We start from the raw sequence: 283,268 nt of genomic DNA on the forward strand, positions 1-283,268 counted from the left end.
CAAATCCTGAGAGCCTCCATGTGCTCCGAGCGCTTAGCCCAAGGCTGGCTATTCAGGGGGCCCACTGGCAGCTCAGAGAAGCACCAGGCCCACCCCAATCTCAGCCACCCCTACCCGTGTCAGACCCCATCTCAGGAGAGCCGAGTCCTTGCTCTCAGAGCGGCCATTCGCCTCAAGCCCCAGCAGCCACCTCCTGGCCTTAGTTGCATTAGCTGCTATGTGTTGAGCCCTTGCTGGGTCCCAAGCAGTGTTGTGAGAATTCTGTATGGGTTATCTCATGTAATCCGACATGGGCCACCCGGCAGTGGAGATGGCATCATCGCCACCTCACAGACGAAGAAATTAGGAGGGGCCGAGGCATGTTGCTGCCTCCCTTTTCAAGAGCAAGAGGTGGATGAGCCAGAACTTTTTGTGTTGCCCTGACCTGATTTGCAAAGGAGAGAGAAGAATAGGGGCCCCTGTCCTGCCTGCTGCAGATTCTGCCTAGAGAATAAGGTTTTTATGCTGTCAGCCATGGTGGGACATAAAAAGGCTTGTCCATTTCCTATCAATAAACCAATATTGATTTCACAGGCTCTATAAGATGCTTAAACATTGGGTCTAACATTAGTTGAAAGAGGAAACTTTATATGACACACGAAGTGCTTAGCAGACGGTGTTGGAAGTCATTGCCAAAGTGCAGAAAGTTAGACTGTGAGCAGTTTTTGCTGGGGGCTTACTTGGAATGAATAGGAATAGTCTGGAGTTCTGAGCTTGGGTCCTGGCTCCCCCCAAGTTCTTCTTGTGACCTTGGTTAGGGAGCTCGACTTCTCTGAGCCTCAGTTTTTTTCTTCTGTAGAATGGGACTTGTGGCCCATTTCTGCACCTGCCTTCTCCACCATGGACACTCTGAGCCCTTAAGTGGCTTCTCAGAGGGTGTGGCAGGTCGCAGCCCAGGCCCCAGAGTGGCACTGCTGGTGGCATCTGCCCTAGGATGTCCCATCTGAGAGACGATTCAAGCCGATGCTGCTAAAATCTCGTTCTCGTTGTGAGGTCGCACGCTCCTATTTGTAATCATCGTTTTCCTCTATGGAGTTTGCAGCAAGCGTTGTCAGCTCCCTTTTTCACGTAGGGAAGCAGCAGTGTCATAGAGGATTACTGAGATCACACTGGGAAGGGTGGGCTGGACTGGAGTCTGGCCGCCTGGGTCTCCCTGCATCCCAGCCTGGAGCGCTCACACCTGCCAGGCTGTTCTGCCTTAGTCTGTCTGCAGGGCTGGGTCCCCATCAAGAGCTGAGCGCAGAACCTCCCTGGAGAGGTCACGTGGAAAATAACATAATGACATTGGTCTGTGTAGATCTAGGATGACTCGGGCTGGCCCTCAGCCCCAAGATCTGGGTCACATGGACCGGGGAGCATGATCCCACCCCTACCTCCCTGGGCCCTGGGTCTACCCTGGGCACATGCACGGTGGGTGACAAAGGCTGGGGGATAAGGCAAAGGAATAATAATAGAGACTCCAGAGAGGCACAGAGCACTTTACACTTTCAAAACTCAACTGTCCCCTGAGGTCAGGTACAAATCACATAAGTGACAGAAGCAGGCTGCAGGCAGAAGGGATGCGGACGGGCCTGAGGCAGCTGGAGAGCCCAGTTGACGGCAGCCCCCCGGGAATGTGGGCCTAGCTGGCCAGGGCTCCCAGTTTTTCATCAGAAGCCACCAAGCCAAATGTTTTACATAAAATCTCTTGCCCAGTTATTTGGCGAGCCGAACAAAATTCTGTGGCCTCTGACCTAAGGATCTCAGTTGATCCTCTGGGCCAGATAATGAAAGACAGCAAAAAGCAGTGACAGGAAACAAGGAGCAGCTGTTCTCGTTTGATAGTTAGGAGGCCAGGGCACAGAGACGGTGGACTCGCCACGCAGAGGGAGGGCCCGAGACACGCCCAGGCTGCCGGCCACCTGGGCTGTACCCTGGCCATCTGAGCAGGCTGGGAAGAGGCCTTCGGTCGGGCGGGGGCGGGGGGGGGCATCTCACCCGCTCCTCTGCCACCGCAGCAGAGCTCTGCCCTGGGGACCAGCAGCTGACGCAGCGAGTCCTCTCTGGAAGCCCCTCCTCTGGGGGCTAATGTCTTGGCCGTCTTCTCACTGCCACCAGCCCCTGCATGTAGTCACCACCACAGCACCATCACCATCACCCCACCACCGCCTCCCCCAGAGCCCACGGCAGGGCCTCACCGGGTGCATGGCACTGGGGCGGGACCGCTTTGCAGCCTGGGGCTCTCTCTCTAACACTTGTTTCCACGAACCTCAGGGTGAACAGGGCCAGGCCGGCATCCAAGGCCCACCAGGCCCTCCTGGACCAAGTGGACCTCTGGGGCCCCCAGGACTGCCAGGGCCCATGGGGCCGCCCGTAAGTAACTCTCCCACTCTCCACTGCTTCCTCTCCTTCGAGATTTGTCCCAGGAATTCCCTGGAAGCTTCCAAACCTTTCATAACCCATGGGAACCTGGGTCCCCACTGAACAGGCAGAAACACTTGACAAGGCCGCTGGATGTGGCTGGCCCCTGCAGGAGCTGCCTGTCCCTGTCACACCCGTTACACTCTGGTTCTGAACACACATCCTGAGACCATGTATTCCACTCCAGTCATTGCCTGCCAGGGAGGACACCACGAATAGGCGCCCCCTCCCAGGTTCAGCAGACAGGAGCTTGGAAAGAAAGTTTCCAGGGCCATTCTGATGGCTGTCTCCTGACCCCCAGGATTAGGAAAACCTGAGTTGGGCACAGTGTGTTCTATGGAGGTAGCAAGGGGGCATCTGACTGCCTGGCATCGCTAACAGACATTCTTTTGCTGGTGTGTGTGGGCTTCCACTCCTGGGCCACCTTCCAGCCAAGTTACACGTCTGGTCGGCCAGGAGGGCCCTGCATCGAGCCTGGGGATTGGACCACTGCCGGGAGGGCCCAGGGGGGGCCAACAGACGCCCCTCCAAGCAAGACCACACTCAGGCAATAGGTCAGTCCCAGTGTCCACCAGTCATCTGTTTGTAAGCCCTGGCCAAGCCCCGACTCTTTCTCAGCCCAATTTAGTGCAAGAAAGCACCAGGGCAGAATAACTTAGCAGGGCCTTGGACTTCTTTGGAGAAAATGGGTTCTCCACCCAGAGCTAAGACTAACGTCAGCAGTTACTGGAGGGATGGGGGTTAAGGACATAGTCTGTTTGATAATGTTTTTTCCGCGTGGCTTTTTTTAAAAAAGTGTTTTTCTCTCTTATGACAAAGGCATCACACATTCATTGTGAAAAATCTGAAACTTAGACAAAGTCTTAAATTGCATGCTTTCTCATATCCAGAGTTCCCCATCGTTAACATTGTGGAGAGTACTTTCCATTTTTCTCCTTAGATCTGCACATAAACGTTTTCCACGTTGATGATGTTCTGAATAATATAACATCCTGTTTGTATCCTGTTAGTTTTTTCCCTTAATATCGTAAACCATGCCCCTTCCTAAGTCAGGAGTCTCCTGTGATGTGGATTTTAGGACTGCTGGGTCTGTCTACAAAGTAGTTAATGAGTCCCCTTCCATATATTCTTGAACATAAATGTGCACATCTCTGATGCTTTCGTGGTGATAGATTCCCAAAGGTGGAGTTGCTGGGTCAGGGTGTCCCTGCCAAATAGCCCTCGAAGAGTACAGCCACATTCCATGTCACTTGGCTTCACATCTGGGCCCTCAGCTACCCCAGCTGCCAAAAAGCTGAGGTTCAGCGTAGGGTCCCCCCAGGCTGGGCGACAGCTCTGGCAGACCAGGGTTGCCATCTTGGCCAGAAGGCGGCCCAGCAGAGTGAAAACCTAACTTGCTGGGAGCCAGCTCTCCTGTTCAGCTTGATCCCCATAACGAATTTTAAATATTTCCATGATTTCTCCCCAGAACCCGGGGGAGGGAAGTTAGTCTCACTTCCATGGGTTTCTAGATGCAAAAACAGAAAACCTGAAAGGAAGTGAAATTTAGGGAATTGAACCAAACAAACCAAGCCAAGAAAACCAAAAAACAAGGCTCAAAATTCACTTCTTTACTGACGGCCCTTGCCCAAACACTGGGCTCCCGATCACTGAACCCAAGCCAGGTGGTTTTCTTTGTTAGGTTTTTTATAAAGAGAAAAACCAGAAAGCATGTTTTTAAACCAACTGAAAGAGGCCAGACTCGAGCATCATGGTTTTCTCCAGGCAGTGTTTGCCGTCCAGACCCACGCCCGAGACCACGCCGGAGCCCGCCTTCCCTTGTTTCTCCCTCGGGCTCCCGCGGGGGCCCATGCCACCTCCCCCGCGCTGGCTGCTGTGCTCACTGTGCCCCAGGGGTGGGGCAAGGAGACAGAGGGCTCCCCCACAGGCTGGCAGGGCCAGAGGCAAAACCCAGGCTCTGCTGGGCAAGGTCGGCTTTCCAGGGAGCGGTTCCAGTTAGGAGGTGGGTGGGTGGGAATCTGGACCAAACCACACTGCCAATCTCACATGATGCCACTGACCTACTTTCCAGTGGGCGAGCACAGCGGAGATGCCCACGGCGCCCATGTGGCTCCAAAGAGGGACATGAGCCTGTTGTCCCCACGTGCCCTCAGCAGGTTTCAGATACCCTTCCAGGACCCTCTGGATCTGTTCTTCAGCACGTCCAGAACCCATTACAGCCTCCAGTGGAAACATGACGAGCCCCCACCGTTTGCCAGAGGAATCCACTCACCTTTTTTCTTGCTTCTGCAGGGCTTACCTGGGCCTCCTGGACCAAAGGTGAGGGCCCTCTGGGTGATGCATCAAACGGGCGGGAGAGTTCCCTGCAGGAGGGAGGGGGAGGCGGCACTGAAGGGAGCTGAGGGGGATCTCAGCTGAGAGAAGGATCACGAGTGGCTCATTTCCAAAAACGCCACTCGGAAATTGATTGGGTCCCGCAAGGATTGCATTTTTGTGGGCTCAGGCCAAGCAAGTGCTATGGCTGGCATGGAAGATGCGGCCCTGCCCTCCAAGGAGTTTATGGTCTAGTTGGAAAAGTGATGCCCAGGACGCTGTCACAACATCCCAGTAAAACAGCATTTCATAAGGGGCCAGAACTGGAAAGGACCTTCAGGGTCATCCGGTTTCTTTGGAAACCTTATCTGGAAGCCCACGATGTCAAACAGAATCTCCCTTTGAAGCTGGAGTCCCTGCGGCTCTAGGGATGAGAAGTAGCAAAGCACTGATCGCAGCCAACCATTTCACAAATGCAGAAGCTAGAGCCCTGGGGAAAAGTGACTTGTCCAGGTGCCACAGCGGGTCCGTGGTAGAACAGTAACTGACCCTCAGGCGTCCTGGGCCCCTGCCAAGTTGACCTTTCCCACCTCCCTCTGCCTCTGCAAGGCAAGGACTCATTCTGAAGTAGAACAGTCCCTGTTATTGTTCCAGGGATGGCTGGAGGTGGAGGTCAGAGGATTTGGAGTCATTGGAAGGAGGAGGGATGGTAACATGAAGGGGGTGGCAAGAAAACCCCTCTAATGGCCTTCTCTTGGTTCCCCCAGGGAGACCCGGGGATCCAGGGCTACCACGGCCGGAAGGTAAGAAGGAGTGGAGCAGAGGACCCCACCCCCCCACCCCGTGACAACCCAAGTGGGGCTTCACCACAGTGCACACAGGGTCCGGACTTGGTCATGCACACACACTTTTGCACACATACCAGCGGGAGCCTCGAAACCCTTGAGGTGGGCTGAACAGGGGTTCATGTCTCCACCTGGGGGAGGAAGAGGCTCAGAAGGGGAAGGGCCTTGGGCAAGTCAGTGGCCCTGCTGGACCTCAGACCCAGGAGTGTGTCCCCCGCCAGCCTGGGTGGTTGTGTCTGCACAGAGGCAGGCCAGGTTCTCACTGGCCCCCCTGAGGACCTAGTATGTGGGAACCAGGCAGAGCTTCTGAGCATGGTGGGAAATATGAAAGGGTCCCAACCCTGCTCTCTGGCAGCTCACAGGCCAGAGAGACAGAATTCCTGTACAAATAACCCTGGTGAAGGCAGACTGTGCTAACTGCTACCATTGCAAAGTGCTGTGTCAATGTGGGGCGGGGCTGTGTGTGTGCTCGAGCGTGCAGGGAGATTAATTCTAGGTTGGGAGGAGTTTGGGAAGTCTACTGAGAAGGGACAGCCTCTGAGCTTAATCCTGGTGAATGGGTAATTGTATCGGTTATCTATTGCTGTGTAACAAACCATCTCAAACTTACTGTCTTAAAACAATTCTTTCTCAGGATTCTGTGGCTTGGCCACATGGGAGTTCTGTATCTCCTCTGGGCTCACTGATGCAGTCACATGGGATGTTGGGCGGAAAGGCTGGGTGGGGAGGGGGCAAGATGGCCTCATCCACATGCCTGAGGTTGGCCCTGGCTGTGGGCTGGGTACCTCTGTTCTCCTCCACGTGGCCTCTCAGCCCCAGTAGGGCAGAGAGGTTTCCTCACAGCATGGCAGGCCTAGGTCAGCTTTCAAAACGGGTGAGTCCCAACGCTCAATTGCTTTTCAAAAACATCCCTTGCATCACATTTTCTGAAGTCCTATTGGCCAAAGCAAGCCACACAGCCAAAGCATGCAAGTCAGTGGGGCTGGGGACTCAGCCTCCGCTTCCTCTTGTCCAATGGTGGCAAAGCCTTTGTGGCCATTTTTAATCCACCACTGTGGTCCTTCAAGCAGCAGATTTCAAGGGAAATGGCATTTTAGACAAGAAAACAATTTGAGCAGAGGCCCAGAGGTGGTCATTACAGTGACTGTATAACATAAAAATCATTTTAATACTAGGCACCACTTACTAGATGCCTACTGTGTACCAGGCTGTCCTTTAACGTGACTTGCATCACATCTAATCCTAAGACCACCTTAGGAGGCTGACACTGTTCTTCTCCTATGTAACAGATGAGGAAAACGAGGCACGCCCAAAGTGTCCTAAGTGGCAGAGCAGGAATTCAAGTCCGGGTCCAGGTCTTTCACAGGGTACCACCTGCCATAAGGAGCCCATCCCGCCCTCCAGGCCCCAGCTGGGAGGCTCTGGCGCCTTCCTGGAGAAGAAAAGAGACAGGAAGGAAAGGCAGGACAAGGATGGGGAGGGATTCTGGAAAGGCAAGAATCACTCTGGAGAAGCACATTCCGCACGCCATGTGGCTCTGTGATCAGGAGGCTGCTGTCACCGCATTGTTTCACGGGTGCTTGGTGGGTGAAATGGCAAGACCCAAGAGATCTTTCATTAGTTCTGCATAAACTGCGAAGTTTGTACTGTGTCAGGAAGTGGAAATCACAGCCCCCGAGGTTGCCTCAGGGCACTGCCACTCACGCAGACTCACAGCATTTACTGCCTCTCCTGATGCAGCACGGGGTCGGCTTTCCCATTAGCAGCCAGACCAGCTCTTTCAAACTGTGAAGAAGCTTCAGGGCGGCAGTCTCCCCCGGGATCAAGGGGATGCCCTCAGCTGGCATCCATACTATGGTAGGCGTCTGCACTCTCCTGCCAACGGGAAGTCTAGTTCATCCAGAAAGGAGGTTGGGGGTCTGCTGCCCTGAGGATGGAGAGGCGTCAGCTTGGGGCTGGGGTGTCATGATGATAGAGGGCCTGGTTCCATGATTTTGGCAATTCTGGGCTCAGATTGTGGGAGGAATCATTCAGCCCTGGCTGCACTGAATTTGCAGAGAAAACTAGTGTGGTCCTGCTGATGGAGGGGCAGCTTCTGACCTCTGGGAAGCCTGCTCTGGGGAGAAAAGGCTCAGGGCTGCTAGAGAAGGCTCGAGCATGGAAGGGTGCATGACTAAGGGTAGAGCAGTATAGATGGCTACCTTGAGAAGGAGGGAGCTCCCTGTCACCCGAGGTATTCAAGGAGAGGCTGGATAACTATGGGTCTGGGATGTGTTAAGAGAAGCTTCTGTGTCAGATGGGAGACTGGACTAAAATCCCTTCCAGCTCAGGGAAGCTACAGCTTCCTAAGAACAGAGTTGGCTCCATACCCCCTAGAGAGGAGCAGCCCGCCACCCCACCCTGGCTTGATGATCAGGCCCCTCCAGTCCAGGCCTTTCTTCATCCGCATCCAGGGCTTGTCAGAAGCATCAGTGCTCTTAGGGCTCTCGAGGAATTGAGAAGGCCCTTCTCCTTCATGCTCCCCACTCTTTCTTTCTCTGCCGGACCACCCCCTGCCCTTCCACAACGGCCTCTTCTCCTGGAATCCGGAGGGGCTGTGAGGCTGCTAGCCTCTCTGGGTTTCTGGAAGGCTCCTGCTGCCTCCTCTTCTCCCAGCCTGTCCTTGAGACTTTTCAGTAGGCGCTCCTGGAGCACTGGGTAGTCTCAGCGCCCTTGTCTCTATGGTGGCCCTCACTCTGCTGGGACCCTTGTCCTGTCATCCCCGACGCCACAGCCTCCTAGTCCAACAGAGGCCAGAGGGCGTGCACTGGAGACCGATGGCCAGCAGCAAAGAGTCTGCCCCCGAGGACTTGGGGGTCATTCCTCTAGGTCAAGCAATACTCAGGAGGCTATGAGTGCCCGTCCCACTGCCCCAGCCCCAGTGATCAGTTTGCTTCCTGTCAGAATTCTGAGATGAAGAGTCTGGTGCCCAAGGACAAGGGCAGCAATACTTCACATCTCTGGTTTAGCCAAAGTCCATTCACTCCCTCTCTGACTCATCCTCACCACGGCCCAGTAGTTTGAGCGCATTATCCCCACTGTCTAGATGAGAAGCTCAGAGAGGTTAATACTTTGCCCAAGGTTGCACAGCTGGTGAACAGTCATGCTGGCATTGGAAGCTAGGTCTCATGAGTCCGAACCCGGAAGGCAGTCGTCTTGCTCTGGTGCAGAAGTGAATGTCTGCTCAGGGGGTCTCACCCCAGGCTAAGCCATCTGTGCACAGACCACCCTCCCCTGTGGTTTCTCTGGGATGTGGAGGGTTAGCCCCCAGGCTCTTTTCTGGGGCGTCTGTCAGATCTCTCTTTCTCTCTCCTCCTCCCCCTCTGCTCTCTGCCTGGAATGAGGCCTGGAGGTACCAACACGAAGGGCAGCTTGGTCACGGATGCTGAGAAAATGAGTTTGCTTCCACCCACCACTCCGTACTGGTGGTTGGGGACACCAAGCTGGGACAGAGGCCCCAAGACGCCGCTTGTGTTCGGGGCATGAGGGGACCCTCAGGGTAACTGATGGACCCTCCACATCTGCTTCCATTGCTCTGTCCCGGCAACTTGACACGCACGCGGGGCCCTTCTTTCAGTGAGGGGCGGAATTTGACTCTCAGCAAAGACGTTTCTCATCCTGTGAGGTTTACTCATGATTAGTTCCATCCTCCACCTCCACCCTGGCAGCTGGTCCCAGCCTGGCGTCCCCTCAAAGGCCAGCCAGGCCATCAGGGCAGCGTCTCCACCAGCTACTTGAGATCACAGCCCGGGGTCACCCGCGGGCCCTGTGCTGCCCCAGCCCCGCGTCCTGGACACTGTGAGTATTGTTGTGTGCCCATGTGGTACCTATTTGATCCAAATTTATGACGCCAATCTACTTTAAATATGTTGCAAGACGCAAAGTGTGTTTAAAACATTACAACCTTGGCTCTCTTTCAAGAGGCTACGAGTATTGTCAGACTGTGTGTGGATCACAAAACCTGGTGAGAGCTTATATCTAAGCACATCAGAGCTGGTCCACCCATCTTGGCAGTGGGGGGTGAGTTTGACGCATGTGGTGGTCTGGGTGTTAAGCCTTGGTGGTTGCATGAAGGACCAGAGCTCTCCTGCAGGCTGCAGGCTGTGCGTCTTCAGACCAGAGGAGGCAGGTTGCGAGAGCCTCGTGCTCACTCAGGCTGTAACTGCGGGTGCTCCCCCTGGAGGCTGCGGGGCACCCCAGAAACAGGGAGTCCTGGAGAGGAGATCCGATGGGCCCTGTGGCCGGCTGGCTAGGGCACTGGAGCAAGGGTGTGAGGAGCAGAAGCACGCCCACCCCGCCCACCTCTCACCCCTCCTCAATCCTTCTGCAAAAGGGCAGGATCGTCCTGAGCTGCTGGTCAGAGCCAGGCGTCATGTGGGTGGACACGCTTCTGTCGAGCGATAACTAGTATTATTATATCTACCTTACTGGGCCTCTTCGTGCCAAGCTGTATGGGGCACTTGGCTTGCCTCACCTCATTGGACCCTATAACCGCCCTATGAGGGAGGTTTTATTCTTAGCCCCAATTTACAGATGAGCAAACCAAGGTTCACAGAGGTGAATCCCCGAAGGGCCACAACTACAAAGCAGTGAGGCCAGATCTGTCTGGCCCCAAAGGCTTGTTCTAAATGACTTTACTACCTGGGTCTTATGAACCTGGGGGGACCCATGATTTCCAAACACCTCCCCTCCCAGACCCCCACTTCCTCTACTAGAAGGAAAGAAAGAGGGAGTTGGGCTGTTTTCCTTCTTGTGAGAAGGTTGTGGCTGGATTCAGGCTCTCTATGAGCAGGACCTGGAGCATCTAAGGCAGAGACCTTGGGGTACTTGGTATGTTTTAGTCAAAGAACCAAGGAAGGGGAGTGCTTTGCCCATTGGCACTGATTCCACCCGAATGCTTCCCCAGGGAGCTGGCATGGTCCCAGGACCTCCAGTAAAGCCAGGAGAAGGCAGCTGTCGAAACCTCCCTGCACCCCCTGGCTCCCAGAGGACCTGGGCAACCCCAGGCTCCCTGCCACGCTCACGTGCAGCAGAGCACTCCATGCAGATGGAAACCGTAGACGCAGGAGCCTTCTGGAGTGGGGACAGCGCTTGCTTTCAAAGCCATGAATTCCCAGCGGGGGCATCCAGACCATTTCAATTAAAGCAGATCAGGGAGCTGAGACACGGGCCCCAGATCTGAGGCCTCATGGGGGCCGATGGGACTCCCGCTTTGCCAGACTCCAGCCCCCAGCCTGTGCTCTCTGGGCCCTGTTTCTCCTGCACTCCAAAGTCCCCAGATTAATTAGAGCTGACTTTTCTTTTTGGAACTAACTACAAAATCAACTGATCTCAAATCGAGATTACAAGCCAGCCGCCCTTCCAAAGCCCTGGCCTTCGGTGGGGCGCCTGACCCCGGTAATTCCCCGGATCACTTCCTGCCGGCCCTAATTACCGGAGGGCCTGGCGTTTCCGCGGTCCCAGGCCTCTCCAGTCTGGAGCTGGCTAGGGCAGAGAAGAGGGAGCCGCGCTGCCTTTCTCCCGGAAGGGAGTCCTGGGAACTCTTTAGGGGAGAGAAAGACATTAGCCCTCCTCACCCAGCTTTTCCAACCCGGGAAAGGGCACTGGTCCAGACTTAAGGCCTGAGTCACCTGCTGGCCTCCCCCCAGCCCTCCACTCCCCACACTTCTTCCCTGCAGAGAACAAAGAGTCTGTGTGGAGCTGCTCAGGCCCAGGGCCCTCCTCACCCGCAGCTGGGCCGCAGCGGGAGCCTCATGTTAGGGAGGTCTACGCATCTCCCCCTGCTCCTCGGGCCTGACCTTTGCTCAGCTGGGGAGCTGACCTGGAAGCCCCCCACCTCTTTCGAGACTATGTCTTCTTGCCAAGTCCCTGCCCCGCTTGTTCAACAAACAGTGAATCACCAATTAAGAGAGCAGAGCACGACCGGTTTGTGCTCCAAAGAGCTCGCTTCCATCCTGTCATCTGGGTAAAGGATGCGTCCTCCCACCTGGAAGCGGAACCAGAATAGAGAACCTATTGATGCTGGTGCGAACTCTGGACAGGGGCAGCTGGAGTCAGTGGCATCATAAAAGTGGGGGCTTGGATGGCCTTCAAGGTCATTCAGAGCAGCCACCTGTGCTCACCCCAGCACTTTCTTGGCCACAAAGACTGGAATCCACCCCTTCCAGGCCAGCCAGCCAGCGTCCTTGGTTCTTGGCACCAAGGTTAAAGAGCCAGTCTCCCAGGTGGTAGGCAGGGCAGGGCTGGCCTGGGGGTCGCAGGCCAGGTTCCACAGCAGGGACCACTGCCCATGCTCCGTGCATCTGGGGCAGGACCCTTTGAAATGCTTGGAGCGCCCACTTTCCCAGCTGCTGGATGGCCCGGATCCGGTGGCCGAGCTCCCTGCTGGGAGGACAGGAGGTACAGGAGGTAAATTGGGGCCCTCGCGTTTTGGCAGACTATGAGCTCTCCCTCCCCAACTAAGACATTAGTGAGTTAGTGGATCTAAATTTAGGACAATTCCAAACTTAAACCTTTTAAACAAAATAACTTCTACGAAGTGAAACGGGAAAGAAGGAGCCTCTAGATGTGCTCTCGCAAAGCCATGCCATGAGGAAAAGCTCTGTGTGCACAGTGTGTCAATGTCCTCCCTTTAGCAATGGCCCCGGAAATGCTCCCCGTCCCCCATCCCACCACCCCTGCAAATGAATGCCCTGCCCTCAGCCACCCTGGAGTCCTTGATCATGACTCTCAGCCCGCTCTCACCTCTCCCACCGTCCAGAATCAATGTTTTCTGGTGCAGAATGAGCCCAGCCGCCGGTTCAGAGGTCAGGCTGGGGCAAGCCCCTGGAGACAAGCCCTGGGGAAGGAGACTGGTGAGAGTGGAATGAGCCCTCAGGGTGGGGTCAGCCGGGGCCACCCCTGCTTCCTGCCCAGCAGAGGAGTGGGAAGTGAGGGAGGCCCCGGGATGGGGATCAAGGGAGCCTGGGTCACCTAGAGAATTAAGAGACTTGACCCAGAGGGGAGGGAAGGGGCAAAGGTCAGCCACCCTAAGGAGGAGGCTTGCCTCCTTAGAGGCTGCAAGGGGCCCAGATTTCCCTGGAGTGTGCAGTTGCATCTTTATATACAAACCATCATGGGCTGAAGACAACCCCGATTAGCCCGGAAACCCTCACTCCCAGGGTTCTGCTCTGCACAGCTCACGTGGAGATTGGAGAGCGTGGGCAGACCCCAGCCTCCTCCCCTACTGAGGCATCCCAGGCTGTCCTCCGGAGCAGAAGGAGACCAACTGAGCCCCTCGTACAGCCGCAGAGCTAACGTTCCCTCCCCCGAGGAGCCTTGTTCCGGAACTGCCAACACACCCAGTGTCAGCTCCTCGGCTTTGGCCTGTCAGGAGCAGGGGTGGGTAGGAAGGGTCTAGTCCAATCCCTCTTTGCAGACCCAGAGAGAGGAAGTGACTTATGCAGGGTTCCACAGACAGCCTTTCCTGACTCCCCCGCCCAGCTCCCTCGGTGGGGGTGGGAAGGTGAGGGCACATGTATTGGGGGAAAGCTGAGGGAAAGATGGGAAGAGGAAAAATGGGGCAAACAGGAGATCCTTGAATAGTCAGGGACGCCCAAGCTGACCTCCCACCCCCAGGGAACTCTGCCTGGTGTCCTCGGGGCTGAGTCAACCCAGTTGGGTTGTTTGGAATTTGAGCAGGGGTCCTCCAAAGGAAAGAGTGATGGGGCCCTCGGCTGGCGCTCTACAGCCACTGTCGCCAGACTTCTGGTGAAGTCCTGTGGCGCCCTCTGCTGGCCGTAGAGCAGAACTGCTCACAGGCCGGCCCCGGCTCAGCTCTTTTCCCTGGGGCCTGTGGTTAACGACACAGCCCTGGCCTGAGCACTGACTTTTCACCCCTATGGGGCACAGACCGGAGGGCCATCCAGAAGAGAGGGCTTTGCCCTGCTTTTGACCTGCAGAGGGTGTTTAACAGAAGCGACGGAACACCAGTCGCTGGTACCTGCACTTGGCAGACAAAAGACCTGTGTCCAAATCCCTGCTCTGTGTGACACTGGCAATCATACCTGGCCTTCCAGAGCCACAGTTTGCTGACCTGTGAAACAGGAATAACATCCACTCCCTCACTGATCAGAGGGCATTCTTAGAGATTGAATAGAAGAAGGATGTATCTTAGAGATTGAATAGAAGAAGGATGTAAAGGCTTAACTCAGTGCCAGACACATAACAGACAGAGTAAATGGCTGTGCCTTTCTCCACTCTTTCCTACAAGAGGGATTTACCAGAATTTAGTGCCTGGGGCAGACCTGGGGCACCAGCTTGTCTGCTGTGGTCACTTCTGGGTCCAGCTCTACCACCCCTGCCTGTGGCTCAGGGGTCCTGGTGGGGTCGGGTGAGGGAGGGCTCCTGCATTTGGAGCTAAAGTTTCTGTGAATTCTTTCACAGAATTCAGAGACTTGACCCAAAGAGGATGGAGATGAAGCCGTCCCTAGCAGACGTGATTTGTGTGTACAGGTTACATACACACAGTAGTTCCCGCTGCACTGAGGAACCAGCACTGGGCTATGGGGCAGAGCAAAAAGCTTCACGAGGAGATGGCATTTGACCAGCACCCCAAGGATGAATAGGGTTTTGAGCAGAGGAAATAGCAGAAAGGCAGAGAATTCTGAAAACGGGTGATGTTTCCAGAGAAACAGTGTAGGTGTCAGGATGTGAGGCGATGAGACCAGGAGGGAGCTGGGGTGGAATGCCATGCTCAGGAGCCTGGCCCCTTTGCCACAGTCAATGCCGGGCGGTGGCAGTGTCAAAGTACAGGAGTGTTACTGTCCAGTCTGTGTGTTGGACGCTTATCTGGATGCCAGCGTGGAGGCCCAGTCATGGAGGGGAAAGGTTGGAAGTAGCTTCAGCCTCTGCAAGGAGAGGGGTGGACCAGGGCTTCCTGTAAGATGTCAGGGAAGGGACGAGGTCAGCTGAAAAGATGGAGGCCAGGTGGGGCCATGTTCCCCCTCTGCCTGTGGGGTATGCAGCGTGGCCTCCAGGCCACAGGGTCTGAGCTGCTACCACGCATGCTGCACAGCACCCTGAGCCCTGGCTGGGGCTTACACTGGGACTTCTTTTGGGGTTCCACTCGTGGAGACAAAGGCCTCCTTCCTCCCTTGCACCCCTCCCCCTCTGACACAGCAGGTAAGTCTTGACTCACCTACTCTCGGCCCCCAATTGTCGTTGGCTGTCACCTCCAACCCCATCTCCTCCTGGTGTGTCCTTCCAAGGAGGGCAGGACACTCCCTGTCCTTCCTGATCTCACTCCTCCCCTTAGATTTGGCATTTTCAGCAGGAAGTAAAGAGGTTACACAAAAAGACAGGACACTGCCGAGATGGTAGAGCAAAGCCCAAGTGTGATATCCTGGAGAAGCAGCCGCGTGACTGGCGCCTCTGGCCAGGCAGGGCCAGGAGTGCAGAGAAGTGGGTGGGCTCCGGGCCACGCCCTGCCTCCATCCACAGTCCCCCACCGCCCAAAGCCTCCCCGACATGGGGCCAAAGCCCTTATGTCCTCGGGAAGAGTTAGACCCAAGGAGCCTGGAAGGAAGAGGACCCCAGGGAAGAGGAGAGGCCGGAGCCCCATCTGGCTCAGCCAGCAGTACCACCCATGCAAACGTGCAGAGTGAAAATGGGCAGGAGGCAGCAGGCCAGGGAGGGAGGGAAGGTATGCAGTAGGCAAGTGGCCAAGTGGGCGGCTCAGGCCCACGGCCCTAGCCCAGGCCCCCGTCAGGCAGGAAACCTTGTGCAAGTCCGCTTTCCCCCTCCCTGGCCTCAGGCTCCTCCTGGTGGGCCTCCCTCTGGGGCTCTGTCCTGCTCTGTGGTCTGCGACTCGGGTCCTTGTGCAGGTCCACCTTGCTGAGAAGAGGGGCCCACCGTGGCTGCCGGCAATGGTGGGGACCTCAAGCTCCTCACGGGCTGGACGGTCCTCCCAAGCTTCCACAGCAACCACTCTCACTGACATCCTTGCAGGCCACGCTTCCAGGGCCAAGACCTTGGGCCCTGAGTCTGGTCCTCTTCTCACTGTTTCTCTTGTTTCTTCCTTCAGGGAGAACGGGGCATGCCAGGGATGCCGGGCAAACACGGAGCAAAGGTACGCCACCCCCAGGCAGCTCCCCCAGCCCCAGCCCTCTCTCCCCGCTCCTTCCCTTCCCACATCCTGTCTTGCTGTAAAGACAGGAGATGGGGTGCACATTTCTTCCCGTCCTCTCCCCTTTGCTGCCTGGCCTGTCTTCCAGGCAGGGGTGCTCCTTTTTGGCCCATGAACCATCACTCAGCAGTGCCCTCCCGACATGGCCAGGCCTCCTTGTGGGCAACTGTGGGTCATAAAAGTCCTCTCAAGGGCTTCCCTGGTGGCGCAGTGGTTGAGAGTCCGCCTGCTGATGCAGGGGACGCGGGTTCGTGCCCCGGTCCGGGAAGATCCCACATGCCGCGGAGCGGCTGGGCCCGTGAGCCATGGCCGCTGAGCCTGTGCGTCCAGAGCCTGTGCTCCACAACGGGAGAGGCCACAACAGTGAGAGGCCCGCGTACCGAAAAAAAAAAAAAGTCTTTTCATGTACCCCCAGCTCTGGCTGCAGTTCTGAGACCCATGTGGGAATCGGGACCCCCTAAAAATCACCTTCACTTGGAATTTACTAAGTGGTGTGCTTGGCAGCCTGTTTACCTCAAAGTTGGTGGTCTTGTGCTGATAAGGAAATGGAGTTCACTCCCAGCCACGCCCCAGTCCATCAGGGCATAGGGCCAGAGAGCTCCCTTGAGGAGAGTCCCACGGGCACCCTCAGGGTCCAGGAGTTTGGTGAACTCAGCCATCTACTGTTGTCCCCTTCCCCATGGCTCTCCCTTTCTCCCCTTTCTCCTCCTCCTCCTTTCCTATCCCAAGAAGCCCTCCCCGCATTCCACCCAGGGGGGCCCCTGTCTAGCCCAGCCATGGGCTGCCTGACACAGTGCCCTCTAAGTCCCCCAGGAGGGTCTAGGGGCTGAGCAGGTGGGTGGGAAGCCCAGGGAGCCCAGCTGAGCTGTGCAGAGCCTCTTCCTCGGACCCACTCCCTCTGTGCCAAGGTCAGCAACCCCCTTCCCTGTGGGCCTGGGGGCAGGCAGAAGCCTCCACATCTCACATCTCTCCAAGAAGAGGCTGGGAGAGGAGGCTGGCCACATCCTCTGTGCTTCCCGCTGGGTGAGAAAGTCCCCATGCCTTTCCTTCTCTCTGCCAGGGGGCTCCTGGAATTGCTGTGGCTGGGATGAAGGTCAGTGGACCTTGTAACTCAACACCTGAGGGGCAGGGTGGGAGGGATGGGGAGAGGACAGAGTTGGGCTTCAGGGGCTCATTGGGTGGCCACTGGACCAAGGAGGGAGCAGACAGGTTTCAGAACCATTTCTCTTAAAGCAACATTTATGCCAGATGCACAGACTGAACAACAGATGTTTAACTAAGCCTTGCAAGCAAGTGGCAAAGGTTCACCAGCCTCAACTAAAGGTCTTGCCAGCCTGCCGATGTGAAAGGAACCTAGCACTTTGCTTTACACTCCAAAATTCAGCAGATGGGGGCTTCCCTGGTGGCGCAGTGGTTGACAGTCCGCCTGCCGATGCAGGGGATGCGGGTTCGTGCCCCGGTCCGGGAAGATCCCACATGCCGCGGAGTGGCTGGGCCCATGAGCCATGGCAGCTGAGCCTGTGCATCCGGAGCCTGTGCTCTGCAACGGGAGAGGCCACAACAGCGAGAGGCCCTCATACAGCAAAAAAAAAATTTTTTAAATTCAGCAGATGGGAGGAGACACCCCGGAAGCACAAATGCTCAATGTGGATCTCCCAGCAGGTCACTTACAGGGACACCGTGTCAGAAGCAAATGTCCCTTCCTTCCTCTCCCTCCTCCTGGGCTGCCTCACACCTGCCACCTCTCTCACCTGGGGGAAGAATAAGGGACAGTCCAGGAGGGGCCCGAGTCCTAGGCAGCGGGAAGCCCTGGGCTGGCCAGACGCTTCCCCTACCCTCAGATGCCTTCACTCCTCTGCTTCTGCGTTCACTCACTCTCGCGCTCTCATTTCTTTTTACCTGAGTCTTGTTTTTTTCCTACACAGGGTGAGCCTGGGATCCCAGGAGCCAAGGTACTGATACAGAGGCAACACGTAGTGTCAGGTGTGGGATGGAGGTGGGAGGGGCTGCTGTTGTTTTGCTCCTGGTCCCCCGAGGCTAGCCTGGGGCTGGGGACCTGACTGAGCAGAGGAGAGCTTGCGGGGAGGGGCTTGCTCCTCAGGAATGCTCTGCAGATGCCTCCCCACTTCCCTGGATCCTGGCCTGGGCAGCGGTCTGGTTTGCATTCACACCAGCTCCAGTGGTGACTGTTGTCCCCTGTACCTACAGGGCTCTGTCTCTCTCATCCAGGACAATAAGAGATGTAACATGAGAAAAAGTTTCCATGGTCAAATACGTTTGAGAAATGCAGGGTTAAAACTATTACGCAGGTGTCTTTACTGCAGGCCTTCTCAGAGCCTTTACTATGCTAAATATACATTGGGAAACTCTAAAAAAATGCAGGGTCTTGTGCAGCATTTTCAAACTTTCTGACCAGGGCATTCTTTTTTTAAGAGGAGTGTCTTACGAGGCAAGTATTCTGGAAACACTGATCTATGATTACTGCCCTTCGTACCCCTCACCACCCCTACCCCATCCTCTTATCAGTGACTTTCTCTTCTTAACCCAAAGGGAGACCCAGGAGCAACAGGGAAGCCGGGGCCCCCAGGTTTGCCGGGAAAGACGGGGCAGAGGGTAGGATACCGTGTCCTTGAGTGTGTGCTCCCTTCATCCTGGCCTCTGCTGGTCCCCCGCTGCCTGCCCCACCCCTATGGCTGGCGTGCTGCTTGCAGTGTGCAGTGGGTGCATGTGTCTCCAGGAAAAAGGGAGTGCCTCGATGGCCTGGCAAAGCTTCAGGAAATTCACACTCAAGAGCACAGCTTTTCTCCTTGAAAGCCATTGGGTACCCAGGAGGAAAGCCTAGAAGGAAGGGAAGCTTTCCCTCCCCCCACCCCCATCCCCCAGGACCTCTGTAGGGCAGGACCGCACCCTTTCCCTTAGACCTGGCCTGTTTGAGGGGGTGCCCCAGCTAAAGGCAAAGGCACAGCCCAGGCACAGCAGGGCCAGCTGGGGGGGGCCTCAGGATTCACATCCCTCTCATCACCTGGGCCCTTACCTGCCCCTCCTCTCCTCCCTTAGCCTGCTACAGGCCATTTTGTCATTCAGCTTGTACCCAAGGGCAGGTGGCAAGGGGAAGACAGCTAAAGATTTGGTGTGGCAACTTTTGTGGCTCCAGCTGAAAAGTTCATTGAGATGTGAGCACATTATAACCCCAGGGTCCTCAATTTATATTATTACCTATGAGAACCACCAGCCTTCAGGCTGTGGAGAGTGGGGCTTCTCATGCTGACCAGGCAGGGGCCTTCTTGATACTGGATGCTCTGAATCAAAGTGAAGTCTTTGTGGCATAGAAGGCGGACCTGGGTGCTGGACGTGGCTGTGTCACTGCTGCAGTGAGGGGTCGTCCACAGTCTCGGAGCCCCTTCCTTTCTGCAATGAGAGCAGGGCTCTGGGACTTGCGCCATAAGGGAGAAAAAGTGTTCTTCAGGAAGAAGCTAGTTAGGGAAGGGTACTCGTTTACTAGGGCTGCCCTAACACAGGACCACAAACTGTGTGGCTTCTACAACAGAAATGTATTGTCCCACAGTTCTGAGGACAGAAGTCTGAGATCAAGGTGTTGACAGGGTTAGTTCCTTCTGTGGGGTGTGAAGAAAAATCTGTTCCGTGCTTCTCTTTTAGTTCCCGGTAGTTTGCTGGCACCTTGGCTTGTAGAAGCATCGCCCCAATCTCTGCCTTCATCTTCGCACGGTGTTCTCCCGATATGCATGTCTGTGTCCAAATTTCCCCTTTTTATAAGGACACCAATCATATTGGATTAGGGGCCCACCTCATAACTTAGCTAATTACATCTCCAATGGCCCAGTTTCCAAATAAGGTCACATTCTGAGATACTTGGAGTTAGGACTTCAACAAATGAATTTTCATGGGACACAATTCAACCCATAATAGGAGGCAAACTTCTCAAAATATTCCTCCAAAGGAGAAGTTCTGGTTCGATAGTTTTTGTCCTCCCTAGAGGTAGGGAGGAGGTAGACGGAAAGCTCTCTCTAGAGACCAGGGGTATCTAATTGCTAGACATTACAAACATAAAAAAGAGCCAAGCAGTTTAAAAAAGCCTTTCCCAAATACTGGCATTCTGAACTGCTCGCCTGTCCCCAGGAGACCCCCAAAAGTGACTGAATGCTCCTGGCCCCTCTCCCTGCGTAAGTGCTGAGGGCCCCACCCACACAGGATGGGGAGGATAACAATACCAGGGTGAAGTGTCCCAAGGAAGGAGTCTGGTCCCTGATGGGGTCCAGCCGAAAGTGGAGTCCTTCCGAGAAGAGCCCACGCAGGGGCAGAGAGACGAGAGAGAAAAGCCAAGGCCCAACGCTGGAGGGCTGGTGCCTTCGCCAACATCCCGGAGAAACAGTTCCTAACCCAAACTGTCTGCATTTCCTCCGCAGGGTGAGAAGGGGGCTGCGGGCCCCCCTGGGCTACTCGGCCTCCTAGGGCAGAAGGTGGGTAGCAACCAGCTCTGAATGGTGGGTTCTGTGTAAAGGCCCCAGTGTCCATCCCCAGCCACATTCGTAGCCCTGCACATTCACACGGGCCCCAGCACTGGAGGTGTCCCTCCCAGATTGGGGGAAAGCAGCTGGAACACAGCCAGATTGTGTTTTGGGGGGCAGAGGCATGGGGTTCCACATGGGAGGCCCTGATTGGCAAAAAAAAAATGCCCCAGTTCAAAGAATTTAGTAGCTATGACCTGGTCTGATTTCTTTGCACCACCATATGTGAGCTCCGTAAGATATTCCACTTAAAAAAAAAAAAAAAAGACGGGTCAAATAAGTGTGGGGAAAGCTATATAAAACAAGTCCCTCAGAACTCTACTCAGTACTCTGTAATGGCCTATATGGGAAAAGAATCTAAAAAAGATTAGACATATGTACATGTATAACTGATTTACTTTGCTGTATACCTGAAACTAACACAACATTGTAAATCAACTCTACTCCAGTAAAAATGTAAATAAATAAAACAGGCTCCTCAGAGAGTCATGGGCACCTTGGCCTAAGAGGCTCCTAGCACCCTGCAGTGAAAGAGCCTGCGACGCTTCATTTCACTTTGCCTTTCCAACATTGTTTGGCCACCAGACCCCTTTTTTTCATGTTTTGAATATTCCCAACCTGTGGAAGGAGTGTTCCAGGGAACATACTTTGAGAAACACTGCTCTAGATCCTGGTCCTGATGGGTGTCTTGTTCTAGCTCTACACCCATTCTCCTTCAGTAACCAGCTCCATTCTCTCCTCAAATCCCACAGCCAGGTTTCTGAAGGCCATCCTGGAGCCCACAGTCCCTTAATGTCCCCCAACATTCAGCATAGACTGAGAGGCAGTCTGCTGCCTTCACTCCTTCGAATTGTGAGGGGAGAAAAGACAGGGATCAACCACCTTCTTCCAGAGTTAGTGATGGTAACTCTACCTTCCACCCCCAGGGAGAAAAAGGTGATGCCGGCAACTCCATTGGAGGGGGCAGAGGGGAGCCTGGGCCCCCAGGGCTCCCTGGGCCCCCAGGGCCAAAGGTGAGTCTTTCCCTGGGATCAGTGCTCAAGGCAGATGTTTGCCTGTGGCCTTTATCCTTAGTCCATTTGGGGGACCCCGTGTCCTGGGCACCTTGTCTTCTCTCCTGCTCTGTGTGGTTTTTCCAGTGGATTCTAGAAAGGTCATTTGGACCAAGCTTCTGCTTCCAAGCATCTCTAGGGCAGATGGATGGTCCCATTGATTCAAATGGCTATGATGTAACTGAGTCAAGGACCAATGGCTACAAGGTCTTAAGACAACCAGAAAGGCCCCTAGCTTAGGCTCTAAATCAGTTGCAGGTCCGGGATCAGCTGGGCCCACCTGGTGCGGCACACTGCAGGGAGGTACGGTTGCAGCAGTGGGACAGCTACAAATGGGGCTGCCCACACTTTCCTTGCAGAGGGTGCAAGCTGCAGTGGTAAGACTTGAGTTCTGCGAGGCAGATGCCTCCTGCATTGCTTGGTTTATTTTAACAGCACAGGGAAATAAGGGGGTGTCTTGCTTAGCTTATAAGGAAAGGATTAATTACTCTGCATGATCTGAGGCAATACCCTCATTCATTCCACCGACGTTTATCAAGGGCCTGCTGTGGGCTGTGAAGCTGCCGAGAACCTGCCCTCGGCTTGCGCACCATCTAGCAGGAGAAGCAAACCCACAATTCACAGGAATATAGTGTAGGGGGCCACAGGGAACCCCACAGACAGGCAAGATGAAGTGGCAGGAAGGGTCTCGGGCCCAGCGCCACGTTCCCACGTGACTGTGGTGAGAACAGAGCTTCCCTGGCACGAGCACCCAGCCTCCAGGGCATGCCCGGTGTTGAGTCTGTCCCGCTGACCCTGAAGGGCGTGATACCAGGCGCGTCTTGGGTCTCGATTTGGGGCTGGGGAAATCTGGTTACTCTTGTCCCTGTATCCTAGGACAAAAGCAAGGGAAAGCTAGAAGACTGTCCCCAGACTCATGTCCTCTTTCCAGGACCAGGCAAAATCTTGAATGAATGAAGTATTTGGAGTGGGCTACCTCCTACCTCTCCCTGCTCCTCCTGTCCTAGGCCTCCTGGGCACCCCGTCCCCACGTGCCCAGGCCCCTCCTGCTCCCCTCTGTCCTCCAGGCAGGACCTGATGAGGTGTGTAAGAGTTCCAACCTCCAAAATGACCTGCCTCCTGCCCCTGGAGGCTGGTGGCAGTCCACAGTTAGGGGCCTCGACAGAACTGGGCACACGTGTGTTAACCGAGACCTGAGGAGGGCCTGGCAGCGCAGAGCCCAGGGGAGGAAGGGAGTAGTCAGGGAGGGCTGCTAGGAGGAGGTGAGACCTGGGTGGGGCCCAAGGGTGGGAAGGAGTCAGACAGGTGGAATGGGGTGAGTTAGTAGAAGCCAGCAGGGAAAGAGACAGAGACCCAGAGACACTTACTAGAACATCAATAGCAAGGCCATCTTTTGCCTCTGAAGCAGCAGTCCCAGCTGCCCCGTGTGGCCTCACCCATCTCTCTCCTCTTGCCCAGGGGGAAGCTGGAGCTGATGGCCGGGCGGGCGCCCCAGGACGGCAAGGAGACAAGGTACAGGAGCCCCCAGATCTAAGAGCTGCAGGATGAGGGTCAGCTTGGGAGATCAGAGAGAGAGACAGAGTCTTGGCCGTCCTGCCGCTGGGCCTCCAGGCACAGGGCTGACGGCCATGACTCGTGCCTACCATCTCTCCTGGTCGCCTTGGGCTTTGGAGAACTTCCACTGAGACGGCGGCCAGGCAAAGGCAGGCCCAGGGATGGGACGCTGGGGCTGGGGAGAGACCCGGAGCCCCTGCTTCTGCTAGCTCCCACACCACTGGTAAAGATGGGGCCCCACTTCCCTCCAGCTACTCCCTGTGGATGGGTCAGCCTGGTGCTGCTGTGTCCTTCGCAGGTGCCCTGTGACTGAAAGGCTGTGGGCTTGGGGAGGTGCAGGGCAGGTTACCTGGAGGCGAGGCTCCATGAGCTGGGCAGGGTCGGCAGCAGTTGAGTTATATTAAAGGGTTTGTTTTCCCTTTATTTTTACTTTCTGTCTTGATTTTCTGAAATGTGTTCAGTGTTCGCGTTATCCCAGAGCAATTGGAACTATGGTTTGCTTTTCACAATTTACACCACGTTTCATTTATTCCCCACAGTTCTGCCCTGTTTCCAGCAGGAACAAAACCCCCCATCCCGACCTGCTCCAGGAGGCTGGGTGTTCTAATGCCTTGCCCTGGCCCCCGTGTTTCCTCCCACAGTTTGGGTCTTTCACCAGCAGACAGGAACCGCCTGGGCTGTCCATGGCAATTGTCAACCACCCAGGCAATTAACAAAAACTTTCTGAGCCCTTGCTCCTCGAGCAGGATAGAAATAAAGAGGGGCAGAGGGTCTGGTCCCTGCTCCCGAGGAGGTGGCTGACTTAGGAGACCGGACGGAGGTGGCCAGACAGACATGGGTGGAATCACCAACAACTAACATGGGACAGAAGGATCTTCCAGCAAGAAGCTGGAGGGAGCTGGGAGGGAGAGGGGCTTGCTGGCCGGTGGAGGTGCTTCCCAAGGGGTGGAGCCTGCACGGGATGCATAGGGAGCCCTGCGCCTCTCAGCCTGAGCTGAGCTGAGCCTCCTGGCCCCCTCTGAGTTCCCTAACACACGGCCCATCTGGGGACACCAGATTCTGTGTACCTGACTTCGTGCCCATTTCACTCCAATTTTGTTGTGCAACAGGGGGAGCCTGGAGCAGCTGGAGAACAGGGACCTGCTGGCCCCAAGGTACGTGCATCTCTCACCCAGAGTCATAGCACCACATCTCACCTCCCTGGGGTCACAGGGTGAAGTGGCTTGTCCCCGGGGCCTTGCGGGGGGGTGGGGGGCAGGGAAGAGCATTCTGGCTCCAAATAGGAGGTCTGACATTGCAGCCACGATTGCACTTAGTCTCCCCCAGGTCTGTCTAGTCCAGGGTTCTCACACGGAGTCTTCTCTTTGGTTCTGGAGCCCCTGGGCATCCTCTGAGAGTGTTTGTAGCCCCCAGTAGCCGCCCCAGCTGCTCTGCATCCCCTGTGCAGCCAGTGATGGTAGAGAGCTTGTCCTGAGGTCCCCGCTGGCCCAGGCCCTGGGTGCAGGTCTCCTTTGTCTCGCAGGGCTCCAAGGGCGAACCCGGGAAAGGAGAGATGGTGGACTACAATGGAAACATCAACGAGGCTCTCCAGGTGAGCGGGGCCTACGCAGAGATGAGAGATCTGGAGGTCCTCATGGGCCTCCAGGCTGTGTGATGGATGACAGAGCTGAGCGTTCCAACACCCTGACTCATGTCCCCGAGGCCAGGCCGCTGGACAGAGCTTCCGGGGATTCATCCCCTTGCCTTCCCTCCTTCGGCCTCCCCCATGCAGCCCCCATGCACACGGCCCCCTCATTTGAAATCCAGATGGCCTGGCTTTGGGTCTGGGCCCAGCTGGCCAGGTATCCTGGCTCTGGGTCACTGAGAGCCATAACTGGGGCATCCTGGCGCCTGCAGGGTGCTGGCCCACTTGGGGTTCTAGGACCCCATTTCTCCCCCTTCACATGGTAGAATCTGTCTTCCTGGAACACATCTACCTTTGTGTCAATGTAATCATATTTCAGGTTCATAAGGTACCCTCGTTTAAACGCGGGGCTTCTCAACCTGGGCGCCGCTGACATTTGGGGCTGGGAAATGTTGGTTGTGGGGAAGCCTGTCCCGTGTGCTGGAGGGTGTTCAACAGCGTGCCTGGTCTCTACCCACTAGATGCCAATAGATGCCTCCCCACTCGCAGCTATGACAACCAAAATATGCCTCTGCACATGGCCAGATGTCTCCAGGGGGGCAAAATCACCCCAGATTGAGAACCGCCCCTTTAAAGGAACCTTTGTACCTATGTGAATCCATTTACAAGCTGTACAGTTATTTTTTTTAATGCCAAGAGTTGTCCCTCTAACTTATTTTTCCAGTGGTGCCGTGTTTTGTTCTATTGTGTCTGTCTGTTTCAAGGGAGGTACATCAGAGCCTTGAATCTGGGTTCTAGGAGAAGAGGGAAGTTCAAGGAAGGGTCCCAGTGAATGATTAGAAAGAATGAAAAGGACTTCCCTGACAGTCCAGTGGTTAAGACTCCGCCCTTCCACTGCAGGGGGCATGCATTCGACCCCTGGTCAGGGACCTAAGATCCCCCATGCTGCGAGGCCAAAAGAAAAAAACAGAACAGAAGGAACAGGAGATGCTGCTTCCCTCCCTCTCTTGTAAAGAGAAAATTTGCAGTCCATTTTAGGGCATGTAGGAATCTGTTGTAGGATAGCATCTGGTGCTCGTGGGGTACTCCCTGTCCAGTGACTACAAGCCTCTGGGAGGGGAGAGGTGGGTGTGGGGTGGGGCTGGAAGGCACAGGTCCCCCAAGAGGATCTACCTCTACTGTGCTCCTTCAAGGGGCCCAGTGCCCACGTTTCCAGGACTGGGCCGAGGGGACCCTCCATGTGGCTCTTATTTGCTCTTCAACTGATCGCATGGTGTTGGTTTTTAGGAGATCCGGACACTGGCCTTGATGGTGAGTCCTCCCTCCTGATTTCCCCGGGCACTGGGCTGAGGGCTGGTGGAGGGCAGCCTGGAAGCCAGGACTGGAGGTCTCGCCTCCAGAAGGTTAGGGTTGACCCTGCAGTGCCGGGGCGGGGGCTGACCTGAGCCTGAGCAGGGTCATGGCTGTCGTCCGGAGTAGCTCTTCAGCGACCCAGTGGTGCACTCCTGTCACAGGACAAATACTGGTTCTCACTGCAGCTGTGTCAAGGAAATGGTGGTATAGAGGAGGATGTTTTTATGGTCTCCTTTTACCCAATCTTTTGCTAATAAATAAAGTGCATAATCCTAAAAAAATCAGTAGCGACCCTCTACCTTTCCCTCTTTCCTAGAAGTCAGTTTCATTCTCTGCATCTGGAAAACCAGTGAATTCCAAGCCTGGATTTTGCACGTGTGCCTACCAGTGACAGGCTTTCAGTAAATATTTGTAGCTAAAATGATTACCACCAGGTTTAACTTCCAAGGCAGAGAAGAGAGGGGAGATCACAACGTTCTCAAACTAACTCACACTTTATGTCATTTAATATTTTTAGTGGCCATGTGCCACAGAACACACTTAGGGATGATGCAAAACCAGAATTAAGCACCAGTCGTACAGTGCCCCAATCCCAGAAATTGGTATTAACCACATGATTCTGGAATCAGTGAGCTTCATTTGGAAACATTAAAATAGATTATTTGAAATAGCTCTTTGAAGCAAAACTTTCTGAAACTTTTTTTTTCATTTTAATAATCAACCTTGAATTAACCATTTACATACAATAAAATGCACCCATTTTAGGTGTAGAATTTGCTGAGTTTTGACAAATGTATAAACCCATGTACCCACCACCCCAATCACTTCAGAAAGTTCCTTCACGCATCTCAGGAGTCAGTCCCACACTTATGCCCAACCCTGAGCCACCACTGATCTGCTTTCTCTCACCAGAGCTTAGATTTGTCTTTAGTTCTAGAGTCTCTTATGAATGGAGTCACACAGTATGTAGGTGTCTGCATCTGGCTTCTTTTGCTCTGCATAATGTGTCAGGGTTTCTCCCTTCTATGGCATGGCCTGTGCAGTGCTCGGTTCTTTTTTCACTGCTGTGTAGTATTCCATTGTATGAATATGCCAGATGTTCAGCTGTTGATGGACATTTGGGTTGTTTCCTGGAGACATTTTTAAGTCACTGTCGGGGAAGGTCAGATTTATCTTCTTGGAGCCCAAGGAGCCCCCAGGGTGTAGACGGACAGGGAGGGAGAGGCTGATAAGCGTGGCCCTAGGGTCCCCGCCCCCCACTTTAATCCAGACACACTCAGTGCTTATCTGCCTTACACTGTGGGGTCTCCATATTTCCTCTGCAAACAAAAGTGTTCCTGCCCCTGATGAAATGTTTGGAAATGACCAGTCTCTATAAACCAGCCTCCACATATACTTCTCTGGAGACAGGCCACCCCTCCTCAGTTGGAAACTTCTCCCACGTGTCTTTCTTTTCTTTCCTAGGGGCCCCCTGGTCTTCCTGGGCAGATTGGCCCACCCGGAGCTCCAGGGATCCCAGGCCAGAAGGTAACACTGTCTTGACAAGGCGGGTGCAGACCCTGCAGAAGCCCTGCGTGTGTCTCTGAGCGCGGGACCCCATGGCTGCCCCTCATCTGTGTCCTTCTCATGTTCCCAGAGCCACCACCTCACTCCAGCCTTCAATTCTCCCCAAAGCTCCAAGGCACCGCCTGCCCACCGACATCACCGCCCCTTCACTCCCCCCATCCTCAGCTCTGCCTTTCTTCCCTCGCTGTCTGTCTTGGGCTCCTGTAATTCACAGACCCCTCTGATGTGGTGGGGCCGGGTCTCGACGAGCCCCCGCCCCAGCCAGAGCCACAGCAGGGACCCAACCCGCCATCAGGGCACGTAGCGCTTGAGCCCCTCCCCAATCTCACCCCTCCCTCGATTCCTGCCTTTGCTCCCTTTTATCCTCTGCCCCCCACCCCTGTGATTTTTCCCAGAAGGCCAACACATTTGCCCCTCTGTCCTCTGCTCATGAGGTCCTCTGCCCTCAAGTCCCTTCCGGTTTTCCCTACCTTTCAAAGTCTTCATATTCCAAGCCCAACTTGAAGGCCACCTCCTCCCTGAAGCCTTCCCTGATCTATCAGGAGGAATTCACTGCTCTTTCCTCTCAGCTTGCCTTGGGGATGCAGCTGGTTGTTTACCTGGCCTCAAAGCAGAGGCCACACCTCCTTTATCTCCCTCCCTGACTTAAAGAAGGGACTCGGGTTGATGTGAAGTGAAGGGAGCGCCCTGTGTGGGGGCCAGGACTGGAAGGCTGAGTTTGGGGGGGAGGGAGAACAAGGAGGCAAGCACCCCTCCTGTGGAGCGTCTGGTGCAAGGTTGTGGCTAAAACATGGACTGTGGAGCCGGAATGCCCGGACTGGGATCCAGTCTTCACTAACTCCAGGCCTTGGGCTCACAACTCTGCACTGGGGTCCTCACCTCCAAAACAGAGTCAGTGAAAGTACATACCTTCTGTGTGAGTGCAGAGGATACCTGACGTAAGAAGTGCTGTATAAATAACAGTTACTGTTCTTCTCTGGTCTGAGAGTGACCTTTAGTTGTTCTGGCTACAGGGGGAGATTGGACTGCCCGGCCCTCCTGGACACGATGGGGAAAAGGTAAGGACACTCCCAGACAAACCTCTGAAGATAATCTTTGCCCTGGGGGGTGAGGATACAGAAGGCTCTGGAAGGGAGCCTTGTGGGGAAGGGAGAGGGGAGGGGAGGCCCGCCTCTGGAAGCCCAGCCGAGCCCCACTGCTGGCCCCAGGGGGAGCCAGGCCAACCCACGCTGGGATGGGCTGCGGCCCCTCAGATTCCCACCGGGAGCTGGACAGGTTCTTCTGGCTGGTCCAATCAAGCGCCAAAGAGCCGAGTCCTTTGTACCCTCCCCCTCCCCCCGCCATTCTTCCTTGTTCTTGCCCCTCGTTTCTCCATCAGTGCATCTAATACGTGTTGTTGATCTTTTCTCGAGGGACCTCGAGGGAAACCAGGAGATGTGGGCCCTCCTGGTCCCCAAGGCCCCCCAGGAAAGGCTGGGCCTGCAGGACTGAAGGGAGAAGATGGCCTTCCGGGGAACCCAGGAGAGAAGGGGGAGAAAGGGGAGATGGGGCAGCCAGGCCCACCGGTGAGTGCCGGGGCCCACCCAGCATGATGTGGCTGTGCGCTGTGACAGCTGCAGCTGGAAACCGGGGCCGGGAGCTGGGGAGAGGGCGCTCACCCATTTTCCCTTCAAGCTTTACTTTATAAAGGCCAGTTTCCCGCCTCAAGAGACCTGGGTCTTGTTCTGTCATCTCCTATCTGTGTCCGCGGGAAAGTCACTGAACCTGGCAGAGCCTCGGTTTTCTCATCTCTAAAATGGGGATGATTGGAAATTCCCTGGTGGCCTAGTGGTTAGGATTCCAGACTTCCACTGCCGTGGCCCAGGTTCAATCCCTGGTCAGGGAGCTGAGATCCCACAAGCCGTGTGGTCAAGGGAGGGGGAAAACAAAAAAGAGATTTCTTAGCTACAACACCAAATGCATAATTCATTAAGGAAAAAAATTGATAAATTTGACTTAACAAAAAAGAATAAAATTAAAATAGGGATGATAATGCTTTCCCTGGATACCTCACTGAGTTGTTGGGAGTGTAAAACTGCCTCTTGGGACAGCATACCTATACCCAGGAGAGTATAGGGACAGCCCTAGACCCAGGAGAGGTACAAACAAGGGACCTTAGCCCAGGCCAGCCAGGCCTCTGGCTTGACTTGGGAGCCTTCTCTGGGCTTCATGGTTTCCAGGCAGTACCCTAGACACCTGCCCTTGGAGGAAGGTGGCCCCACGTGCATGCCACGGCAGGTCCCAGACCTCAGTGTGATGACCTTGCCCTTGACTAACAGAGATCTTTTTCGATCTGTAGGGTCTAGACGGCCCAACTGGGGAGAAAGGAGAACCAGGTGACCAAGGGAGACATGGAGCGACCGGATTGCCTGGCCCAATCGGGCTCCCAGGATTCACAGTAAGGCGAGGGGGCCGAGCATCAGGGTGGTCAGCAGGCCTCTGCCGATGAGGGCAAGCAAGCGGGATGCCCTCCCTGAGGTCACCTGCCTGGCGGGTACCTGGTGCTGTGATGAAGCTGCACTGACCGCCAGCCTGCCTGTCCAGCCTGGGGATGGGAGGGTCCTCTGGATGAGCAGCTACTCCCTGAGGGGCAGTTGGGTGTCAACAGGGGTTCCAGCGCCCTCCGCTCACAGCGTGGTGGCCTCCATCTCCAGGGGCCAGCATAGTTCCAAGGTGCTAGAATCTTGGACTCGGAATTCTCCTCTTAGAAGTGGAAAGAACCTCAGAGGTCAACCAGTCCCACCTCTGACCCAGTGCAGGATACCTCGAAGGCCACTGACTGTGGCTGCCCCACTCAGCTGGGACAGGCAGGCAGCTGGTAGCCTCCTGACATGTCCCCTCCAAGCTGGAGGGAATGCTTCTGCTGTGGTGTGAGGTACCCTCATCAACCGCCCCCCACCCCCATGGCCCTGGCTCCGCTTCTAGAGCCGTATTCACTTTCTGTAGCTGCGTAACAAGTCACCACAAATTCAGTGGCTTAAAACAACGCACTCGTATTATGGCACAGCTTCCATGGGTCAGGGGTCCAGGCCCGTCGCGGCTGGGGCCTCTGCCCAGTCAGGGTGCCATCCAGCTGCAGCCCCATCTACAGCTGGGGTCCTCTTCCAAGCTCGCTGCTACTGACATAATTTTCAGTTCCTTCTATAGTAGCAATGAGTCCCTCAGCTCCTAGAGGCCACCTACAGTTCCCGGCCACTTGGCCTTCCCCATAGTAGGCAGATCATATTATAGCAGCTTGCTTCTTCAAGACCAAGGCCAGCAGGCGTCTCTCAGTGCATCCTAGCAAGACAGGTGTGTGTGTGTGTGTGTGTGTGTAACATACTTGTAACACAGTCTTAACCTATCATTTGTATATCATGTATAATTTGTAACATAAGCCTGTAACGTAATTACAAGAGCGACGTCCCATCATCTTTGCCAGTAGGCCCTATTCTGCTGGTTAGAAACAAGTCCCAGGTCCATCCTAGGGCCTCTGCCCTGCAGGATCCATACAGAATATCAGCCTCTCTGAGGTTCTTACTAGAACCTCAGATTCAGGAAGTCAGTGATCACAAGTCCCCTGCCCTGGCCTTCGTCCTTCAGGCCAGCTACCTCTGCAGCCTCCCAGGTGGTCCTTGCTGATATCTAGGCCTAGTCTAGTACTGGTCAGGTTTGTCACAGATTTGAGGGTGTCTCTCCCAGGATCCCCTGAGTGCTGGCACCCACGCCATGTTGTTTTGTGCCCACAGGGAGAGAAAGGAGAACCTGGGGAGAAGGGTGACCCAGGAGTGGAGGTAGGTTGTGCCTGCTCTGCGGCTTGTGTCACAGGGATTATTTGACGGGGACCTTGTCACACCACAGTCTCTCCAGTGTGCACATCACTTCCGTGCTCTAGAAAGAAACTCACAACTGCCTGGCACAGGAAGAGTGCAGGAAGCTGAACATTTCCTGAGCACCTCAGGGGTCAGCAAGGACCCACAGGTCTTCTCCGCGGTCTTCCCATTCATCAAGTCCCTCAGCGGTATTCACACAGCACCTGCCATGTTCCATTCCAGTGCTAGAGCCTGGAGACAGGAAAACAAGACCATCCCTGTGCAGCAAACAGTCCCCAGTTGTGGGCACTAGAATGGCAGCAGCTCAGGGAGTCGGGTGAGCACCCCAGAAGATGGGTCATTGGAGCAGGGTCTCGAAGACTCTGTAGGAGTTTGCCTAGAAGCTCCAGAGGTAGGGTTTCCAGAGAGAGGCATTATTCTTTTGAGAAGTGTGGTGGTTAAGGGAACAGTGGAGTGAGAAGTAGTCAGGATGGAAGCCAGCTACTCATAACAGGGGAGGGAATCAGGCTTAGGGTAAGAGCCAGGAGAGCAACAGAGGTCAAGGATACGTGAGGGAGAGGCTATTTGGTGGAAGGGCCTGGGCCACCCAGACACTACCACAGAGAGAGACCACCAAACCCTCGGTCACCCTTCAGTGTCACCAAACCCCATCTGCATTTAGTAACACAGACCTGATTATACAACATGTATGTTATTTATTTGGATAGGCTCCTAAAGAAATGCTCTGAAACTCAGGAAAAGCATAATATGCAAAAATGTTCCTTCCAGATGTATTTAAACTAAAAACTGGAAACAGGCTGCATTTCTAACAAGAAGGAAATGATTAAATAACTTACCACAAAATACTAATGGTAATAATAGTCCCCATGCTGGAGAGCTTTCCTTACGCCAAGCCCTGCTCCAAGCCCTGGCTAGGTAGGAACTCATTTTTATTCCAGTCAATGAATAACACATCAACATTGAAACGAGGCTTGTAGGGAACATACAAAAAACAGAAAAGGGGGTTTTGTGTTAAGTGAAAAAGAGAAGAGAACCAAATTTTATATATATATATGATATCATCGTAAGTATAGACGTACATTCAAATACATTTTATGCATCAAAAGAGTAGTAGAAGGAAATAAAGCAAAATATTAGCATTACTCAGAGATCTTTTTTCTTCTTTCAGTTCTCTTTATTTACTAATATGTTAATAAATTTGTATTCCTTTAAATTTTTTTATTTTTAAATTATCATATAGTAAAATGATAATATGGTAAAACTGACTTTTTGACAGTTCTATGAATTTTAATACATGCATAGATTTATATAACCTCTACCCCAATCAAGATATATGAAAAATTACTTGTTTATAATAAGAAAAAAAGCAGTAAACTTTTGTTTTTAAGAAGGTAGAGTTTCCAAAGATTGAGTTCCCTGCAAGGAGACAATAGTATTTATGGAGTTAAAAAGCCCACCTGTCCAAGCGACAGCAGGGATTCCCTGTCTGCCCAGTGCAGAGGCTCCCTTTATAGTCACCTGGCAGAGGGTCCCCATGCTGGCCACACTCCAGGGGATTCTGTCCCTGGGAAGGTGAGGTGCCCAAGGAGAGTTCAGAAGCTGAAATGGGGGGACCGGCTCAGAAAAGAGCAGGCGGGTCTCCTTCCTGCCTCTTGGGTGGCTGACTGTGGAGAAATGGATGTCCATCTTCACCAGAGACAGAATCTACCCTGCACAGCATCCTCCGTAGAGAGGGTTCCTTCGTGTTCTCTGTCCAGTCCGAATCTCTTTGACTTTAACCTGCCCTCAAGAGAAACGGAGACCCACAGTCCCCATCCTGTCTGTTACAAACCTGGGGAGCTTGAGGAATATTCTTCGGAAGCATCTCAGTCTCCCCCCATTCCAGACAACCAGTCTCTCTTCCTTTAAGCTAAAGGTCTCAAACCCAAATGCCAACCGGGACCAGGCATGCAACAAATGAATGCAAGAAGTCTGGGTTAAAAATAATAGGGAGTGGTGAGGACTGAGGTAAACCGAGGAACTCAAGCCCCAGCCGGAAGGGAAAGCTCTCATTGAGCTCCAGGCAGCTGTTGCCATGCACGAACAAGAGCCTGAGGCGGCCAGATTTTCTGGTTTTTCAAAAACATCCAGAAGAATAGGCATTTTGAGCATGTTTCATGGCAACGTTTGTTTGTTTTTTCGAAACACTGTGCAGGCTAATGAGGTGCTATGAGTTTCTGACCTGTTCTCGGCCTTTGTTTGGGAGACTGTGTGCTGGTAGTTCTGTCCTTCGGCCCTGCAGTCCCTAGCCGGACCCCAGGCTATGGCAGAAGGCAGGAGCCCTTAGAGTATAACAGGGGGTGGGCTAACTGTCTCCCTTTGGCTTCTAGGTTCCTGGGCCACCAGGGCCAGAGGGACCTCCCGGACCTCCGGTAAGTTTGGAGGGCTTGTCTATGTTTCAGTCCACTGTGATTAGGCCCCTAACATCCCCTCCCCATGGCAGTCACTGGGCTTAACCTCAACCTTAGGTCATTATCACCTCCTTCCACGGTGGGATTTTCACATCCACAAGCCCCTCCCTGCTCCTCTTCCCTCCCACCTTAAACAGGCATCGTCTCTGTGACACCAAGGAGCCTGGGCAGCGCCCGGTTTCCCAGAAACAGTTGACTGGCATGGCAGCCCCGAGGTCTGGTCCCTCCTTGCAGGAGTAGGAGTCATTCTGTCACTCGGTTCTGCCCTTTGCCATCAGACATCTGCTCCTCTCCCTCTTTTATTCCTGCTAACCAGCCAGCAAGAAGACCAGGATTAAAATAGAAAATGACCCATTTAAAACCAGCCCCACTGGATTGGCCTTTCCATGGTTACAGATGATAAGGCACCTTTAAAGGGACCCCTGTGCATTGGGCCTCGAGGGTCCCCAAGCATCCTAAACCAACAGATGCTGGTCCTTGCCTCTGCCAGGCTCAGAGTCCCCATGGTGATGGGCCACCCATTGTCATTGGTACAAGTAGTAGTAGTCGTAGTAGTAATGACAGTAGCCAAGGTATATTGAAACTTACTATGAGCCAGATGCTACTCTAAGCACTTTGCACATATTATTTAATTTTTGCTGTGTTCCCTCTGAATTTTGCCTTCATGAGACTCTGAATCTTCTCTCATGAGTCAGCTGTGAGGGCCACAGAGAGATTCTCAGTCCCTGGCTGGGGAAGCCTGGCTCAGACCCCACCCCAGGAAGTCCTAAGGTGGACCCCCCCTTAGCATTCCCTTCTACCTCTCCTGGGAAGGGGCCCCAGGCCAGGCTCTGTACTTTTTTGTACAGGGCCCTTGCTTTTTTGTGGTCCAACCTGTGGACAAGGAAGTCGACTTAACCAGAGATGCTTTGTTTTGATTCCAAATGCAGGGGCTCCAAGGCATTCCTGGACCAAAGGTAAGAAGAGATCACGTGACAGGTGCTGGGGGAAGGGGGTGGGGGAAGGCGCTGTGTCAGTGAAGGCAGAAAAGAGAGAAAATGCTTCAGAGACAGGGGACCCAGCTGACCCCTTCCCTAAACGAAATCATGTGACACTTCAGCCAGTGGGGTACCATTAGGACAGAATAAAGTCCTATGGTCCCGTTAACATCCATCACTGACACTGGGCAGGCTTTGGATTCAGAATTTTCCCATCCATCAATCAACCCTACAGAGTGACAGGTTAGATTCTTAGCCAGTGATGAAATCCTTTTTCCATGTAACCTGCCCCAGACCCTTCACTCACCCTGAAGTATAGGTGGCAGACAGAGGGTGGCATAGCAAGGGACCCCTTCCCAGGACCAAGCCCACTGGACTCTGGCCTGGGACTCTCCCAGCTCCCACCCGCAGCGTTGCAAATGGATAAGAGGGGCTGGAGGCTGCTGGCGTGACAACAGCCCTTGTCTCCTACACTGGCGTTCTCCAGGGGACTCTTAGGCACTTCCCTCTCCTGGTTAGTGTGGGAGCCTCAGAGCTCCAGCGGTGGCATTTCAGGCATTCGCCATCCAGTAGCTGCAGGGTCCCAGTTTTTCTGCTATGCAAATGGTCGTCTATGCCAAAGCCTGACCTGAAACTGACCTATGGGTTTGTCTCTACTCCTGCCATCCCCTTTCCCTTTGGGGACCTCAAAGTTACCACAGAGATACTCTGTAGTAACTGACTGTAACTGAGGCAGAGCCAGGCTAAGAATTCAGCAATTCTTGGAGTCCCCGGCCTGCCACCCCTGGGTCAGCCACCTCTACCTCCTCCTTCCTCTATCTGCCATCCCTCCCCACCACCCATCCCCATCTGCAGGACCCCAGAACGCAAGAATGAGTCGTCTGGGCCATGCCCTTCTGTGATCTCGCCCATCTCCCTTTCCTTCAGGGGGAAGCAGGGCTAGATGGAGCAAAAGGAGAGAAGGGCATCCAGGGAGAAAAAGGAGACCGAGGTCCTCTGGGATTACCCGTAAGTATCGTGGACCCGGCAAACTGGTGTGAGGGGCCTGGCCGGGCGGTCCTGAGGAGGTGCTGGGCAGGGCCCTGGGAGAAGGCCACTGGAAAACTCGAGGTTCTAAAGTTCTGAGCATTCCAGAGCTCCGTGGGGTTCTGCTTTCCCACCTGGACAAGACCGTAGGCTCTAACTCTCTTACCGAGGGCCTCCTCTGGGCTGGCCCTGGCCTAGGTTCTGGAGGAATGTGAATCTGAATACGACAAAGCCCCCCACCCCAAGGAGGACCCAGCTGGGAGCCAGAAGGGGCCTGAGAACAGCCTTAGGCCCTACTTGTGCTTGTCTGAGGCAATAAAAATCTGCCCTTATTGGGGCCAAGCTTAGAGGACTTGGGAGCACTGGGACAGTAGAGTATTCATGTCTCTCCTACTTTCCCAGGCAGACCCCAAGAGAGCCCCTGCTCTCTGCTCTTAAGCACTGGCCACAGCAGAAAAGCTTGCAAAAAGTCAGATCCTCCGGTCCCAGCAGGCTAAGGCCACTCACATCTTGGTTCCCTGAGATCTCTGATCTCAGCTAAAGGCCCCAGGTCAGGGCGGGGGCTGCTCAGAAGGCGTCTGCATCTCCCGATGTCTGGCCTGGACTGGGCGAATTCCTTTGCCCCAAGCTCCAGTGACTGATGGTCTCATCACTGCCTCACCTGTCTCCAGGTGAGCGCATCCCACCACCCATCCCGGAGCCCTGGGCTCCATCCTCCCTCACATCCCAGTGAGGCTGGCACTCTTTTCTTGTTTGTTTTTCAAGATCTGGAAGGGACTTTAGGATTCCCTGTAATCATTTTATTGGTGGGTCCAGAGAAAAAATTGAGTCACCTGAGGTCACATACGAAGTCGATGGCCTGGCTACACCAGAGGCTGCTCCTTCACTGAGGCCACAGCCTTGCAAAGGCCTCTTTCCAGCCACTGAGGCTTCCTCTGTGCTGGGCACAAGGCCAGTTCCTACCCCCAGGAAGCTGTAAAAAGCAGAGGAATGATGGGAAGCCCAGATGCCCCAGCTTGGCAGGGTTTGAAGGTCTGGTTAATGTAATCCCAGCAACCAAAGAGAAAGAACAAAAGGTATGATTACACCTCATTAGCGCATCAAATGTGGGAATATTTAAGGAGCTGATTCGCTTGACAGACTACAGTAAACTGATGACTTTAGCAGACACTTTCCCATGTCTTAAGCTGTGTCCAAAATGACTAAGTACTCTTTACTGTTAAAGCGCCTTCCTGCCCACCCCCACTCAACCACAAACCTCTCCTTGTTCACCTTCATGGCTCCAATAACCCTAGTGAACATTGGGGAATTCAGTCAGGGATTGAAATGAAGAGCATACAGGTAATATAAACAAAGAAAGTGCCAGACGAAAGAAAAAGTACCCAGTCTATCTTTGATTTTTCAACTTTTGATAGAGACATGGGTACAGAGAAGTGCTTTGGCTAGCTTAAGAAAACAACAGAGCAAGCAGTGTTCATAAAGGGCAACTAATGTGGACATCAGACAGACAATAAGGAGTGGTGGGGACTGTGGTAACAACCCTACTTAGTTCAGCGGACTGTTGCTTTGGGGGAATGAGGGTCCAGTATTCCTGCATATTCTAATTTTTCTAAGGAAGCTACACATCTGGCATTTGATGGGGTATCTCCTCATTTTCTAATATTAAATCAAAATTATCTGCAATACTGCAACCCATAGAAAAATATGTCAGTGGCCCACGTATGGCCCCCAAAACTCCAGTTCATGCCCTCTGCGCCAGGCCTCTCAAGATAACTCAGTATTAACGCTGCATAGACAAAGTACATGGATGTTTAGCTAAAGTTCTGTTTTTAGGCTTCCCCTCAGTGTTTTACTTCATAGAGCAGCAGCCTGTGTTTCCAGGCACATCCTACTGCGTTCCTCTTATTTGCCCTACAGAAGTGGTTCTCAGTGCTGGCTGCACGTTGGAGTCCCCTGGAGCTTTCCAAGTATGCTATATTCTGTTTGAATTGGGCTGGGGTAGGGCCCAGGCATCTGTATTATTCAACATCACCCCAGGAGATTCTGACATTGTAGCTGGGTTTGAGAACCACAACTCCCTAGGCCATAAGCAAGATTGGTCCCAGAATTATGTGGCCCTAAGACTGAGAAGCGAGGCCCTGTAGGGTCCTGCTACCCAACACCCTTCCCCCAGGAGGAAGCAGCTTCCTGCCCTCCCTTACCTGGGGGTATTCCCCCACCTTTAAAATCCTGAGGCCTAGGCTCGTTTCTGAGGCTCAGTTGGAAGCAGATTTCAAGAACTCAGTCCTTATTGGCCTAGAATGTCCCAGTTGCTCTCTCCCTGCTTTGTCTTATTGGTATCATCAGATAATTGTACCCCTGTTCTCCTAGGTGGGTTGTAGGGGCAGCATCATAGCCCAGCATGGGGACAAGAGCTCTAATTCCCACTGTATATATCACTGGATGCTGGATAGTGAGTGGGTCTTAACAGCATCCCACCTGCCAGACAGTTCATTCCAAGGGATACGTGGCCTTAGACCTCCGTCCCAGTCAGCTGCCCCTAAAGGCTTTTCCTGTAAAAGAGGCCTTGTCTGGGATAATATGAATGGACTGAGTTTGTGTTAAGCTTTGCAAACTGTAAAATGCCAGAGAAATGTCAGGCATCATTAGTACTGTCATTCAAGGCCCCAACTCCTCCCACCTAGCTGAAGTTGAAGTAGGCCAGCTTCTGCCCAGATTTCAAAGCTGGATGCTGTAATTCAATGCTGAGCCTTCTGGGGTCCCCCAGTGTGGCCTCGCCTCAACAGTATGCAAAAAAGACTGGGAAGACCACCCTCACCTGGGCCCCCCCTGCCATGTAGGCGTGTCTTCCCCAAGTAAGACTGGTCCCGGGAAGGATGCACTAGCTCTGGTTCCAGACACCTCTCCATGAATTTACTTTCTATATCTCTTTCCCTGGAACACTGCAATCCCTTGGAAGAGAGGTTTCTGAGAGAGGATGAAAGGAGAGAGGGGAGCAGGGGGCACAGAGGATCGGAACGGCCACCTGCACTGATCTCCACCCAGCTTGCTCAGCAGTTGGCCACACTGCACTCAGTGTCTCCATGTTTTTTGTTGGTTTTCATGTGAATACATTACCTGTCCTCCCAAGCTTATTTCTCCCATTTTGTTTAATTACCAGCATTTATGTCTGTCCAGAGTCACTGCTTCACTCACCTCTTCCCTCCCTGGTCCCTTTTTCTCCCTCCCATTCCTCCCTTCCCCTTCTTTTGGTCAAACTGTTCCCTTTGTCCAGGGAGCTTCAGGTTTGGACGGCAGGCCTGGGCCACCGGTGAGTGTCACTTCTCCATTACCCCTCAACCCACCCACCCCCTGGCCTGTAATCCCTTTCGCCTGTCCTGCTGTGGCCTCATTTCTTCAGTGAGGCATGCCTTATCCCACCACCACCACCAGAAAGTGCCATCTGTGCTCAGTTCAGAAGTGCTTATTCACGCCTCTTGACCAAAGACAGCCGGCCTCCATCTAAATTTCCCTGTCTGTAGAATGCACCCAGGGTTCTCAAATCTGAATTTCCGGAACACTGGCTGTGGGGTGGGAGGCTGCTCCAGCAGCAAAGACTCTGTTCCTAAAGGAGTGCTGACTTCAGCCTGGGACCCCAGCCCTAGGGGTTTGGGCTGTGACTCATCCCCACCAAACACAACAGTGTCTGTATGTGCCCGTCATGCTGTGTTGTCTTCATGCTGTGAGCTCTGTCCATCTCCTGTCTGCCCACAAGGGCTTTCTAGTCCTGTGCAGCCACCAGTCTGGTGTGTATGTGGTGGGGACCGCACTGAGGGGTGAGGGCAGGTGTAGCACTTAAGAGCACACGGGCGAGTCCCAGCTCAGTGTTCTGATGGCATGTCACAACCACACCTTTCACTTCCTGTGGCACCACAGCTGCCCCCCACCACAGTCCCTTTCTTTCCATCCTCCTCGCACCTAGCACACCTTTCCCAGGTGGCCAGTCTGGGCTAGGGGCATTATCTGTGGCTGGAATCACGAGAAACCATGACTTTCCTCTCAACTAGTTATTTCCTTCATATTGGACAGAGGGGAGCAGTGCACATTCATATATTCTGTCCCCTTTGGACCTGAAGGGTTTTCTTCTTATAAAATCAGTAACACAACCTTAAAGGAAAATGTTTATGGGAAGAGTGATCCTACCCTGCCAGGACATTTACTGGACACTTCCTAGGTGTCGGGCCCAGCACCAAATGTGTGACATGTATTCATCCATTCTAACCTGGCCGCAACCTAGGAAGCAGACACTCATGCTATTATTCCCATTTTACAGGTGGGAAAACTGATCCTTAGAGAAGCCAAGAAACTTTCCAATATCACAGTTGTAGGCCTTTGAGGCAGGACTTGAAGCTGGCCAGTGACTCCAGAGTGCTATTCTGATACTCTGTCACAGATGTCCACAGCTTTCCTTCTTCCCTCAAAGGAGCCACCGAGAACATCTTATCCTCTTTTTTATTTTCATGTAAAGTAAATCAGCCTTTCCTCACCTTGCTCCTGCCCTGCCTATCACAGCTACATTCGGAGCACCACCGGGAACCGCCCACAGGCCCAGGCCCAGTCCTCATGTCCTAAGCAAGAAAATATAATCACCGAGGCAGAGCAATAGGAAGCTTGGAAATATAGACTCCGTCTAGTCGGGCCATAAATTAGGAACCTGGAGAAGACGTTTAATTATGCCTTAGCAAGCCCTGCTGTGTCTCTAATCAACACAGCTCTGATGCTCCAGCTGCCCCCCTGGGCTGCAGCCCCGAGTCTGGAGTGCTTAGGACACACCCCCCTGCCAGGCCAGTGTCAGCAGACATCCGAAGCATACTAATCCACTCTCCAATCCAGCCTGTTCCCTAGGGCCTGGGATGGGGACAGAAGGCCTGGCCGGAGGCTGAAGGCCAGGGCCAGGGCCCACAGTGGGGGTGGAGTGGGCGGTGGCTGAATGACCCTCCCACGCCTGCCTCTGTGTGTGCGTCTGCATCGGTCTCTGTGGCATGAAGACCCTCCCGCTGCATGTGGAGCTGCGTCAGCAAAGGGGTGCCAGCCCCCGGCCTCCCCACCCCTGGGATGGCGTCGACTCCCTCCCGAGCGCTTCTGGGAGCAAACTAAGCAACTGTTCTGCCGTTTTCAGCCTTGGCAAGCTTGGTTGTGAAACCAAAGGGGTACCTTCCTCAAATCTGGCTCTGAGGCAGCGGGGAGGCACTCTCTCCCCGAGGCCCCCAAACCCAAACAGGAACGCGGCCCAGTCCAATGACCGCCCTGAACAAGCCTGGCCTCGCCAACCCTGAAAACTGGGCCTCTGGACCTTGCTCATCTCCAGGTGTCGTGCGGGGCTCCCGGGGCTCCCCTCGGCGTCAGGACCCTCACCTCTGCACTCTTTCACCTCCCCAGGGTACTCCAGGACCAATTGGAGTTCCAGGCCCAGCGGGACCAAAGGGAGAGAGGGTGAGTGCTCAGCGAGCCGGGAGCCTGGACCACCAGGACAGGGGGCCCTGCTGCCCCTCTCAGCCTCGGGTCCTCAGCCCCTGCGCCTGCAACCCACAGGGCCACCACGTCAGCCAGCCATCTCGGCCCCCATCTGTTCCTCCTCGACCCGGCAAGCACCTCATCCATGTCTTCTCTGGATGACCCTCCCAGCCCATGGGGTGGCAGGCAGGCCTGAGGTGCTCATTTTGTAGCTACAAGTGGACAGAGACTTGGAGAGCTTCCTTCACTCAGCTTCCGGTCACCTGGCATCGGTCCCAGGTGCCACACAAGGCCCCAGGCCCTGCTATCACCGGACACGCCTCAATTTTGCAGTGATTTAGGGATACGGCATGAAACAGAGTGCCAGGTGGTGTTAGAAAACCTGGGAGACATTGAGAAGCCAGGAGACCTGTGCCTCAGGCCGGCTGCCAGGGGTCACGTCTCCCGCAGCCAGGGCGGCGGGCGGAGGCAGGAGAGTTCCGCGCGTCAGCTCCTCCCAGCCTGGCCCGGTTTCCGCACCGCGGGGCCTGGGGTCGCTGGGGGCCCGGCTTGGGTGCTGGACCTCTGAGTGGCCGTCTGCTGGGCTCTCTGCCCGCGGGAGCAGCTCTCCGTCTTGCCGTCTGCCGCCAGCGGCTCTATCGCTATGCTCTCGGGTCCCACAGCTGGCAGAGGGGAGGGAGGAGAGGGTGGGGAGCTTCTGGAGAGAGGCGTGGGCTTCCCTGAGATCACCAGCCACTTGGGGAACCAGGGTGGCTGCTCCGAGGAGTGACACAGCTTCGAAGAGAAATCAGAGCTCTCTTCCTCTCCCCGTTCTCCCCCGTCTCCCTTGTCCGTGCCCGTTTCCTGCTCCTGTTCTCCCCACCGCTTCTGCCTCTGGCCAACTTGTACCCCCACTTTCCAGTCCTTCCTAAGCGCGTTGGGGGGCCAGGCTCTGTGGAGGGAGGGTGAGAGAGGCTTCCAGGCCCCCTCCTCGGGGCAGAGTCCTCAGCAGTCACCCCACCCGCCCTCTGCCCAGCCCTCGCTTCCTTGTTGGGGGGCGGGGGGTGTCTCTTTGAAGAGACTGGAAAGGTTTCCCAAGTTTTGTATGAAAACAGAAAATGGCTGACGGGAGGTTGTTACCATGTCAGAGAAGGCTTATGTGTTCTTTCTCCGGTTTCAGGGCAGCAAAGGCGACCCTGGGATGACAGGACCAACGGGAGCAGCTGGGCTTCCTGTAAGTCTCGTGGGCTCAGAGGCTGCTCTCCACCTGCCCTGGTCGCCCCCCCAGAAGCACTGCCAAAACAGAACACCCAGAGCCTGGGACAGAAAATCCAGGGCCAAGCGACAGTGCTCAGTTCTGTGGCGGGGGAAGCAGCCGACAGCCACTAGCCCACGCTCTAGAACTTCCCCGCCGGGCACCGCTAGAGGCGAACCCTGGCGCACACGGCCCCTGTTAGGGAAGCACGTCCTCAGCCGTGTGCACCGTCTAACTGGCTGTAGCAAACACAGATGAGCACCTTCCACTGCAGGGCTCTGTGCTCAAGGCAGCGGGGGTCTCACAGGTGAATGTGCCACGGCCCGTACCCTCGAGGAGGGACCGAACCAGGTCCAGATCACCATCGGGCAAGGAGACGTCTCCTGAGACGGGCAGCTTCCCACGGGACTGGCTTTCCATCTGCAGCCGACGTCTCCTTGCTGGCTTATAGAAGTCGGCTGCCTACAAGAGCCAGGACTTTGGTTTCCCACCCGCTTGAAGGTCATACACTTGTTCGTGGGTTCCATGCTCGGCTGTGCTTTGGCTAAGTAGGCACCTCCGGCCAGTCTTTACCTTGTGCCCACTCCCCAGCTAAAGACAAGGGGAGCAGCCGGCACCTTGAAAAGAGGGGCTCGGGAGCTTTGGAGTCATTTTTCTAGCAAGCAGCTGGTGGGAGAGCCGTGCAAATACCTGTCCTTCCAGGAGAGGTCTCTGCGCCCAGACCGTGTCCTCAGCATGAACCATCTAGAAGAACTCAGCCACAGGCCAGGGCATTGGTGCAGAGTGAGAAAACCAGAACTGTGTTTGACTTTACCCATAACTTATTATCTGTCTCTAGGTCAAGTTCCTTGAGCAGTTTTCTCCTTTGTCCCCCTTCTGTAAAATGGGGATAATTAAGCCTGTCTCTGATGAATTAGGCACCGGTAAAGAGCTTTATGAGCCTGGAAGGAAGGACTGTACGGCCATCCTGTGCCTTCTCATTAACCTGTCTTCGTTTCTGATTTACTGCAGGGTTTACACGGACCACCCGGGGACAAAGGAAACCGGGTGAGTCTGAGTCCTCGCACTTTGGCTGTGGTTACTAATGTCATCATGGTGAGGTGGAATGACCAACTGGGGATTCCTGACCGAACATGGAAATACAGTTTTTCCTGATATATCATCCTAAATTAAAAGGCTTTAGTGAGGGGCTTCATCCATAGCATTACAGGGAGCCCGGGACCTAATCTTGAAATTGAAGCATGTATTTTTCCGCGTGGAAAGGGGAGGCTGAATCCCAGGGCAGCCATCAGATTAACATTGCCATCCAGTAACAGGAGTCACGTGCCCAGCTCTCTCTAGGTTGCCCTGATAATGGGCCCCTAAATGATATTTTTATATCCATCGTTGCTGTGTCCTAGTCTTCTGACACTTAGTTTTACCAGGCATCCCAGGCCACTGGTGAGAGAGATAATAAATCCCAGTTCCAAGAACAAGCAGACAGCTGTTGTACACAGCCAATCCTTTAAAAAACTATCCCGGCCATTATTTCTCTTGGGACGAATCGGCAGGACTATGAAACAAATCGTGCCTTTCGAGGCCCCCAGCTGCCCCCTTGGTTTCTGCCGTGTTCACCAGGACGCAGTTGCTGAGTGTCTGTCCACAGCACCCACAGCCACCTGATGGCACATGACACGTGGCACGTTTGTGCCCAGGAGAGATCATCCCACTACATCTGACCGAGGGATGACTTTTGGGTTCCCTTCTAGAACGTCTCATTGGCTGCCTCATCACAGGGGTTCTCAGTGGGATGCACGTCCCCTAGAAGCCCAAGAGCATCTTCTAGTGGGAATAATACCCAAGGATCTTAGAGGTAAAAGAGGAGTGGGATGAACCGATGGAGAAACGAGGCCCTGAACTATGATAACATGTTCTGAGTTCCCAGGAGTGTTAGAGACAGAGCAGGTGGCTTCCAGAACCCAGGCCTTCCGCTGATCTTTGAACACCGATAGCCGTGTTTATGGCTAGAACATGCCAGAATCTGTACGTTTATATCTGGCATCAATGGAAGTCTCTTCCATTTAAGATCGATTTATTGAACGCTTCCATATTCCAAAATTTTCCTTTCTGGCAGCTGGTCAAAAGCAATCAATTTGTCCCATATATCCTTTGAACAAGAAGGAAGAGGCAGAGTGACCCCTCCCAGACTGTCCATGGGGAGCCCAAGTCTAGAAACCCCTGGAATAAACAGTCCTACTTCCAGAAATGGGCCAGCCTGTTCAGGCAGGCTGGGAAGCCCACCTTCATTACTGTGGCATCCAAGAGTTTAGGCCACTAAAATAATTGATCATTGCACCTCTCAGTTGACATACTAACCTTTCTAATTTATGTCTAAAGTGTTCCGGTGTTCTTTGTTAATTCGATTAACACTTGTTAAACCTACCTCTTATGACTTTTTCAGTTGGCTTGAGGCACTGGGCATTTGAAGGCTGCAAAGCTAGTCCTCCCATTGGTAGTGACTGTGTGCTCTAGAGGGCAGGCAGGTGGACAGGGGCGGGAGGCTGGTGGCTCTGATGCTCAAGGAACCGAGGTCATTGAATGAGCCGCTGAGTCCCCACTATCCAGTGGGGAAATATTTCTTCTCCACTTGCTGTGTCCAAGGTTTTATACACTTCCCCCCAGTCCCACATATAAATCAGCAATATGTCAGTAAAAGTCAAGTCCAGAAAACAGGCAAGGTACCTGAACCTTCCTCTGAGTGCACCATAAAGAACCAGTCGACTTCTTCTGAAGGGCAGCTTTCCAAATCAAGGACCAGCTTGTTCTTCCATCTAAGACATCTGACTCTCTGGATACCTGAACATCCTAGAAGAGTCCCACCTACAGCTCACCTTCTCTTCCAGACCTCTTTATACCACCAGCCCTAACAGGACTTCTGAGGGGAGAGATGAGGGTTTGGTAATAAAAGCCTACAAAATGAAGAAAGGTCCAGGCAGAGTCAGCTCTGTGCCCTGACCAGTGTTTTCTGGTGCCTGGAAGCTCAGAATGCTGACACTTTTGTCAAAGTAAAAGGCCAGGAGTGCTAAGATGACATTCTAGTTGGAAGCTTCAGTGTTTCTTGTGGAGGTGAAGCTGGAGATGTTCAAGACGCCCGTGCCCACCGAGTGTGGAAGGGGGCTCCCAAACTTTGCCCCCATCACACCCGGGGTCCCCGTCAGAGAGGCTCGGGCGGGCTCCCCACCGTCTGTTATCCTATCTCACAGCCTTGAAGCCATGCTTCTCCAAGTACCGCCAGAGGATGGTCTTGGAGTCTCCTTTCTGCTCATGGAAGGAGGACAGTCCTGGTAGTGGTGGCCAAGGCCCAGAGCCCAAGATAGGCAGTTTTCCAAGGGGACACACATGCCAGGGGAATGATTCTGTCCTTGTCACTAGGGGCATTCTCCTGTCCATTAACAGCTCTGTGAATTTGGCCCAGGAGCCACTTTTAGGATGAAACAGTCCATCAGAGGATAAAGGGTGGTATGAATTTGGCAATTTGGGTATCAGGAAAATTGGGTGTAACCGAGGAGCTGCCTGCAAGCCAGCCAATTGAAAGGTCTGAGAGTGTGCGGTGAGGCTCCTCCCACTCTGTGAGAGGTGCCATCTGGGGGGGGGGGGTGTGTACATGTGTGTGTGTGTAAGTGTGCATGTGTGTGCCTGGGTGTACATGTGTGCGTGCATGTGTGTGCACGTATGTGTGTGCACACTTGTGTGTGTGCATGTCTTGCTTCCCCAGGCCCCCTTACCTCCTAGCTCTCCCTCCTCTGCTCTCTCTCTCGGCCTCAGCCTGCTTCTTCTTTCCTTTACTCCTTCACTATTTCTCCCTCTAGATATGTTCACCCTATTATAATAATCCCATAGCCCGCATCCTTTCCCTTCCACTCCCCCAACTTCAATTTATTTCCTCTAAACGCAGTTTTGTACATTTATTTTTTTAAGAAACCCCTGCTGCTTGACTCTCTTTGCTCCTCTCCCATACCAGCTAGAATCCCCTCTGCACCAGAGCCCTTTTCATGTCCTCTTTGGGAGAGGGGAGCAGGGGGGATGGAGGTGAGGTTACTACTCTACTGTCTTCAAGGGGCACCCAATTAAGGCTATTTCCTGTGCCCTTAGAACACGATGGCCCAGAGTGCAAGTTTCCCATCCTGAAGGGACCACCGCTGACCCTCTGTTACCCACAGGCACGTCATCACCATCCCCCACTCCCCGGGAGCTTCTCTCACCCTCTGAATTTAGGGAACTGTGCTCACTTTTGCACTGGCCTGACCCAAAGAGAATAAGGGGCCACATTCCTGAGAAAGTTTCCCATGGGGCTTCCCCCTCCAAACAGCTAGTGGTTTGGCTTGTCCCCTGTCTGCAGATTAATCGTGCCATGACTTCCTCATTGGCGGGCGTATCTTAGAGCCAATGAGATGACCCCTAAGATGCGTCTACATGTTTCCTCATCTCATTTTCTAAGCAAGCATCTGCATTTTAGAAAACTCACTTAGAAAGATGTGTTGGCAGCTGCAGGCAACCTCTGCAATCAAGAAATGTGGGTAATTTCCAAAGACCTGGAGAAACGTCAGAAGTATTCCTATCCATTGCCTCCCTCTAAGGAACCCTGCAGCCTTCCACTGCGGGAATACGGCAGACACAAGACCGTGCCGCTGGCAGCAGCCTTGGCTCCTGTACTGGCTGACAAGAAGTAGCGATCGTTACTGCTGTCTTTATGAAGCCACTGTCATTTACTGAGCACCTACTGTATTAGTGCACATTTAGTATTAAGCGCTAAATGTGCACAAAGACCTCGCAACAAAGTTGTTTTTTTTTAACCTCTATATTGGAGTATAACTGCTTTACAATGGTGTGTTAGTTTCTGCTGTATAACAAAGTGACTCAGCTATACATATCACAGCAAAGTTTTGAGGGAGGTATTATTATCCCCATTTTACAGATGAAGAAACTGAGGTTCAGAGAGGTTAAGTAAGTTCCCAAAGTCATGTGGCTGATAAGAGGCAAATCCTATTCTGGCTCCAAGCCTTTGCTCTGACCACTTGGCCACCCACCCCAAGGGACACTGTGGAAGCCCCCAAGCATTAGACAACCGGCCTTCTGTAGAGGGGGAGAGTTCCCAGGAAGACTCTCCAGGGGCACACTTGGCCCCTTTATAGAGAAACCCAACATACAAAAATCCAAACTCAAATTCATTACCAAGAATTTCCCATAGCCCCACTTTAAATGGAGAGTGACCCTGACACATACAAAATAGGGTTCAGTTTAGAAAGACGATGTTTACTGAAGCTTTTCAGAAACAGATGAATTTCTTGAACCAACATACCCATATACAAATAGCTGCCTATGACGTCAGACCAGGATGGACCAGAGACACACATAAAACGGGAGGACCCCGCCGAGAACCAGGTGCCACCTATGAGCCGTGGACACACACATACACACGTGCACTTGTACACACACGTGCGAGCACACACTAGTACACGCACACACTTGTGTACACATGCGCAAGCTCATATACACACATGCACAACCATGTATGTGCACACGCCTACACGCCGCATTCACAGCCACATGCACACACACACCCCAGGGCTCTAAACAAAATCACTTTGCCTCCTCTTAGAATATCAAAGGGACGACAACGAGTTGGGACAAAAGCTGTCAGGCCAGACCCTTTCAAAAATGAACCCTCAAAGAGAAGGAAGTGGGTCCCCCAGGTTCATTATAGATGCACTCTGGGCTCAGAATTAGCAAAACTGGCCACCAGTCTCATCCATCTGCACTTCCTCCCACCTCTGGCTCTCAGCCCTATTGCTCCCCACCCCCTCCGCACCTGCCTTAGCCAAATTCTCAAGTTCTTGGAGGGGTGGGCTAAGGGACTGACCCCTAATCCTACTGGGGAGAATATCCTAATTGAGAGAATCTATTTTTCCCTCTTTCATTTTTTTTTTTCTGTCTCTAATGTTAACACATGAATGATCCTAAAGTTTTTATGTTATTTTTTTTTCTTGGACTAAACCATTATTTACAGGGGGAGAGGGGGAAGAAAGGCTCTAGAGGGCCTAAGGGGGATAAGGGAGACCAAGGAGCGCCTGGATTAGATGCCCCCTGTCCATTGGTATGTTTCCATCTATCACTTGGTTGTTCTGGGTTTTTCCTTGAGGTTTGCAAGCTGGAAACAAAGAAGGCAAATAAAAAGATGAAAACCGAATGACTCCACTGATGCCACCAAAACCGACCTGCTCATGTGACTGATGAAATTCTGCCTGCTGTTGGTGTTGCCCTAAAACCACAGCTGCAAGTAATTCCCGCTAAAGCCCTTTCCTTTGAAGATGCCGAACAATTGATATGTGGAAACGGAGACACCACGAGGAAAGGGATTTGGGAGCAGGCCTGGGCTCTTAGCTCCAGGCTGGCTTTGGAAGCCAGTGTAGCAATTGTGAAACCCACCCCGCATTTGCCTTCTTCGTTTCATGGCCACCTCTGTGGCCAGCAGTTCAAACTGTCTGAATCCCCACTTGGTCAGGATGCAGGACACTGGGGTTAGCGTCTCCTGAGGGCCATCTATGCCCCAAACTGGGCAGAACGAGGCCAGAAAGGGGCTTTCCTACACAGCCTCCCAATGCTCACCAGCCATCCGGCTAAAACCTGTAAAGCTGCAGACCAAAATCTGTAGACAGACCCCCACGAAGCCTTCCCAAACCAGCCAACGACGAATGATTCGTGGCACATACGCCGGGCTTCTCAAGTGTCCCTCAACTCATTTGAAGGTCCTGAAATTATGATGCGCTAAAGTTGAAGTTCACCTGTGTTTACTCCAAGTGGGTCTAGATGGAGAGGGGGCTGGATGTACACGTTCCAAAGCTCAACTCTCCCAGGAGCCAGAGAGAGCACAAAAGCTGAACTGGGAAGACGGGAATCAACTGGGAACTGGGGTCTGTTTGTAGATGCCTCGAGGGTCCTGCATCCTGGCCAGGGTAGGACAGGGCCTGTCCACGCCACAGTCGGAGCTGGCCAGCCTTGACCTAAATAATCATCGTGGTTGGTTTTGTGAACAGGGACACCGAGGTTTTAAAGGAGAGAAAGGGGAGCCGGGGTTACCAGGGCTGGACGGACTGGATGCCCCGTGCCCACTGGTATGGCATCACCCTCCCTTTCCTGCATGGCCAGTGTGGGCTTCCCCACGTGTGCGGCTTGTGCCTGTGCGCCTCTCCCGCTGCCCTGCACACTCCTGCTTGTCACTCTTCACTCAGTAGACACCAAGGGTCACCCTGCCTTAGCTGGTCCTCAGGGGGCTCCCGCCACGTTCCCCTCTTGCATGCAGAGTCTGCCAGGATGCTTTCTTGGCTTCCTCCTGCAGCTGCTTCAAAAGCCCATCACCTTAATGTGAGCGGCCCTCCCCACCCGATGCCAACCTTAGCTGCATCAGACCCTCCTTTCAGAACTGCTTCTAGACAAACCTGCCACCAGAAAGAAAGCCAGGGAAGTGGATTCTCAGGACAAGTTATGAGGATTGTGACTTCGCTTCCTTCACACACTGCAGTTAGTTGGAAAACCGTTGGCAAAACATTTCAATGAGATGCCTCAGTTGGCCCCATGTCCCGCTCCACTCCAGCATTGCACGATTTAGCAGAGGAAAGATGGGCACCTTATGAACACGGGGAAGAATGAGGAGTTCTAGAACCAAAGTAGAGGAGGGTGTACGCTGACTGTTCTTCCGGCACAGATCTGGGATCACTGCCCCGGTGACACCCCCAGAACCAGGGGACGGTCCAAAATCAGGATTCTAGATCCTGTAGGGTTCATCCTTTATGCTTAAATCTCAGAAGACACTACAAGACCCTCCCTTGGTTTCCCTTTTTTTTTCATCTTTAGGTGGTTCACAACCAAAAAGTCTGAAAGAACCTGGAAAGGTTAAGAATGTAGTTAAGGAAGGGAAGGGAGAGACAGGGAGGGAGGGGCGACATTTAGGACCCGCTCCCAAGCATGTCCCACCTAAGTGGTGGCATTTCTGGTCCCGCTGGGCCCAGTCCCTCTCCAAGCAGGGACACCTGAGGCTTCTACAGCAATCCTTTGAACATACTGCAGGGGAAGCAGAAGATGGCACGTCACTCCAAGGCAATTGGCTCAAAAACTTCCTGCTCTCCTAAATTTCTGGAGGAGGTTTGGAGCTCATGGATCTAGTTTCATACCAGTAATTGTCAGATGAGCATTCCCAGCCTCACATCCCCACCCCAGGGTAACACAGGAATTATCTTTGTGTGACCCTGACAGGTGACCATAGAGCCCCTTGAAGGGACTTTTTAGGACCACACAGGCAACACGAAGGACGGCAGAGCAAGCAGCGTCGCAAGCCTCCCGATCCCACCGCGCTCCCCACCTTCCCACCCCCACCTTGAACCCCCAGCATGCAGCACGCACCGCACAGGCGCCTTTCTCAGCCGTGGAATCTCCCGCGCCCTCCGCAGCACCTCCGTTAACCAAGCAGCCAGGCGTCCCCTCTGCCATGACCCTTCCCACGATCTGAACACTTGAGTTCTGACAACTGCAGCCCCGGCCTCCCTGCTTCTCACCCACACACTGTCACTCCCCTCTGCCTGCCCAGCCCTCCTCTGTTCCCCCTGCCACCATCCACGTGCCAAGGGGAATGCCCCTGTGGTCCACGGAGGCTCCTCTCCCTTCCAGAGACCGTGTGAAGTGTCGCATTGTGGCGGGCTGGGGAAAGGGACAGAGGTCTTCATGGAACCCTGGGATGCACCACCTCATCCTGCAGACCCTCCCCGACCCAGAAGGGACAATGAAAGTTATCTTGATTTGACCTTTAATGCAAACTGGCATTTTCTCCAATAACATTTGTGTGTTACTTTTGCTGTGAAAGTGTACATGCCTTGCCTTTCTTGTTTCTCATTGTTGCTGTTCGCCGTCTCCTGCGCTGTGTTACTGTGGAAGTGGGGCGGGGCTGGGGGGCTGTTGATCGGGAATTTTAGTACAAGGTAACTAGACTTCTGCGGCCCCCGTGCAGGGCCAGCTGTCTGCTGGATGCCAGGTGAGTGGTTTTGGCACCTGTCATGGGTGGATGAGTAGGTCCAGGGCACAGGGTGCTCCCCTTCCGGGTTCGCGGGGGCTGACCACTTGCTGCGGTCCCCTGAAACCTCGTGTGCGTCTCTTTCTCTGCCCTGGAGCCTGGAGTTCTAGAATCTGGGCTGCAATTCTAATAGACCCGAAATGAGAACCAGATCTTTGCCCTGGTTCAACCTCACCCTCCCCACCTGCCTCTAAGTGGTTTCTAGGTTCCCGCAGGGAGTGCCAGAGCAGCCAGGATAGCAGGGCCCGAGGAGACTCGGGACGTCCTGAGGCTGCAGGTGCTCCGGAGGTGCACCAGCAAAGGGGACAAGCGGCACCCGGTGGATTCCCATTCCACCACGGCCTCTTCCCCCCAAGTCCCCAGCAATGGCTGTGCCAGGAGCCCTGCCTCCTTGCTGAAGGCACCTCAGGCCCACATTGCAATGCCTGTGAAATCACCCCTCCTCCTCCTTACTGACCACCAGATGGGAATTGCCTAGATGTCCTCCCCCAGCTGCTAAGGAAGAGAGAAAAAAATCACAGAATGGGAGAAGTGGGGGCGGTCGTTTCATAGAGCCGCACCTGCCCCAGGTTTTACGGAGGAGGAAACTGAGGCCCCCAAGTGCTGAGTGACGCCCACGGGCACCCCGCATTCAGTACAGCCCGAGGGGAGACCAGCAGGCCTCTGGTCTGTCCTCTCCACAGCATTCAGGTGACCCCTGCTTGCTGAGCCCACAGGCTAGCGTCTTGGCCTTGCACTGTAACTACATGTGAGCCTGGCCAGTGGGCAGACGGGCGGGCTAGCTTCCTGCCTCCTTTCGGCTCAGCCCTGGGGTAGAGAGACAGACTATATCGGGGGGCCGCACCCTGATCAGCCGTCGCGATGCTTGTGGCCCTTGTTCCCTCTGTCCTGCTGCTGGTGGGCCATCCCACAGAGTCTGAGCCGTCTGCCTTCCTTCCTCACTGCAGGGTGAAGATGGCTTGCCAGTCCAGGGCTGCTGGAATAAGGTAAGGTTTCCCAGGGTTCTAGTGCCTTGGAGCAGAGGTGTCCTTGGGCTCCTTTCTCTATGGTGGAATAAAGCATGCACTATTTCCATTCTGGGCCTTTCTGCAGATGAGGTAGCAAGACATGGGTCAAAAAAGGAACGATCCCACAGGCAGGGTGCCCATTAAACACCCTCCCACTCACTGCACAAAATTGAGAACGTTTAAAAATGATTTTTAAGGCATCCGCAAACCCGAGTGTATGGAAGTTCCATGTAGTCAGACAGATGACATCTTTATGCTTTGTGTGGTTAAATTATACAATACTTCTCCTGCAAGGAGTTCTAAACCATGTTTTAAAATTAGTTATTATTAGCTAGTCTCATAGTGCTCGTAGGAGGCCATTTAAGCCATTATCCAGATATAGGAAATCTAAGTTGTTTAAACTATGAAGTCACATAGATTCTATACCTCCTCCTAGAGATCGGCCAGCTCACCACTCTACCTTGCCCCTTGAACTTAAGCTGTCAGAGCTCCATGCTTCTGCACATGAGACCTGCAGCCCAACCTCTCTTGGGTTCCCAGAATTCCTACCAACAATGAGGTTTCATTTGTTCACACTTGCCCCTGCATTTGCCATCATTAAAGCCATCTGACAGCACTGGGCTGTGCCCTTACATGCAATCACCCCACTCATCCAGGGCCTCCAAAGTGCAAGGCTCCCCGGCATGACCAGGGCCACTGATTTGCTAATCCAGAAGCCCAGCTTGGTCCTGGCAAAGGTAGCAGCTGCCATGCAGTCCCACCCACGGCCTCCCTCCACCTTGCCTCCCGCTCAGAGACTTCATGCCAGCCCTTTATCACTGAGGTCTCAAGGTGTGGGTTCATCCTCATTAAAGGGCTGGAGTCCACTACCTGCCTGAGAGTTTGCGCTTAGCTGATCCAGTCCTGCCCAGTGACAGCAGAGTCACACTTACAATGAGATGAATACAATCCTCCGGCTAAGTGCCCACAATCTCATTAGTTCACGGGATTCAGTAAAAGCAATGAAACCACCCAGGTACCTAAAGCGCCCCTAACCAGAGAAAGGGAAAGCTCAACCCTCAAGGGAGATGCCTCCCCAAGAATCTGTCTCTCTCGCTGTGCCTCGCCCTCTCGGTGAGTTCCTGTAGACCTAGTTAGCTCCAAGAAGAAGGAAAGGGGTGCGTCCCCTAAGAAAAAAGATTTTCTTCTTCAAGGTTGCTGTGGATGGTTAGGAGATAGAAATGGTTGGGCTTAGCAGGGGAAGAACAGCCTACTCTCGAGAGCTGCAATGTCTGGGAGAAGCAACTAGAGAGCCCGGTGTCTGTTGGTTCACACCATTAATTCATTTTGGGAAGATGCAGTTAATTCAACAGCCAGGCCTCCAAAGGCCACATAGGGAGAAAGTGCCCTCTAGTGGCCAGGACGGGGAATGACTGGAAAGAGAAAGTGGTTTCCCACCCTCAGGATGCTGAGAGCCAGCACCAGGGTCTTGGAACGAAGCGGGTTCCTGGCTCCCCCAGTTCCCCTACCCAAAGCTCCCATCCAACCCAGGACAAGACCCACCTCGTTTCCCACAAGGGAAATAAACACTCACAGACCAACTGACACTAACTCCATGTTGTTTTGTGTTTGTTTTTGTTTTGCAGTGATGCCTCTAACCTGGGATTGGCCTGTGTGTGTGTTTGTAAATAGAATATTTATTTTTATACAGTTTCCACTTTTTGAAAATGCCCAAAGTATGATGCATCTTACAGATTATTAAAAAAAAAAGGAAAGCCTGCATATTTTGTACAGAAAATACCAACCTCCTCCCTTTTGTTTACAAGATGTTTTGTATACGTCTAAGGCTCTAATACACTTTTCGTTAGTGAGTACGGCTGTACGTTTGCATGATATTTGTGCACACTTATTAAGTACTGAAGCTTAATAAATTATTGTGTTCCAGTGCCAAAGGGGGCCAACCAGCACTCAGGTGCTGGCTAGTTTATGTGTGACTTCAGAGATACGTGGAGTTCCATGGTGTTTGCTAAGCTAGGTGTGTCTCAGAATATCTTAAACTCTTATGGACTTTCATTATTAAAAAAATTAAACGTGGCAATCCTTGATCCTGATTCATCACTAAATTAAATACATTCTTTTCTTGTGAAATCAGGAAGTCCCAGAAGCGGAGGGTCCTCAGAAGTGTAACGGTTTGAACCATTAAGTCCGACAGAGGGAGGGCTGGGACTGTATTAAGCAACGTCTATCATTAAGTTACCCCAAGTCCACTGCGGTGCCACGTGAGTGTGGCCCCCAAGGTTACAAAGGGCTACTTGCTGCTGCTTTTGTTTTTTGGTGGCGCGTTTTTCTTTCTCTGGGGGCCGCAGTCACTAGCAGCTATTGCTGACGATGGCCATTCATTTGCTGTAGATTTGCAAGGTCTACTCACAGCTAATAGCAGATGAAAAGTTTGCCTCACAGCCATTCCGCTCCAACAGAGAACGCTCAGAAAACAGGAATCTGGGCAAGATATTGGCACTCTGAAGCTGTTTTTATTTTTTAAGAAGCTAGAGTTTTACGGTTTTCTGTACTGTTCTTAGTATAGCGCTTATAAAGGTCTTGCTGCTTATAAATAAAAGAAACCTATTTTAAAGACTAGGTAAGTATTACCTATGGGGCAGCACACAGGTTTACTGTTACGTGTTACAACATAATTGGTGCTTCTAGAGGGCTTGAAAATAACGAAGTACTTGGGTAATTTCAACACCCCCCCATTTTGTTTGCACTTTAATGTGTCTTTATATGTATATCCTTTCATCATAGACAGTACAAAGTCACACTGAAACGGAGACCCTGTCCGCGCATGGTAACAGAAACTCTAAGTTAATGAGCTTCACATTCGTGGGACCCCTGCCACATTGTGAGGTCGCACTCGCAGACTCTTATCTTCATGGGACCACCACATGCTGCCCAGACCCCAGGGACCTTACCAGCGTGCTTACCAAATATCCACTCAGATATTTTGGAAACCAGACACCTTTCTCCCCTGAGTCTTGGCTTCCTTGTTTGAAAAGTGAAGCAGTTGAATTAGAGCTACTGTCTTTGGTCATCTCTCCCCTCCACTAGTGGCAGAAGCATGAGGGACCCAGGCACCGGCCACCAGCTGGTACACATTTCTCTTCCTACAGAGGGAGCATTCCAGGATGCCGCACTCCCCCGATAATCCTGAGCCCAGGGATGTTCCTCGTCCCAAGCCTGCTCCCCAGAAGCTCCACCAGGCACAGTGAGGGCAAGCCTGGCCCTTTCAGGGGTTAAGACAATATTTTAATTTTCATTTCTTTTAAACTCAAAAGAAAAAAATGAATATATAATCATGAATCCAGCTAGGTTCTACCAGAGCAGTCATAAAATATAATTGTTTTGTATTTTTCTGGAGGAAGGAGTCTACACAGGCAAAAGTGCCCAGAGCCCCTGAAAGTCGTAGCACAGCTCTGCCCAGCCTCTGCTCCTGGAGATGTGCTCTTGCCCTGGCTCCACTGACTTACGCCTCCTGCAATGCCACCCTCCTCACCTCCACTCCCTCATCTGAGGTCCTGAGGAATCAGAGTGTAACCTGGTTTTCCTAGAACCACTGCCTCATTCCCTTTCAGGGTCTCACTGGAGCAATCAGAGCCCATTGATGATCTCAAAATAGAGTCAAACATAAACTGGAAAGATCCAGAAACAGATTCTGTGTTAGCTGAAGACCCTGAATAACTCTTGAGCAAACCAAAACCTTACTCTGTTTCCATCCTGGTGTTATTATTCATTTATTTATTACACCTCAGCTAATAAATACCACAAAGGGTTCAAAGTCACTTGCAAGAATACAGATAATAAAATAGAAACATGTGTAAAGAAAAGTTTAAACATCAGAGTCAAGGAAAAATAAATCAGGCAGTGGCAGGCGAGCCCGGGATAGGCGGGGAAGAACCTCACACATTTCACCCCCAGGGGCCTGGTGGGCAGAGAGAAAAACCAATCAGCCTGGTTTCAGCATCCACACTGCCCTCCCCTGGGGGGCAGTTCACTGAGGCTGGACCCTGTGTACACACATTGTCTCCCCCCGGAGTTTGGTGCCTCATGTATCCTCAACCCGGACATCCTCCCCGTCACAGGGCTGCGAGCGGCACACCCCCAAACCCCAGACTCCTGACGTCAGGGAGCCCCAGGCCTCACTACTTGGACCTTAACCCAACTCAACTCCATGTCAGATGGGTTAGAAGCAGGGAGACAAATGGTCAGGAAGCAGGGGGGCTCGGCACTCATGCTGGCAGACAGGAGAACAGGAAGAGGCAGGTGCTAGAGGGACGGTGCGGGGAGGCAGGCGGGTGCCTTGCAGGAGGAGGGATGGACCAGGGGGCGCCGCACAAGGCGCTGGTGGCAGAGAGGGCTCGGGGAGGTTAAAATGCTCACTCTGGTTCTGGGGACTTGCAGCCCCCCCTTGTTGAGAGCTGCTCTCTCAAGGAGTGAGGCACCAAGCCCTGCCCGGGGGGCAAATCACGGCCCTGTTGGTGAATGTTCTCTGGGACCTGCAGGCAGCTGGTCTGGAGAACCACCTTCTCTGGTTCGCTCCCCTCCCCATGCGGTGGCACCAAGCGCACCTTGTAGCTGGCACTGTCTGCTTGGAGACTTGCAAACACCCAGCTGGACAAAAGACTGAGCCAGTGCCCTCGTGGGTGACAGTGTAACAGAGTCCTCTAGGCCCAAATAAGGACTCTCATCAAGGTCAGCCACTTGTGCCTGCGCAGTCATGAGGCCAAAGGAAGCCCCACCTCGCTCAGGAGGTGACGGCCCTTCCACACACCCCACTGCCCCATCGCAGCCTCCCCCAGTGCTTCCTTCCTGCCTGGCCTCCCTTCCCGGGGCTCGCTTCACCTGGCAGAATGGAATACCACAGACGTGGGGAGGGTCAGGGTCAGCCCGTGAAGCGGGAGGGCACTGGCTAGGAGTCGGGAGCCTCAGCTCCCAGCCCTCTCTATCTGGCTAACGCACTCCAAGTCTCAGTTTCCCCAGGTGTCAGTGACAGGTGACCTCTGACATCCTGAAACCCCGATTCCACTGACCATTCGGCTCTTGGGAGGACTGGGATGCCGGAGCATTCCATGCCCCTCCACCTAGAGTCATTTTTGGCTGTGACAGTATCATGCATGGAGCTGGCCTTGCAAATCTGTGTGCTGCATGCGTGTGCTTCGTAATCCTGAGTGACAAGACTCCTGGACTTGCCCTGGGGCGTGGGTGAGCGGAGCAGCTTCCCTGGGGCAGCCATGGCTGCAGAGATGGGGTCTCTCACAGAGGTGTCCATGCTGCTGCATTCGTCAGAGAGTCAGCAGTGCAGCTTTAACCACCGGGCATGCGGCTGGAGCCCCAAAGCCCCACGAACGTACAGGGACACTGCTGCCTTCCTCACACCAGGCTCCCCGCTCCGCTCCCCTCCCAGGGCCCCACACACACACCCGCAGCCTGGCCTCGCCCCCTACCGGGCACCTGGACACACTCTCAGGCAACTCGAGATGTCAAGCACCTAAGACTCCATCCACACCACCAAAAAGAGGGCAGGCCACTGATGAGTGACCCAGGGAAGAGGAGGAAATCCACACGGAGACGGAGGGCAGAGAAGGAAGGGGGGGCCAGGGAGGAACGGCAGTGCCTTTCTCCAAGGAGGGGAACTTGCAAGGGACGGGGAGGAGGGCGCAGGGAAGGGAGCTGGATTTTCCGCCAGGGCAGAATTCCACATGCAGTGACCCTCCAGTTCCTAGACCAGCCCTGCCTCTGAGGAGGGGGCAGAGCTGAGCCAGGGACGGAAGCCTTGCACCACGGGGGCCTCCCCAGCAGGGCCTCCCTTTCCAGGTCTACTCGCTGGCCCCTGCGTGCACCCTCAGCTTCCGCCTCCACACCTGGCCCGTGCAGGGCCCAGGGCCTGGAATGCCATGCTTTCTCACCTGTCAAAGGTCTACCTCCTCCTAAGGCCCAGCTCAGACTCCATGGCCCTGGGAGTACCTCTCTGGGTTCCTCAGCTAGATGAGTCTCCCTCCCTGGAACCATCAGGAACTCTGCTTTTCTTCCTCCACCTTCTATTAGACTAGGAAAGTCGATCTCCCATATTAGACAATGAACTCTTAGCGGAGAAGGACTTTCTCATTCACTGGGCTCCTGAGGGACCTAGCTCAGGTCTCCCTGGCAGGGCCCTGGCCTGGGCTCATAAATGCCGCTGACCTGCTGAGTTATCAATCTATTTTATGAAGCACCTACCATGTGCAGGCATTTAAGGCAGCTGGGGCTCCTAAGGACCGGAAGACACAGCTGGCCCTCCAGGAGTTAACGGGGTGCCCAGCAGTGCAAGGACTGCGCTGAGTGCTAGCGAGGGCGCGTCTGAGGAGGCCAAGGCCGCCAGCGTGGCCAGAATGAAGCGAGGCCTGGGGGGTCCAGGAAGGAATTAATAGCAGAGAAGGAGGAGCTGACCACTGCAGACAAGCGGGCCCCTCCCTTGCCACATCCTCATAGAATCTTCCAGTGGGCAGGATCCTGGGCCACGCCAGCTTCTCAAATCAGGGGAGGGCAAACAGGATTGTGGTGGAAGGGGACAGAGAGGTCCAAACTGGGAGGGTACCTGCCAAGGTCACCAGGTCAGTGGGAACCCCGGCTCGGGGAGGCACCCCTACATGCCCATCACCAGCAGGGCTCTTCCTCCAACACCCCCTCTCTCTGCCTCCTCAAGGGCCAGAGTCCATGGTTAGTCGCCAAGAAGTGAAGCCAGGCAGCCTGAGCCTTGGGGAAAGCGCCTTCCCCTGGAGGAGGGTGAAGACGGAGCGGCCTCCGGACAGAGGGTCGCGGGCCGAACCCTTCCCGGGGGTCTGGCTTGAGGGGGTGATCAGAGGGTGACCACGGGAGAGCGTGGGACTCCTGCGCTCTCTAAGGGCCAGCGCTCGGCCCGCAGAGCGCAGGCTCACCCCGCCTGTCTCCCCAGCTCTCTGCTGGGGTTTCTGGCGCGACCCTGCAGCTAGCGCCCTCTGCTGTTGCTGCACCGCAACGGCGCTGGATGCCCTTTGGTCAGGGAAGAATTGTGGATCTTTGAGAGACCTCTCTGCAGAAGGGGCCGCCAGCATTGTCACACTCTGACCTTGGAAGCCTCCCCAGGAGGCTGCGGCCAGAGGCCAGTCACCTTTCCCAGCTCATTCTCAACAGATTTCCTTTAACTTTCTTTGGTGCTGCCACGATTAACCCTTTAACTTCCTGGGTTCTTTCAAACGTCATAAGCTGACCAGCGTACCAAGCTGCAAAAGCAGAGAGCGTTTGTCTTTGAGAGGAAGGCACAACGGTGTAGTAGAGGAGAGAAGCCCACAAGCACTTCTGGGCGATGAGCTTGGATGTCTGGGCTGGCCCTCAGGGCCAAGGGCCTCACGTATCTGGTCTGCAGTACTGAAACGACGGAGAGAGGCAGCAAGCCACCTATTTGCAAGAGGACCTGGAATAAACCTTCATCCTTTAGCAAAATTGTTGAAGGGACAGTACCTGGAAATTACCCTTCACTGCCTTCCTTCTCCCTCGGTCACCATATGCAGAGGCTTGGTGGGTACCACGGGGTTTTTACTGCCAAATTAACCAGCCGCCCAATGCTCCTTCCATCCCTGGGGCCACGAGAGAAATCAAAAGCATCCCTATATGACATGATACATGAGTGAAGGGATTTGAGGACTTTCAGTGACTCACAGGATCCTGGACATCTGCATATAGTCAAATGGTCTGTGTCATCTGCCAGCAAAGCACCAGCTCTGAACCAACATTGGAGGAAGACAGATCCATCATGGCCACCTTTTAAAGAGGAAACTGCTGGTGCCTGGGCTCACTTCACTGTAGAAATGCAGTGAAATCGCCTGCTAAGACACATTTTTCTTGCACTCCACTCATTCCAAAGACAAAGTGTTTTATTGCAAAAGTCTGCCAAAATAAATGTGCCTGCAGCTCCCCCAGCCAGTGGGAAGCACTCTGGCCTGGGAGGAAGGAGGTCTGCATGCTGGACCTGACTGCCCGGGGCCGGCTGGGCGACCTTGGGCAAGAGCTTCCCATGCTCTGAGCCTCCACTCCCTCCGTCATCTGTAACCTGGGGCAGGTTCTGCCTACCTCACAGGCCATGGAAGGACTATCTCCATGAAAGGAACTGGAACACGGGAAAGGGCCGTATAAAGGTTAGACAAAGAGATGGTTAGTATTCAGTTCGGGGAAAAACCTTGCTTTTTGTAGCCAAACCTCAATTAACTGGAGTCACTTGAGAAATGGTTCATTAAAATTTCTGGCAAAATTAGGTTCAGAGCAGGCCCTCTCGTGTCCACACAGAAGGCCTGCTTGACAAACAACATGGACACTGAATAATGGAGATGTGGAAATGGTGGCCAACCTGGGGGGGTGGGGGGGCCGGACAGGATGGATGTGGACTGTCCCCGCTCCCCAGAAAGTTGCTTTTTAAAACTAAATTTCCTAAATGTTCATAGGGTTTTTTTTCTTTTCCCTAAAAAGAGAAGAATCAGCAATTTTTTTTAATCTTTCCTTAAAATTCCAATTACCCATATCCCTGGTTGAATGAGGATTTTTCTCTTTTGCTGATTCCAAGATAAGGTGTGTTAGTGGGAATTCCGTGGCAGTCCAGTGGTTAGGACTCCTTGCTTTCACTGCCGAGGGCACGGGTTCGATCCCTGGTCAGGGAACCAAGATCCCTCAAGCTGCACAGTGCAGCCAAAACAAAAACAAAAACACAAAGAAACAGCCAAAAAAATAAGATGTATTATTATTATTTGTGTGTGTGTGTGTGTGTGTGTGTGTGTGTGTGTGTGCGGTACACGGGCCTCTCACTGTTGTGGCCTCTCCCGTTGCGGAGCACAGGCTCCGGACGCGCAGGCTCAGCGGCCATGGCTCACGGGCCCAGCCGCTCCGCGGTATGTGGGATCTTCCCGGACCGGGACACAAACCCGCACCCCCTGCATCGGCAGGCGGACCCTCAACCACTGTGCCACCAGGGAAGCCCCTAAGATGTATTATTGATTCTGGGCCTGTATCCAACTCCCCAGCAGCCCCGTCCCACTTCTTTTTTTCCCCTCCCCCCTTCTGCTCCCCACCTGTGTCCTCTTGGACAGTGAGGCCGAGATTCCCCATGCAGTCAATCTGTCATCTTAAGTTTAACAATCATTACCTCGGTATTTCAGTAGAAAAAGTTCAATTGCACTGTGTCTTGCAGGAAACTTCAGTGCAGTTAATTGAAGGTTTAATGTATTTTTAAAGTGAGTCAGAACCTAATTTTCCGAGTTGCATAATGAAGATCAACAGCTTATCTGACTGATTATATAGATTAGGGAGTAGGAAAAAACGGTTTCCAAGAGTAATTCCTCAATGATAAAAGTGCTCATGAATTACTTTTTTTCCTTGTGGTAATTATTTTTGGTAAGGACCTATCCGTACTTCAGGCAGTGGGTCTTTTCTATGGAAGAAAAAAAATTACCTGCATATAGTTTGCTGATGGTTTAAGTTTCCTAGCATTTCTGTTTTGATGTTAAGGCGAGATGTCCTTTTTTTTTTTTTTTTTTTTTACTAACCGTTGCATTTTTCCTACGACTTTTAAAAGTTATTTCCTCCGAGCTCTCCTTTGGGTCAAAAGCACCTCCTGTGAAGGCAACCTGGTGCCAAGTTCCTGGAATGAAGCATCCTACACCCTGTGCCCACTCTAGGTGTCCCCAACAGCAGGCTGTCCCATCCTGACCCCTGCAGGGACCCCTGTCACACCCTAGTGCCTTTTACCAAAAAAGAGGTCATCTTTCAATGGGCAGGACCTCTCCTATCTCCAGGTCCGTCACTGGTCTCCATGGCGCCCCATCGCCACATCCCTGCAGTGCCCTGGGCTTGTTTCTCCTCCCCTTGTCAAGCAGATGGTAAGAGCCTGGAAGGTTTCTACCTTCTTGCTGCTTTTGTCACCTTCGCCAATGGTTCCCAAGGCCTCTCATCAATCTCTGACCACACCCCCGCAAGGGGTAAGACCCCTCAGCCCCTCAGCCTGGACGTTCTTCTCAGCCTTTCCTTTTGGTGCCCCCTGAGGATTTCTCACCGCCTTACCTTGCATCCACCCACATCCTGTTTTCTTCATTTTTCAGTTCTCTCTCCATTCACTCCTCAGCCTCAGACCACGTGGCTCCCTCGGCTCTCCTATCCTCATTTCCTTCTGCCTCCCTCCCCATCCTCTGACCACCCCCCCAGCTCCCCCACATTTCCCGCAGCTCAGTCCATGAGCATCATTTTAGCTCATTTGAGCTCAGCGCTGCAAAACGAGGCCCCTGGGGAGAAAGGTCTGCAATCTGGTCAACGTGTGTGACAGCTTTTTTTCCTACCAAATTCTCCTAGTGCCTTTCACGTAAACAGAGTCGTTGACAGATGTATCATTCACCTATTATGTTCCCCATAAGGAGAGAAAGCCACACCTTTGTTTTATTTTATTTCATTTCGGGTTTCTATTCTGAGTCTGATAAAACATTGTTTTTAGGACCTACTGGTGAAGAAATGCTTTGTTTTCTTTGTTTTCTGGTTTCAGGGTCATAAGCAAAGTCTCTAGGGTTTTTTACTGGTTTAAGTTCAATAAGTCAGAGAAACTTCTCAGTATAGACCCGCGACACGCTGCTTCTCCAGAGGAAGGCAGCAGGCTATGGCGCAGAGTTTCCGCTTCCTCACCCTTAAAATGAAAGGGTGAGACTAGATGTAATATTCTGTGATCCCATAATTCAATAGCTTGTTTGCTGATTTCAACAGATCAAATGCATTTTTCCTTATGACTATCTGGGATTTGTTTGGTTTGGTTTGGTTTTTAACCATGTGGGTGTCTATGTTTTCTAATTTAAAGAGGGGTTCGGGGCATCCCTGGTGGCACAGTGGTTAAGAATCGCCTGCCAATGCAGGGGACAAGGGTTCACTCCCTCCAGGAAGATCCCACATGCCGTGGAGCAGCGAAGCCCGTGTGCCACAACTACTGAGCCTGCGCTCTAGAGCCTGTGAGCCACAACTACTGAGCCCACGTGCCACAGCTACTGAAGCCCGCACACCTAAAGCCCGTGCTCCACAACAAGAGAAGCCACTGCAATGAAAAGCCCGCGCACCGCAAGGAAGAGTAGCCCCCGCTCGCCCCAACTAGAGAAAGCCCGCGCGTAGCAACAAAGACCCAACGCAGCCAAAAATAAATGAATTTATAAAAAAAAAAAAAAGAGGGGCTCTGGCTCAAGCCTGGGTTCAGAAACACTCCCTCCCCGCTGAACCTGGGTGGAAAGTTGTTTTGGACAAGGAGGGGCGACAATTCCCTGTGCCGATTTTTTCCTTTTCCTTTGGGAACGCACTTGGTTTCCTTCCATGCATGAATTGCTGGAATCTGGGATGAGGTCTCTAATACATGATGAGACCGTTCAGAGAAACCCAGTGCCAAGTATTTGTGGCAGAAGTCATAAGAGCTGGTCTTTTTCTTAAAAACCGACTCTGGTTTATAGCTTAGCCAAAAGCAAGCCAGCCCGTTCCACGGCCATCCAAGACCCCCATGAAAGACCCTCAGTGTTTCCCATGAATGAGCAGGGGGATCTGCAGGGTTCCTGCGAACATGGCCATTAAAGTTCAGTGTGTGCTCCAGAATGATCAATGTAAGAAGGTAAATCGCTAAGTGGCTCTGTTGTTGTCCTATGGCCAAAGGGGTGTATAATTGTGTTTAAGAGAAAGTAGCAGCTGTGTCTTATGTGCTACTGGAAGGCGTTACTGCAGGTTCACGCAGGACAAAGTGATGTCTCTGGGAATATGACTGTGCGTGGACCATGTAAAAACATGTATCTTCCAAACCCCTGCCCAGCAGGGGTTGAGGCAGAAGAGAACAACGTTTAACTATACCAACTGGCCAAGAAATATGCTGTTCCCTGGCACACAGACTCGGAGGAATTAGCTGGCTCTCTGTTGGGACACAGTCTCCAGTCCCCCTGTCCAAACGTTAACCTAATCATAAAGCAAGCAGGTCCCCACTTGGAAGGAGGCCCTAAAAGAAGTCTGGTTTCTCCAGCTGAAGTTTTCTGAAGTAGCTACTCATGCGGGCATCCCTTACCAACTCCTGAGGCACTCACATTGAGCTCTTCAGAGCAAGTGCATTTCTGAACGTCAGTGCTCACAGCTCACAGCCCATCCATCCACAGCACTGCCCGTGGAGGAAGACGCCTTCCTGGGGCGCTGGGGACCTGGGGCCTCTTAGGCTTCTGCCACCAGCCTCACAAAGGCATTCAGTGGAGGGTGGTGACCCCAGAGCATGACAGCCCAAGGCCTTAGCTTCAACCTTGGCCTCTCTCTACTGACCACAGGGACCACTTCTGGGCAGAATCCCTGTGCCTCAGATCCTACTTTTCTCCGATAGCCAGACTCCACCTAGCACCATGACCTTTTACATTCATGATCTAAAAAAAAGTCTCCAAAGAATTTTAATTATTCCAATTTAAGTCTGAAAGCTTCCTTTATAAGAAACATTATAGAATCTCATATCATATTCCAGCGATTCAGCAAAAATGCCATTTTACCAGGAAAAAAAACCATGAAGGGCAAAATGCCTGATTCCCGTATTCCCAGCATTACCTTTCTGCCTAACTGGACTTTGCACACTTCCACTGCAATCCCAGGCTGATCTTTCCAGCCTGTTTATGGAAGCAATTGGATTTTATGCATTTGTTAATTTTACACTTTCATTTAAGCTTTTTTTGACTTGTGATTTGGTACATTTGGGGTACAAGGTTTAAATGCACAGTATTTTATCTCCATGATGAGCTTGATAATGGAACAGAGTTTCTTTTGCTTCTCACAACCTTCAGATGATTTCAGAAATGTTTCAACCTTACACACCCATTGATATATTCTGTGCTGCGGCTCACTTCACACATGTAAATATCTCCTGTTATATCTTGGTATTTTAAGTACTGCCTCTTTTTTAATTGTGATCATTATCACTATTATTCTTTTATCATTCTTAATTTTGGATATTTTTTCTGGTGCACTCAATTTATTTTTCTAATCACCTTTGATATTTTGGAATTATGTTAGTATTCTGGGTTGGTAGACATAGGAAAGCACTTTGCTTAAGCGGTAAGCCAGCTCTCTGGTAGATACTGACATTTAAAAGACTATCAGTTCTTTTAAACACTACCTATATGGTCTTCTTCTCATTATCAGGTGCTATTTCTACAAAACTGGTTTCTCTGCTGGATTGTTCTGTCCTTCCCATTTCTGACTTTGATTTTTAATCTCCTGTGATTCAATTTGCCAAGGCCCCATCATACCGGGTCAAAGACAGCTTTCTGCCTTGGCAGTGGGGCCTTCGCTCCATTTCAGTAACTTCCAGGCTACAGGTGAACCACAGGGAAAACATCCCAGGTGGTCGGGATGCGCCTAAGGACCTATGACTGGATGGCTTCACAAGTGGCTTCTTAAGCGTTCTGAAGTAGAGGGCAGAGCCCCCGGGTAACCCATACCCACATCTGTTTGAAACCTCTTGCCTCCCACTTTGCCACATCTAGGCAGGCCACAACCTGGCGTTCTGAGTAACTCCATCCCAGCCACTGTGACAGCAGGGTAAGGGCCCTGAGAGGGGGTCAGAAGACCCCGTTTCGGTCCCAGTCCTGCAGTGGTACAGTAAGTGACAGCCCCTTCTGGTCCTGGGTCCCATAAAGTGCAAAGCTGGATATTCTTTGCAACTGGAATACTCTACCAAAAAATGTAGCTAAGCCAATGAGCCTATTCCTTGAAATGTAGCTTTGCTACTCCCAGATGTGGGTAGGATTTTAGCAAATGAGTACAACTACTCTTTTAAGTAGAAAGCCCTACCCCCTGGAAGCCCACAAGGGCCAATGGCCTGAACCACAGTATCCTAAGGCTCAAAGGTGAACCCAAGAGAGTGATGTGGGAAGCTCAATTACTAATTATTCTAAGCAAAGGCTCTTTTGGAGAGGCCATCAAGCTAAAAAGATGAAACAGTAACTGCCTAAATCAGCAAAATTATTAGGCAACTGTTAGCCTAATGCACTTAAACTCGTAAGGAAAAAAAGCGCCAGAAAACTCCCTGCCAAAACTGTGGTCCTTCCCGTCTGTGTCATCCTAGAGTTTTATATGATATTTTGTACTTAATATCTATGGTGTAAATACTTTCCATTGTAAAAGATGTATATGTGAATTATATATTTTCTTTTTGTCTTTTCTAAAATGGAAGTTGATCTAAGTAATAAATTACAAATCATCTACATCTTGTTCTTTTTTTTTTTTTTTTCCCCAGAAATTATATACCTTTAACATCTCTCAGAAGGGAAAAAGAGCTTCATGATTAAAGGGAGCCTTCATTCCTAGCTAATGGAAGTAAGATGGTATCATATAAAGAGGAAAGGATTAGGGCTCAGGAGAGTGGGTTTTAGTTCTGACTCTTTCATTAGCAGATGTGAGACTGGCTAAGTCACTTAACCTCTTGGCGCTTCATCTAAAAATGAAAACAGCTGCCACAGTTGTTTTTAAAATTTGAAAGGTAGCAGATGCACATGGAATTACTAAACCTTAACTTTCATTATGCCAACTGGCTGGAGTATAAACATTTTACATAAGGGAGATTTCTGTTTAATATTTTATTTTGCTTAAATTCTATTTGGGGACAAAACTAACAAGAAATTGAATGTGAAGTTAACTTTTTCCATTGATATGTATAAGACCCGTGATTAATAACCATAATTATTTTATTAGCTTTAAGAGCATTTAGGGAAGAAATAAATTTCAACAATTTTTAATGAAATACTCAAACTTTGAATACGTTCTTGGTTTGACCAAAATTTCTTCATCGGTGTCTAACATCGCATGAAGAAGACTTCTACCAAGGCAGAAATACAGTCAAATGACCTGGAATTGACAATCCATCCCAAGTGGGCAAGAAATCCTGCATGTAATTCCATCAAAGCTGAGAAGTGCCATCTTACCCTTTGTGGATGACCGAACTGAAGCTACACAATTCAAAAGCAAGCCATGATGAATAGCAGGTTGCTTCCCACTTCAGCTGACCAAAAGGCTTGACCTTGGCTTCCTACCATGTCAGAGTAGAAACAAGCCTTTGAGATCATCTCCAGTCCCCTCCTTGTGTATCTGAGAGACAGAATTTTTGTGACTCAACATCATGGTCTCTCCAGCTCATGAGAAAGACAGCTTGGGATAAAAGGACCATCCAGGACTTTCTCTGGGGCTGTGGCCCCTCCCTCTGTGCCTGCTGTTCAAGATGATGCTCGTGGAAGGCGGGTGAGAGGGAACTTGCTTCATTCACCTTGTCACCTATGTACGGGCCCTCTGTCTTCAAAATAAGGCATCGGAAATACAGCCATTGCATTGAACAGTTCGGGGGTCTGAGTGAGGGGCTTCTAAAATTAAAAACGTCTACCTCTCCCCTCCTTTTCCAAAGAGCAGAGCAGAAGTACAACCTAGGAGATAAGAGTTCCAGGTCTGGCTCTGCCATTAAATGTGACCAGAAACCCTTCCTGATCTGAAATGGTCACACAGGGATGAAGCATGTAAAAGCACCTCTCTGTTTTCTGTTTCCTGACATTTTCTTTTCCACCATCCTCCCCCCACCCCCAAACTTCTATCAGCTCCTTGATGCAAAAGTGGTAAAACAGATAAGTACTTTAGATATATAGTCCTGTGATTTCTAATGATTAAACCCAACAGTGCAGAAAACAGCATTTAAAAAAAAAAAGAAAAAAAGGTTTCATCTGTGTTTTGTTCTTGTTTTACATGACTGGTGTTTAAAAGTGCCAGACAGCTGATCTGCGTAACCAAATCTCAGAAAGACACAGAAAAGGGGAGTGGCTGAACTTTTTCACAAGCAATCAGGCTACAGAAGGATTTTCTGTTAAAAGATAATATTTAGAAAAAGGTAAAATCATGACGCTCATACAGATATAAAAATGAACACATGTTAAAGATTTTACTTGACTCATATGATGAGGGAACCACACCATCATTTTAACCAGTCCAGAGGAAAAGTTTAAAATGTACATATTTATGTAGACTAATGGAATGTTGAGCTAAATTACAAAGGGAGCAAAGCCCATTATTACTATCAGGACAGAATATACATATCTGTCCATCACCTACAACTTACAAGGTGTTGCAAAGACAGTGAACAGGTCTAGAATCTGATAACCCACAAGGATAGGCTGTAGATGAAACATAGTTTTCCACGGAAACACAAAAATATTTTTTACAACTGTAAAGCAATACTCTGCTTTATTTAATACCCAGACTTATTTCACCAACATTAAAACCCATGATCATTTTCAACTTGTAGTTATGCTGGTAAAAGTGTAATCAGGATAACCCTTGAACAGTATTGATGGAGCCCCATATCTGAGCATTAACCTTCTGACCCCTGTGAGCTCTGGGCCCTCCCCCTCTCCCTGTTCATTGTCACCCCACCCCCACTCCCATTTAGCTTGGGGCTAAGAACTCTTGACATAAATAACTAACTCAGCAGAGCTTATCAAAAGCAGATGTAGTGGAGGATGTTGACCCTGGGTCTCGTAGCACTCATCACTGCATAAGGAATAAATCTCTACGTTTATATGGCTAGAGTTTTCCCTCTGAATTAAAGACCCCTGACTCTTCACACTTGTGACTTAACTAGGAAGGCCCTCTTTGCTACTGGCCCCTTAATTCAATGCGCTGACAGTTAAGATGCTCTTAGCAGAATGAATTGCAGTCTCTCTTTTTAGAACTCATAAAGCCCCCTCCAATGATGTTTTATGCGTATCACCCACCTGGCCTTTTTAATCTGGCTGGCAAATTCACATCATCTTAGTCCCCCACCCCCTCCGCTTTTTTCTAATATTAATTTAAGTGGTCACTGTAATATTCTTGCCACAGATGAACAGTGGTTTCCTCAGGATTGCTGAATTTCAAGTTTAAATAATAAATCAGAATATTCATTCAAGATGGGGCTGTGACACTAACAAGGGATGTGGCCTGCACTAGCTCTTATTCTCCCAAAGCCTCTACTTCTCCAAAAAAGTGAAATCACGGAACTCAAAAATCTCTTCTGATACTATGGTGACCTACAGTGATACCTGGAGATCCATTGTGGTCACTGGTATTTTTATATGATATGACTATAGTTGTCGTTGACAGCTGTAAGTGTGGTTGAAAACAGTCAGTGTACTACCTCTCAGAGACAAGATTTGTAAGGTGGGAATTGAGGAGAGACTGGTTTGGATAGCACCAACACATAGAGATCTCTTTCCCAGCTCATGCTCCATTTGAGAGAACAGTAAATTCCCCCAAATGAGCTGGTAAATGCCATCTCCAGGGATTCTGAGCTTGAACAGGCCTTGAAGAGTCTAAGCACCAAATATTGCAGAAGTAGACTGTTTACCTCCCGGGCTCTTCGAGAGTGAGGATGGGTCATGCTGAGTTAAATCCAGTCTCATTCAGTCCCTCCACCTCCAGATTCTCACTACCAATACTGGGTGTAAGAATACAATGTAAACAGAGAGAGATTCAACAAAAACAGGGGCCTGGACTCTTCAAAAATATTGGTGTCACAAAAAACAAAGACCGAGGAACTGATCCAGAATAATGAAGAATAAAGATTAAAGAGACATGAGAACTAAGTGGATCCTGGGCCAGGAAAAAAAAAAAAAAAAAGCTATATAAAATTCATTATAGGGCAATTGGAAACATTTGAATATGGTCTGAGGCTTAAATAGTATTGTATCAATGTTAAATTTTCTGTTTTTACAATGGTATTGTAGTTATAGAAGCGAATATTCTTGTCCTTAGAAAATACACACTGAAGTACTTAAAAGTAAAGGGGAAGGATAGGATAGCTACAATTCTCAAATAGTTCAGAAAAAAATGGAAAGGGATAAAGATAAAAATAATAAAACAAATGTGGGAAAATGCAAACAATTGGTAAATCTGGGTGAAGGGTATGCAGGAGCTCTTTATACTATAATTTTTCTTTGAAATTATTACCAAAAATGTATTTAAAAAGAAGACAATGTAGGAATAATTTCAAAGTGTTGAGACAATAATTTTGAACCTAAATTTTATATCCAATCAAACTATTATTCTAGTATTAGAAAAAAATAAAGACATGTTCAGATGTGCAGGACTCAGAATATTTCTTAGGCCATGAACTCTCACTGTAATTATTACTAGAAGGTGTACTCCAGGGAAAAAAAAAGGAAAAAGAAGACAGTTCTGGTATGTGCATAGAAATGCAAACCACACAATGAGACAACACTTCACACCCACTAAGATGTCTGTAGTAAAAAAGATGGATAACTGTAAGTGGTGACAAGGATGCAGGAAAAGTGGAACCCTAATAAACTGCTAATGGGAATGCAAAATGGTACAGCCACTTTGGAAAACAGTACGGCAGTTGCTCAAAAAGTTAAGCACAGAGTTACCAAATGACCCAGCATTTTCACTCCCAGGAATATACCTAAAAGAATCGAAAACATATGTTCACACAAAAACTTGTACACTAATGTTTGTAGTAGCATTACTCATAATAGTAAAAAAGTATAAACAAGCCAAATGTCCATCAACTGATGAATGGATAAACTGAATGTGATGTATCTATATAATGGAATATTATTCAATCAAAAAAAAGGAATGAAGCACTGATCCATGCTACAACATGGGTGAATACTGAAAACATTATGCTATGTGAAAGAAGCCAGATCTACCAAAATGCAAAGAAATACGAATTAAAACAATAATAAAGCATTCCCAATCAGATTATCAAAAAATTTTGTTTTATAATATTAAATTGACAAGAATAAAAGGAAACAGATACTCTAATATACTATTAGAAAGGATATAATTCAAGACAGTTTGGCAACATCTCTCAAACTTTTTAACATATCTGTTAAGTGAAGTTGAAATTCAACTGAAAGGAAACTACCACAGAGAAATTTTCACATGTTTCAAAAAGGAACACACAAGAGTATTCACTGTAACACTGTTATAGAAAAAAATAGAAACAAATCTAAATTTCCATCAGTAGAGGAAACATTTAAAACTTCTGGCATAATCCCTTCTGTAGAATATTAAATGGATATTAAAGAGAATAATGTAGTACTAATGTGAAGCTAGCTCTAAGATACATTGTGAATTGAAAAAGCAAGTCATAGAACATCAGAGAGATGATGTTACTTGTAAAAAGAAAATAACTGTATATGTACTTATATGTATGTAGCTACAAAGAAATAAAATTGGAATTATGCTCACAGAATATTTAACAGTAATTAACCTCTAAAGGGAGGGGAGACTCGTGTGCTAGAATGAAGGAGGGCTTTATTGTTTCTTCTCCACTTAATAATTATTTTAATCTTTTACAGTAAGAATGTATTCGTGTATTCTGTACTTTTTAAGACAAAAGACAAGGAAAGAAAAGTAACCTGATTGAGGGGGAAGGGTACTAATAGAAAAAACAAAGTGGAAAGAAATACTACAGTGGTAGTATCTATGGTGAAATTAAGGCTGATGTTTCTCTCTCTCTCTCTCTCTCTCTCTCTCTTTCTCCTCCCTCTCTCTCTCTCTCTCTCTCTCCTCTCTCCTCTCTCCTCTCTCGCTCTCGCTCTCGCGCTCTCTCTCTCCCGCGCTCTCTCTCTCCCTCTCTCCCCCTCTCTCCAAAGTTTCTGTAACAAAATTCCAAACTTGCTTTTGGAATGAAAAACTTTTTAAAAAATGTGTCTCTAGGCTGGACAGTAAATTCCCTGAGCACCTGGTATTTCTCTGACTGGCCTCCCAAAAGTAGCCTAGCCCTTCCGAATAGAAACATAAATATCCATGCATCTTTAGGGAAAAGGGATGGGGACATCTTTTTGTATTGCAGTTTAGAATGGTTTCCATCAAAACAGTTAAGTAAACTTACTATTTTATCTTTTTAGATTATCATGCAATCATAAAACCATATAATGATAAAGATGATGATGAAAAACTGTTTACACAGGGAAATGTTTTAAGTGGAATGAAAATAAGCAGGAAACAAGATGGTAGACTCTAATTACACATGGACAAAATTAACAAATGTAACTCACACAAAAAAGTTCCTGATGTAGAGTGACAGGATTATGATTGATTTTTTTCAATGTTTCTCTTAAAATTGTTCTAACTGTAGATAAAAACCATTGGGAAGAAAAGGAAATGAACAGATAATAAATGGGAAATAATTTCTTTGGAAGACAGGTATTGTCTATTAAAAGTAAAAACAGAAAAATTTGGATCCTTAGCCCAGAAATTGTCCTGTGTACAACTTCAAAATATTTTTCAAAATACTCTATATATCATATATCAATATATGAATAAAATATATATGCCTATGTATTACATATATTATAATTATATATGTAAATATATATATATAGAGAGAGAGCGAGAGAGAGAGAGAGAAAATGCACAAGAATACTCAGTGTAACATCGTTCGTTATAAAAAAAAGTAGGAACAAACTTAAAAGTCCATCAATAGAGGAAACATAAAAATTTTTTTTCGGTTTGTAAACAATATATCTGATAAGGGGTTAATAGCCAAAATATACAAAGAACCCATACAACTCAACATCAAAAAAGCAAACAGCCTAATTAAAAAATGGTCAGAAGACCTGAACAGACATTTTTCCAAAGAGAACATACAGATGGCCAACAGGCACATGAAAATATACTCAGTATTGCTAATCATCAGGGAAATGCAGGTTAAAACCACAGTGAGAGATACCTCACACCTACCGGAACGGCTATTATCAAAAAGACAGCAAATAACAAGTGTTGCTGAAGATGTGGAGAAAAGGGAACCCTCCTACACTGTTGGTGGGAATGTAAATTGGTGCAGCCACTATGGAAAACAGTATGGAGGTTCCTTAAAAAGCTAAAAATAGAGTTGCCATATGATCCTGCAATCCCACTCCTGGGCATATAACCGGAGAAAACTTTAATTAGAAAAGAGACGGGCACCCCAGTGTTCACAGCAGCACCATTTACAATAGCCAAGACATGGAAACAACCTAAATGTCCATCGACAGATGAAAGGTTAAAGAAGATGTGGTATATATACGCAATGGAATACTATTCAGCCATAAAAAAGAATGAAATAATGCCATTTGCAGCAACATGAATGAACTTAGAGATATCATACTAAGTGAAGTAAGTCAGAAAGAGAAAAACAAATAACCATATGATATCACTTATATGTAGAATCTAAAATATGACACAAATGAACATATTTACAAAACAGAAACAGGCTCACAGACATAGAAAACAACTTATGGTTACCAAAGAGGAAAGGGGGTGGAAGAAGGATAAATTAGGAGTTTGGGATTAACAGATACACACTACTATATATAAAATAAGTAAACAACAAAGTCCTACTGTATAGCACAAGGAACTATATTCAATACCCTGTGAAAAACTATAATGGAAAAGAATATGAAAAAGAATATATATATATAACTGAGTCACTGTATTGTACACCAGAAAACAACACAGCATTATAAATCAACTATATTTCAATTAAAAAAAAAAAAGCTGTGGTATATATATATAAAACAGAATACTACTCAGCCATAAAAAAGAATGAAATCTTGCCCTTTACAACAACATGGATGGACCTACAGGGTATTATGTTAAGAGAAATAAGTCAGATAGAAAAAGACAAATACTGCATGATTTCACTTACTGTGGAATCTAAAAAACAGAGTAAATGAACAAACATAATAAAACAGAAACTGAGTCATGCATACAAAGAACAAACAGGTGGTTGCCAGAAGTGGGGACAGTGTAGGGGATGAGATAAACAGGTGAGGGAGATTAAGAGGTACCAAAAATAAATAAATAAATAAATAAATGTGATGGCAGTAAATAAATAAATAAATAAAATGTTTTCGGTTAGAAATGTGAAGTTGGGGGAATTCCCCGGCCGTCCAGTGGTTAGGACTCAGTGCTTTCACTGCCGGAGCCTGGGTTCAGTCCCCGGTCAGGGAACTAAGATCCTGCAAGAGGTGCAGCAGCGCCAAAACAAAGAAATGTGAAGGTATTTTCTTGCAATCAGATTTGGAGGCATGAGATCTACTATGGACTGAATGTTTGTATTCTCTCAAAATTCAAATGTTGAAGCCCTATCCCGTCAATGTGATGGTATTTGGAGGTAAGGACTTTGGGAGGTAATTAGGTTTAGATGAGATCATGAGACTGGGGACCCCATGATGGGATTAGTGCCTTTATAAGAAGAGGAAGAAAGAACAGATCTCTTTCCTCTCTCTCTCTCTCCCTCTCCCTCTCTCTCTCCCCACACCATCAGAAGGCATAGCAAGAAGGCAACCATCTGCAACCCAGGAAGACAGCTCTCACCAGAAAGAAACCATGATGGCACCTTGATTTTGGACTTCTGGCCTCTAAAACTGTGAGAATATAAATTTCTGTTGCTTAAGCCACCCAGCCTACGGTGTTATGTTAAGGCAGCCTGGGCTGACTGCAACACTCAATAAACTCCAAGTAGGATAAATACACACACACACACAAAATCCACAACCAGACACATCACAGTAAAAATGTTGACGCTCAAACCCCAGAATAAAATCTTGAAAGCAGCAAGGGAAAAACAACTCATCACATATAAGGGAACCCCAGTAAGATTAACAGCTGACTTCTCAGAAATGAGAGGCCAGAAGGCAGTGAGATGAATGTATTCAAATTGCTGAAAGAAAAAACTGTCAACCAAGAATGTTACAGCCAGCAAAACTATCTTTCAAAAATTAAGGGTCTTTTTGGGCTTCCCTGGTGGCGCAGTGGTTAAGAATCTGCCTGCCAATGAAGGCGACATGGGTTCAAGCCCTGGTCTGGGAAGATCCCACATGCTGCAGAGCAACTAAGCCCATGCGCCACAACTACTGAGTCCCCGTGCCACAACTACTGAGTCTGCGTGCCACAACTACTGAAGCCTGCATGCCTACAGCCCGTGCTCTGCAGCAAGAGAAGCCACCGCAATGAGAAGCCCACGCACCACAACGAAGAGTAGCCCCCGCTCGCTGCAACTAGAGAAAGCCCGCATGCAGTAATGAAGACCCAACACAGCCAAAAATTTTTAAATTATTAATTAATTGATTAATTAAGGTGCTTTTTTATTTACTTAGATGTTTTAAATAAGATTCAGTATGAATCTTCAAGACAAGAGTAAGTGATCTCAACACTCTTGCTGTGAATTTAAAAGTGCTGTAAAGAATAAAGTCTGTTAAAAAATTTTCAGAAGCGATGAAAAGGATTAGACAGAAGGTAACAAATACTGAATACAGGCAAAGAAGATTCAATATACAGATACTAGGAGTCTCCAAAGAAGAAAATTAAAACAAGGGAACAGAATAAATACCAAAATCCCTAATTCAAAAAACTTCCTTTAAATAAAAAAAGTTTTGAAACAACATTTTATTTTTTTATATTTGTTTTATTTATTTATTTTGGCTGCACTGGGTCTTAGTTGCGGCATGCAGGATCTTCCTTGAGGCATGAGGGCTTCTTAGTTGCGGCACGCAGACTCTTAGTTGCAGCGTGCATGTGGGATCTAGTTCCCCAACCAGGGATTGAACCCGTGCCGCCTGCATTGGGAGCACAGAGTCTTACCCACTGGTCCACCAGGGAAGTCCCTGAAACTACATTTTAAAAGAACACATCATGTACCTAAGATTATCAACCCAGAATGACCCATATCACAAGATATTCTAAAGAAATTGCTAAACTTATGGATATCTAGTCAAAACAGTAGATGAGTTATAAGAGAAAGAAAATTAGATTATCATGAAACATTTCTACACTAATATTCCTCCAGAAGCAAATGGAGAATATTTTTAAGATACTCAAAGAAAGAAAATACAAGCCAAAGTTTTTTATAGACAGTAAAGGTAGCATTCAAGTGCAAAGGGCATAAAGTGTTACCAACACACAAAAATGTAGGGAATATTTTTCCTGTGAGAGCTTCCTGAGAAATATACCAAAGAATGAGCTTCAGTCAAACAAAATTAACATTTAACATTTAACATAAGGAACATTTAACATAAGGACTGGTGATAAGTAATAAACGAGTAGTCATTTATAGAACTAACAGCAATGAGGCTTAAAAGGGAGAGATTTATAGTATGCAATGGCTGAAGTACAAACGAGTAGATACAGTTTATTTTTAAGTGGGAGTAGAATGGGGACACAACATGCAAAAATTTACGTTAACTGCTCTTAGTAATAACACTGGTGATTGTAATATTACAATTATTCTGAGGTTGTTTTGTGTGAGTGAGGGATAGAGTAGATGGGTAATTATGGGATATTATATTTCTATCATCTCTTCTGTCCGTAAGAATCAAGATTCTTGGTGTAGAAGAAAGGAAATACAGATGTAATGTAGAAGAGATTGAATTTTACAGTTCTGTCGTTATGAATTACAAGTATCAATATGAACTCAAGAGATATTTTCTCTCTTAAAAGAAAAAATACACACACATACACACACACATAAAATCTTAGCTCTGTTCACTAAAGAAGTCTGAAAACAATGACCAACCTAATAGCAATGATCATCCCTAGCAGAGTGTTTAGAATACCATTTTCTATGAAAAGACTTCTTGGGGAAGTTGCTATTCCTGGTTTGGGGCAGGAAATATACAAAGATGAGCCTGGAACATCTTGGCATACTAGATAGAGAGGAATTTATTAAGCTACTAAGGTGTTAAAAAAACTCAAAGCCAGGCTTCCCTGGTGGCGCAGTGGTTGAGAGCCCGCCTCCTGACGCAGGGGACACGGGTTCGTGCCCTGGTCCGGGAAGATCCCACATGCTGCGGAGCGGCTGGGCCTGTGAGCCATGGCCGCTGAGCCTGCGCGTCTGGAGCCTGTGCTCCGCAACGGGAGAGGCCACAACAGTGAGAGGCCCGCGTACCGCAAAAAAAAAAAAGACTCAAAGCCAACTTGAAGAGGCTGCCACCAGCCAGAGATGGAGGCAATTTGAGCTTCAAAAAGTATAATTAATTGCAATTGGTTAAAACCCATCAATCAATGAGTTAATAATCATATTAAAAATGATTTTTTTAAACTAATGGGTCATCTTGAGAGAATGATACGAAACCAATTTATTATCTTAAATGAATCATTTACTCTGCCTTCCCATATAAGCTGTACCATGGATAATCAAATAGTCATGAGGACATGTGTCTCTTTATAAAGGTACTCCACCTAATAAATGAAAAAGAAATTAAAGACTTAGAATATCTCCATTTTGCAATCCTCAATGAATTAATACATTTAGGCATTAAGCATTAATGTTAACATCACAAAAAGAGAAACAAACTGGCATTATGTACCTCCTGGTGAAATCTTGCCAAAGGAATTGAACCCAAATCGAATCAGACCTCTGTATCTGGCTACCCATTTGCAGGAAATATAAAAGACTGGAGTGATATGTTGAACTACACCAAAAATATGCATCAGCAAAAGCCAGAGCGTGCGAAATTACAGTCAAACCGTTCAGCTCTTCAACAGATCAGATGAAAGAAAAAGGAAAGGATGAAGGAGGAATCTGTATACTGAAAGAGACTTAAAAGATGCATAATAACTTTTTTTATGGGCAAGACTAAACTGTAGTTTCTAGAGATGTACCCGAGGGTGTTAAAACTACAAAGTAGCATAAGGAAGCTATCACTACAAAAGTCAAGATAGGGACTTCTGCTTCTGATCAAGATGGAGTAACAGGGACCAGATTGAGCCTCCCGCCTGAAATAACTAAGATACCTGACAAAATATATGGGGAAAAATCTGTTTTTAGATATTGGCTCTCTGGCTGCACAGAACCGTGATCCCTAAGATAGGGGAAACAAATGAGATGAGCTCTAAAATTGCCGCGGCTTCCTGCCTGGAGAAAAGATCCAGGCCAGAATGCAGATAGGAGGAACCCAAGAGTCTTCCTGAGCTGAGGAGACAAAGTTGGGAGTTCAAGGAGGCCAGGTGGCTAGAGTCCTCAGGGCAAATTACAGGAGAGGAGAGGAACACATTGCCAGAGCTCCAGAGATCTGCAGAGAGCAACCCTCGAGTACTGATCAGCACATGATTATAAGGAAACTACCAAACTGGGGGAAAGAACCACTCAAACAGAGAAAGGTGAACAATTTCTGGAGCTCACATAAATCCAGGGAAAGTCCATGACCTGAGAAAAAACCTTGTAATTCATGAGGCATTAAGTAGTGAGGCAAAATCAGCCCTAGAACAAAAATTGCTCTGATCCCACCCAACAAAGCTCAAATGCAAGCCTCAAAGTGATCAAACTGTTTCCAAGTAACTTCACTGAATCCCAGAAGTGAACTCAAGAATATCTGCAGGAATGTAAAATATCCAGTACCCCACATGTTAAAGTTTATAAGATCTGGAGCCAACTACAAAATTACCAGACATGAAAAGGAACAGGAAAGTGTGACCCATGATAAGGAGATGCAGAAATGATGCAAATAGAATTAGTAGACAAGGACATAAAAAAATTGTAATTACATTCCAATAAAGATGTTAAAAAATGTAATTACAGTACATGTATTCACTAAAGTAGAGGAAAGACTGAGCATATAGCAATATGAACAAAATACTTTTAAAAGACCCAAATGAACTTACAGAGATGAAAACTACAACACCTGAGATTTTACAAACACACTGGGCAGGAGGAACAGCATATTAAACATTGCAGAAGGAAAGGGTAATGAACTTGAAAACATAGCAATAGAAATTATCCAAAATGAAACAGAGAAAAAAGACTGAAAAAGAAAAACCGCAGAGCACCAGGGAGCAGTGGGATAACTTCCAGCAGCCTAAAAAAGTACAATTAGGGTCCCCAAAGAAGAGGGAAAAGGAGGGAGATGGGGCCAAAATTGAAGAAATAATGGCAGAAATTTTTCCAAATTTTATCAAAATTATCAAACACATAACCAAGAAGTCCAGTGAACCCAAAGCACAAGATACAAGAAGAAAACTCTACCAAGGTATATCCATAACCAAACTGCTTAAAACTAGTGATAAACATAAAATCTTATAAGCAACCAGCAGAACAAAGATAAGAATACAACTAACTACTGGACGGAAACAATGCAAGTCAGAAGACCATAGAGCAATACTTTAAAGAACTAAATGACAACAAAAATCTGTAATCCTATAATTTTATACCCAGAAAAAATATCTTTCAAAAACAAAAGTGAAATAAAGACTTTTTCAAGCATGAAAGAGCTCAAAGAATTTATTAGCAGCAGACCAGCACTTCAGGAAATATTAAAGGAAGTCCTGCATACGGAAGGGAAATTATAACAGATGGAAATCTGGATCTATACAATAGAATGAAGAGCACCAGAAATGGAAATATTGGGGTTAATATAAAGTGTTTTTCTTATTTGTTAAAATCTCTTGAAAAGATCACTGACAGTTTAATGAAAATAATGTATTATGAGGCTTGTAACATATGTAGAAGTTATAAATGATAAAATGTTACGCATGGTAAAAGCCAGAATAGTGGTTACTTTTGTGAGAAGTGAGGGGTTGAGATGGTGATCGGGAAGACTGAGGGGCTTCTGGTGTCAGCAAAGTTCTATTTCTTTTATTTACTTATTTATGTATTTATTTATTGTTTTTCTATTTCTTTATTTGGCTATTATTATGAGTATTCACCCTGTGATAACTTATATTAAGCCATACATTTGTGTCATTTTCTAGATATAGGTTTTAACTTATAAAGTTCTTAAAAACAATACAAAGTGAATTTTTTTGAGAACTATATAGACATGCTTAGAAAAAAGGAAGGAGATTAAATAAAGTGTTAACAATGGTTAACTTATGGATGTTGAGACTGTGGATGAGAACTACTTTCCTATTTTTCCCAAAATGCCTATTATGAATATTATTGCTTTTGTAATCAGGAAAAAATAAATAAAACCAATAAATACTTTGAACTGAAATATTTTATCCACAAACTGGATATATGGTCCTCAGGGGAAAAAAAATCATTCTCATGTCTTTGCGTCTTTGCTTTGATTAGGTCAGTCCTACGCATTCCTATCCAAGTTGCTTTCTGGTGTGTGCTAACAGCCTAACAGCCATAGTAAACAGTAAATATTCCAAAACTTTTTTGTACAGAACTGAATTAAAGGCAGCTGAAAACCCATGTTTATCAATCTGTTGTTCTAATTAATAATAATATTTCACTGAGAGATGGGGAATGAGGAATAGTTATCACGAAGCTAGAATTGACAGTGAGAGACCCTGAGGATTTCTCTAGGAGGCTCTGGAATTGTCTAAAAGATCTTGTGATTGTTTTGTAAACAAGGAGACTGAGGCATTCCACTTACAAATTCTGTAGAAAAATCCCTGTATTTCCAGTATTCCAAACAGAAATATACAGTGTCTCTAAATATCATCTGACAGAAACCTTATGCCTGAATTAGCTGTACCCAAACCAGAACAAACGTAATGAAGCCTGCCGCAAACCTCTAACCGCACCAAAAGACCGTGTCCCAAGGGGGGAAAAATCAGCACAAGGAAAATACCAGGTTTGACTGGAAATCTGAGGACTTGACAAAGACATAGCCTACTACAAACTTAATTGCTCACAGAGCAAGCAGGAAAGTGAAAAATATCCCAGGAACATCTGTTGTTTGTGAATGACTAGGGTTGGGTCAAGGAAGATTAACCACATAGAATATCAGCCCTATAGTGCTTTCGAGAAAACACCTCACACACTCAAAAGATTAGCGAAGGAATTACAATGCAGTTTAAAAAACAAAACAACAAAAAAAGGAATGCCCAATTTGATTACTGATATATTTTTTAAAAATGTGAAAATGAGTGTGGCGGCACATGGGACGTCATGAGCTCTCACTAAGTATAATGTGGGCTTTCTTCAGGACAGCGGGATTCAAAATTTGGGATTTTATCTAACCTTGGAGCAATATATAAGACAACTGTAAATAGTTCCAAGAGAGGCATTAGGGGCTATTAATTCAAATGAATCATTAATACATATAACCATTTTAAAGATATATAAGTATGAGCTAAGGTAATCTGAACACTCATTCTGGTTGGACAATAAAAACATGTTCATGTGAGGGTTAGTTTACAGAATTTATTCTAAAAAATAATTGAGAGCATCTGATGGGTGAACATTTGCTTCTTTGGGTTATGTACTATAAGGTCCGCAACATACTTTATGTTACAATTGACTATGTGGGTTACCAGAGCAAACACAAAAATCACTGCAATGCTCTGCAATAACACATGCAGTCCTTTAAGCCAACTCGAAGATGGATAATATAGAACTGGAATCGTTTCCTAGACGGAGGACCACTAGCAATAACCCTTAATAGCCCAGAGTCTCCAGCAGCACATTTAAAACAGGAATCCCAGGGACTGCATCTCAGCAGGCACCATGGAAAGAAATGAACACTTTGGAGTAGCACGTGAAGCCCTGCTATTCAGAACTGGCTGGTTCTGAGCCAATGGTTTCTCAACTCAATGAGCAGCAGCTGTCATAGCCACTCTGCAGGGACATCTTTTTGAAAGTTCTTAAAGATCTTAATTGTCACCATCCCCTCTGGCTCTAAGGAAGGTTCTTTTTGCTCACTTGTCATATTATTTGGGAGCACTCATTTCATGATCATCAACGCAGAACAAAGTGGAGAATACCTTCATCTAATGAGCTGGATGAAAGCAGCAACCAGAGAGAGAGGCAGCACAGGCACTAGAAAGAGAACTGGGCCTCTTGACAAAACTGGACTCAGAGGACAGGCGGCTGTGACCTTGTACAGGTAAGAAAACAACTACCTCAGTAAATGGTGACTACACAGTCCTTCAGTCATAAATCTATGAACATACCATCAGATTCTGGGTAGATCTACTTAACAAGCTTCTTTGAAAAGTATCTTTTTATGAAAATAAGCATGTGTCAATAAAGAGATCGGGGCATTTTCATTTGTCCACATAAAATCCAACTGCAAAAATTCCTATGTTGAATTATTTTGGAGCCTATTCTAACCTTTTTATATGATACACACACACACAAAATGATGGTTAATGAGATTAACTGAGGCATTTAGGTGGAATGGAAAGAACGTTGGAACCTCCATCAAAAAGCCCCAGTTCTGGGCTTCCCCGGTGGCGCAGTGGATAAGAGTCTGCCTGCTGATGCAGGGGATGTGGGTTCGTGCCCCGGTCCGGGAAGATCCCACATGCCACGGAGCAGCTGGGCCCGTGAGCCATGGCCACGGGAGAGGCCACAACAGTGAGAGGCCGTGTACCGCAAAAAAAAAAAAAAAGGTGTGGAAATTTGTTTTCTGTCTTGCTATGTAAGTACCTACATAATATACTCCACAAGCCTAAAATATTTACTATCTGTCCCTTTACAGAAAAATGTGTCAATGTATGCTCTAAAGGGAGGAGTGAAGTTTTCTGAGAGCACATAGCAGAGGAACCAGAAGTGGCTGGGGAGGGTAGGAGCCTGGGGTGAGAGAAGACTCAGTGGGCAGCTATCTTTTGTCGCAGAAATCCCTGTGAGAAGCTGCCAACAAATAAGAAGGATCTTCTCAACAGAAACGCACACGCACAAAACATCCCACAGCCTCGGTATCTTCCAAGAGCTCAACAGCTCTCTGTGGACTTTTATGTGTTCAAGAACCCAAGGAGGAAAACAGAAGGAGGAAAGGAAGGAAGGAGGGAGAGAGGGAGGGAGGGAAGGAAAGAAACAGAGGTTGAAATTTCTATGGGTAGGGAAGGTGTGAATGGTTGAGTCTCCTTTGGCATGAACTCTCTTCCTTTTCACTCTGATACTCTTCTGCAACCCAAAGGAAATGGAAGGAATACTTAAGTGAGGCAGGAAGTGTTGTGTTGAGGCCCAAGAGTGGAATTCCTCTATAAGGATGGGGGAAGGGCAACATGACGGCTGCTGAGAACCAGACCTCAGGAGGCCATAGCTAAATGGCTGCAGGAAGCCATGAGCTGCCCCATCCCCACTGTCCCTGAAGCTCATGCTTCTAGAGTGCCTTGGCTGAATCAACCTCCTGCCTATGCAGGCTGCAGGGACATGCTGTGCCCTGGTCCACTACCCTCAGATCCCCCAAGGGCTGAGCTGAGACCCAGCCTCCAAATGGGAAGGTTGGCAGCCCAAACCAGAGAGCAGCAGCCCCAGCTGAAGTCAACCCTGCTCATGAGCCCCAGGCTGGAGAGATCCCAAGCAGACATGACCTTGGATGTGATCTGATCCAACCACCTCATCGTTTCTGATGCCCTTTGAAGTGTGGAGCTTGGGGGCAGACAGGCTCAATCCAACTGTCCTGGGAGACTTGTCTACATAATGGGGGTTCTGTGGCAGGGCCCACTTCCTCTCTAGCCCCACTACTGGGAGGTATTCATGGGAAAAAGAAGTGGAATGGCATCCAGGCATCTTCAAGGATCAATCAAGAGGTAAGGGAGGGTCCTCCTATCTTCAGAGCTGGGATCCTGGACTGTCAGCCTGAGAGATACAATGTATTTCAGTGCCAGCCTTGTCTCTGGGTTTTGACTTACATCACATGAGGATTTTCCTAGATCCAAAGGGGAGGGGGACTTGTACTTTGTTGCACCAGCAGAAAATCCTCGTAGTTACTTTCACCAACATCTTGCCTCTGAACCTCTGTGTCCACTCTTCTGCCCAAGATCTTAACAGAGAGGAGTTAATGTGCTGTTGTAGAATCTGTCCCCTTTGGGGTTTGAATATTAAGACTTCTCCAGAGTCCCTTAAGAGACAAATAAGACCTCTGTCCACAAAAAGAAACCCAGGAGAAAAGTGGTGCTTGGAAGGACACAAAAGTAACTTAACTTTGGTTACCTTGGGAAGTGCAACTGGCTGCCTGGGGGACAAGGAGTAAGGACCCCTTGGACCGTCTACCTTTGTACTTTTTTTGTGTGTCATATTCAAGTATTATATATTTTTTTAAATGTCTGAAAAATAACAATAAACAAAAGTAGATAAAATGAAATATTTGGGGCAAGAACTTGGTTTAGCTAATTTTATGAATACTTTGGAAAACCAAAATATAATTGGTATTAACTTAAGAAAGGGGTTCAGAGATAAGATAACCACTGACTCTGCTTAACCACTTCTCACTGATAATGTCAAGGTGATTTCTGTATCTATCACCATGCCCTGAGTTATGAGGTAGATGGCAAGTTTCTTGAGAGAAGAAAACATGCCTTTTTGTACCTCTCATGTGACCTAGCCCAGTTTCTTAAAAAGGGTACTTATTAAGAAATATTAGATACCATTCCAAAATAATTATTAAAATATGAATAAATATTCACTGGAGTATCTCTTTTGTGTAGGAGGATGGAGACAGGGGTCTTCCCTTCTCTTCCATTTCTGTTTCTCCCAGCCTAGAGTCCTCTTTTCTTTTGGTATTAATGGTAGGATCTAATTTTCAATAAGGACTACCAGTGGTGCCTAGAGATCAATTGGCCAGGGTCATTCAATAGCGATTTGTCTTCTTGTCCTCCAAAACCAAATCCAGGGCTTGAGTTCAAGCCCATGGTCCTATCATGCTTTTATTTTATATTCTTTTTCCAGAAGAGACATGTTTCTCATGCAGCAATCTTAATAAATGCAACTGGGCTCCATTTCTTGGCTTTGAGGTAATGAAAAATTAATTACCATACTTCACAAGTAATAGTTTCCACTCACAGCACTCCCTTAGAAGTAAATATATCATAAATAGTCACTATTATACCAATGGCTGGTGGATTGGGCAGCCTGTCGTCCATAAATCCTTTTTCAACAGACATGTTATTTCTTCTGGGGAACAAACAGATTTGTTTTAGATCAGAGAGTCAACCGACAGATGGCCTTTGTAAAAACACACCATTTGTAAAAATAAATTATAGTTTTACTATGGTATTCTGCTTTTGTGCATTTGTAAAATCAGTGCCCCCATTCTCTAGAATGGGTTTAAATTGTAAAGAGCAATTTCATTTAGGTGTGAGGCCACATTGCACAGATCTCCCAACACAGATGCTAAGGTCCAAAGTCTCTAGATGCATGCTGCCACTTCCCATCACAATTGTCGTAAAGAGCTCTGCCTGGAAGTATTGGGATGATCTCCCAGAGAGCTCCGGCACTGAACAGAGCAAGATACCAACTGGCACACTCCCCTTAGCTCCGGGTTCTGTTTCCATTAAACTTAATGACATTACGTGCCTTATTTTCCTAACTACAGCTCGGCATAATTGGGGCTGACAATGTATTTCCCTTAAAAACCTGAAATATTTCATTTTCCTTTACAATATAATTCATCAGTTAAATGCTAAACATTTGGTAGTTTCCTTTAAAATCCAAATCAGGCTTAACTCTGAGCCTACAGCAATCTCAGTGACTACACATCTTACAATGTACACACGTGTAACACACACACCAAATATATATTCGTTCATATGTAGATGTATATACATAGATATGCCTCTATACACACACACCCACTCATGTAAATCCCCTTTCCCAGAACCAAAGGGTCAGGACATAGTGTCAAAAAGAACATATTTGGGGAATTGCCTGGCGTTCCAGTGGTTAGGACTCGGCACTTTCACTGCTGTGGCCCGGGCAGGGAACTGAGATCCCACAAGCCGGACAGCACGGGCAAAAACAAAAATAAAGGACATATCTTGTTGTTGTTTTTAAGAATCAGAACCAGTAAAATGTTTCTAGTTAGGGGACGAAGATGTTCATTTTAGCCAGAGGTACCAAGAATGGGCTTTGTTGGCCTGTGCACTGTTCAAAATAGAACAACAGGAAAGACTAAGCATTTTTCTAGCTAATAAAAAATTTTAAAGTCAGATTGCCTAATATTTTCCAGGCTATAAGGTACATTTAGAAGCTGTGTTTATTTCTTAGAATAGTGGGGTACTGTTGAGCTTGGTGCTTTGTGGACATTCATAACCTCAGGCTCCCAAGTTGCTATTTAGAGTTATGCCAGTTGGTGCCTTGATGGAATTAATACGCCGTCTAGAATTGCCTAACTTAACATTCAAAGAAGAGCTTAAACCAATGATTTCCATCTGTTTTTATGACACTCCCAGGGAATCTCAGGTTACTTCAAAGGAGATCAGAATTCTCAAATGAAATTAATCTGGACATATAAATCTTATACTCATATACTTATATATGTCACATATAAATATATACCTACATGACACAGTCTTCTAGAAGAGGATGAGTTCAGGAAATTAATAGGGTAATCGCAAAGCAAGATCTCAGAAGGGGAAAATGATCACGAATTATAATAAGTGTCATAAACCAGATTAGAACTAATCATGAAAAATAAAAACCCACTCAATTCACACAACATCATAAATTTGGATTATGAAAGAGTAAAAAGGTTTTGGGGGGCAAAATCAAAGCTATTTTTAAAATAGATGAGTTTGTGGATGAATTACTAGTAGATCCAACAGAATATCTGGTTGCATGGCTAATTCATATTTTTTCATCTCTAAATCATGCTATATGCCTGTCTCTAAGTAAAGAAGCAGTTCATCCTGCATCTCAATAAAATGTTTATGAGACATCCTTGTCGCTAATGGAGTCAACTCACAATCAATACGTTTATTCATAATATCATGCACACATACAGGTCAAGGGTTAAGAAAATATTTTCATTGCAACGGTAATCAACCAAACCTACGGTAATCAGCTTTCCACTGACTCCTTGAGGATATGTATTGGGAATGGTCCAAGAGACTTTCCACCTTGTGACCAATCACAAAATTCCTTTGCTTAAAGCAAATGCACACCCCGACCACAGTAACAGTGAATTAAGAATAAGAGGCTGCCACTTCCTAACTGTAGCTATGGGTAACTTTCTCACCCATTCGCTGCCTCAGTTTCTACACCTGTAAAAAGGAGAAAATAGTGCCCACCCCATAGAGTTGTTGTCAGGATTAAATGAGTTAGTAATGGTAAAGCACAATGCACACAGTAAGCATTCAATAGGTGCAAGCTCTTATTATCAGTATTTATTATTCAGCCTGTCAGAGGCTCCCTGAGCTGGAGGCCACTCAAGATTCCTGATGAACTTATAATCATGTTGACTACTTCAAATGTATTTTAACTATACAATATTATCTCAGTGTTAAATTTCTGTTCATGTGCTAAGTGTTCAATATTAAATATAGATAATTTAACTAGATCTGCATATCAGGTTGCATATTTGTTGCATATCAGGTTGCATATTTGTCCCTTATATCTCCTGAATACCAGATTTTTTCCTACCACATAAAGGGTTTGACCAAGTGAACTCTGTGATCTCTTCTATTCCAAGAACCAGAGTATTATGAAGCTGACATTCCCTTGATTCTCTGAATTTCAACTACATCATCTATTTGAAGGAACCAACCAGCATGAAAGGGGAAAAATTCTGACTAGTAAATTTCTTAGACCCAGCCTTTCTCAGGAAGAGCATATAACAAAATGCTAGGATGAAACGAGTTACATAAAATCCACATAAAAATGACCATGAGTACCATTTTTATTGGGAAGTTACAGGGAGAATGTGAATCTAATATATATTGATGAATTATTCAACTCTATCTCAGTCAGCCTGGCTGATTGGGTCACAGGGTAGGAGGATTTTTCAAGCACTCCCAGAAGGCTCCTGAGCCCTCTTGAATGTTGGCCTGGAGGTTATTTCTGATCTAGAATGGGCATCAGAAATCTATACAAGAAGGGAGATAGGCGCTTCCTCTAAGAAGGGGAAATCGAAACCATTATGAGATGCCCCACGGGATCATTTAAAACCGTCTAAATATATGTCTTGGGAAAAGAGGACGTCATCCTGACTAGATTGCTGACCTGGAAAGTGCCTGCAAAGACAAAGGACAGAACTTCCCTGGCGGTCCATTGGTTAAGAAGCAATGCTTCCAATGCAGGGGGCGCGGGTTTAATCCCTGGTTGGGGAACTAAGATCCCACATGCTGCGCAGTAAGGCCAAAAAAAAAAAAAAAGACAGGGCTTCCCTGGTGGCGCAGTGGTTGAGAGTCCGCCTGCCGATGCAGGGGACACGGGTTCGTGCCCTGGTCCGGGAAGATCCCGCATGCCGCGGAGCTGCTAGGCCCGTGAGCCATGGCCGCTGGGCCTGCGCGTCCGGAGCCTGTGCTCCGCAACAGGAGAAGCCAAAACAGTAAGAGGCCCACGTACCACCAAAAAAAAAGACAAGGAACAGTGAGGGCATACACAGGGTAAAAAGAGTAGGAAGGCGAGTGAAGGAAGTCCCAATGAATGGAGACCTTTGGTCCTAGGAGACTTTGAGAAGCCGTATGAGATTTAAACAGAGAGGTTTATTTGTACCTTTATCCATAATCTTTTGGGAAGTCAACTGATTGCTCAGAAAACACTTTGACATGCACCCAGTCTAATGCACCATCTACTAATTCCACCAACAGCCCTGATTAACTAGTATAAATCCAGAGGGGAGTGGACTTAGTCTATTGGAGGCTTTTAGTCACCCCAAGTTTCCCCATTGCCTAAACATTTATAAGTTTATAGGTGTAAGTACACATAATATTGCCAAATGGAAGAGGCTCTGAAATGCATCTATTTGGCCAATGCTGGAGAACTGTGTTTTCCTGTGGGTTTCTCTTTTGTGAAGACATCGAAAATTTGCGTCTCCTTTTGTTAGTCCTTTGACTCACTGAGCAGGAGATCAGAGGAAGCATGGATGGCCCATAGCAAGTTAGCATTTCCCGCTGAAATAAACAAATTCCTTTGACTCACCCCCCACCCCCCCAGCCATGAAGCCCTGGCCAACATCTAGAGTTACAAAGGACAGCACTGGCTTCCAGTAGAACAGAGCAACTACTAACCCCATTTTCACACCTGATATTGTCCACCACACCCCTGTAAAAATATTTTTTTCCAGAAACTAATAGAAATCCTTAAAAGAATAGCTTCGTGCTAGTCTTAATACCCGCTGAGATTACAAACTAACACACTGTAAAGCAACTGAATTAAAAATTATGTCCATGCACAGTCTTACCCATGAAAACAAACATCTGCTACTCCAAAGAATATACAACGCTGGATTCTGTCTTAATTTATAAAAAGCTAAGATGAAGGCATGGATATAAATTCTCAGTTGTCGTGGCTATGGCCACCCTATGCTATGCTATCGTCCCAGTGGTGGACACAATCGTTAATGTATTTATTATTATTTAAGGACACGAGACCATCGAAGGTGGCATTTTTTCCCTTTCACCTTCTAAGGCTCTCCCTAGAACTGCCGGATGAACGCCCACGCCGCCTTCTTCCACCAAAGGTGGATCCTGCTAACAGGAGACTCTGGATCGTGACCATAGCGCCTCTGTCCCCAGCTCTGGGGAAAGCCTCATCGTAGCAAGTGGCCCTCAGCGCACCCAGCGGATCCGCCAGCGACGCGGAGGCCGCGCGGTTTCATCATTAATGCTCCTGAAGGACAATAGCTCATCAAGCCCTACCGAAAGCCCAGGACCCGTCGCGGAGCCTGGGCTGGCGGGGGATGAGGCTGAGCGACTCCTCCTAGAGGTGGTTATGTGGAGAAGGAGCAATCCCTTCTCCCTCCTCCTCCTCCCCCCGCTACTATCCGCGGCCCGGAGAACTGCCGCTTGCCGCCATTGACACGCACAGATAGAACCCAAAGAAAGGCAAAGAGTCCTGCCCGGCACCGGCGCCGCGCGGGCCGAACCTGCGCCCTGGGAGCGGCGCGCGGAGGGCACCGGGCGCCCGGAGCAGGCGGCACAACACCAGGTGAGCCCGCCATGGCGATGGCATTATTGTTCAGGGGGCTTCGGGGTCTGGAAACAAAACGCGCCTCGGGGGCAGTGCAGGGGCTGGAGAGAACCCCTGCCCCTCCTCACCGCCCAGCCCCTGCGGGCGCTCCCCAGAGAGCCGACCCTCCCCGCAAAAAAAAAAAAAAAAAAAAGAAAGAAAAGAAAGAAAGACAAATTAATAAATCAAGCTGCCCAACTTGCCTCCTCAAGAAATAAAGGGGGGGGCGTTTGCTAAAGAAGCGGTAAAATTCCTGTGGCCGGCGAGGAGCCGGGGGCATCTTGGGCGTTGAGGGAGGGAGGAGGGATGCGGGGTCTAGCCGCGAGCCCCGGGCGAGGCTGTCCCGAGGGAGCGAAGGGCTCCTGGAGATGCGGCGTTGGGGGCGCAGAGCGGGAGAAGGGAGGCGCCCGGCCGCCGAGGGGGACTGGTCCGGGGCGGTGGTCTGCGCAGGGGCCGAGAGAGCCCGGGCAAGGCCGCTCTGGGGGCCTCAGAGGGTGCCCAGGTCGGGTGCCGGCTGCTCCGGGCTGACAATGGAAGGGGCGCGGAGGCGCCGGTAGGAGGGAAGGGACTGGGGTCCGGGGGTGGGCCGCGCCGGAGAAGGTCAGGCCGGGGACGCGGGCGGCGGAGGCGTGGGTCGGGGGCTGCTGCGCGGTGAGCGGGGCGCCGCGGGTGGCTGTGAGTGCCCGGCCGGCGCGGAGGAGGGTTCGGGGCCGGGCACTCCCCTCTGGTTCCCTTTCCGGGGCGCCCGGTGCCGACGCGCGCTGAGCTTTCCCGGGGAAATGGCGGCCCCTCCGCCGCTCGCTTCGGCAGTCCCGGGTTCCCGCTTTGCGCGGGAAAGAATAGTAATAATAATCGAAGGCGGGAGGAATAAAAGTAAAGAGGCTGCGACGCAGGAAAGGGCTGCGCCGGCCGCCAGATGCGGGGCGAATCGCGTGCGGGGCGCAGCGGGCGGGTACCAGGCATGCTTCCCCGGGCGCCTAGCCCGCTCTCCGGGAGCACCCTAGTTCCAGCCTCGCCCGCCTCCTTAATCGCGCCCGCGGGGGTCTTTCCCCGCCATTCCTCCTGGGGGCGCCCTCTGCTCCTGCCCCCTTTGTTCCACACAACAGTGGCACTGAGACCCCAAAGGGCCAAACGCGCTTCCTCCTCCAGTAGTTTCCAGACGCTGATTGTTCCTGGCCAAAAATGGGCCACAGCGGGCTTGATTTAGGCCCGGTCACTGCTGGGTTTATTGGCAACGCAGGGAGAAGGGATGAAAGGGGCGAAAAGAGATGAGCCGAGAAACCAAACCGCGGGTTCGTGTCTGGTTAAGGGAGTGCAGCGGGGACCACAGCCCCGAGGCCCTGATGGTAAAGTAAGGGCAGTTTGGGTTTTCCAACAGTGCCAATGAACTGAGGTGTATCGGTCCAGCCTCAGGGGGCCATTCCCCAATCGGGCCAGCAAGGCAAATGTTTTCCTCACTTCTCATTTGTTTGTGTCGAAATGCGATTGTACCCTCACTGGGCTGCGCAGTTGCTATTGAAACGGTTCAGTAGGTGAGAGAAAAAGAAACATTATTAAGAGCGAACATGTGTCTTCCTTTATGTTTCTTATTTAGGAGCAGTTCTTTTGTGAAACACAAACAAAGCTACACGTAATTCTCAATTCTTATTTAGCTGAAAGTTATCCCTTTGGAAAACTCTTCTTATTTTCAAATAAATGTTCAGAGCGCCAAGATTTGGAACTACGCTCGTGGATTTTTAGAATTGCTTTAGCCCAAGATTATCATATAAATAAATATAGGCCTGGATCTCTTGAATCACGTAATTCACACCTTTAAAACCCCTATTTCCTGTATCCAAATTTCCTTATGCCCAGTTCTTCACTCCAGTTTCTCCTACCCTGTCACAGTTCCTCCTCACCTGGATCCATTTATTGCCATGCTTTAGACATTATTAATGGTTTCCTCTATTTCAAAACTCTATAAAAGAATTTACCTTCTTAGATCCAGAATGTTCCAAAGATTGTGACCCTTCTCCTTCACCATTCCATCTTCTGTCTAGTTCCCAGGGATTCTGAGGCGCCTTTGGTCTGCTGTTTCCCAGTGGGTGGGACACGCTGCTAGCTATTGTCTGAGATAACCAGGTCTGTTTTCACTACCCCCTGCCAGCAAGGCAGGAGAGAATCCTGTCTTAGGCAACTCTAAATGAAAGATATCTGTAACTTTTTCAGCGTGAGGAATGTGCAGAAATATCAACCAACTTTCTTAGAATGTTTTTCATTCTCAAAGTTAGATGCTGTCTTGGTAAATGCTTCTGAAAAGTGTGTACTGCCCAGAGATGAACGAAAAACGTATGGTTAGAGATCATTCAACAGGTGTTTATGGAGCACCAATTTTTAAACCCCTCTGGATGGGGGAAGAAATGCAAATATGAGGAGATCATGGGCCCTGCTCTCAGAGAGCTTACACCCCCAAACCTAGGAAGTAAAATATATAGGAAGGTAAAAGAAGGGGAAAAGTGATTAAGACTGGCAAGCTAGTGGGAAAATGGGTTCTTTTATATACTGCTGACAGGTGTGTAAATTAATATAGCCAACTTGGAGGGCAGTTTGGCACTGTTAAAATTAATAATGTGCACATTCTGTGTGACCCAGCAATTCCATTTCTTGATATGTACCCTAGAGAAGCAGGCAGGCGTGTACACAGATTATGTGATTCCCTTCCATGGCAGAGTTTTGGTAATTCTGACATTGTAAACAACCCTAATGGCCATCAATAGAGAATGGCTAAATAAACTCTGGTACATCTTCTGGAAAATTAGGAAGCAGTTAAAAAGAATGAAGTAAGTCTATATATTACTAAGACAGAAAGGTCACTGAGATGCATTATTAATGGAAAAAGCAAATTACCGAACAATATATATTGAATGGTACCATTTTTGTAAAAACAAAATAAAACTATGAATTTCTATAAGTAAAAATGGATAGGAGAGGTGTAGAACAAGACACCCGCTAAAAGAAACAAGAATTAGATGCATGGTGGAGGACTTTAATTATATTAATCATACCCATCCATAACCGTTGTTATAATATTTGAAATTTTACAACTTGGATTAATTTATATGTTGCTTGGATAACTAAACACAATTACTTTACAAGTGATTGATAATGTGTAATAAAAGCCATAATTAAAATGCTACGACAGTTTTTAAAGGAAGAAGAGAATTCTAAGCTGGATGGGAAGGCTTGGGCGAGGCTTCACAGGGAATGTAGCAGGATTTGGAGGGAAAGAGGAGACAAGGCAGGCAGAAGGAAGCCTGATGCAGACACCGGGCTCTAGCTAGCACCTCCTCTTTGCTCAGCACGGTGATGTGCGTTCCCTCGAGTCCTGGCCTGCCCTGCCCAGGTTCAGGCTGGGGAGTGAACTAAATGAACGGGTCACAATTGCTTTCATCACTATGATTCTATGAATATCTTAAGTTAGGTTTAGAAGGAAAAAATGAGGACATGAGTTCTAACAATGGTATCAGATGGTGGCATTTTAAAAAAGAAAGTAGTGGAAACATGAGGACGGGGGATTGGTTTTCCCCTAGATGCACAATGGTATGCATGTCGGGAATTAGGTTGGGGGAAAAAGTGTTTGAGAAGATAATTCATTCCCCCCGCCCCAAATACTACAGAAGGAACTCCAAAGTACTTTCAAAACAAATATTTAAGGTTGGTTTCACTTATTCATTTACTCATTTAAGGAATATTTTTTGAATGTCAAATGTGTACATAATACTATGCTAGGTGCCAGTGGGGATGAAACATACAACAAAGTATAAGAGAAAACAGCCCCAGACCCGGGTTCCAGAAGTGGGGGTGAGGGGACTGGGTCTGGTCTCACCCAGTCCCCATGTAGCCATGGACAAGTCGTTCAATGATCACAACCCCTCACTTTTATTGTGGCTAAAATTGGGCAGGAGTGGTCTAAATGACTGATCACTCAGGTCCTTTTCAGTCTTAGATTTTGTGAAATCCTGTGGGTCTAACATTGCGATAATTGTGGGTTCCCAGGCAGACGGAAGGTGGGGAATATGGGATTAGAACAAGAGGGGCCCAAAGTGCCCAGCCTTGGGAAAAACAAAAGTATTTGCTGTAGAGTACGTGGCTCTTAGCGTTTTCCCAGGACTATTTCTTTTCCACCCCTTTACATTGCCTCCTAAGACCAATGAGAGAAGCAGAAAGACAACACTGAGTTTTAAGCCTCATGTTATACACAAAGCCAGCACTATAGTATTATAATAGTCACTTTTGAATTAAAATGTTAGCCTGCATTCTGTGAAAATAGTCTCTAAAACTTTCTTTTGTGGAAATAAGTCATAGTAGCTAATGTTTACTAAATGCCTTACTGCTTGCCAGGTACTGTTCCAAGCCCTTCAAAGGTATCAACGCTTATCATTCTTACGACAGCCCTATAGGTAGGCATGGTTGTTATACCCATCTTACAGAAGCGAAGAGAGAGGTTAAAATGTGCCCAAGGTCACCACACAACTGGTGGGTGGTAGATTTAGGACTCCCGCCCAGGCAGCCTCACTCCACGGCCCCACATCCTCATGTGCATGTGGCGGCACAGGAGGTGCTGGCGTTCCAATGATCCTCAGATTATGTTCATTTTAACATTAGTGTATGCAGATTTTCTTTTTAAACTCCTGTTTGCATCACTATTTTACCAATGTCAATAAAAGATAAAGAGCATCAGATTGAGCCACATCACACTGTACTTTAAACTGTCTTGTCACAAAGTATTAAATAAGATAAATTTGGTGGTTTCTCTGAAGCCTTTATTGTTCATTTATCCATCTCACCATCCATCATACTTTGCCCAATTTATTTTGACTGGCATTGCCAATTTGGACTTGGAATGGAGCAAGTCATTCAAGTCAGAATTCCCATGCTTTGACAGAACATGTGTGGAAACAGGCGTACGACCACCAGCCTCGTACAGGGACGTTTACTTCAGCTGATTTTGTGATGCCACAAGAATAAGCTACAGTGACCGTATTGTTTAGGTCAGAATTGCAATACATGGTCTGACCAAAGGTTTGGAGATTGTTTCTGGATATGAGAGGTAGTCCTGATGATATAGTTTCTATGCCTAAATGTGGGTTATTTCCATGACAACAGGACAAAAATATAATAAAATGAAGTCAAACTTTTCCAGGAAATCCCAGGCCCTGTGTTCACTGGCCTGGCAGCAGTACTGGTTCATACACAGAACTGCGTAACTTGTATTTTTGCTGCCTTCACTGCTCAATAAAACCATTACAGTAAATAGTGGTGGTAGACTATGAACAGGTAAATTCCAATAGCTCATACCATACACAACATAAACTTTTAGATCAGACAATAATTCACTGGGTTCCCCACCAGAGTGCTAAACTTCCAAATTGACCAGTTTTCCAGAATTTCAATGAGGTGGTCATCATTGCCCCCTTGCTTCTAAACTGGATTTTCACCTCTGCTGTTCTTTAGTAAACAATGTCGATCATTGTCTTGGGGTGGAGAAGAGGTAGGCCATAAACAAAGTAAAGCAGTTTTTCAGGCCCACTTTTTCTTTTCTGTTGTTATCATGGTGATGAAATAGTGACTCTGAAGGAAAGATCACCAGCATATGATTTAATTCTACCTGATTGTTCCATCTCTATGAACGAAGTAACAGATGGAGGGTCGGGGCTCAGAAGGAGTGACATTTTGAGCATCTTCCTAGAGTAGCAGCAACTTTTAGGTCAGAAGGGACCTCAGAGGTCAGCTGGTGCTATGGTTCTCCAGTGGAGCGCCACAGGGCCCAGAGGCCCAAAGCAGGAAAGGGTGGGGACCAAGCCATCAAGCTTCCCAGGCCTTCCCCACTCCAACCAGCATAACTCCCCCTCCTTCTGTGTGTTATACATATTAGAGCTTCTGAAAGGCTTTGTTTGAGCAAAAGGAAGGTTCTGAAAAGTCAGCTGATTTGCCTAAGGGCCGCAGCTGGTCGATGCAGAACTGTGTCCCCCCCTCCTCCGTCCACTGTACCTTCCATTCTCCCACCATGATGCACCCTACAGAGGCTGGCCGTCGCCCTTACCTGGTGCAGGTGATACAACATGCACCTTCACAGCTCTGACCAGGGAGCAACACTGCCTGTCACCAGCACAGAACACTGCAACTGAAGCAACGGCCCCCCAGCCACTGGTCCCCGCAGTGCAGCCACTGCCTTAGCACTGACAGTAAGGAAAACAGGGTGGGGAGGGGCAGGCAGGGGGAGGGATGGAGGAAGAGCGGTTCCGGGGCAGCTGCCTCTGCTCAGCACACAGTCTGCTCTAGCTTTGAGAGCCCACAACTGGCCCAGCAGTCATGGATGTCTCTGGGAGCCCCTGGTGGGTCAGGCAGCACCAGGGGCTGCAGCCCACCCACCAACTGGTACTGGTCCACTCACCCACTACCAAAGGGAGCTGCCATATCCCCTTGCTCTCCCTGAGCAGCTCTTCTTGGTTCAAAGCTAGTCCCCTGCTCAGGGCAGCAAGATAGATCACTGTAAAACAATACACCTCACTATTAAGTTGAAACTATTAGATTTTAAGGAAACAGGATAGCTTGTCCACTGTTCCGATTTGTTAATTCTCAAAAGAGCAAAAAGACGAAAGCCGGCTGGACCCAGTGAACAGTTTTGTTTTTATTATGTTTTCTGTGAATAAATAGATTCAGGAAGGCAAACCGGTTCATTTTCTTCTGGGGTGCCTTGCTAACTCAGAATCAAAGAGAGCTCAAAGTATTTTTATTCATTCATTTATATTCATTTCTCATCCAACTAGTACCATAGGTGGCCAAACATATTTATATTAGAAAATAACATAAGGCTAATAACAAAGGAGCAAAAACAAAAACAAAACTTAGCTCTGGTTCAACAAAGACAAAACGTCTTAAAAAGTCAGCATGTACTGCAGTAGCAGCAGATATCCTAAATCTACTCCACTTCTGCTGCATCCCGCGCTCTGCTCCCCACGCCTTCTAGAGTGCCCCAGATGGCCACATATCCTCTGACTCTGAATTATAAAGAATGTGCCGGCAGTTGAGTTTCCCGCCAGATTATTCCAGGACAGGACTTGAAATGCTTTTTTAAAAGGGAATGACTTGTAATCCAATAGTATAATTTAAATAAATTGAGTTAGCGCTTGGCTCTAATGTTCATGGTTGGTTAACTTGATTAATTTGATCCGAGTGTCATTTCAATGAAATTGCATTTGATACATACAGCTCTTACGTTATAAATTGTTAATGTGCTTTAACATATACGACAATAAGATTACTGACTCTTCTCATTCACTTAAAGGTGGCCATGGAAGAAAATGATTTGGAAAATATTACTTGTGCAATAATGATTTGCCCTTGGAGTTCATAAATAGAAGTGTAATAGAGCAAGTGATTTAGCTGGGACTACTGAAAATGTTTTTCACAGCTACAGAATAATACTAATAAACTTCTATTATTTTAATACAGTATTAAGGGTAACACACCAAATTTTGTTAGAATTTTATCAGGTATGAGGCTAAGAGACTTTTTTCATACCCTTTAAAAACATATTTCTAAAAAAATATATATATATATATATTTCTACATATAGTTAATATAATTATATTGAATTCCCTTATGTCCTACCTAGTTTTATTTCATCTCATTTTATTCTCCCAAAGGATAGTTTTGAACTGACAAAGATGCTTCATTGCAGAACTACTTTGTTTTTTCATAAATATTTACAATATAAAATATTCTGAAGCACAATGCTACAGATTAGGGAAGTATCATGGGAACTAAAAATGAATAAATTGAATAAATTTCAGCAATTTTAAAACGAATCCATTAGGGGGTGACACTATGAATTTCATGTTTATGAACCTTACAGAAAACGTTTAAAGTTTTTTTAATTCATTTCCATCATTAAAAAGCTATAAGACCTCTTAGTTTTAGATTTAAAATAATGTATAATGAAAGCATTTTGATTTATATACTTCTGAAGGGAATGATCTCAAAAGAGTATATGTATACATATAGCTGATTCTCTTTGTTGTACAGCAGAAACTAACACAACTATGTAAAGCAATTATACTCCAATTAAAAAATAAATAAAATAAGCTGTTTTGAAATTCTAGATCCTTTGTCACGGTGGTTCACCAGCCCAACCAAACTTCACCTGTGATACACTGGCCTATAATTAAATCTCAAGTGTTGACTGCTCTCTCTTTTTAAAAGACACTTTGCAAAAGCTTGGCAGCAGAAAAACTGGTCATTTAAATCAGGATTGCTGGCGGCTGCTAATGGACCATCTTGCCAGTTGGCTACTCTGCCTTGTTCCTCTTCAGTTTGCATATAATAAAAACTTCAAGAAGTTGTTTGAGGCATAAAATATAGTTTACTCTTTATCAGCTGTTTATGCTTGAGTAAGAACTTATTTAAATTAAAGGAAGATAGTGGTCTAAAGAAACCAGGTTATTTTGTCTTTTCATGAAGGCAATCAGTGTATTAAGTTTGCTGTTTCTCACCAAGAGCAATTCATTGAATAAGGGCAAATGCTTAGGATGTTGCCTTTCTTTCTTCTCCTCCCATCTGGGATTACGGTGTAGTTTTAAATATTGTTTATAGGAATCCCATATGCTATAATTATGCAAATACAGACACACTGAGGGTCTGATTCTATTAGTGAGTCTTATACAGTCTCTTGATATGAAATGTTACATTTCTCAATTATCTCAGGACCAGTTAATTTCCAGTGACTCACCTGGTGATGAAAGTAATCTAAATTTTTCAGTATGACATTCTTACTCAATTACAAAACACCTGAACTTTTCCTTTTACTAGTGTACTTTACTAGGCTAATTCCCAAATGATGTTTGTTAAGATGTTAAACTAAAGTCACACTTTTGGTTTCCAGTTCTAAATGACGGACTCTGAGCACATGAGCTTTCCTTCTCTAGAGCCCACAGAAATAATGGTAAAAACTTAAAAAGAAAATAAACACTTCACAACAAAGGGGCAGGGGCTGGTGACGGTCATCAGCAAATGGGAGATTTCAGCAAATATCAGCAAATTTCTTTCTATGACTGAAAGTACATAGGAACATGTGGATGGCATCACAGGAAGAGCCACAGCTAAGAATAAAAGCAGGAGGGAGCTGCCCTGAAGGTGGGCAGGATGAAAAATGGGGAGTCATTGAAGGTCTGTCTCCACAACAGCCAGGTGAATTGGCCTCTCTCCCTCCCCTACTCCTAGTAGAGCTTCTGCAAATCTAGCATTTATCCTCCAAACTAATAATCTGAGGTTTCTTCTCTAAAGAAATTGAACAACTACAGGGCAGGTCTAGAATTTGGAGGATGGGTATGGCTCTACCAAGTAAAATTCCCTCATTCTGGCATTTGGGGGCTCTCAGTTCCTAACCAGGGACCCTAAGGTGATGCCTGCTAATTGGCATGCCCTGCACATGTACCCAGAGGTCTGAAACAGGAACCATGCCTACCAAACAGTATCTGAGGAAAGATTTTCTATCCCATCTGCCTGTAATAAGCAACCTTGTCTTTCATTCTTAAATATGAACGCATGACCAAAGATCACCAGACATGTAAGAAAAGCCAACATGAAAAAGATGAAAATAAATAAACAGGACAACTGACTGGATAAAATAATTTAGAGAAAGAAGATGATGTAAATACATCCCAACTAGTTTCAGAGAGATTGGAAGACATGGTACATTCATAAAAGAACAGGATGGTATGAAAAGAAAAACCATCAGAGAACAAGAAGAATGTTCGGAAATTAACAATATGATTACCAAAATAAAAATTAAAAAGACTGAGAAACAGAAGGAAAAGATTAAGGGACTTGTGACTTCCCTGGCGGTCCAGTGGTTGAGACTTCGCCTTCCAGTGCAGGGGGTGCGGGTTCGATCCCTGGTCAGGGAGCTAAGATCCCACATGCCTTGCGCCAAAAAAATCAAAACATTAAACAAACAAACAAACCCAGAAGCAATATTGTAACAGATGCAATAAAGACTTTAAAAATGGTCCATATCAAAAAAATCCTTAAAAAAAAGGGTTAAGAGACTGGGGGGAGCAATCTAGGAGGTCCAAGACCTGGTTTACAGGCATCCCACTAAGAGACAAGTAAAGGGAGAAGTGGGAGAAATAAAGAGATGGGAAGAAATAATCAAATACATGACAGGAAAAAAATTCCAGGAGTTATGAATAGTCTTCAAATTGAACAGGCTTATCATCAAGTGCTGACACCTAGATACATCCTTGTGAAATTTTATAACATACAGAGAAAATTTTACAGCTTGGGGGATGGGGGCTACCAAACTTCTCTGTAACACCAGATGCCAAAAATGATGGATCAATGGCTTCAAAACGTTGAAGCAAAATGATTTTGATGCTAGCAATTTTGATGCTAGAAACTCTACCAAATAATAATCCAAAGATCATTCAATAAAGACAATTCCATTTGTGTAAGAAAACAAAATTTACTTCTCAGTACTGTCTCTGAAGAGATACCTGAGGCAGATAAAAGGAAAACAAGGGAGAAAGCCAAGAACGAAGAAGCCAAGGCATCAGGGATGAGCTGGGAAAGATGACCACTGGGTAAAAGAACCACTCTAAACTGGAGCCCAGCTCCGAGGGCTTCAGGAACAAAGTCTCTGGGAAAAAAGTGCCCCCTGCAAAGAGCAGTGTGACTGAGAAGCTGGGTGATTTTTAGAATATGGTAAAGGCACATTTCTCTTTCGTCAACAAGAACAGAGAAAAAGTACAGTCAACCCTCATTATTCACAGATTCCATATTTGCGAACTTGCCTACTCACTGAAATTTATTTGTAACCCAAAATCAATACTCATGGCACTTTTGTGGTCTTTCAAAGACAGGCACAGAGCAGAAAAAACCGACCCATCCACTGCACACCTTACCCGCTGAGGTCAAACAAGGCCACACTCTACCTTCCTGTTTCATCTCCCACCCTGCATACGAGGGTCTTTTTCATGGTCTATTTAGTGCCACGTTTTTCACATTTTTGTGCTTTCTGTTAGTGATTTCACTGTATAAAATGGCCTCCAAGTGTAGTCTTGAAGTGCTGTCTAGTGTTCCTAAGCGCAAGGAGGCTGAGCTGTGCCTTATGTAGAAAATATGTGTGTTAGATAAGCTGTATTCAAGCAAGAGTTATTGTGCTGCTGGCCGAGAGTTCAATGTTAATGAATCAACAATTCATATTAAATAAGGTGTCGTTAAAAGAAACGTACATCAAACAAGGTTTTGTACTGATCCATTGATGAAAAAGTTGTGATCAGAGGCTGACAGCAACCTAACCCTGTTTCCCCAGGAACAATTGTTCACTACTCACTAATTTAGTGTCCTGCCTGCTTTATAGAATAGAACTACTGCACATAACAAGGATCGATTGTAGTTACATGCATACCTCATTTTACTGCACTTCACAGGTATTGCTTTTTTTAACAAATTGAAGATTTGTGGCACCCCTGCCTTGAGCAAGTCTACCGGTGCCATTTTCCCAACAGCATTTGTGCACTTCATGTCTCTGTGTCACATTTTGGTAATTCTCACAATATTTCAGACTTTTTCGTTATTATATTTGTTATAGTGATCTGTTATCAGTTGGTCTTTGATGTTACTATTTTAGTTGTTTTGGCTTTTTTTTTAGCAATCAAGTATTTTTTAATTAAGGTATGTACACTGTTTTTTTAGACACACTGCTATTGCATGCTTTATAGACCACAGTATAATGAAAACGTAACTTTTATATGTGCCGGGAAACCAAAAATTGATGTGACTCACTTTATTGGGGTGTCCTAGAGCTGCACCCACAGTATCTCCAAGGTACGCCCGTAGTAACTTGGGCGCGTGGGGGAGGCTTTGCGAGAAGACATGATCCAAATGTGAAGCCAAGTAAAATGTGGAATGACATTGAACAACATGTTTTCAGAACCAAGAGACTCCACTTCTTGATACTAAGACACAAGGGTCCTAGTGCTGTACCACAGAAATGTGAAGCTAACATCCCACTTGATTCTGAAGGGAACAAGAGTTACAGAGTCTTCATCATATAAATGCTGTTCATTGGCATTTAACTTTCAAAATTATACCTAGGGACATAACGCAGGAGATTTCGTTATGTGATTACAGAGCAAAATAGAAATGTGATAAATCGGGATAGTGGGAAGTATAGAAGACAGAGGTGGAAGTACGGAGGTAAAGACGGGAGGAGAGGACCAGGGAAAGATTGGGGCCCATACATCCTCATTTTACATGACAGTGGCTTAGGACACAGTCCCTAAAGTTGGTGGAATTGGAAATGGAGATTGAAGTGTATTATTTAAAGTTTTCGGGAATTCCCTGGCGGTCCAGTGGTTAGGACTCCGTGCTTTCACTGCCGGGGTCCGGGTTCAATCCCTGGTCAGGGAACTAAGATCCCACAAGCCATGCGGCACGGCCAAAAATGTATAGATAAATAAATGAATAAAAATACAGTTTTCAAGGCAAATCAATGGAGGAAATAAAATAATAAAGTTCTTTACCCTTTTTGCTTTGTTTTACTGTGTGCAAGTATTAGATTTAAAGATAAATTCAGAATTTTAAATAACTTCTTTAACTTTCTTGTTTTCCTTGCTTTAGGGTGGCCCTGAGCAAGTCATAATTATGTTTCAGCTTGTACAGATTCACAGAGAACTTAGGGTCTCAGCCATTTTTTCACAGAGCCCTTAAGCCAGAAGAAATGCCTTCCATTTCATTTATTAAGTGGTTTGGTCTCAACAACCTAATAAGTATTTCTGTCCCGACAATTTAGTAGCTCTTTGAAAAAATAATAACACATGAATTAGAAAAACAAAGAACATTTGCATCCTGTTCTTAAATAACCATGATGAATTACAAAGAGGGTGTGTACACCTGTTGGGACATTACACGACTTCTCACACCTTGGAATCAGATTGGACACGGCCACTTTCATTTTCTGTTCCACACTGATTTTCACCCAGCACTTGCTTTTAATCACAACAGCCAAAATTTCAGCTTTGCAAAAGATATGGCATCACCAAAAAGAAAATAGCACACACACACACACAAAAGATAGTACAATCTACCCTGAACCTCTGGTGGAACCACAATGAACTAGTAGTTGTGGAGGCCAACAGAGGTTGACTATCACTGTATTTCACTTGAAAGCTTAAACATTAGCTGTTGTGGGACTTCCCTGGTGGCAAGTGGTTAAGAATCCGCCTGCCAATGCAGGGGACACAGGTTCGAGCCCTGGTCTGGGAAGATCCCACATGCCGCGGAGCAACTAAGCCCATGCACCACAACTACTGAGCCTGCGCTCTAGAGCCCGTGGGCCACAACTACTGAAGCCCACGTGCCACAACTACTGAGCCTGCATGCCTAGAGCCCGTGCTCTACAACAAGAGAAGCCACCTCAATGAGAAGCCTGTGCTCTACAACAAGAGAAGCCACCGCAACAAGAAGCCCGCACAAGGCAACCAAGAGTAGCCCCCGCTCGCCGCAACTAGAGAAAGCCCGCGCACAGCAACCAAGACCCAACGCAGCCAAAAATTAATTAATTAATTAATTAAAAAAACAAACAAAAAAAACCATTAGCTATTGTGTCCTGGGGTCCCTTGGCACACAGTTTGGAAACCATGGCTCTAGCATCTGTTTAAAACTTTATTATAAGCTGTCATGCAAGTTCATTGGAAAACATTTGAGGACAGAGGCCATGTATATTCCACAACATCTAATGTCATTTCTTGTTCAATAATAAATGCTCCATAAATACTGTCTTTCATCGAATCTCTGATGTCACAGATTGCAAGATGCATACTGATTTCTAGAGATAGTAAAATGTTTTTTTAAAAAGGCACATCATAAAATCAATGAAATAACAATAGTTATTTAAATAGGCTAGTGTGAGTTTATCGTCCATGTCTGAGTCAGTGCCGCAATTTAATATTTACCCTTGTGATACCTGTAAAATCTAACTCATTGGTGTTCTTATGGGCTTAAAACCCAAACATAAAAACAAATCCTAAAACAACAGAGTCCCATACTTCCCCAGCACACACAAAACCAGTGGTGTTCTACCAACTGCCGTGCTCCTGGAGGTGAAAGGAGTAAGCGGGCAACACTGCATTCTCCTTGCTTCTTCCCTGAGTTTTATTTTCCTGCCCCGCCCCCCAACTTAACATGCTTAAAACTCTTCTGTTCACTTTGAGAGTAATTATGAGACTTTATACTGTGGTCATACCTTGGTCTTTCAGATGTGGAAGGACAGGTATGATGCGGATCTAGGTGGTATCTGGTCTGCTTCCCAGTTCCTCTCACATCCTCCACGTAGTGTGTATAACCACTGGAAGAGCTGCGTCCAGCCATATTCTTTCTTCAAACCTATAAACAAACATCATGTACTATAGTCCTTAAGCTCTGCCTAATTAGAACAAAACTTGTTTTCGAGCAGAAGGTAAATAAATGTAAACATTTAAGTATTAGTCTGATGGAAACAGATTTCACATCGCAATAGTTCTCTTTCGAGCAGTGGCCCTCCACTGAGATTCAGGTTCACAGGAAGTAGATAAAAACGCATTCAAGTTTTTAAACTCCTGACTTCCCAAGACTGCATAGAGTCAGGGGAGGCCTAGAAAAAAAGGGAGTTAGAGGTTATCACTTCTCACCACTGCAGGCAGAGTCCAGCGCAGGCCGGGGGACTGGGGGATTTAGAAAGTAGGGTCTTCTCTCTAGTGGGCCAAGGAGGCTCAACACTTCCTTCCATCTGTGGGTTCCGGCAGGTATGACCTGTCAGCTCCTCTCTACTTCCCCTAAGGATTCCTGGAGGTAGTCTGATTCTTACAATGTGCAGGGGCCTCCCAGCCCCCGGGGCCAGGAATTAGGCACCTGGCTGCTTAAAGTCAGCGTGATGTCTGAAAATGTTACCAGAGGGGGACCCCTTCCAGGGCCCTAAAAGTGGGTTCGTGTCTAACCCTCAGAAATGAATTGTCCGAGGAGACACACCTACTGACAGAACAAAAGGCTTTATTGGAAAGGGGCGCCTGGGCAGAGAGCAGCAGGGTAAGGGAACCCAGGAGACCTGCTCTGCCACGCGGCCCATAGTCTCAGGGTTTATGATGGTGGTGGAGTTAGTTTTCTGGGTTGTCTCTGGCCAATCATCTTGCTTGTGCCCATATTTGATCTGACTCAGAGTCCTCCCTGGTGGCACTTGCATCTCCCAGCAAAGGTGGATTCCAGCGTGAGGGTTCCTGGGAGGTTGGCAGGACATATCGTGCTCCTTATCAGGAGCTTCTGTTATGAGACAACTTATGCAAGCGGTTATTACCGTGCCTGGCCAGGGTGAGTGGTTTTGGTTCCTGGTTCCCTATCAAAAAGATGGGTCCCCAGACACAAAGAGCTCTCTAGTCCTATTAAAGCACATGCAACGGTCAATCTCACACTTAGATTCAAATGGCGCTGCATCCCCAGCTCTGAGGCCCTAACCTAGAGGAAAGTCTGGAAGCCAAAGAAGGAAAGTCTCGTTACAAAGTGCTGTGTTTGGGGTGATCCCTACATTTTATAATAGTCAGCTCGTATGTTTCTATTTGATCTAACCCTGACTTTCCTTTCCTTTCCTATTTTATCTTCATGAATGTGTTAGGCATCAATGCCCTACAGTCCCGTTTTCCTTCTACTGCCAGTCCTTATTTCCAAGTTTTAGGGCAATTCGTGACTCCACTTGACTGATACTGGGAAAGTCCCTGGGTGGCTTCATCCTGCACACCTAGTCATTCCCTGTCTGTTTTCATTTGAGAAAAATGTACTGGGGGGTGGGGGGGATGAAGGGGTCCTGCTTTGTGGTGTTTGTGCTCCGTGCATTTTTCTCTCTGTAGGAGAGATTATGACCATCCAGCACATCGTACGGTATCCACAGAGCATGTCCGTCCCGTGATGGGCTTTTCAGGTGGTTTCCTCGGCAACCAGACCTACTAATCCTCCCCCTCCCCCCACTTATCAGTAACTAATAATCGGTTTAGCGGAGTCACCAATACTAACACATCTTTATGCACCTGCACAGGCTCTTAACCCTTCAGATATCATTTCTTAAAGAGACTGAGCTTCTTTTCCAGAACCATTTGAAAGTGCAGTTCCAACGACTGGAATGTTTAAGACCAGAGGGACCTTCAGGATCAATCAGTCACCTCCCTGATTTACAGATGGGGCCACTCGAATGACACACACAGCTCCCATAGCTAGTCATGTAGAAGTGGGACCACACCCAGGGATTCCTGCCTGGTCCCAGGCTCTTTCCACTACACCAAGGGCCATCCCCATTCTGAACGCCACCAGCGGGTAGCCAGCATGTGCCATGTAATTGTCCCTAAGAGCAGGGACTGTTGAACATTGCTCTCGTGTTCCCTGTCCCCTGGGATAGCACTGACTACCAGCAGGTACTCTGTACACTCATCGATGCCTGACCTGCGTTTCTTCACCATGAGTTGATGGTTATAATCCTCATATGCAGCTCCCTGCGTCATCACAGAGAGGACACAGCTGTAAGTGGGTTTACGAGAGTTTGCAGCCGAAGCAGAGAAATGTGCAAGTTCTAAAAAAAAGTGATGCTGTCTTATCCGTGTGCCTTACTGGGAAAGAGATAACGTTCTCAGGCTATTTGCTCATCTTTGCTTGTACTTAACTTTGATGAGTACCTACATCTCTTGGTGGCAAAACGACACATAAAACAGGAGGGTAGTAAGTACATATGAGCATACAAAAAGAACGTATGTCAAGTATATAGTAATATGCCTCAAACTCAGGTCATTTACCTCAGAGATAAGAGGGTGTTGAGAATGGGATTTGTTGCTAAATTCCATAGTTCTTATATAAAACTCCTCAGTCATACAGAGTTATCGGATACTTTAGAAAACTGAACTCTATGTTCAATCTTCCATCCAGATTAAAGAAATCCCAGGTTTGTATCTTTCATATTAGCCATGCATTTATTTAGCACTTTCTTCCATCATATTCTTACCCACTTTCTTAGGCCTTTTCATTGCCATCTTTGCTGTTAGTAAACTAACCAAGCCAAAATTTGAGATGGCTGCCTCAACAGATAGAAGCAATGTCGATTTATTTTTGACCTTCTCATTCTCCATCCCCAGAGAAAACGGCAACTGAGAATGATGCTGCCCTCGGGCCAGAGAGCTTTAATTCATTAACATTTTTTCCTGGAAAATTTTTGTTTCCTTTTCTTTGGTTCTGCTTGTTTGTAATTTGCTTTTACTTATTCTGGCTTATGTTCCTTTTTTGGTTACAGTACTCCCTCCACCAACAGGTTTAGCTCCATTACAATTCTCTGAATTAGTTTTAGCCTTACAAAGGCTTCTTCAGAAGTATATAATTATTTTATCTTCGCACAAAAGATAGCTTCCTAAAATAACACAGAATCATATACGTGTCTCGGTGCACTGTACTGAAGTCACCTCTTCATGCTGATTCTGAAGTTTCTCCCCCAAAATCAACCTGGATTCCCCATTCTAAGGAGCAAAAGCTTGGGTTGCATTCTGGCTTTTAATTTGCTGTGTTACTCTACCTTAGCATAGTCAATAAAACTGCCTCTTCTGGCATGTTTCTGTTTTTAAGAATGCTACAGGGGGAAGGGATAAATTGGAAGATTGGGATTGACATATATGCACTACTATCTATATAATAGATAACTAATAAGGACCTATATAGCACAGGGAACTCAATACTCTGCAATGGCCTATATGGGAAAAAAAATCAAAAAACGAGTGGATATATGTATATGTATAACTGATTCACTTTGCTGTACACCTGAAAGTAACATAACATTGTAAATCAACTATACTCCAATAAAAATTTAAAAAAAAAAGAATACTACGTTATTAGGGAATTTAGAAAAGTGCTTCCATCTGAGAAGTGTACATCAGCTCTGAGTTGTGAGTCAAAGCTAACCATTATGATAGCCATGGCCATATTAACTTTGTACTATTTATTAAAAGAGGCAGGAGCAAATCAGGGCAAAGGGGAACCATATTAGTTTTCTTCTTGCTGCTGTAACAAGTTATCCCCCAAATTTAGTGGCTGAAAACAATACACATTTATTCTCTTACAGTTCTGGACGTTAGAAGTCCAAAATCATTTTCAATGGGCTAAAGTGAAGGTGTCAGCAGGGCTGGTTCCTTCCGGAGGCTAAGAGGGGAGAATCCATTTCCTGCTGTCATCCTGTCACTACTCTCATCTCCTCCCTCCATCTTATAAGGACCCTTGCAATTACATTAGGCCCACCCAGATAATCCAGGATAATCTTCCCCACCGGAGCATCCTTAGCTTAATCACATCTCCAAAGTCTCTTCCGCCATGTAAGTAGCATATTCACAGGTTCTGGGGATGTTGAAGTGGACCTCTTTGGAGGCTGACCACAGGATCATGGCCTCTCTCTCTGGCCTCTCCTACGGAGGCTGGGCTGGATGGGTGGGGTGGGGAGTTGTTCATGGGTGGGCCTGCCGAGCCCCAGCTCCCCATCTGCAGCACCCTGCGGTGGCAGCCAGGTCTGGGCTGCCTCCCCGGGGCTATCAGGCATGTCACACGAGCTCTGTGGCCACACCACGGTTCCCAAGCTGTAGGCCAGTCGCCCTTCCTTACCCTGCCACCTTTCCTTTCCAGCATTGAGTTAGTGCCGGGAGGCCACCGTGTCAAGCAAGCTGAGAGCAAAACTAAGGCAAGATGTCGGGCCGGAGCGGGAAGAAGAAAATGTCCAAGCTGTCGCGTTCAGCCAGGGCCGGGGTCATCTTCCCCGTGGGGAGGCTGATGCGGTACCTGAAGAAAGGGACGTTCAAGTACCGGATCAGCGTGGGTGCTCCCGTCTACATGGCCGCGGTCATCGAATACCTGGCAGGTAACGTGAACACGCAGGGCAGGTAACCCGCTCCCAGATCTCACCTTCCCCTCGGCCCCTGCACACAGGCTGGGCAGGGAAGCCTTGATTCGCCCGTGGCTGTCTCAAGGTCGCTGTGCGCGGTAATGGGGTTTCAGTTTGCCTGCTTGGCTAAAACCAACTCCTGTAGGCTTTAGGGGAGGGAAGAGCACGTAAGGGCAGAGGATCAACATGGAAGGAAGAGAATCCACAATAAAGTGTCTTTTCTAGACCAGCCCCAAGAAAGGTGTGTCTTGCTGTAGACAAATGTAATACGTAAATTTCTAGGTTCCCACAAAAGACAAACTATGGGGAAGATAGGGGCTTGCTATTCATTTTGTAACAGGAGTCTTCACTTTTACTTCACGGTCCTCACTAAACCTCAGCTCTCCTGCTGTATTGAACCTAGGGCTCAATGTCCATAAATAATGCTGAGCCCAGCATTGAAAGCCTCTTCAGTTGGTTCCATGAAGCCGGCAACGTTTTAATTTTACCCTCCTTTACAGAGGTGGTTCTCTGTCTACAAATACATAGGAAAGAGTTTCCCATGTTGGTTGTTAAAATTATTTTTTTTACTGAAAGATAGCATTTTTGTTGTGTGTGTTCTTTACCTATTTGAGTAACTTTACATTTAGCTTTTTTTGTTGTTGCTCTGGAGGTTGGAGAGAAGGACTGGAGGGCTCTGAAAGTGAAACCAATCAAGTGTGATAGAGCATTGCTTTTCAAAGTGGGGATCACTCCAGGGATCTTGTTGACAAGGTCAAGGGTAGGATCCTGTTGACCAGTCTCAGGGTAGCACCTGAGACTCTGCATTTCTAACACACTGCTGTGATGTGATGCTTATGCTGCTGGTCCAGAGCCCACTCAGAGGAGCAGGATTTTGGCCAGTCTTTCAGCAGCAGGTCTAAAGGCCTGGGGAATGCTTTTTTAAAATGCAGGTTCCTGGCTGCATTTTAAACCCAGGAATCTGATGGGAAAAAAATCTCCTGGCTTGGAGGGAGAGGAAGGACTTTGAAAACGGTGACTGAAGCTTTAAAACAACCTTTAGATCTATACCACCCACTGATGCTGGAAGACCCTGAGTAACCCAGAGATTCCACAGCCTCCAAGCGGGGAGCCAGGATACCCTGACATCCTTCAACCCTAAGCTGTGCACTTTCTGCTTCACTACCCTGCCCCATTATAATGTTTGTATAATCAAAATAATAGTAGTTCCTGTGCCTCCACTTGGCAAAAGTCTAAACTGTGCATAATACAATAGAACAAAATTTGGCCTTTTCAGATTTTGTTGACTGGTGACTCTGTTCTTTGGTTCAGAAGTGTTTGATGAAAAAGCTTATGTTTTCCTTTTCATTCATTCAACAAATATTTGTCGAGCATCTACCTGTCAGTGCACACAGTAAGTCCTTAGACTCTTCCCTGCTAATAGCATTGGGCCATTTATATGATTTTTCATCTGTCTTCAATTAGAGCCACCAGACCTCATAGCTATGCATACTATAGCCTGAATGTCACACTCTGGACTTCAAGCCAGCACATCCATAAAGATCGATAGTGTCTGTCACCCATTTTCTCATAGTCTTTCATTCACTCAACAAACATTTACTGAACACCTACTATGTGCCAGGTGTTATTCTAGGTGCTGAGGATACAGCAGAGACCAAGACAGACAGGAGCCTCTGCCTTCAAGCAGAATGCATTCTGAAGGGAGAAACAGCAAACAAATGAGTGAAGTGTATGTGGTCCAGCAGATGGTGTTAAGTGCTCGGGGATGAATAAAGCAGGAAAGGAGTTAGGCTTGGGCTAATTCCAGGAAGTGGGGGGCTGAGGGGAGGCCCCACTGAGGGGCTGGCATCTGAAGGAGGCCAGTGGGTAGGCATGTGGGTGTCTGGGGGGGGCCCTCGGGACAGAGGGAAACAGGTGCTGGGGGTGTCCAAGGAGCAGCAATGGGGACAGAGGGCTGGGGCTGAGGGAGGGAACTTGGACTGTAAATGAGGCCTGAGGGAGAGTGGCTGGTGGGGTCAGAAGAGCTTGTCACGGGAGCTCTGGAGGGTTTTGAGCAGATGTGCAAGACACTGCCTGTGGGGAGGGGGGTACAAGGCGGGGTCAGGGAAAGCAGCAGGAAGGCAGTTGCAGAGATCCAGGTGAGAGACGTGAGGTTGGGGAGTAGGCAGTGGAGCCTCCGAGGAGTGGTCAGAGTACTGAGATATCTTGAAGGCTATGTCAGCAGGATCCGACGGTTTGGACATGAAGTGTGAGAGAAGAGAGGAGGAGCAGCTGGAAGGATGCTGTTGCCAATAACACTCCTTCCCCAGGGCCAGTCCCAGCTTCCAGCACCATCCTGGGTCAAATGGAGAAGATGAAGCGGGTCTTCTGAGGCCCAGAACTGTCTTGACGGTGTCCTTTCCTTCCCTTCCTTTTGTGCTTTTTTCTCCCCTCCAAACTCAGGCTGGAGTTGACAGTAGGGGCTTAGATGTCAGCTTAAATCTGATTTATCAATTTACCAGCTCTGTTACCTTGGGCTAATTTCCTTAACCTCTCTGAGCTTTGGGTGTTTCCAGAGCTAATCTCATTTAACTCCATTAATGAGCCAATGTATGCAAAATGTCTGGTGTATAGGATGCACCCAATAAATGGTAATTCTTCTCCTCTCTCTTCTATTAAGAGCTGATGAAATCATTCAGGGCAAAGTGTAATGAGTAATTCTGTTAAGGTAGTATATTTGGGGGCTGTATTGCATTTTAATGAGACAAGGTGTTTAAGCCAAAGGAATGAATCATTATTGCAGGCCATTGCTGAGTAAGTAAAAAGAGGATTTTTGTTAGTTGTTTTGTTTTGGAAGGGGGCATGAATTGATTTTGTTTAGGGAAGAGAGTTCAAAGTGTGAAAGCCTCCTGTCACCCTTGAAATGACCTTTAACATTCACGACAACAATATTGACTGAGTTTCTCCTTTGCATCAGGCCTTAAACATACAACGGAAAACAGACAGATGTGGTCCTGCCTTCCCTGGGTTTACATTCTAGCAGAGTTGACTAGCATTAAAAACAACACAATAAGATGACATTCATGTGGACAGGGAAGCCAGAGGGGCTTTGGGAAGCAGGGGGAGGCTGCCTAATATAAAGCAAGGGTTGTTAAGACCTAACCAGGGGTGTAAAACAATTATACTCCAATAAAGATGTTAAAAATAAATAAATAAATAAAAATTAAAAAGGCCTAACCAGGGGGACTTCCCTGGTGGTCCAGTGGCTAAGAATCTGCCTTCCAATGCAGGGGACTCAGGTTCAATCCCTGGTCAGGGAACTAAGATCCCACATGCCATGAGGCAACTAAGCCCGTGGGCCACAACTAGAGAGCCTGCGTGCCGCAACTACAGAACCCACGTGCTCTGAAGCCCATGCACCGTATCGAAACATCCCGGGTGCCACAACTAAGACCCGACACGGCCAGAAATAAATATTTTTAAAAATTGGAAACCGGGGCTTCCCTGGTGGCGCAGTGGTTGAGAGTCCGCCTGCCAATGCAGGGGACATGGGTTCAAGCCCTGGTCCAGGAAGATCCCACATGCCGTGGAGCAACTAAGCCCGTGTGCCACAACTACTGAGCCTGCGTTCTAGAGCCCGCGAGCCACAACTACTGAGTCTGCCCTGTACAGCCCATGAGCCACAACTACTGAGCCCATGCACCGCATCTACTGAAGCCTGTGCTCTAGAGCCCATGCTCCACAACAAGATAAGCCACTGCAATGAGAAGCCCACACACCACAATGAGTAGCCCCCACTCGCCACAACTAGAGAAAGCCCGCGCGCAGCAACAAAGACCCAACACAGCCAAAAATAGTAAATAAAAATAAAATAAATTTTTTTAAAAAAGACCTAACCAGGTTCTCAATCCTGCTTTTTAACAAATTGATTGATTTAAAATCCTGATACCTGGGTCTTAACCCCAGAGATTCTGAGATACTTTTGGGCATCAGGAGTTTTTAAAGCTTCCCCAAAAGATTCTGATGGGCAGCCAGGGTGGGGAATTGGTAGGAGTTGGCTAGATTCAGATGGGTTGATTATCAGTTTGGGGAGAAACAAGGGTGAAGATCTAAAGTTTAGAGGAAGTATGTGGCCCCTTCCAGAAACTGGAGGCATTTCTGTGTACCTGGAGCAGAGCTGGGAAATGGGAAGGGTGAGAGATGAGATGGGGGAGCAGGGGTCAGGTCCTTGAGGGCCACATGAGAGTGTGCACATTTTGCACACACATGCCAGGGGAGGCATCGAAGGGAGGAGGTGGCATTCTGGGGGCCTCACATGGGCTTTAGGTGGAGAACAGTTGGTGGGAAGCAAGATCAGAGTCCAGGAAACCAGTGGGGGCTGTTTTAAAGTCACTTTTGAGAATTGACAGGGGCCAGGACTAGGGTTCTCAGTGGAGACGATGAGAAGAAATGGGCACATGTGGGAGCTGTCTGGAGGGGAGAATCAGCTCTGCTCAATAATGGGTGGGATAAGGGGGGAGGCCAATTTACTTCTCCTCTCAGATTCATGTCTATGGTCTCTGAAGGTCCCCTCTCCCACTCACTGCCTCCGAGAGGGGACCTGGGGCCACAGGAACAGCCAAGTAAGAAGAAGCTGGGTGCCAAGACATAGAAACAACCTAAATATCCATTGACAGATGAATGGATAAAGAAGATGTGGTACATATATACAATGGAATGTTACTCAGCCATAAAAAAGAACAAGATAATGCCATTTGCAGCAACATGGATGAAACTAGAGATTATCATACTAAGTGAAGTAAGTCAGACAGAGAAAGACAAATATCATATGACATTGCTAATATGTGGAATCTAAAATATGACACAAATGAACCTATCTATGAAACAGAAACACAATCAGGGACATATAGAATAGACTGGTGGTTGCCATGGAGGATGGGGGTGGGAGAGGGATGGAGTGGGAGGTTGGGATTAGCAGATGCAAACTGGTATATATAGAATGCATAAACAACAAGGTCCTACTGTACAGCACAGGGAATTATATTCAATATCCTGTGAAAAGCCATAATGGAAAAGAATATGAAAAGAATGTGTATATATATATATATATATATATACACACACACACACATATATAACTGAGTCACTTTGCTGTACAGCAGTAATTAACACAACATTGTAAATCAACTATACTTCAATATAAAATTTCTAATAAAAAAGAAAAAAGTTTTAAAAATAGCATGTAAAAATGCAAAGTCATATTTCACAAATGTTTGAAATTCATGAACCATTCTTTCTATTAAGTAAAACTATACCAAGAAATTATCCATATTTTAAAGCCCATTTTAATTCTTCCTAGAGCAGATCCCCAAATTTAATAAAATCTATTAAAAATTTAAAGATTTTATAAATACAAAAATAAAATCTACACCAAATGCAGAAAGAAAGGAAGGGAGGGAGGGAGGGAAGAAGGAAGGAAGGAAGAAAGAAAAGGCTGGGTGCTACTTAGCCAAAAAGAAAGTTGCACGAATTTTCAGGAACTTGGGGAGAAATAGCAGTTAGCCTTGCCTGATTTCTCTGGACTGGCTGCCTGACCAACCCCAGGTTCACACATCATCATGATGTTACAGCTATATGGCATTTCTGGTCCCAACCTGTTGGAGGAGGTTGCACACTCCGGCAACGAATGCATGCTGGACTGCTCATCTAGAAGGTCCCTTCCACCTGAGACATCCACCAGCCTCCCAGAATGGACATCACACTCATACTTCAGTTTATCAATCTGTAAATGCTGGCCCAGTTTACATCTCCAATGTAAGTGAGGAAAAAATGAACTGAAAAAGCAAGCCCCAGACTCTGGAAAATAATTTTGTATTCATCAACAATGGATATAATATAAATGTAAGATATTGAGAATGAGTAATTTATAATCGTTTTATGGTGAGAAAATGTTCTGTAATATATTTTTAATTGATAGGACAAATAGGCCTTAAAACAGCATTGAATTTCAGGGCACTTCATGAAATCATTATGTAACAAAGAAACCTATCATTTCCAGACAATTGGGTCTATCCATTTAACACCAAGCATTTTTTTAATATAATGATTTTTCAGTTTTTACATTTGTGTTTTGAAAAGATCACTTTGGCAGCCAGGACCACGTGTGTGGTTGTGCAGGTTGTACACTGCACAAGGACACACATTGAAGGGAGTATCATTCACATCATAGACCTCAAAGAACTGTGACTAATTATGAGCATTTCCAGCAGATGGCAGTAAAGGTTCTCGTTCTAACAAAATTAGGGAAGTCAGGTGTCTTGAGGAAGGGGCATCTTTTTCTAATTTGCACAAAGGTGCCCTGGGCCAGTGGTGGCCTTGTTGGCATGGATCTGGAGGAAGACAGAACTGGGGGCAGGAAAACCACTAAGATTATCTGGGCTGGAAAAGAAGACAGCCTTAGCTCGGGTAATGGCGATAAGCTTGAAGAAGAGGGGCAAAGTTATTTAAGATTCATGAGGCTGGGGGCTTCCCTGGTGGCGCAGTGGTTGAGAGTCCGCCTGCCGATGCAGGGGACACGGGTTCGCGCCCCCGTCCAGGAGGATCCCACATGCCGAGGAGCGCCTGGGCCCGTGAGCCATGGCCGCTGAGCCTGCGCTTCGGAGCCTGTGCTCCGCAACAGGCGAGGCCACAACAGTGAGAGGCCCACGTACCGCAAAAATAAATAAATAAATAAATAAATAAACTATAGGGGCTTCCCTGGTGGCGCAGTGGTTGAGAGTCGGTCCGGAAAGATCCCACATGCCGTGGAGCACCTGGGCCCGTGAGCCATGGCCGCTGAGCCTGCACTTCCGGAGCCTGTGCTCCGCAACGGGAGAGGCCACAGCAGTGAGAGGCCCACGTACCGAAAATAAATAAATAAATAAGTAAATAAATAAACCATAGGGGCTTCCCTGGTGGCGCAGTGGTTGAGAGTCCGCCTGCCGATGCAGGGGACACCGGTTCGTGCCCCGGTCCGGGAAGATCCCACATGCCGCGGAGCACCTGGGCCCGTGAGCCATGGCCGCTGAGCCTGCACTTCCGGAGCCTGTGCTCCACAACTGGCGAGGCCACAACACTAAGAGGCCCGCGTACCGCAAAAAAAAAGAAAAAGAAAGATTCATGAGGCTGGGAAAAGAGAGGGAGGAGAGGGAAGGAGAGGGAATGACTCCCAGGTCTGTTTGTGGATGGAGCTGCCAGTCCCAAGGGTGATGGGAGGAGCCTGTTTCGAGGAATGATTTGGATTTGGGGATGTGGTGAGCTTGATTTACCTGTGGCACGCCGAGGTGGCACCATGGCAGGGCTGGAAATGCAGATCTGGTGACACGGGAAGGAAGGTGGAAGCAGGCGCTGTGAGTAGATGGGGTTTCCCCGGAAGACTGCAACGCCTGAGCAGAGCAGAGCGCCCAGTCGGAGCCCAGAGACACCGCCACCTAGCGGGCAGGTGGACAAGCGAGCGGAGTCCAGGGAAGGAGACAGTCATGTGTTCTGTCCCAAGCCTACACTTGCTGTGGTATTTCCCATCTCCTGTGGGCTGGGCTATCCAGTGTTGGTTTAGATTGTATCCAAAATGAGCGGACACGAGCTCTTCCAAAATAATGTGCATGATGAGCTTTCCAACCTCCTTTTTGGCTCCAGAAATCATTCCTTTTACTATCAGATACTCAGCTGTATCCCAGATGGTTACTATTGCTGGAAGTGTGACTTGCGAGAAGTGAGAGGTTTGCTGTAGAAGTCTCCAGACCTCCGTGGAAATCTCCACCACTTAACAAATTATGATCTTCCAACAAAATTTGCAGTGAAACAAATGTGTGACATTAAATTCAGTTTTCCTATTGATTGCCAGTTGATACACAAGGATACCTGTGCTCCCAAAATCAATAAAATCACTCAAGAATGTAGCAAACTTTTATAGTTCATGTGAATATATTTGTCATAACATTTGAAAATATTAATAATGATTCATGTTATTTCAAACATTAATGTTATTTCAAACATTTAAATGGTGGAGTCTGGCCCAAGGAATGTTCAGACTAAACATCCAACATAGAAAAGAACTCCTTGGTCTAGATTTTCTGCTATGTATTCTTAAGTTTTTTTCTCTTTAAATAAAAAAAGTTCTGCCTCTGCTTTTGCACTTGAGCACACGATCAAGGTTTTCTTTCTTGTAAATTATTTCGGAAGAGTTAGTCCAAGAGCCCAGCCGCACTCGGGCAGAGCCTCACCTGTGTGCCTGCATTGTGCTGCCTGACGAATCGCTGCCTTTAGCCTCTTCCTGTGGCGGCATTCGATGACAGATTTTCCGTCTGGGAATCCAGTGTCTGTGCATCTGGCTGCCAAGCTGAAAATAACCTGACCTTCAGGGGCTTCCTGAAGGCTGGGAACGTGTAGGGCTTCCCATTAGCCATGCCTCTCATGCTGACGGTTAATTTGATGACCACCAAGAGGATGCTTAACTGCTTCCTCTAAATGCAGGAGACAGAGGGAGGACAGTGATGGTCCAAGATGCTAAATGAAATTCAACTTCTCAGAAGCTTAAAACTCGGAGGCTCCTTGACCCCCTTTCTGCCCATCTGGAAAAAGGGTTAAGCGGAGTTCTCCTTCCTCCCAGGTGTGGGCCCCTAGCAGCAGCCCCTAGCAGGTGCAGGAAAGTCCTTTTATTGTGCTCAGTGGGGTGCTGTACATTTTAACCTAGAGCCACAAAGCAAGCCTGTTTGTGAAGACTTTATAACTACACCTCTTTTTTTTTTTTTAAATCCTTTCTTGACTAAAGCTTCTGCTCTATTTACCTCTTCGTTTTTTTTTTTTAAGATGTTGGGGGTAGGAGTTTATTAATTAATTTATTTATTTTTGGCTGTGTTGGGTCTTCGTTTCTGTGCGAGGGCTTTCTCTAGTTGTGGCAAGCGGGGGCCACTCGTCATCGCTGTGCGCAGGCCTCTCACTATCGCGGCCTCTCTTGTTGTGGAGCACAGGCTCCAGACGCGCAGGCTCAGTAGTTGTGGCTCACGGGCCTAGTTGCTCCACGGCATGTGGGATCTTCCCAGACCAGGGCTCGAACCCGTGTCCCCTGCATTAGCAGGCAGATTCTCAACCACTGCGCCACCAGGGAAGCCCACTACACCTCTTTTTGATGGGTACCCCTTTTAAACGAAAGAAAAGCTGGGCAGAAATCTGAAGGCAGCAAACCAGATATCTAATATGGCGTTAATTTCAAATACTCTGTCCTCCAATCCCAACAAGCCTGCTCATATTTCTCAAACTACAGTGCCCCAATCTTTGACTCAGAACATGCGGTGCTGTGTAAATGAATTGTTGGTAAACACAATATTCCTTGCTTAATAACCCAAAAAAGATGTTGTGAGAATGAATTTGCAGTGATTTAGCGCTTTTCATTATGGAAATGCCATATAAATACTTAACTCTAATGCTTATTTTATTCCAATTTTTTGTTAATCACATTTGCTTAGTTAATACGGCATACTTATGCCAAGTTTTTATTTTATTGCCATAGATTTTACGAATGATGGCAATTGCATGCGGTGTTTTATTTGAAATTAGGTTGATTGCAAAAATTCATGCAGAATCGCCTATTAATTTTAGGGTTTAGTATCTATGCCATTGTACCAGCAAATCCCCCCAACACACACACATACACACATACCTGCACACATACATACACACAACACATTCATGCACACATGCCCATACAATTTTCCACCCACGTATAACACACTGGCACGTTGCCTCTTTCTTTAGGGAAAGAACTCTCTCTAGGGGAAGGATTTTTCTTTAAAGGCTCATTCATGCTCTTGAAAGCAGACAAATTTGATTTAGCAGAGCATCCTTCCAAAATTGAGAAAGAAAGAAAAAATAAAGGACGAAAGGGAGAGCATTCAGGGGTATAAACCAATTCCATAGTTTTGTTTTGTTTTTTTTTGACTCAAAAACTGATAGTATGTGAAATAGAATTCACTTTTCAGGTTAAGTGGTACCTCACCCCTTAGTATAAATCAGTTCTTCCTATCCATTTTCCTTTAGGACAAGAGGGACAAGGGGCATCAAGTGAAGTGGAAAAGGAGATTCTGAAAGGGGTCTCAGCTCTCCTCAGAGATGGCTGCACACTGAAAGAAACTCGGCTTCAATGTTAGGGTTCTGTTTTGGTCAGGATTAACTTCTGCCGACAATGGCTTCAACAAGAGAGTTTCTTTTTCTCTCATACAAAAGACGTCTATAGAAGACAGTCCAGGTTGATAAGGAGGCTCCACAGCCATAAGAGATTCTGGTTCCTATCTTATTGCTCTATCATCCACAACTTCTTACCCTTGGTCAAAGATGGCTGCTCAAATTCCAGCCATCATGTCCTCAGTCTGCCAGTAAAAAGGGAAGAAAGGCACTGTTGCTTCATTAATGGATACTTCCCAGAAGTACCATACAACACAACTGCTTGCTTTTCATCGGCCAGAACTTAGTCACACTATCACACCTAACAAAAAGGGTGGCTGGGAAATAGTGTCTTCATTCCTGTGATTTGGGGCTCTGCAGAAAATCAGAGGTCCATCTACTAAGGAAGATGGGGGAGAATTAATGTCAAGGGACAACTAGAAGGCTTTGCCCACAGGATCGTATATCAGGTCTTGCTAAAATATCTTACTTGTCTGTGACCTGAGTTCTTTTCAGTTTTCTGGATTTCTTTCCAGGCCCAGACATAAAAATCACAAATAAATAAAAGTGATCTAACTCCAAGGCCATTTCCAAAGGAACGCTTTGGAAAGCTCAGACCCCATTCTATGATTGCCTATTAACCCTCCCTTGAAATTTCAGCGGAAATTCTAGAATTGGCTGGGAATGCAGCGAGGGACAACAAGAAGGCCCGGATAGCCCCAAGACACATCCTGCTGGCAGTGGCCAATGACGAGGAACTCAATCAGGTACGTCTGAAGCATTGACACCAGCCACGGAATGGGTTTGCCAAACGCGCTACTGCATGTGGACCTGGCTGGCTAGAAATCCTTCCTGCTACAGTACTCAGTCACATTTACACTAAAAGAGTCAGATCATATGGGAGAAGAACAAATTCTGCTAGCCATATTATTTAGATTCAAAATAAAATTGTCTCTGGAATAGATCCCATTATATATTCTGAGACTTGCCAGAATTTCTTTTCCTCTTTGAAAGCAAGCTCTGTGTGTTGCCGAGGGAAGTGCAGTGCACATATGTTATTCTCTGTACAGTTTCTTCCCCCAAACTTTGTTGACGATTTATTCTGATGAGGGCAGAAGCGTCCTTCTTCATATATCAAAACTAACGCTTTATATTTTAGAGCTGACTCCAAAATCGAGTGAATTCCCACCCCCATGCCCCCCGCCAAAGATGTGCAAGGTAGCAGGTAAATAGTATGAGAATTTTAATTTATGTGTATTTTATAATGTTAACTGTCTGTGGTTAAGAATCAGTTCTTATTTCCAATCCAACATGGGCTGATAATTTCCAAAAATACAATAAAAAATAATTACTAGAAAAATTAAAAAAACAAACTACCAGCTACAATTTTTTGTTACTAGATCCAACAGGTATGCAAAAACTCTGTCAACTTACTAGACCCTTCCTCATGATTTCTGTACTCTCTTTGTCACAGACAGGTAACTAATAGCTTGTGGACCAGCCTTGGTTGCAGACCACATTTGGAGTAGCGCTGCTATAGAATGTGCAGAATGTATTAGTGTGGTAGTTCATGTTGATTAGTTAAAGTAAACACATATCAGTTGGGAGGTGTGTGGTCAAACATATTTTACTGATGGAATGCATGATCAAAGGAGTGGGGCCTGTTGTTAACTGAGTCTAGCCCTTGCATTAACCTTTGAACCTCACTTTGTCAAGCTGTGCTCCCACGTCTGAAGCTCTTTATCCTCGGTTATGTCTGGAATCTCCAAGCTCTGGGCAACATCCCTGATTTCAGCCTCTATACGCTTTCATTTTGCTTTGCTTGTTTTGCTTTCTGTACAAGATCTTGGGATGCCTTGTTACCTACAGAGAAAAGCCCTACCCGTGAGGCAGGGACAACCAGTTAAATCGTGTATTATGCAGTTTCTTTGGAAAGCAGAGACCAGATTTAACGCTTGTTTTGCCAACAGTTAGAACCGTATTAAATCCAGAACCAACGAGCTCTTTGCTGTCTGAGCTCACGCCTTCTCTCTCTCTTCAGCTGCTAAAAGGAGTGACCATCGCCAGCGGAGGCGTCCTGCCCAGAATTCACCCTGAACTGCTGGCCAAAAAACGAGGGACCAAAGGCAAGTCAGAAACTATCCTCTCCCCTCCCCCAGAGAAAAGAGGAAGGAAGGCCACGTCGGGCAAGAAGGGGGGCAAGAAATCGAAGGCTGCCAAACCACGGACGTCCAAAAAGGTGAGCCCAGTGGCGTCTGTGAACTCAGGACTCACAGAACGGGAGGAAAGTTGAACCATCCAAAGAGAAGGGCGTGGCCAGCATCCCCGATGGACTGGGGACCCGCCTCAGCTTGGTGCTGGGAGAAAATGATAGGAATGTGTGTGAAAAAGAATAAAGGGCTGGGCTTCCCTGGTGGCGCAGTGGTTGAGAGTCCGCCTGCCGATGCAGGGGACACGGGTTCGTGCCCCGGTCCGGGAAGATTCGCGGCTGGGCCCGTGAGCCATGGCCACTGGGCCTGCGCGTCCGGAGCCTGTGCTCCGCGACGGGAGAGGCCACAACAGTAAGAGGCCCGCGTACCGCAAAAAAAAAAAAAAAAAAGGCCTTTGAGAGGAGCTCAGATCATCATGCAGGGTCCACTAGAGTTTTCCAAACCCCACATACGGGTGGTTTTCATGTTTCCAGATCCCCTCCACTGACCTCACCAAAATCTCAAGTGAGAGAGCTGATCTGGAACTCTACTTTCCACCTCTCCCCATGTGGCATACTGACACACCTTTAGCTTCCCACAGAGGGTCGCCTGAGTTCAGCCAATGGCATTTCAGGTGTTTTGGATAAGTAGCTATAGCTCAGAGGTGCCATTTGTGGAGTAATACTTTCATATGCTGCCCAGTACGGCAACTGCTAGCCACGTGTGGCTATTTAAATTTGAATTTAAATTACTGAAAATGAAATCAAATTCAGTTCCTTGGTTGCACCAGCCACATTTCACGTGCTCAACAACGCGGAGCAGCACAAAGATAGAACGTGTCCACGAGGGAATGAAGTTCTGTTGGACAGCGCTGCTTTGGGGGTTGTCAACTTTTCATTCCCCAGACCTCCATGTTGGCAAAAAAGATGGTATAAGAGTTCATTTCTCGGCCGCTGTGCCCCAGGGGAATCCTGGAGAGAAGGGAAGTTGAGCAGTGCGCTATGAATGACCCCACTTGGCTTATTATCAGAAGCTGTAGGCGTTAAAAAGAACAAGAATAACATACCTGTGTCCAGGTTTGAGCAAAGACTATGGGTACATGCGAACCCCTTAATACACCTGATTTTTGCAGTATCCTTTTGTTTTCCCCATATTGCGGTCCCTTGCTTCCCTCTGTTGAAAACAACAGAACCTAACATCTGACCACTTCCGTTCATATCCAACTTGGTGGTAACCATGGGAAAGACTTCAAAGCCACTTTGGGCTTTTTCTGGATTATTTCTGATGTGTCCTTCTGATTTCTACCAACAGTCCAAACCAAAGGACAGCGATAAAGAAGGAACTTCAAATTCCACCTCTGAAGATGGGCCCGGGGATGGATTCACCATCCTGTCTTCTAAAAGCCTTGTTCTAGGGCAGAAGGTAATAAAGAGAATTGTAATGTGCCGTCATAAAACACTATTGCATTTTTATAACCTACTGTTTACAAGCAGTGAAGCCTCCTTCATCCCTTCCTTCCCTAATATGACTTTCACTCTCTGGTCTTGAATTATTCATTTTTAAACTAAAGAGCTACGGCAATGTCTGCATCGTGAGGACAAACAAGCTCTTTAGTGCTGACAATTGTTCATGCTGACACTGGTCAGCCAGAGGTACCCAGAGTGGATCTTTCTGGTCTCCATGCCCCAGATATCTCTTGCTCACCAAAAAAAAATCCATAGCTAACTTTCTCAACCAGGCTTTGGGAGGCCTGCTTTACATGGTGTGATGTAATTTATCAAAGAAGGAAAATACAAAGATATGTTCCCTGAATATCGCTGGTGTTAGAAATGAATTATTGGCTAATAATTCAGTCTGCTTGCCTTTCTAGGCTGCAGAAAGAAAACAAACAAGGTTATACATTTGAAAAGTCTTCAGCAGCACAACAGCAGCCCAGCCAGACATGCAAATAATTCATTCCCATAAGCATAACAGACAATTTATCTACCAAGTCAACTGGGGCTGCAATGTGATACCCGCGGAAACAGTCAGTTAATCATATCGGGTAGCGAATGTTTGCAGCCTGACAGTAGTACGAACCTCTGTTGAAGCAATTGGGAAGAGCATGTTTTGAGAAGAGCATAAACGTGGCGGGTTCCTAATTCATCACTGATGAAAGCAGGGAAGCAAAGAGGTGGAATTTATGTCCACTCCAGGGGCTATCTGTGGTTACGTGATGATTCGCTTTCTCTCCCTTATCTAGGGGAGCAAGAAGTTCTAGCTCACATGGGGAGACAATGGAAAATGGCTCCCATTCTGCTCAGCTCTGGGCACATGGGGCAGCATTTCACAAGCATAGCCCCAAGAGGGTGGTCCCAAAAGTCAAGGGTGCCAGACATAGAGGTCAGAATCCCAGAGCCCCTCACTTCTCTCCAGCAAAGTGGTTGGCTTTACATCCCTGCCTCCACGGGTCTGTGCTGCTCTGGAGAGAATGCAGGGAACCGAGTAGCTTCTTGCAGGAGCTACTCAGAGAATTATGATATCGAACACCAAGGCCACCCGGATGGGAAACGAAGGCATAAGCTATAGGGAAAAGAAAAGGAGGGGAGGTCCCGGTCCTGCCCCCAAAAGGGGAGGCAGATTTACTGCTAGCCTCAGGGTGAACATCAAATCCACTGAGCTCCAAAGAGCCTGTTGAAAACCACACACCTTGGAAACGTCAGATGGTCGCTCCACGCACAGCCCTTCCTGTTGACACAAGCAATTGAGAGAATGAACAGATGTGAGTAAAACATGAAGATTTTCCATAGGCCTTGATCTCGCCCACCCTCTGCATCTTCTCTTCCCAATGCAGCTGTCCTTGACCCAGAGTGACATCAGCCATATTGGCTCCATGAGAGTGGAGGGCATCGTCCACCCAACCACAGCTGAAATTGACCTCAAGGAAGATATAGGTAAGGTTCTGAGATTTCGGGAGAGGTGCCATAGAATAGCTACGGTTCTGGCAAGTTCTCGTGAAGTCGGTCATTGTCAGCTGGATGGCCCCTGCTTGGCGGACCGTGTCAATCAAGCTCCGCCTTCGTGTGTAATTGAACAGCATTACTAGAGAAAAACTAATTTTGTTTGAGGTTTGCAGATATTTTTGACATTTTTATTGAAATATTATACACAAACAGATCATTAATGCACAGCTTGATGAATTTTTCTCCAAGCGAACAAAACTGGGACCAGCACCTTGATCATGAAACAGAACCTTACCAGCACCCCACAAGGCCTCTCATCCCTTGTCCCGGTCACCATTCTCTCCAAGGGTAACCACTATCCTGTCTTCCGTTTTTTTAATTTTTGGCTGCGCCTCGAGGCATGTGGGATCTTAGTTCCCTGACCACGGATCGAACCCGTGCCCCTGCAGTGGAAGCACCAAGTCTTAACCACTGGACCACCAGGGAAGTCCCCACCACTATCCTGTCTTCTAACAGCATAGAGGGGTGTCATCTGTTTCTGATTTTATATAAATGAAATCATGCAGTATGTCTCCTTTTGTGTCTGTCTCCTTTTGCTTAACTTTGTGAAATCAACCCATGTTGTTGAGTGTGGTTGCAGTTCATTTTCTTTACTGTACAGTATTCCACTGTAGGAATATAACACAGTTTGTTGATCCATTGTACCATTGATGGCACTGGGGCAGTTTCCAACTTGGGCTGTAATGAGTGGTGTTACTCTAAATATTGTTGTACATGTTTTGGGTAAACCTCTACATATATTTTAAGCTGAAATACTGGGAACACCATTGGTAAAAAGGAAATGGACACCTGGAAAAAGTTAGGTGGTCTGTAAGGCTATACTCTGAGTTCTTTCACCAGTGGATTGCCACCTGTCCCGCGAGTGGTGGAGGGATCTGTTACTAGGCTAGGTGGAGGAACCTGGAGGCTAAGCTTCCAGGCACTAGAAATAATAATAAGACCATTTAGTCACCATCTCACCGATTTTTACAAAACAGAAATGGGCAAAGAAAGGGTTTTGTCCCTGGGATACAGGGCTTGCTTCTGAGGTAGGTGATTTGGGGCCAATGCTAGCAGCTCAGCCCTGGATGGTGGCTGCCAGGCTCACCTGTGTTTCCCCCTTGGCATCAGAGGCCACTTGCTTTGCTGAAAAGGAAATAAGATAGCACCGGGTGGGGGAAAACAAAAACAACAAACAAACAAACAAACAAAAAACAGTATTACAGAGAAAGAGGATTTCTCTGGCACACAAACAGATGGTGAAAATTCTTCTACTCTTCAAACCCAGCCCAGGCCCTACCAACTGCCCTCAACTCCCTCTGTGTGGAAAGACTCCCCCTCGTGCCCTTAATCTTGAGCTCTGTTTTGAAGTGTGTTCTAGCTTCTCTCAAACAAAACAAGTTTATCTTTTAAAGCTTTTCCTTCTTTATCATTTCTATAGTATATGCATTTTTATATCAGGAAAACTATAAATATATTTCTATTTTTTAAAGGGTGGGCGATGGTAGGATAGGAAAAACACTGGCATTGAAGTAAGAACTCGAGGTCAGATCCCAGCCTCAGTGGAGGTTCTGGAGCCAGTGTGGGTCTATGCCCTGGATTTAGTTGTGTGACTATAGGCAGTTTTCTTAACCTCTCTGAACCTCAGTTTCCTCACGTGTGAGGATAACAATAGTACGTGTCTCATAGAGGTGCTATGAAGATTAAATAACATAATACAAAGAGGGAGCTTAGCACAGTGTCAGGCTCATAAGCATTTGATAAATGATAGTCTCCTTCATGGTTGCAGAGTCGTTAGAAGGGGTCCCTCCCATCATGATTCCGTTCTCCACTACTGTCGCCCAAACCAATCTCCCCATGCAGATAAGGCCCTGATTTATTTTTTTAAGACATTATAAGTTATTACAGAAAAGTTCAAGCCTACACAAAAATAGCAGAAGAGTGTAATGAAACCCTACACACCCCATTGCAATCATCATCTACCCATGACCAAGTTCGGTTCAGCTCTACCCCCGCCCACATCCCCCACACATATTACTTTACCTGTGAATAGTTCAGAATGACAAGGGCTATTTTTTTTTACAACATACCATTATCACAAGACCACTATCACAACTAAAAAAAATTAAATTAATATCTTCAAATATCCAGTGTTCAAATTCCAACTGCATCATAAATGTCAATTATTTTAAATTTGTTTATTTGATTCAGGCTCCAATAAGTTCACACGTTACAATTGGTTGATAAGTCGCTTATAACCCATTGGATCCCCCTTTGTCTCTCTCTTTTTTTCTTAGCAATTTATTTGTTGAAGAAGCTGGACCATTTGTCCTGTAGGGTTTCCCACAGTCTGAATTTTGTTGATTCCACCCTCCTAGTATCATTAAACATGTTTCTTCTCTGCTTTTCTTATAAGTTGGTAGTTGGATCCAGAGGCTTAATTAGATTCAGGTTCAAATACTTTTAGCAAGACTACTTGGGCAGTGATGGAACGTTCTCCCAACAGGAGGAGCCCCACTCTCTCACGATGCTCCTTCTCTAGTTCTGTCCATTCGTTAGGGGTTGCAAAGGGGAGATATTCTAATCCTAGATATTCTAATTCCTTCTTCACTTCTTCACTGGAGGCTTCCACACAGGGGAAGTCCCCTCATCAACTCTACAGGCTACTTTATTCCTAAATATCTTCAGGAAAGAGGGTGGGCTCACCTTGGTTTTTACATGGTCCCATTTGACCTCTGAAAGCAGAGCACAGCAGCCTAGACCTGTTTGCCCTGCTTCTCACGGTGAACTTGGCTACCAGCTTCAGCAACTTGGCCTTCTCCAGGCTTCTGTGACCCAGCAGATGGAAACTGGCCAGGGGTCTGAGGGGCAGAAAGGAGACTTAGAGGCACTTGCCATAGCCTGCGATCACCATAACCAAATTGTGTCATTGAAACCCAAGCACGTGAATGGAGAAACCCCTCCACCCCAGCCTCAGTGGAGAGTGATTGCTGGAATCAGTATTTTTCCTAAGTGATCTGCACATCGTACTGTGCCCCTCCAAATATACTTCAGTGTCTGAGTGTGGAGTGGGGAAGCCCCCTCACTCAGCCTCTAGGGAAGCCTCTGAACTGAATAATAATAACAGTAATAATCATCACCTGAATAATTGCAGCAACTAATAATAATAACCACAAAGAGAGAGAGAGCTGAGACTTGCCCCAGACACCCAGTTCACCGAAGTCATTTGAAGATGAAAATGCATGAAGGGAAATACCTCATCTCCCACCCAAGAGCAGCAGTCATCCTGGTCTGGACAAAACACCCACATGTCGTCTCAGGGGCATGAGGATCTCCTGGTGCGCATAAGTGGGGCTCCTGTTGCGCTGGAGGTGGAGTCCTGCCATCTCCTGGGGGTTCCACTTGGCCTCTCTAGAAGCACAACCCTGAAATATGGCGTAGAGAATTGTCCTACCATCAAAAACTCGAGGGATTTCCCAGCAGAAATGTCCTTAGAGATTAGCCTTGCAAAGCTCTGCATTTTCCACTGGAAACCAAGGCCCAAGTTGGGGGAACAACATTCCAGGCTGCCTCGGGTCTGTGTCTGTCCTTCGGCCCCAGGGACTTATAACGCATAGGTGGTGGTGAGATGGGAACAGAACCCCAGAGCTCTCCACTCAGAGGTTCCTGCTAAGCCATCTGTCACCTGGGGCCTGCTCCCCACCCCGCAGCAACAGGGTGGTGGCTGCATCCCCAAGGGTGGCTCTGGGACCCGGCTTAGGAGCTGGTGACAAGAGGCAGACTGCAGCGTCTGTGAGATCCCCCCTCAGTGTGGAGTGCTGCCATCAAATCAAGACACTGAATTTAATCAGTACTACATGGGTACCGAACCCAGAGATCAGAACACCAGAGCCTCAATTTTTTGAAAAGATCACTTTAGGGTTCATGTCATGAGACTGCCTTATGGCCAGATCACCCCCTAAAAGGGTCCTTTAACGAGTTTCCATGGAATATGTCAATTGCCAACAATATAACTAGCACTGCTGATGGCCTTTGATAGTACTCACAATGGTATAACCTCTTCTCCCATTTTATGCCTCTCCTTATGTTTTTTCTTATGCTTCCTTTTTGCTTTCAAGAGGGATCCATCTTTTATATCTCCAGTATCATTTTCCTCTTCAGTAGAGACTTCTAATTCTAAATTAAATATCAAGTTAAGAAATAAAGACATAAGTTAAGGAAAATGAAAATCTTATTTATCTAACCCTAACCTTAAAGTTATAAATACCTTTGCTTTCTTTGCAAACTTTTTTTTTTTTTTTGGCCATGCTGTGCAGCTTATAGGATCTTAGTTCCCCGACCTGGGATTGAACCCAGGCCCTGGCAGTGAAAGCGCCAAGTCCTAACAACCGGACTGCCAGGGAATTCCCTCTTTGCAAACTTCTGAAGCTTCTTTTCTATTGTTGTCTTTTTGGGTCATTTTTTTCTAAGTAGATCTTTATTAGAGTATAATTGCTTCACAATACTGTGTTAGTTTCTGTTGCACAACAAAGAGAATCAGCCATATGCATACATACGTCCCCATATCCCCTCCCTCTTAACCCTCCCTCCCATCCTCCCTATCCCACCCCTCTAGGTCATCACAAAGCACAAAGCCGATCTCCCTGTGCTATGCTGCTGCTTCCCACCAGCCAACTATTCTACATTCGGTAGTGTATGTATGTCGATGCTACTCTCACTTCGCCTCAGCTTCGCCCTCCCACCCCATGTCATCAAGTCCATTCTCTATGTCTACCTCTTTATTCCTGCCCTGCAACTAGGTTCATCAGTACCTTTTTTTTTTTTTTAGGTTCCATATATATGCGTTAGCATACGGTATTTGTTTTTCTCTTTCTGACTTACCTCACTCTGTATGACAAACTCTAGGTCTATCCACCTCACTACAAATAACTCAATTTCATTTCCTTTTGTGGCTCAGTAATATTCCATTGTATATATGTGCCACATCTTCTTTATCCATTCTTCTGTCGATGGACATTTAGGTTGCTTCCATGTCCTTGCTATTGTAAATAGTGCTGCAATGAACCTGTGGTACATGACTCTCTTTGAATTATGGTCTTCTCAGGGTATATGCCCGGTAGTGGGATTTCTGGGTCGTATGGTAGTTCTATTTTTAGTTTTTTAAGGAAACTCCATACTGTTCTCCATAGTGGCTATATCAATTTACATTCCCACCAACAGTGCAGGAGGGTTGCCTTTTCACCACACCCTTTCCAGCATTTACTGTTTCTAGATTTTTTGATAATGGCCATTCTGACCGGCGTGAGGTGATACCTCATTGTGGTTTTGATTTGCATTTCTCTAATAATTAGTGATGTTGAGCATCTTTTCATGTGCCTCTTGGCCACTTGTATGTCCTCCTTGGTGAAATGTCTATTTAGGTCTTCCACCCATTTTTTAACTGGATTATTTGTTTTTTTTGATATTGAGCTCCATGAGCTGTTTATATATTTTGGAGATTAATCCTTTGTCTGTTGTTTCATTTGCAAATATTTTCTCCCATTCTGAGGGTTGTCTTTTTGTCTTGCTTATGGTTTCCTTTGCTGTGCAAAAGCTTTTAAGTTTAATTAACTCCCATTTGTTTATTTTTGTTTTCATTTCCATTACTCTAGGGGGTGGGTCAAAAAAGATCTTGCTGTGGTTTATGTCAAAGAGTGTTTTTCCTATGTTTTTCTCTAAGAGTTTTATAGTGTCTGGTCTTACATTTAAATCTTTAATCCATTTGGAGTTTATTTTTGTGGTGTTAGGTAGTGTTCTCATTTCATTCTTTTACATGTAGTTGTCCAGTTTTCCCAACACCATTTATTGAAGAGGCTGTCTTTTCTTCATTGTATGTCCTTGCCTCCTTTGTCATAAATTAGGTGCCCACACGCGCATGAGTTTATCTCTGGGCATTCTATCCTGTACCATTGATCTCTATGTCTGTTTTTGTGCCAGTACCATATTGTCTTGATTGCTGTAGCTTTGTGGTATAGTTTGAAGTTGGGGAGCCTGATTCCTCCAGCTCTGTTTTTCTTTCTCAAGACTGCTTTGGCTATTCGGGGTCTTTTGTGTTTCCATAAGAATTGTAGGGCTCCCCTGGTGGCACAGTGGTTGAGAGTCCGCCTGCCAATGCAGGGGACACAGGTTCGTTCCCCGGTCTGGGAAGATCCCACATGCCGCGGAGCGGCTGGGCCTGTGAACCATGGCCGCTGAGCCTGCGCGTCCAGAGCCTGTGCTCCGCAATGGGAGAGGCCACAACAGTGAGAGGCCCGCATACCAAAAAAAAAAAAAAAAAGAATTGTAAAATTTTTTGTTCTGATTCTGTGAAGAATGCATTGGTAGTTTGATAGGGATTGCATTGAACCTGTAGATTGCTTTGGGTAGTATAGTCATTTTCACAATGTGGATTCTTCCAATCCAAGAACATGGTATATTTCTCCATCTGTTTATGTCATCTTTGATTTCTTTCATCAGTGTTTTACAGTTTTCTGAGTACAAGTCTTTCGCCTCCTTATGCAGGTTTATTCCTAGGTATTTTATTCTTTTTGTTGCAATGGTAAATGTGAGTATTTCCTTAATTTCTCTTTCTGATTTTTCATTGGTGGTGTATAGGAATGCCAGAGATTTCTGTGCATTAATTTTGTATCCTGCAACCTTACCAAATTCCTTGATTAGTTCTAGTAGTTTTCTGGTGTCATCTTTAGGATTTTCTATGTATAGTGTCATGTCATCGGCAAACAGTGACAGTTTTACTTCTTCTTTTCCAATTTGTATTCCTTTTATTTCTTTTTCTTCTCTGATTGCTGTGGCTAGGACTTCCAGACTATGTTGAATAAGAGTGGCGAGAGTGGACATCCTTGTCTTGTTCCTGATCTTAGTGGAAAAGCTTTCAGTTTTTCACCCTTGAGTATGATGCTTGCTGTTGGGTTTGTCATATACATTTATATGTTGAGTTAGGTTCCCTCTATGCCCATTTTCTGGAAAGGTTTTATCATAAGTGGGTGTTGAATTTTGTCAAAAGCTTTTTCTGCATCTATTGAGATGATCATATGGTTTTTATTCCTTAATCTGTTATTGTGGTGTATCACATTGATTGATTTGCGTATATTGAAGAATCCTTGCATCCCTGGGATAAATCCCATTTGATCATGGTGTATGATCCCTTTAATGTGCTGTTGGACTCTGTTTGCTAGTATTTTGTTCAGGATTTTTGCATCTATGTTCATCAGTGATATTGGTCTATAATTTTCTTTTTTTTGTGATATCTTTTTCTGGTTTTGGTATCAGGGTGATGGTGGCTTCGTAGTATGAATTTGGGAGTGTTTCTCCCTCCGCAATTTTTTGGTAGTGTGAGAAGGATCAGTGTTAGCTCTTCTCTAAATGTTTGATAGAATTTGCTTGTGAAGCCATCTGGTCCTGGACTTTTGTTTGTTGGAAGATTTTTTTTTTTTTCTGTGGTACGCAGGCCCCTCACTGTTGTGGCCTCTCCCGTTGTGGAGCACAGGCTCCAGACGCGCAGGCTCAGTGGCCATGGCTCACAGGCCCAGCCGCTCCACGGCATGTGGGATCCTCCCAGACCGGGGCACGAACCCGTGTCCCCTGCATCGGCAGGTGGACTCTCAACCATTGCGCCACCGGGGAAGCCCTGTTGGAAGATTTTTAATTATGGTTTCAATTTCGTTACTTGTGATAGGTCTGTTTATATTTTCTAATTCTTCCTGGTTCAGTTTTGGAAAATTGTACCTTTCCAAGAATTTGTCCATTTCTTCATGGTTGTCCATTTTATTGGCATCTAGTTGTTTGTAGTAGTCTCTTATAATCCTTTGTATTTCTGCAGTGTCAGTTGTGATTTCTCCTTTTTCATTTCTAAATTTATTGATTTGCGTCCTCTCCCTTTTATTCTTGATGAGTCTGGCTAAGTGTTTATCAATTTTGTTTATCTTCTCAAAGAACCAGCTTTTAGTTTTATTGATCTTTGCTATTGTTTTCTTTGTTTCTATCTCATTTATTTCTGCTCTGACCTTTATGATTTCTTTCCTTCTACTGACTTTGGGTTTTCTTTGTTCTTCTTTCTCTAGTTGCTTTAGGTGTAAGGTTAGACTGTTTATTTGAGATTTTTCTTGTTTCTTGAGGTGAGATTGAATGGCTATAAACTTCCCTCTTAGAACTGCTTTTGCTGTGTCCCATAGGTTTTGTGTTGTCATGCTTTCATTGTCATGTGTTTCTATGTATTTTGTTATTTTTTCTTTGATTTCTTCAGTGATCTCTTGGTTATTTAGTAGTGCACTATTTAGCCTCCATGTATTTGTGTTTTTTACATTTTTTTTCCTGTAATTGATTTCCAGTCTCATAGCATTGTGTTCAGAAAAGATGCTTGATACGATTTCAATTTTCTTAAATTTTCCAAGGCTTGATTTGTGACCCAAGATGTGATCTATCCTGGAGAATGTTCCATGTGCACTTGAGAAGACAGTGTATTCTGCCACTTTTGGGTGGAATGTCCTATAAATATCAATTAAATCTATCTTGTCTGTTGTGTCATTTAAAGCTTGTGTTTATTTATTTTCTGTTTGGATGCTCTGTACATTGGTATAAGTGGGGTGTTAAAGTCCCCTACTATTACTGTGTTACTGTTGATTTCTCCTTTCATGGTTGTTAGCATTTGCCTTATGTATTGAGGTGCTCCTATGTTGGGTGCATAAACATTTATAATTGTTATATCTTCTTCTTGGATTGATCCTTTGATCATTATGTTGTGTCCCTCCTTATCTCTTGTGACAGTCTTTATTTTAAAGTCTATTTTATCTGATACTAGTATTGCTAGTATCAGATACTAGCAATATCAATCCAGTTGTGATTAACATTTTGGGGAAGTAACTCCTATGATACATTAGAAGCAAATAAAATAAAATATTAAATAATTCTTTAAAACAAAAGAGTTTGCTAAAATCTAAGTCCCACTGGACAGAAGCCCAGGGACCCCTGTCACCAGTGACCACTGGTAAACAGGATTTCAATTGCAAAGTTTGATTCCTACTTTCTCAGCAATTTTTTTAAGACCTAGTAAAACTCTGTCAGTGTAATTAATGACTGAAAAGAGCAACCACAATGGATTTCCATTGTTTCCTTCACAGGTAAGGCCTTGGAAAAGGCTGGGGGGAAAGAGTTCTTGGAAACAGTAAAGGAGCTTCGCAAGTCCCAGGGCCCTTTGGAAGTAGCTGAAGGTAAGTGTGGAATCAGGCCATGTTCCCTGCACAGCCTCACCACCTTCCCCTCCAGCATGACATGCTTCACGCACATTCAGTTTGCAGAGCAAAAGAGGCCATAACCAATCAAGAAGCTATTTTAGCATCTCTCAGATAATTTGAGCAGGCCTGCGTAGATCATTTCGTACACTTTGGGGACTATAAAGTGTCTGGATAGTTCAAGCCAATTTGCATCCCAGCTCACCCCAAAATGGTCTAGAGCAATTGGGCAACTTTGTGTGTGTGTGGAAAATACACATGACAAAATTTACCATTGTAACCTTCAAACATTGTACAATGTGGTGGCATTGGGTACACTCAGTGCTGTTCTCCATCACCACTATCTAGTCCCGGAACTTTTTATCACCTTCTGTGGAAACCCCACACCCATCAAGTAGTCACATCGTCCCTCCCCCAACCCCTGGCAACCACCAGTCCGCCTTCTGTTTTGATGGATTTGCCTCTTCTGGATGTTTCATGTAAGTGGAATCGTATAAATATGTGATCTTCTGTGTCTGGCTTCTTTCACTTAAAATGTTTTCAAGGTTCATCCATGTTGTACCGTGTATCAGCACTTCATTCCTTTCTATGACTGAATACTATTCCATTTGTTTATCCATTCATCATTTGGGTTGTTTCCACCTTTGGCTCTTGTGAATAGAGCTGCTCTGAACATTTGTGCACAGGTTTTTGTTTGAACGCTTATTTTCAAGAATACTGGGTAATTTTTTGACAGGCGGGCCCAACTTCAGATCCATGTCCCCGCCCACCTCCAGGGACCATCTAGTCAGTGCCAAGTGCTGCCATGGTGCTGGGGCTCCAAAGACAAATAAAACCCACTCCTGCCCTCAAGCACTGGACAGTCGAGGAGGAGAAACAGACACACAAGTGGGGCACAGAGAGGGAGCCATGCTCTCTGCTTGGGGGAGTTGGGGAGGCGCCAGGGAGGATATAAGACCTGTGTGTGAGAAGGCTCAGTCAGGAGCAGCAGGGAGAAAGACAGGAATAGCGGCCAGAGATGAGCCTTGCCCTTGGGCTGTGCTAAGGGTCTGGATTTGACCCTGTACAGATGAGAGTAGGAGCTGGGGAATGTGATGATCAGATTTGATAGTTAGAAAAGTAATGGGGCTTCCGGTCAAGACAGAACATGAGTCCGCACTTTACAGTCTGCACATACCACTCCCCATATGATGATAGATAGAATTTCCTTTTTAAAATTTTAAGACAGAGCCACACTGAAATATAAAATAAATATCCAGGACTTCCCTGGCGGTCCAGTGGTTAAGATTCCACACTCCCAATGCAGGGAGCACAGGTTCGGTCCTGGGTCAAGGAACTAAAATCCCATGTGCCGCACGGCGTGGCAAAGTAAATAAATAAATAAACATCCATGTGGACAGAGAAGAGCTGCAGGCAGCAGCAGCAGGGGGACGTGGAAGCTGCGGGCTGGGCTCCAGGTCTGGTAACATGCAGAGCCATCAGGAGGTCAACTCTTACCTGCTGATGGGAACGGAGTCACCTCATGCTTGGAGGGGACCAGAGCCAGGCTCGCTGCTCAAAGCAAGGGCTGGATGCAACTCCCAAGCTCTTACAGGAAGCCAAGGCTCTGACCGCCACCCAGGGCTATGGCTCGTGTGAACTCTGTTTTCTAGAGTAGCAGAAGGGAGCAGAGAGCCCCTCGCCCAGGCCCAGGGCCACGTGGCCCACTAGCTCAGTGTCTGGATCTACCGCCTCCCCTATATGACCATGAGACAGAGCCCTGAATCATCCTTGTAGGACAGGATCCTAACTGCGGGGGTCTCGCAAACTGCCTGATGGGGTGGGAAGGAGAGAAAAATAGCTTCTCTACATAGAGTGAGAGCCTCCAACACACTTCTAAACAGTTCCAGAGGCAGAAAATAGGAGGTAGAGAGGCAACATGTGAAAAGATGAAGAGATACAAACTACTATGTGTGAAATAAATAAGCTACAAGGATATATTGTACAACACAGGGAATACAGCCAATGTAGCCAATATTTTATAATAACTTTAAATGAAGTGTAACCTATAAAAATTTTGAAGCACTACGTTGCGCACCAGAAACTAACATGTTGTAAATCAACCATCCCTCAATTTAAAAACAAACAAAAAAGATCATGGCTGAGAATTTTCCAGAATTAAACCCACGAGTCCTCAGGTTGAAAACACTGAGTATATGAAATCAAAATAAATCCAAATCCTGGCCCATCAGGAATTCCCTGGCAGTCCAGTGGTTAGGACTCCACGCTGTCACTGCCGAGGGCCCGAGCTCAATCCTGAGAAAGATCCTGAAAGCCACGTGGTGTGGCTAAACCAAAAACAAACCCAAAAAAACCAAACAAAACCTGGCCCATCTTGGTGACATCTCTAAAGTTGAAAAATCAAGAGAAACCTGAAAAGCAACCCAACGAAAGGCAGAGTGTTTGTAAAAACGGTTCTCCTGACAGCCGACTTCTCATCAGCAACACAGGATGCTTGGAGACAGAAAAGAAGTATCTTCAAAGCACTGAGGGGAAAAACTGTCAACTAAGAAGTCCATGTATTACTTTGTTATTATTCAACAGGGAGGGTGAAAGATGCAGAATTACAGACATGCAAAAATTGAGAGTCAGAAGCCCTCAGACTCTTGCTGAAAGGACCACAGAGGCCTCACTGGGAGAAACAGAAGTGAATCCAGAAGGAAGGAGAGGGCTGTAGGAAACAAGCAGGAGCTAAGAAATCGGGGCATATCTGTCAGCTCTAAGTATCCATGGCCCTGGGGCCAAACAGTGGTAGCTCCCTGGGAAGAAGGGATTGGTGAGGGTGAATCTGTAAAAGGGGAGACAGTTCATCAGGGTCTAACACCATATTTCATTTAATTTCAAAACACCATCCGTTGTAAGATATGCCCTTATTGTAAGAAAGAATAAATTTCCAAGATGGAGTGTCCAGTAGGAGACCCCACACAAAGCCAGGACACATTCAGTTTAAGAGCTAGCAAGACATGAACTACCACGCAGAAAGGGCAGCAAGTACCTTTTCTTTTTTTCTTAATAAATTTATTTACTTATTTTTGGCTGTGTTAGGTCTTCATTGCTGGGCGCACGCTTTCTCTAGTTGCGGCGAGCAGGGGCTACTCTTCCTTGCTGTGCGCAGGCTTCTCATTGCGGTGGCTTCTCTTGTTGCAGAGCATGGGCTCTAGGCACGTGGGCTTCAGTAGTTGTGGCTCGCATGCTCTAGAGCGCAGGCTCAGTAGCTGTGGCGCACGGGCTTAGTTGCTCCGTGGCATGTGGGATCTTCCTGGACCAGGGCTTGAACCCATGTCCCCTGCATTGGCAGGTGGATTCTTAACCACTGTGCCACCAGGGAAGCCCCAAGTACCTGTCTTGACCTTGGCATTGGGTGGACAGAGGGGGACAAAAAACCTCACTAGGGAACTTGAACCACAAGCTGGTACTCCTGTGGATTTGCAGCCGAATCCACTGCGGCCCAAAAACTTCAATCAGGAAAGTTAGTGGGACATGACCTGGGTATGGTAGGGTCCCCAGGTGACATAGAAGTAAATGCAACTTCCCTCTGGAAGAACTCATCTCAGTCCAAGCCCACAGCCATTGTAAAATGCATCCTGATTCCAGCCAGGAAGGTGGATGGGACAGGGGTGGGAGGTGGCGGTAGAAATGAAGCAGATGGCCCTGGAATGAGACAAGTCAGAGGAAACCGACAGGTGGTGCCGGCGACAGAGGTGGAGAAAGGGGAATCAGGCTTCGGGAGTGAATGATGATTTTCTTGGGCACAGGTTGGACCTGGGGCACCAGCAATGTCACTGGTAAGCAGCTGGTGAAAACTGAGGACAAAAATGGTTTGCAGATGGCTGTTTAAAAGCCAGGGCCAAGCACGTCGGGCAGCAGAGAGAAGAGCACCGGGCCTCGGCGGGCAGGGGGAAGAGGGGCTGTTGCAGGAACCTGAGACAGGAGGAAAAGCACAGTGTCGCGGAGACCAAGGATTAGCAGCAGCAGCTTCCCAGCCAGACAAGGGGCCACCCTGCAGTCCCCTTCGCTGTGGTGACCCTGAGAAGGTGGGCTCGCCTGAGGAAAGGTTCTGGAGGCCCTTTGCAGCTGCACTGCCATCCGCAGAGCATGGTCCTCACCAGGTGACATCGCATCACATAAAGAGTATTGGCAGATGCTTCTACCAAATATCAGTGTCCCAAGCCCCGAGATCACTTGACCTTGACCTTGGCACCTGTAAAGAACACTATAAATTCTTACAACTACAAGCCAATGTTTCCATTTCCAGTTGCCATGGAAATACTTTGTTTTAGGCTGACGTGCTATCATGGACTACCTTCAAAATCTAGTGTACATAGCGGGCGTCAGAAGGATGAGAAGGCGTGCCATTTTTTTCCTGATTAAATGTTTGACTTAACATTGCTGTTAGTGGTATATTCCTCTTATTTAAAATGACTTTAGGGCTTCCCTGGTGGCGCAGTGGTTAAGAATCTGCCTGCCAATACAGGGGACACGGGTTCAAGCCCTGGTCCAGGAAGATCCCACGTGCCACGAAGCAACTAAGCCCATGCGCCACAACTACTGAGCCTGCCCTCTAGAGCCCGTGAGCCACAGCTACTGAGCCCACATGTCACAACTCCTGAAGCCCATGCGCCTAGAGCCCGTGCTCTGCAACAAAAGAAGCCACTTCAATGAGAAGCCTGCGCACGGCAAGGAAGAGTAGCCCCTGCTCACCGCAACTAGAGAAAGCCCACGCGCAGCAACGAAGACCCAATGCAGCCAAAAATAAAATAAATAAATTTATTAAAAAAAAATAAACTGACTTTAACATTAAAAAGAATACCATTCAAGGGCTTCCCTGGTGGTCCAGTAGGTAGGACTCCACACTCCCAATGCATGGGGTCCGGGTTCGATCCCTGGTCAGGGAACTAGATCCCATGTGCCACAACTAAGACCCGGCACAGCCAAATAAACAAATAAATATTAAAAAAAAAAAAAAAAAAAGAATACCATTCAGCTGGTAACATGATCATTACCCGGTGTGTAAAGAGCTGGAATCTCTCCAGCACATGAGAGCAGTAAGGGCCTCAGGGAATTTGCCCCAAGCAGGAAGGGCCCATCCCCAGGGTACTGGGTTCCCTTGGACTACAAGGCCGACAGGGACGTTCCGTTTCTGGTGTGCAAATGTACAAGGTCATAGAGTCAACCAGTCATGCCCACTGCCTCCTCAGTATTTATATTGACTGATTCCTTCACTCACTCATTCACTAATCAGATGGTTGGCGCCAGCTGGGCACTGGGAAGGCGAGGCGTTCACAGCCGTAGCTGACAGGCGGGGGACGCCCCTTGCATCTGTCTCCACCAGCCGTGGCATGTGCAGTCGCAGCCTCTCCAGCACTGTGGGCGTCGCTAGGAAACACGGCTCACATGCTGGGTGGGCATCATATATTTCAAATAAGTCTTTCAAACCAACCCCACACACTGCCCTAAAACAGACACACACACATTTGTTACAAACACAGCCCGTAGCGGCCACAGCCTGCCCGAACTCCCCCAGGCTCCCAGACCCTGGCCACTGCGGGAGGGTTGGGGACCTTTGCTACACCCGGCTCCTTGAGCGGCACAGAGCCCCAGCTCCACAAGGTGGGCAGCTTAGGGGCAAGCAGCATGTGGGGTCAGAGTGGCCAGTGGATCAGGCCCAGCCCCTTCTCCAGGGATCAACGGCCACAGGGACTTCCCGGGTGTTCCTCGTTATCAGCTCTGTCACTGATGGGAAATAGGTTTGAGAGGGTGGTGAAAAATAAAAGTAGGGAGTATGAACTGAAATTATGAGACAAGGCAGGTATAATCCAACTTCACAACCCGCTGTGAACACTTGCTCCCTGTAGGCTCCTCAGTATATAGAGATGATCAAAAGGGCAGTCCCTGTCTGAGGGTGCATACAACCCAGTAGATCGGTTCTAAATTTAGGGAGGGTCCTCAAATCACCAAGCGCAAGGCCTGCATCAGACCTACCAAGTCAGGATCTCAGACGGGGCAAGAGGGGAGGGCTTGTCCATTTTTAAAAAGCCGCTGCATCGGTTTCCAATCGCTGCTCTAACAAATTAGCACAAACTTGGTAGCAACAAACAACACAAGTGTCCTGTCTTAGCGTTCTGGAGTCAGAAGTCCACAATGAGTCTTTTTTTTTTATAACCTTTATTTTTTTAGGCAGTTTTCTTGTCTGTTTGTTTTGGCCACGCTGTGCAGCTTGCGGGACCTTAGTTCCCCGACCAGGGATTGAACCCACGCCCTCGGAGCAGTCCTAACCACTGGACCGCTAGGGAATTCCCCACAATGAGTCTTAAGAAGCCAAAATCGAGGTGCTGGCAGGGCTGGTTCCTTCTCAGAGCAGCCGTCCCTTGCCTGTTCTGGCTTCTAGGCTCCTGCATTCCTTGGCTCCTGGATGCATCACTCCAACCCCTGTTCCTTCATCACAGCGCCTTCTCCTACCTTTGACTTCCCTGCCTCCCTCTTATTAGGACCTGTGTGATTACACTTAGGGCTCAACTGGAGAGTCCAGGGTAAACTTCTCATCTCACAATCCTTCACTTAATCACACCAGCAAAGACCCTTTTGCCATGTAAGGAAACATTCACAATTTCCAGGGATCGGAGACGATTCCACTGTGTACCTTTGATTAGGAGTCACCTAACCTGTGGCCAGGAGGCAGACCATGTGAGAGTGTGTGACATGCTGTCACATCAGCTTTCAGTGTGTTTACCCAAAGCTTGTGCCAACTGTCAAAAGCAATTCTGATACGGCTCCTACTCTCCTAAGAGGGACACAGGCGATTGAGCCTAACCCCCTGGCTTAAGGTGAAGACGTAGGAAATAACCTGCGGCATTTCTCTGTCGTGTCCCAGCCGCCGTCAGCCAGTCCAGCGGACTTGCAGCCAAATTCGTCATCCACTGTCACATCCCTCAGTGGGGCTCCGACAAATGTGAAGAACAGCTTGAAGAGACCATCAAAAACTGCCTGTCGGCAGCAGAGGACAAGAAGCTGAAGTCGGTGGCATTCCCGCCCTTCCCCAGCGGCAGGTAAGATGTTCTCCTCCAGGGAGGTGGCAAGGTTGCTGGGTCCGCTTGTCCAGCCTTCTCGCTGGGGACCAGCTGCTCCCCGACTTGGTCACATCCAGTCTGGCCATCCCAGAGGACGTGACCAAGGGCTGCCAGCACAGCCAAGCACGTTGACCAGGCGATAGAGCAAGAGACGCAGTTTCCATCCTTCAAAATGCAGGGAGAGGGCTTCCCTGGTGGTGCAGTGGTTGAGAGTCCGCCTGCCGATGCAGGAGACACGGGTTCGTGCCCCGGTCCGGGAAGATCCCACATACCGCGGAGCGGCTGGGCCCGTGAGCCATGGCCGCTGAGCCTGCGCGTCCGGAGCCTGTGCTCCGCAGCGGGAGAGGCCACAGTAGTGAGAGGCCCGCGTACCGCAAAAAAAAAAAAAAATGCAGGGAGAAATCTCATTCTGGGAGGAACAGGATGCAGAGTTCTCTTCTGAGAGCCTTCCGAGAGCCACGTTCCTGCCAGCTATCCCAGTCTAGAGCACTGGATCCGAAACACCAGGCTCAAAGGCACTTGCTCCTCCAAGTGTGGTCCACAGACCAGCAGCGGAGAGCCCACGGGGTTAGGATGCCAATCGCAGAATCCCCAGGGGATTCCGGTGCTGCTCTGGGGCTGGGAGAGCCTCGAGGCTGAGGCTGGAGAAGTGAAAGGCTCTCAGCAAGGGCCTGCTTTTAGGGGTTGGAGAAATGATTGCTCTAATTGCCACAGACCCCGACTGGGCATGGGAGCAGTATTTCAGGTAAATAATGAGGCTGTCTGCCCTCACGTGTAGCAGGGCCTCTCCCCTCACGCTCACAGCCAATGTGAGTTATTGCTTTAATTTTGAACACCCTTTCTCCTGAGAAGCCCCTCTGTAGCGCAGATATGATTTACACTCTGAAGACATTCTGTTACAGCCGAGTCACAGGAAGGCGAAGAAGGAAGGAATGAGGCCTAGCTTCCTGCCGTAATCCTATCTCAACCTGAGCAGGCAGCGCTGGGTCTCCATAGCCTGGCCCGGAGGCACTGCGAGTTGAATTCTTTGCATAGCTGGGCCCACGTGCCGAGATGTTCTGGGCTTGGGACGGGGCAGCTGAGTGAGAAGAATTCTTATTAGGCAGGCCAATCCTGGACCCGCCCAAGGGGCTTGGTGGCTGACCCCAAATGACCAGGGGTGTCACAATGGCTGCGTCCCTGGCGCACAGCTCCACCATGGCATCCTGGGGCTTTTGGGGCCCTGCCCAGAATCGTCACTGCTCAAATTACATTGGCACGTCCACACAGGTTAGCGAGAGGAACACGAAATGCATGAAACAGGAATTAATGAAGACGTACTTTTGAGCATACATTATTGCCCTTTAATAAACAATCTGTTCAGCATGTAAACCAGTTTTGAGGCAACTAATAAAACCTATATTGCCTTTTTTTTTTTTTTTTTGCCGTGCTGCGAGGCTTATGGGATCTTAGTTCCCTGACCAGGGATTGAACCCACGCCCTCGGCAGTGAAAGTATGCAGTCCTAACCACTGGAACGCCAGGAATTCCCTATATTGGCTTTTTCTTCTTTTTTTTCTTTTTCCTTCCTTTTTGCGGTACGCGGGCCTCTCACTGCTGTGGCAACAGGCTCCGGACGCGCAGGCTCAGCGGCCATGGCTCACGGGCCCAGCCGCTCCGCGGCATGTGGGATCTTCCCAGACCGGGGCACGAACCCGTGTCCCCTGCATAGGCAGGCGGACTCTCAACCACTGCGCCACCAGGGAAGCCCTATATTGGCTTTTTAAAATGCTGAGTTGGTAGGGTTTTTTTTGTTTGTTTGTTTTTAACTTTTATTTTATATTGGAGTACAGTTGATTAACAATGTTGTGTTAGCTGAGTTGGTAGTTTTTAAAGCTCAGCTGGACTTGAGTCAGGCCACATAGATTCAAACACAGGCCACCGCTCACCAGCCAGCCCTAAAACCATTGTGCCACTCTGAGCCAGTGTGGCATATGTGAAGTGGGGACAGTGTGCCCTGTCTGTCCCCCTCCTGGGCTGTCCCTCTTCTGAGGTGAAAGGGGATCATGCGTGGACCAGCCTGCACACGGTGAGACCCCGAGAGATAGGAACAAGGACCTGGTGCCAAGATGAGAAGGAACCACATTGCCCCTACCCCGGGCTGAGGGCAGAGTTACTCCATGGGCCCCAGGACCAAAGTGACATCAGCTCTTCTCTTCCTTTGGCACAGAAACTGCTTCCCCAAACAGACGGCAGCCCAGGTGACCCTCAAAGCCATCTCGGCCCACTTCGACGACTCGAGCGCATCCTCATTGAAGAACGTCTACTTCCTGCTCTTCGACAGCGAGAGCATCGGCATCTATGTGCAGGAGATGGCCAAGCTTGATGCCAAGTAGCCGCCCCGTGCCCACTGGTGGCCACCACGTTCACCATCCGGAATCAGGAGGATCAAAGTCACAGGAGCGGGGTTTTATCTTTTAAAAGGAGAGAGGAAGGGTGACGGCAGGGGAGCGGAGGGCAGCTGAAAGGGAAGTGGGTGGCAGAGGCTGCGGGAGCAGGTCCTGCCCACGGGAAGAGCCCTCTGCATTTTATATTCTCGTTAAAAAGAGCCTCAGTCTGTAATTAACCAGGTCTCCACCAGGGGTTTCTTTCCATGTGTTTTCTTCTTGTTGTTTTAGAACTTTTTTAAAAAAACAGACTTCGTTTTAGATTTATAGCATTGACTTTTACACACTCACATACACAAAATCCTTTCAAAATTCTTAAAATCTTCTGTTTCTCCTTTTTTGCAAGGGAAGAGGGCAAAGAAGTGACTTGGGCTTTGTTGGCTGTCTGTATTCAGTGATGGAGAGAAGAAAATTAGAAAGGCATCTTACTGGTGCTTTTCTTTCTGTTTTAGTGCCCCTACCCTTACCCCTATAATATCTGTAACTACTCCTAGAAAGATTTTGCTTCAGGCTTTTGTTTTGTTTTGTTTTTTTTAAAGAAAAAGAAAATGAAAGGAAAAAAAATAAAAGATCCAGTGTCTTTCTTACAACATACTCTTTTATTGTAACATCTTGCTCAGTCTGGAGAACTGTGTCCCTATGGGTGGAAACTTAAGAATGTTATAAATAGAACCAGGCCTATCACTATGGAGCTGAGACTCCCACCATGCTAGGCCCCAGGTCAGACGGCACGGAATGGCTTGTGTTTCTCAGGCAACAGGTCCCACTTCCAGAAGGGGAGCCTGGTTGGCTGTGGTCCACGGGAATGGAGGACTGGGTGAAGCCTCCCTGGGGTGGCCATCCTTTGGGACAAAGGCACAGTCTCACTTAGGCCTGGGCAACAAAATGGAACACACCTGGGCCACAGCCCAGACAGGACAGACCAAGAACCCTCGTGAGGGTGGTATCCTAAGAATTCCAGCCAAGTACCCAGAGGTTACCATTAAAAGTGGGCAGGGGGCTTCCCTGGTGGCGCAGTGGTTGAGAGTCCGCCTGCTGATACAGGGGACATGGGTTCGTGCCCCGGTCTGGGAAGATCCCACATGCCGCGGAGCGGCTGGGCCCGTGAGCGATGGCCGCTGAGCCTGCGCATCCAGAGCCTGTGCTCCGCAACGGGAGAGGCCACAACAGTGAGAGGCCCGCGTACCGCAAAAAAAAAAAAAAAAGTGGGCAGGGAGGGGTAGGGTGGGCTGGGGCAGGGCCTGAATTTATTCAGATGAACTCATCAACAACTTCTGCCTTAGAGATCTTGCCTATGTGGTCCAAAATAGGTTTATCCTGATTAGAAGTCCTCTCCCAAACAGAGGAGTCATTTTTATACCTTAACATAATTGGTGGCAGGCATTATTGCCACATGGCTACACCTCCAGATAAGTGACATTGGGGTTGACCAAGAAACAAGAAGCACAGAACTACAAAGGTTCCCACAGGGTACCCCTGCCCCAGCATTGGCTGGAGTTTTGTCACTTACAAATTTGCCTAAGACAGTAGCCTGGAAGCATGCAGGGGTTCACCTACTGAAACCCCCTCTGCTCCCTGAATGTTAGCAGGATGGTGACCCACCCGACGGTCACGCTAGCTTGGCTGTCTTTCTTTAAACACCCCCAGCAGCTGGTAGGCCAGGTTTCTGTCTTAACCCGTTAGCTTTATAAAAAAACTCACTCTCCATTAGGATGGACTCACCAGGAGGGAAATTTTATCTAACGCTTTTAAAATACAACCTATGGTATATAATCAGGATCTAAAAATAGAAATATAGAAAGATTCATGAAGATTAAAGATGGTAGGGACTAACAGTTTAAAATTAAGCTCCTATTAACAACCTGAGTGTTGCAGGATGTTATAGGCTTCCCCACCTCCTAATGTGATGGGAGAGGTTGGGATGTAGGCCATCTCTCCACCCCAGTCCCCCTTCCTTAGCTGGTCTCCTTGTGCAGGCCCTCCTTCCTGCCCTTACAGACAGGGAGACCCTTCCTGCCACCAGGATACTGAGCTCTCGCCCATACTCTGAGAGCTCTGAATGCCACACACCATGTGCACGCGCACACGCGCGCACGCACGCGCACACACACACACACACACACACACACACACACACACACACACACACCCAAGAGGAGGCTGGGGTAGAGAAGGTGGGCTGTGCCCTCCCCAGGACCAAGTGAACCATTCAGCCAGCAGACCTTTGAAACAGAAAGACTCCTTTAAGGGTGTCTTTTTCTTTTAACACCAATATCCCTCTCTCTCTCTCCCAGTTTTTGGTTTTGTCTAAGTTGTGTTTCTGGTCAGTACATCACCGACATCTTACTCCAGGAAAAGAGCTTTTGCCCTTTGGCATTTGTCAAGCGGGTACCATTTGTCAAGAAATCTGATCGCCGGGCGGTGACAGTACCTATCTCCCGCCCAGCCTCCCCATCAGGGTGGAGACTGCCGCATGGTTTTCCAGCTCGTGGAGACCAACAGGTCCCGGCTCTTGGCCAGCCGAACCATGAGCCGCCCCACGTAGAAGCCACTGATCTGGCCCACGCCGTCATTTCTCCCCATGGCCAGGAGGAACGTCAGCGAACCTGTGAAGCAGAGCCGTGCGCTAAACTAGAATCCTGCTCACCATCCATGGGCCTGCAGCTCCCAGGGCACAGACCCTTCCCGGGGCCTTCAGTGTCAGGGCAGGGAAATGCGTAAGGCCTTCAGGAACATGCGCAAGTCCCTGACATACTTTCCTAGAGCTCTGGGCGAGGTTTCTGTCCCCAGCTTTGAGAGTGTGTTCTAGCGGTCAGGCATCGTAAAGCCCACAAAGGCTTCACCGTTTCTAACCCCGACTCTCTTAAAACTGTGCCGCGTGGGGAGCTTCCTGACCTGGCTTGTAGGCTTTGAGGGGCCTCTGTTTCATGGAGTTGACAATGTTGGCCACGGCGACACTGGCGTGGAGGCTGGCGTGATAGGCCATCTTGGGCTCCCTCACATCGGCGCAGTCACCGATGGCGTAGATGTGGCTGTAGCCCTCCACCTGGAGGTACTCGTTCACTCTCAGAGCGCCGTCGCTGGCCAGCTGATCACCTGCGAGAAAACCAGCCTGAAACCAAGATCCTGAGCTGCCTCAAGAAGTGGCCACCAGAACACAGTGAGGATGGGCTGTGGTGCCAGTCCAGCTACCCTCCAAAGGCACATCCTCAAGAGGCAAACCTCCTGTCTGGTTTACTTCTGCCTGAAGTCCCCCCCTCAGAACTCTTCCTGCAAAGGCGAGGTTACTATTTTGGGGTGGAAACTGGTCAGAAAGACCAGCAAGTGTCATTTCATATAACACACATGACTCTTTGTAAGTTACCACAATTAACAATGATTCACTTATGATGATTAAGTTACAACCTAGCCCAGTCTTGGATTTCCTTTTGAATGTGGATCAGATTTTTTTAAATAAATCCAGGGCTTTAATAGATGATAAACTTTTCTTTTTAAGGGACTTAAAAGAATTTACCTTTGAAAACATACCATTAGGATCATTAGGTGTTAAGTCCTGGGATCTCTGTATATTATAAGCCCTCGATCCCAGCCCCACACATGGCCTGGACTAGCTTCCTTCTGGGATTGGATAATTCTTTCCTGCCAGACACACAGAAGGAGCTTCTTGTCCAGGAAAGGTATCTGGGAGTAAATGATGGGGACCTGGGGACATGGCCACCTCGGGGCCTGAGAAGGAGCCACTGAGCCTCCAGCTCACAGATGGAGCCATGGGTCCAGCTCCCCCCACCTCCAGTTAGCTCAATAGGTCAATATTCAGCTTTACGAACGGAGGCCTCATTACCCCCCTCTCCCCATGATCATTTCCAAGCTCAAGTGGCAAACGTCTGGGTCAGGGTTTGGGGAGAGCAGCACACCTGTGAACAGAGAAAGGCCTGACCCTGGAATTTCCTCTGCATTGGTGTTCCAAGGAAAGTAACAGAAAAATAGATCTTTTTCTTCCTTCTGAAACCTGTTCCCATCTCTCACCACTAGGGGGTGGGATCCGATTTTGGAAGATTCTGGTCACTTTGGCCACCCTGGCCTCAATTGCCATCAACACAGCTGAGGAAAGCCCAGCAAGAGTGGCCCTGAACCTAAATTTAAAGTTTGAAGAGACCAAATGAGCTGTTGAGACTGGGGCTGGGGGTGGGAGGGTGGAGTGCCAGTTCCTCGGGGGAGAGGCCTGCAGGGCCTTCTCGGGGGCTGGAGGGGGAGGAGGCAGCCTGGGGAGGGGGTCACGGCCCGGCCTCCCACTTACCAAACGCGCTGCGGTAGGCCAAACTGTTGATCTTGATACCGCTGCAGGCGATCACCAGGTTGGCGGCCACCTCCGTGCCTTTGTCCGTCTGCACCGTGATGTGCTCGCGATGCTTGTTGAGAGGCAGCGCCTCCAGGTTGCTCACCCGCTCACCTGTCAGGGGAGGCCCGTGACCAGGAGGCTGGCAGAGGGCAGGCACGCCACCGAGGCGGGGGCCCAAGCCAGGGCTGGCCTGGGGGCTGGAGACCGGTCCGCTCTGCCACCCCAAGAAGCACAATCTGGACATTTGGCCCCAAGGGATCCGATGGAAAGCAAGTTCCAAGAAGCAATTTGGGGAAGTGAGGCCAAGTTTCCCAAGAGGTTCTGGGAAAAGCTGTTTGAGGAAGACCTCAACCACGCCTCCCTGAATGTCCACTCCTAACCAGGAAAGATGAGCCCTCTGGGCTCACCACCGACAGGGGTAAGCAAGGGAAGTCCAGGGCCGGCCCACTCTCCTCACTGCCTGGAAGTGCAGGCGGGCAGAGGGCTGCACAGCCACTTCTGCGGAGCCCAGGAGCCGGGAGGGCTCTCAGAGAGCAGACACCTCGCCCGCCCTGCAAAAGGTGAGAGTGTCGGGCCCGTGAACTGGGGGGCGGGGGTCACACCCCCGGGAGAGAGCCCCACTCTAACATGCTGGGTAGGTCTCTTCCCTTCTGCTCTGGACAGAAGCCACGCTCTCCACCAGCCTCAAAATACAAACCCAAAACACCTATTCTCTCCACTAAAGAGATATCATAATTCAGGTCAAATCTTTTATATGATTTTTTTTTTTTTTTTTGGCCTCACCACACAGCATGTAGATGTAGAATCTTAGTTCCCTGACCAGGAATCGAACTCGCACCCCCTGCGTTGGAAGCACAGAGTCGTAACCACTGGACCGCCAGGGAAGTCCCTTTTACATGACTTTTTAAACCATTCAACAAATGGGTACCACCTGTACTGTATCCAAAGCAACAGCCAGGACAGTGCTGCCTTCATGACAGGAAAATCCCGTAAGTACCGGGGCCTCTGCCCTGCCTGGGGACGGACACACCTCCAGCTGGACGACAAGGCTAAACAGGCTCTGCAGCCCCACCTCAGGACACAGAGAGCCTGGGGTTGAGCGCGGCCACGCTCAGGCTGTGAGCCGGGACCAAGCCTCAGCCAAGTCTCAGCAGGCCAGGGAGAGGGGCAGGGCAGGAGGGGCCTGACACGTACTCAGCAGCAGCTGCACGCCTTTCCGGAGCAGGATCTCCTTCACTTCCTGCCGGACACAGGGCAGGAGCTCCTTGTCTGCGAGGGCCATTCGGGAGTGAATGAGAGTGACCTGGGGACAAACAACCACAGGGCAGAGAAGGAGCCACTGAGTCTCCTGCTCACACAAAGAGGCTTGAAAACACATCAGCCTGTCTCTCCCACCTCCTCCCCAACTCCCAGTTCACAGGTGAGGAAACGGAGGGCCCAGAGAAGTACTTTGCCCACTGCTAGAACCAGTTAATGGTGAGTGGGCTGGAGCCCACATCTCCCAGGGTAGGATTTTTTCCGACGTACCAATGCTTCACAACACACACCTCACCGAGGGCCACGTGGAAAATTATTTTCAAGCATCCTTGGGCACTTATACAGTCTATATATAAGCCATCGACATTCTAACTGTAAATCAGGCTGACATTTACATTAAGGCTGGTTCTAAAACTGGTGCTTCCAGGCACGTCTACTTGCTGTCTGGGTCAGCAGTGAAGTGCGAGGGAGCCCGCAGTGATGTTCCAAGCTTGAGCTTTGAAATCAGACTGCCTGGGTTGAAATCCCATCTCAGATACCCACTCAGTCACCTCCTGAAGACCCAGTAAGATGGATCACAGTCCTACTCAGGAATATTGTAATGATGAAACGAGAAAGTAAGTGTAAAGCACGTAACTCAGCACATAGTGACTCTTTAATAAAGGGTGGCTACTATTACTCTTATTTGTCTATTAGTTATAAACATTTGGGAATTATACTGAGTTATTTACTACTTCAGACCAGTCCTTACCCCATAAATCAAAATTAATAAACTTCTACATGAACCACCCATAATAATTTCCAATAATTTGTCAGAGAATAGCCATAGAATTAAATTAGCCCATATTTATCTTACTTTTCAAAACCAACCTGCCTTTCCCTAGGGAAAAAGAACCAGACACAGGCTCCACGTGGCTCCCAGAAGCTGATCTGGCATCAGCTGCAGGCAGGCTCTTGCCTCACGGACCCATAACTGCCCATCATCCCTGAGCCCTAGGCTGAGCCTTTACAGCCTGCTTCCTTTCTCTCCAGGATGCCGGCAGGGTCTCCATCCCTTTATCACTAAAAAGAGGCAGTGCTGGCCAGTCCTGCCCCAGCATGGGCTGTGAGGTGTACACTTCGGGGTCCCCCTACGTGCTGTCTAGGGCAAGGGCTACTGTCCCTTAAAGACCAAAAGGCTGTGCTTGCTCCAGACAAGACACCGATGAGGGTGCCTTTGATCAAGCTGGTTGTTAGCAAAAAGAGGTCATCAAAAGTCTACGTTTCTATTGCAAAGGCCACATTACTGCAGGGGACGCGGGAGTTAACCTTTCATACTGTATCCCCCCAGGGCGTGGTCCTCCGGGTTGGCCCAGAGGGCAGAACCCTTCACTGAACTAGGATGCACCCTGGCTCTCCAGGTAAAATTCCCAGCAGAATGGGACTTTAGGGGGTCCCGCAGTGCAGAGAGCAGGAGACAGGAAACGCACGCTCCCACTTTATGGTAACGGGGCTCCCCTCCCAGGCCCTGAGCAAATTCTGATGTTCGTCAGACAAAAAAGAAGCCCGCCTCCGAGCGTTCACGGCCAAGGCCACTGGCCCACCTCTTTCTCAGGGTACTCTGTTTTAATCTCTGCTGCCATCTCCACTCCCGCAGAGCCTCCTCCGATCACCACGATGGACTGTGCACACTGGACCTGGAGGAGGAGGAAATGTTAAGGTGCGCTCTCAAATCTGCCCTGCCTCGGGGTCCGCCTGGGGAGTGGGTTCCTTGGCCAAAGGAGCGTAGAGAACCTTTTCCAAGTTCAGGGTCCAAATGTGCTCTTGCTGGGTGTCTCCCTGCATTTCTCACTCAACTCTCACTACCTGCCCAGCTTGCAGGTGACCCGGATCTGCCTGAGTTCCAGGTCGGGTTCCTAACCTCCACTCTTACGTCTGCTCATGACTGTGCCAGAGGTTCCCCAGGCCTCTCAGCAGCTGTGCAGAGAGGGAAAGACCTGGCCTTGGTCACACAGCTGTAGGACCTTCTCTGGGTCCCCACACCTCATCTGTTCAGTGGGGACAGACCCATTCCACCCACCTCTCCAGATCCCCGTGAGAAGTGACTGACAGCATGGATCCAAGCCCGCTCTATAATATAAACACAAGCCCCGTGCAAACAGGAGCCAATCGCTACATGAGCAGGTCCAAAGGTCTCCTCCCAGGAGCCTCTTCCTGGTAACTCTCCATCTCTACAGCGCCACTGCAGCCCTGGGGGCTCCTTGCTGCAGCCCCGGGCATCCCCACAGCTGTCCCACTCTCCCAGGGCCCCCCACCCCCGGCTCTGCCCTCACTGTCCTGCCGCCAGGCAGCAGGCAGCTCACCTGCGTCACCATGTCCTCATAGGCCTGGATGGCCATCTGCTGGCTGGACACCTGGTTAAACTTGCCTGGGAAGAGCCCAGTGCTGCCTGTGGCCAGGATGAGATATGTGAAGGACAGGGCCTGGGAGGGGCAAGGGTACAGAATGGTGAGGGCAGACCTGGGCTCCTGCATCCAACCCCAGGCTCCACCAGGCAAGCAGCACCAAGGGGGAGAGGCCTCCTGCGGGGGAGCAAAACCATCACTGGTTAGACCAAGGGATGGTGCTAGAACCCAGGAAATACCCAAGGAAGCAGAGCTTACCGCCTGCTGGGCCGCCCACCATGAAACAGGACGGGAGGGGAGAGCTCCCCACAGCAGCGGGGCAGGTGAGCAGGCAACAGGAAACGGCTCGTGGGGAATAAGCAGGATTCCAGCTTCCAGTGTGGAGTTAGTTTAGAATCTCCCTATTATTACCATTATTTTAGAAAAAATTTCCCCTTATCCTGGCCAACAAAAACAAAGTGGCGGGGGGGAGCAGATATCCTGTTTGGAGCCTAAATATATAAAACTGACAAACCCAGAGCTGCTCTGATGGAAGGGGGACTGGAGGGTCTGTATCCCATTCAGGCCCCAGTACTCCCGTGGAGGCCTGAGATGCCCTCATGGACCCAAAGCCACAGGATAAGGACGTTCTCAGTAATCTTGCCAACTGGAGATTCTACAGCCTCAAAATTGATTCAAGTAAGATTGATTTATTCACACTAAACCACACTCATTGAGGACAGGAATTGAAGCCCCTTTGTACAGTCCCCCCTTAGCTCTGACTAGAGTAGAGGGCCAGGCTGGAGGGTTCCCTCAGCATGGTGGGTGGGCTGCTGGCAGCCTGTTGACGGAGCTCTGGTCCCACAAGGATACAACAGGCACTGTGCTTACCCCAGGGCTGAGGGACACAAACTTCGGGAAGAAAACCTCTGCCCCCCCCGGGCGATGTGGGATTGTGGTGCCTACCCTTTGATTCCAGACAGTGAGGGGGCCCCTGGGCTCGGACCCTGGCTTTCAGAGTGAGGGCTCTGGGGCAAAGCTGCCTGGGTCCAAATCCTGGCTGAGTCTCTCCAGCTGTGGGGTCTTGGGCAAGCCTCTTAACCTCTGGGTGCACCGAGGCTACTCCACCTCCCTCACGGGGTCACAGTGGGCGTTAAAGGAGATCATGTGAGGCTTAAAACAGTGCCCGGCATACAGGGAAGGCTCTGCACCGCTCTCCTGTGGCTGCTGGGGCCCAGCCTTTGCTCAGGAGGCATCTGCTATCTGCCAGGCACCAGGAGGGCACGGGGGGCCCTTGCCCCTAAGGAGACGGGCCCAGGTGTCCTCCCACCAGCAGCCACATCCCAGGGGCCCCCTGAAGCCAGCTGAGGATGGCCAGCCCCCGCTGGGTTCACCTCGCCGTCCTCCAGCAGCACCGTCTGATTCTTCAGGTCTATCTCAACCACCAGGCCCTGCCGGAAGTTTTCCTTGAAGGTCACCGAGTAGGAAATGAATGTCTTTTTGGCAAACCCTGGGGAACGGACAGAGAGGAGGTCACGGTGTAAAACTGGGCTGCCCACAGGAGGCCAGAATAACTCAGAACATTTCCAGAGCTGCATGCCAACAGGGGCCCCTTGGTTAAACAGCCCCTGGGTACCCACTACCCCCTAAAGCGCCAGTCTGGGCCCCAGGTCCTCGGAGAAGCTCTCGCTCTGACTTCTGGGGCCTTGGTATGGTAGCTGCTTAAGGCCAGGGACCTTAAGATTCCCCGGAATTTGTCTAATGGTGGCATTTAGGCACCTTGCCCTAAAGGGAGAAAACCACCCTGTGATCCACAGTGGTGACAAGACCACGGTCACAAAGAAAGCCCCAGAGAAGAGACCATTACCACTCTCCACGGAGGCCCGGAGGGCTGCCACGTTGTGGTGGAAGGAGTCCTTCATGTCCACCAGCACGAAGGGGATGTTCAGCACCTGCAGTTGGCTGGCGGCCGCGATGCCGCCAAAGCCCCCGCCCACGATCACCACATGCACGGCTCCCACGTCCATCGAGACCTGGGACCCCATCTCGGACCAGGTGCTGCTGGGGTAGGAGGAGAGACCACATCAGATTCAGGGGGCTCGAGGGCTGGGTGGGCAGAAGTGGGTCCATATCAAGAATGGCCTCAAATGCCAAGACTTGATCTTTTAAAAGTATGTAATCATCTTTTATGAAATTCCATTTTTTGTAAAATTTGAATTAAATTCCAAAGGAATAAGGAGTATCCTAATTCCACCTCATCCCCTCAACCACCCAGTTCCCTTCTCCAAGGCATCTACTGTTACCAAGTTTACATGAATCCTTCCAGAGATATTCTGTGCACCTACAATCATGATTATTGTTTTTGCACACGTTAAACAACTGTTTTTGCACTCTTTTTCACTCGTAAATATATTTGTTCACTCAACAGTATAAATTAATGGACCTCCTGCTCTTTGACATGTTCTGTGCTATGGATGCCATGGTCAGAGAGACAGACAGACAGATATGGTCTCAGCCCTTGTAAAGGCAGGGTTTCAAACTCAAAGGGCCAGGTGGATGATGTAGCTGTGGGAAGCTGGGCAGGTGCACAGTAACCAGAAATGGTGGGTACACCTCTGGGGAATTGCTAAGTACAGCCCACATTAAAAGAACTAAACAAAATTATTTAAGCGCACCAGTAAGCAAACACTGAGACCAGATTCCACCCAGCTCACACGTCACCAGCTTCAGCCCCAGGTCTGAGGAGATCACTTAGCCAGTTATGACAATCAGCCTGCAAAACAGGATGCGATGGGACTAAGGCCATGACAGTGCGGTGGGGAGGAGGGACCTGCTGTGGGCAGGTGGTCCCCTGAGCATTCCTGGAACAGAGGACGTACACTGCGACTGGTGGGTGACACCCCCCAGGAGGAAGCGGGCAGGGAGAAATCTCTGCTGGGAGAAGGAACAGTGCTGGTTAAGGACCAAAAGGGAAGTCTGCTGGTGAGAAACAGGATGGAGAAGCGCTCATCACGTGGGCTCCAGTGAGAGGGGCAGGGGGTGCAAGGTCCTGCTTGATGTCGAGGAAAGGGAACCTGCAATCGAAGAGAGTATCTGCAGAGGATGGAGGGCCAAGTGTGCACCAAGCTCACACTCACATGTGAGCACGGCAAGGAGGGAGGAAGCGGACAGACAGCAAGCTGTCTCAATGGGGAAGAACATTCCAGCCCACATCTCGGACAGCACTGCAGGCAGCTGGAAGGTCACCACTCTGTCCTCCATCAGGTGTGTAGTCTGGGGCCCAACCCCTCCCCTCTCTGGGCCTCCATTTACCCCCTGTAATGTCCTTGCACAATAGGTTTCCAAGACATGGTGACCCCCAAGATGGTCCCCAGATCTTCCCACACTTATGGGGGCGGCTTACGGCTGGACCTCCAGACACTGTTGTCATTGGGATTCAAATGCACACAGTCTAATGTCTCCTCTGGGGAAGTGAAAACCTGGGCGAGGGAGGGTAGATCTGGCATAGGAGATTGGAGGGGATTTAACTTTGTTTCTCATTGGCTAAATGGTCCCCAATGCATTGAGGCTTGTGCATCCTAGGGCTGGGACCAAAACAAGTCCCCCAGCAGGCAGTGTCACCTTCACTGTTCCAGGCCCTCAGTAGGTGGTCCAGAGCTGGCCCTGTGAATGTTCATCAGGCTGAATCTGCCACCTAGGCCAGGACCCAAGAGGGGCCCGGGGACCAGCCAGGGACAGGAGCGGACACCAGGAGCTGAGCAGGGCCTGGGAATGTGGCAGGCAGTCAGGCAAGCTATGGAAGGGGTGCATTTCACCTGCCCCTTCAACACGGCCCCCTCTGTGCCAGCTTGCCCTTGGGGCCAGCAGCCAGCGAAGAGGTCAGAGAAACACCCAGAGAGCTCTGCTTCCAAGCTGGCGGGGCACAGGCCTGAGAGAGGCTACCCAGCTTGTTGGGGAGAGGGGTCCACCATGGACCACCCAGGGAAGCTCAAGGTGGAGCCCTGAAAAACAGCTGGGGCCAGGGGCCTTCTTCACAGAGGGAACAGCTTAGGCCAAGAAGTCCAGTGGCAGGAAGGGAGGGGGTGGGAGGGGTTCAGGGAACAAGGTGGGGAAGCTAGGAGGGCAGGGGACAGGGGACAGCACATACAGAGGGCCTGTCATGCTAGGGCAGTGTCTGGGCCTACATGCTGCCCTGGGGCCCTCGCAAGGAAGAAAGCCCAGTGAGCCCAGCACAGGCCTTATGGGCAGTGGGTTAGCCAAAGGAGTTGAACCCCTGCTCCCCCAGCCCCCCAGGATCATTAACTGGCTTCCCAAAGGACAAACCCTGGCCTCACCCAACTAGGCACAGCCCTCAGTAAAGGTGAATTGATTCTTTAGAGTTCCAGTGCAGAGTCTGGGGCCTGAGGGCACACCCAGGCCCAGGAGGGGCTGCCATAGCTGGGCCAGGGAGGGCAGGCGCTTTTACACCACAAGCCGACTGAGACCTCTCCTGAAATCTGTTCTCTCTCCTCCACTAACCTCTGACACACCCACTTGGGGAATGGGGGCCTGGTGGCACTCCAGCCCATTCCACCCTTTCTCCTCGGCAGCCTCCCTTGCCCAACACTCTTGGACACCCGCCTCTCCCTTGGCTCTTCCAATGCCAATTCTCACCTGGACCCGAGGACAGCTAGACTCCCCTCTGCTCGGCCATGACCTACTTCACCAGACACCTAAGTCATCGGCTTAAGCCATGGACCAGCACTCCTAGCCACACACCCAGCAGGCGCTCAAAAAGCAAGCGTGCAACTCATGATGTTGAATTATATGACCTAATGTAGCAGCAGTGCTGGGCAAACAGCCTCAGTCAGTGGGCAACTCCATCAATCAGTGGAAACCTCCACCAACGGGAGATTAGAGGATACACTATTACACACCCATACAATGGAATATTCTGGAGACATTCGATTTTACAGTGCAAGATTTTTTACATGAAAAGTTTGTCCACGATTCATCCGCACCCACAGACTGCACAAGACCAAGAGTGAAACGTAATGTAAGCTATGGTCTGTGGGTGATTATGCCAATGTAGGTTCAGTAACAAACACACCACTCTGGTGAGTGATGTCGATAATGGAAGAGGCTATGCACGTGTCAGGGCAGGAGGCATATAGGAAATTTCTGTGCCTTCCACCCAATTTTGCTGTGAACCTAAGACTACTCTAAAAACATAAAGTCTTAGGGAAAAAAAAAGCTTGTCCATCAAAAAGTCAGATAACAGAAAGTCATGTAGGGCCTAATCTCCATTGTGGGCCATCAGACCCAGGCACCTAGCTACATATACACACATACAAGTAATGATGACAACAGTGAGCATCCACTGCGCTTTTATCAATGTCTTTGCGTTGAACAGGTGGGGTTTCCTCCTCATTTTGGAAAGAATTTCACTAACTTGCCCCAGTCAATCCTCAACAGTCTGGCCAGATCTGCACTCTAAACCAAAATGCTAATAGCGGTTGCCAGACGATGTTTTTACTTTCTTCTTTGAGCTTTTCCCCCCCTTTTTTGTACCGTTTGAATGTTTTTAAATGAAATAATAAAGCTTTAAAGACAGAGCTGGCTTCCTACAATCTAATGTTTTAAATTGAGATCTTTTTTCATATATTATAAAATTCACTACCTCAGAGTGTACAACTCGGTGGTTTCTAGTACATTCATAAAGTTGTGCAACCATCACCACAATCTAATACCAGAACATTTTCATCACCCCCTCCCCTAAAAGACCCCACATCCATTAGCATTCACTCCTCATTCCCTCCTCCCTCCAGGCCCTGACAACCACTAATCTTTCTGTCGCTATAGATTTGCCTATTCCATACCTTTTGTGTCTGGCTTCTTTCACTTAGTGCAATATTTTCAAGATTCATTCAAGCTGTAACTTATAACAGTATTTCATTCATTTTTATGGCTGAGTAATATTCCATTGTATGGAGATACCACATTTTGTTTATCCATTTGTCAGTTGATGGACATTTGGCTTGTTTCCACCTTTTGGCTGATATGAATAAGGCTGCTATGAATATCTGTGTACAACTTTTTGTGTGAACAAAAAATTCTCTTAAGTTTATACCTGGGAGTGAAATTGCTGGGTCCTATGGTAACTCTAGATTTTACTTTTTGAGGAACTGCAAACCTACCATCTGATTTTACTGACCATCAAGGCAAGAGAATGAGCACAGAGAATCTTAACTGAATCTTCCCAGATGCAGGAATGTTAGCATAAAAGCAGGTCCAAGGGGACTTTCCTGGTGGTGTAGTGGTTAAGAATCCGCCTGCCAATGCAGGGGACATGGGTTCGAGCCCTGGTCCTGGAAGATCCCACATGCCGCGGATCAACTAAGCCCGTGCGCCACAAGTACTGAGCCTGTGCTCTACAGCCCATGAGCCACAACTACTGAGCCCACGTGCCACAACTACGGAAGCCCGCGCGCCTAGAGCCTGTGCTCCACAACAAGAGAAGCCACCGCAGTGAGAAGCCCGCGCACTGCTGCGAAGAGTAGCCCCCACTTGCCACAACTAGCGGAAGCCTGTGCACAGCAACGAAGACACAACGCAGCCAAAAATAAATAAATAAAATTTATTAAAAAAAGCAGGTCCAAGAAAACAATTCCTAACTGTCCAGCAACTCACAAGTAATTTTGCCTTTGCCCCTCCCCCAACACACACACAGTATGGTCTACACTCAAATTTTCTCAGTAAATCCTGTTTTCTCTGCCAAGGACACCCAGCCTGATCCCAGGGGGATTCTTCTCTAATAATACAGACAAAGGGCTTTTAGGAATCTACTGAAAAACAAGGAAGTTATATTTAGGCCAAAGCTGTGGGGCGGTCATGCCTCAGAAGACACACAGCGGAACCATGTGGGCTCTGATCAAAGCAAAGATGTCGTCCCAGAATTGTTTCATAGAGATTACAAATAAAACACCGAGCTTTAGAGCGCTCACCAGTGACTCCCAAGGTAGATTTCCACAGCCGTGTCCAGAGTGGCCATCCTGGATGAGAGGGCCTACAGTGTGACTTGAAGCACCATGAATATATCTCTCCAACCCGGCGAAGGCAGAGGGGTGGGCAGCCTCCCTCACTGGACCCCAGGGACCAGGCTGAGAGTGGGCACTCCAAGGCCAGTCCCCCAGGGAACACATGGTGAACAAAACCCAAAAAGACCAATTTCTGAAAGAGGCTCAAAGTCTGAAGAGGGCTGTCCTTTCATGCCCTCAGGAGAGGGCACTTCTGGGCAGACGGGCTCATGCGGGTGTCATACAGGCTCCGGTGCTGAAGCCTAGGCCACACAACTTGTAGAGTCTCCTGGGAGCCAGTCACTTTGTGGTTCCCTTAACATCCCCATGATCTGTGCCTGGACCCTGGCTTCCTCTTTTCACCACCAGACACAAAGATCAGACTGGCCCTGGAGCACACCCCCTCTACCCAGCTCCTCCCTAACTGCTGGGTAGTCCCGAGCAAGGCCCCGCCCAGCTGGGCCTCAGTCTTCTCCTGTGAAATGGACCTTCCAGATGCAGGGTTACAGACGGTCTTCCTTGGAGGGCTCTGAAAGCTTGGGGCACATACACACACCCAAGCAGGCCTCCTTGATAATTTATATATTTACATATTTTACATGTTGGCCTTTGAACACAAGGTGCAGAGCCGGGACACCTGAAAGCCCCTTCACAAACTTGGAAGCCCCTTCACAAACTTGGAAGCCCCTTCACAAACTATGTCTGACCTTCTGCCCTGTGCCTGTCCTCCGGTGGGACCGTCAGCTCCTAAGCACCTCTCCCCTCCCCACCCTCGCGGTACAACCAAGGGTCAAAGGAAGTCTAATCAAAGGGGAAAGGCAGGGTGTGTTTAGTGGGTGCTGTTGAAAGAAAAGCGCCCAACATCAGGCACTAAAAGCAGCTCCCGGTGGATCAGGAGTCCTGGGCTTCCCCCCAACCTCCGGCCCCACCAGAGTTAGTTGGGCCACCTCTGGCCTTAGTGCCCCCGTGGAAGCTGGGGCTCCGTGGAGAAGCAGGACCTCCCAGTGCACCCTGGAGCCTATGGGCACTGGGTAACCCCAGGCATTTTCCTCCTGGACACTGAGGCTTTCCTCCTGCCTGTGACACGGGCTTCCGTCCGCCCCGCAGCAGCTTCCACCGCCCAGCGGCGACCCTCGGAGCCCTCCCGGGATTTGGGGGGGGGGGTGACGGGGGGGTTTGTCTTACTTAGGAAGACTTAGCAGGGATTTGGGGGGCGGGGAGCGGACGCGGAGGAGGCGAGTTTGCGCCGTCCTCACTGGGAGCAAAGCTCCCCGTTGAGTTTTGAGGGACCTGGGTTGGTGCAGGCCTGAGTCCCTCATCCTAGACCAGGGGTTGGGGGCGCGGACCTATACCAGTCCTCGGCCTGTTAGGAACCGGGCCGCACAGCAGGAGGTGAGCGGCGGGCGAGCGAGCGAGCAAAGCTTCTTCTGCCGCTCTGCATCCCCCCTATCGCTCGCATTACCGCCTGAACCGTTCCCCTCCCACCCACACCCCGCCCCCGGCGTCCGTGGAAAAGTTTTTTTCCACGAAACCGGTCCCTCGTGCCAAAAAGGTTCGGGACCACTGTCCTAGACGACCGCCCTCTCCTCCCCGGCCCCGGACGCTGTTTCGGCTTCTTGGGGCCCTGCAGGCGCGGGGGTCCCGCAGAGCTCGCCCGACGCGCCCCTCACCTGCCAGCGGCCTCCCGCCGTTCCGGCTCCCGTTCCGGCCCCCGCTCCCGTCAGCAGCTCCCGTGGTCGCCGTCGGGCCCGAGGCCCCTCCCTTGCCGGCGTGACTCGGCGCGTCTGCTCTCCAGCCTCGGCGCGTCTGCCCTCCAGCCTCGGCTATGCCCCCAGCGGCGCCCCGGGGAACTGCAGCCTCCGGCCCGCCCGCGCCGCCGGCCCGGGAAGCCAATCGCCCCAACCGTGAGCACTCGACCGCTACTGTCGAGGACGCCCGCGCTGCCCCGGCCCCTCGGACTCTGCTCAAAGTTCGTTCCGGCTCCCTTGCCGGACGCCTTTCCAGCCTTTAGAGCGCGGGCCCCGGCACTGGCTGTGCGATCTCGGACGGATCACCAGCCTCCTGCCTTCACACATATAAACAAAAATGCAAACCCAGTTGAGCACCTACTCCATGCCTGGCATTGTGCTGGGCGTGAGGGGTAGGAGTGAGGGGTTGTAAAATGTAGAACAATGTAGGCATGGTTTCTGTTTTCCTCCAGGTAATAGTCTAGGAAAAAATACTAAACAACAATAAAACATATGTATCACTAATTGCAGTAAGAAAGACCGGGGGCAAAAGAAGGGTGCCAAGGCCTCTCTCCAAGGATGAGAAGTTAGCCCTGGGCAGAGAGAAAGCAAGTATGCTCTGGGTGTGCAAAGACCAAGGCAGGATAAATAGCTGAGAGCAGGGGCATTGCAGAAGTGGTCGGGGACAGAGTGGCCCAATGTGGCAGGGTGGCACAAGCCTCCAGGTTCTGGTAAAGACTGCCCGTGTGATCCCAAGGGCAACGGGATGCCACTGATGGGTTTTAAGCTGAAGAGTGAGGTCTGAGTTATGTTGGATGGTGAAAAGACAGGGCAATGGGAGGGCTGCCTGAAATTGGGTAAACTGGGCAGGAGGGGAGTCCAGGGAGAAGAAGAAAGCACTCGGATCTGTCAAGAAATGTACTGCTGCAAGCTACAAACTGGAGGTAGGATCAAGCCAGTTTGGTGACAGATAATCCATCTTCACCTATTTAATGCAAGTATTAGCACCTACCCGAATCACTGTAGAAAAGATTCAACGAGATCTTTTTTTTTTTTTTTGCGGAACGCAGGCCTCTCACTGTTGTGGCCTCTCCCGTTGCCGAGCACAGGCTCCAGACATGCAGGCTCAGCGGCCATGGCTCACGGGCCTAGCCGCTCCGCGGCATGTGGGATCTTCCCAGACCGGGGCACAAACCTGTGTCCCCTGCATCGGCAGGCAAACTCTCAACCACTGCGCCACCAGGGAAGCCCCCAAAGGTGTCTTTTAAGGGATGCCTCTACTCCCACCAGGGGCAGGGGATAGGGTGCAGAGAAGGCCAGGTAGAAGTTTCTTATAGGCCAGGCCTGGAAGTGGCACACCTCCTTTCTGCCCTTTGGAACTCACGGACACACCTGACCGTGAGGGTGGCCAGGAGGTGCAGTCTAGTGTATGGCCACAAAGAGAGGAAAACAGATTCTGGTGTCTGCCCTGCTGACCTAGGTCTTAGCCTCCCTGGTTTTCTTCCTGTGCCTCTGCTTGTCTCTTCTCAGCCCCCTTGCAGGCTCCGGCTCTACCTCTGTCAAAAAATGAAGTCAAAAAAATCATGAGGCAGGCTTGTGCGGAGCAGTAATGGTGACCCGTATAAGAGCAGCATCAGAGCAGAGTGGCAGGGGCAGCCTGACAGGGTCAGAAGACTAGCCACATGCAAGGGATGGAGCAAACAAGTTAATATATTGAGGATAATGTAGCTGTGTTTCTCACTGACAGGAGGGAGGTACCGATATGAAAAGGGGAGAGCTAGAATGAACCTTGTGGTACTGAACTTGTGGTATCAAATTGGAACTATCAGTGTTAACGTGTGGCATGGCTTGCAACATATAGAGATAGAAATAAATATAGATGTAAGGTCTGTCTACCGAGAGGGCCTGGGAGCAGCAACACCTCAGAGTAAGAAGCACACCTAGTACCTAGATCTTTGCTTCTAAATACCGTTCTCTAGTAAAGAGGACACTGGAGAAGTGGCTGATTCCAGGGAAAGTACAAAGTAAGTCTACAACATTTTGTTTTGAAGGAAGTGCTCAAAGAATGATGGGGAGATGTCAAAAGAACACAGAAGCTAGTTTGAAGGAGCTCTCACTGGTCAATATGGACAATTGGAGCATCAAAATAATGATAACAATAGATTATAATCCATTGAATAAACTATGAATCCATGATTCCACAGATATAATTAAACAGAGAGGAGGGAAAGCTTTTACTTACAATAGAAAGCCAGTGAATAAATGTAGAGGAAAAATGAAAATAAAAAATTTCCATTGGGCAAACATTAAAGTTATTCAGCCAAGGGACATCAGTGGGTGCTAAGCATAGTAGATGAAAGTGGGATAGGGATATTTACATAGTCTCCAAATACTGCCACACAAATACTTATTAATTACAAAGAAAAAAAGGAACTTTACAGTGGAGAAACCTAGCAGGCACCGTCTTACTCAAATGATCAAGGTTATCATCTATAATTTGACAAATAAAGATCATGCACCACCCAGTAGAACATGATGATAAGACAACATCACTAATGTTATATCCCAAAGATGTGTATCCCAAATCTAATCATGAGGAAGTGTGGACAAACCCAAGCTAAGGCACATTCTGCAAAATGACTGCCCTGTTTTCTGCAGGAAGGTCAAGGGCATCAAACTCAAGGAAAGCCTTAGGAGCTGCTCCAAGTCAAAGGGGAGAGAGCCATGGCAAGTGGATAGAACTCATGATCCCAAATGAGGTCTCTTTGTTACAGAGAACATCACTGGGGCATATGGCACAAATGGTATGGGGTGTCTGGGGGAAGGGCGCATGGGGATTCTTGCTACTTTTCTGTAAGTTTAAAACTGCTTCAAAATAAAATCATTTTTTTAAAAAGAAGCAGGAATATCTTCTCCTCTCTCTCTTCCCCCATCCACCATCCAGGTACAGAAGACCTGGCAGAGGATCTGAGGTCCCAGACCCAGTGATAGAGCTGCAAGAAGGAAGGAGCTTGGTCCCTCAACCAGAACTGCACAGGAGCCATCCTCCCCCACTTCCTGGTCAGGTGCGTGACTTTGGACTTTACATGAGCAATAAACAAACTTCTATTGTATTAAGCCACTGAGATGGGGGAGAGGGGACCTTTTATGGCGTTATCCTAACTCATCCACTTAACAGCCTGCTGTGCCTCTCTACTTGAGATCCCACGGACACCCAAGGAAACATCTCGTCCCTAAACTTGTCAGCCACTCATCACTATCCTGGCTAGAGACCCAGCACCATTTGACCCTTCTCTCTCTCTGCATTGCCCCACATCCAGTCAGGTCCAGCTCCTGTGTCATGCTTGATCTCTATGCCCACCAGGCCTGCTGTGGCCATCTTCCCCGTCACCAGGGCCATTGTCACTGGTTCCCCAGCCTCCATTCCAATCTCTTCTCCACTTAGCATGGCCAGACACACAAATGTAGTTTCACACTTCCTTGTCCCAGCTCCCACTGCCCTCAATCTGGACACCCTCCCTGTTTCCTGTTTCCATCTGGTAAACACCTACTCTCCCCTCAGTGTTCAGCTGCATGAATCCTTGCCTGACCCTCCCTGCTCTGGGCCCCTGGACGTGGTCTTCCACCTGAACAGGACAGAGACGCCCTGCTCATTCCACTAACGGGGTGACACACCAGTCTCCCCGGAAGAGCCTGAGCTCCTTGGTACCCACACATGCTGGGATAAATCCTCCCCTTCCCACTTGCAGCCAAGTCAGAACTCGGCTCTCCCTCCCCACCTCCATAAATTTACTACAGGATTTCTCTCAAGCTAACTTTGCCCTCTGGCCCCATTCCTAATCCACACAGAAGGGAACAACTGTCTCAGGGGGTGTTCTGTGGTTGCCCAGAGCTGGTGCTCAGCAAACAGATGTTAGAAACAAAGTACTCCCAGCAATTATCTCTGCTTAGATTAGCCCCCTCTCCCCCAGTCATTCCCCAATGGCATTCAACCTGTCAGTGATTTAACCATCATTTCTTGACGGCCTGCACAGGCAGGGCCCTGGGCACACAGTGCATGTTCCTGACTCCCAGGGTTGGTCTCAGTTCCTAGGGCCTGCCTTGGCCTCATTCACCTTTGAACTCCCCAACTCCCATCCATTCCAGGACCTGGCACAGGCCTGGGTCCATCCAGGCAGCCTGTAAACAGTTGCTGCCAGGCCAAGGCCACCGCCGTCTGGGATCTGCAAGCCCCACCCAGTGCTAACTGGCACCACGGCCAGCTGCCAGGACTAGTCTGGCGCAAGAGTGTCCCGTGAGATCAAACCCCCTGAGAAAGCAGGATGGAAAGGTATATTTCTGTGCCTGCTGCTTTCCTATTCCCCATTCAACTCTCAAAACAAAGAAGGAAAAGAAAGAAGCTGATATCTAGAAGTAGGTCCTGTCCCTCGTAGGTCCTGTTTATTCCCAAACCCCAACCAGACACATTCTACCCCTCCCCCCCCACATCCCCACCCCCGACCCCTGAGAGCCACTTTACGGGCCGGAAAATTAAGGCACTGTGTCAGCGCGCCCCTGTAGGTCAGGGCACCCGACACATGAAGAGCCGGGAGTCCTGGCTTTCGGGGACGCCACCGCTGGTCCAGCAGAACAGGAAGATGCTCTTTCCCTTCCGCCTCTGGTCTTCAGAGCAGGGCCTCTCTGCTGAGGTTTTCTGAGGAAGCCCCAGTGCTGTCAGCCCCATTCTGACCGAGAGCAGAGAGGAGCCCAGGCCCCAGGGAAGCCGCCGCTGCAGGTGCCCAGTGACCCTCAGGAGACAGGGAACCGTGGCTGGGCCTGCCTTCCAGTAACATCTGTCTGTCAGGGCCAGGTCTGTCTGTTGTATGGTTGTACTGCGCTCCCCAGAAGGGGAAAGAACAGAGCTGAGCCTAGTGTCGGGGGAAGAGAGAGGTGGCGGCTCGAGAAAGCACCCCAAAACGGGCTGCCAGGTAAGAGATCCGTGGGGGCTAAAGAGAAGTTTGGTCCAGACTCCAGAGCTGAGCAAGGTGGGTGGTGATGGGGATGCAGCCTGGCTGGGGTGTGCCATGTCAGGGTCCTCAGGCCACCAGCCTCAGCGCTCCCCATGGCATCAGATGGTTGCTCTTCTCTCTAGAGGGGTGCCACAGCTTCAGAGCTTGCTCCGCGGGGCCTCTGCCAGGGGTCGCTGCAGCCGCCACACCACCCTCACTGGCTCAGGGGCGCGGTCCAGCTGGCGGAGGCCGCCCAGGTCGCCTGCCTGGCTGTACCGCTGCAGGGCCGGCTGGAGCACCGTGATGGGAATGCTGAAGTTCAGGTGGGGGTAGGTGGCCCCCGTGTTATTGTCCCGGGTGTTGCTGGCAATGATGCCTGTTCAGGAGCCAGAGAGGAAAAGAGGGTGTGAGCCAGGGGACAGGGGAGGGAGGCTCACCTCCAGCCTGGAGGCCCTAGACCTGCCTGAAGCCCCCTCGTAGTGACAGGCACCAGGCTTCATTCATGGACACGGGCTCCTCACGCCTCAGTCCTCCTTCCTGGCTTTATTTTCTCCCCAACACTATCAGTATCTAATACCCCATGTTTCACTTGTTTTGTTATCCCTCTCTCCAACTTCTGTTATCTTTCAGCTCCATGAGGCCAGAACTGCTGTGCTCTGTCCATGCAGTCTCCCCAGTACCTGGAACAGTGCCTGGCAAAGGACGACCTCAACAAATACTAGCTGAGTGACTGAATAAATGAATCAGACCCACACAGAACTTTTGTTTGGCCTGCTCAGTGCATGTGTATGAATTTGTTGAAGACAATTTTAGACTTAACAGAAGTCTTGCCAAAATAGTACAGAATTCCTGTATACCCTTCACCCAGCTTTTCCTTATGTCACCATACAGCATTCATCAAAACCAAGAAATTAACCTTGGTGAAATGCTATTAACTAAAGTACAGAACTCACTTGGATGTACCAGTATTTGCACTAATGCTCTTTTTCTGATCCAGGATCCCACATGGCATTTAGTCGTCATGTCTCCTAGGTCTCCTCCCATCTGGGTCACTTCCACGGTCTCTCCTTATCTTTCATGGCCTTGACACTTTGAAGAGTACAGGTCAGTTATTCTGTAGAATGTCCCTCAATTTGGGTTTACCTGATGTTTTCTCATGATAAGATTGAGGTTAAACATCACTGAGAAGAAAACCATAGAAGCAATGCGTCCCTTTCAGTGCATGCTATCAGGAAATGTGTGCTGACTATAAGCACTGCTTGCGATGTTAACCTTCATTACTTGGGTGGTATCTGCCAGGTTTCTCCGCTGTAGACTATTACCCTCTTGGTAAGTACAAAATATTTTAGGATTATGCAGTTATCTTGTTTCTACTTAAACTTTTGCCTACTGATTTTGGCATCCATCAATGGATCCTGTCGGCAGCAGTTCCTACCGGGGTGTCCTAATAGTGATTTTCTATTTCCCTCATTTCTTCTACATTCATTAATGGGAATTCTTCTGAAAACCAAAACTGCTACCATTTGTTTTGCTGCTCAAGCTGTTCCAGCGGGAGCTCCTTCACGTCAGCTCCTGGTTCTTTCAACACCTGACGTGCCCAGCATTTTGCTGCTGCTGTTATTGCTACCCCTCCCTCCTTTCCAGCACCACAAGGCAGCCCTAGAGAATGACTCTTAGAAACCAAGATCTGAACTCTCGCTGTGTTCATTACAAATGGATGTCACTGCTTCTAGCCCCTCTCAGCAGACTGAGCTAGGAGTCACGTATATCTACACACACACACACTAAGTCATGCATACACACATCTATATTTATTTCTGTGTCCACTTATCGGTATATATCTTTTAAAAGGTCAACCAGTATATGGGAGAAAAATGGAATGCAGACTAGGACAAATGTACCTAACTCTATTTCAAATGAATCACATAACTATACTGAAGGGGAAGGGGAAGGAGCTAATCTAAGAAACTTCGGAAAAGAGCGTTTTGACTGGACACTTTAAGGCTAAAGATAAAAAGAACTGTACGTGTTCAAACACTGTTCTCTAGCTGGTAAATTCGTTTCTCACGGGGGTGTGGTTAGGAATTCTGAAAAAAAAAAAGGTTCACAGCTTCTTGTGAAAAATTGGAAAGTCAGCCAGCGTTAGGCCCACATATCTTTGTAATGAGGCAACAGTGTACTAGAGCTGAGTGGTGTTCACCCCAGTTCCCCCTTGCCCTCCACTCACTGCTGTCTTCACTCACTCACTCACTCACTCATTCATTCACTTTAACAGCCCAGCCTCTGTAGGCTTTCGAGTTTGTGACCCTTGGACTAATCCAACTCCTGAGTCTCACAGATCAAATGACATTAAGTGACTTACCCAAGGTTGTGCAGTGGCTCAGTGGCAGAGAAGCGACCAGAACTCAGATCTCTTCCCAAGCTCAGCTTCTGTCCCTCTCCACCCTCAGAAGCACAAGAGCCTGAAAACCTTGGCTAACTACCTCTGCGCATAAGGCCCACCATCTTTCCAGACAGAGGGTGGCTCCCAGGGCTGGAAACCAAGCACTCGCAGGATGGGACTGAGGCTCTGGCAAGGGGAAGGCTGGGAGAGGACCAAGGAGCTGGTTACCCAGGAGGTCCCCGGAGCAGGTGGAGAAGAGAGGTCCCCCACTGGAGCCACCATGCACAGCACACGTGGTCTGAAGCATCACTGGTGTGTCATCCACCTGCACCACAGCTGACAGGATGCCTGAGGTCACCGAGGGCCCGCAGGCCTGGCCAAAGACACCGAAGCCCACCACACTGACAGCCTCGCCTGCCAGGGAGGGAAGAAGGGTTAAGCTGGGGAGCCTCCTCTGTCTGGCAGGACTCACACATTCCCCAACCCCCTCCCTGGCCACTCCAAATTTCCAAACCCTCTCTGCCCTTTGAGTTTCTGCTCAGATACTCTTGCCTCCATGAGAACTTTCCCCAGGCCCCCCACAGGAACAGGCCGGGACCTCCACTGAGCTCCCAGCACTGTATCTGCTCAACCACTTCTCTTCAGCATCAGGCTGTTCTCCAGCCCTCATTCCCCTGCTGGACTGGGTAGTCACTTTTTAGGATTCCCAGCACCTAGCCAGGGGCTCAGTAAATGTTTGTGAAATTAACACTCACCTCCTGAGACTAAGAAGTCTCTTGGTAAAACTAAAATGGTGATGATGACTACAAAGCGGGCACCACTTTCCTTCACCAAGTGCTTTACAGACAATATCTCACCCATTCCTCACAAGGCCCAAGAGTAGGGAGCATTATCCCCATTTTACAGATGTGGAAACTGAGGCAGAGTTCACTAAGTTGCCTAAGGACACGGGGCTAATAAATGGCAGAAGATGCCAAAGCAGAGAGCTTGTATTCCTTGTTATTACGTTATAGCATACGACATCCACAAAGCAAGACCTCTGGTACTTCTGTGGCAGCATCACAAAGCCTTTTACTCAAATCATGCCATTGGAGCCTCAAAAGTACACATCTCCCAGACCAGCCTGCAGTGTTATAAGGATACCCCAAGGCTCAACACACTACACTGCTGTGGGGCCTCAGGAAAAAGGCATGCCTTACCCTTCGCTGGGAATTCCACATGCCCCCCAGGACGTTAGGCATGCTGGGCGTGAGCAGGGAGGCCTCCAAGAGCAACTCCGGCCAAAGCACTGTAACCAGGATGTAACAAGGTGCCAGCCTGACTCATTACTCCAGCAGGGGTGGGGAAGGGAGCTGACCTGTGGGACTGGCCCCTGATCTGCAGGGTTAGAGCGCCCAACACCCCAGACCAGAGAACCCCTCTGTCCTTTACCTTCATGGAAATGCTCAGCGGGCACAGGTACAGGGACACCATCTAGATCCTCCTCCAGGCTCACCACTGCTATATCATAGGGAGATGTCTCCTGGGTGGCAAATACCACATGTCCCCAGATTACGGTGCTCCTGGGAACAAGGAAAACAAAATGACAGGCTAGCTTTCCGAACGCTCAGCACGGGGAGGAAGCAAAATAATGAGAGTAACAGTAAAAGTCATGAACTTGGGACTCAAAAGATTTGGTGTCAGCCCTGAAACATACCAGCATGCAACTCTGGGCACATCCACAGTGGAACTTCCAAACATGCTCTACCAACTGCAGGGTACTGCTGTGTAAAGCTTCCAGTGCCTCACCATCATCACAAACACCTGACACCTAGGGGGCACTGTGGGCCAGGCCTGGTGTTAATGTTCTATGGACATCATTTCATTTAGTCCTCACAGCTGCCCTATGAACTAGGCACTGGTATTATCTCCATTTTGGATGGTGCATTTGAGGCCCAGAGAGGTTGAGTAATTTCTCAAGGTCACATAGCTAGTGGCAGGAGCCAGGGCAAACATTCTCAGCATTTTCCTTTACTGCCTCATTTGATACCAACAATCCTGTCAGGCGGGGGGGCAGACATGATACGATTTCATCCCTCTGGGTCCCTGTTTACATAAATGCCAGCACTTCTATAACTCTTACTACGTGGCAGGCTGTTCCAAGACTTTACATGTCATGGGAAAGCAGCTTAGACAGATTCAGCAAATTGCCCAAGATTACACAGGGGCTTCCTACTACACACTCTGCAGGGGTAGCTTCCAGCAGACCTGTTGCGTTCCCTAGAACCAAGAGTATGGGGGGGTAGGTGGAGGGGTGAGGAACTGGGGACCACACACAGAGGAAAATTCTCATCATCAGTCTTCCCTATAAAGTCATGGCTGTCCAGGTGGCTGCCAGAGGGGACTCTATGGCAAAGCCGGGCTGGGTTAACCTCAGGAGTTCAATAGAGGCATTTGGAAAGGTCTGGGCTGAAAGGCTGAGCCAGGGACAGAACAACAGGCATTAACACCAAGGAGCATTAACACCAAGGCGCAAACACCAAGTGTTTGCTTTGGCCTAAGTCAAGCACCTGGGACTACAGAAGAAACAGAACATGTATTAGAAAACCAAGCCAGGAAGCCAAGGCTGCTGTCTCCACTGTCACAGCAAGTCAAAGTAAAGGAGGGTAAGAGTGCTCACCCTGCAGAGAGGGAACAAATGACTGTCTGAAGTCCCAACCTGGCTGCCGAGAGCACTCAATGATTGTTCAAAATATATTTGCCTGGCTCCCACTCCCACATTCTAATTAGGTGGAACCGCGTATCTGTTCATTTTGATCCAGAAGAGAAGTTCTGGTTAAGATCTAAGAGATAAATCAAGTAAGAGTAACAGGCTCCTCTCCTAACCCAGGAGGGTAGCATCCTGGGCCCCTGGGGCTTCACTACGGCATTCAGGGGAAAGAGGGCAGGGTTAGGAAGACTCTGTTCAAGGGCCTCTGGTGTGTGGGTGCAAGGATGAGACAGAGAAGTTGCCCAGAAGGAATTCAGATTGGGAGGGGGAGCTCAAAGATGCCTAGCCAGGGATGCTGGACCACCCCACAGTTGCTTGTCATCTTGCCCAAGCCCCATTCACCCCTTGCCAGGAGGTCCAGAACCCCCTACTCTGGGGTTCTGGGTGCCAAGGATGAGGGGAGGGTCCCAGGTCTCTAACCACACTGCACCACCAAGCATTGAGCCTGAGACCAGAAGGCCTCCATAATCCTCAGGATTATGACCTGAGATCCAGATATGACAGCTGGTGAGGGAGCGGAGTGGGGGCAACCTTGTGGGCCTTACTTGGGGGTGGTGGAGCGCACCAGGACCTTGGCCGCCTCCCGAGGGGCCACATGCCGGCAGGTCACCACGAGGCGCGGTGCCACGGCCACTCCGGAGCCCCAAACGGAACCGCACTCCACCAGCACGGCCGCAGCTGCCCAGGGGGGTCCGGGGTCTCGGAGGGGCAGGCCCCACGGGGAGCCCATCTCATGCGGTAGGAAGGCGGCCAGAGCGGCGGCGCCGGGGTGCAGGCGGCAGAGGGCCGCTCGGGCGGCGCGGAGGAGAGGGGCGGCGGCGCAGAGCAGCGTGAGGCCCACCCACTCGCGGGCCTTCCAGCAGAGGGGCGCCGCCACCAGCGCCACCAGCGCCCCCGCAGGTCGCGCCTCGAACACGCCGCCACCCTCGGTGCCTGGCAGGCAGCGCGCGTCGGTGAGCAGCAGAGGGCCGGCCGAGTTGCTGAGGACGCCGCAGCTGAGCGTGTTGAGAAAGATGTCGGGGCAGAAGGCCCCGAACGGGGAGCCGCAGGCCACCAGCGGCTCACCCTTGGGCACAGCCCCGAGAGGCGCCACGGCCAATACCGGCCCGCGCTCCTCCGCCTCCGCCTCCTTCTCCGGGTCCGGCCGCACGCGTAGCAGAGCGAACCAGCCCAGCGCTCTCAGCTGGTCTTCCTCCTCCTCCTCCGACACCTCGTCGTCCGGTGCGGCGCTCGCGAAGCTCCACTGCTTGGCCGCCTCGCCGCCGAAGAGGCGCGCGAAGTGGCCCCGGAAGGCCGGGCAGCTCAACAGCAGCAGCAGCTCGGCGGAGCGGGGGGGGCTGCAGCGGCCGCCCGCGGAACCGGGCGGGCGGGCCGGGCTCCAGGCCCGCGCACTGGGGCGTGCACAGCCCCGGGCGGCCCCGCTCCGCGCGGCCTGCCGGACTCGCGGCCGTTGGGCCCCACTGCACGTGCAGGCGCAGGTCGTCGCCGCAACTGTCGCCGGGCAGGAAGGCGGCGCCGGCCGCGGTCAGCGCCCCGCTGCCGGCCCTCAGGAAAGGGGTGAAGATGCCCCCGTGGCACAGCACCAGGCCCAGGCGGCGGCTCAGGATCACCCCGCTGCAGCTCCACGAGCCCGCCTCGGGCTGCCCAGCCCTGGTGGCGCTCACCACGCAGCCCGCCTGCTCGGCCGCCCTCATGGCTGGCCCCCACTGCCGCCCCATGGCCTCGGGGACGGCACACCAGTGGCCTCCCGGGGAACAAGCAAGCGAGCAAGGACCGCGGCCGGCACCAGCTGACCCCACGTAGCGCCACCCAAAGCTGGCAGCGAGAAGCGCAGGCACTATCCCAGGTCTTCCTCTTCCGGCCGGATTGGCTAAGCCCCAACTGGCCCGGCCCGATTGGCTGGGCTAGGGCCCGAGCCCTGATTGGCTGCCGAGGCTGACCCCGCCTTTCCGCGCCCTAGATGGTTCAGGTCACCTGTGCGACGTTGAGGGCGAAGCGGGACCGGAGGAAGAGACCCGGGAGAGTGACAGGAATGTGGCTTTACTGGGAGATAGGGGCGTGCTGGTCCCTCGGAGCCTAGTCTCGTCTCTGTTCGCTGAGCTTCAGGAAAGGGAACAGAAATGCGCCCTGAGGTGGCTAGACTTGCCCAGGCCTTGACAGGACCTGTCAGTATCTGCCCAGGTGTAGGAGACATCCGACCTCTGATCCCTGGGATAAGACGGGCAAAGAAGGTGTTCAGGGGATTTCCCTGGTGTTGCAGAGGTTAAGAATCTGCCTGCCAATGCAGGGGACACGGGTTCGAGCCCTGGTCTGGGAAGATCCCACATGCCGCGGAGCAACTAAGCCTGTGTGCCATAACTACTGAGCCTGCGCTCTGGAGCCTGCGGGCCACAACTACTTAGCCCACGTGCCACAACTACTGAGCCCGCTCGCCTAGAGCCCGTGCTCCGCAACAAGAGAAGCCACCGCAATGAGAAGCCCGCGCACCGCAACGAAGGGTAGCCCCTGCTTGCAGCAACTAAAGAAAGCCCGCGTGCAGCAACAAAGACCCAACACAGCCAATAATTAATTAATTAATAATTTTTAAAAAGCTGTTCAGTATTTTGTAAGTAAACCGTACAGTAATCCACTAGGGGGGATAATGGAGCTCGTAAGATTACACCTCTGGTCTTCTGATGCCAAAGCCACACCCTACATATCTCATGGAAACTGGATTTGCTCCAAAAATTGCCTTTTAAAACTATGATAAACAGTAGCTGAAGTCAAAGTTTTAAATTACACAACCCTATAGTTTGCATTATGCACATTTCATATAATGATTTATAACCATCAGCCAGGATTTATCTAGATCAGGGGTCACTTTTTCTGTAAAAGGCCAGAGTGTAAATAAATAGCTGAGGTTTTGTGGGCCATACCTTCTTTGTCCTAAATACTCAGCTCTGCTGTTGTAGCATGCAAAAGCTAAAGAAATGGGGTGGCTGTGTTCCAATAAAATTTTACTTATGGGCCCTGAAATTTGAATTTTATATAATTGTGCCATGTCACAAAATTTCATTCTTTTTTAATTTTTCTCACAGGCCATACAGAAACAGGCAGCAGGCCAGATCTGGACCACGAGCTGTAGTTTGCCATCCCTGCTCTACCCTGACATAAAACATCCTTAATTTTCCAATGAAGTCACCCTGAGGACAGAGGAACATGAACAAGTATGTTTTGGGGGGCTGCAGGATATCCCTGAAGCAGTCACCACAAGCTAGACATTTTATAAAGGTCTATCACAATGTCAACTAAAGTAATTTTAATAAGATTATTTTAATACGTATTTATGTCAGCATTAATGAAAATATTCAATTACTACTTAAATTACATAGCCTTTCTGCCTCAAAATTTTGAATAAACTAACACTGCTTGGTGTATCCCAAGCACAACACAGGGTAATGCTCAATGCTCCCAGCGACACAAACCTGTTTGAGAAAGGAGAATGATGATCCATTATAGCATGAGGCAGGACTGAAATCAGCAGTCTTCCTATAGCTGGTACTGTCTTCTTTTGGTTCTGACATAGAAGATGGCTTGATCGCAGTAAAACCTATTAACTATCCAACTTCCTAGCAATTGCTTCTCTCTCTCTGGAGTCCAGTGATTCTCCCTTAATGACGCCCAAGCCTCCAGCATGAACTGTTTGCATGTTTTTCTGTTTACGGCACATCACAGTGGAGTCCCAAGTCACAGTCAACAGCCAAGGTGAGACCCCCTAGTGCTGGGCTCATTGACTCAGCCTTTAATTTTCATGTACTGCTCTGACTCAAATGACACAAACCCATATAAGCGTAAAACCCATGGCATCATTCCACTGTATTAGTTTCAATCTCGATGCCTCCAGTAATTTAATAGTCAAAAAGAACCTGGTGCATTTTGCTTCCCATTCTGTTTTATTCCAGTACTTTAGTTTTAGAACCTCATTTGGGTTTTTTAAAAGCAAAGCTTCCTACAAGCCTAGTAAATGCACAAGCACAGGTTTCATTACTTCTATTTTGTCAAATGTAGCATTCAACCGGATTCTCTCCAATTTTGTATCAAATGATGAAACACAGCTAAACTGGACCCAGTCCTTGCTAGCATGTTAACAGATTTTGTTCAAGTCTGCCATGTCCTTCCTGTTGCATAAATGACCACCAGTCCTGGGACCACTGCATGTTCCAAGGCTCTCAAACGGTACTAAATTTATTACTTCCAGTGGAATGTGTAAATTGGCCCGGCCTTTCCACCCATACCCCACGCCCCCCCGTAGCAAAGTCTGTCTCTCACACCCGTTGTAAATATTTCTTCCCGTAAGTATGGAAGAACTTTTGCCCCACCCCCCACAACAAATGTCATGCTATGTTCATACTCAGAACAAACCAATGCCAAAAAAAAGGAGCAAGATACCAAATTTGTTTTAACTTTTTATTAAAACGCTTAGGATACAGATTGACTTTCTTTTGTAAATGACTGTTTTACTTTTCCTGAAATAGGACATATATGCACTCTGATAAAACAGAATGAAAAGTCTCAATTCATGGGAGTTCCAGTACAAAGCTCTGACCCTAACTGTCAGGAGCCAAGTTCCTCACAGCGGCTTCTTTCCTCTATATTATTTCTGTGGGGCAAGAAATAGACTGCTGCCACTTGATTTTTCAATCCCGACTCTTTCTCCAGTGGCCAAAATAAACCACCTTCACAAAGAGCTGCCCTGTGTAGAATCCAGTTTTCTAGCTTGCTAAAAAATGATTAGGGACAAATATAAAAAAAAAAACAAACCAAAAACCAGAAAACTAACACTGAAGCAATCATACCTCTCGTATCTCTGGAGAGAGAAGTATGGGTTACCTTTAGCCAAAGAAAATTAGAAGTATGCAAGTTAACTACCTAGTTCATTCACTGTTAGCTAGATTTGTTCACTTAAGGCTTTAACCCCTTTCCAAACCAGCTATGCTTGCTAATAAATGAAAGGCATGCTCTTCCCAGCTTTATACTTCACTGGGCCTCTGCATTTGGTACCTAGCAGTGAAAAAGCATGCTTTCCCAACAGGTGAGTACTGAAGAATGGGAAACATTCTTCAGTACTCACCTGGGAAATCCAACTAAAGAACGATACTCTCACCCCAGGAATACATTATCCACACCTTCCCCGCCCTCACATTAGAAGCAACAATCCACTGAATTTAGTTCGGGCCTCTGCAGATACACCTCGGAATTACAATTTTCAGTTTTGAGGAAAATACCTCTTATCTTTCATTAAAGGAAAAATGAATGAAGATATCCTCCCACATGAAGACCATCTCCTATCCCTTCATCCTTTATTACAAGGGTAAAATATTGGTTAAGATCATGATAATCCAATTTCACACGTGGCATTAGGAAAATGGAATGCTATAAAAATAATCCTCATCACACTACTGGGGATGCTGAGGCTTTTATACCAGGTGCTTACTGACAAGTGATACTGGCCCAAAAGAACAGCTTGACACAAAGTTCTTGGCTTAGAGTTTCCCCAGATTATTTCTGGACTGGAGAAAGGCAATTTCCTAACACCCCCCACCCCACCCCCAAAAATCTGGAAAAGCTACAGATGTTAACCTTTAACATCAAAAATAAGTTGATAACCAATTAAAAAAAATAGAGCTCATGAAGAGTCCAATAAAGAAACCAAATTCTGCAAGTGGAAATTTTAAAGCCCAATGAATGAATCTTTCCTAGATTCAAACAAATGCTACAATACCAGACTTTTAAGTTCTCAACTCACAGAATTAAGAGCCCTTAAGCTGTTAACTTCATCCTGTGTGACTCTCCTATTCAGAAAAATTTCCCCTAGAATCTGCAAAAATGGCTGAGACACACCTGCAGTGTGTGACAACAAGGGATGTGTTCTCAAGTCTTTCATGAGGCAAAAGTCACTTTTACGACTGAAAATGAAAAAGGTGCTACAGAGGGAAATGAAATTTCACAACTACATAAAAGTAAAGACTGGCTAAAATTTGTAACTTTATGAGTAAAAATAATAACAATAACCCACTCTACAATTAACTCCTCCGCAGTGAACAATCTGCTATACATGCTGGGATGAGGAATGACAGTAGCCCGAGACTCTGGGAACTGGCCTTAACTGCACGGCCGGGGTTCTGCCCTTTCCTAGTGCTCTGTGCACAAGGTGGTGCCACCTACTACAAGGCAGTTAGTGAGAGGGGAGTCTCTCTCACCAGCCTGCTGTTCATTTGACTGAGCTCTGGCCTCCAACGTGTACCTGTGCATAATTTTATGAAGTATCTAAATGCCATTCACTAGTTAAAAAAAAAAAAGCAAACTCTGGACCAAGTAAATTGTGAACTCAAAAAGTTATTAGGAGGGTCACCAATTACACTAATAACACTTTCTTTAAAAAATAGAATCACTTTCTTTTGAAATCAACCACAGTGGTGAGACGTGTTTTTCTTTCCAGGTGCTCCATGATGGCACACAGCTCTACCTGGCAAATCCTGCCACTTCCAAGTCCCGGGGTGCTGACCTGCACCAGCACGTGGGGCAGCGTTACCTCCCAACAGCGTGGAGAAGAGCACATGTCACCACTGGGCGATGAGAGAGCTGACAGAGACTCTTGGCTTCTCAACGCCAGACATGGTTGGAGAGCTTTCCTTGTTCTATTAGAAAAGTTCATGAGGAAGCTGTGAATAGGATCAGTCCAGAGAAGTAAAACTCTTTTATTTTCACTGTCCAAACATCAGTCAATATACTGGGAGAGCCAACGGAAGCCCTCGCCATAGCCTTGCCTCTTGAGCACACTGCACATGAACACTTCCATAGGGCGGGCATTCAGCTCCTTCAGGGTCACATTCCCCTAGGGGAGGCAAAATCAAGAAAGGTCCATTAGCGTCTCCATGTGGAAAAGCTTGAAAGGGTGACAACAAAAATCACTTTCTCTTTCCCTCAAAAGCAAATCTGAGTAGGGATTAATTACAGAAATGTGGTCAAGGCCATTGGGGTTTGTGCTTTCAGGACAGATAAGCAGCCCAGTCCTATTACCAGGCTCTCCCTCTCATTGTGAAGAGCCTTTGCTTTGAACACACCAACATGCATCTGGAAAGCTATGGCAGCAAACCAAGAAAAAGGCCACTGGGACCCACAGAACCAGCAGGCTCTTTCATGGACAAAAGAAATCCAGGACTTCTTAGACATAAGGACATCCTCATTGACACAAGCATTCAGAAATATACACTAATGACAGGTTACATTAAGAAAATTAAAAATTCATGTGCCTGTAAGAGGGAAAACTTAATTAATTAAAGGAAGCATTTCTAGAAAGAACTAGATAACCAAGAAGAGGCAAGACTAAGGAGCCATGCAAAAAAGTCAGGAAGTTAAAGATCCCAGAAAAGGACATTTAAAAAAATTAAATATGCCAAAACCCCAAGCCCAAAAGACCAGGATTCCTGTAATTATGGCTGTTCTAGATTTTTCTCTCCCAAGCATACTTTTCTGCAACAGGGTTCTGCTTCCTACTGGAAACAGCATAACCTAGACCTGGAAGACTTGGGTTCTATTCCTGATTTCATCACTGACTTGCTGTGTAGACCTGAGCCAATAACTCTCTGAGTTTCCTCATCTTCAAAATAGAGGTAACAGTCCTACCTCTTTCAGCAAGGAGCACTGAGGATAACCCAGTGCTCTGATTTCAATGCTTGGAAAGCGATATAAATGATCACTCTTCATAATCTGAAATTTCCAGTGGAAAAAAATTTCTGGCTAAGGAGGGCTTTCAAAATTGATTTCTCAGAACTGGATTTGAAAGACAGTCAGAAAATTCTTAAAATGACAAGTTTGCTTTTTCTACCATTTCCTTCATCCTTATATACCCGAGGAAACTCTCATTAGAAAACAGTTAAAAAAAGAACATGCTCCTGCCTTGAGAGTCTAAAATCACCTCTAGTTAAACAAATACTAAGCCCAGTTACTTTTGAAAGACAAGTAAAATCTAGATAGCACAACATGAATGTTTCACAAGCTGTGAATTTCCTTTATAATATGTCCCCTGAAGATTCTTCTCTTGCCTTTCCTGTGGTCTGTCCATAAAGCCCAAATATCTCACGCAGTTTTTCTTCACTGATTGCATCTGTTCTGTCAATTTTGTTACCCAAGATAAGGATTGGCACGTTGGATATTGTTTCATCAGTCATTAAAGCCTAAAGACAAGATAAAAAATGGGTTGAGTGAGGAATCTATAAAAGCCCACCAAATAATGAAAACAACTTTGACTTTCACTTGTCTATAAGGTATCAAATGTAAAGTGAAACTCTGACCATATTTATACCTGAGTGATTAACTAAAAGTTAATCTTGACATTATAGCCCCTAAAAATTACCTTGACATTAGTTAGAAATCCCCTAACAGCTTCAAAACAATTATAATGTAAAGCTGTGTCTATTTGCAAGGCAGCAAAACTGCCCAACCTTAACTCTGAGCTAAATCACTCAGCCACAAGCCATCCTCAGCTCTCCCCTGAGCACTGTCCTAGAAGAACAAAGCTCTGGCTACAGAGCCTCAAAGATGACTACCAGAGTCCCCAGATATACACTAGATGTCCCATGTGCGCAAAGCACTATCTCCGACACTGAGAGGAAGACAAAAGGAAAGGTAAGGGGCTTCCCTGGTGGCACAGTGGTTGAGAATCTGCCTGCCAATGCAGGGGACACGGGTTCGAGCCCTGGTCTGGGAAGATCCCACATGCCGCGGAGCAACTAAGCCTGTGTGCCATAACTACTGAGCCTGCGCATCTGGAGCCTGTGCTCCGCAACAAGAGAGGCCGCGATAGTGAGAGGCCCGCGCACTGCGATGAAGAGTGGCCCCCGCTTGCCGCAACTAGAGAAAGCCCTCGCACAGAAATGAAGACCCAACACAGCCATAAATAAATAAATAAAATTTTAAAAAAAAGGAAAGGTAAGACATATCCCTGGCTCAAGAAATCCTCACTCTATATTCATCTGTCAGCAAAGCAAGGCAAGTGGATGATTAAGTGTTGCAATGAATAGGAAGAGAATATAAATATTAAAAGACGTTCAGGAAAATAAAATGGCAATGTGGGCTTGAGGAAAGTCTTAGTGAAGATGTGGAAACTAAACTGGACTCTGAAGGAGGGGCAGCGTGTGGACAGGCAGAATCCAAAGAAGGAAGAATATAAGCAATGGCTTTACGGCAGGAACAGAATTCAGGAAGCCACATGGAGTATCACCTGGCTGGATTAAAGCGTTTATGGTGACATGTGTTGACAGAGTAAATGGGTTGGGAAGGGATGACAAGCATTATAGTGCCAGTCTGAGAAGTCAGCTACAATAGATCCCAAAGACCCCAAATCCAGAAATTATTAGATAGAATCTACACTTTTAGTACAATGAATTTGCAAATAGTATCTACCTGTGGTGCTCAGGTAAGGGATGATGATCTAACCTAAGCTAGCAGCATGTAATGAATAGTGCAGCAGGCATTCTGGAGAAAAAAGTGAAGAGACATATCTAAATGATAAGACAGATAACACAGGAGTCGAAGCTGGCAGAGATTTCAAGCCTGGGAATCTATTTCACTGACAGGAAAAGCTAGGAAAGAAGAGCAGAGTTGAAGAGAAACCTACCTTGAACATCTCAAGTTCCAGGAAATGTTATACAAAATCAGAGTAAGAATGTCATTCATTCATTAAATACTAACAAAGTGCGTATTATGTGCCCGAGGCTTTACTAGGTACAGGGGTTTCACAAAGAAATAAGACAAGGTCCCTACCATCTAAGTTCACAGTCCGATGGGAGAGACCTAAAAGAAAATCAGCAAAGACAACAGACACTGATAAGATGGAGAGTTTAACAGTCTGAGAGGTCAGAGAAGGCTTCCCAGAAGCAGTCATACCTGAACTCTGAAATCTCTTAAAAGGACATTTAGAAATTTACCAGCAAAATGGGGTAAGGGTCAGGTGAGAAAACCAGGCAGAGACAGTTACTTCTGCATACGCAAGGGAAAACAAGTTGTTATCTATGTTTGGAATGTAGTTCAAGGTAGGCAATAGAGAGAAAAGCTGAAGAAATAAACGAGGAAAGATCATGAAAGATCTTATGTGCTAAGCAAAAGATCTGTGGATTTTATCACCAAAGTGGTAAGAGACCTATTCAAGAATACTAAGTAGGGCAAAGACAAGTCTGAGTAAGTTCCTTCCGGCATTAGTATATGGCAGGGTGGTGGTGGAATCTACAGTAATTCACTGCATGTCCACGTAGATGAGGGAAAATGAACAGTTCCATTCTGGGAGAACAGAAATGGTAGGTAGAGTTTCTAATAAGTAGCATTATGTATGAGGCTGGAGCACAAGAGAGGTTTAAACAAGAGAAATCCATCTGGGAGTCACTGGCATGTGGGTTGCAGATGAAGGAATGGGAGAAGCCTGGACCAGCCTGGGAAAGCACCAACATTTAAGGGCTAAGCAGGGGAACGGGTGCTTGTGAAAGAGTCTGAGAAGTATCAGCCAGAGAGAAAGCACCAAAACCAAGAATGTAAAGGGGAATTTAGAGAGAGAATGACCAGTGCCAAGGGGTCAAGTAAGGGAAGGACTGCCCTGTAGGCGATTGTCCATGAGACTAGAGCTTCAGATTCAACAAACATACTTAAACCTGAGAGGTTCAAATTGCCAGGAACAAAAATGCAGAGAGAGAGTTGTAAATCAAAGCGAAAGACTGAGGCACAGGGTAACACAGTAGGCATTACAAAGGCAACATTACAGAAATTATCAAGCCAAGAAAATGCAATGTTGAGAAAGGAAGAAACTTGAGGTGAGTCCTAGTTAGTGTCAAACACTGCACGTGACTGAAACTGAAGACAGAACAGACTATTAAGGTCTGACAAGTCACTCAGTGCAAGAGTGGGCAGGCACAACCTGAGAACACAGATTCAAAAACGCAAAGAACACTAACATCTCCTTTAAGGTTTCACTATGCCAACACTTCATAAACAGTGAACATATGTGATATGTGAAAGGGAAAGACATTAATTATGCTGGGAAAACAGGCATTAACTGAGGAGTGTCCTGAGCAAACTGCACAAAGGGTCACCCTATGATAGATATAAGCAAAGTTAATTTACTCGTGTTCAAGCCAAGTTTCCTCAGAACATCGAAAAGCAATGTCTTAGATTTTAAAACACTTTCTTCCTGTAACTAGGACTTTTACCAAATGTTAACTGGAATGATTAAGTATTAGCACTACTGAGCTGTATTTCTTAAACAGAGGCCAAGAAAGGAAAAAATATAAACATACATTAAGCTCAACTTTGGATTCCATGAGTCGAGGATGGTCTGCACAGTCCACCAGAAAGACAATCCCATTAATTGCGGGGAGATAATTTTTCCAAACTCGACGGGCTAAAAGACAAAGTTTGCAGTTGCATCAATTTAAAAACATATGTACTGAAAATGAATAACCTAATGGTCTATAAAGTAGACAAATCCTGGCCAGGTTTCAATAGCATTAGACTCTGTATAGATTCTCCAAACCCTAGCCAATATTAAGTCAGAACAGAGGATATAAACTGATGGTCCATGAACAGAATATGATTTTTTAAAATCTGAAAATCAGGGTTTTCTGCCTGACTTTCTGAAAAAGTGCAACATCTGGCAATCCCATGCCTATCTATCCACATGCTGGATGGATAATAATCAGCTGGAACTGAGTGGTGGCTACCCCTTTAGATGAGGTCTCAGTTCTTCAGTCTGAAAAAGTTACCACCACTCCCTACTTACTCCCAATTTCACTCACTTAAATGACCTACCTCACCCCTGGAGCCATTTTAGTTTGCAACCTCTGAGTTAAAATATCAGGATGCAAATTACTTTTCAATATAACTTTCGTCCCAAGTAACCAATGTGTTCCTAAGTAACCAATGTGTAAGCGTACTGACACATTCATCCACGCAGCCCATAGAGAGACTAGGCTTGACAGGTGGTTGAAGTTCCCAGGCCAATTACCTCAGTTTCCTTATTTAACCCAGTGTGCCCTATAAATTTTATTTTTTTGTTTATGACATGAAATGATAATGGTCTGGGAAGTAATGCTTTAATTGTATTATAATTTCTAAGCCATTCGTTTCTGGTCCTTTCAATGGGATGATTAAGAAAGCATCTCTAGGTGTCTAAAATCATCAAACATTTAACAATGGTTACCTCTGAAGAGTGGGACTGGGAAGGGGAGGTTGCGGAATTTCACTTTTACCTCCCATATTTGAATACTGATTGTATACTGAATTTGTGACATTGAGCCTGGACTACTTGCATAAGTTAAAATTTTTAAGTTATACTAAAAAAAAAAAAAAAAAGGAAACCTCCAAATGTATAGCATTTTAGTAATTTGTGTAAAATGGTGGCTAGGTTATCATGAAAAAGTGTTTCTGTTAAGTAAATTTTCCTCAAACAAAACAAAACTATGTACAGATTTTTCTTGACTAACAATGGGGTTATGTCCCGATAAATCGATCATAAATTGAAAATCTCATAAGTTGAAAATGCATTTAATACACCTACCAAACAGAGCTTAGCCCAGCCTACCTTAAAAGTGCTCAGAACACTTACATCAGCCTACAGTTGGGCAAAATCATCTAACACAAAACCGATTTTATAATGTGTTGAATCTCTCATGTAATTTATTGAACATTGTACTGAAAGTGGAAAAGAGAATGGTTGCATTGGTGCAGAATGGTTGTAAGTATATCAGTTGTTTACCCTCAGGATCACATGGCTGACTGGGAACTGCCCAGCATGATGAGAGACTATGTATGGTACAATACCATACGTGGCTAGCCTGGGAAAAGATCAAAATTCAAAATCTGAAGTACAGTTTCTACTGAATACGTATCACTTTTGCATCACGATAAAGTCAAAAAATCTTAAGTCGAACCATCATTAAGTTGGGGACCATCTGTACAAAAACGCATTTCCCTTCTCTATCAAAACCTGAAAGCTAAATTTATCACACCAAATAATACACAATTCCCAGTTCAGGTGTCTAAAAACACCTACTCCTTCTGCATTCTCCAGATGGTCTCAGTTCAGCTTATAACCGTGTTATCTCTGAATTTAAATTTGTAAGCAGTTACAAATACTTTTGAAAGAAGCAGAAAAGAGATCATACACCCATCCCTACCCAAATGGAAATAATACAAGCTCATTAAAGAAAAAAAGGAAACAAGATAATCTATAATCCTCCATCAATACACAGCCACTGCTAATGTTTCTGTGTACTTTCTTTCAATCTTTCTTCTGTATAGGTATTTTATGTGATGGTGCTCATACTACATAAATGATTTTGTAGGATGTAAATAATAAATGAATAAAATAAATGTAATTATACGTTAATGAAATCACTGACTATAAAATTATTTGGATCTCTTCTCAGCCTTCTAGCTAAAATTATCTGACTTTACATTTACAATTACCAATATTCTACTTTTTTTACACTACACTTTAAAAAAAAACTGTATTAGATTCAACCTAATAACATAATGCTCCAAAAGGAGACATCTCAACTCAATTTAATAACAAATGAGTAAACCTGACAGAATCTCAATAGGTTCTTTCTTCTACCTTCCCAGAATATTTATTCCCACATCTTAAATGTTTTACTCCTAAGCCTAGAGTCTTGCCAAATGGAAAGTGGGCATTGATCGGATAAAGATGCCCCATTCTGCATATCTCCAAAACACCTGACAAGAACTGGGAACCAAATGGAGAGCAAGAAGGCAGAAGAAAATGTTCCACCAACGGCCCCAAATGGGGAGAGTATACAAAAAATCAATTCAGATCACGGTGGTCACAAATAGTCACTGTATTATTTTTGCAACTTTTGACAAATTTAAAATTACTTACAAATAACTTAATTTCCTACATACTTTAACTCCATTGAATAACAGATACAAGAAAGACATGATTAAATTCAATGTGATACTGTAATGGATCTTGCATAAGAGGAAAAATGCTACAAAGGAGATTATTAGAACAAATGACAAAAAAAGGGAATATACACTATAGAGTAGACAAATAAAGCTTCCTGGGTCTGATAATTATTATGATTATATAAGGGAATATTCTTGTTATTAGGAAACATGCATTAAAGTATTTAAGGAGTAAAAGAACATGATGAACTCACAAAAGGGCCAAGAAAAATAAATATTAACATGTTTTACACAGAGAGGGAGACTAATAAATTTGGGCCAAAGTTATAAAGGAGGGGAGTCCTCTGTATTATTTATGCAACTTTTGGCAAATTTGAAATTACTTAAAAATAAGTGAATAAAACAACTTCATTAAGATCTCAAGCAATTTAAAAGGTATATATGACACACTGCTTTAAAAAAGGGGAACAAAATGAACCAGAAGTCAACCACCCTTCCACTGAATCATCTCTTACCTTGTTCATGCCCACCAAGATCAAAAGTTGTAAAAGTCATTCCAGCAATTGTCAGCTCTTCTGATGCTGAAAAATAAAGGAAGGAAATAAACTTCTCCATCCAACAAGGCCCAACTACCAGTATTCTAATCCAATACAAATGCAAAACCTAATGAAGCTTTCACTATGTAAAGAAAAGGATACAACGGTGAAAACACTCTTAAATAATTCTAAAAAACCAACAAGTCTCTTTTCCTCCATGGTGTTTGCTGCTCCTTAGAAGTAGATATGGGAGATGTGTCCCATTGCAGGACTAGTCAGAACAGATAGTGACAAAGTTCCAGAGGCTTAGATTTATGGGTGTTTGACCTGAGTGTATCCTATAAGGAATTTTTTTCAAGTAAGCTGTCTTTGGGGCTTCAGTTAATAACAGAACTGAATCAACTTGGGATTCATCCTACAGCCCTGACACTGACCCTCAAATATCAAAAGGTCACCGGGTATTTTCAAACCTACTCGGATGTAATGTTGGAACATGTTGGCCCAATCTGTCATCTTTGAGCATGTGTAGAAGAGTGGTTTTGCCTGCATTGTCCAAACCCAAGAATACAAGTTTTCCAGATTTCTTGTAGAGTCCTAAAAAAGAAAAAACCAAACGTTAACATAATTTGCTCTCTACACACCAAAGCCTACTTGTATCAACATTTAAATGGTTACAGGAAATACACATAGTTTGAAACCTATGATATATTTCAAGGAAATGGCTTTACCTAGGAACTGGAGCACACTGCTGAAGCCATTGTAGAGCCACTCAAAGATGAAAGACATTATTAATGCTTACTACCTGTATAAAATAGGAAAGCAGCAAACATTAGCTTTCTGAATGCTAGTATATTTCTGGAGAAGTTAACTCTCATTCACTGGCCCTGATGCATGTTTACAGTCCCATGTTTTGGGGCATAAGAAAACAAAGGATTGTGCACTCTGGAGGGAAGTCTCTGGGGTCCTCAGATCTGCACAAACTTCTGGTTTTCTAAGTTTCCAATCTATGATACTCAGAAGACTAGGAGTTAAAGATACTTTCCTCTTTTGCTGTGTGATTCACTCCTCCAGGCAGCTGCTCATTCGCATTCCCTAGATACACCACTGCTGTCTACCAGTTAGCAAAACTTCTAGGAAATCAGCCCCATCAATAATCTGGATCAAAATGTCACAATGATGCACTAAGTAGAAAATAAGAATAAAGGCATATTAACCTGAATGAAAAGCATATTAACCCATCCTTGCAAACTCTAAAAAACAAGGTCACCAAAATCCTACTGGCTGGCACAATTTGCACTGCTCCATTTACCAATGCTATCTCTTCTTAATATTTGTTTAACCCCTCTTATAATATGTATCTCAACTTAAAAAAAGATGATATCACTATAATGGAGAGCCATGACGAGATAAGAGAATCCGATCATAATGTGAATAATCAACACCTACCTAACCCATTTTACAAATATGGACTTTCTTAAAATAAGAATACTCATTCAGGGCATAGAGGAAGGTTCCTAGCCAAGTAAATACCTCAATACTGATATTAACACCACTTTTTCTACTGTTTCCCATAAGCCTAGACAAAACAGAAGATGACCCGAAGCTCCTAAAAGGTCTACATACACTGGGAAATAAGCAAGAGGACCTCTGAATGTTAAGAGGGTAGGATCTAGAGCTAATGGTGGGTGCTAAGGTTTCTCAGAGTCAGCATGTCCTGATCACACTGAACTTCTGCCTCAGTATCTCAGATTTGGTGCAGAAAAAAGGATGATCCCCCATTTTCACTCCTCTCCATCAGCAAGAACACCTGAACACCAGGTGGCCAACTGTTATCAAACAAATTTGCTGAAGTTTTGTTTTTAAAAAAAAGTAAACAGGGCTTCCCTGGTGGCGCAGTGGTTGAGAGTCCGCCTGCCGACGCAGGGGACGCGGGTTCGTGCCCCGGTCCGGGAGGATCCCACATGCCGCGAAGCAGCTGGGCCCGTGAGCCATGGCCGCTGAGCCTGCGCGTCTGGAGCCTGTGCTCCGCAACAGGAGAGGCCACAACAGTGAGAGGCCCGCGTACCACAAAAAAAAAAAAAAAAGTAAACAGAAGTTTACTGTAAAAGGGTTAGCCACAAAAACCCACCTATATTCTTCAAAGAATGCTAGATGAAGAAGAAATTTTAAAATGGAGACAGTGTGTGTTAATTTTCTTTTTCATCCAATTACTGCGTTTTTTTAAAGTCAGGCCTGTGGCCTGACATGTAAACTTTAGGGACGGCTTTAGTGCTTATCTTCTATGGCTCTTACCACAGAAGGGCCAAATGAAGCTTGGGAGTTTGGGTGGGGTGGAGACTGAAGGAAAAAGCTTTTATAGAAAGATCCTAGAATTTCCCCGGTGGTCCAGTGGTTAAGACTCCGTACTTCCACTGCAGGGGCACGGGTTCAATCCCTGTTCAGGGAAATTCTGCATGCCGCGCAGTGCGGCCAAAAAAAAAAAGGATACTAAATAAGGTTTTTTTCCCCTCTTCAGTAACATCAAAATATATTTTGGCAGAAAAACCAAATTTAGTATGTTAAATAATAGTTTTGTCCGGAAACCTTGTCTCTACTTTAAGAAGTCCAATGACTTAAATATACTTACAAAGTTCCTGTGCTTAAGTTTCCACTGCAGGCTAAGTAAAAAAACAATGTGCCTCTCCTCTGCAATCCCACCAAACCACTCATCCTTCCCTATTTTCTCCGTCTACCACTTGGAGAAGCAGGGCTCACCTTTAGAGAGCACCTCTCATTAAGGTCACTCCCAATGATTACGACTTTAAAACCCAACACTTATATATTCATTTATACTACACTGGTTTACAGTCATTACTTTCTAGACCGTTTGTAAAGTTTTACTACATCATTTTAGAAGTATTCCCAACTAGATAAATTCTCCCAAGGTGACAAGGGGAACAGCCCATTTTAGGGAATTTTTCACAGTTAACTGAACTACTTTGACTTTCCAATTTATTTTCCCTTGACATCCCTGCTTTAAAAGTCCCATAATTCTTCCCTCCAAAATGATCTACGGAAAGTACTTGAAGAAACTTTTCAGGTGATGTTAAAAAATAATAAAACCCCTTACTGGACCCAAAGAGTTGCACTGTATTGTTACCCAAAGTTAAGGAAATGTCTCTGATGGCTCCTCCATCCTTGAGATCTTAGGCTTTGTACCCCCTCGTGAGTAGTTTTTCAGTTTATACAGTGCCTGCACATATATCTCATTTCAGCCTCACACCAACCCTATGAGGCAGGAATCCTTAGCCTCATTTAACAAGATGAGGATGCTGATGGTCCTAGATTAGCTAGCTTGACCAAGACTGCTCAGCTGAAAAAGTAACAATGCCAGGACTTAAACCCTCCTCTTTTAATGCCAAAGCCAAAGCTCTTCCTGTTAATATCACATAAAATTCCAATGCAAATCACAAAAATGCTTTAAAAAAACATAAAGCTTCCTTAAACCACCAACTACACAGATGATAACCTGCTGTTTTCTTCCTTACAGCTCATCACAACTTCTGAACGATATATTAATAACTAGCATTTTATTCCTTTTCTATCCTTGATCCACTTTACCACCTTATGGCACCTTACGGCAAATTAGACTACAATCTAAGGGCTCTAACTACCAACAAAAGCACTGCCAACGTACCTAAAACTAACATTTGCAAATTTCAGGACTGACTGATTCAAATAAATAAAAAGGAGGAGCACTAGACTGACAATTAACCAATAAAAAATCTATGCATCACTTCTTATACATACTCATTACTTCTTATTCATGCTCAGAGCAACGTGAAGACACCGTTTCAGACAGATCTGGGGGTAGCAAGCCGCTGGTTTTTAGCTAAGAAACTCTGCTTGGCTGCAGAGTAAACGTCAAAGGTCAGCCCCACTGCAAAACTCTGTAAAGCCCCCTGTCAAAACCTAAGCAGATGCACCGCGGTAAAGGAGAAAAGACGAGAACAAGGGAGAATACTAACAGAGATTTTTTTCCATGCACTGAAGAGAGAGGGGAAAAAGGGGGAAGTGGAAGAAGAAAACACGGGGTTCGACCGAGGACAGCAGCAGACGATAACACACAGCTGAAGTGGGGGTGGGGAGAGCCCTGGACTAGGAGCCAGGAGATCTGGTTCGAACGCTCACACTTGCTATCTGCGGGGCCTTGGGCAATTCACTGTGCCTCAACGAGCCTTAGTCCCCGAATCTGTAAAATAAAAAAAATAAAAAAAAAAGGATAATCGTCAAGGACTTCAATCCACCCCACCGAGGGCTGAAGCTCATCCGAGACAGGGGATATGAAGCCGATTCGTAAACCGGAGCGCACGGTACCGACAGGAAAACTGTTATCCTGCCCAGCAGCTGCAAAACCCCCGAGCGGAATGCTGATGGACCCGATACCCGAGAGGCCGGCAGGGGACCGAGCAGACCCGGCCAAGCCGGCCCGTCCCCGCCCAGAACGAGTCCCGCGGCCCCACAGAAGCGCCTGCGTGTCACTTCCCCCCCCAAAATCCCGCCTGCGCCGGCCTCCGCCCCGACCCTCTCCGCCGGCCACCCCAGCCCCTCCGGCCCCGGCTCCCTCCTTCGCCGCGGTCCCCGACTCACGGCCTAAGGGGCTCCTCCGGCGGCGGCAGGCGGCTTGGACCCTCACTCAGAGCACAGAGCCCAGAAGCACCCCGGACCGCCACCTACTCGCCGGATATACGTAACACCCCCTCCCCCGGGACTTCCGGGCGCGTGCTCGCCCCCGCCCCTTCGCAGCGTCACGTCGCTCTGACACCCGGTGCCGCCCTACCAGCGACTGGGACCGCGGAGGGGCGGGCCTCAGGCGAGACGAAGGCCCTCGGGGGCGGGCCCGACTTGGCCCCGCCTCCTCCCGTAGGGAGTGCAGGAACCGCGAGACGTGGCAGCGCCATGGCCCGGAGGGTGGGGGCGTCATCCTGGAGTCACGCCGGGGACCTAGACGGCTTCAAATCCGACCGAGTGCGTTCCCAGACGCTGGGGGAAAATCAGAAGTGGCGACCGGCAGGTAGGTAGGTTCTCGGAAGGAAGAGTTGACCTCAGAGCCCTCGACCTAATATGGATCCCAGCGAGCTTCTGCGTTAAATCGCAGTTCCCTGGGATAGCCTGTTTTCTAGAAGAACAGCTAATATTCATTGAGTACTTATTTTCGAGTGCACTGAGTACTTTGCAGGCCGCATTTCATTTGACCCTTTCATTACGGCCCTGTGAAGCAGATACTATTGTTATCCCCAGTTTACAAATGAGAACCGAAGTTCAGAATACTGTGGTAACCAAGCCCGAGTTCATACCCTAGGAAGTGGCAAATCACTTCCAAACCAAATCATTGGTTCCTTCACCTGCATTTTCTCATTTAATTCTGAGGACAGCCCTATGAGATTGGTATTATTACTCCGATTTTACAGATAAGAAAACTGAGTCAAATGGAAAGATGAATGATGCTTTTGGATGGGAAGACTCTGTCATAAAGATCTCAATTTTCTGTAAGTAAAATTACAAATTTAACCTGATTCCTATAAAAGAACTAATAGGATTAATTATTATGTGTGTGTTTTTATTACAGTTTGTTTCCTCTGACAGGTTACGAGACAAACACCCCGTTTACTTGAGTTTTAAAAGGGTATTTCCTTTGCCCCACTTGAATGACCAATAAAGACATAAGTCCAGTTGGCAAAGTGAAAGGGGAGTGTTATGTGTGTGTTTTTTAAACTACCCTGTTTGTTCCTAAAATTCAAATGGAAAAATAAACAAGAATAGTCAGAAAACAGGCTCTGAAGAAGCAGAACAATGAGAGGGATCTAGCACTATCAGATATTAAAACATTATAGATCCTCAGTAATTAAAACAGTTTGGTACTAGTGCACAAAAAGGCACACAAACCAATGGAACGAAGTACAGATATAAACTCAAATACATGCAGAAATAAAATTAAAGTGGCACCTGGGTAGGGGGAGGGATAAACTGGGAGATTGGGATTGACATATACACACTACTATATATAAAATAGATAACTAATATGGACCTACTGTATAGCACAGGGAACTCTACTCAATACTCTGTAATGACCTATATGGGAATAGAATCTAAAAAAGACAGGATACATGTATATATATAACTGATTCACTTTGCTGTACAGCAGAAACTAACACAGCATTGTAAATCAACTATATTCCAATAAAAGTTAATTTTATTTATTTTTTTATTTTTTGCCCACGCTGCGTGGCATGTGGGATCTTAGTTCCCCAGCCAGGGATCGAAGCTGCGCCCCCTGCATCGGAAGCAACGAGTCTTAACCACTGGACCACCGGGGAAGTCCCCAAAAGTTAATTTTAAACATTAAAATTTTAAAAAGATAAAATGGCACCTGGCAACTCCAACAATACTCAGAGGGGGCTGGATAGGCAAGCTCACCACCTTCCCCCTCCTTTCATCTTGTGGGTCTTCTGCATTGAGTGTGAATCCTGCCCAGACACATTTGAAAGGGGTCAGGCTATGTTCTGAGGCCTCTCACCAGCTTTGACTAAACCAGGGGAACTATGTCCAGAGGGCTTGGAACCCCGGTGTGCACACCTGGAGGCACAGGTTGGCCCCGGTGCAAGTTAATGATGCAAGGTAATGCGTTGGACTACCGGGCCTTGTTAGAAGCCTGGCTGTAAGGTAAGAGGCTTCCAAACCACAAGGATGACTTGGGGGACTCAGGAGGAGGGAGGGAGCACACAGGCAGATTCTCAGGAGAGCTGCAAATTTCATTTACCAGCTGGGAAGCCTTGGTCAAGTTGACAAATGCCCCAAACTACAGTGTACCCACCTCTAAAATGGGTGAAAGAGGCATTGTCATGCACGTAAGCAATTTTTTCAGAGTACGTTTTTAAGAAGTGTTTCAATTATGTGCTTAAAATAAATAAATAATAAAAGGGTTGGGACAGTTGGGTTGTCAAGAAAACCTAAAAGTTGAATTTATAAGTCACATGCCACATCAAGTAAGTTCCAAATGATTCAAAAATATATATTTAAAAATGACACCATAAAAGTACTAGAAAAATTTTTAAAAAGCATGGATGAATTCCTTATAATCCTGGAATAGAGAAGGCCTTTCTGGCTATGATTGAACATCCAGAAGCCATAAAAGAAAATATTGATAAATTTAACCACAGAAAAATAAAAATATTTTATATGGCAAAACAGCAACAGTGATAACACTGTAAACTCAAGACAGATGACGAGAAAAAATATGTGTAATCACATCATAGGCAAGTGAAAAATTAAAATGAAAAAGACTGTTGTTAAAAAAAATAGACAAGGAGAGAATCACAATTATCAGGAAAGGAAATACACATGGCTTTTAATCATAATAAACTCATAATAGAAATATAATAAATACAGAAAATAACAAAAGTTAATAAATTTAAAACTCACTGAGATACCATTTTCACCCATCAGGTTGGCAAAAGTCGACCCGTTTATTGGTGGCGAGGCTGTAGTAGAGAGTAGTCAAGGAAGGCCCCACCAAGGTGCCATTTGGACAGGACCTGAAGGACATCTGGGGGTAACATGTTCCAGGCTGACAGCACAGCATGTGCAGAGGCCTCAAGGAGGAGTGTTCATGGCAGCTTCCAGGAGCAGCTGGGAGGCCAGCGTAGCCAGGCAGGGTGAAAAGGGAAGTAGTAGCAGGAGGTGAGGTGAGAAAGGTGTGGGGTAGGTGGTTAAGAATTGGGAAGGTTCTGAGAGCTTACCTAATGAGTTAGCCAGGCACACTTCCACGGATACTGGCAAACACGAGACTCCTGGGGCAGAGACAAAGGATTTTATTACCTCAAAGCCTGAGCTTCATGTTTGTGTATTTTGCACTTGCCCCCCAACAAGTACTCTGGGGTGATGCAGAGCAGCCCAGGTGGATGCTGCCCATAGAGTGGATTTGCATCACAGCTGAAGAACCCAGAGCTTAGGGAGCCCCAGTCTTTCATAATGGACTGCAGGCAAACCTGGCTGACTTTTGACCCAGATGGAGACAGTATTACACTGGACAGCAGACAAAACTATCCCCTGCCTCAGATGGAGTCTCTTCCAAGGCTGTTCTTTATATGAACGTCCTTGAAAAGATAGTCGAAATAAAGGCCTCCAGTACCTCTGCTCCAAGAAGTGCAGAAATACGAGATTCATAGAGAATTGTCTCCCAACAGGGGCAAATCTTTAGAGCCTTGTAGGCCACTGTGAGGACTTTAGACTTTCTTGTGAGTGATCTGGAGATGGAGGGTTTGAGCAGAGGAGTTTTATGTAATTCTTCTCCCCACTCTATTCTTATTCCCCTATGCATGCTCAACATTAGGTTGATAGGCACTCAGAAACTGAAATGGAGACTGAAAAGCAACTGTATTAGGGTTCTCCAGAGAAAGAGAACCAATAGGATACATAGATTTGTATAAGAGGAGATACATGAAGGAATTGGCTCACTCAGTGATGGAGGCTGAGAAGTCCGACGAGCTTCGATCTGCAAGCTAAAGAGCAAAAAAGTCGGTGGAATAGTTCAGTCTGACTCTGAAGGCCCGAGAATCAGAGGGCTGGTGGTGTTAGTCCTGGAGTCTGAAGGTCCTAGAGCAAGGAACTCTGATGTCCAAAGGCAGGAAGGTGGATGTCCCAGCTCAAGAAGAGAGAGAATTTGCCCTTTGTGTTTTTTTTGTTCCATTTGGGCCTTCAACGGATTGGATGATGCCCGTCGACGTTGGTGAGGGGCACATCTCTTTACTCAGTGTACTGAAGCAAATGCTAACCTCTTCCAGAAACACAAGACACACCCAGAAATAATGTTTCACCAGCTATCTGGGTGTTTTTTATTCCAGTCAAGTTGACCCATAAAATTAACCACCTATTGGAATTGTCAACATGGGGGCCATGGGGACCCCCATGCAGTTTCAGGGGAGTAATGGGGATGGATGCTGGACTGGAGTGACCTAAGGAGAGACCATGAGAGGAGGAAAGGGGGCGGTGACCCTGGCCAGTGCCATTAGAAATGTGGCTGTGAAGGAGAGGAGAGACCAGGGAGCCGAAAGGGCATGCATGCTGAAAATTAATGATCCCTTGCTGCATTGAGCATGGTAAAAACTGGAACACCATCTGTGTTAATACATAAAAATTCATTCAATTCTTGAGAAGAATGTAAATGTTTAACCTTTTATCAGCTAGAGGATTTCATAAAATGTTGATTAGAAAAATCATTCTGAAAAGCAATCCATCTAAAATTTGAAGAGGTAAAAGTCTTAAGATTTCTAAATGTTTTCCCTTTGACATAATCTAGAGTGCAATTAGGAAAAAAACCTTAATTCTTCTTAAACTAATTGTATGTTTCCTAGTCTGTGCACTGTTCATGGGAATGTAAAATGGTGCAGCCCCTACGGAAATCAATACGGGGGTTGCTCAAAAATAGGAAATAGAATTATCATATGATCCAGCAATTCTTCTGGGTATATAACCCACAGAATTGAAAACAAGGTCTCAAAGAGATATTTGTATACTGATGTTCACAGCAGCAATGTTCACAACAGCCAAGAGGTGGAAGCAACCCATGTGTCCATCAATGGATAAACAAAATGTGATATACACATACAATGGATATTACCCAGCCTTAAAAAGGAAGGAAATTCTGATACATGCTACAACATGAATGAGCTTGGGGGACATGCTAAGTGAAAGAAGCCAGTCACAAAAAGACAAATACTATATAATACCGCTTATACTAGATACCTAGAGTTCTCAGCTTCCTAGAGACAGAAAGTAGAATGGTGCTTGCCATGGCCTGGGAGGGGGCGGAAATGGGGAATTGTTTAATGGTTATAAGGTTTCAGTTCTGCAAGATGAAAAGAATTTTGGAGATCTGTTGCACAGCATTGTGAATGTACTTAACACTACTAAACTATACAGTACTCTTAAAAATGGTTAAGATGGTAAATTTATGTTATGTGTATTTTACGACAATTAAAAAAAACAGGGGACTTCCCTGGCGGTCCAGTGGTTAAGAATCCGCCTTCCAATGTAGGGGACGCGGGTTCCATCCCTGGTCAGGGAACTAAGATCCCACGTGCTGCGGGGCAACTAAGCCCACGTGCTGCAACTACTGAGCCCGCACACCACAACAAAAGAGCCCGTGTGCCGCAACAAAGATCCGGAGTGTTGCAACTAAGACCTGATGCAGCCAAATAAATAAAAATAAATATTAAAAAAAATTTTTTTTAAAAACAAAACAGTTTTTGGTTTCACTTGGCACCTCCAGCACCTTCATCTTTCTGTGCCTGGTGTATTTTGGCATTTCCATTTTCTGCAGGGTTATTCCCATCCTTGCCAACATCGCCTTTTACCCTTTTCTCTCTCTCTTTTTAAAAAAAGTATTTATTTATTTATTTATTTATTTGGGTGCGCCAGGTCTTAGTTGCCGCATGCAGGATCTTCATTGCCATGTGTGGGATCTTCATTGCGGCACGTGGGATCTTCAGTTGCAGCATGCATATGGGATCTAGTTTCCTGACCAGGGATCGAACCTGGACCCCCTGCATTGGGAGCGTGGAGTCTTAGCCACTGTGCCACGAGGGAAGTCCCTCCACTTTTCTGTTTGGGTCCCTGCTCTCCCTTCTTTACAGGGGTCTTTTCAGGCTTGGGCTCTGGCTTTGGAGACACAGGTTTAGCAGCTACTCTTGTATCTGTTCATATTACAGGGTTAACCCAGCACCCACAACATACTCCCTTAATATTAGTAGAATAATTAATAATAGTTCTTAATTTAAAAACATTGGTCGAGGTCCCCAAGAAGCATTAAGGATGCAACAAAATAAAGATTCTTTCCTTACATTGCAGAAATTCCAGCCCCCTCCATATGTGCAAAAAAGGAAAAGAAAAGAAGCCTGAATGTGGAAGCTTTACAAAATTTTTGACTACTTTGAATATTGAATTAGAGTTCTCAGGGAAGTCCAAAAATACACATTTTAGTTTGTGGATACCCAATTATAGTCATATTTTGCTACATATTTATTTCCCTTTAGGAAGCAATGAAAGAATTTGTATTTTTTAGATTAATTCATTCAATATTTATGAAGTGCATGCTATATGTGAGAACATATGCTAGGTGCTCAGAATACAGAGGGGAACAGAAGAGATAGGGTCCCTGCCCTCATGAGTCTTGCAGTCTAGTGGTACTTGGAAATCATCTCCTAGATTTTTAATGGCCCCACTGGAGGGCGCTCTAGCACCTCCAGAGAGCCTGGACCCTGCTTTGGAAACCACTACACCACTTCGTACTCCCCTCCACTGCCTCCTGTAGGGCCACCCAGCAAATGCTTGTGGAACATGTTCAAATGGCATACCACACCATGACCATTCCAGTATTTATAGAGGAGTCATGCATTCAATAAATATGCTTGGATATTTCCTAATGAGAAGGGTATGGCGGGGAGGGGGAGATATTATCAAACAGCATTGCAGATCATCAGGATTCCTTGAATACTTCTGTACCCATTACGGAAATAAGATAATAGTCCTTTCCAGTTTTAAAAACTGTTGGTGCCTCTCGAGGGCCTCCTAAAGTCCAGGGTCTCCTTAGCAAGCCCTTTCATTATCTGATCCTTGCCTACCTTTCTTGCCTGGCCCCCTTCTATTCTCCAACTTGTAATCAGCATCCCAGCTACCTACAACACATTAGATTTCAGGAACATGTCTCATGGAGTCGATTAAGAATATGTGTTCAACAATACATCTGTATTATCTTTACACCAGTTTAAAAGAATTGGGTAGCATCTATAAATAATAACATGAAATTTCAAAATGTATATAACTATGATCCCATACATACTTAAAAAATACTAAATTGTATATTTATATTCAGATAAATGTGTGTAAAAGCATAGAGAAAAATCAAGAAAGAGTCATACCGAACTGATAGTGGTTAATCTCTAAGAAGGGAGTAGGATTGACAGCAAGCAAGGAGGACTTTATCTGTAATTTTTGAATTTTTAACATATTAAAATTTGTGTATCTTCTTTGGAGAAATGTCTATTTAAGTCTTCCACCCATTTTTTGATTGGGTTATTTGTTTTTTTTTATATTGAGCTGCTTGTATATTTTGGAGATTAATCCTTTGTCAGTTGCTTCACTTGCAAATATTTTCTCCTCATGCACTGTTGGTGGGAATGTAAATTGATACAGCCACTGTGGAAAACAGTATAGAGGTTCCTTAAAAAACTAAAAATATGACCCAGCAATCCCACTCATGGGCATATACCCAGACAAAACCATAATTCAAAAAGACACACGCACCCCAATGTTCATAGCAGCATTATTTACAATAACCAGGACATGGAAGCAACCTAAATGTCCACCAACAGAGGAATCAATAAAGGTGTGGCACATATAACAATGGAACATTAGTCAGCCATAAAAAGGAACGAAATTGGGTCATTTGTAGAGACGTGTATGGACCTAGAGAGTGTCATACAGAGTGAAGTAAGTCAGAAAGAGAAAAACAAATATCGTATATTAACGCATATATGTGGAATCTAGAAAAATGGTATAGATGATCTTATTTGCAAAGCAAATAGAGAACAAATGTATGGATACCAAGGGGGAAGAGGGAATGGAAGGAATGGGAGATTAGGACTGACACATGTACACTATTGATAGAGAACAAATGTATGGATACCAAGTGGGAAGAGGGAATGGAAGGAATTGGGAGATTAGGACTGACACATGTACACTATTGATACTATGTATAAAATAGATAACTAATGAGACCATACTGTATAGCACAGGGAACTCTACTTAATGCACTGTGGTGACCTAAATGGGAAGGAAATCTAAAAAAGAGGGGATATATATATATATATATATATATATATGTATGTATAGCTGATTCATTTTGCTGTATGGTAGAAACTAATACAACATTGTAAAGCAATTATACTCCAAAAAATTTAATTTTAAAAATGTGTAATTTTAAAAATAAATAAAATACATTAAATCAACAATACATTAAAAGGATCATACACCATGATCAAGTGGGATTTATCCCTGGGATGCAAGATGGTTCAACATCCACAAATCAGTCAGTGTGATGCAACACATTAACAAATTACAGAATGAAAATCATACAATCGTCTCAATAAGACGCAGAAAAAGCTTTTGACAAAATTCAACATCCATTTATGATAAAAATTCTCAACAAAGTCGGTATACAGTGAACATAATAAAGGCCATATATGATAAACCTACGGCCAACATCTGTAGGTTTATCTGAACATAATAAAGGCCGTATATGATAAACCTACAGCCGACATTAAACTCACTGGTGAAAAGCTGAAAGCATAGCCTCTAAGATGAGGGACAGGACAAGGATACCCACGAGATGAAGCACGTAGAGCCTATAGCATAGGGCCTGGCACTTAGGAAGTGTTCACAAATGGGAGCTATTATCATTTGCTGCTGTTGCTGTGATAGATGTTTGCTGGATTATCTCATGCTGATCATAACTACAACCCCATGAGAAATTTTTCCTGATCTCTGAAATTTACGACTAGAGCAGTGGTTTCAAACATAGGCGATGTTAGAATCACCTGGGGAACTGGTTAAAAATTAGATTCCACGGCTCAGTCCCTCCCAGTCCTTATTCTGTATTTAAAGTATATATATAATATATATATACATATAAGTATATATAATATATATCCACATATAAGTATATATCATATATGTTACATATATGATATATTACATATATCATATATATGTAACATATATATGATATATAATATATATTACATATATACACATATGTATACAGAGAGAGAGAGAGAGAGAGAGAGAGAGAGAAAGAGAAGCCCTCTGCCACTAGCTGTGCTGAGCACTGTCCACTGGTGTCCTTCTCCTACTTCATTTGATTTTCTTTAAAAAAATTTAAAATTTTATACTTGCTTTTAGAAAAACAATTCAAAGAGCATAGAAGAGCATAGAAGCTTACGGGCTTCCCTGATGGCGCAGTGGTTAAGAATCCGCCTGCCACTGCAGAGGACATGGGTTCGAGCCCTGGTCCGGGAAGATCCCACATGCTGCGGAGCAACTAAGCCTGTGCGCCACAACCACTGAGCCTGCACTCTAGAGCCTGCGAGCCACAACCACTGACCCCTTTGCCACAACTACTGAAGCCCTCGCGCCTAGAGCCCATGCTTCACAACAATAAAAGCCACCGCAATGAGAAGCCTGGGCACTGCAGCGAAGAGTAGCCCGCGCTCACCTCAACTAGAGAAAGCCCGCACACAGCAACGAAGACCCAACACAGCCAAAAAGAAAAACAAATAAATAAATTAAAAAAAAAAAAAAAGAGCATAGGAGCCTACAAAGTGGAAGGAAACTCCATGGGCCTGACCTCTTCCGCACGTAACTCATTCCCACTCCCTGAGATAACCAGTGTTGGCTGTGGTTTATTTTTGTTTGTTTGTCCCCAGAAATTGTCTATACCCATACAAGCATATCCATTAATGTGTCTCTTTCCCCACAGTGCTCCCTTTGTAAAAACATAAATAGGATCATAGGATAGAGCGGGGATTGGCAAATGGTTTTGGTAAAGGGTCAGATAGTAAATATTTTTGACTTTGCAGGTCATGTGGTCTCTATCCCAACTACTAAATTCTGTCTTCATTGTAGCTGGAAGGCAGTCACAGCAATTCATAAATGAAAGGGTGTGACTGTGTTCCAATAAAGTGTTTTTACCAAACCTCTGGCAGGCTGGATTTGGCCCACAGGCCATAGCTGGCAGCTATAGAGTACTACAACTTTTTCTCTTAGGTATTTTGAACATCTTTTCCATATCAGCCCATGCAGTGACTTCACTGACTGCTACATGTACGAATATTTAGCCATTCCTTAACTGGACTGCTAGATATTTTTCCGGGTTTTGCTATACTTAACAAAGCTGCCATAGGCTGTGTGCCCGGTTGACTATTCTTAGTCAACTAGAATGAAGTCTTAGAGCAGAATTGCTGACTCAAAGTATAAAGACAAATTTAAAATTTTGATAGAGATTGCCAAATTGCTCTCAGGCTTTTTTTTTTTTTTTTTGCTCTCAGCCTTTTTAAAAAATTCAGATTGCCACATACCCTTGTGGTGTTCATTGCTTAATCTTATTTCTGGCGAATATTTTCTGTTAATTTAAAGGTTTTGTAATAACTAAGGGAAAGATCCCAAAGAGAGACAGAGGGAGCAATAAACTCTGTGGCAATCGACTCGAGTTAATAACTCTTCAATAAATACTTGCCATCATGAAGCAATTCGCACAGCACTCTTGTCAGTGTAAAGGCAAATTCCCTTTGGCCTAGACTCCCAGAAAGCAGTAAGGGCAGCTGTTCTAAATGTAAAGAACATTCTGTGCAGAAGCACAATATAAGCTCTTGCGTAGCAAATGTGCTGATTAGATAGGACATAATTGCCATTACAGCTGCAGCACATGCAGGCCTGGGCTCAGGGATGGTGAAAATGAATTTTGAATTTCTAATTGGAGTTCTCATTCAGATCCTTTATACAACTGGGCCAACGCTTCAGATTGCCTTACCTGAAAAACTGCATTGATCATGCAGTGTTGCTGAGATTACATTTAAAAAATTTTTTTAACTTAATTTTTATTTTATATTGGAGTGTAGTTGATTTACAATGTTGTGTTCGTTTCAGGTGTACAGCAAAGTGATTCAGTTATACATATATCCATTCTTTTTCAGATTATTTTCCCATATAGGTTATTACAGAATACTGAGTAGAGTTTCCTGTGCTGTACAGTAGGTCATTGTTGATTATCTGTTTTATATATAATTGTGTGTATATGTTAATCCCAAACCCCTAATTTATCCCTCCCCTCCACCTTTCCCCTTTGGTAACCATAAGTTTGTTTTCCAAGTCTGTGAGTCTGTTTCTGTTTTGTAAATAAGTTCATTTGTATCATTTTTTTAGATTCCACATACAAGTGATAACATATGATGTTTGTCTTTCTGTGTCTGACTTACTTCACTTAGTATGATAGTCTCTAGGTCCATCCATGTTGCTGCAAATGGCATTATTTCATTGTTTTTTTATGGCTGAGTAATATTCCATTGTATAAATGTACCACATCTTCTTTATCCATTCCTCTGTCAGTGGACATTTAGGTTGCTTCCGTATCTTGGCTATTACAAATAGTGCTGCAATGAACACTGGGGTGCATGTATCTTTTTTTTTAAAGGAAGAACCATTGTGTTGTATACTTTATTTTTTGTATTTATTTTATTTTTCAATTTATTTATTTTATTTTTAAAAATTTTTGGCTGCGTTGGGTCTTCATTGCTGCGCACGGGCTTTCTCTAGCTGTGGCGAGCGGGGGCTACTCTTTGTTGCAGTGAGTGGGCTTCTTGTGGAGCACAGGCTCTAGGCGCGCGGGCTTCAGTAGTTGCAGCACGTGCGCTCAGTAGTTGTGGCTCGCGGGCTCTAGAGCGCAGCCTCAGTAGTTGTGGTGCACAGGCTCAGTTGCTCCGTGGCATGTGGGATCTTCCTGGACCAGGGCTCGAACCCGTGTCCCCTGCATTTGCAGGCGGATCCTTAACCACTGCACTACCAGGGAAGCCCTGACTGATGTTTGTATTTTTTTCTTTTTGGCCGCGCCACACAGCCTGTGGTTCCCGAACTAGGGATTGAATCCGGGCCCATGGCAGTGAAAGCACAGTCCTAACCACTGGACCCCAGGGAATTCTTTCCCCTGATGTCCTTATAAGGGGAAATTTGGAAACAAGCACACAGGGAGAACACCTTGTGTACATTAGGGTTATGCTGCCACAAGCCAGGAACTATCAAAAGCAGGGAGAGGCCTGGAACAGACCCTTCCCAATAGTCTTCAGAGGGAGCATGGGCCTGCTGATACCTGGATCTCGGACTTCTAGCTTCCAGAACAGTGAGGCAATACATTTCTCTTGTTTAGCCCATCCAGTTTGTGGTACTTGGTTATGGTAGCCTAGCAAGTGAATACAAGAGTATTTTACATTCCTTACCTGAACAGAGGAGTGGAAGCTTTCTACAGAGGATCTCATACAGGAGAACTACTGCTGACATTTCTTCTGACTAGTGTTCTATCCCCTTTCCTTTCCATAAATTTGGGCGGATGATTCCTATTTATTGGACTAATACTTGTGAAGTCCCCCACTTTGTATAGTCTTTCATTAGAAAACATATTTCTTATCGTAACAAATCACTTCAGAAATCACATATTACAATGACTGAGGCAGCATTTAAAAGCAGAACTTACAAAAGGAATAAGAGAAATATTACTAAAATCTGAATGCTGATGTTTCTGGTCCTGGACCAGACAAGAAGGCATAGACCTGTTTTTCTCTACTTCTCCTGCTAAGCACAGCTATAGACCCTGGAGGTGACAAGACACAACCAAGAACTCTGAAAGGTGCTAAGAAGGCAAGCTGGTTTGGGCCCCCAGGACCAGAGAACAGCAGTGACAGGGCACATGCATCCTACCACCACCAGGAGGAGGAGAAGAGTCCTTCCCAACCCCTAACCTAGCAACAGAAGCAGTCTAGATAGGCTCATTCCTCCACCTCCCCCATAGGGAAGGGGGGTCCCTCTGGTGGGCATGACACTACCTGGCAAGGGGGCTCATTGGGAGCCCAGGCAGAAATAAACAACCAGGGAGGCACTCTCCTTCTGCACAAGGTCTGAGACTCCCCTTTTCCACCAAGAGTTACCTAGGTAGGTGGGTGAGCTGAGCCTGAGGGAGAAATCCAGCTATAATGGGTAGACCAGTTCAGGAAGCTTCTTTATCCCTGTAGCCTAAGACTCTCCTCCTCCACCAAGAGATACTCAGCCCCCTCAGGCAGCACCAGCAGGAACCAACAGAAGCCCCAGTGGCACCAGATAAACCAAGCTGACCAAAATAACACTGCAAAGCTGCTGAAAATTAAACTGCCATTGAAACCACAGTCCACAAAAGCAGGCCAAGACCCATGTGCTAACCCTAAATAGGGTGATGCCTGCTAAAAGATTTAAATGGATCCTAGTGTCTCCTAATATAACAGACAAAATGTCTAGGATATTATTAACAATCACCCATCATAACAACAACCAAGAAAATCACAACTTGATTGAGAAAACACAGTCAGTGTATGCCAACACTGACCTGAGATTATAGAGCTAAATAAGTAGACAGGCTAGGATTAAAAACTCAGGTCTGCACAGCTCCAAAGCCACGAATTTAATCACAAAACTATCTTGGCTGATGGCTCACAATGGGATGATAGGAATTAGGTAAGAGTATAGTATCAAGACTGCTGTAAATATAAGGGATTTCATTTTCAGGTGCCTACAAATAAAGTCAGTTTTAGTCTAATAAATAAAAGTGAATTATAAGATCATTCACAGAAAACAAATACCAAACAGCACCCAAGCCTGCTTGGTAGTGTTAGGCTTAAGATTAAAGTAAAAATATCATAAACCAAGTTTCAATAAAATAATTTTATTTCCTAACACATGGCAAACATATACATCCAATACGTACTTATCTTGGACATTTATTCACAGATGACTTCCAAACTACAACTGTCTTGATATTTAAGCAGGAACTAAAAGTTATCTTAGTTGATATGAAAGATGCTTTTAGATGGATAACAGTATGGATATATTGGATTGGTCACAGCAGAATTTGATTGATTAGTTCTATAAATTTAAAGCTTGGAAAAGTTACTACTTTTGCATCTAATGCTTTCAGACGAAAAGGATGCAGCAATATCAGCTTGTATTCCAGAGAAATTTCCTTAGTTTTTCTGGTGATGGAACCACTTATCCACTGTAGTCAGGGAAAAGAAAAAATTAGAATCCCTGTTAGGAATCAAAATTACACCCAACATATAACAATGAATAATATATTTGCTTTAATGTATCCTCCTATGGATTACATTAAAACAAACCTACATACATGCAAAGCTTCACTACAGCAAAAACAGGTAATTTACCAGTGTTTTCTTTTGGGCTGCTTTACTCTTCATGCTGATCCTATGGACATGCAATTCTCACAAGAAGAACCTTACAGAGAATTCTAACATCTAAAGGTGGAAAGAACTGTTTCCTGGGTGAAGCAGCCTGGGGCCAGATGGGGACAAAGAGCCCAGCCTGCTCCAACCTCCACAAGGCATCTACCAGGAACTCTGAGAACAGTGGGTCATGGTCATGCTGTCACAGCGGTGGCCCTAAATGTGGTAGGTACAGCCATTTTTCTTCCCACATATGCTACAGAACTCTAAAAATGCTTCTTCTCCCTGTCCTTCTCTTTCTCTGTATGTATGTGGTATATGTAAGACGTATCTATAGATACATATGTAATTTTCCACACATATGCATAATGTTGAATGTAATTTTACTAGATATAGATCTTACCATCTGTTGGTATTGTGCAGGCAGGTTCATGTGGTGGTAACTAAAATAAAATGTTAAAATGTATTAGTCTAATCCCAGAAAAAGAATAAGCTAAAAAAGTATACTGATACAAAAATTAAAAGGAATCTAAACAGAAGACAACTATCCCAATTTTTAGGTCCTAAAAATAATTTACAATAGATAGTAACAATGCAGAGCTTGCTCTACTGCTAAGAAATGCTAACAAATTCAAACCTCTTACCTTTTAATGACATACAGGAGAATAAATAAAAATAAATTTGTTACAGCAGAAACTAACACAACATTGTAAAGCAACTATACTCCAATTTTAAAAAACCTGCTTTTTGAAATAAAGAATTAAAAAACCAACATATGTATATATAAAGGTTTTATATATACACACATATATATAAAATGTAGGCAGAATGTTCTCATTGAAAAGTTTTGATTGTTAACCAATGGCTTATCCCTTCCAATTTATCTTATTCATCTCAACTCTGTTGTCAAAATTCATATACAAATAAAATAAATCTAAATGTATTGGCTTCATCATTAAATTGTCCTTTTCCCTTGTATTACCCTGTTTACAAGGCTGTAAAGTCAGACCTCATTTTCATTTGTTTTCCTTATTTAATATTGTAAATGAGAATAATTTTAGACAATCTTCAGTCTTTAGGTTAATACAAATCAGATCATTAAAAATAATACAAAAACAAAATTATTTCTTTGATGGACAGTTTACTTCCTCACATGAAATTCTCCTCTAGGACTATAAACCGCTCCTGCAATGGTACCTGAAATTTGGTAACTTTCTCATTCCTTGCTATGACCAAGTCAAATAAGTTCCCATTGGTACTTTTGTGAAAAATGGCTTATGATAAGTACTCAGGCACTTGGGTTACTTAGAACATTCTGGAGTCATTTTGATTTTTACAAATTGTCCTACTTTGTTATCTGCCCAATATAGTGTTGGCTAGGACCCTCCTCAGGTTTCCCCTCAGTCAAATGTCTACTTGTATTTATGGTTTGTAATTTCAAGATCTTACATTGTAATATGTGTACAGGACATCCTCAAATATTTATTGAAGGTACTTTCCCTCCCCATTCAACACCCCATTTTTTGGCCACCAGGCGTGTTCTTTTTCAAGGAAACCTTTACTTACAGCATCCACAATGGCTTTGGCAGCATCAGGATCACACTGGAAGGGGCTCTCAAACACTGTGGTATTCATGCTATTGAACAAAGGAAAATTGTCATGAGTCACAGTAACAAAAACTTCTCTCTCATTATTAATAACTCTCTCTTGTTAAAAATAACAAGTTGAAGGTGGTAGGCCAGATGAGATTCAAGTCTGGCTTAGTTGAAAGCTTTCTCACCTATATTAAATATTCTAATTATTTAATATACAGCTATTCTTGTGGTCAATTTTACTCAAATCCCTTAACTAGTTCAGATTTTAAAGTATGTGATTGAATGCAGTGTAATTCTCAATGAAAGAGCTAAGATGCAAATGAAAATGACAAACATATCTTTCCTAATTAGATAAAATGAAAAAAACAAAAAACAAAAAAATCCAGTTTCTGTCAGTGTTGACATCTGAGATAGACACTCCTGGCAGGAGTAACACCTGGTTCAATATTCCTGAAAAATAATCTGGTAAAATGTGTCCACAACAAAATAAAAAAAGAAAAAGTAAGAGACAAAAATAAAAAAACAAACAAAAAAATGTGTCTAAAACCTTTTAAAAAGCACATACTCTTTGATAGATAAATTCCACACCTCAGAACTCAGAGATTTAAACTATGATGTACAAAGATGTTCAACATACACGATTTCACTATTGGTAAGAGTGAAAACTTGGAAGTAACCAAAATGTCCAACAACAGGGATGATTAAAAATGATTTATCCATGAGGTGGAATATTACACAGATGGAATGTTATATAGTAGGAAAGTATTACATTCTTAATGACATGAGAAATGCTTATAGTGTTAACTTTTTTAAACCATAAAACAAATTGTATATACAATATGATCCTAATTATTTTTGAAAATATTATACTTATACACAAAGGACTGTAAAAAGAAAAAACTCTAAATGTTAATAAGAGTATCTATGGAAAAACTGTGATTAAAATGATTTTTTAAAAACATTTTTTGGTTAACTATAGTTCAAAATTTCCTATGTATTAAATTATTGTGTATTATTATAACATGGGTATGATCAGAAATATTCTATTAAAATGAAAAATAAATATCTTCAGTTACCTGCCACTTAACATGCATTAAGCCCATTTCCATAGAAATAATAGGACACCACAAAATAGAGAAGTTATTAAAAGCAAAGTCTCATGATTGTACATTTTCACACAAATGTGTAACTGTGCTCAGTTTTTCTTGTTTGTGGAGAGACAATGTTTGCATTTTACAGGACATTATTCTGACTTACAGAACAGAAGATTCCTGAGAATTATTTTTACATTAGGATTTTCTCATAATCAGAAAAAAATCTTACTACCCAGATAAACTGACATGTATAAAAAAAAGTAATACACATATATAGTTAGAAAATTCAGAAAGTCACAAATTGAAAGCCTCTCTCCCTCCCATCTCCAAATGGTTGTCTCCAAAGGCAATCATTATCTATAGCTCTTGTTTCCCTCCAGAAAAAAAAATTAAATATAAACAGATGCTGGGGTGTGTGTGTGTATCTCACCTTGCATAAATGGGATCATACTAAATATACTACTATGGACTTTGCTTTTCTCACTTAATATATTTTGGTTGTCTTTCCTTATCAACATAGAGAGAAATTTCTTTTTTTTTACTGTGACATATACTGTTCTATTATATGGATGTGCTTAACCATTACATTTTGGTTGCTTCTAACTTTTTGCTATTATAAATGACACTGCAATGAACATCCTTATACATAAATCTTTTGGGACTATATCTATAGGATACATTCCTAGTAGTGGTTCTACAAAGAAATACATGCATTTAAAATTTTGGGCTGAATATTGTCAAATTGCCCTTCACAAAGGTTGTACCCATTTAAACTCTCACCAACCATATAGACAGACAGATAGATAGATAGATAGACAGATAGATAGATATAGATATAGATATTCTTGCCATCCCGGCTATCATTTAATTTTTTAAAATTTTGCAAAGCTACTGGGGGATAACACTATCTTTCTGAGCTGCATTTTAAATTATAAAATGAGGACTTCCCTGGTGGCACAATGGTTAAGAATCTGCCTGCCAATGCAGCGGACACAGGTTCAATCTCTGGTCTGGGAAGATCCCACATGCTGCGGAGCAGCTAAGCCCATGTGCTACAACTACTGAGCCTGCACTCTAGAGCCCATGTGCTGCACCTACTGAGCCCGCGTGCTGCAACTACTGAAGCCCGCACGCCTAGAGCCCATGCTCTGCAACAAGAAAGCCACCGCAATGGAAAGCCTGCGCACCGCAACGAACAGTAGCCCCCGCTCGCCACAACTAGAGAAAGCCCGCGCACAGCAACAAAGACCCAACACGGCCAAAAAAAAAAAAGAATAAACTAATTCCACTACGAATGAAATAAACAAATCCTGAAAGAATTTATTAAAAAAAATTATAAAATGAGACTGTACATCTTATCTGTAAATTTTCTTTTTTTATCTGTTCCTCTCCTTCTATTGAATTATTCTTTTTCTTATCAATTAGAATAAGCTATTTATAAATTAAGGAATTTAGCCCTCTGTCATGTGTTGTTTAAGCAGAAACTGGGAAAAATTGTCTCCTGATACATAAAAAAAATAATACCACAAGTAAATCTTTCTTTTATGGATTTTGAGTTTGTCTTCTGTTTGGAAAGGTCTTCCCTATTACAAGCTAATGAATAAATTCACCTATACTTTTTCTAGAATTTTCTCACATTACAATTTATCTGTCTGTAATTAAATGCTGATGTAAGACTAGGGTTACAAACCCTAGTTTGCAGCCAGCACCCAGTTAACATGTGGATATAAAGTAGTTGGAGGTAAGAACACTGGTGCTGGGTTGCTTGCACAGGGCACTTGTGGAGCACCTGCCTGGTTACAGCACCTTTCCAAAATGAAACGGCCACAGCCATGAGGGTGGTTGCCAGTGTGTATATCTGGCGTAAGGAATGTAAGGAGTGAGATAGAGATCTAGTCTTATTTTCTTCCTAAACAGTGGTTGGTCCAAACCACTCATTTAAAACACCTTCTTTATTATAAATTGAATTCCCATACATCTTTAGATCTACTTTAGGTCTATCAAACTCTAACAGAACTGAATAATTTGACTTTCTTCTTCAGTACCAAATTCTTAGTAAAACAATATTACTAAACAGTACCAAAATAATTAACACTCTTCCTCACCACCACTACCCTTACTTTTTTCAGAACTTCCCTTGTTATTCTGAGATGCAGATTTTTTCTAGATGAAACTGAATGTTATTCATGAATATATACCTTTCTATTTAACATCTTTTATATTTCTCAATAGAGTCAAACTTTTCTTCTTCTGGGTCCTTCAGGTTTCTTATTTATACTGTGTTTTGTTTTTAAATACTATTCTACATGAGATCTTTTCCTCCATTATAGCTTCTGTTACACTTCATATAGAAAGCTAGCAATGTACATATATACTCATTTTGTAATTATTCACCTTGCTGAGTTCTTTTTTCTAGGGTTTTCTGGGTACACAATCATATCATCTGCAACAATTTGCTCCCCCTTTTCCAATATTCCTGCATCTTCTTTCTCTTATTTACTTCATCAAGTAGTATTTCCAGAACAACACTAGTTAAGCGGTAATGGTGGGCATTCTTTTATAATCTTTAAAAGAGGAAGTACTGTACTAAAAATGATCTGGGGCCAGACAGACTTGGATGCGAGTCCTAACTCCAAAATGCTTACTGTGGTATGACTTTGGTTAAGTTTAATCTCCCTGCATCTGTGTTGCAGGCTTGGCAAATATTAGCTGCTCAGTCATATTAGCTATTATTAGTAGTAGTAGTTAATTCAGTGTGCATAGTAGATCCTGGTTTAGTTGTAATGAACCTTACATATTCACATCAGAGAATACCAACCCTTGAACTCAACCTGATTATACCCATCCCATTCTGAGCACCCTGATGCTAGGCAGGTTTTCCCGATTAGCCTTACAAAGCTCTGATCTCACTGCGCCCTTTATAGTTTTAGTTTGTACTTATTCAGAGAGTATCTTGTGGCATTTTTCAGTTGTTTATATAGTTACCTTCTGTAAAGAAAAAAAATGTTGCCTGCCATTCCAGTTCTACAAGGATCAAGCCATTAGCCACTACAGTCACCCACGGACAGTGAGCCCTGAGGGGAATTCAGGATGGAGAAAACCAGGAAACATTTGGGTATATTGGCCCCTAGATAGTTAACATGCATTTCTAAGAAAAAATTTCACATGACCCCAGATTCTTGCCTCTTCCCATACACAGAAAAACACTAAAATCATTAACTCGAGAGGTCTCTTCTTTATGAATAGCAGTAATCTTTTTATGCTTGACTACATGTTTTCCCGGCAAAAAAGTTCATATATATCCTGGCTCCTCCCTTATCTCTCCGGAGCAGTTCCTCAGAGCTATCTGAGAGGCTATCTTCCGGGCTACAGTCCTCGAATAAAACTTAACTCACAACCTTCCCATTGTGTGGTTTTTCTTTCAGTCTACACTTCCTACTGGCTTAATAAGCATTGACAAAACCAGTCTCTTTCCCTAAGTGAATGTAATGGTGGAGTATGTTAAGGTAATTAAAACCTCTGGAGTAAGCTAGTCTGCTTTCTGTGTTAAACATGCAGAAAAGAGTTAATGCTTACCAACTGATTCCTTTTCCATCAGTTTTCTTTGTCACTAATGCTCTCCAATAGTCATGAGTGCTTTTAATAATATCAATTGCAAAGTCCTATAATTTGAAGAGATATACGTTAGAATAATAGAAACGTGTTCTTTTCTTATTCTCAATATTTTCCCAAAGCCTGATAACTTTGTCTCTTTTGAATCACTTCTTTTTATCAAAAATGGAAGAAATCATTTAAATGAATAAATCAACATCAAGCCTGTCGTGTGTCTTTAGACATCTGTTTTATGATCATATTGTCTTTAGATGGTAACAATATGGTTAAATTATAAGTCTCAATACAAATAGGCCTAAAGCTACAGTTCTGAGTGACACATTACCTTATCTTTAAATTCTGCGTCGAAAGCAAACTGGTTCTCAGGTTTTCCATCAGGAACCTTGTACCTTCTAAACCAGTCCACAGTAGCTTCCAGGTAGCCAGGTTTCAGCCGCTTGACATCATTAATATCTAAGAAGAGAATAAGATTCTCTTCTCAGATTGCAAGATGTGTATGTAATTATTTATGCATTCAATAAAAATATCAAGTGCGTACTTTGAAAGAGCTACGGGATGGATTATCAAAAACTTTCAAGACAATGTTAGAGCTAACACCTTGTTGAGAAGAGAACACATACAAACATTAAAAGGAAATCATTGGGGCTTCCCTGGTGGCGCAGTGGTTAAGAATCCGCCTGCCAGTGCAGGGGACACAGGTTTGAGCCCTGATCTGGGAAGATGCCACATGCCACAGAGCAAATAAGCCCATGCGCCACAACTACTGAGCCTGCGCCCTAGAGCCCTTGAGCCACAACTACTGAGCCCTTGCACCACAACTACTGAAGCCTGCACGCCTAGAGCCCATGCTCCGCAACAAGAGAAGGCACCACAGTGAGAAGCCTGGGCACTGCAGCGAAGAGTAGCCCCCGCTCGCCTCAACTAGAGAAAGCCCGCGAAGCAACTAAGACCCAACGCAGCCAAAAATAAATTAAATAAATAAATAAAAGGAAATCATCTAGTGTCTTAAAATAGCTCTGACATTAAGTATACTAAGAGAACAATCAGTACCATAGTGACGCCTACTAGATAAGAGAAGGGAGAAATAACTGGCAGCTACATAATGAGAATAGTTTGGCAGGTGTACATAACTTCTAAGAGATGGACAGAAGATACCAAAAGACAGGTTGAGGCTGTATTCGAGGATCACACCCCAATTACATACAAAAAGACAAGAAAAATGCATTATACATATTCATTGATAGGTTACATATTAAATGTGAATAGGCTTTTCTCACTCTACAGTATAGGCATTCAGTATCACAATACTTTAGTTCTGGCCAACAAAAAAAAAGTGTCCTGTGTAAAAAAACTTTTAAAAGTTTCTGTACAGCCATTAACAGCGCCTAGCCTCAATGTCATCAAACTCAAGTTTAAATGACTGAACTGCTTCTCCATGCAAACAAATATTAGATACATGTGAAAAAAAAAAAAAAAAAAATACACCAGGAAAATTGTAATTGGAAGGAGGAATACATTCAACAACAGCTTATTTATATTTCTATAAAATAACTTTGCTTAAGCCTAGTTTATAATCTACATAGTTAAAGAATACCATGCATTTTATTATCAGGGTACCACTAAAAGTATGGAAAGGTTACAAACTGAACTGGGAAATGTTTAAACACTGATAAATTTCAAGGAACTTAGAATTCATATAAAACATATCACCTGATACAGAAATAGTTTGAAAATCCAGAAATCCAAAATACAAGTGTAGGGTATCTTCCAACAAATTTTCCATCCAGTTCTATTCCTTAGGAATACCAACTGGGTGTCCGACAATTCAATTATGACACTATCTAACTGGAGTTAGCATCAAGTCCCACAGTCAGAGGGTTCAGTTCTACAAGACTGATCCCACTTCAGACGCTAGTCGCCAAGTCCCAGGCCACCCATACTTCTGACCAACAGCTGTAAATCAGAGTTCCCTACAACTCTCTCCTCAGGTTTGATAATTTGCTAGAAATACTCACAAAACTCAAGAAAACACTGTGCTATGCTTACTGGTTTAGTATAAAGGATACAACTCAGAAACAGTCCAATGTTGGAGATGCATAGGGCACAGTATGTGGGGTGCACAGTTTCCATGCTCTCTGGTGGGGAGGCGTGCCACCCTCCCAGCTATTCAGTGTGTTCACCAACTTACAAGTGCTCTACATCTCGTGACTCCAGACTTTTTATGGAGCCTCCCCTCCCGATCCCAGAGGTCAGTGGTTGGGGCTGGAGGTTCCCACCCTCTAATCATTCAGTTTTTCTGTTGACTGAACTGGTCTGAGGCTAGCTAGGGGCCCCACCGTAAGTCACCTTATTAGCATAAGCTCAGGGGTGATGAAAGGGGCTCATTATGAATAAAAAAGACACCCGTCACTCAGGAAAGTCCAAGTGTTTTAGGAGTTCCTTGCCAGGAACTGGAGACAAAGATCAAACATATTTTTGTATTACATTGCAGCAAGGAAAAATATAACAGTTGATTAACTCACTGACTGTGAACCAGGTATTGAAAGGTATGCTGGATCCTGACTAGGGAACTGTGAGCACCAGACCCAGAGGAAAAAAGTAGGAGAAAAGAACTCAGTCAATTTTTGTTCCTCCAGTTGTACATTATACACGTACAGACAAAGCCAGTGGTCTGCAGAGCTCCCTGAACTGCCTCCTGATGCCACATCAAGATCCTACCAAAGACAAGGACTTCCCTGGCAGTCCAGTGGTTAGGACTCTGTGCTTTCATTGCCAAGGGCCCAGGTTCACTCCCTGGGCAGGGAACTAAGATCTCACAAACCACATGGCAAAAACAAACAAACAAACAAAAAAACCCCCCCCCAGGATTAAAATATAAAAATAGCCCCCCAAAAAGTCACTGAATTTCAGAATAAAATAAATTAAAAAAAAAAAAAAGATCCTACCAAAGACAGCACCAGTTCTGTGCTGTTCCCTGGATTCAGCCTCTAACCAGCATGCAACCATGTGCATAAAATGCTCAATTTCCTGATGCCCACAACTGAGGCAGAAGGGTCACTGGCCGTCGTGGGCTCACAATAACAAAGGGGATCAACATGGCCAACTTGGTTGCTTTACTGGGTAGGCCATCCTCTTCCATGACTCTGTGTGTATCCCTCCCAAAGTTGTGGCTTGTCAAGAGTTCTACTCTTAGTTAGTTCTACCTAATACTCTTCCAGTTATAACTGATGATGGACATTGCCTTAGGCTGACATTTAAGGAAAGCTGCATACTGCTTGCATCATGGGGCCAGCCCCCCCAGAGAAAATTTTAGGGTCCTAATAACTTCTACTGCAGGGAAATGACACCCAGAAAATTGTGCTGATGTAATGATGGCGTGGCTTCATTAACTGTGGCCAAAGCACGCTATTTAGCACGTGCACTCTTGTGTAAATAGCACATCTGAAAATGGACACACACACCTACATTTAGAATCAGAGCTAAATGTAGGAATGCATTCTCATGGTACAAAATTTAGTCAATACAGAAGTATCTGAAACAAAAAGTCAGACTCTTTTCATCTTTCTTCCCAATGTACTATTAAAGGTTGGCGTTGAGTCCTTTTTAAATGAGTTTACATATAATTTGCATATATTTAAATATATATGAGATCGTACTCTGTAAAACAGCAGAAAGAAATAATGTAAGTGCTATATTTATAAAATTCTTAGAAGGAAACATAACTAAGTCTTTGTAACCTTGGATTAGGCAATGGTTTCTTAGATAATGATACCAAAAGCACAAGCAATAAAAAAACAGACTACATCAAAACGAAAAACTTGAGTGCTTCAAAGGATACCATTAAGAAAACGAAAGGACAGGGCTTCCCTGGTGGCGCAGTGGTTGAGAGTCCGCCTGCCGATGCAGGGGACGTGGGTTCGTGCCCCGGTCCGGGAGGATCCCGCGTGCCGTGGGGTGGCTGGGCCCGTGAGCCATGGCCGCTGAGCCTGTTCTCCGCAACGGGAGAGGCCACAACAGTGAGAGGCCCACGTACCGCAAAAAAAAAAAAAAAAAAAAAGAAAATGAAAATGAAAGGACAAATCCACAAAATGTAAGAAAATACAGACAAATCATATATCTGATAAAGGTTTAGTATCCAAAACATGTAAGTGCTCTTATAACTCAAAAATAAAAAGACACACCCCACTAGAAGGGTTATAATTTAAAAAGATAAATAACAACTAGTGCTGGCAAAGAAGTAGAAAAATCGGAACCTTATGCACTGCTGGCAGGACTGTAAGATGGTGCAGCCGCTTTGGAAAAAAGTTTGGCAGTTTCTCAAGAGGCTAAACATAAGAGTTACCATATGACTCAGGAACTCCACTCCTAGGTATATACACCCAAGAGGATTAAAAACACACATCCACACAAAAACTTGTACAGGAATATTCATAGCAGCTGCATTATTCCTAATAGCCAAAAACAACCCAAATGTCCATCAACAGATGAACGGACAAACAAAATGTGATATAAATCTATATAATAGAATATAACTCAGCCATTAAAAAAATGAGTACTGATACATGCTACAACATGGATGAACCTAGAAAACCTTATGCTAAGTAAAAGAAACCTGACACAAAAAGGCCACATATTTTACAATTCCATGTATATGAAATATCCAGAATAGGCAAATTCATGGACACAGAAAGCAGATTAGTGGTTGTCGGGTCCTGGGAGGAGGAGGGAACAGGGAGTGACTACTAAAAGGTACAGAGTTTCTCTTTGGGGTGATGTAAATGTTCTAGAATGAGATGAGTGGTGAGTTGCACAACACTGTGAATGTACTAAATGCCACTGAATTGTACACTTTAAAATAGTTCAAATGGTGAATTTTATGTTAATTTCACCACCAAAAAAAAAGGGAATGAAGTACTGATACACGTTACAATGTGGATGAACCTTGAAACCAGTATGCTAACTGAAAGAAGCCGGATATCATGTGACCCCATTTATGTGAAATTTTCAGAATAGGAAAATCCATAAAGACAGACAATAGACTGGTAGTCGTCAGGGACTGAGCGATGTGGGGATAGGGGGTGACTGCTAATGGATATGGGGCTTCAGAGTGGTGAAAATGTTCTGGAATTAGATAGTGGTAATGGTTAACAGACTAGTGTCTGTATCAAAAACCATAGAACTGTACACTTTAAAATGGTGAATTTAATGGCATGTGGATTATATCTCAGTTTTCAAATTTTTAAAAATAAATAAATAGAGCAACTAAGTGTTAGCATGTGGGGAAGGAAAGAAGAAAACAGGAAATACAAACTACCAGATTTGTTCTTTCCTGGAATGAAGGAGAAAGTTTACTTAGTTAACCACAGAAGTTCAGTAGTAGAAATAACAATGCTTTGTTAAATGTTTTGCTCCTCCATTCTTTAACAGTTTGAAGGCATGGGCTTACAACTCTGTCATTACAGGTTAAGTTTGGTGCTGGGTAAGATTTAGGTATAAAGACTTCAGACCCTACAAATATTTCTTACCGTTATAATTGGCTGCATCAGGATCATCCACGTTAATGGCAATGACTTTCCAGTCGGTTTCCCCTTCATCGATCATAGCCAGTATGCCCAGAACTTTCACCCTGATTATTTCCCCTCTTGCACATACCTGAAAGTCAAAAACCACAGCCAGGTCAATACTACAGAATGAAACTTTGGAAGAAAAGTTTTACTTGGTGGATAATAGGAAATGAGGAAGACGCCAAATTTCTGCAAACTTAAGATTGTTCTTTTAAGCAATTTTTAAAAAGCTAGGAGGGACCTTCAAGATGGAGGAGGAGTAAGATGTGGAGATCCACCTTCCACCCCACAAATACATCAAAAATACATCTACATGTGGAACAACTCCTACAGAACACCTACTGAATGCTGGCAGAAGACCTCAGACTTCCCAAAAGGGTCTTGGTGCTCCAGCCAGGTGTCAGGCCAGAGCCTCTGAGGTGGGAGAGGCGAATTCAGGACATTGGATCACCAGAGACCTCCTGGCCCCACGTAATATCAATCAGCGAGAGCTCTCCCAGAGATCTCTGTCTCAAAGCAAAGACCCAGCTCCATTCAATGACCAGCAAGCTCCAGTGCTGGATACACCATGACAAACAACCAGCAAGACCCATTAGCAGAGAGGCTGCCTAAAATCATACTAAGTTCACAGACACCCTAGAACACACCACCGGATGCGATCCTGCCCACCAGAAAGACAAGATCCAGCCTTATCCACCAGAACACAGGCACCAGTCCCCCCGACCAGGAAGCCTACACAAGCCACTGAACCAACCTTACCCACTGGGCACAGACACCAAAAATAATAGGAACTACGAACCTGCAGCCTGTGAAAAGGAGGCCCCAAACACTGTAAGTTAAGCAAAATGAGAAGACAGAGAAACACACAGCAGAGGAAGGAGCAAGATAAAACCCACCAGACCAAACAAATGAAGAGGAAACAGGCAGTCTACCTGGAAAAGAATTCAGAGTAATGATAGTAAAGATGATCCAAAATCCTGGAACTAGAATGGAGAAAATACAAGAAACGTTTAACAAGAACCTAGAAGAACTAAAGAGCAAACAAACAATGACAAACAACACAATAAATGAAATTAAAAATTCTCTAGAAGGAGTCAATAGCAGAATAATGGAGGCAGAAGAACAAATAAGTGACCTGGAAGATAAAATAGTGGAAATAACTACCGCAGAGCAGAATAAAAAAAAAAGAATGAAAAGAATTGAGGAAAGTTTCGGAGACCTCTGGGACAACATTAAATGCACCAACATTCGAATTACAGGGGTCCCAGAAGAAGAAGAGAAAAAGAAAGGGACTGAGAAAATATTTGAAGAGATTATAATTGAAAATTTCCCTAATATGGGAAAGGAGAGAGTCAATCAAGTCCAGGGAAGAACGGAGAGTCCCATACAGGATAAATCCAAGGAGAAACACACCAAGACACATATTAATCAAACTATCAAAAATTAAATACAAAGAAAAAATATTAAAAGAAGCAAGGGAGGGCTTCTCTGGTGGTGTAGTGGTTAAGAATCCCCCTGCCAATGCAGGAGACACGGGTTCGAGCCCTGGTCCAGGAAGATCTCACATGCTGCAGAGCAACTAAGCCCGTGCACCAAAACTACTGAGCCTGCGCTCTAGAGCCTTCAAGCCAAGCTACTGAAGTCCGCGTGCCTAGAGCCCATGCTCCGCAACAACAGAAGCCACCACAATGAGAAGCCCGCGCACCGCAACAAAGAGTAGCCCCTGCTCACCGCAACTAGAGAAAGCCTGCGCACAGCAACGAAGACCCAACGCAGCCCAAAATAAATAAATTTATTTTTTAAAAAAGCAGCAAGGGAAAAGCAACAAATAACATACAAAGAAATTCCCATAAGGTTAACAGCTGATCTTTCAGCAGAAACTCTGCAAGCCAGAAGGGAGTGGCAGAACACATTTAAACTGATGAAAGGGAAAAACCTACAATGAAGGTTACTCTACCCAGCAAGGATCTCAACCAGATTCGAAGGAGAAATTAAAACCTTTACAGACAAGCAAAAGCTAAGAGAATTCAGCACCACCAAACCAGCTTTACAACAAATGCTAAAGGAAATTCTCTAGGCAGGAAACACAAGAGAAGGAAGAGACCTACAAAAACAAACCCAAAACAATTAGGAAAATGGTAATAGGACCGTACATATGGATAATTACCTTAAATGTAAAAGGATTAAATGCTCCCACCAAAAGACATAGACTGGCTGAATGGATACAAAAACAAGACCCGTATATATGCTGTCTGCAAGAGACCCATTTCAGACCTAGGGACACATACACACTGAAAGTGAGGGGATGGAAAAAGATATTCCATGCAAATGGAAATCAAAAGAAAGCTGGAGTAGCAATTCTCATATCAGACAAAATAGACTTTAAAATAAAGACTATTACAAGAGATGAAGAAGGATACTACATAATGATCAAGGGATCAGACCAAGAGTATATAACAAATGTAAATATTTATGCACCCAACATAGAAGCACCTCAATACATAAGGCAAATGCTAACAGCCATAAAAGGGGAAATCGACAGTAACACAATAATAGTAGGGGACTTTAACACCCCACTTTCACCAATGGACAGATCATCCAAAATGAAAATAAATAAGGAAACAAGCTTTTAATGATACATTAAACAAGATGGACTTAACTGATATTTATAGGACATTCCATCCAAAAACAACAGAATACACTTTCTTCTCAAGTGTTCACAGAAGATTCTCCAGGATAGATCATACCTTGGGTTACAAATCAAGCCTTTAAATTTAAGAAAATTGAAAATGTATCAAGTACCTTTTCTGACCACAATGCTATGCGACTACATATCAGTTACAGGAAAAAAACTGTAAAAAACACAAACACATGGAGGCTAAACAATATGCTACTAAATAACCAAGAAATCACTGAAGAAATCAAAGAGGAAATTAAAAAACACCTAGAAACAAATGACAATGAAAACACGATGACCCAAAACCTATGCAATGCAGCAAAAGCAGTTCTAAGCAGTTATAGCAATACAATCCTACCTCAAGAAACAAGAAAAATTTCAAATAAACAATCTAACCTTACACCTAAAGCAATTAGAGAATGAAGAACAAAAAAACCCCCAAAGTTAGCAGAAGGAAAGAAATCATAAAGTTCAGATCAGAAATAAAGGAAAAAGAAATGAAGGAAACGATAGCAAAGATCAATAAAACTAAAAGGTGGTTCTTTGAGAAGATAAACAAAATTGATAAACCATTAGCCAGACTCATCAAGAAAAAAAGGGAGAAGACTCAAATCAACAGAATTAGAAATGAAAAAGGAGAAGTAACAACTGACACTGCAGAAATACAAAGGATCATGAGAGATTACTACAAGCAACTCTATGCCAATAAAATGGACAACCTGGAAGAAATGTGCAAATTCTTAGAAAAGTACAACCTTCCAAGACTGAACTAGGAAGAAATAGAAAACATGAACAGACCAATCACAAGCACTGAAATTGAAACTGTGATTAAAAATCTTCCAACATACAAAAGTCCAGGACCAGATGGCTTCACAGGCGAATTCTATCAAACATTTAGAGAAGAGCTAACACCTATACTTCTCAAACTCTTCCAAAATATAGCAGAGGGTGGAATACTCCCAAACTCATTCTATGAGGCTACCATCACTCTGATACCAAAACCAGACAAAGATGTTACAAAAAAAGAAAACTACAGGCCAGTATCACTGATGAACATAGATGCAAAAATCCTCAACAAAATACTAGCAAAATGAATCCAGCAGCTCATTAAAAGGATCATACACCACGATCAAGTGGGGTTTATCCCAGGAATGCAAGGATTCTTCAATATACGCAAATCAGTCAATGTGATACACCATATTAACAAATTGAAGGATAAAAACCATATGATAATCTCAATAGATGCAGAAAAACCTTTTGACAAAATTCAACACCCATTTATGATAAAAGCCCTCCAGAAAGTAGGCATAGAGGGAACTTATCTCATCATAATAAAGGCCATATATGACAAACCCAGAGCCAACATCGTTCTCAATGGTGAAAAACTGAAACCATTTCCACTAAGATCAGGAACAAGACAAGGATGTCCACTCTCACCACTATTATTCAACATAGTTTTGGAAGTTTTAGCCACAGCAATCAGAGAACAAAAAGAAATAAAAGGAATCCAAATCAGAAAAGAAGAAGTAAAGCTGTCACTGCTTGCAGATGACATGATACTATACATAAAGAATCCTTAAGATGCTACCAGAAAACTACTAGAGCTAATCAATGTATTTGGTAAAGTAGCGGGATACAAAATTGATGCACAGAAATTTCTTGCATTCCTGTACACTAATGATGAAAAATCTGAAAGAGAAATTAAGGAAACACTCCCATTTACCATTGCAACAAAAAGAAAAAAATACCTAGGAATAAACCTACCTGAGGAGACAAACGACCTGTATGCAGAAAACTGTAAGGCACTGATGAAAGAAATTAAAGATGATACAAAGAGATGGAGAGATAGACCATGTTCCTGGATTGGAAGAATCAACATTGTGAAAATGACTATACTACCCTAAGCAATCTACAGATTCAATGCAATCCCTATCAAACTACCAATGGCATTTTTCACAGAACTAGAACAAAAAGTTTCACAATTTTTGTGGAAACACAAAAGACCCCGAATAGCCAAAGCAATATTAACAAAGAAAAATGGAGCTGGAGGAATCAGGCTCCCTGACTTCAGACTATACTACAAAGCTACAGTAATCAAGACAGTATGGTACTGGCACAAAAACAGAAATATAGATCAGTGGAACAGGATAGAAAGCCCTGAGAAAAACCCACACACATATGGTCACCTTATCTTTAATAAAGGAGGCAAGAATATGCAATAGAGAAAAGACAGCCTCTTAAATAAGTGGTGCTGGGAAAACTGGACAGCTACATGAAAAGAATGAAATTAGAACACTCCCTAACACCATACACAAAAATAAACTCAAAATGGATTAAAGATCTAAATGTAAGGCCAGATACTATAAAACTCTTAGAGGAAAACATAGGCAGAACACTCTATGACATAAATCACAGCAAGATCCTTTTTGACCCACCACCTAGAGAAATGGAGATAAAAACAAAAATGAACGGGACCTAATGAAACTTAAAAGCTTTTGCACAGCAAAGGAAACCATAAACTAGACGAAAAGATAACCCTCAGAATGGGAGAAAGTATTTGCAAATGAAGCAACTGACAAAGGATTAACCTCCAAAATATACAAGCAGCTCATGCAGCTCAATATCAAAAAAACAAACAACCCAATCCAAAAATGGGCAGAAGACCTAAACAGACATTTCTCCAAAGATATGCAGAATGCCAACAAACACATGAAAGGATGCTCAACGTCACTAATAATTAGAGAAATGCAAATCCAAACTAAAATGAGGTATCACTTTACACTGGTCAGAATGGCCATCATCAAAAAATCTACAAACAATAAATACTGGAGAGGGTATGGAGAAAAGGGAACCCTCTTGCACTGTTGGTGGGAATGTAAATTGATACAGCCACTATGGAGAACAGTATGGAGCTTCCTTAAAAAACTAAAAATAGAACTACCATATGACCCAGCAATCCCACTACTGGGCATATATCCTGAGAAAATCATAATTCAAAAAGAGTTATGTACCACAATGTTCACTGCAGCACTATTTACAATAGCCAGGACATGGAACCAACCTAAGTGTCCATCGACAGATGAATGGATAAAGATGATGTGCCACATATATACAATGGAATATTGCTCAGCCATAAAAAGAAACAAAATTGAGTTATTTGTAGTGAGGTGGATGGACCTAGAGTCTGTCATACAGAGTGACGTAAGTCAGAAAGAGAAAAACAAATACCGTATGCTAACATATATATATGGAATCAAAAAAAAAAATGGTTCTGAAGAACCTAGGGGCAGGACAGGAATAAAGATGCAGATGTAGAGAATGGACTTGAGGACAAAGGGAGGGGGAAGGGTAAGCTGAGACAAAGTAAGAGAGTGGCATTGACATACATACACTATCGAATGTAAAATAGATAGCTAGTGGGAAGCAGCTGCATAGCACAGGAAGATCAGCTTGGTGCTTTGTGACCATCTAGAGGGGTGGGATAGGGAGGGATGGAGGGAGACACAAGAGGGAAGGGATATGGGGATATCTGTATACATATAGCTGATTCACTTTGTTATACAGCAGAAACTAACAGAACAATGTAAAGCAATTATCAATAAAGATGTTAAAAAAAAAAGCTAAACAAGTGTCCATTAGTCCCATCAGAGTTGAGGGTAATTAATGTTTTTAATCTGTCATCGATGGTGCTGAAGAAAAAGTCCTCCATAATTTATTTCAAATGCCTATTTTAATGTACTTTCTTTACCTTTTATTTTATAGAAGTCACTGAGTTAGGCAAGTCATACAATATGCCTGAACTTGATGAGTTAAGCAACTGAATGACAACTTTCTTTTCAGTCGCTTAAGATTTTCTTGAGGCTGGGAAAGATCATAAAGAAAATAACTATAGTCAGAATCTTAGAGCAACCCCTACTTGAGAGAGGAATCCCTACCATAAATCTCCAACTCATGAGGTTACCTGGTTTGGGCCAATTCACTGGTCATTCCAAATCCTTAGGCAAGGTTTGCCTTGTTGCCTCCTGGTAGCCTTCATCTATTGACTACTCATCTGCATTCTAAAGCAATGCAGAACATGTACAGTTCTTCCACACACAGGCATACAATACACATTTTTTTCTAGGCTAGGTTTAAATGTACAAATTATAATGTAGAAATGCTTAGAATGGAATGGAAGCTTTTGTCACCCAAAGAGACCCATCATAATTTCACTAATATTCATATATGTTATTTACAATATTTTTAAAAGTATGAAGTTTGTATATTTCATTGATATCATCTCAACTCTACAGAAAAATATTTCAGATTCCGTTACCTTGCTTCCAATTTCACACACATCAATTGGGTCATTGTCACCACAGCAGCCGGTGTGTTCATCATTGTGTCTTGGGTCTTCCCAAGTCTAAAAAAAAAAAATAAGATACAGTATATCATTCCCGTATATGCTAATGACAAAGTGGATCATGTTGGCATTAAAAGATAACATCCCATGATCTTTCTGCAAAAATATGAATCTTCAGCTATTTATTCTCATTAAAAAGATCTTTTTTAAAAATAATTCTTTATTCACGTCTAAGAATCTTAATTACACACAATAATCTTAACTAAATGCTGGGCTCCTATTAAGTGCATAATGCGGAACTAAATTTAATCTTTAAAATGGATAATGATGCTATTTTAAACAAACAAAACCCAACTATCTAATAACTGAGACAATATGCAAACACAAATGTAGAGCCAGATGTTCACTTAAAAAATATAGTAAAAGAAAACTGCTTTGATGAACTTTTAGTACTTACTATCTTCTACTAACCAGATTTTCTTTAAAATAAATCTCCAAGCAGAGATGGGTAGGTGATAATATTAAGATGGAAATGACGTGTGCTGGTGGCAAAAATGTCATCGCTGACAAGGAGCCAAGAATAAAAAGTTTAATCAGGATTTGCTGAAGCTTTAAATTGCTGGGTTTCTTCCCTGCTAAACTGCAAGACAGAGTCCTTGCAGAGCAGCTCACAGAAGAAGTGATGGCCTGTGCCTGCCAGGAAGTTCAGTTTAAAGTGTAGCTGTTGTTTTGGTTCTTTTCCCTCCCAATCCGGAACATATTTCTTGGATTTGTTTGCTTACTCGGCTGGAGTAAAGGCAGAGAGATAAAAGTAAAGGGGGAAAAGGAAGACTGGACCCAACAAAGCCAAATCCAACCTACAGAAGTGTAAGTATTTCAGCAATGTGTTCCCAGAGGGATGATATTTCAAGGCTAAATAGTGAATCAACTGAAGCACAAGGTGAAGTGCTGTAACGAAAGCAAACGACTTTGTGACTACCTAGTAAGCTGGATGGGTTTGACCTATGTTTTAGTAACTTACAGATCGTTTCACAGTAGATTCCACTTAATAGACTTAATGGTTAATAAAAACAAACCATTTATCAACAGGAAGAAAATAAATTGAATATTTCATTTAAAGATCCTAAGTGCCACAGCATTAGCTTAACCAAACCAGAATTAAATATACGTTATTTACTCATTGTAGACATGATTCTAGTGATTCTTCATTCAAATATTAAATAAGAGTCTACTACACACTGGTATTGTGCTGGGGATAAATTGGTAAACAATGCAGATGTCCCCCCTCCTCAAAGTTTTGACTGTTTAGGAAACAGAATCCCATTATTGCTTTACCACAAATAGCTTGGCACAAAGAAAGTAATCAGGACTATAGAGATACAAGTCAGCAGCTGTGAGAACTTACATGTGCCAGGTACTAAGTGCTTTATTCCTCAAATAGACACACAAGCTATGTACTAGGAATATCCCAGGAGAAAATATTAACGTCTCAGGGAGGAAGAAGCAGAGGCAAGTTAGATAAGCTTTCGTAGACAGTTTAGATTTATTTTCAGTTTTAGTGAGGGCCACTGGTAGGTTTTAAGCAGGGACATGATAATGAATCTGATTTAAGCTTTAGAAGGCTGCAACTGGGACTTCCCTGGCAGTCCAGTGGTTAAGACTTTGCCTCCCAACGCAGGGGGTGCGGGTTCGATGGGGGAGTTAAGATCCCACATGCCTCCCGGCCAAAAAACCAAAACATAAAACAGAAGGAATATTGTAACAAATTCAATAAAGACTTTTAAAATGGTCCACATCAAAAAAAATCTAAAAAAAAAGTAAGTGGCAGACTTGGAATTTGCGCCCTCACCTGTGTGGTGCCATAAGATCAGTGCTTTTAAGCACTAGTCTACATGGCCTCTCTCAATAGATATGCCACTCGTTCTGTAAAGAAAGAATTTGTGTAGTTTATAACCAGTCCATATAAAAAAATATTTCAGAAAAGAACAAACTTTCAAATGTGAATTCAAACATTGTAAATATTTACCTTTTAGTTCATCTTGAAAATAAGTTATTTAAGGAAGTATTAAAATGAGTTAATTACCCCTTATGTTTTTATAATCTACTATAGCAAAACTTTTTGAAGGTGTTTAAATCTTTTTTACTAACAGTAGTAGGTTAAATTTTTGTAAGCTAAAAAGTACATTTCTAGCGAGTGCACAGAGACATACCTGAGGGATGGCACCATAGTTCCAGATATATCCTTTATAAGGGAACAAATTTGCAACATAACGGAGTTTTCCTTTTTTCACATCTTGTTTAATTGGGTTTAAAGGATCCTTTGTAGCAATCTGAAATAAAAAATTTCAAATCATTGTATATTTGTATGTGAAATACTATTCAAATAGGGATTTAAGGAAATGAATTATGAAATGCACTAGTTCCACTTTAATGATATATTTTTACCCCTAACACTTTTATAATTTGAAATAAGTTTCTCCATAACCAGCCTTTAAGTGGAAAACATTTGAGGTATACAGGAACTATCACGAAGGGAAAAAGAACATTTACTAATTCCAGAAAGCAAAAATTAACTGGAATAAATCCTAACATTTGAGAAAATATCTAACTTCAGCTTTCCTTTAAAACATTTAAAATTATTCAAATATTTGGCTGTCTATTACATGTGAAGTGTTGTTACTGTCAGAAAGCATTATTAAGTGACAGAAAATGTTACAAATATCCATAATGAAAAGTCAAATCTATTAGGTATCATCAGAAAAAAATTAACAGGGACTTCCCTGGTGGCACAGTGGTTAAGAATCCACCTGCCAATGCAGGGGACGCGGGTTCGAGCCCTGGTCCGGGAAGATCCCACATGCCGCAGAGCAACTAAGCCCGTGCTCCACAACTACTGAGCCCTCGTGCCACAACTACTGAAGCCCACGCACCTAGAGCCTGTGCTCTAGAACAGGAGAAGCCACCGCAATGAGAAGCCCGCGCACCACAATGAAGACCCAACACAGCCAAAAATAAATAAATAAAAAAATTTAAAAAGAAATAAATTAACAAAATGTGACAAAAATTCCAATAAAATCATTTATGGCTGGAGTGACTGAAGCAAGCCTGTTGACTACATGGAGGAGTCAACGATGGAATTAAAGGGAAGAAGACAAAAGAGAAAAAGGTAATTCTAGGCTTTGGGAATGACAGAAGGAAAGTCTGTAGCATATTTGTAAATAGTAAATGGTTGAGTTTAGTTGGAGCACAGAGGGAAGACTGGCAGGCAATGGGAGATACAGCTGGAAAATAGATTGGGACTAGAAAGAGGACAACCTTGGACATTAGTTGTTTAACCCTTGAGCAAATCGGTGCAACTAGATCAAAACTAATATCCAACATCTGACTAGCAAAGGTGAAACATACCTCCATTTTTGCATTCGACCAGCGTGGTACTTCAACCACCATGTGGAACACATCCTGAAAAACACAGAGAAGGTGAGATGGTCACAGGAGTTCAATTATTCTATTACTTCAATGAGTATGCCCCAGTCCTTCCAAAGTTAAACTGTTCATTGTATCAAATCTTTGAAGTCACGGACTTTCAACAAAATGCATCAAAAAATAAGGCAGACTGATGGATGAAGAGATAAAGCAAATACAGCAAAATAATTGTAGAATCAAAGTAGTGGGTGTATGATTGTTCACTGTATTTTTCTTTAAAGTTTTTGTTTGTTTTATTAAACATAGTAAATTTTTCATAATAAAATGTTGAGAGGGTGGGGTGGAAAGAATTTTCCTATAAAGAACGGAAACAGTTTTAAACATAGCAGAACTTGTATCTCTGAGGAGGGCCATCTTCAAAGCAACTGTCTCCATAGGCTATGCATATCCTCCAGTGACAGTGCAATTACTCAAAATGTTTTTGGAACTTCTATTTCAGAGGGGGTTTATAAGACAAGCCCCAAATCAGAAAATTTATTTGTCATACGTTAGTTTTAGCCTCAAACAAAATCAATCAGCTTGATTGCCCACATTATTCTCCCAATTAGGCTGTTTTTAAAAATCAGGTACTCCTCAAAAACACAAGAAGTTTGATACTGAAGATAAAATATTATGTTCCAAAAATATTTTAATCAATGGCAGTTCTATTGTAATTAGTTTACAGCCTTAAATGGACTACTTGAAATTGGATGACATATTAAAAAATTCTCAGATGCTTAACTGCTTAAAAACCCAATTAATGAAAAAATCACACGTTGTCATCTCCTTTGCACACCAGAGTCAAATACCAAGTTGAAATACATTTTGTAATTAAAACTGAGCTTTAAATAGTCAGAAAATTATTTTTGCCAAGGAATAAAACTAAGTTCAGTTTTTCAATTTCAAACCTCTACAAAGGGCACACATGAAGCCAACTCTGCCATTACTTTTATAAAATGCATATTTTAAACAGTTGATTTAAAATGAAAATCACTTAGTTACAAACTTGCTAGAATTACTTCTTTGCTACTTTGCATCAAAAAACAGGTACTGGGCTTCCCTGCTGGAGCAGTGGTTGAGAGTCCGCCTGCCGAGGCAGGGGACATGGGTTCGTGCCCCGGTCCGGGAAGAGCCCACATGTCTCAAAGCGACTGGGCCCATGAGCCATGGCTGCTGAGCCTGCGCGTCCGGAGCCTGTGCTCCGCAACGGGAGAGGCCACAACAGTGAGAGGCCCGTGTACCGCAAAAAACAGACAAACAAACAAAAAACAGGTACTGATAAGCTATTGAATACAAGGGAATAAGTCAAAGATTTCCAGACAATAATTAGCTTCTTGCTATTTTAGCCAAGCAGAAAGCTCCACAGATTTGCATTCAAGAGGCTAAAATTTCTGTCACTTACTGAGGGAGACTAAAGTATTCCATAGTTTCTGCTCCAAGCCTCCTGACGTCTGCCTACTCTATACAATATAAAAACCACAATGAATGGAGACATTGTTTAAATCCAGGACTGAATAAACTGCTCTATCCCTGTAAAGTCATAACTGGATGGTTTTAGAAAAAGTAACACATTGTTCATGGGTAGGAAACCTCAGTCCCAATCTTCGATTACATTTCATTCTACTCATTGGAAGCGAGACCTGTGTCTGTCTAGCACCACCCCTATGCCTCAGGTGTTAAAATGAAAGATCTGCACGTCCAACACCAAGTCAAACTTAAAAGTGTACAGCAGTAATACCCTAAAGGTCCACAAGATAGAGCTGTTACTACATGAAAGATCACCTGAGAAGAGAAAACCAAAGAAACTGGCTAGTTTTTTAAAAGAAAATATTACCAAATGAATAAATTGCCTCACGAAAAAATGTAGCAAATAAAGCTAAAATCAGTGATTCAAAGTTTGGAAACTATACTGAACACTTTAATGGAATTAAATGATAAATACATAGAGATCCTCAAAAACCACATTACCTAATATTACAAACCTACATAATAGGAAAGCAGAAGAAAAGAAGAGAAAGAGAGAAGAAAGAACCATCATTACAGGAAAGAAAACATCTTTCAGGAAAAGACTACTGCAAACAGAAGAACTCCGAAAGCCTGAGGGTTTGGTACTTTTGAGAAATTAGCTGGGCCAAAAATAGCAAGGAGTATCCTGCAAGGAGCCTCAGAGACAATTCATTCATTTTTGCCAACATATATTTATTGAGCACCACTGTTTTGTGCCAGATACTAGCAGTGAACAGAATTAAAGCGCTTTTAACTCCCTAAGAGTTGGATCGCCAAACCAGGTCATTTCAGCTTGCAGGCCTCATGCTGTAGCCTGGGGTCCACAAAGCTAGGCGAGGGACTAGTCTGTAAAATGAATGTTTAGCATGTTTTCAAGTGTATGTAGATACCGTAGTGATTACTGGATCTTTTAAAAAATTAATTAATTATTTTTGGCTGGTTGGGTCATCGTTGCTGCACGTGGGCGTTCTCTAGGTGTGGCGAGCGGGGGCTACTCTTCATTGTGGTGCGCGGGCCTCTCATGGCGGTGGCTTCTCTTGTTGCGGAGCACGGGCTCTAGAGCGCAGGCTCATTAGTTGTGGTGCACGGGCTTAGTTGCTCCGCAGCATGTGGGATCTTCCCGGACCAGGGCTTGAACCCGTGTCCCCTGCATTGGCAGGCAGATTCTTAACCCCTGTGCCACCGGGGAAGTCCCTGTATCTTTTTTTAAAGCAATGAATGTGTAGTAATTTTGTCACTACTTTCCCCATCAATCATTATCAAAACAGAGGGTTTTTTTAAATTATTTTGATATTAAAAAGGGCAGACGTTCTTATTCTTTAGAAGGAACTACTAGTAAAGAACAGTTTATTTCTCCTAGACACCATGGCTACAATTCAGCGTGTTGCCACTAGGTACAGAATGATAATTAGGATTTTCAGGGCAACTGACATGAGAATTTCAACCAATCACTCCATTGCTACTAGAAAAAAACACTTTTACTGTTAAAACATTATGCATTCTATTTGGAACTCTTGTGCACTGTTGGTAGGAATGTAAAATGGTATAGCCACTGTGGAAAACAGTATGGTGGTTCCTCAAAAAATTAAAAATAGAATTACCATATGATCCAGCAATTCCACTTCTGGGTATATACCTCCCAAAATTGAAAGCAGGGTCTTGAAGAGATATCTGTACACCCATGTTCATGGAAACAGTATTCAAAATAGCTAAAATGCAGAAGCAACCCAAGTGTCCATCAAAGGATGAATGGATAAGCAAAATGTGGTATGTACATACAATGGAATATTATTCGGCCTTAAAAAGGAAATTCTGACATGTAGTACGACATGGATGAACCTTGAGGACATTATGCTAAGTGAAATAAGCCAGTCACAAAAAGACAAATGACTATATGATTCCACTTACATGAGGGATCTAGAGAAGTCGAATTCATAGCGACAGAAAGCAGAATGGTGGTTGCCAGGGGACTGGGGAATTAATGTTTAATGAGTATGGAATGCAAGTTTTCCAAGATGAAAGGAGCTCTGGAGATGAAGGGTGGTGATGGTTCCACAACAATATGAATGTACTTAATACCTCCAAACTGTATGCTTTAAAATAGAACGGTAAATTTTATGCTTTATGTATTTTACATGAAAAACTGGAAAAAATTATGCCTTCTAATATTTCCAATGTTTACGGCATTTAAAAGAATGAGACAAGATTTTAGGAAATTTAGTACTACCTAGTTAAAAATTCATGCCTTTTTTCTCTAATCCTAACTGGTTTAAACTACTACTTAGCTCAATCCTGGATTTAGTGTCTTATTATTTCCATTGTTAGGACTTCTCAGAACTGTTCTCCACTTCTGCTATGCTCTGGATTCTCAATCCCTGCTCTGGCACCAAGCTTTCAGCTCCCTGTTTACAGTTTCAGAGAAAGGAAGGAAGACATTGGTATCCCAAGTAGGATGATGCTGACAAGGCTGTAGGAGGCAGGGGAAAGGCAAAGCATAGCTCTAAACTCTGACTTCCAAAGTCAGAGACATAGCAATCAGTCTGACTTCCCAGATTTACAGTCATTTCAACAGGAAGACAAGAATGTTAATGTTATAGATGTCCAGATTCTAAGGAGATTAGAAACTTAAGTCTAAATCATAGCATTCCACTAATCAAAAAGATTTAAAATAAAATTGTTTTACAGATAGAAGAAATATAACCTATATATTGATCGGGCTTTTAACTTCATTGATGAAACAGGAGTATCACAGTAGTACCGTGATCATAGGTCTCATCTCCAAACTGGTTAGTTTTCTTGTGGATCAAGTTAGTAGTCTGACAAGTCATTTACTAATGAATAGGCCATGGCTACTTGGTAGGCTATTATTTCTAATATCATTAAGTACATATACAGGGAACATACTCTTAATTACATCCCATCTCTGAATCTTAGTAGTAAAGTTAAATGTGTCTTTATTGGGAGACTTATGAACACCTCATGACTTATGATCTTTTCCCAACACTGGATCTGAAGCCTAGTGAACATGACTTACTGTATTGCAAAGCTGCATAAGTAACTTAAATTAGCATTTAAGTTGACTCTTCATGTGTTTCTCTAGATAACTTCAGAAACAAGTACAATAAATACCAGACTTACGAAGAAATACAAAATCATCCTGATTTCACCATCCTTTATTTTTCCATTTTGCAATAAAATTTGGAGGAAAACAATGGTGGTAGAGAGGATTTTCTTCTAAATTTATCTAGAGATTAGATATAAAGCAAGAGGCTAATAAAAAACAAGGGCAGTTTGCCTTTTTTTTTTTTTATCTCTAGAGTATTTTTGGAGAATAAAATTCCTATCAGAAGAGCTCATGTAGTTAGTAAGGAAATGCTCTACTCCCATAAAGGTGCTTTTGTAAAGGTATAGCAGATTTCATCATTTCCAAGAATATTTTTATCCTATTAAATGCTCACCAAGTAACACTTGGTTTTAAGTTTTGGCTTCAAAGCCAGTTCTGTGATTACAGGATATATTCTAAGTTGTTAAAAGTAAATGGGTTCCTCCTGTGCAGTATCAATGGAATTGTAAATTGGTGCACCATTATGGAAAACAGCATGGCAGTTCCTCAAAACACAAAATAAGAAATACCATATGATACAGCAATCCCACTTCTGGGTATTTATCCAAAAGAAATTAAATCAGAATCTCTAAGAAATATCTGTACTGCCATGTTCACTGCAGCATTATTCACAATAGCCAAGATACAGAAACAACCTAAGTGTCCATCAATGGATGAGTGGATAAAGAAGATGTGATACATACATACATACATACATACACACACACACACACACACACACACACACACACACACACACACACTGGAATATTCGGGCTTTTTTAAAAAAGAAAAAAGGAAACCCTGCCATTTGTGACAACACGGATGAATGTGGAAGATATTACGCTAAGTGAAATAAGTCAGACAGAGAAAGACAAATACTACATAAACTCACTTGTATGTGGAATCTAAAACAGTTGAACTTATAGAAACAGAAAGTAGAAAAATGGTTGCCAAAGGCTGGACGGGTGGGAGATATGAGGGGATGTTGATCAAAGGGTACAAACTTTCAGTTATAAGTGATAAGTTCTGGAAACCTAATGTACAGTATGGCTCTATGGAAGTTGCTAAGAGAGTAGTTCTTAAGTGTTCTCACCGTACACACAACCAAAATAAATAGGTGAGGTGGTAGAGGTTAACTAACGTGATTAGTGGGATCATTTCACAATGTATACATATATCAAAACATCACACTGAACACCTTAAATACAATGACTATTTGTCAATCATACCTTAATAAAGCTGAAAAATAAATTTTTAAAAAAATTTTAAGGAAAAAATAAATGGGCTCCTGACTTCTTTCAGTGACAAGTGACAAATGTCTATTGGAGAAGCTGACACAGAAGAAATATGATGACCGAAGTTCACACTGTGTGCTTCTTATTCATTTAGAATTATAACTTCACAAAGGAAAACGTGATTTATACCAACCCCCGAAAAAATTGCTCAACAAATTGTTGAGCAGGGGAGATAGTTAAAAAACAAACACCTTTCAGTAATGCTCATTTGTTTTCCAATCACACAGATGTTCTACTCATAGCAGTTTCAACAAACTATTGTATTTGGTAATGCATACTGCCATATGCCACATACACAGAAAGTAATAAAACTTAATTGACACGTCATAACTAAGAATAAGCTCCTATTTTTTCCCCTCAGATGAGCTTTAAGATGACTCAACTTTGAAAACAGATATTCTAACCATAATCTGTTTACTTTCTTATCTTTATAAAATCAAGCAAGAGTCTGCATTTCCAGCTGTCAACATCTTCTATGATCTGCAATGACTAAGAATTTTCACCATAGAACCTTTTCCAAGAAAAATGCACATTTACACCAAACTGCAATTTCAGACAGAACTCGGAACCTCAGAAACCCATCGATGAGTATTCCAGGGTCTCAGGGCCACCAAGAATTCCTGGACTAGAAGACTTTATAGCTTTCCCGAATGAAGGAAGTTCTTACTCATTTCCCTTGAATTCTAAGCGTAAAAAAAAAAAAAATTAAGCAAGCCTTTTATTCTGCTTTTTTTCTTTGTAAATATCAAAGAGATAGTTACTGTAGAAAATTTGGAAAATATCAAAAAGCACAAAGTAAAATCCACCACCTTTATCACTCGAGGCAGTGTGGCTCAGTGGCTAACACCACAGGTTCTGAACAAGAATGCCTGGGTCTGAATCCTGCCACTACCGCTTATGAATTCTAGTTGGTAATCCTGGACAATTAAGTTACTGAAAGAACCCAGCTCACAGACTGAAATTATGGCTAAAGTTGAAAATCCACATAAGGGCTTTAGCATAGCGCTAAATGTAATGTAAAACACCCACTAAGACCAATAGTGCTCAGAGGTAAAGCAACTTGCTCAATATGGCAAAGCCAGTTAGTGGTAAAACCAGGACTAAAACCAAGGTTTCTTACTTCCAGTTCAGTGATCTTTATACAGTAGAGCTCCGAAAGGCTTCAGACATAACCAGTCATTATGGTTAACATCATCATCCTATTGTGGGGTTTTGGGGGGTTTTTTTGGTTTTTGTATATCGAGACTTTATAAGCCAGGCATTGTGACTGCACATTACATGCATATTTAATCAACACAACTTTTTTTTGTAGTCAAAGCTATCCAAAAAACTTTTGTCCTTTTACTTTTTGTGTGTGTGTGTGTGTGTGTGTGTGGTACGCAGGCCTCTCACCGCTGCGGCCCCTCCCGCTGCGGAGCACAGGCTCCGGACGCGCAGGCCCAGCGGCCACGGCCCACGGGCCCAGCTGCTCTGCGGCACGCGGGATCCCCCTGGACCGGGGCACGAACCCGTGTCCCCTGCATCGGCAGGCGGACTCCCAACCACTGCGCCACCAGGGAAGCCCTTTTAACTTTTTTTTTGATTGAAGTATAATTGACTTAAAATATTATACAAGTTTCAGCTGTACCACATGGTGATTTGATACTTCTATACATTACAGAATCATCACTACAGTAAGTCGTTACCATCTGTCACCATACAAAGTTACTACAATATTGACTATACTCCCCACGCTGTACACTACAACCCCATGACTTATTTTATAACTGGAAGATTTACCTCTTAATCTCCCACACCTATTTCCCTCATCCCCGCCTCTGGCAACCACCAGTTTGTTCTCTTTACGTATGTCTGTTTCTGTTTTGTTAAGTTTGTTTTACAACTTTATCTTTTGAGAAAATTGTTAAACCACAGATATTATGGTTAGAATATCTGTTTTCAAAATTTAGTCACCTTAAAGCTCATCTGAAGGGAAAAAATAGGAGTTTATTCTTAGTTATGACATGCCAATTAAGTCTGTTATCAGTTTTCATCTCTGCTGCCAGTTCTAACTTCGGTTTGGAAAACATAAAACAAAACCCCAACCATTCTATATACATATAAAGTTGGAGAAGACCAACAGTATTTAAATGATTAATTTGGTGACTTTTTTTTAAGTTCCATTTATAGAACTATCTACAAAAAGAAATAGAAAATTCAAAACAAAGCAAACCCTGTAGGGAAGTGAGTACTGCCGACCCTTGAACAACACAGGTATGAACTGTGTGGGTCCACTTATATGTGGATTTTTTTCAATAGTAAATACTACAGAACTACACAGTCTGTCGGTTGAATCTCCAGATACGGAGGAATCTCAGATACAGGAGGCCAACTATAAATTATACGCTAGTCAGGGCCCCTAGCCCCAGCATTGTTCAAGGTTCAACTATAATTTTAAAAGCATCCACTTGGGTGGCCTATCTCCTCTAAAAGTTTCAGGTACAGTAAGATAGTATCTTTAAAAATTTAAGAATGATACACAACTGCCAAAGATATCCTATTCAGTTTCTGAAGCACCCACCTATTTGACTAGTAGCTTGACTTTTTTTTAGAGGAGAAAAGTTCCATATTTATATATTCTCCCAACAGTCAGCTGAAAAACATTACAGAAGCCTATATTGTTAGAACTAGTATTTAACATGGAAGTTTAAGATATAGAATAGAAAATACCAAACTTCTAAAATGAGAACGTCAAGTCATGATACTTGAGTACTCTAAGATTTAGATAAAGCTTTTAATCTACCCAGTGTTTCACACTGTTTATGCCGATTATGTTCTGGATTGTTAAATTTTCTGTTATCTCAGAAGTTTTATGTCAGAAGACACTTTGAGCTACAGGTGTTTTTATATTTGATTCCAAAATAGACCCAAAGCAAAGAACAGCCCTACAATATATATACATCCAGTGAGTCCTTGCCTTTGCCTTCTTTTACCCAGTGGATTTGGAAATAACCCAAGTAGGGTATCTGAGTCACAAGGATTTCCAGAACTGGCTGGCTGGATTACCTAATGACACATATACTAAATCAAATGCTGTCCACGTTGAAAGGTCCTGCTGTGGAGTAGAATATAAGCCTTTGGTCATTTTTTCCTTATAGAGCTGAGTTGTGTTAAAGGCACATTCCCTCATTATCACCCCTCAAATGACTGACCATATTAGGGATAAAGTCGATGGCTACCCACACAAAAATGTATTTACATAAACTTAATCACATTGAAAATTTTTTTTTTCAAAAACCATACTCTTCTGTAACCAACGGAATTAATCAGATCTTTTGTTTAGGCTAGAATCCAAAATAGGTTATGTGTACCACACCCTTATTTGTGCTTTGTATAAACTAAACTTCCTTAAAAACAAAACAAAAAGAACCCTTTCCTGCCTCTGAGGCAGGAATCTGAAGTGCTGAAGTTCACTGAGGTCTGGACCACTGGTGAAATCCAGAGTCTTTGCAAGAGCTTGTACTCGTGAGCCAGCCCAATGTGGTACAAAAGGCAGATTCATTTGAGTAATCCCAGACTACAGATACAGCCAGTCCTGTAAAAAACTTCAAGGAGTTGCAGAGTGACCTGAGTGAAGATGTTTTACACGACACCAAAATGTGGTCTCAGCTTCCTATTTGGGGGTAACTTGCAGCAGCAACAAGACTAGGCACCATAACTGCTATGATTCTTCTGGTCCTTGGCTAGAATATTGTCCAATAACTTAAGGCTATGGTCTGAATGTTTGTGTCCCTCCAAAACTCATATGTTGGAATCCTAACCCTCAAAGGTGATGGTATAGTAGGTGGGACTTTTAGGAAATGCTTAAGACATGAGGGTGGAATCCTCATAAATGGGATGAGTGCCTTATAAAAGAGGCTCCAGGGAGATCGCTAGCCCCTTCCACCACATAAGGAAACAGCTAGAAGTCTGCGACCAGAAGAGGGCCCTTACCCAACCATGCTGGCACCCTGATCTCAGAGTTCCAGCCTCCAGAACTGTAAGCAGTACATTTCTGCTGTTTATAAGCTACCCAGTCTATAGTATTTTGTTATAGCAGCCCAAACAGGCTAAGACACTTATGAACGCAAAGAAACCCAGCTACAGGTCAAGAAAATGTTTCCTTTCCCTAGTACATCTGTATGACAAGGTACCATCAGTAAACTTAGGGTCATCATTTTATACCTCTTCATTATTCAAAATGGTCTGAGATGTTACTGCAAAGTACTTTGATATACATATTAATTATACAACACCTAATTTAAGCCAACCAAATGATGCCAATTCAAGAGGAAGGAAGGATTCTGCAGTTCTTGTCAACTCCCAGGGAATCAGATGTAACAAATTAAAAGTTTCTGAATAAATACAGCTTTGAGAATCCCAGAGGAGAACACATGCCAATTAGAGGTCTCTCCTGTAACTGTGGGACATAACTGCCCTTGGGCTGTTTGCTCCACTGTCTCCAGGTAGAGCCCAGCTCAGGCAGGCTGCTCAGAAGCAACACTCAGGTTAGATTTTCTGCCAGTGTCCAAGTGTCAGTGCAGAACTGTAGCAATCTTCCTGGTAGAAGTACATGAATTTATCTATTTATGATAGTCAAGCACAGAAAAAAAGTAAGACTCAGCACACACAAGGATAAAATTTCATCTTTATTATTCTAGACATGCACTGGAATGTGATATTCACATGTATTATGTATTGACATCTAGCTAAGGAAGATCAATAACCTATGAAGCTTTTATGACTCAAAAAGATTTGCACTCAGTGTGGATCCTTCTTGGTTGAATGAAAAAAAATTTTAAGGTATAAAAAAGAATCAGACATTTGTCCTTGTGTCAGTTCCTAAATACAGCACAAACCTCTCTTATTGGGAGGGAGGCTAAAACAAGCAATGGCTTTTTAAAAAAATAGCTATTTAAATTTGTACAAACAATGCATGCTCTTTGTAAAAAAAAAAAAATAGGAAATATAAAAAGGCAAAAATGAAAATAAAAACAAAAAGAGTTACCAGCAATTCTGGTGATTTTTTTTTTTAACCAAGGCAGCTTTAAAACATTTGTTTCTGTTCCTCTACTCCTTCTCCAAATTATAGTTGCTTCTTCTAACCAAATAATCTAGATTTAAGACTGTCTCCTTATTTAGTCAATGCACCTTTAACTCACAGCACAATGAGGCATTTTAAGCACTTGTTAAGACATATAAGAAAATCCGTACGTGGAACTAACTGATCTGAGCAATGAGACTACGGTCAGAGAAGGATGTCTTACCTTATCTGCATAAATTGGAATATCATGAAATGGAGATATATATTGTCCTCTTTCATTTTCTGCAAAATTAATTAGAAAAAGTTTTTGCTTTTATTGGTTAATTATATTTCCAGATGCATGAAGTACACATTTTTTAAGACTTTTTTTTTAAGAGAATTTTTAGGCTTACAATAAAATTGAGAAGGTACCAAGATTTCCCACATACCCTCTCTCTTCCCATTATCAACACCACTCACCGGATTTTATTCCCACCCCAGAAAAACTGGCTATATACTTCACCTTCCTGACTGCTCCAAGATCAGGTTAGGTTTTCATCCTACATGTTCCTTAGGGGTCTAAAAGGTACTAACCTCTATGGTGAGGGTGGGGACTGCCTTACAAGCCTTTGTATCACAAAGCCTAGCAGTGCGTGTATACAAAAAGCAATCAAATTGTTTGATTTTATACCGGTTAACAGTTAACAGAGCTCATGAAATACTTGGGCTCTGGGAGAAGGCAGGGGACCAATTTGCCAAACTATAAACCGTGTTGCTTTAAATGGTGTTCCAGGGAGACAGAGCCATCTTAGATTAGGATTTTTCTTAAGGATAATCTAGCTGTAACAGCACTTTCACAGGTAATTTCTGTATTCTAGAGACCTAACTACCATATCCAAAAAGTAATTTTAAAACTTCCTTACTATTCTTTAGAAAACCTTAAGGGTCAGTCCACATTGCATCCCTTCATGATTAAAAATCAAAGTGGAGGGCTTCCCTGGTGGTGCAGTGGTTGAGAGTCCGCCTGCTGATGCAGGGGACACGGGTTCGTGCCCCGGTCCGGGAAGATCCCACATGCCGTGGAGCGGCTGGGCCCGTGAGCCATGGCCGCTGAGCCTGTGCATCCGGAGCCTGTTCTCCGCAACGGGAGAGGCCAGGCGACAGTGAGAGGCCCACGTACCACAAAAAAATTAAAAAAATAAAAGTGGAGGGAATTCCCTGGCAGTCCAGTGGTTAGGACTCTGTGCTCTCACTGTGAAGGGGCCGGGTTCGATTCCTGGTTGGGGAACTAAGATCCTGCACGCCGCATGGCGTGGCCAAAAAAAAAAAAAGGACAAAAAAACTCAAAGTGGAATAGGCAAAATTGATCTGTGACCATCCCCAATGGCATACTGGTCCCTTCAGTGTCAATAGTGACTTGCGATCCAACCCACCACCAGTTTTAAAGAGACTGGCAAATGTAACATTATAGAGGTAAAAATCTTCTCCTATTAAGGATATTAAGAAATCTATGATTTTTTAAATTAAAATTATATAGTACTCACTACCAATACATAATCTAAGTAAAAACTGTATTTGTTCTGCAAATATAGCTTGAAAACAATTACCCTAATCATCCCCCCCACCTACAAACTAGACGGTCACCTCTCTAAATCCCTCCTGCAGAGAAATTCTGGAGCCAACACCAACTCCAGAAAAACAGTTCAGGAAACTATTTGTCAAAAGTTCCTGCACTGCCCTTGTTGCTGAATTCTGAAATTAAATAAAATGGGTGGAAGAGGTCCCACACGTCACTGGATTTTACATGGCAATCTAAACTTTAGTTGTGTAACTTTATAGTTCACTTTCCTTTTCCTCTCACACCAGGCTATTTTTTGCTAGGAGCTTTGTTCTTTCAGTATTACCATTCATCCCCTCCTCCTCTCTCTTTACTGCCCTTCATACACCGGAACTCATAGAATTCAAGGCACCTGCCTATTTTCTTGGGAACAAAATTGTAAAGAAGTTAAAATAGAAACGCCTCCGTTATCTCTAATAATCTTTTGGGGGCGGGAGGGGCGGGGAGGTGGGGAGGTGGTAAGAGGATAAAGATAAACCCGAGGTAGCTTTCCCCCATCTACAAGGCTAAAGGTGGTGCACCAAGGAAAGCAGCGCCTGCGGCCTCCTCGGCTCTAAACGCAGACTTAGGGGAGGTACCCCTTAGACGCGATCCGCTGCACAGGGGCCAAAATTTGGCACTTTCTTACTCATGCTTCCCAGATTGACGTCACCTGTTTGGAGGGGAACAGATTTCTGTCTCACAAGGCGTTTTCCCAGCATCAGTGCTACTGGAAAGCACGCGTCAGGTAGGCAGGAGCGCTACTGGGGCCCCAGAGGGATGGGTCCAGTCCTCCACTGATCGCTCCAGATCTGGGCCTCAGCTTCCCCGTCTGTCGGACGAGGGCCTGTACTTGACCCCGCTACGTGCCCACAATCTGAGCTATAGTGGAGGAATTAAGGTCTTAGGGAGTCACCACCATCACCTCCTGCCCCTCGCCACGCCGTTCCTCCAAACTGAATAATCCTCTTACGGGGATTAGTTTACCCCCAGACACCTTTTCTAGGGTGACTCAGTGGTTTCCTTTTCCCATCAGACACTGCCCGAGCCGGACACCTGCAAAACTAGCCTGGCCCAGGTTCAGGTCCAATCGAGCATGTGAAAGAGGAACGCCGACCCACGCCGTCCTGGCCGCGAGCGGGACGTGTGAAATGAGAGGGCCAGGCCCGCCCAGGCCCCCGGGACCGGCCCGAGGAGCCCGGCCGGCGCCCGGGACAAGGTGCCGAGCGCGGGCCGCAGCCGCCAGGGCGGGAGGGGAGGCGAGGCCCAGGAATGAATGGGCGGGCGGGCAGGGAGGGGCCGCGGGCCTCCGACACTCACTGAGGAAGACTCGGTACTCGAGGGTGAAGGGCGCGGCGCGCTCCTCGCTGCTGAAGCCGCTCATGATGCCGGAGACCTGCCGCCGCTGCCGCCGCTGCTACAAAGCCTCTAGCCAGCACGCGACGCCGACTGACAAGGAGTAAGCTCTGCGCCTGCGCACTGCCGTGACTGGACCGGCTAGCAGGGCGGGGAGCAGCCTTTAACGCTGCTGGCGCTCTCGAGCCCACGCCGCGCGCAGGCGCACTCCGTAGGGCCCGCGAGTCCCAGTGCCCCAGCCCCGCCCCCTCGGGCCGCGCCTCCGCGGACCTCCCCTCAGCTCCCAGGCTGGGCCACGTGGCTGGCGGCAGGCTCTGGCTGAGTGATCCGTCTGGGCTGGCGGGCTTTGGGGCACTGACGGAGGTTGTTAACACGTTCTCAGCTTCGACCGGCTAAGAATTGACCGTCGACCTTTCGCCTCTCACGCACACTGGAAATTCACCTTTGACTCACACACCCTTCTCCGCAGAGTAATTCCTTATCTCAAAAGACGTTTAGGAGTCAGCTGCTTTACCTGGCAATCCCTGCCAAGCAGTCTTAAAGGTGAGCGGTTTTCTGATCCTTTTAAGCAAAGTTAAGACATATTACTGACACCTGTAATGGCTACCAGCTGGGTAGCAGCTCCATCACTTTCTAGTGTATGACATGGAGCAAACTGCTGTTAACCTCTGTGACTCAGTTTCTCACCTGGGAAATGGAGATGTTAATAGTAACGATTTCAGGGGTTGCTGGGATGATGAACTGAGTTGATACACGTCAAGAGCTGGAGGAAGAGCCTGGCTTGTTGTAAGCGCTCGGGAAGTGTAAATTGTTATTCCCACTCTCCCCAGTGGAGGATTCAGTCTGCTCCCCCGGCTTGCCCAACCCTCCCCACGTCCCCTAGGACTTCAGATGGAAGCAGTGGGATAGTCCAGGCGTGAGCTCAGAGTCCCCTGAGGCCATTTCCTCAGGTGCAAGCTCCTTGAAACTTGTTTTTATACCACTGTTTCATGGTGTCAGGCCAGACCCCAAAAGCTAAAGTCAGTTGAGGTTGTGGGCAGATATTTGCATCACTTACTTCCCCAGTTGTATGTGGGTTTTTTTTTTTTTTTACTGTATATTTCAGAATCCTCAAATTAGGCAATTATTATTCACCAATTTGATTACAAAATTATTTCGAAGAATGCCTAGTTTCATTTAAAATTTTTGATGGGCTGGTCTTTAAATGATCTTGATTTTCTAGAGCATTAAAGATAATGTGCCTCTATGACATTTTGACTTAAACTCTTTTTTTTTTTAATCAATATCTATTATATAAAATGAGGTGCTCCCTGTAGTAAATGAAAACGTAGTAAGATAATTTTCCAGTTAGTGTTCCTCCCTTATCTCCAGCCAGACTCCCATTAATCTTCAGAAGGTCATGACTCACTGACCTTTTGAACACTACACCACACATCTTTACTGTAGTTAGAACACAAGGGCAGGAAGACAAAATAGTAGAGCAGTAGTTTAGTCAGTAATGCAACGCATTACTGAAAGCTAAGGGAATCTCTGCAGAGTGAACACTAAGTAGGCTCATGTTCAGAGAGTTTCTTAAAAGGATGCTCTTCCGACTGAACTGTGCCGTCAATTTCCTACCTTTGAGCAGATGGAGCTAGTTTTCTGGGAAAACCCCAGAATCTCATCTGTGATGACTTGTGAACAGACAGAAATGATGCAATAGTGTGCCACACGCACTTTCCCTTTTGCTTCCTGCCAGGTCAGAGCAAGCAAATAAAGTCTTGCTGACCTCTGGACTTGCATGCTAGCTCTTGTATCAAATGTATTCAGAGAGCCAATCAGTACCAACTCCAGTAAAAAGCCAAGCCCTGCCTTAGCTGGGGCAGAAGTCAGTGCTTTGTAACTTTCCCTTGCAGGCAAGGTTGGTGAACCCCACAGGCCCTTTTGACCTTGTTCTCTTTCTCATGTCTCCCTGGGGCCTAGCACAGTACCTGGCCTAGAGTAGGTGTTTAATGACTCTTTGCTGGACCAACAGATAGAGGAATTAATGAAAAAGAGGGCAAAAATACCTTCTTAAGTATAACAGTTTGACAAAGGATGAACCCAACTGTTCTCAAACGTTGTCTTTCTTGCTCTGTGACCAAACCAGTGGCCCTTTTCAGTCCACATCCTTTTTGCTGTGGTTGACCCTGTTAGGCACTTCCAATTTCCTGATGCACTCTCTCTTCCTTGGCTTGTGACTACATGTACTTCTGACATCCCTCCTACTTCTCTGGCCACTTATTTCTCATTTTCCCCTTTAGCCTTCTCTGCATCCCTTCATCTTTTTTTTTTCTTCTTTTTTCTGGCCGCACCGCACTAGTATGTGGGATCTTAGTTCCCCGACCAGGGATCAAACCCACGCCCCCTGCAGTGGAAGCTTGGAGTCCTAACCACTGGACCGCCAAGGAACTCCCATTCATCCCTTCATCTTGATCGTCACTGTCTTTCTAACATCTCATGTTCTCTCTCTCTAGAGATACCCTCTCCCTAGGTTACCTTATGTATATATTTGGTGTCAACTACCACCTCTAGGTCCTATAACAGGAAAACTTTCAAATGTGTAACTGTGTTTTATTTAACACTTGTGACTATTGTCTCTGCTAGGTGGTAGGGATGTAGTGCTTTGAAAGACATAGTTTGGGCCCTCACAGAACTTATAGTTTGAAGGGAAGACAATCTTCAGCAAATACGTCCAAAAAGTTTGGATAAGTAGAGGGAGTTCCCTGGTGGCCTAGTGGTTGGGATTCCAGGCTTTCACTGCCACAGCCTGGGTTCAATCCCTGGTCGAGGAACTGAGATCCCCCAAGCTGTGGGGTGCTGCCCAAAAAATGGTTTGGATAAGTAGAGTGATAAAGGAAGTACAAGGTATTGCCTTGTGGGAGCAGAGAACCTCTCCAAGGAAGTGACCCTTAATCTGTGACCTGAAAGATGACAAGGAGTTAATAAAGCAAAAGGGACAAGGTAGAAGCCAGAAAGAGACTATGAAGAGATGTGGTCAGAGTTAAATGGTGGAGGGCCTTGGAAGGCATGACATGGGGGTTGAACTTTTTCCAAAAGAGAAATGAAAAACCTAGAAGGGGTTTTTAGCAGGAAAGTGACATGTCAGAATTGCTTTTAAAAGTGGCTCTGTCAGCAGCTTGAAGCCTGGATTGAATTTTAGCAAGAACAGAGGCAGGGAGAACAATGAGAAGGCTGCTGCAGTGGCCCAGGTAAAAGATGATGGTGGTGCCCTGGACTTGGGTGGCAAAAGAGATGAGTGATTACAGAGCTATGTTCAAGGTAGAATCAATGGAATTGATCATTGGTTGGACAGAGTGGAAGATGAGGAAGATGGATTTGAGGATGATTTCTAGGTTTCTGGCTACGACAACTGGTTGAATGGTGTGTCGTTTACTGAGATAGTTTGGTTAGGATGGAGGGTAAGCAAAATGATGGCTTTAGTTTTGAATATTATAGCAAACACTGCTAGTTGCCTGCCCAGTAACCATATTACCTCCTCCTTTCTAAGAGAATCCTAAATTTGTTCAGGAACTTACTCCTCTATACATACCTTTGCTTCAGAGCAGCCAGCCCCTCCACTGTCTTCAAGGAATGCATTTCATTTTATTATTCTTTTTATTGAAATATAGTTGATTTACAGTGTTGTATTAGTTTCAGGTGTACAGCAAAGTGATTCAGTTATACATATATATCTGTCTATTCTTTTTCAGCTTCTTTCCCCTTATAGATTATTACAAAATATTCCTCGTGCTATACAGTAAGTCCTTGTTGGTTATCTATTTTATATATAGTAGAGTGTATATGTTAATCCCAAACTCCTAATTTATCCCTCCGCCCTCCCCCTGCAAAGGAATGCATTTTAAATAAACTAAGACAATCATGGTTGTCGGTATTTGTTTCAGGCATGCAAATGTGATACAATTCTGTCCAGCGGGATGAAGGGAAGGCTGCCCAGTGTTTCCAGAAAAGGTTTTATCTTAAAAGGAGAGTATACTCCTGAATGCTTGTTGTTTGAAGCCACAGAAATTTTAGAGGTTGTTATAGCAGCGTAATCTAGCCAAAGCCCGGCTAACGCAAATAACTGAAACTGCTGCAGCCCTCTTATGAGGCATTAACCAAGAGCGTTTGCCTGAGACAGAACCAAGCTGACATGCAGAGATTAGCAAAGCAAATGATGGAAAGAACTTGAATTCTTAAGATATCTTTGAGCTATTGACTTAACCAAGCCTGGAGTTAGTTTTCCTCTGAATCTCTTATTGCATTAGATAACAAATTTCAGAGTTTAAACCAGTTAAATTGGGTATTTCTGTTACTTGAAGTCAAAATATCTTGGCTAAAATAGACTAATAGCCTGAAAAAGGAATGAAATCCTAACACATGCTACAGCAGAGGGGAAGACAGAGGGCAGTGGGGAGTGATTATTCCTCTAACTGAGAGTGATTTAACACCACCACTGGCTATGTGACAGATAAGCTAATTTGCCCAAATCACCAAGCTTGGGTTTTTCCACGCACATTCATTTGGTTGCTTGCACGTGACAACAGCAGCATTTGTTGGTTATGGGATTCAAAGGCCTGCGCATTGCAGTTACTAAGAGAACACAAACAGCTCAAGGTGGGACCTGACAGCCAGTTCAGCAGCTTTCACCTCATCAATGACCACAAGGCAGAGGAGTCCAAAGGATGATTTCTTTCAGCCCATGGCTGCCACGAAGGCTTGATGCTTGATGTGGTATTGGATCAGACTAAATGCACATCGTTTACTTAAACTGCTGGTATTCCTTCCATCTCAGATCTGTGGAAGCCACTGAATGTGATGGAAATGTGGTCCTACAGCTAGAACAGCAGTCTGGAGCCTGTGGCTGGCTGGTTTTATTTTTAGGATTAAAGGGGATCTCCATCAAGCCTCTTTGTTTTATTCTGAACCTCAGTTTCCCAAATATAGGAAGGAGAATTCACAGCAGCTTGAGGGAGTGGCAAAAATCTGGGCTTCCTGGTCAGACGCGCCAGGATTTGAGTCAGCTTCAGCACCGTCTAGTTATATGACCTACGGTAAGTTACTTAACTCTTTGAGACTTGGTTTTTCCATCTATAATATTGGAATAATAAGAAATACCTGTTTATGTAATTACTTCATTCAACAGACATTTATTATTGGGTGTCTCCGACGTACGAGGCAGTGCCCTAGATCTGAGTCCACAAAAGTGAGTGAAATAGACATAGCTCCTGTTCTCATGGAGCTTATGCTCTGTTGTGAGAAATAAATAACAGACACAAAGCACTTAGTACTGTGCCACTGTGCCTGGCTTTTAACAAGCACTCGGTAAATGTTTTGAGTTGACCAGAAATGTAATTATTGAAATTCAGTACCATTTTGATGTGCATGACCTCCTTTCTCATGCTCCCTCTCCTATCTCAGGGCCTTTGCACATGATGTTCTCTGTCTGGGTTGTTCTTTCCTCAGCTATTCACATGCTCCCTCTCTCACTTCATTCATATCTATATTCAAATCTCACCTCCTCAGAGAGGCCATTCCCAATCACTTATTAAAATAGCCCTCCATCCCTACCACATTCTACCCACAGGATCCTTTCAAAGGATCTATCTTGCTTTAAACCCATTCTTGATTGGTTTAAAAATCCTCTGTTAGTGATAAATTCCTATTAGATTCAGGGCAAATTTTTGTACTAAAGTCTCTACAATGTAATCATATCATAGAATTACATTTCAATATAATCATATTTCTAAAGATAGGTTTCAAAACACTTTAAATAAAATAAGAATGACCGGGACTTCCCTGGTGGTGCAGTGGTTAAGAATCCGCCTGCCTATGCAGGGGACACGGGTTCAAGTCCTGGTCTGTGAGGATCCCACATGCCATGGGGCGGCTGAGCTCATGCGCCACAACTAGTGAAGCCCACGTGACTGGAGCCCATGCTCTGCAACAAGGAGGGGCCACTGCAATGAAGAGTGGCCCCCACTCGCCGCAATTGGAGAAAGCCCATGCACAGCAATGAAGACCCAATGCAGCCATAAATAAATAAATAAATAAATAAATAAATAAATAAATAAATAAAATAAGAATGACCAATAAGCATATGAAAAGATGCCCGGAATCCCTAGTCATCAGGAAAGTTTTTTATTTTTTTAAATTTTTATTTATTTTTGGCTGCGTTGGGTCTTCATTGCTGTACGTGGGCTTTCCTCTAGTTGCAGCGAGCAGGGGCTACTCTTCATTGCGGTTGCTCGGGCTTCTCATTGCGGTGGCTTCTCTTGTTGTGGAGCACAGGTTCTAGGCGTGGGCTTCAGTAGTTGTGGCACGCAGGCTCAGTAGTTGTGGCTCGCAGGCTCTAGAGCGCAGACTCAGTAGTTGTGGCTCACGGGCTTAGCTGCTCTGCGGCATGTGGGATCTTCCCGGACCAGGGCTCGAACCCACGTCCCCTGCATTGGCAGGCGGATTCTTAACCACTGCACCACCAGGGAAGTCCCAGGAAAGTTTTTCAAACACTGATTCTATTAAGTGTTGGCAAGAACAGCTAGAATTCTCATACACTGCTGATGGGAATGCAAAATGGCACAGCAACTTTGGAAAACACTTCAGCAGTTTCTTGCATAGTTAAACTATACACTTACAACCCAGCCAACCCACTCCTAGGTATTTACCCAAGAGAACTGAAAACATATATACATATAAAGACATATATGAATGTTCATAGCAGCATTATTCATAATTCATAAATTCACAAAAACTGGTAACAACCTAAATGTCTATCAACTGATGAATGGACAAATAAAAGATCATATAGCCATACAATGGAATACTACTCAGCAATAAAAAGGAACAAACTACTGATTCATGCTGCAACATGGATGAAGCTCAAAAGCATTATTCTGAGTGAAAGAAGTCAGGCTCAGAAAGCTACACACCATATTGTTCCAAGCATCTGACCTTCCAAAATCAGATGAGTAGTTATCTGGGGCAGGGAGGTGGGGAGAGGGTTGACTACAAATTGGCACCAGGGAATTTGGGGGGGATGCTGGAAGTATCTTGATTGTAGTGGTGATTACACAACTGTATACAATAGCTAAAACTCATCAAAATGTACAGTTAAGATGGGTGAATTTTACTGTATGCAAATTATGCCTTAATAAAGCTGTTATAAAATTTTAAAACATATATATGCATAGAAAATGATTCCATACTTATCTCTTGTGGTGGGATTTGGGTGCTTTTTATTTTCTTCTCTTTCCTTATCTAAATTTTGTAAAATTTCCACAATGGAGTATTTGTGTAGAGAGAGAAAAACACCAACAATAAAATGCCAGAAACATAAATAATTGGCTTGTTCAACGAGAAGTCTATTGCTGATTCCACATTGTTTGCTTGCAGTGAAGCCCATTTGGGTCACCTCCTTCTCATCTATCTTTCCTCAGTGGCACTTCTGAGGGCTGAGCTGAGGAAACAGATGCAAAAAGGTACAGAGCTTAATAGCAATGCTTTGTCCATCCAGCTCTCAGTTTGGCTGTCACCTGGATTTTTGGATGAATACACAGAAGACTAATGATAGGGGGGCTGTCATCCTAGTTGCCAACTCTGTCCTCGGGGGGCTGTCATCCTAGTTGCCAACTCTGTCCTCTATTCCAACCTAAGTCAACTCATGTGTCCTCCAGGCCCCAAGAGAAAGTCCTCGGCAGAGGGCTGGGCAGATTATGGTTTTTGGGGTCCAGGCCGGTTATCTGCCTCCAGCTCACGTTGGTCTGTTGAGTGCTGCATGGTCTTGGTCAAGTCAAGAGGCCATTCCTCAGTGGAGACCCACGATTAGAATGATCGCTCATGCTGCAAACGGCAGGACAGGACGCGGAGTCCCTTCAAGAGCTTCGCTGGGGTGGGGACGCTCAGGGTCAACAGGCCTCTGGCCCTTTTCCCCTATCACACATCCAGTTCATTTCCAAACGTGCTGCCTATGAAAGGGCAATCACCTTAGGCGACCCAACCAGCTTGTAGGCAAAGGATAGCACATGGGGTGAAATCCATATTGCTTGCCCTTGTGTGCCTTGGGGTAACTGGACAAGGCCCCTGACAGGGCCCAGGTGTTTGCTGGGTCACAGGATTCCAGCCAGGATAATAAACCTACACTTATAAAAATACCTTCATAAAATATGACCTCATGGAGGGAGCATACAATTTTCTAGCTACTCTAGTCAAGAAGTAAAGCCCAACAGAAGCTCAGAGCAGATGGGGTGGACACAGGGGAATGAGACAAATCATAGCTTTCCTTGAGCCTCGGCTTCATCACCCATAAATGCCGAGTTGGGAAAGATCCTGGGTCCCAACCTGCAGCATCTGTCCTCAGGGCTCACACACACCCTATCTTCAGGAGCTACTTCCAATATCTTGAAACTCCACACATTATTCACAATAGTCAAAATGAGGAAGCAACCCAAATATCCATCGATGGATGAATGGATGACCAGCATATACATATAATGGAGTATTATCCAGCCTTTGAGAGGAAGGAAATTATGCACCTACTACGATATGGATGAACCTTGAAGACATTATGCTAAGTGAAACAAGCCGATCACAAAAGAACAAATCCTGTATGATTTCACCTGCATGAGGTACCTAGGGTAATCAAATTCACTGAGACAAAGTAGAATGGTGGTTACCAGGGGCAGGGAGGAATGGGGAGTTATTGTTTAATGGGTACAGAATTGCAGTTTGGGATGTTAAAAAAAATTCTGGAAACGGATAGTGGTGATGGTTACACAGCAATGCAAAGGCACTTAACGCCACTGAACTGTACACTTAAAAATGGTTACATGGTAACTTTTATGTTGTATATATTTTGCCACATACACAAAAAAACAGACATTCCACAGGTACCCACAAGGCCTCACCCCTCATGAAAGCATCAAGTCATGCCTGATTCAAATCAAATCTGAACCAGCAGGCATAGCCTTTGACAGATTTTTTTTAAAGAAATAACCGTAACAGCAAATATATGAATTATGGCCTAGTGCAGGTTTTTTTTGTTTTGTTTTTTGTTTTGGCAGGCCCAATCTTTCAAAGCATGGCATCTTTGGGGGGAAGTAAAACAAAGGGGACTTGATAGAAGTTTGGCTTGGGTGAGTGCCCTGGTCTCCCCTCAGCTGTAAAGGCAGTGATTTTGTGGTTGGGGAGACCAAGCTAAGGGAGAAACACACACCAGAGGAGAGACCAGACAGTGTCTCCCAACAGATTCCCCCCTGCCACAGGGACAAGCATTTGGGTTTAAGAGGGCCCTTTGTCTGGTCTATTTTTAGAGCCTGGAGTCAGAGTTCTTTACAGCAAGCAGCCAGGAATCCTCTGGCCTATGTGACACAGAACACTGATACAGCACCAGAAATGGGGCCCACACATGCACTACCTAATGAGGGACAGGATGGCACACCCTTTCCTAAGACCCTCATCCATCACTCCCAGACACCTTGACCAGGGTGGGGTCATGATGGATCTTGGCAGCCTGCTCAGTACATGGGTCATAGAGAGCATACACAGAACAGCTCAGGCCAGATATTACAAGAGTAAATACAATAGACTCTCATTTCCCAGACCAGGAGCTTGAGGGTGGGGATTCTGGCTCTGTGAGCATTCTGGTTCACCATCAGGCAAAAAGTCTTTGTGGGAATTTCCAGCTCTCCTCCCCAATCCACCTTCCTTGAAAAGAAGGAAGGGGCGTGGGAAGAAACCAGAAGACAAATTCTAACCCAAACCCTGCCCCTCTGTGGCTCGTGACCTTGGTCCCATTGAGCCTCAGTTACTTTGTAAAACAGCAACATCTCCTTCAGCCTCATTTGTATGGATCAGATGAGACTGTCTGGCGACATGCTCGGAGAACACACTGTACAGTGGCTTAGGAATTTTCTTCTGCCCCTACATCTAGTACTTAGAATGGAGTAAACAGGGTTAAGTCTTAAGTCATCGTGTGTCGATTAAGGAGACTACTGGAGCCTCGGAGTCACATTCTCTGCCCTGGAAATGTTTCTTTTTTATTCACTAAAATTCTGGCAGCAGTGCGTTTTCTATAGAGATGAGGGGGAAATACCCAGTCAACTGCAGATTACTGGAGCCGTGCAAGGATCACAAGGTGATCCCAATTCCTCCCACCTCCTGGAGAGAAGCCTCTCTCTTCCAGGTGATGCAGATATGCTGGGTGAGAGCCAGAGCAAACAAGGGATGGTCCCCATCCCTTTTTAGGGCACACAAGTTATCCATGCCAGGGAGAGGTTTAGTGTTTGTCGTCCCAGAGGCCCCAGAAGACACCATAGCTTTGGTTGGCCAACGTCTCCCCTGCAGTCCCCTGGAAGGAGCAGGGGAAGAGGCCTTGGGGAAGGCTTATACTTGCAGCTCCAGTGAGCAGATGTGTTTCGGAAGGCTGAAACTGGGTGCTATGCCCTCCCTTCCTCCTGTCCATGAATAAATAAACTGATGCTTCTTGTGGCCTTGCAGCTGCCTGTCGCACTGTGAGCTCTCACCTGGGCCGCCGTGATGGCGGTGGGCCCTATGAGTAGAGGAGGGAGGACAGAGACCCACCCTTCTCTGGGCTCAGACCCAGAGTGCCTGAAACTGATGCAGCCTCCCCAGGGCTAGTTCCGCAGCTGCTCAGACATGACGTCCTGTAAATGGTACTTTGGGGAGAAGAGAATGGCCCTGGACACTTCCTGGAACAAACAAGACAAACCTACACAGAACACACTATGTTCTGGGAAGGGATCAGGGGAGTGGCTTCAATCATACATACAGGACACCAGGACGTGGACACCAAGCATCCGATGGACAGGCCAGCCTTGCTTTTCACTTCTTCCCAGCTGCCTAATTAGGATTTACACTTTTCACTGTGTTCACCTTCCGGGGGTCCTTCTGGAGACAGCTGGAGATGGTCAAAACCATCAGGCACTGGAGGCACACAGACTCCTGTAGGGTTTCCAGCTGAGACTGGGCTAGCCGCATCTCTTCTAGCCTCAGTTTCACATCTTCAGAAGGGGGATGAAAAACCCCTATTCTGAAAGCGTTTTGAGAATTCAGTGAGATGATGCCGGTGGCTTCTACCACACAGAAGGGTTTTCGGGGAACAAGGCTCCTCTCCCCTTACCCTCCTTTGCCTCTGTCTGAGGGGGGAGAAGGCAGAGAAGATTCCACTAGCAACTAACTGCTCACTGCCTTGTATTTGAGAGGGAGGCACATGGTACCCTCTGCTAACACCACACCAGGCCGCTAGCATGCCTGGGTGTCACGTGTCCAGCCGGGGCCCTCGGGTTCAGGGGCCGGCCCTCCATGTCCCACTCAAACGCCCCAGGCTGGTATGGGGAGGGGTGTATGGGAAAAGCCGGGATCCTCGGCGGCCAAGCCAGGGGGGGCCACGTGGCCACTGTGCAGCTGGAGGCGGCCGGGCCTGGGGGCCCCGCTGCTCGAGCCCGACTCGGAGGTTAGGCCCGAGTCGCTGGGCTGCACCTCCACGAAGACCCGCGTGCGCAGGAGCCCGCTGGGACGCCTCCCGGTGGCTCCCCCACGGCGGCGGGCAGAGCTGGGCGCGGAAGGCGGCCTGGAAGCCGCGGCGGAAGTTCTCGTTGAAGTAGCCGTAGATGATGGGGTTGGCGCTGCTGTTGAAGAAGGCCAGCCAGTGGGCTAAGGGGAAGGCGTAGACGGTGACCAGGTGCAGCTGCGGCTCGCTCAGCTGCCCGTAGTCGATGAGCAGCAGCAGGGCCCAGAGAGGCAGCCAGGACAGCGTGAAGAACAGCGCCACCATGACCAGCATGTGCACCACCCGGGCCCTGCGCCGGGCGCCGCGGCCGCCCTCCCCGGCCGCCTCCTCGCCGGCGCGCGCGGGCCCCGGGGCCTTGCACAGCTTGCGGGCGATGCGCGCGTACATGACCACGATCAGCGCCAGCGGCGCCAGGTAGATGTGCGAGAAGAGCACGGCCGTGTAGACCCTGCGCATGCCCTTCTCGGGCCAGGCCTCCCAGCACGAGTAGAGCGGGTAAGAGCGGTTGCGGGCGTCCACCATGAAGTGGTGCTCCTCGCGCGTGACGGTCAGCGTGACGGCCGAGGGGCACATGATGAGCAGGGCCAGGGCCCAGATGACCGCAATGGTGACCAGCGCCTTCCGCAGGGTCAGCTTCTCGCGGAAAGGGTGCACGATGCAGCGGAACCTGCGGCGACGGAGGAAAAAGAAGCGGGGGTCTGGGCGGGTCCCAGTGGCCCCACGGATGAGAGCCATCCCCGATTGAGGGCGGAGGGCTGGGAGCGGGGGTAGGGGCACTCCACCTTCGACCTTGCACCTTAGGCGGCATCAAAGAAGGCTCAGATGTTAAAGTTCGTTTGCAAGCAAACTGGTTTCTCACCTGTTGGGGAGTCAGCTCCTCGGCTGAGTAGCCACGCAACAAAGGCAAAAGGAGGGTTTTACAAGAGCTGAATCCTGTTTGTGCACTTCGGGGGATAAACATTAGCTGGCAGGTGTAAGGTCGGATCTTAACAAAGGGCACCGCGAAACAGAGGAAAGCTTCAAGTGAGCTTTATTAGGGAGCGCTCCAGGGCGAGGTTCACTGGTCCGAGAGAAAGGGGCCAGAGAAGTCGCACCCGGGCGACGGTTGGGCAAGATTTTATAGGGGAAGAAGGGAAAGGGGTGTGGTGAATCTGGGAGGGCGCAGGGTATTCCTTATTTGGTGGTCTTTTCGGGTATCCTGGGGGACCGTTAGTCCCGCCCCTCGAAAGACGGGAAGGCTGGGCCGGGTGCAAAGTCCCCAGGTCAGTTTCTGGAACTGGGTGGTCCGGAGAGTTTCGGTCTGATGCAACCTGTGAATCTGATTGTGTTCCCCTGCCTCGGGCCAGTTGGCCTTACATCCCGACATCTTTGGTGTAATGGGGCGGCGTTCTGATCTCTGGCTACTTCATGCTGAATGGGGTCGTCGAAAGGGGAGTCGGGCGACCAGAGGTCCGAGGCTTAGGGGAGACCAGTGGGGGGGGTTCTGTAGGAAGCAAGGTGTAAGGGCCGAGGAGCATTTGGTTTGTGGCCACCCGAGAGACTTCCTCCACGCGCCTGCGAAGGAACCTAAGAAAACAGGGAGCGAGCGTGCTACGAAGAGGGTGCGGTCCGGGTTTGAAAGAGGGGTGTCAAAGAGTCTCTCTCTTGGTGGTTTGAAGGCTTCTATGACATGAGGGCAGGAATGGGATGGAAAACCCCCGGTGCCAGAGATGGGCAGGAGGGAAGCCGGGTTCAGGCGAGGGGAGAGATCAAGAGAAATAGCTGGGTTTTCAATGAACAGTAGGTGGAACTCCTGGATGTGGGAGGGGCCCAGAGGGAGAGAAACTTGTGGCTTAGGAGGTCGACCAGCCGGTGGGAGGAAAACACGGTTAGTGGGTGGGCCAGAGTCAGTTTGAGTGTTTGGTCAGTTCGGCTGCCGCTGCTAGGGCCCGAAGGCATGGTTGCCATCCCCGAATGGTTGGGTCTAGCTGTTTGGAGAGGTAAGCCACGGGGCGGTAGGAAGGCCCTACAGGCTGGGCAAGGAGTCCAGTGGCTATTCGCAGGTTGCAGAGCTATAAGTCCGCACACTCTGTCCTTGAGTAGGCCGATCGGGTAGGTGTATCAGAGAAAACAATTTTTAGCTGTTTATGGCTTCTCCAGAAAATCTTGGGGGTTCAGGTGTAGAGTCTACATGACAGGTTGTCCCTATGTCACCTTGGCCAGCGTCCTTCCAACAGTGCCTCCACAGAATTAGGACAGACCTGCACCATTTCCTCATTAGGATGTCTCAGCAGTGATTATTATTACACCCTTAATTTACATCTGAGGAAACTGGGATTCAGAGGTGATAAGTAACTGGCTCAAGGTCACACAGCTAGCAAGTAGCAAGGACCAGCCTTGAACCCAGATTTGTGTTGCTCCACTGTGCCATATAAACCTGCAGCCGGAAACCCTCACTGTGCATTAGAATCTAGTGAAGCATTTAAAAAAATACCTGTGCCCAGTTCTCCTGGTCGAAGATGCCAATCTGATTAGTCTAAGAAAGTCATGGGGTGGTTTAGGAGCTGAACCTAGACTAGAACACAGGCCTAGAGCTGACTCCCAGCCATGTTGCTCTTTCTACTTCAGCAAACTGTGTCCTGCTCTGCCAACTCCCCACCCTTTCCCCGGCCTGACAACACTTTCTACTTTTCCCACAGCCAGTCTCAAGCCTTGTTTTCTCAACCTACCTGACTCTGGCCTACTGGTCTCATAGCATCACATACTTAATGAATTGCCAGAGAACAAATAATTCTTAAAGCACGTAGTACTGGCTGTACATGCAATAGCACTTAATGGATGGAGGGGAATCCTGGGGCAGACCAGGAAGGCTTCCTGGAGGAGACAGGAACTTGAAGAATAGTCCAAACACTACTGGGAGACACTGCACACTCACCTATCGTTAACGATGACAACAAAATGAAGATCAGTGAAGGAGGACTTCCCCCACCACCAGTGGCCTTGCAGACAGGAACCCAGTTCTATCTCCCCAGCTGCCTACTTCACTGGGTCACAACAGACTGGGTTTGATGAGGGCCAAAGTGGAGAGAGGATGAAGACACTAGATTCTAGAAAGCATGGAGCTAGTAGGTGCCCATGTTGGGAAGAAGACAAGGAGGAGGATGTGGGCGTAAGGAAGGAATAGAATAATATTAACAGCTGACATTTGGTCTCTGTGCCAGGTGGTGTGCATCAGCTTTACAAACAGAAGTTCACTGAAGCCTCCCAGCCACCCTGTAGGATATTTACCATTTTACAGATGAGAAGACTGAGACTCAGAGCAGTTAATTGACTTAACCAAGGTCATGCAGCTAGGCAGCCCTCCAGCTTACCTGCCTGCCTCCCTTGCCCTGGGGGAAGTGCCTGGAGTGAACCCTTATTGAAAGGGCTCATTGAGAGGGAGGATGGAGAGGAGGACCTACTGCAGTTGGGTCAGATGTGTTGCCTGCAAAGAAAGCCTCCTTGGTCCCTGGCTCCATTCCATTAGCAGACCCATGCTTATCAGAGAATCTGATGGAATCTGAGGCAGAAAGACCAGAAGTAGCTGGACACGGTGGAGATGGGGAATCAGGGACCTGCAAGGAGGCCTGCTGCTCAGGAAACAAGGACTGCCCCCAAGCTCCTCTTAGGGCCCAGGAATCCCTCTTAAACCTCCTCAGGAGCTGCCTCCGGGCCTTCCAGAAGGAGGTGGCAGTGTCCTCTGCAGTCCCCCAAGTCTAGAAGGCAGCCAGCCCCACAACCCTTCCCTCTGTGGCTCAGGATTCAGCCCCACCGACCACAGAGCAGCCCCGGCCTCCTGGCAGGCCCAGAAGTGGAGACAGCAGCTTGGCCTAGTGCCAGGCCCGGGATAACCAGACAGGAACCTTCTCACCTTTCCACGGCAATGGCCACCAGTGTGAAAACAGAAGCTGACACGGACATGCCCTGCACCAAGCCGCTCATCTTGCATGTGGCGTTGTCGAAGGGCCACCCTGCAATGACAGAAGCCACCAGAGTGAGAGATGCCTCATTCGCAGAGAGCCAGAGACCTCCGGCCATCGGGGCCAGTCTCCTCTGGCTTCCATCTTTCCTCCATGTCCTGCCAGGTCGTCATCCTGCCTCTGCTTACACACTTCCAGGAGTGAGGAACTGAGCAGCCAATACCACCGTGGACAGTCCTATTAGAGACAGTCTTTATACTGATCAGCGATTTCTCTCCATGAACTTTAGATCCATCCAGCCCTGCCTGGCTTTCTGCTCCCATAGCCCTGTTCCAGGTTCTAGGCCAGTGGTTCTCAGCCCTGGCTGCTCACTAGAATCAACGGAGAACTTGGAAAAGGACCAGTGCCCAGGCTCACACCAGACAACCGTATGTTCCAAATCTACCCAGGAGATTTGAGTGGCAGCCAAAGTTGAGAACCACTAGGACAGATCAAGCCTGACTGTCAGGCAGGGGGAGGTATAAGCAGCTCTAGCCCCTCCTACCTGATGTCCTCACTCTGATCCCCAAGCTTCTGCTTTCTCATGAGATCTGGGTCCCACCTGCTCTCAGGACTAGTAGCCAGGTCCACATCTTGGCTACCTGAGGCCGTGTGTTGGTAACTGCTTAGTGTTTCTGCCCCTCTAGGCCTGGGGGCAGGGCGGGGGGGCCCACCTTGTTCTTGTCTGTTGTGCCTGCAGACAGGAGTCATCTTCCAAGGCTGGGGTCTTCTTTCACCAACGGCCTCCCCCATGTTGATTTTCTGCCCACACACTTACTAGATGCCAGGCACTGGCTCACTCAATCCTCACAGCGGCCCCATAATTCTCTCCTTTTTACAGATGTGGAACTGAGGGGGAGACTAATTGACTTACAGTCTCTTTGTCCCTATATCACTATGGATTAGTGGTGAGAGTTTGGTCTGGGTGCCAGGGAGTTTAAATGTCATGGAAAGTCAATATCGCGGTAGAGAGCAGCCTGATAGACATGAAAAAAATGTTCAAACCTCATTCATAATTTAAAGAATGCAAATGATATTTGCTGTGGAGAAATAGGAGCTCTCAGACATCGGTGGTGGGAATGAAAACCGATACAGTCCTTCTGGAGGGGAGCTAGGCGATGCCTAAGCTCTGCACTTACCTTTTGATCTGACAAATCTCACTCTATCCTGAATATACACCTCTGACGACACAAAATACATATGCACAGAGTCATTCATTGTAGCATTGTTGTAATTGCAAAATATCAGAAACAATCTAAATGCCCATATAAAGAAGTTGTTGAATAAACTACGGTACATCTACACAGAAGAGTATTATACGGCTGTAAAAAAGAATAAGGAAGACCTCTATGAACTGATATGAAGAGGTTTTCAAAATATACTGCTAAATGCAAAAAGCACAGTGCAAGGAGTATCTATAGTACATTACCCTTCATGTAAGAAAGAAGGGGATATAGGAAAATATACACTTATCTGCTTATTTGTACAAAGGAAGTATGGGAAGGTAGATCAGAAAATAATGAGATTTGGCTACATATACAGGGAGGCGGTAAGAATGAGGAAGAATGGGGTGGTAGAGATGACAGAGGAGTGACCCTTCTCTGAGTATATCTTTTTGTATGGATCTGACTCCTTAGAATTATGGCAATGTTTCACATCTTCAAAAAATAAGTTAATTAACATCAGGATGTGGGGGAAACCCAAAGTGGGACACAAACAATAACAAATGAACCTAAATGCATTACAAATGAATAAAATAACCACACTGAAGGGGAATGGGGAAGCAAGAAACTAAACTCGGTAACTTTGGAAAACAGTATTTTGACCGTATACTATAAGATTACAAAAATAACTATACACGTACACTATACTCTCATTAATAAATGTGTTTCTCACAAGGGTATGGGTTAGCAATACTGAATCTACCTTATGTGTATACCAAGATTGAACAAATAAGTAAATATATTGTGGATAAATAGAGTTAGATTTCTCACTGTTACAGAAAGAAGTTACAGGTGAGGAAAAGAGGAAAGTTAAAATGATCCTGTAATATTAGATTGGAATCAGAGGCATAATAGTTTTCAATATACCTACAGATGGATAGATATAGAAATAAAGATGCACATGTTAAGTATGTGTGTGTTAGCACACATATATTTCCTAGCTCTGTCCCTCGAGAGGGCCTAGAAGCAATGAAACCCCAGTGCCAACGATCACATCTAGTGCCAAGGTCTTGGTTTCTAAATGTCATTCTCCAATATAAGGAACCAGACCTTCTGAGAGAAATTGTTGATTGATTCCAGGGCTGGAGCAGGGAACATATAAGGTGAGCCTGGAACACTTTATGGTGCCAGAAAGTAAGGAGAGACTAAAAAAAATCCATGGTGGCATGTCAAAAGGACACAGGAGACAAATTGAAAGAGCTCCCAATAGTCAAAACTGGGGCAATTTAAGCAACACAATAATGGTAAAACTGGGTTATAACCCATAGAGTAAAATAAATGTAGGGGGAATGATGTTAAGTAGAAGATCAACACTGAGGAAATATAACAGTAATAACTGTTGCAGGCAGGAACCATCCAATGGATGCTCTTAGTGAGTAAAAGTATAGTGAGAAACAAGGCATTTGCATAGTCTCAAAGTATCTCCCTATGAGATACTTATTAATTATAAAGGGGAAAATGGTAGCTTTATAATGGAAAAATGTGGCAGACACCACATTAACCAAGTGATCAACATTAACACCACCATTAATACGTATTGATAGTGTGTGCCTTATCAATATGTCTTCTGTAGTATTCTCATCAAATATGCATAAACTAAATCTAATTGTAAGAAAACATAAGGCAAACCCAAGTTTCTGGGGTTTCTGCAGAATAACTGATCAGTATTCTTCAAATACGTCAAGGTCAGGAAAGTCCAGAACCAAGGAACAGTCACAGGTTGGAGAAAACAAACAAACAAGAAACAGATACAATGTATGGCCCTCAGTTGGATCCTGGACTAGAAAAGGACTCCAGGGGACTCCTTTGTGGGGAAAGGAGTGAAATTCAAATAAAGTATGCAGATTAGTTAATAGTATTGTATCAATGCTAATTTCCAGGTTTCAATCATTATACTATGGTTATTTAGGATATTAACATTAAGGGCAGTTAGAATGGGCATCATCAGAAAATCTAACAAACAACAAATGCTGGAGAGGGTTTGGAGAAAAGGAAACCCTCTTGCACTATTGGTGGGAATGTAAATTGATACAGCCACTATGGAGAACAGTATGGAGGTTCCTTAAAAAACTAAAAATAGAACTACCATATGACCCAGCAATCCCACTACTGGGCATATACCCAGAGAAAGCCATAATTCAAAATGACACATGCACCCCAGGTCTTCCCTGATGGAGCAGTGGTTAAGAATCCACCTGCTAATGCAGGGGACACGGGTTCAAGCCCTGGTCCAGGAAGATCCCACATGTCGGGGAGCAACTAAGCCCACGCGCCACGACTACTGAGCCTGCCCTCTAGAGCCCACGAGCCACAACTACTGAGCCCACATGCCACAACTACTGAAGCCTTCGTGCCTAGAGCCCGTACTCCTCAACAAGAGAAGCCACTGCAATGAGAAGCCCGCACACCACAAAGAAGAGTAGCCCCTGCTCACCGCAACTAGAGAAAACCGGTGTGAAGCAACGAAGACCCAACACAGCCAATAATTATTTTTAAAAAGACACATGCACTCCAATGTTCATTGCAGCACTATTTACAATAGCCAGGTCATGGAAGTAACCTGTGTCCATCAACAGAGGAATGGATAAAGAAGATGTAGTACATATATACAATGGGATATTACTCAGCCATAAAAAGGAATGAAATTGGGTCATTTGTACAAACGTGGATGGACCTAGAGACTGTCATACAGAGTGAAGTAAGTCAGAAAGAGAAAAACAAATATCGTATATTAATGCATATATGTGGAATCTAGAAAAATGGTACAGATGAACCAGTTTGCAAGGCAGAAATAGAGACACAGATGTAGAAAACACAGGTATGGACACCAAGCAAGGAAAGCAGGGGGTGGGGGGCGGGTTGTGGGATGAATTGGGAGGTTGGGATTGACATATATACACTAATATGTGTAAAATAGATAACTAATAAGAACCTGCTGTATAAAATATAAATAAAAGAAATTTAAAAGAAATAAAAGCTTAATCTCCTCCAGAAAAAAGAAAATAATAATTACATTAAGGGAAGGTAGGTGAAGAGTATACAGGAACACTCTACCATTTTTGCAACTTTTTGGTACATCTATCTAAAATTATTTCAAAATAGAAAGTAAAAGAAATTAAAACAAAACACACCCAGATTCAAAAGGCTACATACTGTATGATTCCATTTATATAATATTCTTGCAAAGGCAAAACGATATTTTCTGTCCCTACAGGAAAACAGACCAATGGTGCCAGGGAGCAGAGGGAAGAAGCAACTACAAAGGAACAAGGGGGAGTTTTGGGGGACAATGAAGTTGTTCTATATCTTGATTGTAACTACATGACTGTATATGTTTGTCAAAACTTGTGGAACTGTACACTAAAAAGGGTGGGCTTTTTGTATGTTAAATTATACCTTAACAAAATATTTAAATGTAAAACATGCACACATGTACAATGCACATTTTGTAAGAATGCATGCAAATCACAAACATTACATTTAATAGAATGTTTGCCTGTCAGTGGGGGAGGGGGTTTGGAGTGGGGTAAGGGTACAGAAGGGAATGAATAAAGATACACAAGGGGCTTCCCAACACAGTGAAGTCACATAGTGCCAGGAACAGTGGATGCGAACAATTCAACTCTCTGCACCTGAATTCAAAAAATCAGAAACAAAGACAAAGAAAGAAAAGCTATGTGAAGTTTTCTTTTCTTGCAGAAGATTCTATTAGAAACAACGTAAATACCCATCAAAAAGAGATTGGTTAAATAAATTGTAGTACGTCTATACAATGGAATTCTAAACAGTTGTAAAAAAAGAATAAAAACCTCTTTCATTTATTAGTATGGAGTAACTTACTCCATGTAAGTTAATTTTAATGAATCCTATTTACAAATTACATTTTTAAGCAGGGAAAAAGTAAAGGTGCAGAACTGACTGGTTAGAAAGTTAGCATTTCCTTAATTTGCTTGTACTTATATAAAATATTTTTGGAAAGTGCTTGTACTTACACAAAGTATTTTGGGGAAGACATACAAGACACGGGCAGCATCGGTTCCCTCCCAGGAGAGAGCTGGAAGGCCAGAGCACAGGGGTGGAAGGAACACTTTTCACTGGATACCTTTTGTTAGCTTTTGACCATTGAACCATGTGAATGTGTTGTCAATTTAAACAATTTTTAAAATTTACACATGTGAAAAGGACCGGCAGACAACACCTTAACCCACTAGTGACCTCACCATATCATTGTTAACTGGTGTGTGTGTGCGTGCGTGCGCCTGTATGTGTGTGCACCTCTGCACGTGTGTGCATGCATGCATATGTTTGCCTATGTGTTTTGGGAAGAAGGATGCAGTTTCTGTTCAGCAGCCCTGAAAGAACCTGGGATTCAGCTGTGATTAAAGATCCCACCAGGCACAGCCAGTACAGCCGACGGGAAGCTGGCAGCCCCAGCTCCACTTCCTGGGTCCTGGAACCTACAGAAACATAGGCTGCTAGTCCCCCAGCTTCAAGTCAGCTAAGTCACTCCATATGGGGCTGTCCATTTGAATCCTGAGTTCCTGGGAGCTCTGAGCTCAGAACCTTCAGGTGCAGACCTCTAGGGGTCTCCACAGCTCTGGAAACTAGTCCTTCCCACCAGTTAGTCTGTGGAGGCTTATTCTGAAGTAAGAAAGGCGAATCACAGGAGAGAATAGATGACGGTAGGATCCTTCTGATATTTGCAGGATGATAGGCAGGAATTTAGCGGTCGGTTGGTCTAGTTCTGCTTGGATCCCTTCTACAAAATCCCTGCTAAACAGCCAGCCAGTCCCTACTTAGACACTCCCAGTGACAGGGAGCACAATACCTGTACGAGAGAACACTCTTTTGTTGGAAAACAACTCAAATAAGTTTTTAGGTCCTTATTCAGAAGAAACCTGCCTCCCTCCCGCTTCTTCCCGCTGGTTCTAGTTCTGCCCAAGGGAGCTGCCTGGGAGAGTAGGATTGAACAGTGTAGTGGTTAGAAATATAGATGTGTGAATGTGGGACTTGACGCTTAGCTGTGTAAACTACAGACCTGCCCCTTAGTCACCCTGCACATCAGTTTTCTCATCCACACGCCGGGGATAACAGTAACGCGCACTTCATTGAACTGTTGTGAGGATTAGTTAAGATCATGCAGGAAGAGTAAATCACACAACGCCTGGAACATAGAAAATGATTAATTCATTACATCTGTTATTTCTAGTCGAATCCCTCAGCCACAAGGCTGTCCTGAGATTTTGAGACAATGGCATCTCGGCCAAGAGACCAGGCCAGCCATGATTTCAGGGGTAGGGGTACTCCTGCTGCCTCTAGTGCTTCCACTCACCAGTGATGAGGTTGTCCACGAGGGTGGTGGGCATGCAGAAAATGCCCACCAGCAGGTCGCTGACGGCCAGGTTGAGGATAAACATGTTGGTGACGGTGCACATGTGCCGGTTCTTGAGCACAATGAAGCAGACCAGGGTGTTGCCCACCATGCAGAGGAGGAAGATGAGCACGTAGGCCACAATGAACACGGCAGCCACCAGGGAGGAGTGCTGGTAGTAGGAGGAGAAGGTGAGGTTTGCAGCAGTGTTGGCCTCGGCATCACTCCCATTCTGGCATGGGGGCCGGCTGCTGTTGGAAGGCTGGGAGGGCTCCCCTAGGAGCAAAGGAGCACACAGGTCAGGACCCCAGGCGAAGAAGAGATGACTGACTTCTCACCGCTGGCGAGATCCTTCTGCGCTCCAAACCCTGCCCCTGCCCTAACACCCAGATCATGTACTCAACTCCAACTGCAACTGGATGCACTGATGCAAGACTTCTACCCCACAGCCACTCAAACCCTGATCTCACACCTCCCGCCCCGTCTTGTCCACCACTCACTTCATTTCCCAATGTTGGCTCTTCTCCATTTGCAGACAATCCCCCTCTGCCCCATCTAGCCTCCATCCTTCTCAGCCCTGCTCTCTGCCCCAGAGGCTGACTTCTCAGCACTACATTACATCAGGACTGTATGACCCAAGTTCCCTTGCGCTCTGGGTTGTTTGCTTGTTTGTTTGTTTGTTTACTGGCATATAGTTGATTTACAATGTTCTGTTAGTTTCTGCTGTACAGCAAAGGGAGTCAGTTATACGTATACATATATCCACTCTTTTTTAGATTCTATTCCCTGCCCTCTGGTTTTTGACTGGGTTCAGCCAATGGGAGGCACTGAAGGAGCTTGAAGGAATGGAGGAGAGAGAAATCAGGGTATTCATCTCCTGACTCCGTCCCTGCCTGGACCAGGTCTCCTGTGGGGCTGTCTTTATGGGCACAGCTCCTGCTGGGTGACTCCTCTCCCATGGCTCCAGCTCTTGCAGAGCCACAGTGACACCGTTCCCTCTCTGCACTGACCGCTTCCTGTGACTGCCAGTCGCTGGGTGAGTCACCATCCCATGCTGGTTCTCTTGCCTTCCACTACCCACTGTAAAGTCTCTCTATTAAACTCTCTTCTGTTAAATCCTTTCTGAGTGCACCACGTGTTTTCTTCTGGGATCCTATCAGACCCTCAAAATCTTTGCTATCCCTCATCATCATGTCCACAGAACTTTAGTTGGGGAAGGCAAGAAGGCCGTAGAGGGAGAGCGAGCGAAAGGGGACTCTGAGCCAGGGCTGAGGATCAAAGAAAGCACGCGTTAAATTCTCCGGAAGACCGTCCGAAGCCAAGGCCACCACCCATCCTTTGCCTCCTCCCATGCTGGTGTCAGCTGCCTCATTTGCACGGCGTTTAACAAAGTGCTTCCGTGTCTGTTATTTGGTCTAGCCCTCCCCGTTACCCCGTGAGGCAAACAGGTTAGGTATTAGCCCCGTTTGAAATGGGAGAACGGATATCAGAGGGGTTCCCGGACTCGCTCAAGGGGACACAGGAGTCTGCAACAGAGTTGGCCCTGCTCCGTGTGTCTCTAATTCATCCCAGGCTTCAGTGTGTGTCTCTCTAGACACGTATGGAAGGGAGCGGCTGAGTGTCCAACCACAGCTCTTCTGGGAAGTCACTAGTTATGGTGACTCATGATGTCGTCTTGTAAACTCTCCTCCTGCCTTCCTCTGGGACTGAATGTGGCCTGTTCCAGGAGATGAGGAGTCTTTAGGGGAATCTTCTGTTGCATCCAGAGCTCAGCCACTGGCCTGGAGGACGGCCAGAGGCTTGGGACCTGGAGGCTAGAAAGACCCTGGGGGAGCACAGGCCGATGACCTGGCACAGTGGGGACAACAGGGACCAGCAGGTGCAGCGGGGCACTCAGGAGGGGAGTGGAGGGACTGCTGGTGGAGGGGGAGAAGCTGGAAGTTTTGGGTGCACAGTGAGAAGAGGAAATGATACTCCCCTGCTTAGGCCCTCCAGGGGCAGCCAGTTGTACCCAAACATCTTTATTCTAATATGTCAAACATGTACAAGAGAGCGTGTAATAGTGAATATATACAAGAGTATATAGTTTAATGAACCATGACAAGAGAGAAGAGTATAAAGAACCCCCATGTATACATCATCCACCTTCAACAATTACCATCTCAAGGCCAATTTTGTTTCATCCATACCCACACCTCTCTTTGGATTATTCTGAGGCACAATCACGTCACTTCCTTTCATTCATAAATGTTTCAGATTGTATCTCTAAAAATTAGGACTCAAGAAAAATCCATAACCCAGTGTCTTTATCACACCTAACAAAATTAACTATTATGTCACAATATTATCAATTATCCAGCATTCAAAATTCCCTCATTGTTACAGAATTTTTTAAATAATTGGTTTGTTTGAGTGAGGATCCAAACAAGGTTTCTGTTTCTATTCCGTATTATGTGGTGAACCCCCCCAAAATCTCGTGACATCGCACTGTGGCTTAGGAATCTGAGTGGCCCTTCTGCAGGTCTTGTGGCCTCTCATCTTCCAAGAGGCTAGACTGGGCTTTTTTTTTTTTTTTTTTTTTTGCGATACGTGTACCTCTCACTGTTGCGGCCTCTCCCGTTGCGGAGCACAGGCTCTGGACGCGCAGGCTCAATGGCCATGGCTCACGGGCCCAGCCGCTCCGCGGCATGTGGGATCTTCCTGGACCGGGGCACGAACCCCTGTCCCCTGAATCAGCAGGCAGACTCTCAACCACTGCGCCACCAGGGAAGCCCTAAACTGGGCTTTTTCATGAGAGGCTAGCTTGCCGGTCTCAGGGTTCCAAGACAACAAGGGAAGAAGCCACAGGCTTCTTAAGATCTAAGCTCCAGAACTTTCATATCATCACTTCTGCCACATTCTATTGGCCAAGGCAAGTCACAAAGTCAACCCAGATTCAAGCCAAAGGAGAAACATTTCCCACCTCTTGATAGAAGGAGTGGCAACGTTACATTGCAAAAGGGGTGTGGAGCAGGAATCGTGATTCATGGAGGTCTGTTATTGTAAAATCTATCGCCATCTCCGCATTGCACTTGGTGAATGTGGCTCTTAAGTCTCTCTTAGTTTCTAGGTTTTCCCTCTGTTTCTTTTTGGCCTCCTGCAATTTATTTGTCGTATAAATGTCTGGGTCATTTGTCTGTAGAATTTCTCACAGACTGGATTTTGCTGATTGTTCCCTCTTGGTGTCATTTTACACATTCTACTCTGTCCCCTGCATTTCCTATAAATGATAATTAGATCTAGAGGCTTGATCTGATCATGTCTGGTGGTCTCTCTCTTTCTCTCTCTTTTTTTTTTTTTTTGGCCACGCGACTTGCAGAATTCTGGGCTGCGGCAGTGAAAACTTTTTTTTTTTTTGCGGTACGCGGGCCTCTCACTGTTGTGGCCTCTCCCGTTGCGGAGCACAGGCTCTGGATGCGCAGGCTCAGTGGCTGTGGCTCACGGGCCCAGCCGCTCCGCGGCATGTGGGATCTTCCCAGACCGGGGCATGAACCCATGTCCCCTGCATCGGCAGGCGGACTCTCAACCACTGCGCCACCAGGGAAGCCCTAGGTGGTCTGTTTCTTAATGCTAAGGTTGATCAGTGGGCTTAGCTGATGTCAGCCTGATCCCTCCACTGTCAAGTTCCCCATTAGCTTTTCACCAATGTTTTCAACAGGAGCCACTAACAATTATTGCCTAGACTCCTCATTGCATCTCGAATACAATCCAAACTCTTTACTGCATGGTCTGATTCCTGTTGTCATCACTGGCCTCACCCCCTGCTACTCTCCCCTTTGCCCTTTGTGCTCTGGTCACCTCGTGATGCCTCCAACACATTCTTGCTCTTTCCAATCTCAATGCCTTTATCTCTTTCGATTCCCTCTGCCTCTTCCCCTCCTCTAGCTTTCAATTAAACATTGTCTTCTCGGAGAAGCCTGTACCCGATTACTCTATTTAATTTAGGTGCCCCATTATTATCTCTCACAGCATCCTGCTTATTTTCTTCAATCTGCCGATATTTTATTTGTTTCCAGGTTTATTGGTTTTTTCCTCCACCTTTGAAAGTCAGGTCCTGGAGAGCAGGGATCTTCACTCTTTCGTTGGTGGTCATATCCCCAGCATCTCGTCAGGGCCTGACAATTGTAAATGCTTTACTAAATAGTTGTTGAATGGATAAATATTTGTATGAGGAGAAAAAGGAAGGAAAGACAAATCCTGACATCAGGTGACAGGGTCCTGCTCAAGGCTGGCATTTCTGGTGTTGGAAGGCCTTCTCCAGGGTCCTCTGGAAAGAACCCCCCATCACAGAGTGTGCTGGGAGCCTCCCTAGATAGCTCACCCTTGATGAGCCTCAAACTCAACTCGCATGACTTGGGGAAATCTGTGGGTGTGGATGGGTAGAGGGAATTGCCTGAACCTGCCCAGCTAAACTCTAGTCTGCCTGTTTCCCCCACTGCCTTTCATTTGGCCCTGAGAAGTCTGGGAGCAACCCTGCCCATCCCTGGACCCTGAGCCTGAGCATCAGTCTCTATACTTAGGCCAGTTTCTGGCATTTATTCTCAAGGAGGAAAAACTGCTTCCTATTCCTGGCAACTCCCCTGGCCTGTGGTGAGATGGGTTGGAGGCAGGCAGGCCTCCCACCCGACCTGGGCCCCAAGCCAGCAGCCGGAGACCTCTTTAACAACTGGCCTCGTCCTTCCTGGGATCTGCCTGGTGCCTTTGTGGATACACTACAGCCTGTGAAAATTTCATCCGCTGAACCCAATTGAGCCATTCCTCTACTCGGGGAGCTTCCTGGAGGTCTCAGGGTATAATAACGGTTATCTCCAGGGCATTCTGATGATCTCAGAGATCAAGCTGTGAGCCACTGAAAGTTTGGGGCCAGAGAGAAGATGGGGGTGCACTGGTTCTCAGTGTGTGGTCCCCCCCAGCAGCATCAGCTTCGCCAGGAACTTGCTAGAAATGCAGATTCTCAGGAATCACCCCCGATCGAGGGAACCAGAAACGCCACGGAACCAGAAACCAGGTATCTCTGTTTTAACGCATCCTCCAGGTGATTCTGATGGACACTCCAGTCTGGGAACCACAGATAAAGGAGTTGGACCAAAGACCCTGAAGGCAGTGGATGCACACAGACTGCGAAATCCCGGCTCTCCTTCCTGGTGACTTCAGGCAATGGATGGATATCTGTGTCTCCTCAAAATTCATATGCTATAACCTTTTCCCCAGTGTGATGGTATTTGGAAGTAGGGCCTTTGGGAGGTATAGTTGACCCTTGAACAACACATGGGGTGGTTAGGGGCTCGGACCCCTGTGCAGTCGAAAATCCGAATATAACTTTACAGTCAGCCCTCCGGATCTGTGGATCCACATCCATGGATTCAACGAGCCACAGATCGTTCAGTACTGTAGTACACATCTACCAAAAAACAATATCTGGGTATAAGTGGACCAACGCAGTTCAGACCCGTGTTTTTCAAGGGTCAACTGTAATTAGGTCATGAGGGAAAGCTCTCATGAATGGGATTAGTGCCTTTATAAAAGAGATCTCAGAGAGTTCCCTTGCCCCTTCCACCACCTAAGGACACAGGGAGCCCGTGTGTGAACTAAGAAGCGGGTCCTCACCAGACACTGGATTGGCCCCTTGATATTGGACTTCCCAACCTCCAGAACTGTAAGAAGTAAATTTCAGTTGTTTATAAGCCACCCAGTCTATGGTATTTTGTTATGGCAGCCCAAGCTGACTAAGACATCTCCTCATCTATGTGGGAACTTATTGTTCTCATCTTTAAAGTGGAAACACACAATTCCTGGCTATGACCTCGGGTAAGTCATCACCCCTCTGGAAACCAAAGTCTTCACTGGCAAAATGGAGATAAGCTCACACTTACTGAAAAGAGTGAGATAACGTATGAAGAGAACTCGGCGAAATGTGGGACACATGGCACTCAATACGTGTTAGCCCAGCAGCAGCCCTACTGACAGTATTAAACTGCACAATGAATCTGAGCATGATATTTTTATCATACTTTTAGTGTGGGCCTCCCTGCAAAGCCTGAAAGATAAATCAACACCAAAATGAAGTTCCTGAGCACAGAATCCATCTGGGTACTCCTCTGAGTTCACAGCTCTCCCACTAATACCTTCATCGTTATAGCCACCTGCTTGTCTGTCCTGGTACCACCACCTAGGAGCTCAGCCCCAGACTAGAGACCTGGGTTCACCATTCAGCACCCACTTCCCAAAAGCCTCCTGGGTGAACACAGCCTGGGCCGTGAGCCACTGGGGACCCACAGAAGAACACAACGCAACACAGTACAAATGACTAATGAACACATGAGACAAAGAAGTTCTTTTGTAATCAAAGAAATGCAATTTTAAAAGAACACAGGGGTAAGCTTTCCATCAATCAGATTCACAGAGAGGAAAAGCGCTCAGTGACGCCAGAGGGTGGCTGTGCACTGCAGGGTGTTGGAGAGACACACATCCGCTCAGCCTTTGCAACTGGGGCACATCCATTCAGCACCCTGACACCAGACTCACACCCGGAGACAGGCGTTCCACTTCTAGGGATTCACCTAAGGAATAGAACAAGTTCTGATGGTGTGAGGGAAAATACTGGCCAAGGTTGAAATGCTTACAAAATAGTATGTACACGCATTATAAACTGTATTCCGTATAAAAGTGTGTGTGTGTCATTCCAAACAAATGACAAAAAATAAAAAAACGTTAACAGTGTATATTCACAGTGGGTGTTTTAAGCGACTCTTATTTTCCTTTTTACTAACCTGAGTTTTAACCCTTCTAATCAGGAGGAAACTCTGATAAATATGATTAAAATACTCACTACTTCAGTGGTTCTCAACTCTGACAGTGTCTCTGGCAGCATTTCTTGGGGCACGGAAAAGCAGAACCCACCTGGACTTCCAAGAAGCTTCTGTGTCCCGTGCTGGAGGGACACCAGCTAGCTTGTTCCTCTCCCCTCCTCTCTCCAGTGACCTTCCCCCACATGGGCCACTTCCCCACAAGTCACCCACCACCAGGCAGTGTGAGCAGACATCCTCCCAGCCTCTGGCCTCCCTCAGCCACGGAGCTCCCAGGCCGGGCAGGCAGCTGTGGAGGCTTCCAGGGGCTCTGAGGACGCCGCTAGACTGGGGTTGAGCTGGGAGTGGGGTGGGGACTGCTGTCCTCTGCTGTCTCACTGCACAGCCCATGCCCAGGGTGGAAGGCCTGAGGGGGACTACTGCCCACTGACCCCAGCAGCTCTGCAGGAGGCTGGGCAGACTGCAGTGTCTGTCTGCAAGCCCTCAGAGACCATCCAGATCCTATTTTGGGGCCAGCCACACAAGAATACCTCCTTCTGCCCTCCAGTCAGTAATCCGGCCAGCCCACGACCCTTTGCTCAATGAGACCTGGTAAGCACACAGCTTCTAGGCCAACTCTGAGGGACAGAAGGTTCTTCCTGTTGTTGCGTTGAGTTGTCTTACTGTAACTTGTCCCCACCTGCCCCAGTTCTGCTCCCTGAAGCCACACAGAACAAGAATGGGCACCTGTCCCCAAGGTCATCCCCCTCTCCCTGCCGTTTTTCCCACCCTGAACATCTCAGTGTCTCTTCAGCAAGCAGGATTCTAGACCTATCTCACTGTCAATCCATTTTGATCTCCCCAGAAACTTTCCTCAAGATTACAAACCAGATCTCCCCTATTTGAAATGTATGCAATTGATTTTGGGGGGGACCTAAATTCAGGACTTTGCATTTCACTTCCATTTACATTTCACTTTCTTTGTTTTGATCCAGCATTCCAGAATGTTCAGATACCCTTCATTTAAATCTTGAACTGTTGCCATGTGGGTGTCATGGCTCTTATCCACAGATTTGATGAGCATGCCTTTTATTTTCCCTCTAAATTACTTAATGTCATGTCAAGGTCAGAGTCCGAGGGACCTCTAAGCTGCATTAAAGTCTTAATGAAAGCCCCGCCATCAGTCCTCCAGCCCCCTTCCCGCAACCCTCCATCAGTTCACAGGGCTCTCATGAGAGAACTTAGCAGGGTCCTGCTGAAATCTCGTAATTCATCTTTCTACCTCTTGGAAACCCAGTCTGAAAGAGGAAATGTGGTAGGTTTAGCCTGATCTGTTCTTGGTGAGCACTAATATGTTCCTAATGACCACTACATTATTTTCTTTCTTTTTGAAAAAGATTTTGTTTTTATAAAAAAACAATGTGCTTTCTATAAAGCAGTTCTGAGCATGACAAAAGAAGAGAGTAAAATAAACATCCCTGAAATTTCACACCCAGAGATGACCCTCATGGCCGACGCGTCTGTGATGCTCCCAGCCACATCCCAAAGATTCTGGCCGGGTGGACAGTTCCCTGCACTTCCAGTGCCTCATCAAGCCTGCACCAGGGCTCTCTCTGGTTTGCTTTCTTTGAAGCCACAAATGGGAACAACCTAGACGTGTGGGAGTACAGCCAGGGGAGAGGAACAAACAGCAGTCGGCTCCCCATCTTGCGTGGCGAAAATCTCAGGTGCATTCTGCACTTTTCTCAGAAGGCGACCAGAGAGAGAGAACCCTACTGGCCTGTAGCTGAACCCAGCTCGTCCACATGCCTGGTTCTGGTTCTTGCCTTTTCTCCCTTTCCCATCTTACTCTCCTGACCTCTGCTTCCAGGCATAAGCTCTCTTAGGGTACGCTTTCAGAAGCAGGAGCCCCCAAAGGTGTTAGTGACCATCTCTTTGCAGATACTTTACATATACATCCAATAATAAGCCTATGTAATTTTGCATAAAGGGGATCATACTAAACATGTGTTCTAAAACCTGCTTTTTAAAAAATTACTCACAGTAGGCAGTAAACATGTTTTCGTGCCAGTAAATGAAATCCTAAACACAGTTCTTAATGTCTATACAGCATGCCCTTGCAGGTGTTCTCATCGTTTAATTTACTTAATTTATGGACATCTGGATGACTCCCGATTTTGCAGTGTGATGAGAATGCTTGGGCACATATCTTTGCAAGCGTACAGGATGGCAGCCTTTGAAAAAAATTCTTAGATGTGGGATTGCTTTATTGTCTCCTAAGTGTTCACTGTATGTTTGATAATTTATTCTGGAATTTTAATAGAGGTCAATATCAATCTGAGCAGTTTAGTGTTTTTTAAAATCTACCTTTCCTTCCTTTCTGAAAATCAGGACATTTGCCCATCTTCAGTTTTCTGGCACTTCCTTCATTCCCTGTCATTTCCTCTAAGGCAATAATTATATCTGCAAATGGCTCCAGGTCCCTGGGATGTCATTTGTCTGGGCTTGGATTGTATATGGCTTGACGCCTTATCCAATCACCTATCTTGGGCTTCAATTTCCTCCTTCCACCATCTGAAGTAAAATTGCCTGTGCCCTGTGCTGGCTGCTCTCCCTGGTGCGTAAAGGTTACGAGCACCACATGCCCAAGCCCCGAGCAGGTTCATTTGCTATCCTTACGTAGACTTTGAAAGCTCTTTGCTCTGTCTTCACCAGTTTTCCTTGGCTTCTGTTCACTGACACTTTGGTTCTGCATTTCTCATCGTATCTCGTGTGTGTGCACTTTTCAACCCTAACTCACTGGAAAGCAACAACTGCAGCTGCACACGATGTTCTGTAAAACTCCCTTTTCTCTCTTGCCAGCAGTGTTTGCAATGCCTTGCTTGGCATTTCTGGGTTTTATTACCTCCTGGAGCAGCCTTCTTTTACAGGTATGATTTTGTTCAACACATCTTGTCTTATTTTACCCTCACAGCCACTCTGTGAAGCCAGCTGAATGTAAGTTTCTCCATTCAAGAGATGGGTAACCAGTAGCACGGAGAGGTTTAGGCAAAAACCCAAAGACACCCAGCAAGCCAGTGGACCAGCCCTCAGTCCTCCAGTTTCTTTGCCCAAATATGGTTTCCCTTCCTACACTGGCTGAGAGGAGCATCTGGACCCCCACCTGGTAAGGCTGGAGGAAGCAGCCTTATGCCTGGGGTCCCTATCCCTTAAAGTCCTGGAGGTCAGGTCCATAGTTCCCTCTCCTTTCCCCCAGGGAGGGAATTTCTGCATTGAGATCTTGTGTAGAATTCCATCTCTGTGACTTTGCCTGCTGGAAGGGATGGCAATTACTCTAAAGCTAATAGGTAAGCTGTCCTCAGCCGGTTTCAAAGGATCCCCTGCCCATGCAGGAGGGAGCGTCCTATGCTCACAGGGACAGAGGCTTCCAGGTCTTTTACCCCCTCCCTCTCTCTCTCAGTTTCTCACACATACATATTCACGCACACACACTACAGAGCCCTCTAGGTCTTTCTCTCTCTCCCTCTCTCAGTGTGTGTCTGTCTGTCACACACACACATACACACAGTGTCACAGTGTTGGGCTCTGGACAGCCCCCGATGAGACACCCCAGTCCCTTTCCTGTCTCTTGGCTCACTGCTCCTTAGTCGGTACCCACCCCCACCCCCAGCCCCAGCCCCGGGGTCACTCACCCTCCATGCTGCCCACTCCGGCCCGCTCTGGGACAGTCACCGACGGAGGGAGGCAGCGGGCCCCTGTGAGCCTGCAGGGGACCGCGGGTCTCCGGCGCTGGGCTGCTGGCGCGCGCCCCAGCCTCTGCGCTTGGCGGTTCTGGTCCAGGGCCCGGCGGAAGCGGACGGAGGGGCGTGCGCTCGCAGGCCCCAGCCCTGCGCGGGGTCTCGCTCCCCTTGCCGCCCGGAGACGGCCGGGCAGCGGCCGGGGCTGAAGGCTCCCGAGCAGCGCAGCTACCCTACCGGCTCTGCTGCCCTCTGCCCGCTGCCCGCCGCCCGCCCTCCCCGTCCAGAGGGAGGGGGCTTGCGCCGCGCCGTCGCCATGGCACCCGGCACACGTTTGTCTGCGCAGCGCCCCCTGCCCGCAGCATCCGTCCGAGCCTGGGCGCCCTGGCTCGCCTCCCAGATGTGACTCCCTCCGCAGGGACGGAGCACCCCTCCAAAGTAGAGGACAACCCACTGACCACTGCAGCCCTGGCCGCGACATCTGATAACTCTGTGTCCCTCTCCCCGTGACTCCCATCCCAGCGCCATTCCTCGTCCTCGTCTCACCGCAGCCTGACCCCCAGCCACCCAGCCTGGTGTCCAGGACCCTGAGGCCCTCCTGAGAAGGGGATGGAGGCAGCTGTGATACACAGGAGGGCAAGGAGAGCAGGGACAATGTGTCAGTAGATGACCACTGACTCTGGAATTAACTGGCCAGGCGCTCACCAGATGTCTACCCTTGGGCACGTGTCTTAGCTGCACCTGAGCCTCAGTTTCTGCATTTGTGAAATGGCTTTGAGGGAAGTAAATGAGATGACGTCAAAGTTTCTGCCCAGCATGTAGCAGATGCCCAACAAATGGTCCGTTGAGCTGGGTAGGAGGCCATCTCCCTCCCACCATTCCAGCCCCTGCCAGGCACCACCATAGACTTTTGTCATATGAATGATGATCCCAGGTTCCAGGCAGATGGGAGAGAGTGAAGGTCCCATTCTTCCCATTATTGGGGATTAGGGGTTTATTCTGGGAGGACTCTGGGGAAACGGTTCCCACCAGGCTTCTTCCTAGTCTCCCTTCTCCCTCTAGCCTGTCCTCTGCCCCAAATGGCTGGCAGAGTCTCAGGACTGGAAGGGCCCTAGAGGTCACTGAGTGTAACCCTGACCTGGGCGGGTGTCCCCATCCTAATGCCCAGCAGTGGGTTCTCTGCCTTCACGTCACTCTCTTTTCCCCAGAACAGCCCTTCAGAGAGCTGGAGGGAGGGGGGGCACCCTCTCAAGTCTGCCCTTCTGCAGGTGAAACACCTGAGTTTCTTTGGGCTTTTTGCTTCCTGTGATTTGCCTCAGTTTCATCTGTAAAATGGGGATAATGCCTATCCCCTAGAGTTATTGTGAAGATGAAAGGAGTTCCTCTGTGTAAAGCTCTTGGAATAGTGCCTGGCTCAGAGTAAGAGCTCAATAAAAGTTAGTTATCATATCATTCCTATCTTGAGTCCACCTTCCTGTGGAAGTCCTCGCAGTTCTTGAAGTCTCCCTGATAGGACCCAGAACTGCGACAAGTCATATCAAGCCCCCTTGACCAATGCAGAGTTCAGGACAAGGCTGTAAAATCTGCACGGTCCAGCACTGCCATTTATTGTATGTGTGACTTTGGGAAAGTTATATAACCTCTTTGTGCCTCAGTTTCCCTTCATCTAAAAAATAGGGATAATAATAGTGCCTACCATATAGCAAAGCACTGACAACAGTGCCTAACATAGAAGGTGCTCAATAAATATGAGCTCTGTTTATGTGGGCGCTAGGCTTTGAATAGTTCAGTCTCACCTTTTCTCGGTTCCTCCTTCTTTTTTCCCCTCCCTTTCTTCTTTCTTTAGCAGCCCCATCATTCTGGTGCATTAACTTAAGCTTGTGGTCAATTCCCCCACCTGGTCTTTTTTATTTCAATCATTCTGGATCACAGAGCCTCTTTTCCTTCCTTCCCCCTCCTCTTCTACAGACTTCTTTCTTTCACCATCGGAAACTTTGTACCGTGCCCAAGTACATGTGGCACCATTCAAAACAAACTCACTGGTCCAGCCTTTGAGGGCCAGGCAGGGCAGTGCCGTGGATACAAAGACCTGGGTGTGAATTCTGTCTCCACCATTTATTATCTGTGTGGCCCTGCGTAAGTCTCTTATGCCTTCTAGCCTCATTTTCCCCATCTGTAAAATGGGATTTATCATCTTCTCAAGGCTGCTGTGAGGATAAAAAGCCAAGTACCACTGACACAGTGTCCTTCCTTATCCCCAAAGTTATGGGTGGAGGCTACACAGATAGACTGGGTAAAGGTCTTTCCATGAAGATTTAAAAAGTTTCTCCTCTCACTCCCCTCCCTCCTCCAAAGGGCCTCCCGGAAAACCTGACTGCCACTGCTCTATTTCAGATCATGCCTCCTCCCAGGTTCACCTGCCCGTCAGTCTGGGGTACTGCCCAGCCCCAAACCTTCAGTCAAGCAGGCATCGTCACTCTTCTTTTACAGGTGAAGCTACTGAGGTTAATGACTTACCCAATATTACACAGCTGGACAGTGGAGGAAAGAGGCAGAACATTCCTCTGGACTCCTAGGGTATTGGCCCTGCTGCCCCCCACCCCAGCCTACCCTCAAGGTTCTTGGTCCTCTGGGAGCAACTATGAGTGCAGTCATCCAGGGCACAGAAACAATCCCTGTTCATCTCGAGGAGCCCCACCACTTCCTTGCCCTTCAGGGCTTCCCGCTATGCCCCTTCTGGCCAAGCCCTTGGCCTCGCCCCTCATGCTCAGGGGAGCTGCTTCCCATCCCACCCCACCCCCAACAGCTGTGGCTGGGTTCAAGTGCTGTGCCCCAGGGAGTCTTTGCACAGACAGCCTCACCTTCCTGGGAATTGATTTCCATCTGAAAAGCTGGATGCCAGGAGCTGGCAGGAGGGCAGTGGGATTGAGAAGGTCCTTGAAGGGAGGAGCATTTCCTGTGCTAACTGGAATCGATGTGGACCCCTGCTTGGAGAAGGGTCTGAAGGGAAGGGCGGGGGACGAGGTAAAGGGCGATCTTTTTTTTTTTTTGCGGAGCACAGGCTCCGGACGTGCAGGTTCAGCGGCCATGGCTCACGGGCCCAGCCGCTCCGCGGCATGTGGGATCCTGCCGGACCGGGACACGAACCCGTGTCCCCTGCATCGGCAGGCGGACTCTCAACCACTGCGCCACCAGGGAAGCCCAGGGTGATCTTCTTAAATCAAGCTTTATGGGGGCACTGAGGGAGGTCAGAGGGGCAATCGCATAACTGAAGGACTGCCTTTCTCCTCGGAGAAAGCAAAACAGGAACCGCCAGCCAAGGGAGGGAAGGTTTAATGGGCTGTGGTGAATTTGGAGGAACTGAGGCCTAGCCAAGCAACCTGGCTGAAGTCCAGGCTGGCAGTGTGCCATGTGTTAGGCTGTGTGATGCTGTGTCTGGGAGTCAGGAGCCTCCGGTTCTAGAACAAGTTCTGCTTAGTGTGTAACCTTGAGCAAGTTACACAGTTGCTTAAGTCCACATTCTTGGCATCAATGCGAAAACAGAGGTGGAATTAGAAGCAAATCATTTGGTGATCCCTAATCTGCTCCCAGTGGACACAAACCTGGAAATCCCGCCTCTTTTTAAATTGGTTCATCATCCCTCCCCTGTCCTGCTGGCCGCTCCTCCTGCTGTGCTGTCCTCCTAAGGAAAGACACCCCTCTGCACAGGCTGAACATTAACCAGGTGTCAGACTTGGGGGCCTACAGGGGCGGGGCAGGTGAGGCCAGTGCATAAATGAATGTGGCCAGGTGTGGCCACTAGGGCACTCCTGCCTGGCTTCCAGATCCAGGAGATCACTGCCATCAGAATGTAGGTTCAGGGTTGCCAGCTTTTCTGATTTTTCAGAAGCCAGAAACCCAGGTATTTTTCATGAAAAATTTCAGCTCCCAATTTAAAATTATTGAGAAACTAACTCAAAATTACTTCTAAACATTGTGCAGGCCAAACAAAATACATCTGTGGGCTGAATTCAGCTCAGGGCCCTTTTGCAACTTCTTTCTTTTTTTTTTAATTAATTATTTATTTATTCTTGGCTGTGTTGGGTCTTCGTTGCTGCGCGTGGGCTTTCTCTAGTTTTGGCGAGCGGGGGCTACTCTTCGTTGTGGCACACGGGCTTCTCATTGAGGTGGCTTCTCTAGTTGTGGAGCACGGGCTCTGGGCGCGTGGGCTTCAGTAGTTGTGGCATGCAGGCTCAGTAGTTGTGGCACACAGGCTTAGTTGCTCCGTGGCATGTGGGATCTTCCCAGACCAGAGCTCGAACCCATGTCCCCTGCATTGGCAGGCGGATTCTTAACCACGGCGGTACCAGGGAAGCCCGGCAACTTCTTAAATCTCTACAGGCCAGTGGTTCTCAACCTTGGCCGCGCCTTAGAATCACACAAGGGAGCTTTTAAGAAAAAATCCACCAGTGCTGGGACCCAGTGCAGACCAACTGAATCAGAGTTTCTGGCAGGCAGGGCCTAGGAATCAGTATTTTTTCAAAACTTTCCAGGTGATCCTAATATGCAGGCAAGGCAGAGACCCACTGCAAGACTCACTGCAAGTACCAAAATTACACTTTGGCACTGCCCATCACAGGGACTTTGAGAAGGGGAGAGGGGATCACAGAGCCATCAAAAGCCAAGCTTCTCAAACTTTAACATGCCCATGGATCATGTGGGGGGTTAAAATGTGGATTCTGATTCAGAAGGTAAGGGGAGGGACCCAGCCTCTGCAGGTGTGACACGCCCCCAGGTGCTCTGGATGCTGAGAATCACGCTCTGAGGAGAGAGAGTCCCATCCAACCTCTGAGCTTTGTCTATAGGAATCCCCTTCACAATCCTGTCAAGGGTTGGAATAGGATCTCAGGGAGAGGGTGATGCTAAGCCAAAAGCAATGCTCTCCTTCTGGTGGGATTTCAGGCACAGTGACAGGCTAGTGGGGGAGATTGGGGGATGCCCATCCTCCCTCAGGTCATGCATACCGGCCATCCGCCACTCCAAGGGATGGAGGAACCGTGGGAGGCCAGTGTGCCTGGAGTACAGTGAAGAAGGGGGAAGTAGTGAAGCCCAGAGAAGTAATGGAGGGAAGACCATGCCAGGTCTTAAAGTCCACTGTAAGGACTTGGCTTTTGCACTGAAGTGCCATGGAGAGCCCCTGTGGGACATGGGCAGACAGTGGCTTAGGATTTAAAAGGATCCTCTGGGGAATTCCCTGGCTGTCCAGTGGTTAGGACTCTGCACTTTTGCTGCCAAGGGCCTGGGTTCAATCCCTGGTCAGGGAACTAAGATCCCACAAGCCACGCAGCACGGCAAAAATAAATAAATAAAAATAAAAGGATACTCTGGGTGCTGTGTGAGGGAGAAACAGAGACTCATTAAGGTGCAGAGGTGTGGGCCCTGCTTTGAGTCTGGTTTACTGGGGCTCAGGTGGGCCTGGAACCTGCATCTAAAAAGATCCTCGTGACTGAATCTCTTATATAGTCCAGACATCCCTTGCACAACTCCCGGAGCCCATGCACGTTATTTTCTAGGTAACTGGCGTCTATAAGCTAGAATGCGTTTTGACTGGCACCACTGGAGCTGTGTGGTGTGGCGGTCCTGCAGGGTCCACCCCTGAAGGCACCCTAATTTAAGTGCTTCCTGTCTACAGGAGAGAGGGTGCCAGGGTGCTCTTGGCTGGTAAGAATCTGGATGTGCACAGAGTAGCATGAACCCCAACTGGCTCCTGGCCAAGGCCTTGAATGCCTCATTGTCCTGAGTTATTAGTTGTCCTTGGTAGCCCGAGGCAGAACTTCATAGGTCCCTGAACTGTGAAGATGGGGGGAGCAGTGAGCTGTCAGTCTTCTCATTCCCTGTGGGAATCAGCGTCCAGATGTGCCCATCAACATCCAGATGTGCCCCAGGGATGTGTGACAAACAGCTCTGTGCTCCCCTGAGAGAGGCAAGGTTCTTGTCAGGGCACTAAAGCTGTCCACACAAGGGCAGGTGTAAGCAGATGGGTGAGGAAGCTCTCGGGTGTGTGAAACGGGCATAATGCTGATCACCAAGGGCTACTTACCTACACCACCTGTGGCATTATAGGAGGCAGTCTTTGCACCCATTTTACAGATGAGGAAAGCAAGGCTCAGAGGCTCTTCACAGGAATGTGATGGGAGAAGGAACGTGTGAGTTGGAAAAAGCAATCGCTTCTCCCACCCGAGCCAGCCTCCCAGTTCAAACCCCAGCTCTGCTCCTTCCGAGCCAAACACCAACCCCCAAGCCCTACGCCTGTCCTCGTCTGCAGAGTGAGCACCAAAAGGCTGTTGCTGATAGTAAACGAGAAAACATACAAGTGCTGGCCCAGTGCTGACAAACAGTAGGCGCTCAGTGACTGCTCCTGCTTGGACCTAAAGCATCTGGGCTTGTGTGCCTTTTCTGAGGGATGGGTCCAGCCCACCCGGCCCTGAGGCACATGTCCACAGCATGATCCGGCTGCCCCTGGGCCCGGCCCAGCCCATGACCTGCCCAGCGATCCAGTGACGTGGTCTCTCAGGCCTGCCCTCCCAGGCCTTGGCAACTCTCCCAGCGCTCTGGCCAGGCCATCTGGGCCCCTGCTAACGCTCACCCTTCCAGGAACTGGTCCCCGCCCAGGGCCAGCTTTCTGAGAAGGGACAGGCATGTTTCATGTAAATGGCAGCTCCAAAGTAAGGCCCTTTCATCCAACACTGAATTTGGGAGAGCCTGAGGACCAAAACCCTTTATGTGTGGTGATGGATGTTAACTAGACTTATTGTGATGGTCATTTTGCAGTATATACACATACTGAATCATTGTTATATACCTGAAGCTAATATGTCAGCTGTATTCTCAAACAAAACAAAAAAAAACGACTCTCTAGTCGCATACACCTTACCTTCGACATTAATAAGTCTTTGCATCCCATCCTCTTCAACATAACAGGACTATTCCAGGAAACTCGTGCCCAGGAAGTAAAAGTTGTAAATCACTGTGTTGTTCATTCTAGGAAATTCCAGAAAGAATCATTTAAATGAACATCAAACTGCCCGACTCTTCAGTAAACAGCATCAAAAGAGAGCTTAAGACTTAAGCTTAAGACTCTTTGAACTCCTCGCCTTAAAACGTCTCTTTGTTGTGTCCACCAATGCTAAACTATATCACAATCTTTATGCAATCCTAGTCAAGGCGTCCTCCCCTGCACTGAAGGCCCCACCTGAAACCAGACTCCGAAATCTCACTACCATGACTCTGCCCTCCCCATGCTGACACGCTGGGAAGACGTAGTAAAGCTGTCCCTTACTGGGAGAAGAGTCGGCTCAGCTTTGTCTGACCAATGGGTCAATTTGTGATATTTCTGGTGGGCCAGCATTCAGCAAGAAGAAACGGAGTCAGGGGGAGTCTTCTGCTTGACCTTTGGGGTGGGGATGGGCAGCAGCCTGAGTCCAGGCTAGTCCACTGAAGACAGCTATAGCAGAGTCCCCAGAATCAGAGAGACAGTGACCAGGTGAGTTGTGGAAAGGCGCTCAGGGATCTCCTAGTACAGCCCCTTCCCTTTACAGACAGCAATCGGGGTCCAGAGAGGGGAAAAGGATTTGTCCAACTCACAGAGCTCACTGTGGCTTTTCGATGGATTAAATGAGTTAATATCTGTAACGTGCTTGGACACTGCCTGGTATGCACTAAGCTCTATACGTGTTTGTTAAATAAAAATGATGGCGAGTCTAGCCTAAAACTCAAGGCAAACTCAGGCTGACCTCCCAGATTTAGAAAACAAAAACTGACTTAAACCTTGAACCCAGAAGCAGTTTCTAACTTGCATCAGAACACGTGGAGGGCTTGTTAAAGCCGAGTGCTGGGCCCCACCTCCAGAGCATCTGATTCTGTAGATATGGGGGTGGGGGGAGCTATCTCACCCGCTCCCTGGACGATGCTGCTGGTCCAGAGACGCCTCCTTCAGAACTTTGGACCCTGAGAAATCAGTCGCTAAGGGCAGAATTTCTGGCATCAGTCCAGGAGAAGTGGGGCACAGCAGGTGCCTTCATGCTTCCGCAGGTACGGGGTCTCCCCTAGCTGATATTCAGCGCTCTGCAGCAGCACAGCGTCAACTCTGCCTGGCCGTGCCTCCACCCACTGTGAGCGTTCCGAGCCTCACCCCAGCCGAGCTGCTTTACCTCACACTTCCAGCAAGAGGGGCAGCCCCTCCTCTCCGCTGATGGTGGGATCAACACTCTGGCCACGAGAGATGTGTGCTGTGAGAATAAATCAAACACCAAGAGGCAGATGAAACCAACGTGTTCTTTATTGCAGACTGAAACTAAGGGCTCACTCACACAGTGGGCTTTGATTTGGGGCCGTCTCTGATGCCCAAGCTTTCTCAGCAGGCAAGGGCAAACTCTCCAAACAGAGTAGAAAACAGCTTCCAGAAGCATCCCCTTCAGAGGGCTTGAGGTGAGGACCTGGGGAAGCAGCAGCTTAGCATGCAGAGGTTACCCAGAAAGGCAGGGTCCCAGAGGGCCGGGCTAACCCAGCCCTCCTCTCCTGGTGGCTTTGGGTCAGTCCCTTCACTGGGAGTGCCACACAGACTCTGGAAAGATCTAAGAGGCCCAAGGTCTCTGGGGACTGCTTTAGGGAGGGGGATGAGCACAGACTCGGACCCCTGACAGGGCAGGGGGAGAGCTGAGAACCTTCACCCTCCACTCTGAGGACATCCCGAGGGTCACCCCAGGCCTCTGCTTTTCAAACAGTAAAGTGCTCATAGGAATCACCTGGGGATCTTTTGAAATGCAGGTTCTGATTCCGGAGGTCTGGAGTGAGGCCTGGGATTCTGCGTTTCTAACGAGCTCCCGTGGACGCCAATGCTGCTGGCCCATGGACCATACTTGAGTTGCAAAGCTCTAGCCATACAACGCCTTTGTGCGTGTCGGAAAAGTATGCTCCTTCTCTGACAAGGAGAAACCCCACTCCAAGACACAGGCTGGGGGGTAGGGGGGACCAGGACAGCCTAGGCTGGACTGCAGACTCACTTGTCCCCAGCGTCCATGGCTGAACTCGGAAGCCCTAGAAGATCCCGTTTCAGCCTCCTCACCCTGAAAACCCTTTTTTCCAGAGCTTCACCGACCAGGCCTTGGGAGATGAGCAGAGTGAACATGAACATCGAGGGCTCAGCAACGGGCCAACAATGGCCCAACCTGTCAGCCTCTCGCCAGGAGACAGAAGGCCTGAGCAGGGGCAGGGTTCGGAGCTGGAGAGGGGGAATGGAACAGGGAGCATTCTGATCAAGGGTTAGTGCTCTGAGCGGTGGTCTGAGCTCTGAACAGCCTAACCTTGGGAGTGGAAGACTGGTCCCTGGTCCACAAATGTAGGATCCGGGTAGCCTGGCTTGCTCTGAGTCCTGGGGCCTCAGGTGTCTCCCACAGACCAGGCAAGGTGGGCTCTGAGTCTGCTTGCTCCACAGATGAGAAGGTGGGAGGTAGATACATGGGGATCAAGGGGTCAGAGGTTCTCCAAACCACAGGTGTTGTCAGGAAGCAAGAGCCTCAGGCTTTCTCCTGGTAGAGGGACCAGTTGCCCGTTTGCCAGGTGTCATCCCAGTGTTAGCACTGAAAGTCCCACGTCCCAGGAAAGCCCTAAGTCCCGGGCAAACAGAGATGGTTGGTCACGCAATTACCTGGCCACACTCTAGACTCCAGGTTGAGGGCCTAGAGATGACTAGGTCATCAGGGCTCTGGGTGGTGGCCTGGGAGCTGGCTGGCCACGAATCCAATGGTCCATAGTGCCTTCTGCCCCTGTGTGGACCAGTGACAAGGCAGCCAGACTCCTGCCAGAGGGAGACTGTTGAGGGTGGCGCAGGTGCAAATGGCTTTGCTTCTCTCTGGGCCACGTCTCCTGCAGCAGAAGGGCTGATGCCAGGCACCCCCGCTCATGCCCAGGGGAGGGATGGGGCACTCCTGACTGCCTACCCCACCGATTTCTTAGTCACGAGGAAGGACAGAGCCTACTTGATTTGCTCTCCACTTGCCAGTCTGCTGGTTCTTGGGCTCCTATACAAATGTTCTCAACCCTGCTACAGTGTCGGGCCACACTGTCTCCACAGCTTTCCCATGACTCCTGGTTCAGGTTCCTGCCAATCCAGGGACCCACAGGGCTGAGGATGGGGCACTGTGGAAAGCCTCAGCCTGGTCGGTTCTCAGGAATCAATAAATAGATGGAGATTGTCTTCTGTCCCTCTTATGGCAGCCACTGGCTTTCAGCCCTAGAAACAAGGCCTCGAACCCACAAGGGCCTGGAAAACGCTCAGCGATGCTCA

The 283,268-nt window shown here is 46.6% G+C and overlaps 8 protein-coding genes, 1 long non-coding RNA gene and 1 other non-coding gene across 38 annotated transcripts in view; 3 read left to right on the forward strand and 7 right to left on the reverse strand.

Moving 5' to 3' along the window:
* The window catches only part of COL13A1 (collagen type XIII alpha 1 chain), a 159,555-nt gene extending 105,091 nt beyond the window's left edge, over positions 1 to 54,464 (forward strand). For 11 of the 23 annotated variants that reach the window (XM_029245688.1, XM_029245689.1, XM_029245666.1 and 8 more), the window contains 28 exons: positions 2,293 to 2,391; positions 4,732 to 4,758; positions 5,520 to 5,555; positions 15,700 to 15,744; positions 16,862 to 16,894; positions 17,727 to 17,753; positions 20,226 to 20,279; positions 21,254 to 21,340; positions 22,838 to 22,891; positions 24,043 to 24,087; positions 24,456 to 24,524; positions 25,845 to 25,868; positions 27,375 to 27,437; positions 28,490 to 28,534; positions 28,889 to 29,041; positions 29,815 to 29,913; positions 31,244 to 31,288; positions 33,697 to 33,738; positions 34,707 to 34,733; positions 35,682 to 35,762; positions 39,055 to 39,090; positions 41,199 to 41,252; positions 42,433 to 42,486; positions 43,519 to 43,554; positions 48,554 to 48,640; positions 49,581 to 49,658; positions 52,555 to 52,593; positions 54,240 to 54,464. In XM_029245688.1, coding sequence (XP_029101521.1) covers positions 2,293 to 2,391; positions 4,732 to 4,758; positions 5,520 to 5,555; positions 15,700 to 15,744; positions 16,862 to 16,894; positions 17,727 to 17,753; positions 20,226 to 20,279; positions 21,254 to 21,340; positions 22,838 to 22,891; positions 24,043 to 24,087; positions 24,456 to 24,524; positions 25,845 to 25,868; positions 27,375 to 27,437; positions 28,490 to 28,534; positions 28,889 to 29,041; positions 29,815 to 29,913; positions 31,244 to 31,288; positions 33,697 to 33,738; positions 34,707 to 34,733; positions 35,682 to 35,762; positions 39,055 to 39,090; positions 41,199 to 41,252; positions 42,433 to 42,486; positions 43,519 to 43,554; positions 48,554 to 48,640; positions 49,581 to 49,658; positions 52,555 to 52,593; positions 54,240 to 54,242 — 1,542 coding nt within the window. In that variant the 3' untranslated portion in view covers positions 54,243 to 54,464. The other 12 variants (XM_029245669.1, XM_029245681.1, XM_029245678.1 and 9 more) reach the window with 11 other exon arrangements.
* A 35,854-nt stretch (positions 54,465 to 90,318) lies between these two features.
* LOC114908915 (core histone macro-H2A.2) lies at positions 90,319 to 144,190 on the forward strand. Its single transcript, XM_029245697.1, has 9 exons — positions 90,319 to 90,472; positions 109,205 to 109,436; positions 120,297 to 120,403; positions 121,678 to 121,875; positions 123,137 to 123,247; positions 124,659 to 124,758; positions 133,962 to 134,051; positions 140,983 to 141,157; positions 143,387 to 144,190. Exons 2-9 carry the CDS (start codon positions 109,265 to 109,267, stop codon positions 143,550 to 143,552), a joined length of 1,119 nt encoding a protein of 372 aa, XP_029101530.1. The 5' UTR covers positions 90,319 to 90,472; positions 109,205 to 109,264; the 3' UTR covers positions 143,553 to 144,190.
* Positions 90,809 to 91,456, reverse strand: LOC114883279 (extensin-like). The gene has a single exon (XM_029200913.1). The coding sequence runs from the start codon at positions 91,454 to 91,456 to the stop codon at positions 90,809 to 90,811; it is 648 nt and encodes a 215-aa protein (XP_029056746.1).
* On the reverse strand, positions 123,196 to 160,390 carry AIFM2 (apoptosis inducing factor mitochondria associated 2). 6 transcript variants are annotated; one of them, XM_029245696.1, is made up of 10 exons: positions 158,546 to 158,732; positions 153,430 to 153,623; positions 152,957 to 153,072; positions 151,542 to 151,661; positions 150,783 to 150,875; positions 149,137 to 149,245; positions 147,901 to 148,053; positions 146,499 to 146,699; positions 124,514 to 124,552; positions 123,196 to 123,235 (listed from the first exon to the last, which is right to left on the reverse strand). In XM_029245696.1, the coding sequence occupies exons 1-9, from the start codon at positions 158,590 to 158,592 to the stop codon at positions 124,524 to 124,526; spliced, it is 1,062 nt and encodes a 353-aa protein (XP_029101529.1). In that variant the 5' UTR covers positions 158,593 to 158,732; the 3' UTR covers positions 123,196 to 123,235; positions 124,514 to 124,523. The 6 variants fall into 6 exon arrangements, with proteins under 6 accessions (XP_029101529.1, XP_029101524.1, XP_029101525.1 ...); XM_029245691.1 differs by lacking the exons at positions 123,196 to 123,235; positions 124,514 to 124,552; positions 158,546 to 158,732 and adding exons at positions 128,029 to 128,231; positions 128,853 to 128,982; positions 160,288 to 160,390; XM_029245692.1 differs by lacking the exons at positions 123,196 to 123,235; positions 124,514 to 124,552; positions 158,546 to 158,732 and adding exons at positions 128,029 to 128,231; positions 128,853 to 128,982; positions 160,288 to 160,370 and having other exon boundaries at positions 153,430 to 153,620.
* A 5,053-nt stretch (positions 160,391 to 165,443) lies between these two features.
* On the reverse strand, positions 165,444 to 172,311 carry TYSND1 (trypsin domain containing 1). The gene is given in 5 exon segments (XM_029200963.1): positions 165,444 to 165,708; positions 167,944 to 168,129; positions 169,147 to 169,277; positions 171,010 to 171,800; positions 171,802 to 172,311. Coding segments are annotated over 5 exon segments (1,707 nt in total). The 5' UTR covers positions 172,183 to 172,311; the 3' UTR covers positions 165,444 to 165,490.
* A 2,611-nt stretch (positions 172,312 to 174,922) lies between these two features.
* On the reverse strand, positions 174,923 to 189,691 carry SAR1A (secretion associated Ras related GTPase 1A). Of its 2 annotated transcripts, XM_029245855.1 has the most exons (8): positions 189,580 to 189,669; positions 189,121 to 189,181; positions 185,679 to 185,752; positions 185,425 to 185,544; positions 184,930 to 184,995; positions 181,789 to 181,892; positions 178,549 to 178,680; positions 174,923 to 177,338 (listed from the first exon to the last, which is right to left on the reverse strand). In XM_029245855.1, exons 3-8 carry the CDS (start codon positions 185,734 to 185,736, stop codon positions 177,222 to 177,224), a joined length of 597 nt encoding a protein of 198 aa, XP_029101688.1. In that variant the 5' UTR covers positions 185,737 to 185,752; positions 189,121 to 189,181; positions 189,580 to 189,669; the 3' UTR covers positions 174,923 to 177,221. The 2 variants fall into 2 exon arrangements, with proteins under 2 accessions (XP_029101688.1, XP_029101687.1); XM_029245854.1 differs by lacking the exon at positions 189,121 to 189,181 and having other exon boundaries at positions 175,714 to 177,338; positions 189,580 to 189,691.
* A 150-nt stretch (positions 189,692 to 189,841) lies between these two features.
* On the forward strand, positions 189,842 to 190,669 carry LOC114883343. Its single transcript, XR_003790539.1, has 3 exons — positions 189,842 to 190,003; positions 190,401 to 190,478; positions 190,576 to 190,669. It is a non-coding gene; the product is annotated as an uncharacterized LOC114883343 (long non-coding RNA).
* LOC114883523 lies at positions 190,558 to 190,684 on the reverse strand. The gene has a single exon (XR_003790616.1). It is a non-coding gene; the product is annotated as a small nucleolar RNA SNORA27 (small nucleolar RNA).
* A 12,801-nt stretch (positions 190,685 to 203,485) lies between these two features.
* PPA1 (pyrophosphatase (inorganic) 1) lies at positions 203,486 to 240,432 on the reverse strand. Its single transcript, XM_029201267.1, has 11 exons — positions 240,232 to 240,432; positions 237,559 to 237,617; positions 226,310 to 226,363; positions 225,115 to 225,234; positions 222,878 to 222,964; positions 215,847 to 215,973; positions 210,647 to 210,774; positions 210,286 to 210,371; positions 205,587 to 205,656; positions 204,424 to 204,463; positions 203,486 to 203,836 (listed from the first exon to the last, which is right to left on the reverse strand). Exons 1-11 carry the CDS (start codon positions 240,293 to 240,295, stop codon positions 203,805 to 203,807), a joined length of 867 nt encoding a protein of 288 aa, XP_029057100.1. The 5' UTR covers positions 240,296 to 240,432; the 3' UTR covers positions 203,486 to 203,804.
* A 9,580-nt stretch (positions 240,433 to 250,012) lies between these two features.
* NPFFR1 (neuropeptide FF receptor 1) lies at positions 250,013 to 273,262 on the reverse strand. The gene is given in 6 exon segments (XM_029200914.1): positions 250,013 to 251,818; positions 251,820 to 252,479; positions 255,702 to 255,801; positions 262,345 to 262,713; positions 272,900 to 273,038; positions 273,182 to 273,262. Coding segments are annotated over 6 exon segments (1,554 nt in total). The 3' UTR covers positions 250,013 to 251,613.
* Between the last annotated feature and the right edge of the window lie 10,006 nt (positions 273,263 to 283,268).

This window comes from Monodon monoceros, unplaced genomic scaffold, assembly GCF_005190385.1.
Source record: "Monodon monoceros isolate NGI ecotype Baffin Bay Population unplaced genomic scaffold, NGI_Narwhal_1 Super_Scaffold_4, whole genome shotgun sequence".
In the NCBI taxonomy this organism is placed as follows: domain Eukaryota; kingdom Metazoa; phylum Chordata; class Mammalia; order Artiodactyla; family Monodontidae; genus Monodon; species Monodon monoceros.

What these genes read in the sequence shown, in the direction of transcription:
- LOC114883279 (XM_029200913.1), bottom strand. Translation starts at nt 91,456, where the DNA reads ATGCCTGGTACCCGCCCGCTGCGCCCCGCACGCGATTCGCCCCGCATC.
- LOC114908915 (XM_029245697.1), top strand. Translation starts at nt 109,265, where the DNA reads ATGTCGGGCCGGAGCGGGAAGAAGAAAATGTCCAAGCTGTCGCGTTCA. An exon ending in GCCTTGTTCTAGGGCAGAAG is followed by an intron (nt 123,248 to 124,658) that starts GTAATAAAGAGA and finishes TTCCCAATGCAG; the next exon opens with CTGTCCTTGACCCAGAGTGA. An exon ending in CCGCCCTTCCCCAGCGGCAG is followed by an intron (nt 141,158 to 143,386) that starts GTAAGATGTTCT and finishes CCTTTGGCACAG; the next exon opens with AAACTGCTTCCCCAAACAGA.
- AIFM2 (XM_029245690.1), bottom strand. Translation starts at nt 158,592, where the DNA reads ATGGCCACTCTGGACACGGCTGTGGAAATCTACCTTGGGAGTCACTG. An exon ending in CAGAGTACCCTGAGAAAGAG is followed by an intron (nt 149,246 to 150,782) that starts GTGGGCCAGTGG and finishes GTTTGTCCCCAG; the next exon opens with GTCACTCTCATTCACTCCCG. An exon ending in CCTCAAAGCCTACAAGCCAG is followed by an intron (nt 128,983 to 146,498) that starts GTCAGGAAGCTC and finishes TATTTAATTTAG; the next exon opens with AATTAGAAGTCTCTACTGAA.
- SAR1A (XM_029245855.1), bottom strand. Translation starts at nt 185,736, where the DNA reads ATGTCTTTCATCTTTGAGTGGCTCTACAATGGCTTCAGCAGTGTGCTC. An exon ending in TGTTCCAACATTACATCCGA is followed by an intron (nt 184,996 to 185,424) that starts GTAGGTTTGAAA and finishes TTTATTTTTCAG; the next exon opens with CATCAGAAGAGCTGACAATT. An exon ending in ATGGACAGACCACAGGAAAG is followed by an intron (nt 177,339 to 178,548) that starts GCAAGAGAAGAA and finishes TGCCTCCCCTAG; the next exon opens with GGGAATGTGACCCTGAAGGA.
- PPA1 (XM_029201267.1), bottom strand. Translation starts at nt 240,295, where the DNA reads ATGAGCGGCTTCAGCAGCGAGGAGCGCGCCGCGCCCTTCACCCTCGAG. An exon ending in TTCCAATTTATGCAGATAAG is followed by an intron (nt 226,364 to 237,558) that starts GTAAGACATCCT and finishes TGTGTTTTTCAG; the next exon opens with GATGTGTTCCACATGGTGGT. An exon ending in CCAAAGCCATTGTGGATGCT is followed by an intron (nt 204,464 to 205,586) that starts GTAAGTAAAGGT and finishes ATTTTATTTTAG; the next exon opens with TTACCACCACATGAACCTGC.